Source organism: Molossus molossus, unplaced genomic scaffold (assembly GCF_014108415.1).
Source record: "Molossus molossus isolate mMolMol1 unplaced genomic scaffold, mMolMol1.p scaffold_m16_p_1, whole genome shotgun sequence".
Lineage (NCBI taxonomy): Eukaryota > Metazoa > Chordata > Mammalia > Chiroptera > Molossidae > Molossus > Molossus molossus.
The window spans coordinates 107570196-107858553 of NW_023425344.1; the positions used below are offsets into that span (position 1 = coordinate 107570196).

General features: G+C 41.4%; 2 protein-coding genes across 2 annotated transcripts; both read left to right on the plus strand.

Annotated features, from left to right (window-relative positions):
- Positions 1–41447: 41447 nt before the first annotated feature.
- LOC118640517 (LIM zinc-binding domain-containing Nebulette-like) lies at positions 41448–195185 on the plus strand. Its single transcript, XM_036277395.1, has 6 exons — positions 41448–41607; positions 42857–42951; positions 183668–183752; positions 194139–194241; positions 194683–194769; positions 195136–195185. The coding sequence occupies exons 1-4, from the start codon at positions 41539–41541 to the stop codon at positions 194232–194234; spliced, it is 345 nt and encodes a 114-aa protein (XP_036133288.1). The 5' UTR covers positions 41448–41538; the 3' UTR covers positions 194235–194241; positions 194683–194769; positions 195136–195185.
- Positions 195186–236964: 41779 nt separating this feature from the next.
- LOC118635664 (prothymosin alpha-like) lies at positions 236965–248673 on the plus strand. The gene is made up of 4 exons (XM_036270406.1): positions 236965–237042; positions 238631–238738; positions 241220–241306; positions 248332–248673. The coding sequence occupies exons 1-4, from the start codon at positions 236965–236967 to the stop codon at positions 248671–248673; spliced, it is 615 nt and encodes a 204-aa protein (XP_036126299.1).
- Positions 248674–288358: the final 39685 nt, after the last annotated feature.

Sequence of the window (288358 nt, forward strand, 5' to 3'; positions counted from 1 at the left end):
GAGAGAGAGGGCGAGAGAGATAGAAACATCGATGTGAGAGAGAAGCATCCATCAGCCGCCTCCTGCACGCCCCCCACTGGGGATCGAGCCCGCAACCCGGACATGTGCCCTGACCGGGAATCGAACCGGGACCTCTCAGTCCCTGGGGTGACGCTTGGTCCACTGAGCCACACCAGCCAGGCCACATTTGCTAAAAATTTGTTTAAAAAAATCAAAAGAAATTAGATTTCTGTTCTCCCTGCAGCATTGGCAGGACTAGGAAGAAAGCATGGGTCAGGGAGAGAAATGCGCCGAGGGCACATCTCGCCGGAAGGTGGCTGGGCCTGCCCTGGCTGCAGGGCCTGGCTTCAGCGGGGAGGCAGGTACATTTGTACCAGTTATTTTTTTGAACACCAAAATAAGCATGTTTGAGGGAAAAACAAAGTGACAATGGCAGCTAGAAGAACAGATATGTTTGCATACTTTAATATCCCTGAATCTCAATAGGTTTTTAACTCTCAACATATACATGTTATACATTTTATTTATACATTTTATTTATTACCTGTAATGGGTACCTTCTCTCAGTCCTCTCCCACCCTCACCACCCCCACCCAAATTACATCCGTAGAAAGTTTCATTCATGGCCAACCATAGGCTGATGGGAACATCGATGTCTACCTTGACCACATGTTCCCCAAATTCAACTGGAGCTTTAATCTCTACTGAAGTTTGAATCTCTATTTAGGTAAGCATTTATTTGTGTAACAGGCAAGGTCACCATTTAGGTGCCTTCTAAGTGCTGTGGCAAAATAAATGGGTAAGACAACTTGATTATAATGGCTACTATTTGCTGAAAATTTCATTTGTGGGAGAAGTACCCTGAATATCATGACTCTCAACAATCCTATAGAGTAGGCATTATTAAACCCATTTTATGGGTAAGAAAACTGAGGTCCCGAGTAGTTAAGTAACTTACCTGGGTCATGTGGTTGGTAACTAGCAGAGCCCGGCTCTGAATCCGCAGTTGTGTGATGTCCCAAACCTGTACTTTTCCAACAGCACAGGCTTGTCAATTTGAAGGGTTTCAGATGATTGGAAGGCAGTTTGTAGTTAGAACTTGCTGGCCTCCCTGGCAATGTTCAGAGAGCTGTTCACCACCCTTAAATAAATAAACAGCTGCCGCTTCTCACTCCGGAGCAAACCATCTAGAGTTACCCTGTGAGAAGCAGCTCCTTTGCAAGTAATTTGGAGGTGGCCCCTTTTCACTGGGGGCCCCTGTGTGGTTTATTTTCTCAATTGATAGCTGTGGCTGGCCTCTCACCTCTCAATTTGGGAAGAAGCTTCCAGAACTCCTCTCTATAACCTCTCAAGTAAATTTCATATACTTCACCCAATTTGCTGACGACCACTCACTGACTTTAGCTATTCTGGGGGATGCCTGCTTCTCTAGGGTGCAGCCCAAAGCACTCGGTAACTATGAGTCCACCATGAGCCAGAGTGGATTCATCAGGAAGCTAAGAAGACCTGTAGTAGCATCAGGGGCCCCAGAGCATGACCCCAGGGGCATTGTGTTCCTGGGGCAGTGGGTTTAACAAAATGAACAAAAGAAAGATATTTCACTCACAATTGATTAAGACCCTTGTGTCTTTCTCTTCTGACTTCTTATCATACTTTCCTCTAGTTGGATGGCACTGTAATGGTCTCAGGCATTTTGGGGATCTGCTAAGGCAAAGTTGAGTTGGGGATACTTAAAAGCTAGGGTTTAGTGGAATAGTCATGTGGTTCAAAGTCCTATAGACACACTGTTGCTGGCTGCCCAGTGTAGGCATGGGTTTCAGAAACACTCTCCTGCCTACAGCCTGCTATTGTGAAATGAGGTGTAGGGCCAAAGGCTGAATTGTGATATGAACTTGCCCCACGGTTTTGGCTCTTCAATGAGGCGGTGGGTAGAGGAGGAGCCAATGGAGCCAGAAGCTGGTCTGTGGAAAAATATCATGGTGGGGCAGCCTGTTCATAAACAGGTTATATCATTTTAAGGGATTTTGTGGTATTTGTGAGCTTTTAAATATTTGTTATTAGTTGTGAATTCTTTTTCTCATTCTGAATAAATACTTACTTTTGTGTTGTATTTTGCATTCATGATTTTGTATTCTTTGTCTTCAGGAAACTCCCTCCCCAAATTGTATAAGCTTCAGGCCCCATAAAAAAATAAGGCCTGTCCCTTAAATTTGGTGAAAATTATTCTCCAGACACAAGTACTTTTGAGAATCTTCCAATATGAATTTCATGAACACAACAAAATGCCTACGTCAGGACACTTCAATGCCAATATCCAGTCCTAATTTGTGCAGAGCTAACCAATTTTTATGTGAGGTTAAGACCAGAGAAATCGAAACTTCATTTTAATTATTTAGATCTGATCTTCTTCAAGTTATGGGGATTAGGACTTTGGCCAAGTGGCCTGTGACGTCTCTTCCTGGGGTTGGAGGCATGAGGGCAGGATGGGCGAGGTGACTCAAGGTGTGGAGGTGTGTGTGGGGACCACACTTTATTGGCACTAATGGGCAGGCGAGGGAACTAGACCGAAGACATGGGTCAGGGAGGCAGTAGGTCCCTCCTTTAATTTTCTTAAAAAAAAAAAAAAAAAAGAACACAGGATGTTCTTCTCTTCAAAAAATGTAATGTTGTGGGTCAACCTAAAAATATCAAGAGTATTTAATTCTGGGAGATTGAATCAGAAGTGATTTTCATTTTTTTCTCTTTACATGCATAGTCGCTGATCTTTCTGTAATTATAATGTATTAGCATAACAAGGAAACATGAGAAGCCCGTTCCCCCACTGCATCCATGGTCCTGTGTGTGTGTGTGTGTGTGTGTGTGTGTGTGGCAGAGAGAGAGGAGAGGAGCGGGAGAGAGAGATGTAGAGGTGGAGAGAGGAAGAGAGGGAGGGAAGGAGAGTAGGTGGGGGAGGAGGGAGAGATTTTATTGGGGAGATAATTTACCTTTCTTCCTTCCCTCCTTCTCTCTTTTCCTTAGAATTAATGCATAAAGGCATCTTAATAACTCTTTGGAAACTTTAAAGAATGCCCTGTTTCATACCTTTTAAAACTGTGTGCAAAAACAAAATTTTAATTTGAAAAAACATAAGATAGGAAACAATTTTCTTTGACTTTGACTTTTTGTGTTAATGTGGGATATATGCAAAGGGAAACTCATGAGTAAATTACCAATTAGTTGTTGAGAACTGAAGAACACTGAAGCCAAAATTAGGATCTAATTATCTGTCTAGATTATTGTTATTCAAGACATGAAGCTGCCGAGTTTTACAATTGTGGAGAAAATCTATTCTGCCTGCTGCAATTCCCATCCTGGGTGATATTTTTATGAAAGTCCAGGAGAGGCAGTTTGTTGCTTTTAAGAACAGGCTCTCCCTTTACTCTACGGTGATGAGGGTTTCTCAGGCAGGCGCCAGCCAGGGTGGGACTTCCTCTGGGCACAGAACATCGATGCCAAGCAGGTATGTACTGTGTAGAAATTTCACTAGTTCTTTTAAAGACATATATGTTTAGAGTAAAAATAGAATAATTCATTTAAAAGATAAACTCCATTTACATTACAGTTAACTGCGGCTGTAGGACTGTTTCTAGGGTTTTCTTATTTAGTGTCTGCTCTTTAGGCTGCCTCAGGCCTTCTTCTGCTCTGGCTCTGTGCCTCAGGACATTCTCATCGCACAGTCCTCCGAGTCTTCTCTGAAATGCTCATTATTGCTTCCTGGCTACTCGTTAGTGTCTCCTCCAGTTTCCATAAACCCTCTTGGTTAGCTCTGTAATGGCATACAGTAGGCATTCAGACAGTCCAGTTAAAAAAAAAAGTTTTTATTGGTTTTTAGAGAGAGAGGAAGGGAGAGGGAGAGAGAGAGAAACATTGATCTATTGTCTCTTGTATGTACCCTGACCAGGGATCAAACCTGCAACCTGGGTATATGCCCGGACTGGGAATTGAACCTGCGACCTTTTGGTGCATGGTTGATGCTCAACCAACTAAGCTGCATCAACCAAGGCCAGATGGTGCTGTTTTGCATATGCATTTCATAGATATGGTCCTTTAGGTTGGGGAACATGGCTCTCCAGTCTCTCTATCCCCTCCCTTGCCTCAACCAACTGCTCCTCTCCCTCTGTCTCTAATCCTCTGTCAAGTTCACTTTCTCTAAGTGCATCATATATTGAGGATGGACACCCTGCCTCCCAGTTTCGTAAAGGAACCATATCAGTTTGCAATAAACTCAAATGCAAGTTAAAGAAAATTAATCCATTAAGTGAAACTTCATTTTCTTTTGTGTACTTGGAGTATTAGTGTGTAAATAGGCACTCCATAATAAACAATTATTTTCAGTCTAATTCTGGTTGGGGGTCAGCTTGGATTATTGTGCAATCCAATGGCTAAAATGTGGATAAACCCTACCACAGTGCCTGGCACATAGTTGGCACTCTGGTAGTAATCCCTTTCCTCCCTTTGCCAGGGTGGTCCGGTTACACTTGTAGCTCGGTTATGTTGTGGAGCTCTGCTCCATAAAGATTCACTAAGAACTTAATGAGCTGCATTTCCTCCGATGCCATGGGCTGTGTCAACACAATGACAAACATTGTGACAATTTTTGAATGAATTGAGTTAACTGACTGAATGTTTGGAAGTATTGACACAGCATCTAGAAGAGTGAGAAATGTAGTCAAGCCAGCTATTTGGTAGGATGAAAATGGCAGCTATTTCAAAAATAAAACTAGAATGGGAATGTGAGAAGCCAGTGGAAGTTTTAAGTAGCCACCCGCTGGAAAGCACCTGCAGAGGACCCAGCTTAGGACGCAGACAGGGAAATGAAAATCTGAAGACGCCCCTTGCTCACCCAACAAACAAAACAAAGCTGAAGGACCCTGTAGTGCCACCCCTTGACCAGAGCTTCCTTGATTTGCCCTGAAAAAACAGAAGTAGAAGTTGGAAAGTTTCACATTCTTGAGATATGACAGCTGATGGTTTATTCATTCTGTCTGTTCAGCCATTGTTTGCCTTTAATTCTGTCCTCTGGTAACTCTGAGGATGGGTAGAAGGCCATCCAGAGCTGGGCACCCCAAAATGTGCTCAGTGTTAGACATCTTTGCAAGGAAACCTGGGGCAAAGATTGTGCTAATTGGGAAATATTTGTTCTTCAGTTTATTCAATAAATTTTCTTAAAGATTAAAAAATTTTGTTTTAGAAGTTGTTACATATGTATGTTATATACAACATAATATATTCAGTGTTATCTCTTTGCTATATTATATATAATGTATACGGTATTATATATACAGAATATATACAGCATTATCTCTCTGTATGTCTGAGAGACTGTCATGTTATGTCACCTAATGTTAATTTTATTTCCATGTCTTGGTGTAATGAGATAAATGTTGTCAAGTCCATTAGGACTATATGTATTGTGCTGAAGAATCTGGTTTTATCAGGATATATATTTTTTTTTACAAGAAAAGAAAATCCAACTGTATATATAAAATGTATAATGTATAATAATATATGTATAACATAATAAAAAGGATGGAGGGAGAGAGAGAGAGAATTGAGTAATTTTAACATTAAAATGTGTTTACTAGTATGAATAATCTTCCATAAGAGCAACTACACTTGATGGTAGCTTGCAAGGTGGTTTCTGGAAGGTTTCTGACCTAAGTTTCCCCAGCTATCATGGGGAAATGAATGAAGCCCGCGACAGGTCTGTTTTGGTCAATATAATAATCATTAGTTTGAGGCTCCCTTTCTAGAAGAAAGAGCTCTCTTGGCAATGGCCAACTTAGTTAACATAACAAACATTTGCCACAACAAAGTTTTACCTGAACAAAAGGACTCAGGATAAGTTTTGAAGTGGCATCTCTCTGTAAGGGGAGACCCTGGCGAGCTGGCTTTTCTCATCAGGGAAGCAACACTTTTAAAGGGGACAGCTCAGATCAGACTGGATCAAAGGCTTTGACTGCATATCAGTCAACCCAGTAAAAGAACTATCTTGACCATTTTTTCATTCTAGGATTTTCTTCCTCCAGGGCAGTGATAAGAATGATCAAATCGTTTTGTGCAGACATAGACTGGAGACTTGGTCCAGCATCCACTTCCCCTGTGGTCTTTATTCTCACTCATTCTGGGACACACAGCTCATGTCACAGAACACCTTACTGAGGACATGGATCATGGTTTTGTGGTTGTTCCCGACCCCCCCACAATATTTTACAGTGTTTTCAAAGAACCTAGAGGGCACGCTTGAAACAATCATTGCGATGAGCTCAGATGAGCTCCTGCTGGCTAGGATAGCTATAAATGTCAAGCTACAGGCTTTTAAAGACTTACAGTAGCTCATACATAGCTTGTACATTTATAAACATTATTGAGTTGGAAGATAATGACAGTCACATGTTGAGAATTGAATATGACATCTTAACGTATGTTATTCCTCTCTGTAAGTCTCTGGAGTCCAATTACTGAAACTTAAAAATGCAGCACTTCAGTGCATGACTATGAAACCAGTGGGAATAATTAATACCGAAAATTTTAATCTATTTACAGGCCTTACAAAACACATAGAGTAATAGGGAAAAACATGCTTGACAAAGACATTTAATTGTATAATTTTTACTTTGAACATTTGTTTAAAAAAATGTACATATTCCTACTTAAAAATGCCTGTCATGTTATGTCACCTAATGTTAATTTTATTTCCATGTCTTGGTGTAATGAGATAAATGTTGTCAAGTCCATTAGGACTATATGTATTGTGCTGTAGAATCTGGTTTTATCAGGATATTTTTTTCTACAAGAAAAGAAAGTCCAACTCAAATGATCTTAAACAATAAAAACATCTGGCTCATGTAACTAGAGGTAGGGGGGTGGGCAAAGAGGCACAGCAGTGTGCCTGGCTCCATTGTCAGGAGTGCAAGGAGAGAGGGATGCACCAGTTAGAAATGTATTCTATTAAAAAAAGAAAAGAGCCTGGTCGGTATGGCTCAGTGGTTGAACGTTGACCCATGCACCAAGAGGTCCCAGTTCAATTCCCAGTCAGGGTACATGCCCAGGTTGTGGGTCTGATCCCCAGTGGGGGGCATGCAGGAGGCAGCCAACTGATGTTCTCTCTCATCAATGTTGCTCTCTCTCTCTCTCCCTCTCCCTTCTGCTCTCTCTAAAATAAATAAATAAATAAATAAATAAATAAATAAATAAATAAATAAATAGCAGGGAGAAGGGGAAGAGGGGGACAGAGAAACAGAGAGGAAAGAAACAAAGCTTGAGCCACATAGCAACAGCTTCCAGAGATGGCAGTTTGTTGTGTGTCCTAAGGAATCTGGGCTAGGGCAGGCCATCAGGTTGGCACAGCAATGCCACAATCCTTTCTGGACCCAGGGTGTTTCAATCTTTCTGCTCCCCCATCCTCGACCTATAGGTCTCTGTTCTCATGCTTGCCACCTCATGGTCTCAACATGGCTGCTGGGCCTCCAAGACTGACATCTACAGTTAAGGAAAAAGTCAAGTCTACCCACTTGTTTCAGGAGGAGAAAAACAAAACTTTCCTGGAAGCCATACCCAACTGACCTCTGCTTTTGGGCTCCTGGCAAGTATTGGGTCACACCCCATGTCTATTTTCCCCTCTTCTTTATCACCAGAATCTTGACTCTTTTCAGAAAGGCAATGTGGCTATTAAAAATACACATCTCTCACCTTTTCACCCAGCCCCCAAACTCCCTCTACTCTGACAACTGTCAGTCTGTTTGCTGTATCTATGAGTCTGACTCTATTTTATTTGTTCTTTAGATTCCACATATAAATGAAATCATATGGTATTTGTTTTTGTCTGACTTATTTCACTTAACATAATGAAAAAGGTGAAGGGATTAAGAAGTACAAATTGGTAGTTACAGAATAGTCACAGAAAAGTAAATTACAGCATAAGGAATGTAGCCAATACAGCAATATTGTAATAACTATGTATGGGGCCAGGTGAGTACTTGAAATATTAGGGGACCACTCAGTGAGGTCTTGATTGTCTAACCATTGTGCTTTACATCTGAAAATAAAACAGAATAATATTGACTGTAAATTGTAATTAAAAAGTAAATAAAAAATTAAAGTAACTAAAATAAAAAATATGAAATACTTAGAGATAAATATGAGCATAAAATACTATTTAATAACAAAAATGAATAAATGATACATTCATCACACACACACACAAGAAATATAGAGGTACAAAACATGTCTCCTACCCCCATTAAGGTTTATTTGTGTATTCCAATTTTCCAGAAAATAATTTAAAAGTATTTCAATAAAATATGTTAATTAGGTTGGAAAAAAATACACATCTCTTCAGACTTAAACTTTCCAGATTTAACAAAAACAAACAAAAACAGGATGCCCAGTAGGGGACAAACATACTTGACACAAAAAAGTATTTGTTTATCTGATATTCATGTTTCTATGAACATGCTGTAGTTTATCTGGTAACCTACCCCAGGCTTTGTTAATGGTAGCATGGCCATGAAAGAGACAGTCTGCTAAAAGGAACCTCCAGAAAACTTTTTTTTTTTTTTTTTTTTTTTTATACTCACCCGAGGACATTTTTTTTTTGTTCAGATAGAGCGGGAGGGAGAGAGAGGAAGAGAGAGAGAGAGAAACATCGATGTGAAGGGACACATCGAGTGGCTGCCACCCGCACGACCAACCAGGGCCGGGGACAAACTGCAACCGAGGTATGTGCCCTTAGCGGGAACCGAACCCGGGTCTCTCTGTACCGCAGGCCGACACTCTAACCACTGAGCCAAACTGGCCAGGGCCAGAAAACTTTTTTAAAAAGGGACCAAACTCATTAAGTATGTTCATTTGTCCTTTGCACCTGGCCGTTTCTCTTCTTCCTTCTTGGACTTCCGGCAGAATGCCTGAAGCTGCCTTGCAGCCAGGAGAATGTAAGCCATTTAAGGATTGCAGAGAACTAAGGAGAAACCTGGTTCCTGGGGCAGCTCTGACTTGCCTGTCCCCAGATTCCTTGTTAGATAAAATGCCCTTACTTAGGTAAGTCACTGTGGTTCAGTTTTGGTTACATGCTGCTAAATGCCGTCCTAACGGATGCAGCTACCCCTTGCTGGAGGGTGAAGCAGAGGCTGGCTAGTGGTTCACCACACTGCTTTGTTTTCTTCCTTGTCTCACAGCTAGACTACACTTCCCAGACCCCTGCGGGTAGGAGGACCATGTGACTGAGCTCTGGCAATGGAATGTGATGGAGGTGATGTATGTAACTTCCAGGCCCGATCCGTGCTCCTGCCCTTTCCATATCTGCAGCAAGAACATCAGGGAATACTGGAGACGTTGGATGAAAGCAACCTGAGTTCAAGATGACCTTGTGGGGTGGCCCCTCCCGGGTGGGCCCCTCCCACCTTGTGCTGACCTTAACTGCATGTGAGGTGACCAACATTTTTTTGAGGTAAGCCACTGAGATGTTGAATTCCAGGGAATCAACATTATCTGTTGTAAGAGAGACTGCTTCAGGCCTAGAATTTCAAGCTAGAGTCCTCTGATTCACTGTTATTGAATTCTGTCCATTCCATAATTGGTGGAATAGAAAGTGCTGCCCTGGCCGGTTTTGCTCTGTGGTTAGAGCGTCAGCCTGCAGTCCTGAGAGACCCGGGTTCGGTTCCCGCTAAGGACATGTACCTCGGTTGCAGTTTGTCCCCGGCCCTGGTTGGGTTGTGCGGGTGGCAACCACTCGGTGTGTCCCTTTCACATCAATGTTTCTCTCTCTCTCTCCCCCTCCCACTCTATCTGAACAAAAAATGGAAAAATGTCCTTGGGTGAGGATAAAAAAAAAAGAAAGAAAGAATGTGCTGATTGGCTTAAACAAAGCACGGTGAATCTTGGAATTCGAGCTTGGGCTAGCTTTGCCTGAGACACAGGATCTGACAGGGTTCCAGCAGGAAACAGAGTAATTTAAGGAGAGTTTAATGAAATGATCATTTACAAAGGTGGGAGGGGTATAGGGAATCCACAAGAGCGTCTGTGGCTAGTAACAGCAGAGCCTCAGCACCCGACATCTGAAAGGTGGACTGGGTTGGTGAATAGTTTCCAAAACCCAGAGACAAAGGTACCATGGGTGCGGTAGCCTGTGGGGAGAGGGTGCTTGTCCAGCTCTATGACTGTAGGCTGAGGGAAGCAGCCAGCCTGCATAGAGGAAGCCCGAGGCATCACGGCCCTGGCCTTACACTTCTGGAAGCCCAAGGTCATGAGCACCCAAGATGTTGTCCGTGTGGGTCCGGCATGGATGAAGCAGGACGGAGAGGGGAGAAGAGCAGATCTGGAGGGACATCCAGTGCACACTGTGGGTGAAAGGAGTCCCTGCCTAAGGGGACAAGAAATAGTGGGGAGCAATCCATAGTTGCTACCTTGCTGGTACCTTTTAGTTCTTGGGGATTAACTACATGACTATAACTTATTTTTGAGATAAAAATCTTTTGGCCATATGACAAGTACATAGAAGGTGTCACTTCTGAATTTTCACTCACACATGATAAATTCCAAGTTCTATTAAAATGTCAAATAACTTATTTATCAAAGCATTAGAGTTGCCAGGACAACAGAATTTAATTTAATAGTGTTTGATTTACACATTTGCTTTAATTCTTCTGCCAGAGACACTTGTTTAATTCTGTCTCCTTAGGGTTGGAAAGTGTTAAGAGCAATTATGATATCAGAAATACCCACTGCTTTTTATATATATATATTCATCCAGTGCCTATTCTAATGGCCAGAACTCTTTGATCTCTTGTAATTGGTTTTATTCCAGGACATCTTGTTGCAACTGATGCTGAAGACAGTGTTAGGTTTGTACTTTTAGTACTGAGCGAATTAACCATACTGATTCATGCTTGATAGCTAATTGTTCTTGCATAATCTTAGCATTAGTTTTGTGCCTGATGATATTAATCATAGCAGCCCTAGTAAAGCATTGTTAAATTATATATTAAGTTGTTTTGAAGATTCTCATGCGCATCTTCTTCTATGAAAATTTAATTTCATTGCATGTTTATGAAATTTTTAATTACGATCACACTTTCTACTATCGTATCTCTGTAAGTTAGGTAGAGCAGGTGTTATTATTACATAAAAATTTTTGATAAGTGATTGATAAATGCTTTTTGTAGAAGAGTCACACATATATCTAAATATAATGTGAAAATCAAAATCATTTTTGTTCTACCACCGAAATATCACTTTGATTAATATATTGGTATATGTCTTTTCAGAATTTTCTCTAAGACTTATATGCCTTTCTTCTTACAAAAATGGAATCCCACTAAGTATAGTGTTCTCTAACTTGTTTTTTTACTGGCACCATGAATATTTTTTCATATTAAAAATGTACTTCTGCAATGTTACTCTTAATAGCTGTGATGTAGTCCACTACAGATGTAACGTCATTTATTTAAATACTTTCTTGATTTTTGACTTGTTTCCACTTTTTTGCTGTTATATATAATGATTTGAAAACTATTTAGTAAATCATTAAGCTTTTTTTTTTTTTTGGTACATGCCCCTAGCGGGAACCGAACCTGGGACTCTCTGGTCCACAGGCCGACACTCCAACCACTGAGCCAAACCGGCCAGGGCCAAATCATTAATCTTTGAGCTCTTGTTCAATGATTTACTTAGGGCAATTAGTTAGAAATAGAATTGCTGGGCAGTGTGGTAAACACAGTGTCAAGTCTTTGGATGCATATTTCAGGCAGACATTATCATTTTATTTTGTAAAAAGTTTCCCTTCAGAGTCACCTGCTAATTTGCCTTGTTTTACGAATTATTTACCTTTGTTTTTGTAATTTTGGATAGTAAAATGCAGATGACACTGATAAATTCTTGTTTTCATGTCTAGACTTAACTTGGGAGTCCAGCGAGAGTTCTTAGTGGCAAGCAACAGATGTGGAACTGAGGCTTAAGCAGAAAAGTAATTTATTAAAAGGTAACTCTTGCCCGGCCAGTGTGGCTCAGTGGTTGAGCGTCGAACCATGCACCAAGAGGTCGCTGGTTTGATTCCTTGTCAGGACACGTGCCCAGGTTGTGGGCCAAATCCCCAGTGAGGAGCATGCAGGAGGCGGCCAACCAATGTTCTCTCTCTCATGGATATTTCTATCTCTCTCTCCCTCTCCCTTCCTCTCTCTCTAAAATCAATAAAGGAAAAAATTTTTTTTAAAAAAAGGTAACTCTCTGAATCCTTAGGAGGGTAGGAGACCCTGATGCAAAGCTAAGCAGCCAGGAAAAGTGTTGAAACCGATGGAGCAGAGCAGATCTGGTGAAAAATCTCTTCTGCTGCCATAAAACATTCTGCCACCGTTTCATGCCCGCATTGTCGCAGACTCCACATGCCCCACTGGAGCCTCTCGGCACTCACTGCTCTTCCCCTTATATTTCTGAAAGTACCTGTGATTCTCCACTTGAGGACTGCTTCTGGCAATGCCCGCCCACCCCAAGGGGGCAGGTCGTGAATGACCTCAGGACAAATGAGAATCAAAGGATGTCTTGGTCTGCTCAGGCTGCCATAACAAACACCAGAGTGAGTGACTTAACAGAGATTTTTGCACACGGTTTTGGAGGTTGGACTGTTTAAGACCAAGGTTGAGCCTGATTCTGTTCCTGGTGAGGGCTCTTTCTTGGCTTGAAGACAGCTTCCTTCTCGCTGTGTCCTCACATGGCTTTTCCTCTGCGTGTGGCCGGAGAGAGGAGAGCTGAGAGAATGAGCGAGCTCTCCGGTGTCTCTTCTTCTAAGCGCACTAATCCTATCAGGTCAGGGCCCCGCCCTTATGACCTCATTTAACCTTAATTACTTCCTTACTCTAAATACAACTACCCTGGGAATTATGGCTTCAACAAGTGAATTTTGTTGGATTCACTGGGGGATACATTCAGTTCATAAGAGAGAATAAATATTTCAGATTTCTCACCCCCCCCCAGTAGGGAAAACTCTGAGGCTTGTTCTGCACCGGCTTCCAGAGGTCGCTGCGCCACGGAACCCCAGGCGCCACGGAACCACAGGCGTTCACAAGGTGACCCATCCACTGAGGCATCCGTTTGCTTTCATCTCTTCTCCAGCTTCCTGACCAGTGCTTCCTGAGAGCACAGCCCAAACAAACGACTTGTCTGTAAACCTTTGTCTCAAGGTCGGCTTCTGGGGGAATCCACTTAGCAGATAGTTCGGGCCAGTGGACTTATTCCTGAACAAAGCTGCCACTGACCTTAGAGAAGGAGCCGCTGCGCGGTTCCTGCCTCTCGGGCTCTGGTCAGCGGCTGGGGGTGGGCAGCTTACCTGCCCACACTGGCTGCAAGGGAGCCTGGGAAAGCAAGTGTCTGGCTCAGTCACGGAGTTTTCAGGCCATCAGACACAGGAGGGAGGTTCAAATACTTCTCAGTCAAAAAGAACAATGAATGTTCCTTATGAGGGGTCGCCTGTGTATTTTTGCCAGGTTACTCTATTTTTTTTAAACATGGAAACAAGTTGTATTCAGACCTGTTGTGAAAGCCATTGTTAGCATATGCAATACTGATGTTAATTTCTCCTTCTTTATCATTCAGCTCCACTATTCTGTTTCAATTACACAGGGAGTAATAAGGCATTTGCTGCAGTTCCACAAAAATAGAAAATTATCTGCTGCACACTCTGAGGCTAAGTGAGAAATGAAGTGAGAAATTCTTCTACCCAGGTAAACACCCAGTGGGTTTCAGTCCGCGAGTTGGAGAACTTTTTTATAAAGGCATTTCTCAATCCTTTTTACACTAATTTATATAGATGATTGTGAACCCTCTAGGGAAAATTCTTAGCTCAGAATTTCTGAAGTTCTGGTGTGGAAGCGTTAGTCCATCTGTGCCTGGCTAATCCTTTCCGAGATGATCTGTTGGAGATGAGGAAAGAGCACAGTAGCATCTTCATCACGGACCCTTGTTGCCAGAGAACAAGGAGAATATTAATTAATACAGATTTTAAAAAATACCTACAGTAATGAGTTGATTCAGGAATCTCCAAGAGCATAGGAACTTTATTCCCAAGGACCTAATTTCTCAGTCTTGCAGTGTGAATTTTATAAATGAATATGTAAATATGCTTCCCATAAATCAGTTGCCAAACCTCCTAATTGTAATATGCCATTACTCATCTGTTGGGAGTTTTCTGTGGTCTGAGCAGAAATTTTGAGGAAGGTAGATAAATTACCCTAGGTATACATTCGTTAATAATACCCCTTTCAATATTTTGTTATTATTATTTTAATATGTTTTTATTGATTTTTTAGGGAGGGAGGAAGGGAGAGAGAGAGAGTGAAACATCAGTGTGAGAGAGAAACATTGATCGGCTGCCTCCTGCATGCCCCCTACTGGGGATCGAGCTCACAACCTGGGCATGTGCCCTGACTGGGAATCGAACTGGGACCTCTCAGTCCATGGGACAACACTCAATCCACTGAGCCACACTGGCCGGGCCATTTGTGATATTTTAATATATACTTTACAAACTAAACAAAGAAAAGGTGAATCAACTTTATTCTGTCCAAGCTCATGCCAGTTATTTTGTCATGTATTTCTAGAATGTGGATGGATTGAAAAGAGATCACAAGTAATACAACAGGAATTCCCAGGGTATTTTTTTTTTTAACCTTACAAAAAGAACAATGATAAAAAAAAGCTTACATTTATATGATATTTTATAAGCACAATAAAATTAACTACTATTTATAAAGCACTGGTCATATCTATTTTGTTTTGTTTAATCCTTACATTAAACAAAACAAAACAAAACTAGTTTGTGAGGAACATAAGACAGGTCTTTTTCTCTCTTTGTGACCTTCACAGACCTCCTCTTATCACCAATATTATTGATTACCAGGTGTCTTGAAATGAAGACGCAGGGATAGACTTGGGATCCCGAGAGGAAACTGGAGGACTGTGCCAGGTTCTAGGAAGCTGTAAATAGAGGAAGAAGAAGTTTGAAATGCAACAAACCAGAAACTCCTCTGTAGAATATTCTTTCAAATCTATATTTAAAAAATCTTATAGAGTTTACTTTCTCAATTTTGACAATAGTCTTAAAAATGTACATGTTATTACCAATATCAATTTGTGAGACTGAAAGAAACTTTTCTAAACTATCAATACTAAAACACACATTCTGTTCAACCATGCTAGAGGAAACACTGACTTATTGCTGTATTCTCTCTGTGAAAATATTGCCAAAATGGTGACATCAAGAATATGCAACCCAAAAATTCAGGGAAAAAAGTCTTAGGTATGTCAGTTAAAGAGAATACTATTATAATTATAGATTTTTGTAGTGTTTGTGGTATTTGTCACTTTCTGAAATTCGTACAAATTTTTCTTATTGAACATACGCATTTATGTTCACATTTGTTTTGTATTTATAGGTTGTATTTTTTTCCTTAAAGAAGTGCTCCACCGCCGCCTCTCCCCAGGGCCCTGGGAAGAAGTAAAATGACCACAGTCCTGCGTGGCTGCACTCAGCAGAAGCTCTGAGCACCCTCCAAATCTGGAGTGTCCCCACACAGTTCCAGTCCAGTCTGCCTTCTCTCTGCCGGAGCCCAAGCAGGATGGGGTTAAATGTCCAAGAGAGAGGTTGCTGCTTCTCCCCAAAGCTCCAAGAAGGGGCTCATTGAGCAAGATGGTCATTGTCCTGTGTGGCTGTGTCTCAGCAAAAACTCTGAACTCCCTCTGAATCCCGGTTATCCCCACACAGTTCCAGTCCAGTCCTCCCTCCCTCTCCCAGAGCCCAAGGGCGCTCAATTGATTGGAGAGTCATCTTGATACACCAACGTTGCAGGCTTGATCCTCCATCAGGGCACCTACAAGAGTCCACCAATAGATGCATGGATAAGCGGAACAGCAAATCAATCTCTATTTCTCTCTTCCCCCTTTCCTCTCTCTCTAAAATCAATAAATAAAAGGAAACATTGTTTTTTAAAAAGAAGAAGTGCTCCAGAATTGTGTAAGCGTCAGGACCCACCAAACCGGGATGTTCCCTGGCTTCCTACCCATGAATATAAATGTGCTCGTTATGCCCTAAGATAAATTTCCGATGTACCCAGGGGAGATTCTGTTTAGTTAGGTCTTAGGAATTCTGCTTCTAAAAGTAAAAAGATCACACTCTGTTCATCTGGTCACTCTGTCAGGAAACAACTTTTTTCCCACAACATAATTAAGTATGAGACAGAGCCTAACACTCAAGGAGATTAGACCTGTTTCTGAGAAGCACCGTTGTATTCTTTTATTATGAATTAGGCAGATTGTTGAAATAATAGCTACTTGTGTCTTGGCACCCTCGCCTTAGTATTTGTCTTTATTAATGTGGCAAAAAAATTCTGCAGTAGGAGAGAATTAGCCAGCTGCTGAAAAAGTCAGAATGCCTGCCTGGGTTGGTCTAGGTGTGCTGGCTCTCCACAGCAGACCTCTGCTCTGATTTGTGGATGCCCTGCCGGCTATTCTATATATATTAAATTTTTTTTTCCCTTTATTGATTTTAGAGAGAGAGGAAGGGAGAGGGAGAGAGAGATAGAAACATCTTTGAGGGAGAACATTGATTGGCTGCCTCCTGCATGCCCCCTACTGGGGATCAGGCCCATAACCTGGGCATGTGCCCTGACCGGGAATCTAATTGGTGACCTCTTGGTGCATGGGTTGATGCTCAACCACTGAGCCACACTGGCTGGGCCAGATAGTCTATATTTTGAGTACCATCTTGCAAACATCTCTGGAGTTCTGACCATCATGAAATACACGTGGGATCTGTCACTTCACACAGTCAGTTTTAACGAATCCAGTCAATACATGTAGCCAGCAATGTTCGATCAGGTTTCCTGGGAAAGGGTCGCTGAGCTCTTGAGCCGCTGGCAGCCCACTGTCTCAGGAGCGCTCCTGCGAGAGCGTCAGCGGAGCAGCGAGGGAGGCAGAACAGGCGGAGGCAGAGACGGGACTGCAGTGAGTTGCAGGTGCTGCCAGGAGCTCTGTGGTGAGGATGGCCCCTCATAGACTGCTCCCACAGACAAGAGGGCTGGCTTTGTCCCCCTGAATTAACAGTCATCGATGTGAGCTGGCCCAGGAGTACGGGAGCTGCTCCTCTGAGAGCTGAAGGTGCCATCTTCCTACCTAGGTGTTCAGCAGACACCACGTAGGATCTTGAAGTCGGCCTGGTGGCAGCCTGACACCTGGGAACGCTACTACAAATCAGGCTTCCCTCACCCCCGTCCACTGTCAAAAATGTTGCGGCACATGACTGTGTGAGAGAATCAAAGATCCCAGATGCCGCTAGTAAAAGGCACAGGGCGCGTTCAAGAGGTTTGTGATAGGACTTTGTTTTTATTTATTGAATCTTCCAAGAGTTCAAAGAAGCTTACAGATTTAAAACAATCTAATGATTAATTTGGGTCCATCCCTGCGAGGTGTTTGGAGACAAGTTTAATGGGTAGAAAATATTAGTCTAATAGCAAGTGGTAACGTTCCTGAGAGAGCGAATGGTCACTCTGGATTGTCAGATAACTTAGTAGTGTTTCAGGGAGGGAGGAGGGAGGGCCGCGTGGAGCAGGCTCCCTGGCGGCTGGGGCTGGGGGCTGGGGGCTGGGGCGAGGGGATGGGAGCGCGAAAGCCGCCTGGCCGTGGGAAGGGCACTTCATAGGAATGGAGACAGAGGGGATCCTGAGGTAAGAAAGGCCAAGGGGCTTTCAGAACAAAGTTTCCTAGTTCCGGGGGAATTTTAGTGTTCTGCTCCTATAAATTTGCCCGAAACCTGCACCCCATGTTCACTATCATCCCCCTTTATGATGGGGGTGTTGTTGAGAAGGAGGGCACCTAAGCTGTGTCCAGTGGGGTGGGTGGCACAGAGAGGGGGCGGCACTCACAGAGACAAAACCAGGAAAGCAGAGGGAGGAACCCAAAGGAAGCAGGGACTTGGGGACTCCTGTGGACTGAATCTGTGTGTCCCCACAAATCCACCTGTTGAAGCCTAACCCCCAATGTGATGGTGTTTGGAGGTGGGGCTTTGGGAGGTGAACAGGTGGTGAGAATGGAGTCCTCATGAAAGGGATGAATAATGCTCTTATAAAAGGGACCCCAGCCCTGGCCAGTTTGGCTCAGCGGTTAGAGCGTCAGCCTGCAGTCCCGAGAGACCCGGGTTCGGTTCCCGCTAAGGGCACGTACCTCGGTTGCAGTTTGTCCCCGGCCCTGGTTGGTTGTGCAGATGGCAGCCACTTGGTGTGTCCCTTTCACGTCTATGTTTCTCTCTCTCTCTCTCTCTCTCCCTCTCCATTCCTCTCTCTGTCTCTAAAACCAATAAAAAATATATTTAAAAAAAAAAATAATAAAAAACTAAAAGGGACCCCAGCGAGGGTGCCCATCACCTCGAGGTGAGGTCACAGTGAGAAAACGGTTATCTATGTACCAGGAAGTGGGTTCTCACCAGACACCTAGGCTGTCAGCACCTTGATCTTGGACTTCTCAGGCCCCCAGACCGTGGTCGTTAGGCCAACCTGTCTATGGTATTTTTGATATAGCACCAGCCTGAATGGACTTAAAGACCAAAATGCCTAGGAAAAATGCAAAGTTCTACCATCCTGTTTATCCTCCCAATAAATCCCAAAGATAAGGAAAAGGTCTCTGACTTTTCCCCATTAAAGAATGAGATTTGAGCCCTGGCTGGTTTGGCTCAGCGGTTGAGCGTCGGCCTGCGGACCAGAGAGTCCTGAGTTTGGTTCCCGCTAGGGGAAAAAAAAAGGGATTTGAGTCCAGCCGGTATGGCTCAGTGGTTGAGCATTGACCCATGCACCAAGAGGTCACCAGTTTGATTCCCAGTCAGGACACATGCCCAGGTTGTGGGCCCAACCCCCAGTGGGGGGCATGCAGGAAGCGGCCAACCGATGTTCTCTCTCATTGATGTTTCTCTCTCTCTCTCTCTCCCTTCCTCTGCCTCTCAAATCAATAAAGGAAAAAAATTAAAAAAAAAAAAAAAGGAATGGAGTTGGAGTCAGGTTTATTAAGATCTCAGAGAACAGGGGGATCCCAGCAGGCTGAGAACTTGGGAACATCTGGGCAGCAGACAGCTGTGTCACAGGGAAGAAGTAGGTTTTCGGAGAAGGTTGGTGAATGATGTGACAATTGGATGTAGCACTCCACAGCCGAACAAGGTTGTCCTCCTTGTTCCTCATGTCTTCCTTACACAGCCCCTTCTCCATCAGAGCCGTTACATTAAAATGTGGGTCAATAGTGAATTGCTGCTTTCAAAACCTGGGAATTCTTTCATCTTTGTACTCCGTTCCCTGAGAAGAAAAGCTCCTAGACATATTGTAGAACAGCAGTTCCCAGTGCTGGCTGCCCATCAAAATTACCTGTGGAGCTTTTAAATATACAAATGCCTGCTACAGATTCAAAATTTCTGGCAGCAAGACCTCGGGCATCTGTATGTTTAAACAACCTCACAGGGATTCTGAGCCAGAGCCAGGGCTGGGCGCCACGGCTGTGGAAAACCGTGCGATAAAATTCACCACAAGAGAAGTAACTCTTCACAAGTTGAAGATCAAAATTAAATATGTCATTATTTTCAGAGGCGTCGATGCCAGCGTAGCCTCATCCTGCTTTTAGTTTGTAAGTATGAGATCCATCATAACTGCTAACGGGAAATGTGAGAAAATGAAATAACATCCTAGGAGACTGCACTTCATAAAAGGCGCTGCTGTGCACTTCCTTAGCGGCGAGCTTGGGCATTAAAGAGAGGATAGGATTACAAAGGAAAAAATTAAAACATGACCCTGAGCTTTTTAGAGAATGCTTAATTATAGCACTCACAGAATAGACAACTATGAGACTGGGTCAAAGTAACACCAGTGAGTGGTTTAAAAAAATTCCACCCCCCAGATCATTTGTTTAAGAAGAGTCCTAGTACAGACAGAAATTGAACAGTGTCCTTGAGGCCAACGGAGGAGAGAATTAGAAAATAAAGAGCTAGGCCAGCATCAAGAGTGTCGGTTTAAAGTCAATAAAGCAAACAAACAAGTCTCTGGAGGGTTTTGTGTGGGTATAGCTTCAATTGCTTGCTTACCTTTTGGTTGTATGTACATATAGCTCTTGTGAAATAAATTTAAAGACATTTTCTAGAATTCTTACAATTGATATCAAATACCACCAATATTTACATTTGATTATAGTGTATTTTGGTAATATCGATTTACTTAGAGCTAAAAGAATAATGACATGCCCTGGCCGGTTTGGCTCAGCGGTTGGAGCGTTGGCCTGTGGACCAGAGTCCCGGGTTCAGTTCCCGCTAGGGGCATGTACAAGAAATAAATAAATAAATATATAGGTAAATAAAAGAATAATGACATTTATTTTAAACTCTAGGATAGTAGGAGCGAGGTGTGTGGTTACTGATATGAAACAGTGAAGGTGAGTTTGTTTATCAATTCTTGGAATTGTGGTTATGTGACAAAGTGGCTGACACCCCGCATTTAGGTAGTCGTTGAAGTCCCTGTCCTGTGTCTGAGGCACATGGCAGGTCCACGGATGGCTTAGATTCAGAGGGAATAAATGACTTTCCTGGTGACAGATAGTTGATTTAATTACTTGAATATGTTGTATATTTGGATATGTTGTGATTTTTATGCTGAACATCACCCTGACGACTTGGAGATTTATGCTCTTAGAAAACATCGTAAATAGGGTTCATGTAATGGCTGTCACTCAAGTTGAGCCAGGTGTATTTCCTTATTTATTATTGTCTGCTTTTCTTCCCTGTGGATTAATCGTGCTGAGTGATATCTCTCAAAAAAAAATTTGAAGCTCTTCCTTTCATAAGGACAACTGCATCTACCTGAAACATCTAGAGTGATTGGAGTGATCTGACAATAATCCTGACAGGAGGAAAGAGAGTGAGCCAGGCTTAGAAAGTTTCTAATTTTATCAGTTAATAATTTATGAAATTCTAAATGGTGCTTAGAAACGAGAGTCAGTCTGGATTACTCCCTTCCCCTCCTAGCTTATGTTCCTCCATTTATCTGTCCAGGTCCCATCTATCCGGTCTAGCTGTTGACCACCCGTTAAGTCCAACCCCATTGTGATGTCTTATGTAACACACCCCATTCTTTTTCTTGGCCATGTCATTAGTTTACTGTCTGATTTCCTTGACTTGAAATCTGATGCTGCTGCTCTGTTATAGTTAGGATCCTTTTGGTAGTCAGTGATTGCAAACTCCAATCAAAATAGCTTATGCAAAAAAAGGAATGTATTGGCTCATGTTACGAACTGTGCAAGGAGAGATCTCAGGAGCAGCGTAAAGTGGCCTCAAAAGATGGGCACAGGAATGGCTTCTCACTCCGTGCTTGGCTCCTCTCCCAGGGTTGCTGCTGGCCGAGGATGGCTTGGAGAGACTCAGAAAAAAGTGAACAGCATTTAAGCTAGTATACTTTATTTCTTTAATAAGAATAATGGTTCCAAAGTCACCCGGTAAAGCTATACAAATCAAATTATTGAACACAAAATAAGAAGAATTAGTAATTAGCCCCAAAGTAATAATGAACAAAAAAAAAAAATCAGAGTCTGTGTTATTTGATAATTTGTGGTAAAATAGTTACATGCCTTGCCTTTGGCATGAATGCTTACTTGTTTCAATAACCTCTTTTCTATTAAAAAAAATGGTTGCTAGATTTTTCAGTATTTCTTGTAACTATGTAGAATTTAAATACTTGAGAATACATTTGAGTTCTGAGAAGCTACATTCTTCAATGGGGAGAAGTATAATAGCTTACCATTTTATCTTTGAAAATGGAACATTTAAGAGTGACATTTATTCAGATGGTAACTGGACTTCTTGTGGTGATCATTTCACACTGTATATAAATATCAAATTATAATGTATACCTGAAATGAATAGGATATTGTATGTCAATTATACTTCAATTTAAAAAGAGTAATATGCATGTAAAAAGCTGCTAAATTAATTTTTTTCACAGTAAAGAAATCTCTGTGACAACCAATAAATAGTTGGACAGTGGAAGTGGCGCCCATGTGGGATTCTTAGCAGATCGTGTAAAGATTTATGGACATACTTGTGGACGATGTATGATACTGTGCTTGAGTAAGACCTCAATCAATATTGGCTACAGTTATTATCAATTATTACTCAGATTTAGGTCAGGGAGTATACATGTTTTTCTCCTTCTGTCCTTCTGGTTCTCAGTGGAGGCTCTAGAATTCTGTAGAAGGGCTTTGGACAAGCGATCTGGTCAGACAGAGCTCTGGAGGACCTGGCTGGAAACAGCGTTTGCACAGCAAGCTCATCCCTTCTTCAAACTTGGACTGGGTGTTCCGGATATCAGGGGGAGGGCTAAGGGAGATGAGAGTGGGGATGGGGATGGATGGAGGTTTCCCGGCACATGACTGGATGTTCCCCTGCTGGCCTAAAGTCATCTCAAGCTTTTGGCCCTGACATTCTTGATTCTTTGCAGTCGTCAGTTATCAGCTTGCTGTCCACTCTGGCTATTGGTTGTGTTTGCTCGGACCTCTGACTTCCTTGAATCCTTAGGCTGCTACAGTGTCCAGGTCTCCAAGTGCTGACCAACTGCATCCCCCCATATTTTAGGCCTGTCTCCTCTTTCCACGTTCACCCTCCCCTCCCATTGGGGTGCCTCTCTCACCACCTCCTGAGAGCATGGGCACCTCCTCAGCACTGTTGACCATGCTCTTCCCTCTGTCTGAAGTGCTCTGCCCCTCTTGATTGCTTAGTGAACTTCTCATCCTTGAACATTCAACTCTGAGCAAATCAGGGACATTGCTCTGGACTAAGGTGCACCTTCAAAGGCAGGCCCGAGGAGGCTCTCACAGCGCGCCATTGCCATTGCGGATGTTTGTATTTTTACCTGTCTCATTGTTTTTAGACTCTGAGCACATTGAGGCCAGGAATTTTGTCTTATAACTTTTTATTCCTGGTGCTTATCACAATGACTGGCTTAAAAAAAAAAGACACCTTTGTCGAAGTGGTGGAACGAATGACTGAAGTGCCTAGAAACTGCACTACCTCGAAGCAGAGTTCTCTGTGCGAGTGATGAGCTACACACCAAGCACCCTCTGCCGCGCACGTCATTATGGGAAATCCGGAAGACTTGGCTCTACAGACCTGGACTGTTGTCCTTGGTGCCTTCCACAGTGCCCGCATCTCCTGCTCAATTTCCAGTTTTACAAGTTGGGGAAATTTTCTATCATCGAATGTTTTGTAGGAAAGCTTGTGGGGCCTACACAGGGAGGGGCAGGAAAAATGATCTTGAAGTTGATGGGGTTTGTTTTTGATAAGAATGACTCACTGTATAGACTGCATGTAGCTAAAAACAATACAGTTTTTTAAATGAACCTATTGTCAGAGGGTTTGGGCATATGGTCAAATAATTATGTAATAGGACTACAGAAGCCAGTAGCAGACGATAGGCTTGTACTTTTCTTGCCGAACATGCCTTTCCTACCTTTGCCAAGATAACAACCAAAGTTCCCATTAGTAACGCCAGGTGTTGTGCTGGCAGTGGGGTAGGACATTCCAGAGATAAGAGCTTCAGTGGATGGGAAAACTGTGCCTCTGACTTCCTAACCTAGTATCCAGGTCTTATAAGAAGTTTCAGCTAATCTCAATATTGAACAGTGGGTAAGGATTCAAACTCCAGGGGTGATCGCTTTCTAAGGTATATAAATGTCTAACCACTATGTTGCACACCTAAAACTAATGTAATATTGTATGTCAACTCTAATTGAAAAACAAATTCAAACTCCAAAGGCAGGTGGCCTGGCTTTAAGTTTAGATTCTTGTACTTATTAGTGATGTTGTTCTGGGCAAGTTGCTTACTGTCTGCACGCCTCCTTTTCTCCTCTGTGAAGTGGGTTAATCATAATGCTACTAGTGTTCTTGTGAGGAATAAATTAGCCAACATATGTGAAGTGCTTAGATTAGTGCCTGACATATCAGAAGTATAATGCTCTCCCAGATGTAGGAGTGCTTGGGGTGGGGCCCCAAGTGGGAAATTGGCAAACTGAGTAGGAACACCTGTGGTTGCACCTGAACTAACATCTTCGAAACTGCAGCCCTCCATTTTAAGTTTTCTCCATCAATAGAAAATACTTAAAAGCATTATCAATTATAAAGAGAGGAACAATTAAAAAGAAAAAAGTGATTAGAAAGCAGTGCCCAGTTCCTTCCTGGAAATATACCTATTTCCAGTCCTCAGAGAAAGAGGGAAGTTGAATTCTGAGAAGGTAATTTGCAAGCATTCAGACATCACTTCCCTCAAATACTACACTATAGCTGTTTAATAGAAAGGACACATCTATTATACAGCTTTATTTACTTGGTAATTAACTTAGCATTTTATTTTATTCCATAAATATCATAATAGTTATTCTATGTTCTATAAATAGTTTTAATATCAGTAACAGTTTGGACCCCTAGATCTTTTGTTCTTAATGATCCTTTAAATGTTTGGTATAAGCAGATTATAACACCTAAATTGTATTAAGCGATTAATTATATTGTACAATCCACTTTTAATAAACAAATGGATCATCTGTATTTTAAATTAGCCTTGGATGATCCTGCTTTCCAAATTCTTATTGCCTAATCACAGAGGGTACCAGATCGAGGCTCCTTTGTTGTCTTTTCAGTCAATTAATAAACAAATATTGAGTGCCTATTGTGGGCCAAGCTTTGTGCTGGAGCAGCAAGATGAATTATTCATGATATCCCATCATTCAAAGAGTTTATAATTTAGTAGGGCAGATTGCTTCTTTTTTGCCCCTGCCCCCAAATACCTCAATCTTGGGATGTGAGGAATTTTGGAAAATTCTAAAAGGTTAACTTGATTTTAACTATTATTCTGCATCAGCCAGAGGTGAGAAGCTGTGATGCAGGGAAGAGTTCTGAGCAGAATGAGAAAAACAAACAATTTAGAACATTTTTAAAAGTTGTTCGAATAGCTTCCTAGGGCTTTCTTAGCACATTACCACAGGTGTGGTGGCTTCCAATAGTAGAAATTTGTTCTCTCAAAGTTCTGGAGGGCAGAAGTCCGAAATCAAGGTGTCAGCAGAGGTGTATTCCCTTTGGAGGCTGAAGGAGAGAATCTGTTTTTTGCCTCTTCCAGCTTGGGTGGCTGTTGGCATTGCTTGGCTTGTGGCTGCATCGCTCCAATCTCTGCTTCCCTGGTCACATTGCCTCCTCCTCTTGTATGTGTCTTCTCCTTTTTTTCCTGTCTCAACTCTGCCTCTGCTTTTCTTTTATTGGGACACTTGTCATTTGGCTTAGGGTCAACCCAGATAATCCAAGGTCACGTCATCATCTCATGATACTTAATTACCCTTGCAAAGATCCTTTTTCCAAATAAGATAACATACAGATGCTGGGGATTAGGACATAAATATATCTGTTTGGGGGGGCCATCATTCAATCTGTTACAGTTGTCTTTACAGCATATTTTCAATATTTTAATGAATTGTTCTGAATCTTCAGAAAAATCTTACACTGTTAAAATATAGGTGCCAAAATATGTCTTATAAGAAAGTAATTTTAAGTTTTTCTGTTATTTCTCCATTCATGAATAATTAAGAATTCATTATATATCTACCAATCACATGTTTTAATTTCATAAACACTTTGCTATGATTATATTTTATATGTATTGCTGTTATAACATGTTAAACTTTGAGAAGAAATAGATCAGATTTATAAATTGTATAAGAAATACAAATTCCAAACCTGTGACAAGTCTTAGAAATGACAACTGATTTTGTATCACACTTGCGACAATGATGCTGAGGTACTGGAATTTTCTTAGAGTTCCAGATCACATATATGCTGCTGGATATGGGAAAAGATAAGAGAAGCCATAGAAAGTCTGACATGATAATTTCCAGTTGGGCATGTAAGGAGCTTGAAAGTCACCACTCTTGTCCACAAAATGAGAAAAAATGCTGAACAAACTGAAATCAACAACTCTTCTTAGAACTTCAGAGAAATGAAATTACTGGGTAATCCACTGCTCCTAAAATTGGAGAGACAGATAGGCAGGTACAGATATTCACAAGTTACCAGAGCAGAAGCCCACAGAAACCTTCAGGGGAACCAGTGGTTGGGGTGTGAAAACCCAAGCTATAATTACTGAAGAATTGCTGGATGCTCGGTGTGGACCAGGCCGAGAGTTAGAAACTCTAGTGGGACCTAGTCATAGGAGCCCCTACCCTTTTGTGAGTTTTACCTCCAGGAGCTCTACCAGATCTCACAGGGAAGATCAGGGAAAAATCCCCCTATGCTTCTAGTAGTGGGAACAGAAAAAAGAAGCCATTTTGGAATAAGCTTAGAACATTCTATTCTTTTTAATAAGATATGACCTTAAGAGAAGCTATTTTATCAGAGCCTAATTACCCTGGGGAAAAGGAAAAAGCCAAGACTCCTGACCCTAGACTTTTTGTCGCACCTAAGGAAAGGTGGGGGATATAAGTACTTGTGAAGGTCACAGCTAGGGGGGACATTCTCACTAAAATACTGAGACCTAATCTTAGGACCATAGCATGCTTCCCCTCCCCCATGCTCTACTAATAGGACTTCTGTGTAATAACAGGGAAATAGTACTGAAAGAACTACAACTCTCAGACCTTATTTAAGATGTTTTTAGAGAAACCCTAAGGCAACAGGAGAGACAAAAATAGGGTACCGAGAGAAATTTCAACCTCTGACACTTACGGCTACAGCAAATGGTAAACACAGTCTAATTTCTAGCCACATAAGCAAAAAATTCTCACAATAGAGGCCTATTTTACTTCAAGCCCTTTTGCCCAGTATGTCATGCCCTGTTTCCTACAAAAAATTACAAGATATATGAAAAGACAAAAAGCATGGATTGAAGAGACATAGAAAGCTTCAGCATCAAACTCAGATATGGTAGAGATGTTGAAATAATCAGACTGGGCATTTAAAACAACTATGATTAATATGTTAATAATGGCCCTAATAGAAAAGGTGGATAACATGCAAGAACAGATGGGTAATGTAAGCAAAAAGGTGAATACTCCAAGATTAAATCAAAAGAAAGTGCTAGAATAAAAACATTGTAACAATAATGAAGAATGCCTTTGATGGATTGGACATGACTGAAGAAAGAATCAGTGAAGAAATATCAATAGAATCTTCCAAAACTAAAATTCAAAGAGAAAAAAAAAAAAAAGAATAAAAGAGATAAAACAAAGCATCTAAGAACTCTGGGACACCTATGTATTATGAGAACACCAACAGGAGAAAAAAAAGAGAATGGAACAGAAACATTTAAAGCGATAATGATTGAGAATTTCCTCAGTTTAATATCAGACACCAAATAATAAATCTAGGAAGCTCATAGAACATCAAGTAGGATAAATACCAAAATAATTACACCCAGATACATCATATTTAAACTGTAGAAAATAAAAAGCAAAGAGAAATTTGAAAGAAGCAGGAGGGGGAACAAACCTGTAACCTATAGAGAAGCATAGAAAAGAATTACATTGGATTTCTCTTTAGAAACCATGCAAGAAAGAAGAGAATGGAGTGAAATATTTAAACAGTTGAAAAACAAAACCACCAACCTAAGATTCTGTATCCAGGGAAATTATCTTTCAAAAGTGAAGGAGAAATAAAGACTTTCTCAGATAATCAGAGGTTGAGGGATTTGTTGCCGGTAGACCTGCCTCGCAAGAAATGTACACAGAAGGTTTTTAGACAGAAGGAAAATGATGTATGTCAGAAACTCAGATTTACATTGAAAAGGAAAAAGTGCTAGGGAATAAATGAAGGTAAAAGAAAATACTTATTTTTTTTATTTTTAACAATCTAACAGATAACAGTTTGTTCAAAATAATAGCAACAGTGTATTCAGTGAGCATAGCATATGGATAATGAAAATTAATGATGGCAATGTGTTAAGGGACAGGAAAAAGGAACTGGGAATACTCTGTTCTAAGTTGTTTGCATAATTCATGAAATGGAATAATGTTACTTAAAAGAGGGCTTGCACCCTGGCCGGTTTGGCTCAGTAGTTAGAGCATCAACCTGGGGACCAGAGAGACCCGGGTTTGGTTCCCGCTAGGGGCATGTACCAAGATGTATGATGCAACCTCAAGGGTAACCACTAAAAATGTTTAAACTGAAATGTAATTGATATGGCAAAAGAGAAGAAGAAAATGGAATCATAAAATGCTTAAAAGAGAAAGCAGAAAAGAGTGAAAGACAAAAAAGGAACTAAGGACAAAGGCAATGAATAGAAAACAGTTATAACTATGGTAACTATTAATTCAACCATATCAAAAGTCTTCACTTGATTTTATCATCAAAACCACTCCCTAGTGGAATGATTAAGAGCAAGGGCTGCACTCAAACTGTCTAGTGCTCTGGGACTTTCTCCTGTTTCTTAAACGCTCTTGGTTCTAATTTCCTCATCTTTGAAAAGGGGAAATTAATAGTACCAACCTCATGATGTTGTGGAATTTTAATGAGATAATATTATATATATTATCTTATATATAAAAGTTATATATATATATATAACTTTTAGTACAGTGCTTGGCACATAATAAGCACTCAATAAGCACTATTATTTTCTGACAGAATTGGAAGAAAAATGTTTATTAAGTGCCTACTCTGTATTAGGCATAGTATAGTTGATGTACTGATGAAATTTGAATTTGGTTTGTTAAATAACAATACGATGACACACCATGTGTATATAGAAAAATTAGAAAATGTAGCCTCAAGGATGTGTGTGTGAGAGAGAGAGCCAGAGGGAAGAAAAAAGTTTCATCATTCAGCAACAACCATTGTCAACACTTTGCTAAACATCCTTTATAAAACAATTTTAAAAAGGGGATCATTATCAATATTGTTTTATCTGCTTTTACATTTGGGATATCTCTAATACCTTTCTAGCATAAAGACACATTTTTTTTTTTTTTTTTTTTTTTTAGTTTTAAAAGTGTACACTGATTTTACCTGAAGTTTTTTTTTTTTTTTTATCCTCACCCAAGGATATTTTTCCTTTTTTGTTCTGGTAGAGTGGGAGGGAGAGACAGGAACAGAGAGAGAGAGAGAGAGAGAGAGAGAGAGAGAAACATCGATGTGAAAGGGACACATCGAGTGGCTGCCACCCGCACGACCAACCAGGGCCGCGGACAAACTGCAACCGAGGTACATGCCCCTAGCGGGAACCGAACCCGGGTCTCTCCGGACCGCAGGTTGACGCTCTAACCGCTGAGCCAAACTGGCCAGGGCTGAAGTTTTAAAATTTAAAAGTCACTTTTGGCTTTGCTGTTTTAATAAATGATGGGAATTTAGAGATACGCAAATGGGAATTAAAAAACCATAGTCTTCTTACCAGAAATCGAAGCCACTGTGGACCAAATCTCTGATGCCTTTCGGGTGCTTCCCTGGGAATTCGAGCAGTGGCAGGAATATAACTGAATTTCCCATTTTCAGCTGAAACGTTGCAAAGTAAAAGAAAGACAAAATGGAGGGTCTACAAAGGTCAGACATGAGAATTTTCCAAATAGCAAACTCTGGTGCGTGTAGTGCTGGGATTTTATGAACACTGTGATTGTGTGGTATGGTTTGAGGACAATGAGGTAGAAAGAAGTTGAAATTCTATTTAGCTTGCTGGTGAGTTTTGAGCAGCCGCACCCTCCTCCACTCCCTGCCCACCAGGAGTCCCAGGGGAGGGTGGGACCTGTTTTTCTCTCCCATCAGCTTTGGCCCAGCAGGTCTGAGCAGTCTCTGAGGATGCTGACCTCTCCACACCCTCCGTCTTTTATTAGCGGCTGGAACAAGATTTGTGGGGTGAAAAGTTTGGGTGTTACCAGGCACATTCTTTAAAATGTGACCGAGACAAAATAAAAGCCCACACCTTAAAATCTGTCTTGAAAACTGGTCATTACTTCCTCTTGGTTCCACCTTTCTTTCTGAGGGAGCAAATAAGGGACCATTGGAGTGACAAGTAGAGCTGCCATTGTTAATGGCTGTTTCTGAGTCAGATGGAGCCTGGGTGGGGGGAGAGGTGGCGGGGGAGGGCCTTAGACGCCAGGCTCAGAAACAAAGCGCCCTTATGCTTCACAGAAGAGTTTTCTTATTAAAATAATGTTTGTTGTAGAAATTTTGAAAAATATAGATAGAAAGGAAAATATAATCCCACCTCTGCTGACATTTCAGGGTACAGCAGTCTCACATTTTTTGAGCACATTTACTCACATAAAATTAACAAAAATGAGATCATAGTGAACACGTGTTTTCATAACCTGCTCCTTTTCACTTAACAAAATATCAGAAACATCTTTTCATGTCATTAAATGCTTTTTAACATTATGTCTTACCTTTCCAGTTTAATTTTTAAGAGGTACTCCGTGACAACATTACATCTCTGTTTTGTTTTATTTGAGCTCTAATACCTATTTTTATTGGATGAAGCTGCAGCAGCGGCAGCAGGGGCTCAGATTTCTTTATTGCATAATGAAGGCTCTTTTCTCCATCCGTCTCCTTGTGCTCAGTTTCATGTACTTCATTTAACTTATGTTCCTCATGCCCAAGAACACTTACTTGCTCTGGTCCTTATTGCTAATTGCCACGGTTGGTACCATGCATATCTGTGAGATGGTGAGGAGCGGATGCCGCGCTGACTTACTGCGTGAGTGGTGAATGAAGAGGAAAACACCTTGCAGACCCTCCGGTGACAGCCCAAGCCCCTTTACTCGGCACCGAGCTGTGCTCAGCATGGGTTGCTTCCCATATAGTTTTACCACAGAAAATTTTTGCTGCAGTATTTGAAACAGGAAAACATCTTCTGACAAACTTGAACCCATAGTCCACTGAAAAAGGATCATTGTGGCCAAGGAAGAATAAGAAAAAAAAAAGTTGGTCATTTGAACTCCCAGTTCAATTTTCATTGGGGCAGGGTCTTCTCTTCTTCACTCGTGAAAAAACACCTGTCCAGCAAAGTTTCTTTTTCTGTGAGGCTTTCGCAGGAAGCTCGGTGCCAAGAGAAGAAGTCGATTAATTAACTGAGTCTATATACTGATATAAAACTAAACATATTCTTCTTTTGTCGACTACATAAATGGCACTTGTCCTTGAGGCTGCTCTGTTGCCTTTTCCAGGCACGTGGTTTTAGGAACTGCCTCGGCTGACTTAGCTGCGCTCTGGCCCAGCGCCCACAGAGGTCTCCGTGCGCTCAGTGGCCCTTCCCTTGTTCTCTGGTCCCTGAGGGGCAGGCTCAGAGGTCCCTGCTCACCAGCTTCCTTCCACACATCACTGGTGCCCCTCCGGGTGCTGTTCAAACTCCCTCTTGCACTGTGGTTGCTACACTCTCCTCGCCTAGCCCTCTCTCCTTTCCTTCCTTCCCTTCTTCACTTTCTTTCTTTCCCATCTTCTGCCTTCTTTCCCCTTCCCCTCAGAGTGACTCATCCATCTGCACCTGCCGTCGCGTCCTTTCCTGGCCGCTTGGTCCCAGGTTCTGACTGCCATGCTGGAGGTGAGAGTGTTGGCAGTTTTTTAAAAAAATTAAATTTATTGGGATCACCTTGGTTAATAAAAATATATGATTTTGCCCTGGCTGGTTTGGCTCAGCGGTTGGAGCGTTGGCCTGTGGACCAGAGAGTACCGGGTTCGGTTCCCGCTAGGGGCACATATAAAAAAAAAGTAAAAGAAAAAAAAATGTATATATATGTAATATATGTATATTACATATATGTATATATATGATTACATAATATATGTATATATGTAATCATATATATATATATGATTTTCTGGTGTACAGCATTGTGATTTGACATCTATGTACTCTATGATGTGCTCACCACTGGAAGTCTAGTTTCCTTCCATTTACCCACTTCACTCTCCCCCCGCCCCTTCGCTGGTAACCACCGTTCTGTTGTCTGTATCCATTTGCAACAACATAGATGTATCTTGAGAGTATTATGCTAAGTGAAATAAGTCAGAAAAAGACAAAACCCATATAATTTCACTTATATGTGGAATATAAAACAAAAACTAACAAACTAAAAAAATAAGCAAAACCAAACTCATAGATAGCAATTTTGACATCAGCAGGAGGTGCTGTCCCTAGTGAATGGCCCCCAGGTAATGGCTGGACTCCTGCTTGGAGCCCCAAAGAGCAAGCGAACCTAACCCTTGCCTCGTTCCTTGACCCTGACCCTATTCATGTGACCTGCTCTTTTGACCGAGGTTGAACGAGTACTGTGCTGTCCAGGCCACCAGTGACCACGAAGCAGTGTGGCTGGTCTACACTGACCAGAGCAGTAAGTACCAAGCACACACTGGGTTTTGAGGTCTTAGTATGAAAATAAAGAATGTGAACTATTTCAGTAATGAGAAATAATATTGATCACACTGAAATAATAAAATTTTGGATAACTTAGGTTAAATAAAATACATTACTAAAGTATCTCTTATTGTTTCTTATGACTTTTAGAAATGTGACTCCCAGGAAACTTTCAGTGGCCCACGTGGCACATTTGTAGCTCTCACTGTTTCTCTGTTGGACAGCATGTGTACAGGTCTTCAATGGCTGCTCAGAGCTTGCCACTTTCCAACTGTGAGAACGCAGAGCTTTCTTTTGAGGTCATTATGACGACTTTGTTCTTATTTACTTTTGCTTCTTGAAATATGAAAAGATAAGAATATAGATACATATTTCTGCTAATTTATTTTAAATTTAATTTAAAAGGGAAAACAAATCCACTATAGCCACATCTTAGCTGTGGTCACATTTCGGTCTGTAATGATATCCAGATGTTAAAAACAAGCCTAGCCCCTCACTTGTTTTTGTTCTTGAACTTCCCTCTGTGTCCCAGATGGGTCAGGCATCAGATGCCTCCCATGACCACAGCCTACGATGGAGGGCAGGTCCCGGAGACTGTTCTCTCATCTAGGCCCCCCTCCCATTTCCTCCAGAGCTATTAGACCTGACTCCAGGACAACCAAGAGGTGAACCAATGATCCAGATGTGAAAAGGTGGGCTGAGGTGGTCAGCATGTATTTTCTGAACTAGAAACAGGGAAATATTAAGGCTGTTATCTGTGGGAGGTGAAGATGAAAAAATGCTAAGAAGGGAAGCAGTAGGGGCCACATGTGGCCATGGCCAAATTTCTAAGGAAGACATTATGAATAAGCAGGATCTGTGAGCAGGGAAACCTACATGTGGAAAGCATGGAAGACAGACAGCTGAGGGTGACAACAAGCAAGTTGATAGTAACAGAGAGAAGCAGACATGTAGAGATCTGTTGCATTATTTTAATGACAAGTGTCTTCGTCCAACTGGGTTGCTGTAACTGAAATATCATCAATGGGCACCTTATAACAACAGAAATTTATTTCTCACGGGCTGGAGGCTGGGAAGTCCAACATGACTCGGTGTCTGGTGGGGGCAGCTTCTCACTGTGTCGTCACAGGAAGGAGGGAGGGAGCTCTGTGGGGTCTTTTTTATAGGGGTACTCATCCCATTCAGAAGGCTCTACCTTCCGACCTAATCACCTCCCAAAGGCTTGATCTCCTAATACCATCACTTTGGGGGTTAGGATTTCAACATATGGATTTTGGTAGGACATAAACATTTAGAAGAGTAACAGATGGCTAAAGTGAAGATCTTTGGATTAATTCTATTATAGATCTGATTTTTTTTTTTTTTGTGGCTTTACAGATTCCTTTTTTGAATATGGGTTGTTCAACTTTTCCTGTGTTTATGTGTGTGGGGAACATCACTATGAGTCTCCTTTCACTGAGAGAACCTGAGTGGCTCTGCTTTCTGTAACCAGTCTAAAAGAAATACTACCTTAATTTTGCATAACTTTTAGAGTTAATGTCTTCGCCCCCTAAAATAATAGCTTTCGGCTTTAGGTACATTCCAGCCCCTTCTCCCTCCTACCTTTCTGTTAGGTCCACACAGAATTTATTTATTTATTTGGTCCACACAGAATTTAATCAACCTACTCTAACCCTAGTCTTTTTTAATACCTAAAATGACCCTTCATCAGCTGCTCCTGAACCACATAATCTGATACTACTCTTTGAAATAATTAAATTTTTATTTGCCTTTGTGTATATTAGGAGGAAAATGATCCCTCAATTTGCCACTGAATATAATTGCAATTCTTGCCAAGTAAGTTAGAAATCTATTTTCGTTTGAAGTTCAAACTTGATGCTAATTAATGAGCCAGAGGTTGGTGCAAAAACGATAAGAACTTACTACAAGGAATTAAAAAAAAACCCACATCTTTTTTTATAGCTATTTTTATTGGGTAAGAATGGCATCTTCCTCGATCTGTTCTTAATTAATTAATATTTTCAGTGGCAGAAAACAGCCTTTTTATTATTTTTTTTATTGAGATAGAATCAACATATAACATTGTATTAGTTTCAGGTGTACAACATGATGATTCAATATTTGCATATATAGTGAAATGATCACCACAATAAGTGTAGTTAATATCTGTCAACATAGTTATAGAATTATTTTTTCTTGTGATGAGAACATTTTAGACTTACTCTCTTGGCGACTTTCAAATACACAGTACAGTATTACTAACTGTAGTTACCATGCTGTGCATTATATCCTCATGTCTTATTTATTTTACGATTGAAAGTTTGTACCTTTTGACCACCTTCCCCCAATGTGCCCCCCACCCCTGAACTTGATTGAGCTCTTAATTGACTATACATCATGCTGAGGTAGTATATTAGGTTGGGCCATCATAACAAAATAACGTAGACTGGGTGGCTTAAACAGTACAAGCTGATTTTCTCACGGTTCTGGAGGCTGGAAGTCTGAAATCAGGTTAGCATGGCTCAGTTCTGGTGAGTACTGTCCTCCCAGCTTGCAGATTGCTGCCTTCTAAAGGTGTCATCACGTGGAGGGTGGGGTGTGGGGGTTTGGGGGGGTGGGGGTGGGGAGGAGAGCGAGAGAGGGAGAGAGAGCGAGCCCAAAACCTGTCTGTATCTTTAAAACTTTGTAAAAGGGCACTACAGTCGTCCCTTGCCACTTCGCCTTCGACTTTTGAGGCTTCACTCTATCGAGGGTTTTATTTTCTTTTTCTTTTTTTAATCCTCACCCAAGGACATTTTTGCAATTATCTTCAGATAGAGCAGGAGGGAGAGGGGGTGAAGAGAGAGAGAGAAGCATCTCACATCGACTGGTTGCCACCCACACGACCCCAAACGGGGCCCGGAGACAAGCTGCAACCGAGGTACTGCCCTTAGCGGAACCCTGGACTCCGGTCCGAGGGCCGATGCTCTAACTGCTGAGCCAAACTGGCCAGGGCTGTTTTTTCAAATATATTCACTAAAAAGTTGATGGAGACAGTGAAAATGATACAGCGTGCACTCGGTTGTCTGAGTCAAATATACACCCCTGTATTACAATTACAATGAAAATTCTGTACATATGGACTATAGGCCTATGTATTCGAGCACCCCAGGAATCCTTCAACACCAGGTGCAACCTCCAGAGTCTGGAACGGATTAACCGAGATAAACGAGGGACCGCTGTAATCCCATCACGAGGGCACCACCTTCCTGCCTTCATCTAAATCTAATTATCTCTTAATTATCTCTAAATACCATCACATTGAAGGTTAGGACTTCAACATATGAATTTTTGGGTTACACAATTCAGTTTATAGTATATTAAAGGCAAATTATAATCTTAATAACATATAATATTTAACTCATACGAATATGTTAAGCAAAGTATTTTATTTTTTTATTTTTTATCCTCACCCGAGGACATTTTTCCATTTTTTGTTCAGATAGAGCGGGAGGGAGAGAGAGGAAGAGAGAGAGAAACATCGATGTGAAGGGACACATCGAGTGGCTGCCACCCGCACGACCAACCAGGGCCGGGGACAAACTGCAACCGAGGTACATGCCCTTAGCGGGAACCGAACCCAGGTCTCTCTGTACCGCAGGCCGATGCTCTAACCGCTGAGCCAAACCGGCCAGGGCAGCAAAGTATTTTTAACTCAAGTTTTATTTTTATAGCTGGATATCTATCAAATTTGGCGGATGATTCAAAAAGCAGTCTTGAGCCCTGGCTGGTTTGGCTCAGCAGTTAGAGCATCGGCCCTCGGATCAGAGAGTCCTGGGTTCAGTTCCCGATAAGGGCACGTACCTTAGTTACAGTTTGTCCCAGCCCCAGTTGGGGTTGTGTGGGTGGCAGCTAGTTGATGTATCTCTCTCACGTCGATGTTTCTCCCTCTCTCCCTCCTGCTTTATTTGAAGATAAATGCAAAAATGTCCTTGGGTGAGGATTTTAAAAAAAACAAAAACCAGTCTTGAAATACACAAAAAAGGTTATAATAACCTTTCTTCATGCTTGTCACCTCCCATCTGATTTGGATGAAAATATATCAAGGAGTTAGTTCAATTTTATTTATTTTTTACTCTAGTCATTCAATTATTAGACACATTTTCCAAGACCTTACTGCATGCCAGGCACTGTGTACTTGGTGCTTTATATGAGTTAATTTTTATTTTGAAAAATAATATTGTGGGTGTGGTGGGGGGCATCCTAGCCCAGAGAGATGGGTTTCCTGTCTGCCACATCTCCAAGAGAGGTCTGGGAGCGCAAAGTCCTACCTTCTTCCATGGCCTGTACAGCGATAGGACTTCTTAGCGGGTTAGAGAACAATCCAGGGAAGACATGATAAGCCGCTGAGCTAAGGCAGTGGCAGAGGGTACGGAGACAGATTCATGAGCTTCTTTCGGAGAAAGCTGACAGGATGGGGTAACCGGACAGGGTTTGTTAGGTAGAGAGGGAGGAGTTTGGTTGATTTTTGGGGTAGCCTTTCCTGATTTCCTAGCTGAATTAGAAGTCCCTTCTCTGTTCTTCCTCAGCATCAGGAGAGGAGCTTTATTTTAGAGCATTTATCACGTTGCATTGTAATTTGTCCCACTAGATTTTATTATAAGCAGAGATCATGTCTTAATCCCCCTGTGCTGAACATCCTGCCTGCCAATAATTGTATATTGAATGGATGAATGAAAGTACGTAATTGTTTTTAGAACAGCTTCTGAATCTTGAACATCCCTTAATGTTTTAATTTTACATTTCTCATTGACTTGTAGTGGTGCTGTAATGGTAAATGAGATAATTTCTCTGAAGTGTGTAAGATCTTTGGAGAAATGCTTCATTAGCCTAAGGCTCATCTGCAGCTATCAAATAAAACTGTGAACTCAAATTTACCATTTTTCTTTAGTTTCACCTATCAAGCTTATTGGCTGGGAAAATTTTCCTCCCTGGCGAATTTGTGCCAACTGGCAAAAATGTACACAGTTTCACACAATGTCTGGCCAATAGAAGTCACATAATAAAACTTTGCATAATGAAAAAATGAATATTTCATTAATAACGATAGCTATGCTTTATTGGTCATTACACTTCTAACAGCATGCCTTTTCAGAAAAGTATAAAAAAACCAAAAAACCAAAAAACTCTACCCATACTGAATCTTGTATGTAAATTCATTCGTTTTTTGTTGCTGATGAGGTAGGAAGCATTTCTCTTCAATTCTCATTATTGGTGTAGTCAACTTTTGCTGCAGTAACAAACAACGCCCCAAATCTCAGTGGTTTACAAAAACAATGATTTCTTATTCCCATGAGGTGAGGGCTGCGGGCTGGCTGCAGCTCTGCTGGGCATGGCTGGCTTGCCCAGCTCAGTTAGGTTCTACTGGCTAGACAGGTCTTTGAATTCTTGGACAAAAGTCAACGAAGCAGCCACTCCCTGAGATATGCTCTTCTCATGGCTGGGTGCCAGAGCTCAAGGGGGTGCGAGAACAAAGGCAAACTATGCAAGTCCCTTAAAATTCTGCTGTGATATGACATCTGCCATGTGCACTCGAATTCCACTGGGCAAGGGAAGTCACACTATTAATCTCAGTGTCACCGTGTGGGGGAAATATAACCTGCCTATAGGGAGTCTTGCCAGGGTGGAACAAAAAATTGTGAACCAATAATACAATCCACCACAATCTGAGTCCAGTGTTTGTCAACACCACTATTTGGCCTTTTGTAATACTAATGATTCTTTAAAGCTTTTAATTTGGAGTTCAATTTATGTAGCGTAAATAATAAAAGTGATTATAAGGTCATTAGAAGGTTCTCTGTAAATAGACCCCAGAGGTGAGAGTAAACAGATTTGGAAATTTTAGCTAAAGAAAAAATGTAAATGTATAATGATATAAATGTTTTCATGATGGTAAGTTATTCTTTATATCTGTGGATGCCCAAGCCAGCAGGAAAGGATTTAAATAAAGTGGAGATATTGGGGTATAGTTTCCATGAGGAACGATTTCTTGACTAGTCAAGTGAAAAAGACATGAAAGGGGCAAAGGTCTCCCGAGTGGATAATTAAACCATTCATCTGCTTGAAGGAGAAAGGCTGGGCCAGATGACAGGTTTCTGCCAATTCTCTGTTTACAGTACTTTGAATTTTGAAATAAAGAAATCCTTTTAAGACAGATGGCATTAAAATTCTTCTTACATCAGTGAAATGTCACTAAGAAACTTAGAGGCTGGCTTAATGCAGAAAATGAAAATAGTAAGAGAAACAGATATGAGAGAAAAATGTAACTTAGAGCATTCATTGTTTATTTTGAGAGAAAACATCACAGTTAATTCCAATTTTAATATAGTCATTTATTTTACTCATACTTTCTTTCAACAAATATTTAATTAGTATCTACTATTTGTCAGACATTGTGATAGGTGCTGGTTGGCTAAGAAACCGGTTATAGATGTTACATATCACCATCATTCTTTCTCAGAATTTTTGCTTACCACTGAAAAAAGAGAATAGGATTTTAAACTACATTTTATCATTTACAGTTATGAAAATCTAAATGCTGAAAAAACTTAGTCTTTCAGGTGACCATATAAATACTTTATTCTCAGGCATTTATTTTCTTTTAAAATAAATATCCAATGTAGGTTTTCTTCCCCAGCTTTATTGAGGTTTAATTGACAAATAAAGTTGTAAGATATTTAAAATATACGAGATGATGATTCGATACACGTATACTGTGAAAGGTTTCTACCCCACGAGTTAACACATCTATCACCTCACATATTTACTTTTTAGTGACAACATTTAAGTTCTACTGTCTTAGCAAATTTTAATGATATGAAACAGTGTTATCAACTATAGTCATCACATTACTTCAGATCCTCAGACCTTATCCATCTTATGACTGAAAGTTTGTACCCTTTTACCTACTTTTTCCTATCTCCCTACCTCCCTGTTCCTGCCAACCATTAAAAAAAAAACTTTCTATGAGTTCAACCTATTCTTTCTGAAGTGATACCATGCAGTATTTGTCTTCTGTGTCTGGCTTATTTCACTTAGCATAAAATCCTCCAGGTTCATCCATGGTCTGAGGCATTTCTAAATAGCTCTGAAGTGTTTTTAAATGACAGCCCATCCTGGCCCTGACAGGGTTGCTCCTATGGTTCGAGCATCGTCCTGATACGGGTCTGAGCACATACAAGAATCAACCAATGAATGCATAAATAAGTGGAACAACAAATCATTTCTCTCTCTCTAAAAAAAACAATAAAAAAAGTGACAACTAATCCTCTCTGACAGCAAATTAGTATTTTATTTGCTTTTGAGTTGATCTGGTTAGCAGAGCTATGAGTAGTTGTTGCACTGGTGTATTCCTTTTAAGAAATTATCTCTTTTGAAAAGTCGAAGAACACAGCCTCATTATGAATGACACTTAACAGTGCAGCCTGCCTAAGAAGCCCAGAAATCAAGTTTCCTTTTTTCATGAAAGGCCTCAGCTACGATTGAAAAAGAACCTACAAAAATATTTGTCACAGTAGTTGCCACGTGATATTACTGAGTCTTAATTTGTGTGCTAGCAATGGAATGTGTTTATTTGTTGTAACTCATGATAAGCCTATCTGGGTAGCTTGAGCCAGGCAGATTGAAACACTGCAGAACCGCTGACTCATTTAATCCTCACAGTAGGAGGGTAGGAGTTGTTTTGTAGCCCTGTTATCCCCATTTTGTAGATTAGAAAATTGAGGCACAGAGAGGCTACGTATTTGCACATGACTAGTAAATAACTGGCGTGGGCTTTGGACTCAGGCTGTCTAACTTCATTTTGTGGCCTTTAAGAAAGAGACTCTAATAACCTGAGATTTTACTGAAACTAAAAACTGATGTCTATTCCGTTTGGTTCCACCCTACCTTCAGCTTTCAGTTGGATTTTCTGGCGCTTGTGGTTGGAACCATGAGTTTGTACACACACACAACAAAATGAACGATAACCGTTTATTAATCAAGAAAGGCTTGATTCCGGCCTAAAACGACCACTCTCCAAGAAGAGGTATAAAAAGTGCGGGGGCTGGGAGCCAGGGGGAGCAGAAGGCTCTTTCCCATCTGGGCCCAGGGAATTCACGCAGGTACTCTGGGGACGCTTCCTCTCCGCAGAGGCCGTGGGAGCGGGCGCTGTGCCATCTGCGGCGCCGCGGGGACATAAGTCGGGTTCCCCGCGGGTCTCCCGGCTCCCGGGCCCGAGGGCTGGCTGAGCGCCGCCTGGACAGCCTCTGCCCCAGACTGGGCGCTGAGAGGGCGTTGGGGCGCCTCTGTTCCCGGTCCCGGGGCTGAAGGAGAAAGGCGGGCTCACCCCGTGCCCTTTGGGTACCGGGAACATTAGCCTGGGAGTGGGGGTGACCCGGTTGTGGCAGAAAAGATGAAGAATGACAGGGAACACACGGGTTGGAGCCCCCCGTTCCTCATCCCCCACCGCTCCCCTTTCTGCCACCGCCCACCTGGCCGCCCCCGGCTGCGGCACTAGGCGCGCTCCCAGGCCTCGCAGTCGCAGCCCGCGGAGTCTGCGGAGCTCTCCGGTGCCCTGCCCTCCCCCTCCCCCTCCCCCTCCCCCGCTTTGCCCTCCCTCTCCCCCTCCCCCTCCCCCGCTTTGCCCTCCCTCCTCGGTGCCCGACGTGCTCGTCCCCTGCCACTCGGTTCGGGGCGCGCCGGTGGGTTTGGCCTGCGCAGCGGCGGTGGCAGCGGCGAGGCGGGGGAGCTAGTGAGAGCGAGGGGCGGGCGCGAATGTCTGTGTGAGTCACCGGTACCTGGGGTGCTAGCGACGCAGAGCGAGCGGCGCGCAGCCCGAGCCGGAGCCGAGCAGGATCCGGAGAGCGCGGCCGCCCCCAGGCGCCAGGCCCTGCCGCGCGCCCACCCGCGCCCTCTCCGCCCTTTGCGCGCGCCGCGCGGCCGGCTCGCCCTTGGCCCAGCGCCCACTCCAGACCTCGGTGCCCGCCGCCCGCCGCCCTCCCGCCGGCCCCGAGGCGGTGCGGGGCTCGCCGGGGGATGTCACAGCGGCTCCTCGGAGCCCCCAGCCTTCGCCGCCCCGCCGCCGTCCCCGGGAACCGCGACAATGAACCCTCAGTGCGCCCGCTGCGGAAAAGTCGTGTATCCCACGGAGAAAGTCAACTGCCTGGATAAGGTGAGCGAGGGGCGCCAGGCTGCACCTGCTCCGAGAAGTTTTGGCATCTGGGACGGAAAGAGACGAGTGGGTCTGGGTGTTTGTGTGTTCTTGGCTTCGGGTGTGGGCACGCGAAGGAAAACGCCCGCGGGAGTGTCAGTACGCTTGGCAGTGGTATTGGAACCGGGAGAGGCTTTTGTCGGGGTGCGGGTGGCGAGGGTGCGGGGCTGAGCTGGCCTCGGCAGAGCTGCGGCGGAGCGCGCATCGCGGAGCGCAGCCCGGGCCCGGGAGCCTAGCGGGGCACCGGGGACCGATCGGCGAGCCGCGCCCCCTCCCACCTCCACTCCTGCTTCTCACTTCCCCGCACCCGCCACCTGGAGGACCCACTCGAGCCCCGACTTCTCTACCCGCGTCCGGTGCCTCCCAGGCCGGCGGGCGAGGTGGAGGCAAATAGTAATTAATATGTCAGCGGCGGCCACTGCCGCAGTGCTAAGAATAATCCCCCCGAGAGCCCGGGCCCCCGCGCGGCGGGCAGGACTCGCCGGGGCTAATCCATCCGGTTGGGGAATTCCTAAGGAAGTGGCTTTTAGCCGGGTCCCCACAGCCCTGCTCCAGGCCCTCCCCGGGCGTGGATGGAGTTGAACAGCCTGGGAGACAGACTCCTGAGCTATCCTGAGTGCCTGGCAATTGAAACCAGCCGGCGGAGGTCCCAGTGAAATCTGCGTGTGGTGTCAAAAATGCCTCACAAGTGTACGCCCGTTATCCTGACAGTCATTTCGGACAGAGTCCACCTTTCCCGAAACGTAGTGGAAACTACAGGGATGCGGGGGCGAAGGGTACTTACGCCCGCCTCCTGCCTCGGCGGGTTACCTGCCTTCCTGTGGACTGTTTATTTGTGAGATCCTACCGACACGGTGTTTAGGCCCTTTGAACTGGAGTCGTTTTGGAGCCACTCCACAGGCTCCATTTCTCCATTAACTAAGCTGGGAATTCCATCTGGCTGCTCACAGAAGTGCAGTATGCACAGAGCTCTTCCATCTGCGTCTGCACGTTGCGGTGGGGATTAATCTCAAACTCAGTTTTAATAGCTGCGGCTTTATATTCTTAACTGAAAGTAGGCAAACACATCCACTGTTACCCACCATCATTTTGTTGTAGTATTTTCAAATACAGGCGTGGACTGGGATGTACTAAAAAAAAATCTCCTTTTTGTACCCATCTTGGAAAGAACTGGCATTGTACTAAAATTGAAAAAAAATTTTTTTTTCAGTATTGGCATAAAGGATGTTTCCATTGTGAAGTCTGCAAGATGGCTCTCAACATGAACAACTACAAAGGCTATGAAAAGAAGCCCTATTGTAATGCGTAAGTATTGTCAAAATGGCATGCCAGCTGTGGTACAGCATCCATGCATAAAAGTGAGTGGTTCTACCTGTTCGGAAGAATGGACTCACTGTGTCGCCCAGGTGTGGCAGCAGCCAATTACCTGTTTATGCCATTTACTCTGGGGCCATGTACTTGGTTGAAGGTCATTGCATTTGACTTTCTAGTGTAGGGTAATTTGTGTCATCGACTAAATGTTTCGTTTTTTTGAGGGTCACAGTGTTGCAGTGTTGGGGACATTTGTTAGAAGCTGCAGAACTTACACACTGCAAATGTGTGGGCTCTGAAGTACATGTCAGATAGATTTCCATTTTAATCACATGTCAGTTTCCATTTTTAATCATATGATGTTGCCATACTGCGATTTTATATTGAAACCTAGCTGCTATGGAAAGAAGTCTCGCTCATTCGGAATAGCTGAGACCACTCCATAGATCCTGGAGCTTAAACAGGAAACCAGAGAATTGAGACGAGGGTATTTCCTGCTGGTTAGTAGTACATCTGTTGGTGGGGATTAAAAAAGGTAAGCTTTCTTTGCAGGCTTTTCTGTAGGTGTGCTTCTAGCCTATAATAATAGCAATTAGTTAGCATTTATACAGTGCTTACCGTGTGCTAGGCCCTGTTCTAAGCTCTTTAAGTGTACTGACTCATTTAATCTTTACAGATCCTATGACTATTATTATCCCCATTTGACAGATAAAGAAATTGAAGCATGGAGAGGATAAGCCTCAGGAAGTGGCTCAGATCACTTTTAGAGGCTGCAAATGGTTAAACATTGGCCAGTGTTTCCAAATGGCTACCCTGCCCTCCTAAGGCATGTGTTTCACCACTGCTGTGAGCATCCTCCCACCCAGACTGTTTTCAAGTGTGGGCCCTTGGCTCTGATTGTTGAACCTTCTTCCCAGGTCCCTGTGGGACCTATGGACCTGGAGGAGGCAGAGGAGCTGGCTTGCCTTTTGGCTGGAATATTGTCATCAAAGATTCATTCTCCCCAGAGTTCTTGAGGCAGGTTCATTCAGGTCGCCTGGAGATGGAGTCCCCATGGTTAATTCATGCTTCACTCATAGGAGTGTGTTATCATAGACTACATTTTTGTTAAACAAATATAATGTGTTTATACCGCTGGTGAGGAACTTAAAAAAAATCTCTTTGTGTTTTCTTCCAGTCCTAGCTTAATGCTTACATATAGAACAAAAACTGAAAACATCAGAAAATGAGGACATTGAACAGAATTGAGGACTTTCTTGTATAAGTGAAGTCCACAGATATTCCCCAAACTTATTGATGTTTTCAGTCCTCTGCCATGCCTCTTGCTGGGATAATGTGTAGCAAAATGAGATTTCAGTGTCATGGTCTCCTGCTTCTCTTAAAGAGAGGTATAAATGATTGGTTAAAGATCAAAGGCAGACAGCAGTAACTAGAAGGGAAAGGGTCCCCGACAACCCATAAACAGGATAATGGTTCGTTGGTTAAAGGAAAGCGAACCATTCTTCCTGTATGTATTCTAGCTCCTGGCCTGAGTCGATCAGGCTTTATGGGCTGCACCAGGACTCTTTATAGCTCCACAGCCTGAAGTTTAACCTGGTGCTAACAATGCCTTTGAGTGGCTCTAGTAGCCTGGAGGAATGGGAGGGGAAGAGGAAAGACAGCAGAGGAAGAAAAGAAAAGGAGAGAACAATTGCATAACATAACATAACATAACATAACATAACATAACATAACATAACATAACATAAACACATATTACATTGAATGAGAAAAAGAAAAGATAAAAATGAAACCATAGAAAAAAGAGGTACAACTGAGGTGGAGTCTGATTGCATTGGGCCTGTTGAAAATCCAGTGTTTCCTTCTTAGATTCAGTCTGGTTCAATGAAAAAGAATATTAGATTCTGCAGCAAGTCATGGATGACTGGTTTGCACTCTGACCTAACAGTGAACTAGTGCCCAGAACCTTTGTGATTTGGGTCCCCACTCTCCCCAAACCCCTCTTTTTATAGCTAGGAAAGGGAGTTAACACTTCAGTTATCTGTAAATCAAGTGCTTACACATTTTCTCTCTGAAATTTCTCATATAATTCCAGAACTTTGTTATTTGGTTTAGTTTGAATTTTGGGGTAGCATCTCAGATTTTTTTTTGCTTAATATTGAACCTGGTAGTCTACTTTATTGAGTAAAGAGACAGGGGAAGACTGGAATTCATCATTAGTGGCTGAATAGAGTTGATGGTTTAAATTTGTTTAATTTACCTTTAACATCATGTCATATGCTGTCTCCAGAGAACGGAACTTAAGTTGGAGGCTTCTGTCTGCTGTGAAGGTTCCTGCCTACAAGCCCCTGTTCTCAACCCTTTATTTTTCCAAGGGCACAGGTTGCCATGCAAACTTGCTTGTCAGAGCAGATTACCCTCTGGGGATCCTGATGCCCTGCTCTAATTTAGGTGGTGTGGGTCAATCAGCTGTTCCCTGTGGTCTTGGCCAGGAGGGCTGCCATAATTTTCCTGGGTCAGTGGTGGGAAATTGATTCTCTGAAGCATATTGCTACTGAAAAATGAAACATTCTATGGCCATGTAAAGCAGCATTTTGTCTGTAGTTAGTTTGGTCCAGGCATCAATGTACATGCATGCTTAAGTGAAAACAACTATTCTTCCTTTCCCTGCAACTTTATAGTATGAAAATTTCCATGTTCACAAAATGGTTGGAAGAAGAATACAATGAATATCTGTATACCCTCCACTGAGATTCAACTGTTAGTAATGTTTTTCCATATTTGCTTCCTATTTTCATCAATTTATATGTACAAGTCCTTTTATTATTGTTGGTTCATTTGTAAGTTTCATGCATCAAGTGAGTTTCATACATCAAGATATGTCATCCCTAAGAATGTCATCATGCATGCACTAAGAATAAGGATATTTTCTTAAGGAACCACAGAGCCATTATCACACCTGAGAAAATTAACAGAAATTTCATACCTAATATTGTGTTTATGTTCACATTTCTCCCACTGTCCTAAGAATGTCTTTTATAGCTGTTTTCTCAAAACCCAAAATCCAATCAAGGTTCATACTTACATTTAGTTGTTATAAATTGACAACTTTTCTGATTATTGAATATTGAATATTAGTTCTCTAATTTCCACTGTCATTTCTGTTGATTTATTTGACCTCTGAGTGTTTTCAGGAAGAGGACTTACATAGCATTTCTTATGAAAATAACATATATATTTAACTTAAGAACCTTTACAATAAATACTAAAAATATGCAAAAATTAAAAAAGCATAAACATAGACATTTAGGATTATGTTAAAAAAATACAAAGGCTTTTTATTTTAATTGATTCCTGAGGGCATTTTAAAAAATGGAATGTAGTGAGTATTTTCTTCAGTTTAAATTTCATGCTTGTTTGTATTTAGAGAAGAAACAAGTTTGCTATTTGATTTCATGCAAAGGAGAACATGTATACAATATAATTTACATAATATTTAAATTTTGATCTTTTGATAGAATGATCAAAGTAGAACACACGCTGGATGTGATGTTGGGCATAATGCACATTTAGTTCCCAGTGCAGCAGTGCACACTGTTAAAATATTTAAAACAAACTAGTCTCCTTGAGTACGTGCCATGTTTTCACAAGTCTCTCTGTTTCATTAGCAGGCAGTGGATTCTTTAGTATACCCAGGATTTTTTTCATGATGGAACTTGCAAAGAAAAGAAGACTCGGCAATATTTTTATTGCTGAGGTGCTGAGAAAATAACACTAGATGATGAGACAAAAAACATAGCTCACGTTTGTATGTGAATTTATAAGCCAAGTTAAACTAGAAAAGTTTTGCTACCCAACAAGCCACACAATGAATGTAAACCCCAAGGCCTTTTGTCAAATACGTTGTTTAATTTGTCGTGTGTAAAAGTCAAAATTGCATTTATTATGTGTTTGTAAAAAAATACACCAGTTCTGTCCTGGCCGGTTTGGCTCAGCGGTTAGAGCGCCGGCCTGCGGTCCAGAGAGACCCGGGTTCGGTTTTCGCTGAGGGCATGTACCTCGGTTGCAGTTTGTCCCCGGCCCTGGTTGGGTTGTGTGGGTGGCAGCCACTCGATGTGTCCCTTTCACGTCGATGTTTCTCTCTCTCTATCTCTTCCTCTCTTTCCCTCCCGCTCTGTCTGAACAAAAAATGGAACAATGTCCTCGGTGAGGATAAAAAAAAAAGGAAAAAGTACACCAGTTCTTAAAATTTTCTGAGAAATATTACCACTCCGAGGTAACAACGCCAATGACTGGCCAGTTAATGTACTGTCACCAAAGGTCAGGTTATTTTAGGTCAGGGGTGGGAGCAGTTAATGACGCCGATTTTTAGCAGGACCTGGCCAGTAATTTCCCCAAGTCATCACTTTTGCGGAAGTATTTGAAGGACTGCAATTTTGTCCTGACTTGCCCACTTTAATATGCCTTGTATTTATGTAAGTGTGTCTTTACTTATGGGGCTGAAAGAACACAAATATCTGTGCTAAATATGTTTAGTCATCCTTCCAAATAAGATTTCCTCTCACCAAGTAGTTTAACTTACTGTCATTTCGGAAGACTTGAAAAGCAAAACTGTGGGAGTTGTGCACTGTGTTTCCTTTTGCTCTGCCTGTGTTAGTGTCTCATCTTGTGAATATTTATTGACTATCGACAGCTTGGAAGATGCTGAGCTTGATGCTGCTGTTATGAGTCACCCAGAACGGTCAGTGCAGTTCAGCCAGCCTGTGTGGAGGGTGATTATCTCATTCTAGACCCCTCCACCGGCTCCCACTTACCGTTTCTCTGCTGGTCGCGCCTTGTTTGCGCCTTTCCCAAGGCTTACTGAGGAAATTAATTTAAACCTGAGAGTTTTTCCACCACATATTTCCCTTGTCTCTGCTTAGGCCTCCCAAACCTGGGTTTATAACACTCTAAGGACTTGAGTTATCTCAAGGGGACTTTTGGAATTCTTGCTATTATGTCAGCTTTAATTACTTAAGGACATCTCATGAAGGGCCTTATGGTATAATTGGAGTTTTGAAGAAACACGGAACTGGATTTGAATCCTAGCTTTGTCATGTCAGGGAGCAAGTCTGTTGATCACTAAGCTTCATTTGTAAAGTGGGGATTGTGACGCTTAACCACAGGCTGTGTGGGGACCAACAGGGCCGGGCGTGGCAGGGCTCCCGGCCAGTTCCTGGCCCACAGCAGACCGCAGTAAACAGCACCTCAGTGGTACTTTTTCAAGGGAAAAGAAAGAAGGGAGAAGAGGAAGTATATCAAAGAAACACCAGTCACACCTATCAAAAGGTTAATGCCAATGTTTACAAATTTTTTTTTCTTCATTGATTTTAGAGAGAGAGAGAGAGAAACATCCAACAGAGAGAACATTGATTGGCTGCCTCCTGCATGCCCCCCACTGGGGATCGGGCCCTGCATGCCCTGACGGGAATCTAACCAGCGGCCTCTTGGTGCAAGGGTTGACACTCAACCACTGAGCCACACCGGCCGGACAATGCCAATGTTTTTTACACTGTGGGTTGCCACCTATTAGAGGGTTGTTTCCAGAACAGAAAAGGAGAGGGAGAGAGGAAAAGAGTGAGACAGAGAACACAGGGTACATTTGAGTGGTGAAAAGAGTATTGTTTCGGCAAACATTCACTTTCAGTCGTATGTGTAAATGTGTACTGGATCATGATGTAGAAAGCTTGAGAAACACGTCGGCTCCGTCTTCTTAATGCTCCATTGGCCGTTGGTGCTGAGTGCAAAGCTATGTGCCATAGGTTCATGAATGCGGACACCACTGTGTGCACTGCCCCCACCCGCGTCATCCTGTAGCACTCAGTGGACTGCCCCCCCTGCCCCCTCATCCTGTAGCACTCAGGCATCAGCACCCCCACCGTCCCACACGGGAACCCGCGCTTACCTGTCTGGATCCCTTCTCGCTCGAAGTGCCTCTGAGGTACCTGTCCTGCTCACCCTGGTCTCCCCAGAGCCTGGCACTGGGCACTTAGTAGGGATGTGCTGCATCTCAGGGTGTGGTCGCCCTTGTCCCCAGTTCAGAATGCTCCCTGGCCTCGTTTCTCCCGGGGAGGCGGACAGAGGGTGGGTGGTGCAGAAGAGCTGGCTGGAGGAGGTTGTGAGGGCCTGAATGGTGGTCCGGTGGCCGGGTTTCCCAAAGTCTGAACACCCAGGGGTCAGGTCCCCCGCTGCCGGGAGAGGCTCACTCTTGCCAATTGGTAATGAACGTGCTGGAATGTCCTCTCGCTGCTCCCCAGCTGTTTCCAAATTTGATGTCTTTCTAAAAGATGACTTATGGATACTCATCTATTTTCTTCTAAGTTTAATTATAATATGTAAAATAGGACAATAATTTCTACCTAACAGGACCTTTGTAGAAATTCAATGGGGAAATACTTGTAAGCCTTAGCACATCAAGGGCCACCTGTTAGGTACCCAAATTTTAGTCTGTTCCCTTAGTTATAATAAATTGAAAGTTCTTCTTCTTCTTCTTCTTCTTCTTTTTTTTTGGGGGGGGGGCTGCTAGATCCAATATATTTTATTTATTTATTTATTTTTTCGATTTAATTAATTATTTTACTTTTGTTACAGATGTTTCCCCTTTTTCACCCACTGATTCCCCCCTCCCCCTCCCTCCCTGCCCTGTCCCCACCTTTGTTGTCCATGTCCATTGTTCATACATACGTGCGTATAAGTTCTGTGGTTTATATTCTTTTATGTTTCCCCCTTAAAGAGAGGAGAAAACGTCACATTGTTAAAAGTAACACTGAGTTTATATGGATGGATGTTGTGGTATGTAGGAGTTTTCGTTAGCATCAATTATAATGTGCCTGACTTGACATTTTAGTTACATATCACACAGAAAAAAATTGGACCTTTTGCTTCTTGGCATAGTTCTGCTATGGGAGGATGGTGACAGTTTGGTTGGTGCTGTTGTTAAAGTTGGATGATTGAAAGTGAGGAAGGAGACATTTAATTCGAACAACATAAAAAGGTTCCGGTATATATATGTATACATACAAAATAATTAGATTCTCAGTTACCTTACTGAATCATTGATGATATCTGATGAATTTTAGTATCTTTTTGAAATCACAGTAGGAGACCGTGTTTACAAATCACAGACTGAGTTCTGCCACATTGGAAATGTTTATGAAAGGTGTCTTCAGTGAGTAGTTTCCCTCTCTTTATGATGACGTATCTATTATAGAAGGATGTCAGATTAGAAAAGATTTGGAGAAGAAGCACAGCAAATATCTTCTACATCACAGTGAAATGCAAGGTTAATGCAAGATATAGATGTGGGCGCTTAGAAGGATATTGATTATGTGTCAAGGGCTCGTGTAAGAGAGCATTTGGTGTGTCTTCTTTAAACGTTTTCAGATGAGTGCTTTACCAAGGCCGGTGGTTCCTGGGGATGTCAGGAGCAAGAGAGAAGCGGACATATCCACACCCGACACCCTCACCCTCCAGAGCTACAGGCTGCCTCAAAGCTCTGTCTCTAGATGAACAGGAAGTCAGGTTTTTCTCTCTGTACTCCTACAGTTAGGGTTACTAACAAGACTTAAGCTTTTAGCAGTGTGAGAATTGGGATCCAAGATAATATTTATGAGCTGAGTACCCAGAACATTTCAAGGACTTAGTAAAAGGATTACTATTGATTCTAAAGGTCTGCTTATGAATAAAATAGTTCTGCAGCCTCTCCCATCAAACCTAGATACGGGGCACAGGCCCACCGGGAAGACAGGAAGTTGTGAGAAGGACTGGTTTGAAGGGCGAGGACTGTGAGTCCCAGCACTGGAAACCCAGTATTAATTTTATCTCTAGTCTTGGAGTCCTTGAGGGAGTCGCTTTGTATTCATCTCCTGTTTACTTACCCCCACTCTCTGTTGATCCATTCCCAGTGAATCCCAGGAGGAGCTAGAAAAAAAACTAGTGTGATGTGTGTGCGTTTGAATAGCATCAGATTGGTAAGCAGACTGGTGGTCTGTCATACTTCTGCTTCAGCTCAGCAGTCTAAAAAGCCATGTAGACAGAAATCCTCGGTTAGCTTCCCTGATGCTCATTATCCATCAAAGGCAGGTGCGAGTCACCGCAGAAAGTGGGGAAATGTGGTGACCAGAGATCTGAGATGTGGAATTCGAGGGATGTCCGCTGCTATTGAATTTGGTCTTTTCTAAAAAAAAATCCTCATCTGAGGCTATGTTTTTAAATCGATTCATTGGTTGAAAGAGAGAGAGAGAGAGAGAGAGAGAGAGAGAGAGAAACAGAGAGAGAGAGAGAGAGAGAGCAACATCAATATGAGAGAGAAACATTGATTGGTTGCCTCCAGTATGCGCTGAACAGGGATCCAATCTACAACCTAGGTATGTGTCCTGACCAGGAATCAAACTGACAGCCGTTTGCTGTATGGGATGATGCTCCACCCACTGAGCCCCTTGGCCAGGGTTGAATTTGGTCTTTAAATGTTATTTCATTATCTGTTAATTGGTCAAGAGTGAGAACTTCACCAACTCAGGCAGGAGCATCGAGAATTGCACAGTAAATGCACACATCTGCACGGAAAGACAGTGGACACCCAGGCATATATTGATGGTGTTTGGATGTGTGTGCCATGCTCTCCTGGCTACTCTTTCCATTGTCCACCCCAGCTCCGGAAACTCATGCATCTCTGTCATCTTCTACATCTCCCTCGCTGCATCTCCATCCCCACGTATTCATTTCTTCTGTCCTTGCCCTCGTTCAAGCTCTATTATCATATTTGGCCAGTGATCTGACCATTGTCCCCTAACTGCTCTTCCTACTCTAGTCTTTCTCTTTTTGAATGCTTTTTCTGCCACCACAGTTATCTTTAGAAACGATAGTTCTGGTCACATTACCGTCTTGAACCAACACCTCTGATGGTTCCCATTGCCTACACCACATCAGGCTTCTGACGGACCCCTGAGGCCTTTCCCAGTCTGCCTTCCCCTCCCCGCTGGCATTTGCGCTTCTTCTCTTCAGCCGCCCTGGACTGCTGGCGCGGTGCCTCCTTCAAGGGTTTCATCCCAAGTCTCAGACTCCTCACCTATGAAGTGGGCGTGATAATGCACTCTACTTCCTCAGACTAAGGACTCATTCAAATAACTTTAGCTCAGTTTCAGGCACGTAGTAAGGCGTTAACAAAAATTCGATATAATTTTTGTTGTTAAGGTTGACACACTGATTTGACCCTTTACTCATGCAGCTCTTCTGCCTTCCTGCCCCTCCCTCTTTTAAAGTCACTTTTGCCTTTAAGGCGCACAGCTGTGACAGCCGTAGTGAGCTATCCTGAATCTCTCCTTTACTGCACTGTTTCTTTGTGTGCCCACTGTGGTTTCTGTTCCTCAATTACAGCACTTATCACAAAGCCTTGGGCTGTGGTTGTGTTTGTCTACCCGTCTGAGGCAGTTTCCCGCTGAGACTGGACCATGGAAGTTCTTAACCTGGGGTTGGAGGTGGGTTGGGGGTGGGGAGGTCCAGTCAGCTGCAAGAGCTTTGCTTCTTAAAAGGATTATTTCTGGCGTGCGTTTAAGGAATTGAGAGTGCGGGTTGCCAAGCTGCAGTGCAGTTCTAACGCTAACCCCCTGGAGTTAGCATCCACTCCACCAGCTAGGGGTGTAATCCCAACAAGACAGCGCTCGCTTCGGATGCCAGCCACAGGTTCAGGAGTCCCCAGGCCAACCCCTCTGACCAACTGGTTACAAATTTGGGGGTTCCCACCACCCACTCAGATTTGATGATTAGCTAGAATAACTCACAAAACTCAGGAAAGTGCTATACTTAAGATTATTGTTTTATTATAAAGGATACAAATCAGGACCAGTCAAGTGAGGAGATAGATAAGGCGAGGTCTGGGAAGGGCCTGGACGTGGCATTTCAGTGCTCTGGCCTGGCGGAGTCAAGATGTGTCTCGCCACACATTGATGTGTTTACCAACCAGGAATCTCTGCTGAGCTCTGGTGTCCAGAGTTTTTATTGGGGTTTCATTACACAGGCATGATGACTCACTGGCTATGTGATTGTTCAGTTTCCACTCCACGCCCCCATTCCCTCCCTGAACAAGGCCCATGGATATCGCCCAACTCAAAGTGCCAACCCATTCCTCATGATTTCTGGAATGGCCAGCCCCATCCTGAGCCATCTTGTTAGCATAACTGAAGTATGGGCCAAGGGGCTCATGAGTGACAAAGATATTTCCAATTACTTGGGAATTCCAACTATTTAGAGCATGTCTCAGGAACCAGGGACAAATGCCAGTCAGATTCATTACTATACAACAGGTGTGCTGCTCACTGTCCTCATCACATGTACTCTTTGAACTGTTGACACACGAATCTTCGTAACCTATTATGACAAGAATGATGATCTAAAATTCACCATAGCTATTTGGTCAATCAACAAAAGTTGGGTAAGACATATGAACAGTTTGCTGCCTCCATACAGGAGGTGGGTGGGAGGACCTATATGTGGAAGGACCTTAGATATAACTCTCTAGATTTGGTTTTTACAAATAAGCCAAGTCTTTCTTATTAGCAAGTGATATTCTTGAGGGTAGGAATGATCCCTATTGCCTTTGTATCCTCCTGCAGCTACTGTGTGCTCAGTGAGTGTCCCCTGGACAGAGCACATAGCCCAGCTAGCTGTGTGTGTGTGTGTGTGTGAGCCACAGCAAGTTCCTTTGGCTGGCTGGCTGGGCCACACAGCTCAGCCTCAGGTGTCCTTAGCTGAGAGTGGACTCACCAAGGAGGAACAGACTTTTCTTTCCATGAGGGTCCGTATGGGATCCCTGCTGGAGCTGGCCATCCTTGGACTGGGAATACACATGAACAATAGCTACCCTTCCTCTCTTCAGGTGAAATATTAAAGTTTATAGCTAGATTATTGGTCACAGACATGCCCCTGAACAAAGGATAACAGAATAATGGGGTCCACAAAGGCAGTTTGTAAAATTCACTTGGTTACAGCGATGTTTATCAAAGTCTTAGGAGTAAATCCTGTGTTTAAGACATCACACCATGTGCACATTCACTTGAAACAAGTATGTTTTATCGATTTCGTAAAAAACATATAATCAGGGATGAATGAAAAGTCTTTACATTCTCTTATGAAATAATTTAATTTTCCTGGGTGACTTTCTTCAATGCTCTCATCTCCCCCCCCCCCCCCCCCCCCCCCCCCCCCCCCCCCCCCGCGATTTCCAGAACTTCAAGATAACTCAGCAGTGTGTGTGTCTCCTCTGCCCAGCTCCCTTCTGCCCCCTCCACCAGGTCTTTTCTTTTGCCACTTGACATGTTCTCTGATTTTCTTAAAATGAAGTGGAATTCTATTTTAAAATTTCTAGATGCTTAAGGCACATGATAATTAAGGATTATTCCTGTCAGGAGTAGAAATACCGTATTAGAACAGTTCCTTCTCAGAGGCTGCTGAAGAAGAAAAATCCTGTTTAGAGGGTTTGCCTCTGTATTATTATTATTATTTTTTAATGGTAGTTCAGTAAAACCAGGTTTAATTGGCTGGGAGTCAGGAATAGTTATTAGCATCTCTGTGTCCCGTGCAGGAGGGGCTGTGGTTAGGAAAGCGCCTATCATTTGTACACGGGGACGGCTGCCCGGGAGGTGTCCTGCACGTGTGACAGATGTTGCAAGAAAAGCATATTGTTATGTTTTTTATACAGTGGTGGGTATATATAATGCACACTGGATGAACGCGCGGACTGATTTTAAAAGAACGGTTATTCTTAATGGGATATGGCGTCGATGGATAGCAAGCCTCCTAACTCGGCCGTCTTTCTCTGGTGGGTCAGGAGAGTTTACTTCTCAGGGTTTAAAAATGAATTCCTTAGCAGGAGCAAACGGGTGGTAACCTAAAGAAGTCACTGAGTGGAGGAAGGATCAAGTGATCCTCAGACGAGACCAACAGGGGAATATTTATGATCTCACCCATCTGTACCAAGATCTAGACACAAAAAATGGTTTGTAAGATCCAGAAATATCACCAAAGTGTGGTGGAAACAGGCTGATAACTAAATTCTGGCCGTGGAGGGGCTTCCTGTGCTAATTTAAAAAAGAACGCGTCTCACAGAAGAGTCTGTGTATAGAAAGAAGAAATGAAGGAGGTGATTTGGGGAGAATGAAATGAAGGAGAAACACAAGAGGCTCCGCTGCAGGCAGACCCAGCGGCTCGGGCGCGTGGGAAACGCCGCGGAAGAACCTCAACGCGGGCAACTCGGCGCAGAGGCCGGCGGAGTGGGAAAGGGAGGCTCGGCCCAAACAGCTGCTGAAAGTTTAAAACAGGGTATCAGGTGATTTTTTTGCTTTGCTTTTGTTTCTAGTTTTACTGCTTTCAAGCTACTTCGGACTTGATGTGGAAAATAAGGAAGGATTGGTTAGTGTTGTAGTTGTAGGGACTTTGGAACAAACCATCTGTTATCTTGAAGTTCATCAGAGTGAAAAAGGGAATAAACAGACCTTAAGAAAGACTGTTAAGAGTGGACAAGACTTACTTCACTTAGCATCATACTCAAGATTCATGCATGTTTTTGCAATGGCAGTATACCTTCCTTCCTTATGGCTGAGTAGTATTCCATAGTATATATATATACATCTTCTCTTTCCAGTCGTCCATCAGAGGACACTTAGGTTCTTTCCATGTCTTCCCTATGTTGAATAATGCTGACATGAACACAGGAATGCACATGTCTAGACCAGTGGTCCTCAACCTTCCTAATGCCGCGACCGTTTAATACAGTCCTCATGTTGTGGTGACCCCCAACCATAAAATTATTTTTGTTGCTACTTCATAACTGTAATTTTGCTCCTGTTATGTCTTAGGCAACCCCTGTGAAAGGGTTGTTTGACCCACAAAGGGATCACGACCCACAGGTTGAGAATCGCTGATCTAGGTGAATAAACATTTTCAAATTTTTCAGATAGATACCCAGAAGAGGGATGTGGGATATAAAACAGAAAACAACACACAAATAAACAAGACAAGCAAACTCATAAACACAGACCACAGTATGGTGGTTACCAGAAGGAAGGAGGGTTGGAGGAAGAACAGAGAGGGTAGAGGGGGTCAAACATGGTGACAGAAGGAGACCAGGCTTTGGGTGGTGAGCACACAATGCAATATACAGATGATGTATTATAGAATTGTGCACTCGAAACTTATGTAATGTTATAAATAATATCACTGCAATAAGTGTAATAATAGAAAGAGTGTGTAAGAAGCGAGAGGGGTCATGTGCGTTCAGGGAGCCCTAGGTCATGAGAAACTCTGTGAGCAGGAACCACGCTGAGTTGGATTCCCCTTGTGTACCTGGCGACTGGAACAGTCCTTGGCTCACAGCTGGCCTTTGGTAAAGATTTACTCAATATACAAAAGAAGGAAAAAAATAAAGGTTCCTCAATGAGATAGAAGACTTTGACAAAGTTCTCATTAAAAATGGGTAAATTATTTCAGTTTGAGAGAAAAGTGGGAGTGCTTCTTAAAACAAAGACCAAACAAAACAAAACAAAACAAAAACCAAAAGCAACATAGCATATCCCCTAGAGCTTTCGCAGCTCCGATTAGTACAACACATAGTTTAAAAGATGGCAGACTGAGAATTCAAAAATGCACAAGCTGTAAGTATAATGTCAGGAAAGCCGACAGCCAATGTGAGCACTCGCTTGTGAAAAATTCTGAAGACAAAGAAACAAGGAAAAAGGTGAACTGTGGCTTGGGGGAGATGCTATGATAATAAAAGATGACAAAAAAAAGACTAGTTATTAAATTCCTATTTAGCTTTCATTTTTTCAACCAAGAAGAAAATATTTAAAACTAGAAAAGATACATAAATATTATTAAGAAATTAAAGAGCACCCTGGCCGGTGTGGCTCAGTTGGTTGGGTGTCATCCCATGCACCAAGAGGTTGCGGGTTCAATTCCCAGTCAGGGCACATGCCTGGGTTGCTGGTTCAATCCCCAGTAGGGGGCGTGCAGGAGGCAGCTATCAATCAATGTTTCTCTCTGGCATCTGTGTTTCCCTCTCTCTCCCTCTCTTTTCCTCTCTCTCTAAAATCAATAAAAACATATTAAAAAAGAAAAAAAGAAATGAAAGAGCCAATGGTAAGAAGACATCTAAGCCACTCTTCTTGGAAATAAAAGAAGTTTGAATCTCTCAATCCAAATGCATGGCATTTTAGAGACCTGAGAACAGCTTGTCCGTGTGGTCCTAAAGCTGAAACCCTGAAGCTGTGGCTGGTAAGGAGAGAAGATGTGGTGGGAGAGTTAAGTGAATGGACTCGGGCACTCAGCGGGGTTAGTGACTTCACCTTGCTGTGCCTCAGTTCCGCCCTCTGTGAAATGGTAATGTAGTGTCAGTTTGCCCATCTGTAAAATGAGGAGGCTGTGCCTCAGCCAATGAGACTGATAACACTCACCTCCTCTTCTGGTCACTGTAAGGAATAAATCAGATAATCTATGTACACGATTGGCACAGAGTCGATACCATGTATTAGTTATGCTCATTACTGCCTGTTCTTTTTGAGAAATTATCTTCAGAAGAGAGCTTTGAGAGATTTGGAGATGGGAAAATATTTCATGTTTTAGAAAGGGGAAGAGAGACAGATTGTAGAAATGACAGCCTAATAAATCTGACATTAATTTCTGGCAAAATTCTCCTGTGGATAAGTACAGAGATGGTTTGTGAGGACTTCAAAATAAGAAGTCCTCATAGCTTCTGGCCTGCCGTACAAAGTACCACAGATTGGGTGGTTAAACGACAGAAATGTATTGTCTCATAGTTCTGGAGGCTGGAGGTCCAAAATCAAGATGTTGGCAGGATTGATTTCTTCTGAGGGCTGTGAGGGAGGGATTTGTTCCAGGCCTCTCTCCTTGGCTTGTAGATGGTCATCTTCTCCCTGTGTCTTTTCACATCATCTTCCCCCTGTGTCTCTCTGTGATCAGCTTCCCCCCTTTTCTAAGGACAGCAGTCACCCTAATCTCGTTTGAACTTGATTTGCTCTGTAAAGATCCTATTTCCACATAAGGTCACATTCTGAGGTTCTGGGGGTTGGGAACCCAACAGGTCTTTTATAGGGGGACACAACTCAACGCATAACAGTTTCATCACTAAAGTCAAGCAAAGTAAAATTAGCCTTTTTTTTGGTGGTATAGAGAAGGGAAATATACACAGTGAACTTTGACTTTCGAGAGAAAGGTATTTAATGCTATTAATGTTTAAAATGTATGGTGGGTCTGCTCCTCCTCTCTCCCCCCACATGCATTTGAATGACACGTTGGCCACAGTATCGGTTTCTTTATTTGATGGATATATTATCAAGACCTCACTATTATCTTCAAAGTATAATAACCTTCTTCTCTTCCACCGAGGACCTTTACTTTGTGATACTATATGCATTGTAAGCTTGGGAAATAATTATGAAATTGTTCCCTCTGCTCATAGGAGAATGGTATTAACATATTTATAGGGAAGTGAATTTCAGTTGCAAATGGAAAAGGCCAGATGAACTATGGTTTAAAATTTCAAAGAAAATGATGCAGTTCTTATCACTTTATTTAAAAAACCAAACAAAACAAAACGGGGGTTTGGGGGGGCACCAATTTCATGACTGTGACCTCACTTCTAGTTCAACCGAAAGACTCTGCTGTGAAAATGTCTAATTACAGTATTTCTACAATTTAGAATTCTGTTTCAGTTTCAGAATTTAATTATTATTATGAAACGTTCCCAGATGGCTTCACTTTCTTAACACTTCTTTTGTTATTTTATTAAGCAATGAAGACTTGTATCTGCATTTCAAGAGGCAACTGAGTAGACTTACTTTTGTCGCCTTGGTGTTTAAGTGCTGGGCCCCTAAAACCAATGGGGACCTACAGGCAGCTCAGGTAGATCCTGCCACAAGGCTTGTGTTGGTCCTGGTTTGTGCTCAGCAGACAGGCCCCCGGTTTGCCTGTTCTCCCAGGTGAACTTTATTACCAGATGGACATCTCATCCACTCACTGAGTTCATGTGTGTTTTGAAAACACAGCATTCCTCTTCTAACCTCGCCCTCTGACTTGGAAAACATATCCCACACACACACTCCTTTCTTTTTCATCCTCATAATCAGATTTTAACTTTCAGTGCCTCCCCAGCCCTGTTGATGTTTGTATCTTGAATTCATTTTTTGGTCACTCTCTGTACATTTATACGTCGCTGCATTTTGCATGGTGCTTACAACCCCATCGACAAGACGCCAAATGGAAAACTCTTCGGGCCTTTTAAAAAAAAGACCAAGCTGTTTCTCCCCAGTTACATGACCGTGATTCCCCTTTCCTGAAATAAATGATACCTCTAGGATTTCTTTTTCCTAATAGTTTCTACTGGTCCTTTCTGTATTTGTGACTGAAGAAATTCAGCCTTGTGGTGTGATGGGCATTTTTAACTTTTCTAATGCCTTTTGTTTTCAAATAGGATTTCTGGGCCCCACCTGAGACTAGTGTAGTTACCAATCTGGCTTTTGAGAGGCAGGTGGCTGGGGACCCGCTGCCCCTCTGTCCTCACACAGCTGGGGTTAGTCTCTGCAGAGGGGTTGATTGGGAGAGAAAAAGAGAAGATGAGTGTTTATAAAGAACAGGGCACAGCTCCCTATAAATGGGAGCATTAGTGACTACCTGGCCCTGCTTTTCCAAGGTGTCCCTTGCTCAGTCTGTTTTGTGCTTTCTAGAACTGGGCAATCTTCTACACACCCCACGGTTCCGGTCTTCTTTTCACATGTGGCATTTCTTTAAAAAAAATATATATTTTTTCACTATTGATTTTAGAGAGAAAGGACGGGAGAGGGAGAGAGAGAGAGAAATACCGATGAGAGACAACATCGATCAACCACTCCCTGTATGCCCCCCTCTGGGGATTTGCCCCACAACCTGGGCATGTGCCTTGACCAGGAATCAAACCGGCGACCTCTTGGTGCATGGGCCGACGCTCAAACACTGAGGACTAAAGAAGACCTCATATGGATGGTTCTCCCGTTCATGGGTGTACATGTGTACACACAATATCAAGACATCATATTTTTGCTAAAAAATAAAATGAATATAGCTTAGAAACTGGCTGTGTTTAGAATCTGCACATCAAAGGTAAAGGAACTGGTATGGTCTCCCTGTGCCAAAGACAGTGTTTACAAATGTCTGGAAAACAAACAAACAACACACTTCCTCATGGGGAACATATTAAAGAGACTCCTAGCTGTGGAGGTTTATTTGATGATGTTGTTGAAAAGGCACATCCATCGTCTCTTTAGCATTTTGAAAAATGTCGAGCATTATGATGCTTTTTTTAATACTCTGTTTCATATTGTACCTTTCTAAATGTATAGGCTGTGGAGGCCCGCGAGAGTAGCAGACAGGAAAATTTAATGTTATAGCTTATTTCTGCGTAGCTCACTTTCTAAATTTGACGTTAGTGTTTGCTTTAAAGAATATTTTTTATATGTATTAATAATATAAGGTACTCTCTTCTGAAAGGGGGAATTGTTCTCTTAATCATTAAGTCAATTTTTAGTAAATATATCTCAAAAACACCACAGAAGGTGAAACATTTCTAAAAAAAATATATTTATGCTCATTATGAATTTTCTATGTTGCTGCTTCTGTTTCATAAGGCTTTATTACATTATACACTCTCTAACAAACATAAATGCAGTCCTACATCTTACTTTTATGCTGTAAAGAGTAACATTTTATTTCTATATGTACTGTTATTTCAAGAAGTTAATTGCTAATACATTAGCCTTTGTAACCTTACTGTACAGTGTGGTCTTAAAGAGCCTAAGCTTTGAGGTTAGCTGGTTCAGTTTGAGCTCTGGACTCAATTGGAAAGTCACCTCATCTGGCCAACCTCAGTTTCCTTCTATGTAAAACAAGGATGATAATGGCATTTATCCCTAGAATTGTTGAGAGCTTTGCATGAAGTAATGCATGTGAAGTGTCTGACCCATTATATTTGCACGTTTGTGAGCTGGAAGATTCATGGTGCAGAGTAAGCAATTTGGGACTAGCAGACTGGAGATCTGGGATTGTAGGCCAGAGACAATCCACACAGGCTAGAAAGAGAGGTTGAGACTAAGGAGACCAAGACTGCAGTTCTAAGTACATAAGGTGGTGTTGCTTTTCTGTTGAGTTATTTTTTATTCATATTACTACAAACAAGGAAATGGATACAGAGTTTATTTTTTCCAAAGTCACTTTTCACTTTAGCAGAATAAATAGGAAAAGGTTTGTGGTCGTTGGATTCCTGGACTAGAACTTGATGCGTCTCTTTCTTAATTTTCTCCAAAACAGGAGGTTTTGGAGTTCATGAATTCAGAGTGGAGTTTGTGCCTGGAACTCAGTATGTTACCTGACCTACACTTGGCCAGGCTAGTTAAATTCTTGGATGAAATGATATGCTTTTCTTTTCCTTTTTGGCTTTTTCTGTTCTGGATTAATGTTGGATGTTTGTCAACGATGGATATCTCTGTCCTTGTGGCCTGTGACATGAGGAGTGGCCCAGGGGCATTGTGTGAGTTTGGGAAATGGCAGTGGGTAGGTGGTCATTGGGTGCCAAAGCATTCTTGAGATGAGTGGATTTTAAATATTATACTGGGGTCAGAACCAGAAGCTTAGTTCCTAACCAAAAGCTTGGCATTGGGCAGGGAGGGATTGCCAAATGGAGAATTTGAACATGAACAAAAATCCACCCCGGATAGTACTCTTTTAATCCCAGGCTTTTCAGAAACTGACTGGGCTGGAAGTAAGATTGGGCTTGACTCTGCCCGCAGTCCTGTCATGCCCAGGAAGGCTTGCCTCCTCTGTCCCACTTCTTGACGGTGGGAACTGAGTCACTCCCTCATTTATTCATTCAGTGGTGGAATTTATTCGTTTAATTAACATTACTGAACATCTACTATAAACCAGGCACTGTCCTAAGTGCAGTGAACAGAGCAGATGAAAACCCTTGTCTTCCTGGAACTTTCACTTGAGGGAAGTTTCTTTAGGGAAGAAGCAGACAATACAACCGTAAATAATGTATTAGAAAGTGGTAAGTACTGTAGAGAAAAATCAAGCAGGGAAGGGCGATGGAGTGTCAGTGGGTTGGGTGGGGGATAGGTTGGAGGGTGGCTTGCAATTTAGAATAAGTTGGTCAGGGAAATCTGGTCTTTATATCTGAGCAACACAGGAGTGGGGGTTGTGGGAGGTGAGGGTGTGAGCTCTGTGGAGTCCGAGACCCAGGGGATAAGTAGCAAAGGCATGCAAGGAACTTTGAGCTTGCAGGAGAGGAGCTGGTCTGGGAGTCTGCGGTGGTAGGAAGAGGGGAGTGGTGGATTGGCTGGCGGGCAGCCAGCTAATGGGGGAGTAAGGAGGGTAGGAATGGGCTGGTGGTCGTGGGGTCCTGAAGGGCCTATAGACCATTATGGAGACTGTGGAGTTGGAGTAACTGGGTAAGGGGGTGCTGGCTGGGGTGTCGAGCAGAGGAGGGACATGGTGTCTGACTTAGGTTTTTAATAGGATCACTTGGCTGTTGTGAAAATAGTGTACTAGTAGCCCCTGCCAACCACCACCCCCCCCTAAAAAAAAAGGAAAAAAGAAAGAAAGAAAGAAAGAAAGCCTGTTTTGCTGTGTATATGGCAAAGGGACAGTCACATCTTGGGTATGTTGATATCACCTTTACCATAAGTAGTAAGAGTATATCGTATCATAAGATGAACCAAGTGTGTTCTTTTTTTTGTTTTTAAAGAGATTAGTTATAGACAATGGACAATAAAAATAAAAAAACATTTTTTTTCTTTAATGACTTTAGAGAGAGAGGAAGGGAGAGGGAGAGAGAGAGATGGGAACATCGATGAGAGAGAACATCGATTGGCCGCCTCCTGCATGCCCCCCACTGGGGATTTGGCCCACAACCTGGGCCAGTGCCCTGACCGGGAATCGAACCAGCGACCTCTTGGTGCATGGGTTGTCGCTCAACCACTGAGCCACACGGATAGCGCGAACCTAGTGTTCTTGTGAGACCCAGTCCTGGAGGGAGTTTTATCCCCTGGAAGCTGCTAGGACATGAGGGTCTGAAGAAAGGGACAGCGCAGGGGGTTCCTGTCATCATCCGTGACTAAGTGTTACTTTTGACCTAAGCAGGGTGGATGCATTGTGTGAGTTGTTTTATGTGCAGAAACAGAGCTTTTGTTTACTTAAAGTAATTTAGATGTAGATGGCTTCAGGAAACTTGAAAAAATCCTGTAGAATGACCGATTCCTGACAGATGCCAGCATGACTTTCCTTGCTCTCCCTCATTCCATCCTCCCTCCTGCCCTCCGCGAAGACCAGGGCTGAGGGCATTGCCCTAACAGACCGTATATTTCTGACGGGTGGTCATTAATTTTCCTTGGCTTGGCTGAAGAAACATTCCCGTCACCTCTCTTGAACACAGAGTACCACCTTGGAGTGAATGAGTTTTGACAACGGAACCTTGTTCTGCAGCCAGAGGTTGGCCTGATTCCACTTCCTATTAATTTTCTTGTACAATTAAGGCACCTAGGAAAACATTTGATGAAAGTTTTCATTTTGTGGGCTAATAATAAATGCCATAAGGTGATTTGCCAGTCTATTGGCTTCGGTTATGATTTTTCATACAAAAGATGTACAAACAGTGGTTACTACAAAGCTTAATTAGGAGCACGTCATGGCTTCGTCTTTTGAACTTTTGAAAGATGGAAATTGATTTACACAGATAATTGTGCTGTAGTTTTCACATCTCATTTTTATATTTGCCAAACATCCCCACCCGTTTCGATTCTTGGCAGTGCACATGTTTGGAGACACGTTGTATGTTCCCCGGCTCATGATTTAGTGTTTTTTCCCACATACTGTAGTTGTGCAGGTCTGCGGAGGGGGCCACGTGAGGGGACGCTTAGTCCATCATTTCAGTTTTAATTAGTTGTAAAATATTAGCAGGAAAGCAAAGTTATTTTACATCCAAGTGACTTTTTTGGGAAGTGGCAAATTAAATTTTATGGTAGCAGCTGTTCTGAGTGGAATTTGTCAGAGCTGATGAGGAGCAAATGCTTACAGTACGCGGACAGAAATCCTCCGTTTTGAAAAGATGCGAGCTGCGAACACATGGGGGGTATTGAACTCTACGAGAGCGTTTTTGTAAGTATATGTTTTAAAACCTAGGTCCTGTTATTTCAGCCTAAGTCTTTCAAAAACAACAGTTGCTCTGATTTTACAGTGGGAGCCCTTGTTGAATTTGGAGTCAGTATGATGTGCTGATAAAGAAACACGCTGACTTAGAAGGAGGCTCCCCAGTGGCAGGTATACTGGGTAAAGAATGTGAGCACAGGACCTTTGCATGTGTTGTTCCTCTTCCTGGCGTGCCACCTTCGTCATGATGACCCTCCCACCACCTGACTTAGCCTAGGGATGCCTTGTCCTCTCTAGCTCTCAATGTGCAGTGGAGTGCCATCCCTGATGGGGCCAGTTCTCTGCTGTAAACTCATACCCATGTAGAGTTCTTCATAGCACTTAAAAAAAATCTTTTGCTGTATTTGAGTAATTCTTATTTTATTTTTTAACTTATCTTTATTGTTGAAAGTATTACAGATGTCTCCCCTTTTTGCCCCCGCTGACCCCTTCTTCCCCACTCCCATCCCCCTCCTGCCTTCCCCACTCTATTGTCTGTGTCTAGAGGTTCTGCATAGACACATATAAGTTCTTTGGTTTATCTCTTTCTTCCTTCTTTCCTTTGAGGTTCTTCAGTCGAACAACCAATTTGTACTTCTTACTATCTTCACCTTTTCCACCCATCCCCCCAACCCCTCTCCTATCTGGTAATCAACAAAAGTTCTCTGTATCTTTGAGTCTGTTTCTGTTCTTCTTCTTCTTTGCAGATTCAATTGTTGACAGATGTGTATTTATTGCCATTTTATTGTTCATATTTTTGGTCTTCTTCTTCAAGAAGACCCTTCAACATTTTATATAATACTGGTTTGGTGGTGATGAACTCCTTTAGCTTTTTCTTGTCTGGGAAACTCTTTATGTGTCTTCTGTGAACTTCATGAGGTTAGAGAGAGTGTCATTATTATATTTTGTTATTTTTGTGTCGTCATTGCCTACGAACAAGGCCTGGCACATTGATAAAACACTTGTGCTTTATACATATTTGTTGAGTGAAGGAACCCACGAATGAATTGAGTTTGGGTGGCTACAGGAAGGCCACTACAAAGATTAGACCCATGACCTCAAGGTCAAATGTCTATGGGGCCAGGCAAGCAAAGTGAATGAGTGAGCAAGACTGGTGAAGCCACCTGTGATGTGCGGGGCAACTGGAGAGAATGTCTCTGGACAGGTGCCCACGGAGTGGATGTGCTCTTTCTTCAGTGGAAGCGAATTCTTCTTACCATAGTGATGTGGGCTCGGACTGTGGTAGATTTGAAGGGTTTCCTAGGCAGATGGGTTAGGGTGGGGTGGACCTACGTGGTAGAGAACACTGGGAAAGAAGACTGCCGGGGGCCACGGACGGCCAAACTGGTTTTTGAGCAGAGGTAGGAGAGCTTCTGACTAAGAAGAAAATGTTGGCATCATGGTATATCTTCAAGCAGACTAGGGCACTAGTAGGTTATGATGCTAAAGTAACGTCCACACCAGAGCTAAATGAAGCAGGGCGCTGGACAAATGTGGTGGTAGGACCAGTAGTTTAATATCTGGCACTATTTTTACAAAGGCAAAGACAAATGTATCAGAAAATTAGATTTCTAAAAATGACACTACTCTTAAAGTCTTTCTCGAATCAGCAGAAATGGTGACTAGACGAGGAAATCACGAGGTGAAGTCAGATGGCTGTGGGCGGGATTGAGTGGGACGTGAGAAAGGGAAGCCGGGGAATGGAGACTCCTCTTTTGAGAAGTTTTTTTCAAAAAAGGAAGAAAAGAGACTGGAACGGAAGCGCAATTAGAGGAGAATCCCAGAAAGATCCAAAGAATGGGAGGGATTTACTCTGCCAAGGAGGATCCCTTCTGAGATGGTCAGGCGGAAATGGTGAGGGAGGGCAAGGCCTTGTCAGGAGGCAGGAGGGGTCACGTGCTCAGGGACGAGCGTGCACGGGTCTGGGGTTTTGCTTCAGGAGAGAGGAGTGTAGTATGTGATCCTAAAATGCATTTCCATTGCCACTCGTATCACAGAATTTATTAACAGGTGCTACAGAAATATTCTTGGAAAGATCAAGGCAAAGCTTCCCTAGCTTTTCCCTTCTGACTTGAAAACACAGCAGAAGCCTCAGCTACTTCTTGAAGAGACGCAGTGTTCAAAGCTACACCGTGGAGGATACCTTGGGCCTGTGGAAATGCAGAAGCTATTGCTTTTCTGAGTAGGATCTTGCTCTGACTGAAAGTCTAAGGCCTATCTCACAGAGCCTTTCAGCTGGATAACTGCTGAAATGGTCCAGAAAAATAACAGATCCGTGTTAGGAAACTACTGTGGACCTTCAGTAACATCTTTGGAATCTGGTCATACCTTAATTTTGCGAGTACTTTATCAGTTAAACATAGTTTTACGTTACCAGTCCGTTGCTATTTTTCCATCAGTGAATTCGCTCGAACGTCTTTTCAGAGTATTTCGTAAGTCAACAAATCTATTTCAAATGTGTTCGTCACTAAGCAACGGTAACTAAGAGCATCTGTAATTAAGAGGAAAAGTTCCAAGGTAACAATGCCCAAGCTCAGCACCGTTTCCCCATCTTCTGGTCGTGCAGCAGCGTCTGCAGTTTCTGAACCTGTTGTCTGTTCTTGAGTTTATCTGACACAGGTGTGCGTGTTTTCCAAATCAGCCAGGGAGGTTTTTCTCTGGTGTCTGACTTGAGCAGGTGAGTACCTGTTGCCGGCAGGGGCACTGCGCAGCTGTGGCCCGGCGGCCACATGGAAACCAGATGTGTGCTCTGACACGTGCACTGGTAAGAGGGTGGGAGTGAGCTCCCTGTGAACTCGACTCTTCGCAGCTATGACTGACCCAGCGGAGGAGCGAAGCAGGCATGTCCCGTGCTTCAGTGCACAGTGTCCTTTTCTTTTAGTGATTTGTAAAGGAAGGCTCAGATGAATGTTTTCCTATTCATTGTGCCTGGCTCTTAGCAGGCACTTCACAAATGCTCCTCTTTTTCTTCCCACTCCTTTCTGTTCCAGGTACAAGGGGGAGGGATAGGTAAGGTTTCCATAACGACCTGTTATTGAATGAGCTCCTTTTAAACCTGTTGTTCGATGGCCAGTGGGCCCGCGTAGCCGTCCAGAGAGCCCAGCCTCACCTCATGGAAAGCTTTGCTGATAAGAGAGGAATCACTCTGCCCTGGTCAACAAGCAGTCACTGAGCACCCCTCCGGCTGCCTACAAACTTGGCGCTCCGATTGGCCCACGTGTTGGCCTACTCGCAGGCAGAGTGGGTGTCAGCCACCAAAGAGCACCGCTTGTGGGGTCTAGTTGTGTTTTGGCTCCATAAACCTTAGTTTTATGATCTTGGGAAAATCATAACTGCATTGAACTTTAATGTCCTTGTTCTTATCCTGAGGACAATAATATCTGCTTGGCTCATATAGTAGGGCTTTCATAAGAAATAGATGAGAAAGAATATGTAAAAATGCTGTGACAAGATATATATCTATTTATTTATTCATCACATATTTCCTGAGTGGCTTCTTATGTGCTCAGTACTGTTCTAGTTTCATAATATATTACATGTCAGAATAAATAAATAGATCTACTTAATTCTTTTTTTAAGACTTTTTGTTTGTTTTTATCCTCACCCAAGGATATGTTTATTGATTTTTAGAGAGGGAGGGGGAAGAGGGGGAAAGAGAAAGAGAGATCAATTAGTTGCCCGTAACCTAGGTGTGTACCCTGACCAGGAACTGAACCGGCAACCTTCTGGTGTATGGGACAATGCTCTAATCAACTGAGCCACCCAGCCAGGGCTCTACCTAATTTTTTTTTTTAATCCTCATTTGAGGACATTTTTTCATTTTTTGTTCAGATAGAGCAGGAGGGAGAGAGAGGAAGAGAGAGAGAGAGAGAGAGAGAGAGTAACATCAACGTGAAAGGGACACATCGAGTGGTTGCCACCCACACGACCCAACCAGGGCGGGGGACAAACTGCAACCGAGGTACGTGCTCTTAGCGGGAATCGAACCTGGGTCTTTCTGGACCGCAGGCCGATGCTCTAACCGCTGAGCCAAACCAGCCAGGGCCTACTTAATTCTCTTTAATGGCAGTTTAATATTCCACAGTATAGGTGCTCCATAATTTATTTAAACACCCTTCCATTAGCAAAAAGTAAACAGTTCTGCATTGAACATATATATATATTTGGCATATATATGTATATATATATTTATATTTTGAAATATTTCTCTGGGAGAGTATTGTGAGAGATTTTACCACATTAAACCCATGTATGTATTTTGTTGGATACTACCAAATCCCCCCTAAAAGGCATTAACAGCCTATCTTCCCTACCGACATGTATGAGAATTTCCACATTCTTGCTAATACCATCTTTTATTTTTATTATTTACACTATTACAGATGTCCCCCATTTTTCCCCCTTTACCCACCTCCACCCAGCCCCTGCCTCCACCGTCTCTGCCTCTGGCCATCACCACACGTAGTCTGTGTCCATGGGCTATGTATATATGTTCTTTAGCTAATCTGTTCACCTTCTTTCATCAAGTTTCCCCCCTCCGCCTCCCCTCTGAGCTCTGTCAGTCTGTTCCATTTATCCATGCCTCTGGTTCTATTTTGTTCATCATTTTATTTTGTTCATTAGATTCTACAGATTAGTGAGCTTATGTGATACTTGTCTTTCTCTGACTGGCTTATTTCACTTAGCATAATGCTCTCCAGGTCCATCCATGCTGTTGCGAAGGGTAAGAGATACTTCTTTTTTACAGCTGCTTAGTATTCCATTGCGTAGATGTACTACACCTTTTTTATCCACTCATCTACTGATGGGCACTTGGGCTGTTTCCAGATCTTAGCTATTGTAAATAGTGCTGCTATGAACATAGGGGTGCATATATTCTTTCTGATTGGTGTTTTGGGATTATTAGGATATATTCCCAGAAGTAAATTTTACCAATATGTTGGATGAAAAACTGTATCAAATGGTATGTTCATTTCAATTCCATGATTAATTAATAAGCAACTTTTAATGCTTGTTGGCTATTTTCACTTTTAGCTACTTTTTAGCTACTGGGAACCATACCTTTTTCTTATGAAATGACATTTTATATATTTAAAACATTTGATTTTACATACTTTTTCATTGAATGATAGGTCCAATGTTAACGTTTATTTTGCAGGGTAGGGAAGAGGCACATGAAGTTAAATAGTAGTTACGGTCACACAGACAGTTAATGATGGGACTTGGGTTGGCACCAGGCTCCTAGTCCAGTCTGATTTTGTTTGAGCGGAGGGGGTTGCTGGGAGGCTCAGCAGGCCAGGGAGGGTGGGTCACCCCAGTGGGGCAGTTGGTTACTGGAGCAGCATGAGGGAGGCCACTGGGTCACGAGGGAGAAGGGGAAGAAGGGGCTGAGTGGAGGCTTAAACTGCAGGACTTCCTAACCCTGGAAAAAGTGAAGGTAACTAGAGAATTAAGAGCTGATGCCTGTGTCTTTGTTTCTCGGGGTGAATACAAAGGCAAGAGCAATAGCTCCTATGGGTGCACCTTTCTTCGTTCAAGGGCAAAGTGCCCTGGGCCGCCTCTGCTTGCAGAGACTGGAGAGCAGTACTGTTCTTCTTCTTTTAAATGTTTTATTTATTAATTTGTTTTTGTTACAGATGTTTCTCATTTTTCCCTCATTGACACCCTCCTCCCCTTCCCCCCCATCCCCAGCTTTGTTGTCTATGTTCATTGGTCATGCATACATGCATGTAAGTTCTGTGGTTTATCTCTTCCCCCCAAAACTCCCCTTCTTCTGAGGCTTGTCAGTCTGTACCCCACCTCCATGTCTCTGGGTTAATTTTGTTCAGCAGTTTGTTTAGTTAATTATATTCCACAAGTAAAAAAATGTCCATACCACCCAAAGCAATCTATAGATTCAATGCAATCCCCGTCAAAATATCAACAACATACGTCACAGAACTAGAACAAACACTCCAACAGTTTATATGGAACCAAAAAAGACCCCGAATAGCTACAGCAATCTTGAAAAAGAAGAACAAAGTTGGAGGGATCACATTACCAGATTTCAGGTTATACTACAAAGCCACTGTAATCAGAACAGCCTGGTACTGGCACAAGAATAGGCAGATAGATCAATGGAACAGAATAGAGAACACAGAAATTGACCCAAGACATCATGCTCAATTAATTTTTGACAAAGGTGGCAAGAGCATACAGTGGAGTCAAGACAGTCTCTTCAATAAATGGTGTTGGGAAAATTGAACAGCTACTTGCAAAAAAACAAAACTAGACCACCAACTAAACACCAGACACAAGAATAAACTCAAAATGGATAAAAGACTTAAATGTAACTCTTGAATCCATAAAAATTCTAGAAGAAAACGTAGGCAACAAAATCTCAGACATCATACGCAGCAGAATTTTCACTGATACATCCCCTAAGGCAACAGAAACAAAGGAAAAAATGAACACGTGGGACTACATCAAACTAAAAAGCATTAGTTACTGTTCTTAATAAACAGGAGAAACGGAGCAGAGATCCTTTCCTTTTTGGAGTTTTCTCTAGCACCTCATTTGAATCATCATAACTCTTTATTTTATTTTTTTTGATTGAATAATTACCATTTCCTTTTCTGTGTAAAAGAGTACACTAGATGTAAAGCTTTTCTGAAATGGCCCTATTTTAGGTTCCTTTTTTTTTTTTTTATCCTGATCTGGCTTGTGATGTATGTATAATGGGGCTAAGTCCTAGGGTAGAAAGTCTAGAGTTTTTTTTTAGGCTGGAAGCAACCTTAGGAGCCATCTGGTTCAATTCACTTTCCAAACAGATAGGGAGTCTAAGATCTTGGGAAGTAGGGTGGTTTCCTTAAAAGATTACTTATTTCTTTGAACTGTTGTGCTGAGTACAGTTGACCCTTGAACAACTTGGGGGTTAGGGGCACCAACACCCCATGTAGTAAAAAATCTTTGTGTAACTTATGACTCCCCAGAACTTAGCTAATAGCCTGCTGTTGACCAGAAACCTTGTATATAACAAAGCCGATGAACACATTTTGTATGTTCTATGTACTGTGTACCGTATTCTTACAATAATGTGAGAGAGAAAAAATGTTAGTAAGAAAGTCATAGGAAGAGAACATATTTACAGTATTTATTGAGAACATTGATGTATAAGTGAACCTACGCAGTTCAAACCCATGTTGTTCAAGCGTCAACTGTAGTTCATAAAGCACTTTGTTTAAAGTTTAACCTCCATGTCTGCTTGTCTCTGGAAGGCCCTGCTTTCCCAGCTTACATTATGCAATGCTTATAACATGTGCTTGGTCAACGCTTGTTGAATTAATAAAAGGCTAAGGTAATTGTTGTATATTTCTATGCCTCAGTGACACCCACCCACTACATCCTTAGTCTCAAATTCACGAACGTACAAGCACTTCAAGATTCTGAAGTGTGTGGCAAAAGTAGGTTTACAGTTGTGAGTATGTGAAACAGTTTCTTCTTGGATTATTATTTATTAATCATCGTGTTATTTTCCATACAAACACCTGTAAACCTACTCTTGCCACATGCTGTATAGTCTGTCTTTTGGTTTCAGACATGGGACTATTTGAAATATTCAGAGTCAAAAATTCTCCCACAACTTCCCTTAGATGTTCATTTTGATTTTTAATAGTCGATCCTGTTAGAAAATGTCTTTGCTTTAGTCTGCGGCTGACTCCGGTGTTCTCTTGCTCTGGCCTGAGTGCTCTGTTGTGCCCCCTGGGTAGGTAGTTCTGTGGGGTGAGGGCAGGCAGTCATGAACCACTGTGGGTCATGCTGGGTGCCCTCAGCGGAGGGCAAGTGGAGGGATCTGTGTGGTTACAGAACACGGGGTGGCCCAGGTCGTGCTAATAGGCGGGCTTGGCACGGCCCAGGGCGAGGCTGCATTGGGCTGTTCTGTCTGGCCACAGTGTCAGGAAAGGGCCTGGCACATTTGAAGTCAGACATCTGTGTACTGGGAACACCACCAACAGGGAATGCTTAGGAATAATGGGTTATATTACCAAGGAGAATGCTAAGAGAATGACTGTTCCTACGTTTCCCTGCTGAATAAGGTCTTTTGTCCTGTTACAAAGAGCGATTCACAACTCTTAGTCCTGGCCTGGCTGGGGTTGAAATGTGGATACAGGGTGGGACCTACCTTCTACCTAGGAGCATTTGCTATTAGGTCAAGAGGGAGGTTTTCCAGAAGAGGAGTTCTGCTGAAGGGGTAGGGTGGGTAGGGGTAGTAGCCCTGGACTCTAACTACCTTGTTGGGTTAAAACCTGAGGCAGGCATTTGCTGTGGGCTGCCCACATTTTTATGATCAGAATCCTCACCTGAAGGGCTGTAATAAACTTTGGGTTCAAAGTAGAGGAAAGCTTAACATACATACTTCAAATAATCCTGTCTCTGTATACCTTTCACCTAGATTCTCCAAATGATGACATGTTAATACGTTTATTTTATCCTTTGTCTTTCCATTTACCTGAGCCATTGAGATAAGTGCCAACATGTTGTCTCTTTGTGTCTAAATACTTCACTGTGTGTTTCCTAAAAACAAAGAAATTCTCTTACATAAGTGTTGTACAGTGTTCAAAATTTGGAAATTAATATTAATACTGAAGTACTCTCTAGTCTACAGACCTCATTCAGATTTTACTAATTGAAACAATAATGTCATTTTTAGTGAAAGAAGATTTCTGATCATGCATTTTATTGAATTGTCATGTCCCTTTGGTCTCCTGTAATTTGGAACAGTTCTTTTGTGACAGTGACAATTTTTACAAGTATAGATCAGTTTTTTTTTTTTTTTTTTGTAAAATACTTCTTATTTTACATTTGTTTAATGTCTCCTTGTGACTAAATTCTGTTGGTTTTAAATGACTATTACTATTTAGTTAATACTGATTTATTAAAATTGAAAACTAGATTTATTCCTATCTATGCCTTTATTTTACCTAAAATAGCTTATTATTCTATATATAAATCTAGCCAATAATGTATAAAATAAGAACAAATAGCTCTTCGGTATTTGCTTTAAATATTGTCAACAGATTCAAGTTGGACAGATTAAATTCCCATTAATTGATTTAGCTTATAACTTAATCACATTTCTTTAAACATTTAAAATTGCATTTGTAAATTAATATATCTAACCTTCTTTTTAATCAGTTTAAATGGCCACTAAAGTAAACCTAAAGACTGTGCAAATGACACTTTTAAGTACTTAATAATCCTTGTAAAGTTAAAAATTAAACTTATTAACAGTGTGGATTTCTCATTTCCCTAAACATTCTTATGCCGTTTGATAAGAAACCTGTGTTTCCACCTTCCACTCAATCATGTCTGAAATCAGTTACAAATCTGGCACATTCTCAAAGGCGTCAGATTCGCCAGCATTCCATACAGTTGAATGCCTGATGGACAAAGATTATTTTGAACTTAACACAAGACTATGAAAACAATTGCTTTTATTTGCTTCAGTAGCTCTATATTAAATTCCAAACCTTCCCAGGGTTATCAAGACACATGCTCACTACCAGCAAACGATCTGTGACAGTCTGAGGTTGCTGTGCTAACGGTCCAGGTAATGGGGCCACCGTCCACTTGTGTACCTGGCAGAGACCTGGAGTTGAGGAGGCACATGTCCAGGGTCTTTTTGAATTGCCAATAAGAACTTTTTGTGATTACTATGACAATAAGCAGCTAAGCCCTGTATAGTTGCTGTGACAAGTAGCCATTCACACCTTTCAGATGTGACAGATTTTCAGCCTTGGTCTGCTGGGTCTATATCCCTCTGTCCTTCTGTGATCTGATTTGGGTAGACGTGCATCTACATCCTCATCCAGGTTGCAGCTAATTTCCTCTACTGCTTGATTACATTATGCATTTCTCTAGCTCTTGGCAGCATTATATAGTCATTTTATTCTCTCTGATTTGATTGGATTTTGTATTTTCTTTCAGATCTTTGGCCATAAGTCTAAAGCTTCATGCTAATGAAAATGTCTTTCTCTAATTTCTCCATATTACCTTGAATTATAGCCTTTAGAGCTTGGCTTAGATTCTTAGAAATAATTCCACTAGTGCTGTGTAACCTGATTATGAAAAGTCCGGGGCCAGCCACTGCTCTTAACATCTGCAAGCTGTGTCTATGTTGTAACTAGATGACAAAGTGTGTTCTCCTTTAAATTTTGTTATTGAATTGCTTTTGAACAGATTTGAAGACTTAATCACAACTGAACATATAGAATCAAGTAGGAATAGGTCCTGTATAAGAATGTCATGAAGTCGTGGGCAGTGGTGTGCTATTTACTTTCGGTGATTTAATTTCATTTTGCTTACTTCCAGTGTCTGGGATAACAGGAGTCACTGTTTTCTTGGAAGATATTCTGTCTCATGATTGTCTTTTAGAATTCTCTAACTTGCCATCTTGTGTTTTTGTCATTATTCATTGCCTGTGGTCTGCCTCACCTTCCCCTCCAACATCTTGTTGAACCCTGACCCCTCTTTGGTTTTTCTATAAACTGTGCATTGCTTATTTACTATGTATTTATTTACCTTGCAGTCATGGTCTGTACCATAATTGATGGCCCATTTATTTTAAAAATTACTTCTCTTTGTCTTCTGCGGGAGCCCCTCAGGTTTACCTTCTGGGTCACCACATGTTGAGCTTGGTAGGAACCTAAAGGCCTTCAACTTTTTCTCCCTCAGATGGCCATTTCTTCTCTGTGTCCATCTCTTCTCAGTCCTGGAAACTCCCAGCAGAAAATGGACACATTTTCTAGGTGTTTAATGTGAGCTGGGACAGTAGCATTAGTTGTTTCAACAATGCAAGACTGTCTCAGTTTCTACTGTGTGAGTAGCCAGTTTGATGCTCCTTTCAACCTTGTGCTTTGTGATCATAATCGCATTACCCTTGGGGAGACTGGCAAAGAGGAGCTGACCACTGATCATTAGAAACTCCGATACCCAGTATCCACACCGTGCTCGGCTCCTCTCCCCACGTTCAGTTTCACTTCTGCTTAGCTGTTGCCACCTACAGGAAGTGGCCGGTGAGTCAGTAGCCTCAGTGGCCATGCCCTTGAATGGGTTTTAAAGGCTGAAAAACCAGGAGGAAATTAGCAGCGGCAGCCATGGTCCTCTTAGACACTACACAGGATCATTTGGTAAACTGGACTAGTTCTACAAACCTCTACTTGTTCAGGGTAAAACCAGGTTGATGCTGACCAATGTTTTTCCTAGTTTTTCAGAGTTATAAATGAACACTAAGGCTATATGGACAATCACACCTGAAGACTAGTCACACAAGAATAGTTCTGTGTAGTTGAACACAGCAGAGTTATTTGGATGAATATTTACTCTATACATACTTTTATAATGCTAATAGTAGTAATTCTTTGTTAAGTATGAGATGCCAGAAACTTTGAAAAATATTGTTTCATTGAATTCTAACCATCTTCTGAAGTAAGTGTTATAATTATCTCCAGTTTTATGAGCAAGAAGTAGGTCGCCCAGAGTGACATCACCAATAAGGGGCGGAGCCAGGACTTAGGCCCATGTCTGCGTTCAACCAAAGACCAAGCTCTAATCATTTCCCTGTTGACTTACGTTATGAAGAGTGATGTATAGCTATGGTAGGATGATTCTTTGCCTAATCAGGAAGATTTTATGCCAGTCAGGGAAGTCAGCAGAAAGCACTGATTTAAGGAAGAACCCTACACACTCCAAAAATATTTTCCCTAGATGTCCATCAATTAATAAGTAACTTCTCCTCCCTAGCAAGAGTAAGCTGTTATAGCAGTCATTTTGCCCTAAGTATGAATTAATTCATCCAGATTGCTTTCCTAATAGTATACTGCGATGCAGTTTTGAATGAGAGATGAGACGGCCTCGTTGGATGTAATTTGGAGAATGGGGCGGGCCTTGGCGAGCTTTGTCTAGCCATAGGGCCCCACACATGGTGGGTTGCTGAGGAAGGAGAGAGGGGATCTAGAAGGCTGGACGAAGGCAGACCCCCTAATCAAGTTCGCTTCTCTTCTAATCGTGCTTAGCCTGAGGTTTCCTGCCATGGACTGCTCACTGAGCCCTGGCGTGTAACCGGCTGTGGGTGCGGCGAGGTGTGGAAGAAGCAGCAGTCAGGAGAGTAGTCCTCAGACTTCAGCATCCTCTAGGCACCTTTGTGGCTTTCTTAAGAAATGGAGATTTCTCTACACTATTGCTAGTGAATTGATCCAGCAGGTGTGGGTGGGCCCAGAGACCCAGATTTTTATCAATCTCACTAGGTGATTCTAACGCATATGCTTGAAGACCAAACATTTGGAAGCTTTGAGTTGGAGTCTTCCATTAAGCTAACAGAAAGTCTGTGACCTGACGCAGAATATGATTTGGTGGCTTCTATGAGGACGTAGACTCTGTGGCTGAACAATGGAAGGTGCTTGAATAAAAGAAGGGGCTTTCTCTCTGAGAAGGATGCTGAATCTAACCAGTCTAAGCTCTTTAAGATCCAGAAAGTTATACCTCAGGGACTGGCCATGGTATCTTCCTTACTTCTTAGCTAGTTTCTGGCCTCCTCTCTTGTCCTGGCCAGTTTGGGATAAAGTGAGAGGAAGAGGAAGCCAGCTGCAGATGGTGGTGAGGTGGCCACTGAGAACTCGGGACATCAGCCCTGAAACTGGGAGTCCCAGGCAAACGGGGGTGCTCGGCCACCCTACGCACAGACGCTGTCATTGTGCAGATCCATCAGTCACTCTGCTCGGCGTGCAGAAGGGTTGTGCTGTGCTGTCACAGGCCAGGTAAATAGCTCGACAGGTGTTTCCTGTGTGTCAGTTGGAGCTGGTCCTTTTTTAAAATGGAGAAGCCCTTTGTGGTTTAGCACCTTTAGCTCCTCAGGCTCATTTCCTGCAGCTGCAGGAGGCTGAATGCAGGTAGCCTCACCTGGCCTTTGAAGGGACTTCGCATTGATTCGTTTTGGTCAAATATTGTTATGCCAAGAGCATTGCCAGCTTCTCCCCCCCACCCCCATCTCCACTGAGGCTATAGCTACGATGTGGCTTTACTAACACTGGAGAAATTAGATCCTAAGACAGCCCCTTGGGAGGATAAGGACGAGGAAACACCAGAGAGAGAAGTTAAGGGAGGACGGGCTGTCCTGGGGGCAGAGGCCCTGTGGCCTCACCTCACCCGGTGGTTCTACTCTTTTATTAGTTTAGAGAGAAACCCTAGTATATTCTTTCTGAAGTCAGTTGGGAAGAGGAAAATGTGCTTTCTTGAGTGAGGAATGTCCCGAGGGTGGAGTTCAGGCTGCTTTGCTCTCAGCTTGGGCTCTGGGATGAAACGGGGCCTAGAGACACAGCTCTGTTTGAACTGAAATGACTCGCAGGGGCGTCCAGGGAGCAGGGAGCAGAGCGCTGGGACCCGGACAAGGGTTACCGCCCACTGAGCGGGGCCTGGGCAAACGAGCGCGATGAAGAAACCAACTTTTTAAAAATTTTTTTATGAAAGGTATCAAATATTAAAAATTTAAAAAATTTACAATGACAGTTGACACTAAATATTATATCAGTTTCAGGCGTACAGCATAGTGATTAGACACTTACATAACTTATGAAGTGATCCCCCTGGTATGTCTAGTGTCCATTTGACACCTCACATAGTTATTATGACGTTAGTAACTATATTCCGTATGCTGTACTTTATATTCCTGAGAAAAAGGGTATCAAATACTGAAGTGTGTGCTTATAGATAAGAAACAGAGTCTGAAAAGAATTCATAAGAGGAATTCCGAAACCCCTTTTGATCCAAAGCAGCACTGTGGGATCAGAGTGGCTCCCCTCCGCGTGAACGGGGAGAGCGCCCTTCTGGATGAACGGACCCCGTTTGTTGAAACAGTGTCAGCACTCAGTCATCACCCTGGCCTCGATTTGATCCCAGAAGGTTTTCCATCTATTATATTTTTCATATACTAATATTAAAAGTAACTTGCAGTTGCTAAACACACACTAATTGTTGGGATAGTTGTGGAGGTTGGAAGGAGGGTGTCCAGAAGTCTTCTAATGGAGGGAAATCACCTTTGCATGGAAATGTGTCCACACCTGGAAGATTAGAGAGTGACAGCAAAAAAAGGAAGCCCCTGCAGTTGTTTATGGTGCAGTTGTTTTACATGGATCGAGTGGGGTCTCCTGAACTTTGTGGGATGTGTACGAAATTCCAGAAAAAAAAATGGAGACCGAAGGAATTAATCCTGCCTTCTTAGTGTTTGCAAGGTATTTCTAACACTGTTGCTAAAATGACTTGGAAAGAAAAACACTCTAAAGAAAGAATACTTTGCCCTTATGAAGCAGCTTTGAGCCTAAGAGAGTAGAGCTTACTCCAGAAAATGGCGTGGAAATTTGACACCTGTTTTGACTTCGTCTTAGGAAAACTTGCAAGTCTGTGGAAAACCAAACAGAGAGAGACTTGTACACAGGACAAAGATGATCGTCAGCATCAAGTGGTTCCCAGCTGGGGGCTCTGGGCTGCAAGGACACCACCTGGAAAAATGAGAGACGTTGTCATGGAAGCCACTTCACCTACCCAGGCTCACTCTGCTATGATTTTGAGACCAATATTTCTCTGAAAACCATAGCCCTAGGATGAACATAATTGGATCTTTAGTAAGAGCAATAGCTAGCGTGTACTGAGTGCTCACCGGGGCCACGCGCCTTTGGTGTTCTTTGCCTGTGTTAATTCACATAATCCTTACAACTCTCTGAAGATGCTGTTTTTGTTTTTCTTCTCTCTTCTCTTCATTTTCAGAGAAGAGATAAGTATAGACAAGAGAATAACTTGACTGAGTCACACAGCTTGTCAGTGGGAGGACGTGATAGACTCTGCCTTCAGCGCTGGTGCTCACCACGGCCGGCCAGCCGTGTCCTTGCCTCCCAGTCCTTTTGCTTCGTTAACATAAAGTAGTACCTGCTTCTCTGACCTTGAAGCTGTGACTAGTACTGAAGTAAATGATATGAGGGCTGCAGTCTTACAAACAGATAGAAAGTCACAAAAAGAAAGCTGGCAAAAGAATGAAGTAGAACTCCTACCTCATATCTTATAAAAGTATTAACTCAAAATGGATCAAAGACTCAAATCTAAGAGCTAAACGTTATAAAACCCTTAGAAGAGAAGAGGCATAAATCTTTGTGACCTTGGGTTAGGCGGTGGCTTTGTAGTCTATGACACTCAATGCACAGGCAACAAGAGAAGAAAATAGATTGAACTTCATCAAAACTTAAAAACTCTTATGCTTCAAAGGACATTCTCAAAAAAGTAAGACAACAATCTACAAAATGTGAGAAAATATTTGCAAAGGACTTGTATCCAAAATATACAAAGAACCGTTACAACTCAATAATTAAAAGACAGCCCCATTAAATATAGGCCAAAGATTTGAAAATACGTTTCTCCAAAGAAGATATACAAAGGGCCAATAAACATATGAAAAGAGTCTTAGTCTTTCAGGAAATGCAAATCAAAACCACAATGAGATACCACTTTATATCCGTTGAAATTTACATAGTCAAAAAGATGGATAATAACAAGTGTTGGTGAGGGTACAGAGAAATTAGTTAGAGCCCTCAGACACTGCTGGTGGGCCCGTAAAATGGTGCGGCTACTTTGGAAAACAGTCTGGCAGTTCCTCAAAAAGTTAAATGTAGAATTACCATATGAACCAACAATTCTACTCCTTGGTGTATACTTCAGAGAATTGAAAACGTACATTCACACAAAAACGTGTATGTGAATGCTCACAGCAGCATTATTCACAATAGCCACAAAAGTGGAAGCAGTCCATCAAAAGAAGTGAATCCACCGAACAGTGGAAAGGCCCAGCAACTGATGAACGGATAACAAAATGTAGCACATCTGTCCAGTGGAACATGTCTCACTCTTAAAAAGAAATGAAGTACTGATGCATGATATAACATGATGAACCTTGAAAACATTAAACTACATGAAAGAAACCAGACACCAAAGAACACATGTTGTATGATTCCATTTATATGAAACGTCAGGGAAAAGGCAAATTCATAGAGACAGATTGGTACTTGCCATAGGCTGTCTGGAAAAGGGAAGAATGGAGAGGGACTGCTCATGGGAACAGGGTTTCTCTTTGGGGTGATGAAAATGTTCCGCAATTATATACTGGTGATGGTTGTACAACCATGAGAATAATATACTAGACACTGAATTGTACACTTTGAAAAGGTGAATTTTATGGTATTAAAATTATATCTGTTTATAAATGCACACACACACACACACACACACTCCCCAAACAAAAAAGAAAGCATATCTGTCCTTCTGGGAAAAGCAGGAAACAAAGTTACTATTGACCATTCAACAAATATAGCAGCAGGAAACTTATCAACTCTATTTCCAGAACCAGGAGAAACTGGAATCCTGCTCCTCCCAAACGAGCTTCCTTTTCTTCTCTTCTCCTTCTCACTCCCTCACTCAAACTCAGCAGTGGGAAGAAATGACTGGTTCAGTGGGGAGAAAAAAAGATGACACCTTCTGTTTTAATCTGAAGGTCATGACCTATCAAACACTCCAGGGGTTCCAGTGTATTACAAAACAACAACATTTTGCAATGTTGACCCTCTCCACACTGCCTTTATTAGTTTTGTGCTGTGCTGTGGTTTACTCTGGCTTGGTGTGTGTGTGTGTGTGTGTGTGTGTGTGTGTGTGTGTGTGTGTGTTTTGGTTTGATTTTGTTACTTCTGCTTATTTATTTATTTTAACAGAGAGCATCCTCACAGTGAGTAAAGTACAGGCCTGCAGCCCACTGAGACCTAACTGTGGAGGATACATGCGGTCATTGTTTTGGAAACTTTGTTTCCAGTTAACATGCATGGGGCTCATCTGATATTGGGCTCAGTCCAACACCAACCTTAACCCCAGCACGTCCTCCTCTCATGCTGTTCATAAAAGACTCGGGGGTGTCAAGTGGAACCTTGAGGACCAGCTTCTTAAAAACATTGAGATGTAATTGATTATAACATTGTATTAGTTTCAGGTGTACAACATAATGATTTGATATATGTATGTATTACAAAATGATCACCACAATAAGTTTAGTTAATATCCATCATCACACATAGTTACGTATATTTTTGTTTTGTTTTTGTGATCATGATTTTTTTGTTCGACACGGTCCAGAGTCACATTTCATTGTTATCTCTAACAAGGTTGTTTCTTAAATAGTTGATCAAATTAGGAACCAAACAAGGTATATTCATTGACTTGGCTATTTTATCTAGTAAGTATTTTTACATCTGTAATTGCCTCTCTCTCACCTTTTAATTTTCTTTATTTGTTGGAGAAAGCAGGTCATTTGCCCTGTAGCATGCCTCACATTTTGAGTTTGGCTAGTTGCTTCTTTGTGGTGTCATTTAACTTGTGCTTCTATCCCTGTATTTGCTATAAACTCACAGTTAGAGCAAGAGGCCTCATTAGATTCTGGTTCAATTTTATTTATCTTTTCCCTGTAAAAACACTTCGCAGGTGGTGTTGCACATGTCCTGTTGTATCTCTCAGGAGGGACACGATGTCTGATCGACCCAGTTGCAGTGATATTAAGATTGATGAGAAGAGTTAGCAGTGTGCCTGATCCATGCTTTCTAAAGGTCCCAATCCACCTTTCACTGAATGGATTTTGCAACTACTGATCTTATGTAGGAGTTGCAAAGTGAAATTTTTCTAATTCCATCATTATGTCTGCATTTATTAGTTGGGATTCTTTTATATGGATGACTTTTCCATCATCAATTATTTGGTCATCCCAGAACATAGTTTGAAAAGGAAAATCAGTTTATGTTCTTTAGTCTCACATTTATTTATCTATTGTCAGAGTAATGAATTTTGGGGCCTTAGCAACTTCTAATAGTGCTCACCATGAGCTGTTCGCTACTGTTTTGGGGGTGGAGGTGGAAGGACATCTTATCAACTCACTATAGACCCGTGGACATTGTAGCTTTGATATGTTTGGATTGGTGGCAGTCGTTCTTTTTGATATTCAAATGGTCTCTGGCCAGTGAAGGCTCCTTCTAATTGGCTTGCATGTCTTGTTGATACTACCCTGTTAGTCTGAGCCATTCACTTCTGGACAGCAGTTTCTACCTCTTTAAGTAATAGGATGAATTGGTCTTTAAGATTCCTTTTGGTTTTAGCTTCCCTTCCAGAGAAAAGAGGCTATATTCTAATATTCTACAATAAAATCTGATGCTACAAATATACTATTTTGATTTTTTTTCTCTTTTGAGTTTGCACAGTAGGTGAATTAATGATTGGAAAATAGGAAGTGTTTTTGTTTCTTTCCCTCTGATGAATGTCACTGTGGTTGAGGACACTTCCACACTCTAAGCCAAGTAGCTAAATAGAAAACAAATGCTATAAACATTTCTATACTGAAGGCTGTCATGAGTCTTACCATTAAGTCCCTGATTTTGAATATGAATTGGTTTCAAAATATACCAGCACTATGGTTATTAGTATTCCAAATGTGATATTTTTCTTGCCTTCTCTGTGGGCACCAGGTAGGAAGAATGGATGGCTGCATTTCATCCCCTCGCCCTGGTCAGGGGAGCTGAGGAGGGCCTGAGGCCCTGCAGGGAGCGGCCCAGGGAGGTGCAGAAGGCTGTGGAGCGGGCCAAGGCTGGCCAGGTGGCTGCCGAGGCAGCCCCAGTCCCTACCGCTGGGAGCCGGAGCGTCCACCCAGGCAGCGCCTGGACCAGGCCCAGGCAAGTGGGCCAAGTCCCGGAGCTGTCCCTGGGACCAGAAGGTATGGCCAGAGGGAAGCACGGATTTAAATTCCAGGGCATAAGACTACATACAGCTCATCATATCTAAGAAGGAGGAGCTGAAAGTGACTTTTTATAGATGCTTGAAGGACACTGTCTCATACTGAATCATGTGTGAGGACGTTTACGAAGGGCCGCCGCTGGTTGCTTCTGTGCCCTGTGGAGCACATGCGACTTCAAAGGCAGCCCTGTGGGGTGCGGGGAGAAAAGAGCATGCTTTTATTTTGAATTCTGGCACAAATCCTCCCAATGATTTTTGATGGCCAGGAAACAAACCTCACATTCCCTCTAAACTCATTTACAGTTAGCAGATCCACCTTTGTGTTTCTGCGGTGACAGGTTCCACTTCTTTAACCTGTGTGTTCTTCCTACCTTGAGGCTGTGTTCTGCAGGAAACAGGCAAGGGTGACCCTAGATGACTCTCAAATAGCCTCAAACAGCCCAGCTCACTGATCACCTCCTCCCCAACTTCTCCTTTCTTCCCATTATAATAAGTGTCTTCAGAATTTAAATCAGCCATAATACTGTTTAAAACCATGAAACACCGTTTTAATGGGAATCTTATGTTGTAAAAAGGAGCTCCTGGTTTCACTGCAATCTTATGGGACCCCTTGGTGGTGAGCAAATACAACTTCAACCTAATGCATGTGCACAGTGGCTGTGTGTGCATGTGTGCGCGCGTGCGTGTGTGTGTGCGCGTGTGTGTGTGTAAGCTTCTAAGATCCTGAGGTTCCATTAATCATAGAAATTAGAGACATGAAGGTTGTTTCCAATGATTCTGTCCCTCTCTCACCAGCACAAGGCAGTTCCTCTGGCTTATTTTGGGGGCGAGTTTCCTTTGTGGCCTCTTCGCCCTGCTTTCGCCCAGCTGCTCCTCCACACACGGACTTAAGTGCAGACGGATAGCGGCTGTGTTTATTTCTTTTACTCTGTTTATTTTTGATCATTTTTATTACTCGTTTCTAAACTCTGTATTCCCTATCCTGTTTGAGACTTTGAATCCTGATACAGTTGGGTGGTCGTTCTGCCTAATTTAGAGTCATCCTAATGAACCCAAAGGAGGTGTTCTATTGCATGAGGGGCTTGTGATGTCTCAGGAGGAAACTTCCACTCTCTGTGTGAGCTGATCACACCTGCCAGGGGAGAAGGGCCTGGTCTGAGTATTGCATGTCAGCGGAAAGGCAAGGTATTATTAGCTTTGATAACTTTGGTACTAGACTTCTTTTTATCCTTGTATTAATAGCTCGTAACTCATTGGTTTTTTCCTCTAATCTTTGTTATTAATGTTGCCTTAAATTATAAAGAACAGTAGTAATACAGTACTGATAATAGTTTTATCAATATGCTAAAAGGTTTGCTCCCATCACCCTTCATTCTTCGTCAAAATAGAATCTTCCCTGAAGAGTTGGGTTATGAGTAGGATTAATTTATGTTGGCCTAGTAAGTAGTGTTATGATCTAAGAGCATCTGTCAAAGGGCCAAGTGTATAAGTCATTCATTGGAATTCTATAAATACTAAGAAGTATTTCAGTCATTTGCATGTATTCTGTGTGTACAAAATGGAATAAAATGGTGGTAGTGAAACACACACACACACACACACACAATTTCCCTCGAAGAGCTTACTGGTATATTCTAGCAGAGAGAGAGAGAGAGAATTTCATGAAACATTTATTGAATAACAAAGGAAAACTTAAACCTAAATGTTAAATTGGTGGAGGCTGGATAATTTAGGTCAGGGGTGGGGGAAGGGGTAGGTATGGAGAAGGAGACCTTTAGTCACAGAAATGGCACTGGTAAGTCCAGAAAAATGACCAAGTGGTGAGCTTTTATGGACCACCATGAGGGACAGGATGACTTGATTAGAGTGCTTATGTGCATAAAAGATTTAGTGAGTGTTTACTACCAGTGGCAGTGTAATGAAGCTGATGATATAGAGCTTTAAGAATGTGAAGTTCTATCTATAGACATGAAGGAACAATTGGACTCAAACCATATTACTGCTAGTTTAAGAAGTCTAGACTGTTGGTCATAGCTGAAAGAATACTGTACAATCATAAGCACTTGTATTAGCAAATACAGTGGAGTATCCTAAAGTGATTCAAAGAACACATTTATCTTTGATCTTGCACAAGATGATTATACTGCTATAAGATCTGCAAAAGTGAAGACATTGTCTTATTTAGCTTTGTGTCTCCCAAGAGGTACATTTTAGCACAGTATTTTGTACATGCTGGAATTTTAATAGTTTTTACTGAATGAATGAATGAATGAATTTAATATGAAGAATGTCCTTTAGTGTTAGCTTCAAAGAGGCATTTGTAAATGACCATTCTGTGCTCCATTGGCCAGGGAATGTGTTAGGCATCAATAAAGTCCACTGCTACTAGGTTTTTCAGAAATATTTTTAGAACCAGCCAAAATGATTGTCCAGTATCTTCTATGACTCCAGGAACATAGAAGGTATGTGGGACTTGATTCTTGGCATTACAGAAATTATGTTAAGAGTATTCATTGGGAGAAAATTAGAAAACCAAAAGACAATATACAAGGCAGAAATATTGGAGGGGAGTCTAAGTGGGTGTCTTCACTGTTGCCCTTCATTTCTCTTTTCCTTAGGAAATTGATCTGTGTCATATATATATTTTATCCTCACCCAAGGACATTTTTGCATTTATCTTCAGATAGAGTGGGAGGGAGAGAAGGAGGAAGAGAGAGAGAGAAACATTGATGTGAGAGAGACACATAGATTGGTTGCCACCCACACGACCCCATCTGGGGCTGGGGACAAACTGCAACAGAGGTATGTGGCCTTAGCGGGAACCAAACCCAGGACTCTGGTCCGTGGGCCATCGCTTTAACAGCTGAGCCAAACCAGCCAGGGCTTAACTCATATATACCGATGGCGCAAATCGATATCTGTTCTAGATTTTATACCTGGACACTGAGCATTTTCCCATCATCTTAAGTTTCAGGTCTTTAAATACAACCAGAATAAGTCCCTTTTCCTTTTGGTTGGTTATAGCACTAAACACGTAGGCTCACAATCATTGACTATGTCTGTATATCCATGTTACCTTATGTTTACCATTGCCATTGCTACTCTCTTCTGGGTTGGGGCTTGATCAAGAGAACGGAAGAGATTTTTAGCCACATGAGTCCAAATATGGAGAACAAATGTGGTGGGAGAAGGAAATAACATGATGCTCTTGGGACTTTGATGGAAGACACAGATGGTCGAGTTTTGACATAAGGGTACTGAAAAAAATTGTTTCAGGGCAAATGACACAGTGGGAGAAATTCCATGTGTCTTGGCCTGAAACATACCTTCCTGATAACTTGCTTAATGTTGGTATGTCAAATTTTGGCAAACAGAATTTTGCTTTAAATGTTTTACAAAAGCTTAGTATTGAAAGGATGCCTGTTCTTTAATTTGCACTTTTCTAACTGTATTTTTCTGGTATACTGGTAGGCTTCCATGAAAACACACAGACTCTTAGCTCCCTGATCTCCAGGCTGTCTCGTGTGTAGCTGTCAATTAGTGGAATGAACTGTCATGTTGTGAGCTCTCTCTCACCTGTGGTGTTTAAACAGAGATGGCCTTACTGTTTCAGAGTCTGAAGACATGAAGCTGGATTTGGGTAGGAGATTGGACTAGCACTCTCTGACCCCTAAGAAGATTAAGATTTTTATCATTTTATAGTGATTCATAAGAGGATTACTTAGTTATTTATTTTTACTACTGTATAATATACTGGCCATACGCATGCATTGATTTTGGCTTTCTCTGCGGCACCTGGGAAGGCATATGTTTAAACTCTTATAAATGACTTCCAAGGGTCGTGCCATTGTCAGGGTGTTCGTGGGTTACACTGTGATTGTTGAATTAAATTAAATATTCTTTTGACTTTGTCAACATGGGAATTCACGGTTAGGGGATGAATTAGAAGCACTGGGTTCACCATTATCATGGCACGAAGGTGGTCTGTAGACAGCCTAACCAAGTTTACAAAGTTGTATGGTTACAAAGGCTCAGGGCATCACTCTGTGGGAGAGGTAGAAAGGGATAGAAAGACATATCAGTTCCTTCTTTGAAATGAAGCCATGCAAGACAGGGATGAAAGGGTGTAATTTTGGGGTGCTTGATATATAACTGTAAAAAAGTTTTAGAGCCGAGCATACTTTTGAAACAATCTCCGGGGTTTTCAGCCGTGTGTAATTTTCTTGGTCTGATGCTTTTAGAGGTTCTCCCTCTGCTTCAGGGAGGAAGCTAGAAGTTATTGTATGAAGCTTGAAAAATGTAGTTCCTTTAGATCCTGTGCCAGTATTCCATCACCATCTTGAAATAAAGAACATGGTAAACATCCACAGCTTACACAATGAAAGAATGCCTTTGAACCTGATCGACTGTAGAGAAAAATATCTTCCTAGCAGCAAACGCAAAGCTGTGTGTATGGAGTATGAGCTACAGACTTCAGCGTCTTCCTCCGGAGGGCTTTGTTCTCTCCAGCGAGCATCTTCGTTCTTGTTCTAACACTCTCTTCCAGGTGGTCCTGGTTGTCCTCTTGCTATCATGAAGCACTTTGAAAGTGCCAATGAGTAAATGTAGAAGGAATGATGGAAGAGAGAATTGTTGGTAATTAATAAGTGATTCAGGCAAGAATGACCAGTGGATGTTAAAATCAGTAAGTGAAAGATGGGGAAGAGAATATTCTCAAAGCGTTACCCTTTGGACTACTTATTCATGAAGGGAGACAGGCACTTTTACAATGGAGAATACCGCAAATGTGATCAAATTTAGGCAATTTAACATCGCCAAAAGAGAAACAAAATGACGTCATGTACCCACTGATTTGATCTCTGCCTGTCACTTAGTCAGCATTTCTGCCCAAAATGTTTAACCTGAATCTAATCATGAGGAAACAATCAGACAAATCAAAAAGTGAAGGCTTGTTTTCTTAATTAATGTCAGTCATTATAGACCAAAAAAGCTGGGGGAGCTGTGTTTTGATTAAAGGAGACTAAAGAGATATGACATCTAAATGCAGTGTGTGATCTCAGATTGCATCCTGGAGCAGGGAAACAGCTATAAAGGATTTTATTGGGTTATTTGGGGAAATTTGAAAATGGACTATATATTAAATAATGGCATTGTATTAATGTTAAATTTCCTGAATGCAGTAATTTTGTGTGAGAACGTCTTTGTTCTCAACAGATTCCTATTGAAGTATTTATGACTTAGTTGTCATGATGCTTGCTACCCACTTTAATATGAATATATAAAATATATACTACTTATTGCATATAAGTTACATATATAAAAAGAATTCTATATAATTATTCAAATATTATACATGATCCCGAATGTGTTGTACATATTTGCTTTATAGATGTATACTTTTGTGTTCTGTAGAAGGCAGATATGGCAAAATGTTGACAACTGGTAAATCTGGATAGAGGGCACATTCATTATACTATTTATGAAAACATTTTGAGGTTTGAAAATTTTCAAAGTAAAATGTTGGAGAAAAAGACCCTTTGTTTCAGGGATGAGGTAGGTAGTAGAGAGAAGTGTTGAGTTGTTAAACTCATAGTCATGGGAATATGGGACTTTATTACTGTTGACTTAAGCAGTTAGATGACACAGCGCACTGAAAACAAGTCTTCACAAACAAAGTGAGCTTGGTTCAGATGGGCTGGAATTATGTATTTTTATAGCAGAACTGCTGTTGGACATCTTGTCTTTCTTTTGTTTCCACAATATTGACTTCCCCCTGTTGTCCTTAGTTCACAGGATTGTTGTAAGAATTAATGAGATGATGTATGTGAAAGTTCTTGTAAACTGTGAAAATAATGTCTCTAAGTTTCTTTGTGTTTAGGGTGTATGTAACAAGTTTGTGCTGAATTATGACACCCAGTGTTCTATTTTATCAGTATACAGAGTATGCCTTCACAGGGGGAAAAAAAACTGGGTCAGTGGCTTTTGTAAGACTCATTTCATAACATACATAATTTAGAAAAGTAAAGCTGCCTCTGTTTAGATGAGATTAATGTGATTCTGCCTTATGGCATATATAGAACAATGTCGAAATACATACAATAAATATTAGCTTTTTTAGTAATAGAACAAAACTTCACTTTTATGCTCATTTAACCAGTTGCACTTATGGGAAAATCTTTCCCTAGAGGTTGAATAAAGAACAAACAAGAGCTTTAACATAAGTCAATAGAATATTAAGTAGGGAGACGGCTCACTGTGCTATTATCTTGCGATAATTTCAATTAAGGTTTTTAAGTATGCTTTAAGAATTCTATTGTTATACTGTACTAAATATGAAATCGAGTCAATGTATATGGTGTATTGGAAAAAATATGGAAAAATTAATATTTTGCCCCTTCAGAAGGAGGCAGGCCAGAATATTTAGAAAATGATGATATTTTGACCCTGACTAAAAAAAACCATATAGAAAGAAAGATGACAAAGAAAGAATTAGTGAGGAACAAATATAATCATAGCAAGAGGAAACATTCTTGTCAGTTATTGAACTTGACAGGATTCTTCAGCTAGTATAGAGAGTTCAGGTGTAGCCTGTGGCAGGCACAGGTTTCATTGTTAATGGCTGTGAGGTTGGCAGATTAGCCACAAAGACACTAGGCTATCTTTGTCGGCATATAAGCAGATTATGATGATGAATATTTTAAACAGCAATCATTGAGTAATTTCTGTGTTCTAGAGACGATGTTAAATACTTGATATATTTTTTCAGTTAAATCTCACAACATCTTTATGATATAGACATGCACGTCTAATATTCTTATGTTGTAGATAAGCAAGGTGAACCCAGAGAGGTTAAATAACTTGTGCACAGAGAGTAGTGGCAACGTTGCTTCTTGAACCCAGGCTGTCTGACTTCGGAGCCCATTTTCTAACCACCATTCTGTGCTCGATGGACTCCCCAAAGTTGTAGCAGAGAAAACAGATTCAGAAGATGTGGAGACTGTTAAGAGATAAGACATGTTTTTTAGTGATGACAGAGTAAAAAGGACTGGAATTAGTATCTCAAGTTAAAAAACTAAAAATAGGGAAAATATTTGAAACAATAGTTTTCAGACATTAGACAAGTAGCACAAAACAGTAATCTTTCAGAGAAGAGAAACAAAAGAGATTGCTCCAGTTTACTGCCTCGAGTATCTGTGTATTATATTTAATTAAAAATAATTGTTTGCATTTGTTGGGATGACATTGGTTAATGAAATTATATAGATTTCAGATATACAATTCTACAATACATCATCTGCATATTGTATTTTGTGTTCATCACCCAAAATCAAGTCTCCTTCCATCACCACTTATCCCTCCTTTACCCTCATCTAGTTCCCACTTGTTGTTTGAGGATTTGTTGATGGCAACCATTCTGGGAGATGTGCGGTGATACCTTATAGTTGTTTTAATTTGCGTCTCTCTGATGATCAGTGATGTTGAGCATTTTTTTTTATGTCTCTTGGCCAATTGTATGTCCTCTTTGGAGAAGTGTCTATTCAGGCCCTCTGCCCATTTTTAATTGGATTGTTTGTCTTCCTTTTGTTGAATTGTATAAATATTTTATATATTTTGGAAATTAACCCCTTCTCTGGTGTATCAGTGAGTTTCCTGTTCATTTTGAGGCTGGTTTCTTTAGCTGTGCAAAAGATTTTAGTTTGATGTGTCCCATTTATTAATTTTTTTCCTTTGTTTCTCTTGCCCTTGGTGATATATCAGTGAAAATCCTGCTATGTTTGATGTCTGGGATTTTGCTCCCTACATTATCTTCTGGTATTTTTATGGTTTTACAAGTTACATTTAAATCTTTTATCTATTTTGAGTTTATTCTTGTGGATGGTGTAAGTTGGTGGTCTATCTTCACTTTTTTTTTTTGCATGTAGCTGTGCAATTTTTCCAACACTGTTTATTGAAGAGACTGTCTTTACTCCATTGTATGCTCTTGCCTCCTTTGTCAAATATTATTTGAGCATAATGTTTTGGGTTAATTTCTGGGTTCTCTGTTCTGTTCCATTGATCTATATGTCTTTTCTCGTACCAGTACCAGGCTGTTTTGATTACAGTGGCTTTGTAGTTAATCTGATATCCGGTATTGTGATCCCTTCTACTTTGTTCTTCTGTGGTTATTTGGAGTCTTTTGGTTTCAAATAAACTTGGAGTAATTATTCTAGATTGAAGAAATATGCTGTTGGTATTTTAATAGGGGTTGCATTAACTCTATAGATTGCTTTGGGTAGTATGGACATTTTAATAATGTTGATTCTTCCAATCCATGAACATGGTATATGCTCCCACTTTTAAAATATCTTTTTCTATTTCTTTTTTCAACATCCTGCAGTTTTCTGAGAACAGGACTTTTATCTCCTTAGTTAAGTTTATTCCTAGGTATCTTAATTTTGTTGTTGCAATGGTAAATGGGATTGTTTTTCTTTAGTTTCTCTTTCTGAGTGTTCATTATTGGTGGATAAAAATGCCATTGATTTCTGGATGTTAATTTTTGTATCCTGCTATTTTGCTGAATTCACTTATTAAATCTAGTAGCTTTTTGGTGGTCTTTAGGGTTTTCTATGTACAATATTATGTCATCTGTGAATAATGACAGTTTCACTTCCTCCTTTCCCATTTGAATCTTTTATTTTTTCTTTTTGTTTGATTTCTGTGGCTAAGAATTCCAGTACTATGTTGAAAAAGATTGGTGAAAGTGGACATCCCTGTCTTGTTCCTGTTCTTAAGGAAAATGCTTTTAGTTTTTGCCCATTGAGTATGATGTTGGCTGTAGATTTGTCATATGTGGCTTTTATTATGTTTAAGTATGATCTTTCTATTCCCAGTTTGCTGAGAGTTTTTATAAAAAATGGGTGCTGGAAATTGTCAACCACCTTTTCAGTATCTATTAATATAATCATATGATTTTCATCTTTCATTTTGTTTGTGTGATGTTTCACATTTATTGATTTGTAAATATTACACCAGCCTTGCATCTCTGAGATAAGTCCCACTTGATTGTGGTGAATAATTTTTTTTTGATATGTTGCTGGATATGATTTTCTAATATTTTGTTGAGGATTTTGGTGTCTGTGTTCATCAGGGATATTTCCTGTAGTTTTCTTTCTTTGTAGTATCTTTCTCTGGTTTTGGAATTAGGATTATGCTGGCCTCATAAAAAGGAGGTTGGAAGTGTTATTTTCCTTTTGAATTTTTTGTACTAGTTTAAGGAGAATAGGTATTAGTTCTTCTTTGAATGTTTGGTAACACTCTCCTGTGAAGCCATCTGGACCAGAGCTTTTGTTTGCAGAAGTTTAACGATTACTGCTTCTATTTCCTTAGTTGTTATTAGTTTGTTCAGATTTTCTAACTCTTTTTGCTTGAGTTTTGGAAGGTTGTATGATTCTAGAAAGTTTTTAGTTTCACCTAAGTTGTCCAATTTATTGACATATAATTGTTCATAGTATTTTCTTACAATCCTTTGTATTTCTGTGGTGTCAGTTGTTACTTCACCTTTTTCATTTCTGATTTTATTTATTCAGATCCTCTCTCTTTGTTTCTTGGTGAATCTGGCTAAGGGTCCATCAATCTTGTTTATCTTTTCAAAGAACCAGCTCTTGGTTTCATTGATCTTTTGCATTCTTTTTTTTAAGTCTCTATGTCATTTATTTCCACTCTGATCTTTATTATTTCCTATCTTCTATTAACTCTGGGTTTTTCTTTCTTTTTCTCTTTCTAGTTCTTTGAGTTTAGGGTTAAATATTTTATTAGAAATTTTTCTTGTTTCTTAAGTCAGGCTTGCAATGCTCTGAACCTCCCTGTCAGGACTGCTTTTGCTGTGTCCCATAGATTTGGTGTTGTTTTGTGTTCGTTTTCATGAAGTTTTTTATTTCTTCCTTTATCTCCTTGGTAATTCATTCATTGTTTAATAACATGATATTTAACCTCGGTGTGTGAATATTTTTGAGTGTTCTTATTGTAATTAATTTCTAATTTTATGCTATGGTGATCTGAGAAGATGCTTGATATGATTCCAATCTTCTTAAACTTGTAGAGACTTAGTGTCCTAACATGTGGTTTATCTTTGAGAATATCCTGTGTGCACTCGAGAAGAATGTATATTCTGTAGCTTTGGGGTGAAATATTCTGTAAATATCAATTAAATCCATCTGGTCTAGTGTGTTGTTTAGGGTCTCTGTTTCCTTGTTAATATTTTGTCAAGAAGATCTATCCAGTGATGTCAATGGGGTGTTAAAGTCCCCTATTATGATTGTATTGCTGTCGATCTCTCCTTTAAGGTCCTCCAAAAATTTTAAATTTATTTTGGTACTCTTACATTGGGTGCATATATGTTTACCAGGGTTATATCCTCTTGTTGGATTGATCCCTTTAATATTATGTTATGGCTCATTTTGAAGTCTATTTTATCAGATATGAGTATTGCTACTGTTTTGTTTGTTTGTTTGTTTCCACTTATAGGGAATATTTTCTTTTCCATCCCTCACTTTCAGCTTGTGTGAATCTTTTGTTCTGAGGTGGGTTTCTTGTAGACAGCATATATATGGGTCATGTTTTCTTATCTATTCAGCTACCCCATGTCTTTTGATTGGAACTTTTAATCCATTTATATTTAAGGTTATTATTGATATGTACTTATTTAATACCATTTTTTTTTTAATGCCCATGTTCCTTTCTTTTTATATTTGTTCTTCTTCTTAAAGCAGTCCCTTTAGCATTTCTTCCAGTGCTGGTTTGGTGGTACTGAACTCCTTTAGCCTTCTTTTATTTGAGAAGCTCTTTATTTTCCCTCAATTTTAAATGATGGCCTTGTTGGATAGAGCAGTCTTATTTGCAAGTTCATGCTTTTCATTACTTTAAATACTTCATACTTTCATTACTTTAAATACTTCTGGCCTGAAGTGTTTCTGTTGAGAAGTTTGCTGATTGCCTTATGGGGGATCCCTTGTAGGTAAGTAACTGTCTCTTGCTGCATTTATATTTCTCTCTTTGTCTTTAGCCTTGATCATTTAAATTATGATGTGTCTTGGTGTGGGTCTTTTTAGGTTCCTCTGGATTGGGACTCTCTGTGCTTTCTGAACTTGTGTAACATTTTCTTTCACCAATTTAGGGACTTTTTCTGTGATTATTTCTTCGAACATGTTCTCTATCTCTTGCTTGCTTTCTTCTTCTGGTACCCCTATGATGTGGATGTTGTTATGTTTCATGTTGTCTCAGAGTTTTCTTAACCTGTCTTTATTATTATTTTTTTTACCCTCACCCGAGGACATTTTTCCATTTTTTGTTCAGATAGCATGGGAGGAAGAGAGAGAGAGAAACATCGATGTGAAAGGGACACATTGAGTGGCTGCCACCCGCATGACCCACCCAGCGATGAGGACAAACTGCAACTGAGGTACATGCCCTTAGCAGACCGCAGGTTGACACTAACTGCTGAGCCAAACTGGCTAGGGCTGTTTTATTCTTTTTAATACCTTTTTTTTTTTTTCTGTTGCTCTGTTTGGGTGTTTCTTTTTCTTTTCTTTTTCTTTCTTTCTTTCTTTTTTTTTTTTGTGGTATACGCCCCTAGCAGGAACTGAACCCGGGACTCTCTGGTCCGCAGGCCGACGCTCAACCACTGAGCCAAACTGGCCAGGGCTCTTTTTTCTTTTTTTTAACCTCGTCTTCCAAATTGCTGATTCTATCCTCTGCTTTTGTCCAGCCTACTTTTAATTCCTTCTAGTGTCTTCTTGATGTCAGATACACTATTCATTTTGAACTCTGTGTCTGGTAAATTGCTTATTTGCATTTCATTTAGTTCTTTTTCTGGAGATTTTTTTTCATTTGGGAGTTGTTTCTTTGTCACCCCATTTTAGTTGTCTCTTTGTGTTTGTTTCTCTGTGTTAGGTAGAACTACTATGATTCCCTGTCTTCATGGGGTGACCTTATGTAATAAGAGTCCTGTAGAATACAGTGGTGAAGTCTTTTTGATCTCCTGAGTGGAATGCTCTAGGAATGTTCCTTGTGTGGGTTATATGGAACCTCCTGTTGTAATTAGGAGCTGATTATTTTTGGCCCATTCATGGGTGGGATAGACTTTCATCCCATGGAAATGAGTCTAGCAGGATGGGGCCAGCAGGATTTGGGAATTCAAATCCAATTGGCCCTTTGATTGGGGTGACATGGGACCTTGGTCTTTGTACCACAGCTTTTATATCCACTCATTTAGTGATGGGCACTAGGACTGCTTCCAAATCTTGGCTATTTTAAATAATAGTGCAATGAACACAGGGGTGCATATATTCTTTTGAATTAGTATTTTGGGTTTCTTTGTATATATTTCCAGAAGTGGAATTGCTGGGTCATAAGGCAGTTCCATTTTTAATTTTTTGAGGTAGCTCCATACTATTTTGCACAGTGGTTGTACCAATCTGTATTCCCACTAACAGTGCATGAGGTTCCCTTCTCTTCATTCTGGCCAACACTTGTTGCTTGTTGATTTATTGACGATAGCCATTCTGACAGATGTGAAGTGATACTGTGGTTTTATTTAGCATTTCTCTGATGATTAGTGATGCTGAGCATCTTTTCATATGTGTATTGGCCATTTGTATGTTCTCTTTGGAGAAGTGTTATTCAGGTCCTTTGTCCATTTCTTAATTGGATTTTTGTTTCTTTGGTATTGAATTTTATAAGCTCCTTATAAATTTTGTGTATTAAGCCTTTATCAAATGTATTGCCAAATATGTTCTCCCATGCAGTGGGTTGTCTTGTTATTTGGTTGGTAGTTCCTTTGCTGTGCAAAAACTTTTCAGTTTGATGTAGTCCCATTTGTTATTTATTTATTTTTGTTTCCCTTGTCCAAGGAGATATATCAGAAAAAATGTTTCTATGAGAAATGTCCAAGATTTTACTGACAAAGTTTTCTTCTAGGATTTTTTTATGATTTTGATTCTAAAATTTAAGTCTTCAAACCATTTTGAGTTTATTCTTGTGTATGGTGTAAGAAAGTGGTCATTATTTTTTTATTAAAATTTTTTTTTCTTGCCCTGGCTGGTTTGGCTCAGCGGTAGAGCGTCGGCCTGTGGTCCAGGGAGGCCCGGGTTTGGTTCCCGCTAAGGGCATGCACCTCGGTTGCGGTTTGTCCCTGTCTTTGGTTGGGTCATGAGGGTGGCAGCCACTCGATGTGTTCATTTTGCATCGATGTTTCTCTCTCTCTCTCTCTCTCCCTCCCCACTCTATCTGAACAAAAAAATGGAAAAATGTCCTCAGGTGAGGATAAAAAAATAAAAAATTTTTTTTTTTAATTTATTGATTATTAGAGAGAGAGAAAAAGAGAGGGAGAGAGGGACAGAAACATTGATGAGAGAGAACGTTGATTGGCCGCCTCCCGCATGCCCCCCACTGGGGATTGGGCCCACAACCTGGGCATGTGCCTTGACTGGGAATTGAACCGGCGACCTCTTGGTGCATGGGTCAATGCTCAACCACTGAGCCACACTGGCCAGGCAAAAGGTAGTCATTGTTTGGCACATATCTGTCTAATTTTCTCAACAGCATTTATTGAATAGACTATCTTTATGCCATTGTATGTTTTTCCTTCCTTTGTCAAATATTAATGGACTATAAAGGCTTGGGTTTGTTTCTGGACTCTCTATTCCATTCCATTGATCTATATGCCTGCTTTTATGCCAGTACCATGCTGTTTTATTTACCATAGCCATGTAGTATGGTTGACATCAGGTAGCATGATTTTTTCTACTTTGTCCTTCTTTCTCAAAATTGCTGTGGCTATTCAGGGTCTTTTGTGGTTCTATGTACATTTATGAAATATTTGTTCTAGTTCTGTGAACTACACTGTTGGTATCTTGATAGGAATTTAACTGAATCTATAGATTGCTTTGGGTAGTATGGACATTTTAATGATGTTAATTCTTCTTATCCATGAACATGGTATATGCTTCCACTTTTTGGTATTATCTTCAATTTTTTTCTTCAGTATCTTATAATTTTCCAAGTACAGGTCTTTTACATCCTTAATTAAATTTATTCCTAGGTATTTTATTTTTTGAAGTAATTGTAAATGGGATTATTTTCTTAGTTTCCCTTTCTGGTAGTTCATTATTGGTGTATAAAACTGCAACTGATTTATGGGTATTTATTTTATATCCTGCTACATTACAGAATGTATTTATCCATTCTATTAATTTTCTGGTGGAATTTTTAGGGTTCTCCTATATTCAGTATCATGTCATCTGCAAATAATAACAGTTTTACTTTCTATCCAATTTGAAGGCCTTTTACATTTTCTTCTTGTCTGATTGCCATGGCTATGACTTCCAAGTACTATGTTGAAAGTGGATATTTCTGTCTAGTTTCCAATCTTAAAGGAAACTCTTAGTTTTTGCTAATTGAGTATGATGTTGATTGTGGGTTTGTCATGTATGGCCTTCATTATGTTGAGGTATGTTACCTCTGTTCCCATTTTGCTGAGAGTTTTTATCATAAATACATGTTGGATTTTATCAAATGCTTTTCTGAATCTACTGATATGATCATGTGGTTTTTATCCTTTATTTTGTTTATGTGGTATGTCACATTTATTGATTTGAAAGTATTGTACAAAGTTTGCATTGAACAAATTGCACATGATCATGGTATATGACCTTTATAATGCATTGCTGGATCTGATTTGCTAATATTTTGTTGAGGATTTTAGCATCTATGTTCATCAGGGATATTGTCCTATAATTATTTTTCTTTTTAGCATCTTTATCTGGTTTTAGAGTTAGGATAGTGCTTGTTTCATAAAAAGAGCTTGGGTGTCTTCCCTCCTTTTGAATTTCTGGGAATAGTTTGAGAGGTATAAATGTTAGTTCTTTGACTATTTGCTAAAACTTACCTGTGAAGCCATCTGGTTCAAGACTTTTGTTTGTTGGCAATTTTCTGATTACTACTTCAATTTCATTATTAGTAGTCTGTCTGTTCAGATTCTTTGATTCTTTCTGATTTTGATTTGGAAGATTGTATGTTTCTAGGAATATCTGTTTCCTCCAGATTGTCTAATTTGTTGGCAATATTGTTTGTAATATTTTCTTACAGTCCTCTGCATTTTTTTGTTGTCAGTTGTTACTTCGCCTCTTTAATTTCTTATTTTACTTATTTGGGTCTTTTCTCTTGTTTTCTTGATGAGTCTGGTTAAAGGTTTGTCAATCTTGTTTATCTTTTGAAAGAACCAGCTCTTGGTTTCATGTTGTTTCTTTAGACTCTATTTTGTTTATTTCTTCTCTGATTTTTATTATTTTCTTCCTTCTGCTCACTCTGTGCTTTCTTTGTTGTTCTTTTCCCAGTTCCTTTAAGCATAAAGTTATATTTTTTTAATTGATTTTTTTCTTGTTTCTTGAGGTAGGCCTATAATGCTATGAACTTCCCTCTTAGCACTGCTTTTGCTGTGTTCCATAGATTTTGGTTCTTGTCTTCTAATTCATTTATTTCCAGGTATATTTTGATTTCTTCCTTGATCTCATTGGTAACCTGTTCATTGTTTAGTAACATGTTTATTAGTCTCCATGTCTTCGTGTGTTTTTTCTTCTTCTTGTGATTAATTTCTAGTTTCATACCATCATGGCCAGGGAAGATTCTTAATAGTATTTCAATTTTCAAAAATTTATTGAGACTTATTTTGTGTCCTAACATGTAGTCTATCCTAGAAAATGTTCCATGTGCTCTTGAAAAGAATGTATATTCTGTTGCTTTGGGGGAAAATGCTCTGAAGATATTGATTAAATCTATCTGATCTAGTGTATTACTTAAGGCCACTGTTTTTTTTTCTTTCTTTTTTTAATAAATTATTTATTTATTTTTTTGTTACAGATATTTTATCTTTTTTGCCCCATTGGCACCCCCCACCCCACCCCACCTCCGCCCCGTCCCCGGCTTAGTTGTCCATGTCCATTGGTCATGCATACATGCATATAAGTTCTGTGGTTTATCTCTTCCCCCCCACCCCCCACCCCCTCTTCTGAGGGATGTCAGTCTGTGCCCTACGTCCATGTTTCTGGGTCTACTGTATTCCTCAGACTGTTATGTTCATTATATTCCGTATATAAGTGAGATCATGTGGTATTTGTCTTTTTCTGCTTAAGGCCACTGTTTTCTTGTTGATTTTCTGTCTTGAAGAGGTATCCATCGATATCAATGGCATGTTAAAATACCCTTCTATGATTGTATTACAGTCAACCTCTCCCTTTATGTCCATCAAGATTTGCTTTACATATTTAGGTGCTCCTATGTTGGGTGCATAAATGTTTACAAGAGTTATATCTTCTTGCTGGACTACGTCCTTTACCATTATGTAGTGCCCTTCATTGTCTCTTGCTATAGTCTTTGTTTTAAATCGATTTTGTCAGATATAAGTATTGCTACTCCAGCTTTTAAAAAATTTCCATTTGCATGAAATCTCTTTTCCAATCCATTTACTTTTTGTCTGTCTGTATCACTTGTTTTGAGGTGGGTCTCTTTTTATACAACATTTATATGGCTCTTGCTTTCTCTGGACCACAGGCCAATACTCTAACTGCTGAGCCAAACTGGCCAGGGCATGGCTCTTGCTTTCTTATCTGTTCAGCTACCCTATTTTTTTATTGTAGCATTTAAGCTATTTATATTTAAAGTGATTATTGATAGGTATGCATATATTGCCATTTTATTCTTTTAACTACTTCCCTCTGTGTGTGTGTGTATGTGTGTGTTTTTAATTCTTTTTCTACTTATTCAAGTAGGCCATTTAACATTTTTAAAAATACTGGTTTCATGGTAACAAACTTCTTTAGCTTTTTCTTGTTGGGGAAGCTCTTTATTTCTCCTTCAATTTTAAATGATAGCCTCGCTGTATAGTCTTGGTTGTAGGTCCTTGCTTTTCATTACTTTGAATATTTCATGGCAATTTCTCCTGGCTTGAAATGTTTCTGTTGAGAAATCAGCTGACAGTCTTATGGAAGATCCCTTGTAGGTAAATAAGTGTCTTTCTCTTGCAGCTTTTAAGATTTTCTGTCTTTAACCTTTGGCATTTTAATTATGATGTGTCTTGGTATGGGATTCTTTGGGTTCATCTTGTTTGGGACTCTCTCTGCTTCCTGGATTTGTGTGTATTTTTCCTTCACCAGGTTAGGGAAGTTTTCAGTCATTATTCAAATAGGTTCTTGATTCCTTCTCTCTCTCTTTGTCTTCTGATACCTGTATTATGTGGATGTTGTTATGCTGCATGTTGCCCCAAAGGTCCCGAAAGCATTCCTCATTTTCTAAAATTCTTTTTTTAATTTTGCTGCTCTGATTGAGGTTTTTCTTCCATCTTGTCTTCCAAATTGCTGATTCAATTAAATGCTTCATCTAACCTCCTGTTTATTCTTTCCAATGTACTGTTGATGTCAGATATTGTATTCCTCATTTATGACTGCTCTGTTTTTTATGTTTTCTGTGTCCTTATTCATGCTGTTGTAGTTCTTACTAAGTTTCTTGAGCATCCTTATAACCATATGTTGAATGCCATATCTGAAAAATTGCTTTCCTCCATTTCATTTAGCTTTTTTTTCTGGAGAGTTCTCTTGTTCTTTCATGTGGGGCTTGTTTCTTTGTTTTCCCATTTTGGTTGTCTCTTTGTGTTGCTATGCATTAGATAGATCTGCTATGCCACCCAGTCTTCATAGGGTGGCCTTATATAGCAGGTGTCCTGTGGGAAATAGTTGCATAGTCTCCTTGATCACCTGAGCTGAGTGCTCTAGGAATATTCCTTGTGTGATTTATGTGAGCCCTCCTGCTGTAATTAAGTTTTCATTGTTATTGGGTTTGTTCGTATGTGGAATCAACCCTCAGGCTGGCTGACTGTGAAGCTCAACCCCTACCACAGTGTACAAGCTACTGTGCAGGTGCTGACTACATGAAATGAAATTCACCTCAGCAGGGTTTGGTGCCTGCCAAGGTCTCCCTTTGGATATGATATTTGTGAAACTTTTTTTGATATTTCTCTGATTTTTTCTAAAGCTGACCACTAAGTGGGTTGGTTCTGGGCCTCTTGGTAGGTACTCTGGTGCAGGCCAATATCAGACACTGCCTGTGACTGGCCCTTGGCATCCTGCTTAGAGCTATAAGTAATCCACAGTTTGTGGCTGCCTCTGCTGGGCTTTGGTGCATGCAGGAAGGACCAAGCTGCGCATCAAGACCGTCTTTTTCCAGCACTGGCCCAGGGGCAGGTCAGTAAAATTCCCAAGGCACCTGAAAGATCTGCCTCTACCTACCTTTTCCTGCCTGCTGCCTGTTAGGCTCAGTCACTGAAAGCACCTCTGGTTGAGTCAGGAGGATGAGGCTAGTTCATATCCCATTAGGGGGACGTACCAGTCAGGCTTACGGAAGGTGGTGAATGTGGTCAGTGCCCCCAGAGCCACATTACTCAGTCCCAGATTTTGCCCCAACCTCAGCAGGGTGGAGCCACTAGGAGTCAGGCAGGGAGAACATCTGGATTCTGGAGATTGAGTCTGCCAGAAGCCAGGAGGGTGGTTCTATCAGATCTCCTGTGAAAGGGAAGTGCCAGTCAGACTCATGGGAGAGTAGCTCCTGCCCCAAATCCAGAAAACTCAGTCACTGACAAACACTGAGACTGCCTAGACCTCTATACCCTGGACAAGGCAGCTGACTTCTCAGCAGGGCCTAAGCTCTGCAGGGTGGGGTAAGAGGGAGTCCAAAGGGTGGGGAATTGCTTTCCCTTAGGCTGATGCTGCATGGAGGGGTGTGATCCACCCAAGAAAAATGGCCTCTGCAATATGGAAGAATGACTCAGCACAGGGTCTTGTTGACTGTCTTCCTAGGCCCCTCCCCAGAGCCACAAACTTCAGACTCTTTTTGGACATCTCTAGTCAATTTTTCCTCCCTCCACTACAGCCCAGGGTGAGTGGTTATGAACAAAATTTTGTACATTGGCCCTTTAAGAGGGTGCTTATATCTCTAGCAGACTCCAACTCTCCTTGATGGATAGAAACCCCACTGTTTCTCACAACTGGATGTTATATGGGCACCTCATTCAGGCTCTGGTGCTCTGGGCTGGGGAGCCTGGCTTGGGATTTAGGCCCTATGCTTCTTAGGAGGAACCTGGACCCCCAACCCCCTGCAGCTAAGATATCCCTTTGGAACCTCAGCTGCTGCCCATGGGAGCAGAGTTGCCCTCACTGGAGGACAGGGAGTTCAGAGTTTGAAGAGGTTATAGCCTGTAGAATTCATAGGCTCAGGTCTTGGACAGGATAGAACTACAGAGAGAGATAGCTCCAAAGATCTGCAGAGTTTTTAGTGAATGCATGTGAGAAAATTGCCTGAGACCAGGGAAAGACATATCAAAGAATTAGGTGGAATAATTTCTGGAGCTCTATAGTTCATTTCTCTGCCACCCAGAGTGGAAAGACCTCCTGACATACAGGATGTCAGTTGGGGTTCTCAGAAGACATTGCCTAAATTGTGCAGAAAAGTTAGCCCTTAATACCAAAGACTCTTTTGGTCTTGATTACTAAAGCTTAAAAACAAGCCATGGAAAGATCAAATTGTTTCAAAGTAACTTTATTGCATCTAATACAGAGCCCAAAAATATTTACAGAAACTTCAATCCCAATAGATTAAAATTTACATCGTCTGGAATCTAATAAAAAATAACCAGGCATTCAAAGAATCAGACAAACATGACCCACAATGAGGAAGAAAATTATCTGTAGAAAAAGACCCAGATATAATACAATCCCCCCCACCCCCCTTCATATGTTGAGGCTCTAATTCCCTGTGTGATTGCATTTGTAGCGGCATTTGGTAATTTGGTAGTTAGGGTTAGATGGAATTATGAGGGTGGACCTCTATGATGAGATTAGTGGCTTTATAAGAAGACAAAGAGAGAGCCCTGGTAGGGTAGCTCAGTTGGTTGGAGTGTCATCCCATACACAAAGGTTGTGTGTTCCCTTCTTGGTTAGGACACATACCTAGGTTTTGTTTTCAATCCCTGGAAAGGCATGTGCAGGAGGCCACTGATAGATGTTCTTCTCTCACATCAATGTTTCTTTCTCTTTCTCTCCCTTCCTTTCTCTCTAAAATCAACACAAAATATCCTCCAGTGAGGATAAAAAAACAACAACAAAACATAGAAATTTCTCTCTACCCTGTGAGGACACAGTGAGAAGGTGGCTGTTTGCAAGCCAGGAAGAGGGTCCTCATCAAGAACTGAATTGGCTGGCACCTTGAGCTTGGACTTCTAGTCTTCAGAGCTGTGAGAAATAAATGTCTGTATTTTAAGCTATTCAGTCTATGGCATTTTGTTACAGTAGCCTGAGCCAACTAATATAAGGACATTTAAGTGCCTATCATAAATATACTCTAGAAGTTCAAGTAGGTAGAAGAAAACATGGTATGATAAAGAGAGACATGGAAAATATAAAATAGACCCAAATCAAATTTGAGAGTTGAAAAGTACAACCAGACAAAAAATACACTGGAGTAATTAACAATAGATTAGGCACCGTGGATAAAACAATTAGAAAACTTGAATAAATAATTGTTATTCAGAAAGAAGCAAAACAAAACAAAAAGACTGAAAAAAATGAACAGAGCATCAGTGGGTGGTGGGACAACAGAAAGGAGCTTGTCATATTTGTAGCTGTAGTAACAAAGGTGGGAAGGGGATGTAGAAAAAAAGGTAAAATCTCCAAATTTGGTAAAAATTATAATACTGTGGATCCAAAGGCTTAACAAGCTCTAATTAGAGGAAAAATGAAGAAAATTACACCGAAGTACATCATAATCAATTACTTAACACCAGTGTTACAGAAAAAGATTTTGAATACAGCTAAGGCAAAAGACGCATTAGGTACAGAAGAACAGAGGTAAGAATAAGTGGATTACTCATGGGAAACAGTACAAGTCAGAAGACAGTGGAGCAGCATTTTTAAGGCATGGAAAGGAAAACACTCTCAACCTAGAGTTCTATACCCAGAAAAAATACCTTTTAAAAAGATGAAATAAAGACTTTTTCAGACATACAAAAGCTGAGATAATTTACCACCAGCTGACCGCGATGGCAGGACATGTTAAATGAAGTTCTTCAGGAAGATGGAAAATGATATCGGGAGGAAGCTGGGTCGACACAGGGATGAAGATCACCAGGAAAGGCAAACATGAATGTAAATACGAAAGGCTTCTTGAGTTTAGAAATGTCTTCAAATGAACTGTTTACAGTGAATATGATAGCAGTATATTGTGGGGGTACTGTAGAAATAAAATATGTGACAATAGTAGCACAAAGACCAGGAGGTGGTAAAGAGGAGTATGCAGTCATAGGTTATTGTATTGTATGTGAAGTGGTATAAAAACGTAAAGGTAAACTGGATAAGGGAAAGATGTATATTATAAACCCTAACGAAACCACTAGAGAAACAAAATAAAGCAGTATAACTTATAGCTCAACAAAGGGGATAAAATGGAATCATAAAAATAATCCAAAGGAGCCCTGGCCGGTTTGGCTCAGCAGTTAGAGCATCGGCCTGCAGTCCAGAGAGACCCGGGTTCAGTTCCCGCTGAGGGCAGGTAGCTCAGTTGCAGTTTGTCCCCGGCCCTGGTTGGGTTGTGTGGGTGGCAACTACTTGATGTGTCCCTTACATGTCGATGTTTCTCTCTCTCTCTCCCTCCCACTCTATCTGAACAAAAAATGAAGAAATGTCCTCGGGTAAAGATAATAATAATAAAAAAAATCCAAAGGAAAGTAAAAATGAGGAAAAGGAAGCAAAGAATAGATTGGAAAATAGAAAACAGCATGATGGTATATTGAAACCCAAACATTTTAATGTAAATGGTCTAAACTCTACCAGAAAAAAGGCAGATTTTGTCAGAATGGATAAGAAAGCAAGACACAACTTTGTGCTGGATATAAGTAACCCACTTTAATTATAAAGACACAGATAGATTAAAAGTAAGAGGATTGGAAAAGGTGTAGCATGCAAACATTAATGTAAAGTAAGTTGAACTGATTTTCCAGGATAGTCACGCATCATCTGATAGCCTTGTCAAAATGCTACATCTCAGCCCTGGCCTGTTTGGCTCAGCGGTTGGAGCGTCGGCCTGTGAACCAGAAAATCCCGGGTTCGGTTCCCGCTAGGGGCATGTACCAAAAAAACAAAAACAAACCCAAAACAAACAACAACAAAAAAATGCTACATCTCATGACACTCCCCTGAGAATGTTAGTTCCCAGAAGTCTGGCACGTCCTGCCCTTTGTGGCGTCCACTCTGTTTTGACAGTGTTTTGCACACAATGGTGCTTAGTAAATAGATGCTGGTTGAAAGCATGATGTTTCCTAAACTGAATTATAGATGAGAACTGCTTCACTTTCTTGGGATGGTGGAAAGATATGTTCAGTAAGTGGCAGATCTTATTACGATTTCCACTTATTAAACTTTTTCAAGTTTCCTTGGGCATACAGTTGTTCTACCGGCAGGCTTGACACTTGTTGGGTCCGGGGAAGCCTCTGAGGTGGAACGTGAATTCATGGGGTACACATTATTTAGGTTTTGCAAGTGACGGAGAAGCCAAATAACAGCAGTTTTAACAGGATCGAAGTGTATTTTGCTGTCACTTCCATCTGCGCTGACAAAGTGGCTCTGCTCTGGGAAGTCATCGGAGACCCGGTCTCATTTTTGTTTTTCACCATACCTAGGTCTTGCCCTTGTCCAGATGTTTCATTTTGGATCCTACCATGTTCACCTTTCCTCCAACAGGAAGGGATGGGATGGGGGGGGTGGGGAATGGAAACCAGCAGCAGAGCGTTGCACCAGTCAGTTCTGTGCAGAGTGTTTTGGCCAGAGCGGCTGCTTTGCCACAGCCAGCTGGGCATGAAGTCTCACCTTGGAAGAACAGAGTAGATATTTGGGGGCAACAAGCAGCGCTAGTCACAGGAAAGGATCTGAGTATCACAGGAGGTTTAGCCTTACAGAAGACCAGTGTTCAAGAAGTTCACGATGTTGTAATATCATCCACTCCTTCCATTCTTATCTCAGTTCCGGAAGGGACCCAGGGGAGAGCCTGAGGGATGTGGCTGAAGAGCAGGCTTCCCCACTTGTCCTTCAGGGTGTGAATGATCTCCCTTCTCTAAAGTTACGTTCTGGTGGTTAATATTTCCTCCGAAAAAACACAGCAAGTTCCTATGGAAGGTCAATATGCGGGAATGAAATCTCTGATCAGGAAAACCGCTGCAAGAGACATCTGAGGAAGGCTGGCAGGAAATGTGTTATCATTGAATAACTTAGTGTAGTCATTGCTGAGGACTTTATAACGCTGTTTAAAAAATCTTTTTCTCATAGTTTGTGGAGCAGCTGATTTTAATTTTCACTTTTTCAAGGGCAAGAAACCGAGTCGTTTGTGCAGCTCTGCTCAACGAGTAAATCTGTGGCACAGATCAATCCTACCATCCATCTCTTTGCCTATTAGGTCATATTACTTTTGGAGAAAATGAGAAATGCTCTCAAGAAAAAGAAATCTTAAGAACTTTCCTCCCCAAGCCCTGTGTTCATAGAATGGCCACTTCTCTGTGGACTGTCCCGAGGTCGGCCCCCTGAGTTCACAGGGAGCTGGACAACCTCGTCCTCAGAGCCACACATGGTGCTCTTTATCTTTTGCACTGGGTGCAGAAGTGTTGCTTAGCAACAGTGATTCTTCTAGCTCTCACAAGGGCTGCAGCCACAGAACTGACAATAGAGTGGAGTTTGAGAGTGAGATCCTCATTTTTCAGCTCCTTCACGGTGGGGAAGGGGAATAAAGAAAGAAAAGGCAAATAGGATGAAAGAATCACAGTCAACAGCCCAGTGCAGAAAAGCCCTGGCTGATGTTGGAGACGGATCAGGGACCACACGTCCTGTACATGATTGATAAATGCTGGCGAAGAGAATTCAAAGGGGGTCATCACAGTGGCAGAGGTTAGAGAAAGTGAAGAGGCGATGGAAGGAGATGGCCGAGCAGTCTGGGGATGGAGGTTTCGGACTGATTGGGTGTCTAGAGCATGTTCATCATCTCTTTGTTTTTGGGTATTGCTTCTTTTTCTCTTTCTTTTTCCCCCCAAGTTATTGGGCAAGGTTGTGAAGGGAAATACATAAGGGCTTAAGGGAGGCTTGATTCCCGTCCCCCCCACTTCCCAATGCTCTTATTGGTAACCGTAATGGGTCAAGCAGCTTCTAACTGAGTTCTGAGTGTTTAAAAAGATGTTCAGGACAGCTACTTCCAGTGGTGATCTCGGGCTGGCTTCTTGTGCAACGGAGCAGGGCAGCACTGGCCACTTGGAACGGATCTGCAGCATTTGAGGTGATTTTACTGTTGGAAATGCCCTCATTTCCTGGTGCATATTCTTTCTGGTGCTTTCCGTCATTCCACGGAGGTAAAATGGAGGAGCATATGCCGACCACTCCTATGAGATGTTTCAAACCTGAGAGATTACAATCTTTCATATCACATGCAGTTACAACCCTTTGTAGAGCAGTTTTCTGAAGTGAATCAGATGAGTTTTTTCAGAGCTGAAGGAAGTCGGAAGATGAAATAAATAAAAGCAGAGAGGAAATTGAAAGGGGTGTGTGTGTGGGGGAAACATATGTTTTCAGATGATATTTTAAAATAGATGGAGAGTTGATGAGACAGAGATATGAAAACTGACTCCAGATGGTGGGGCTAGCAATGGCAAGCTGGTGTGAGGGACAGAGCACAGGTTGGCACCAGCGGGGGGAGGAAGAGGCCTCGGTGTGGGTGGGCGGGGTTCTAAGAGTATTAGAGTTCACATAGAAAGAAGGAGAATTATCGAATTCATACCCTTCCCTTTTAGTTTAATAATTTGCTCCGTGGGTTCACATCTTGTAATAGACCTTTTTAATGATATGTTTATGAAAAAAGCAAACTTATTTCATTTTGACTTCTTCGCTAAGGCTGCGGCTATAGGCAAAATGACTAGTCAAATCATCTCAGATGAGAGGCTGTGGAGGAAGCAGGCCAGAGGTGGACTCTGTCAAATTTTGTTTTTTTCTATGTACATTAAAATGATGATGATATGTATTGAAGAATATTTATGCTTCCCCATAACAGTCTTGTAAACCCTAAATGACCTGAGTTTATGTTCATGGAATGATTGCATGGGAGGAATTATTGACAGAGAGGACATTGTGAACCAAGAATTATTCCAGTTCTAGCATTAAGATGGGCAGAATGCCTTCTCTTTACTAAGAGGATAGAAAAACCCAACCACCTTGCTGGGGGTTGGATTGCATAATGATTATTTAACATCAATGGGTTTCCTTACTCTGAATTTAGTGCTGTATTTTCATTCAGTGAACATTTATTGACCTGTTACTCTGTGCCAGGACAAGTTCCAGGGCTACAAAGAGGAAAAAGTTCTAGTCCTGCCCTGCTCTTTTGTGTGAATGAATGGAAATGTCTCTTTTCGCATCTGTTCTCTGCGTGTGTGCTGCAATACTGTTACCTGAGAGAGACCTACAGCTGAGCCTGATCACTGTCATCAGTCCTCACCCACCCCACGTTTTTGTCTCTTTTCAACTGACCCATCATTACTGATTTCTGCCTCTTCCAACAACTGTTTACACGTACATAATTGTTGGTATCAGCACTTAGCCACCAGCGTTACAGAAAATATCAGAATTCAAAAGGAGATTTTTACAAGTGCTCATTTCATGTAGGGCCCTGAGTTAGAATGGCAGCACCTGTCTGGTCCATGAAACGCAGAAAAGAATTTGTCTGTAGGAAGTGACTGCCCTTGTGTCATTAGAGTCCTTTGCATGGAGCTGTGACTATCACATCAATAAAAAAGGCCAATGTCTTCATTTATTTCACGTGTCACGGAAATGTCGGTGATTTCTGTGGAGATTGAAGCGGTTGCTTTGGAGTGCTCAGCATTCCACTTTCATCAGACACTGACTTAGCTTTACCTCTTCCGTGTGCATTTCTCCTGGCCTTTTCCTTTTGTTCTTGGTGCTTGCCTTGGACACCTGTTTGCAGATCTTTTGTTGGTAATGATGTAACCAGAATAGAACCGGCAGAGCCCAAAGCCTGACAATATGTGAAAGGACTAGATTAAGCAATGCTGAAATGGAGGCAAACCTATTGCTATAGGGAAGACAAGGGACACACTGTATTATCGAGTTCATTTTATTTGCTAAGAGGCAACAGGAAGATATTGTAAAATTTATTTGTAAACAGCAAAGAATTGGCAATGTGGGCAAACATTTCCAAAGTAGTGGTATCTGGAAGTTAAAACTCCTACAAGTGTATTTAAATGAAATATAAGCTGAGAGATATTACCTCTTTGCTTTTAAGGACATGTTGCAAGTTATTGATACTGTGATCGAGGAGGGTAGAGGGACAAACAGATGGGCCCAGAGAGAGGATGAAAGTAAGGCAAGTTAAGGAAAAGTAGACTGATGTGATGAAATCAACCGGTTTCTGTTGAAAACATACACTGGAAATCAAGTACCTCTAAAAATTTGCATAAATATTTTGTTCTTTACAGAACTATTAAGAGCATTTAAACAATTTTTTCAAGCTAATTGAAGGTACTGCACTCAACAAAATTTTTTTTTGGGGGGGTGTAAGTTTTAGATGCAAATCGTGTCATGCCCAGGATGAGCTAAAAGAACTAGCCGAGGTTCAGGTTAGAGAGGAGACAGCTAAGGTAGGTGGAGTGAAGGCAAAGAAGAATCTCAGCGTTTAAAGCCCAAAGTAGATTTCATTTTTTCTTTCAGGCAGAATCATTTTTGTTCTCCTAGCCACAGTCACAATATTAACAACAGGATCATTTTCGACATACACATTTCTCTTTGGAGGAAAAGAAATTGAAGTGCCTATGGGTTTCATCCTATTTAAAGCAAAAAGCATAGCATCACTCTTGTGTTTAATGCCGCATTTAGGATGTCAGAGCCAGAAGATAGAGTGGTCTAACTTCTTCAGACCAACGAGGAAGCTGTGCCCTGTGAGGTTAAATGATTTATCCAATCTAGTTAGTGGGTTAGTGGAGACAAGAACCCAGGTTTTCTTGCATTCCAGTCTGGCTTCCTTCTTAGAGCACCGTGATGACTGGTGGGGGAGGAACGCACAAGAAAGCTAAGCCAAGTCTTCCCTGTCACATTCTCAAAAAGCTGACATCAGTGGATTACTTCTAACTGAGACAGAATGAAGCTAACAGTGACCAGGAGACAAACATTGTTGGGGTGTCCTTCTGTCTCTGAGTACAGCATGTTCTAAAGTAAATTTCAGGTGAATTCATATAGTAAATGTTCAAGATTTAAGAAAAAAATTACCATTCTGATCTGAGTCATACTTCCCATGCTTTATGATCCTTACATCACAAACGTACGTTATGCTCTAAACCTGTGGTTCTCCACCTGTGGGTCGTGACCCCTTTGGGGGTCGAATGACCCTTTCACAGGGGTCACCTAAGACCATCGGAAAACAAAATTACAGTTATGAAGTAGCAATGAAAATAATTCTATGGTTGGGGGTCACCACTACATGAAGGACTGTATTAAAAGGCTGCGGCATTAGGAAGGTTGAGAACCACTGCTTCAAAATCCTGAGTTTGAATAGCAGTTTAATGGTTTAATTTTAAAGGTAGAATTATGCCAATATCATAGATTAACACCATTAACTCAGTATTTTCCCAAAGTTTATTGATTTATAATGAAAAAATTTTTTTCTACATATAGGGGACCTTGTAGTTGGTTTTGGCCAACTGTCCTCCTTATCAGTTTCTCTCACTCCATCCTTGATCCCCTTATTGCTCCTTCTACCTGCTTTTCTTAGGCTAGATTTTCCCCAACTCAATCCATACTTAGCCAAATGTCTCCGCATTTTACTACCCATGTGATAACTCTTCTGGGTGGAACATTTGTAAGACTTATCTTTTAGGGTAGGGGTTCTGAAACCTTAGTGGACCTAAGAATAGTCTAGGGAGCTGGTTCTTGGACCCTACCTTTTAGATTTCGATACGATATTTGGTTTGAGACAAGGCCTTGGGAACTGTATTTTATTTATTAAGTAGTTTTTTATTTTTAGAGAGAGAGGAAGGGAGAAGGAGAGAGAGAAACATCAATGTGAAAGCACAAGATCAATCAGCTGCTTACTGCGTGACCCCTACCAGAACCGAGCCCACAACCCAGGCATGTGCCCTGACCAGGAATTGAACCAGTGACCCTTGGTGCATGGGACAATGCCCAACCAACTGAGCCACACTGGCTAGGGCAGAAACTGTAGTTTAAATAAACACTTCCATTGACTTTGATGCAGGTGGTCCATGAATTACAGTGCTTAATGGTGTCAGATTTTGGGTGTACTAATATAAATCATAGGAACACCTACACTTTGGATGCCTTTGCCTAATTAGATGGGTGTTTTTTGTGCCCTTGCAGCCACTGCTTCTGTCTGTGGGCCCTCATTTTTTCTTCTCCAGCAGTTAAGAATAGTTGATGAGGAAGGATTCTAGTCTCTGCTACAGTATTGTTATCTTCCAGTTGATGAATCTGGTTCAGTGAAATCCACTGTCAGTAATGTGAGACCTGGGAGACAGGTGACCTTATTTTTCTACCTGATGTTAACAGGAACCTGTAAAACACATGCTACTACCACCAAAGAGTGACATTTGAGAAGAGACAGGTTCAAACAGTGGCTGACTGCAGGACTTCTTTAGACTCTTAAGAACTCATAAGAACAAATTAAATTGAGTAATGATGCTTAAAGTGTCAAACCACAGATAAATAGAATTTTCTAAGGAAAGGTTGGAATGGAAAATAGTCTTTCACAAAGATGACAAAATGTTTCCTGGTTCTAAGAAAAAAAAAATTACTTCTGTACAAAAGAAGGTCAGTGAAAACTTTGGTGTGATTCATGGAGTATGAATAACACATGCAGTGGAGGGGTAGGAAACCAGTCTAGGACTTAAAAAAAAAAAAAGATTTTCACAAGAAGTGTAGTGATTTGTGTAGGAAGCAGTAGATTTTTCAGGATAAAATATTTTCCTCCTCTTCCAGTGAGTGAACTGGGATATATTTGATCAAGATAGAGATTTATGGATGCGGGAGCCAAAGAGGCCCTTCATATCTTCTCCCAACTCTCTTTAATCTTGAAGGAAGCACTTAAAACATTTTGACCACATCTACTTGCACACTCTTTCTTCTGTTTCAGCTTGTTGGCAAGAGTGGCAGTTTGGAAATGTTATTCAGTTTTCATGGGCTTAGCAGGCTGGATAAACACTGACGGAGCTTTCTCACTGCGGGTGGAGGGCTGATGAACTTGGCCCTGGGTACCTGGTTCTTTCCAAGGGCTGTGTGGTGGGAGGAGGAGCTAGAAGCAAACCAAGCAAGACTGGAAGCCACCGTTTCCTGCTGGTTTCTTTCATTTCCAACTCTAGAATTTGGTCCAACTCGTGGTCCTCTAGCAAAATGCCTCGAACTCACTGGGCCAGTAGACCCTGGCACCACCATGCATATCTTTGCCAAGTACTTCTCCTCCGAGTCACCAAGGTGGACACAGCCAGGTGAAAAGAGACCAAAATCTTGAAGAATCTTCATTTGCTTGTGTTAAAATGAAAAAAAAAAAAAAAAAAAAAAAAGGAATAACTTGACCTGATTTGGAATAAATAGAAATGCTCTTAAAAAATGCTTTCCTCTTTTCCCTTCTAGTTGGAAGGTGTACACAAATCTGAGAGAAAAAAATACATAAAAATTGAAAAAGGCAATCTATATTCTCTCATTCTCTTGTCATAAACGTTTCCTAGATCAGAGAGAATATTCTGCGAGTCCACTTTGGACCCTTTCCATACGGGCTAGTTACTGCAAGTTTCAGAAAGACTTTGTTGTAATATAATTTCACCAGTTGCTTGGCATGGGTCCCTGATGGACAGGCTGGGAAAACCGATAACAGAAGCTGGTGAAAAGGCAGAGGCTTTTAATGTCTTATTCAATTCAGTCTTCATGAGAGATATCAGATGTGAAGGGGCTGGAACAGTTCCCAGTTTTGATGAAAATAAAGAGAGTCAAAATAGAAAAAGAGTTAAAACGTGCTTTGAAGAACGGGAACTATTTGTCTTAGGCACACTGGGCACTGAAGGAACTAGCGGGTGCCATTGTTGTGGCGTCATTTTTATTATTGTTTTTGAACTATGGAGATAAAGAGAAGTCCCTGAGAATGAAAATATGTTAAGTATTGTGACTAGCTTAAAGAAACACAGAGCTAAATAGATCAACTATGGAAATTATAGACAAGTCAGCCTAACGTCAAATACATGAAGAGATAGCAGAATAAATTGTCAAATAATTTACTATCTTTTCTAGAGTTTTACATAAACTAAATCACATTAGGCTAATCTAACTGCCTGTATATATGAATGAAACGGCAGGTAAATAATAGCTGTGTTCAACTTTACTTTAGTAAGCTGATACTTTTGACTATAGTAATGGTATATCAATGAATGAGTGAATGTCACATCCATAGAACATTTATCGTTATTTCCACAGGCAATAGAGTGATAGCACACAGGGACCAATTCTGCTTAATATAGCTGTAGGTAACTTCATTAAGAACTGGGGAACATGACATCAACTTTACAGACTTTATGAAACTGCTAATACTCTGTATAACATGAAATAGTTCAAATTGAGCTTAACAAATTGGAAAAATGACATGGTGGATGATTAAATTATGGATAAATTATTTATAGAAAATATAAGGTGAGGAAAACTATCTTATGGGAGCAATCTAAGTATGACATAATAGGAATCTCAGTTGGAGAGATGAACATGACTGAATTTGGGGAAAATTTTAGAGGAAAACTTGAAGGCACCTGGTAGCTAACTGGGTAAAGAGATGAAGTGTGTTTATGTTTTGTATCAACACTACATTTTGTAGGCTGCCTAACTGTCTCATACTGAATTTCTCTGCAGTAGAAAAACATAAAACCTAGGGTTCTTGTTCTTTTATTCTTTCTTTCATTTATTGAAATGTCACAATCACATTAAACATCCTCAAGATATTTTTGAGGAAAATAAGGATCTAAGGTCAGATGTTCAAACAGGAAAATGTTATAACAGACAGTATAAGGGGCCACTCACCCCACCCCAACACAATAGAATTGCACTTGTAGACATGGAAAGTCTTCTTAGCTAACGTGCAATACTACCTCATGTCCTTGCTCCCAGTCAGGGGCTGTTTACTAAGCCCAGAAAGAGAGGATGGAGCATGGGCACCCAGGCAGTGGTGGTAGGAAGGGAAGTATGTGAACAATCTGAGAGAGATTCAGGAGGTGGACCTTGGGCTGTGGAGGGGAGGGAAGAGTCAGAGTTGTGCCAAGGTTGTGTTGGTTGGATGGTGGTGGGACACTGTGGAGAAGACAGAATTTTTTTTGGTGGGGGTGGGTGATGAACCTGATTTTGGTGATGTTGAGTCTGAAGTTTCTGCAGGATGTTGAAGTGGATCTCTGTGCTAGCCAGTTGGATATGTATATCTGAAGTTCAGCAGAGCAATGTATTTAGACTGAATAGTAGGAGGTGGATAGCAGTGACCAGCAACCACGGGCTGACATTTGGCCCCAGGTGACTGAGTATAACACAGGTCAGTGAGGTGGATAAGGACTAGAACAAAAATGTTGTGTGACTCATTCATTCATTATAAAGAAACATTCTTGGGGCTATCAAGGTGGTAGAGTAGGTAAATGCTATACTCATCTCCTTCCATGATCACTTCAAAATTACAACTAAACTATAGCACAACCATTATTGAGGACTGCCTGAGGTTTAGCTGAATAGAAATTCTGTGACTAAGGATATAAAGAAGCCACATTGAGACTGGTAGGAGGGGCAGAGGCCAAGAACAGGCTGGTCCCACCCCACATGTGGCAGATACACATTGGGAGGGATATCTCAGCTGTGGAGGTCCCCAATAAGGAGCAGGGGGTCCCAGCCCCACACCAGGCCCCCCAGTCTAGGGTTCTAGTGCTGGGACGAGAAGTCCGCATAACTTCTGGCTGTGAAAACCAGTGGTGATTGTGGCTGAGTGAGATGAAGGGCTCTAGAGTCCCAGGCATTTCTCTTAAAGGGCTGGTGCATGGACTTACGCAGACTCCCTGTCTCTGAGCTCCAGTGCTAGGGCAGCCAGGGACATACGGGGAGGAACTGAATTGTCTGGTTTCAGGGTAATGGCTGGAGGGGCGGCTTTCTCCCAGACAAAAGTGCTGGCAGAGGCCATTGTTCCTTTGCTGAGCCCTCATCCTGCAGGCACAGGCTGGCACCATATTTGAGTTTCCATCACTTTGGCTCACACTGTTCCCTTCGCTCTGGTGACTCCCTGAGATTCTGCCCTACCCAACTTGTGGGCCCACCCAAGCTACTTCCAGTGGCTTTTCTATACAAATGGCCTATTTTGGCTCATGCTGTGGAATTTCCTAAAATGTCTCAAAGGTTCACAAATACCAGACAAGCAGCACTGGCCTTGGTGTACCCTGTACCTCTTGCTAAGCAGCCTCAACTCCCAGGCAACTCAAAGCCCAGGATGAGTGGCAGACATCTGCAGAATACTTTGTAGGTGACAGCAGGTGGCCCTGGGCAGGGCGCAGGCAGAAGCTGACCTTGGCCTGTACCTCCCAAGAGGCCCCAGAACCAACATACCCAGTGGCCAGTTTTGTCCAGACCATAACAGAGCATCACCGAACCACCTCCATGAATGGCCCACTCAAAGGACAGACTCAGCAGGCACCAGAATCCCGCTAAAACAAATCTTCCTCCTCAGGGTCAACTCCTGCACAACAGCTCCTCCACTTTGTCAGCCACACCTTACAGCCAGTTAGCCTGAGGGCCACTTCCTCCAAACAGTAATCAAGGCTCAACTACAAAAGGAGGGCACACACAACCCACATAAGGAACACATCTGGAGCACTCGTCTCAGGTTACCAAGGAGACTGTGTCACCAGGCCCCACAGTAAACCTACAATCTAAGGCCACTCTACCAAGACGGGGAGATGTAAGAGCTCTACCTAATACATTGAAACACAGGGAGGCAGCCAAATGGGAAGACAAAGAAACATGCCCCAAGTGAAAAAAATAGGAGAAGTCTCCAGAAAAAGAACTAAATGAAATGGAGACAAGCAATCTACCTGATGCAGAGTTCAAAACAATGAGGATGCTCAAGGAACTTAGTGAGAACTTCAAGATTAATCATAAAAAGGAAAAATGAGATAAAAAATGGTAAGCTTTAGTTTTCAGAGAACTCATTAATTAATTAATTCAACAAACACTTCTTGTTGATGACAGTAAACATTGCTTGTCATTAAAGATGCAAAGAGATGTCCTCCAAGGGTTCACAGAAATAGAAAAATAAATGAATGTGACACTGTGTTATGTGTTTTATTGGAGAAGTGTATACAGGGTGTGCTGGAAGCTCAGAAGAGAGAGGCAGGTAAGTTCTTGGTGAGGGAGCGTAGGTGGTGGATTAAGAAAGATCCCTTGCAAAAGTAATAGCTCTGCTGAGTCTAGATGGATAGTTTAGCAGATAAACAAGTTGGTTGGGATCGGGGTTGGTTGGTTGATATCCTAAGCAGAGAACAGATAGTGAGTGTCAAGGTATGAAAGCATGTGGTGTGTATGTGGTGAGGGGAAGACATGCGGGTTATAAAGGGTGATGAGATTGGTTTGTCATTTACCCTAATGGTGGCAGGTACGCAAGGTGTGACTGGATTCTTGAGCAAGCTGGTATCTATTTGTGGTTTTAGTTCCACCAGAAATCTGATTTCAATATGCACCTCCAGAAACAAAATTCGTGAGGCCATCCTTTGGCCTCAGTGTTTTAAAGAATAACTTTTCAAGTTGGAGAGGGAACAGGTAAGGAGCATTGACAACCTTATGGACATCCCATCATCCTGTTTGAGTTACGAGGTCTTAAAGCAATTGGTAAAAAATGAAAAGTCTACTACGCCATTGATTTCTCCTTTCACAAATTGTGCAGTTTTGCATAAGCTGATATTTGCCGTGGGTTATTTCTAAACACCAATACAAAAAGAGCTCTACTTTATATTGGGCCTCCTGTTAAACAGCGTGGAATTGGCGCTTTAAATTCCCGTGATGACGATGATGAAGCACAACCAACGGTGTCCTGTGTCACTGCACCAGTGGAGCACCGCATTCTGCCAGGCGGCAACATATTTATGGACTTTTGAAAAATGCATCCTATCCAAGAAATATTGTGAAGATAAGGCAAACTACAGATGTAGCCCATTTTAAGAAAATCCTAAATGAAAAAAAATGCAAGTTTCCATACCCCCTCGATATACCTAAAATAATTGTATGTTTATTCATAATGCCTGAGTGACTTGTCTACTCTGCAGAGTAAGATGCCAATGTGGAAGGAATATTTTATCTCCTTTCATGCTGTTGCTTATTATTATATATTGGTATTACAATATTACATATAATATATGAACACACAGCTATGAATAATATATGAACACACAGAATAAAATTTATTTTAACAAATATGAACTTTAAAGTGTTTATGGAGAAAAATGATTTTAATATAGTGATTAAAGGAGCATTTACACATTTGCTGTTTTAACTATATTAATTGAAAATACCCTATTGTAAAAATTCAGTGTTTCTAAACCAATGAGAAAAAAGCTGATGTGACTTGATAAAAGTCTCTGAGTATATTATGCTCTTTAAAGAAATAGAAAGATTTCAAGAGTAGCATGTGGTATATCATAAGGAATAAAATGGGTCCTAACATGAACGTCAAGCAGTTTTAGAAAGTGATTCTTTCCACATCCATGGTTATTTGTCTTCGCAGTGTTCCTGGCTGGGAAGAAGCTGTTTAGGCACAGTGAGTGTGACAAGCACAGTGACACTGCCTTGAGATAGAGGCGATCGGATTGGCATAACCCTTTCACATTTTCCTGCACAAACCCACTGGTCTCTTTTCTAAAACGCATTCATGTGCGACAAGGCCAGCCATGCATAAACTCCCCACCAGGCTTCCTAATGAGTTGACCAAGAACCATGACCAGGCCAGGTGGTAAAGTCACATCAAGGCTTGGCAGCACGCAGGCTCACTCTGCGCTGGTGTGCTTGACCTCTGTGCTTTGGCTCGAGCGTTGCTGGCCATTTAACAGGAAGGGGGAAGGCAAGGTGACTTCATTCATTCAGTTATTTCTTGGCCAGTCTATCTCCAATGAGGCACTGTGTATTTATACTGAAATTCTTTAGCTATCTTTAGTCATTTTTTTTTTTTTTTTTGCTCAGAGCCTTGAGCTTTAACATGATCTTTTTATGCTTGTGATAACCATTCAATCGGTGATTTGCGGTGAGAGGGAAAGGAAGTCTAGGTTCTTGGCCACACAGCAGTTCAACTGTAACTGTGGAGATGAGCAACACAAACCAGGCACCTGGGGACAGACGACAGGCTGCATTCAATACGCAGACCGTAAATGGGGCCACTGTGCAGAACTGGCCATTTGTGGTTAAATGAAGGGGCCAGAGAAATCTGAGGACATCGCAGGGCCACTCCCATTTCTCTGGACTCCAGGATTTCATCTCTTAGCTCTACCGATCTGGGACTTCGGTGGCTGGTTTATCTAGCAGGTCATCGGGGCCTGGAAACCAGTGTATGGTACATAAACATGTGGGACCTGGTGCCGGAAATTCGGGGTACTAATTTACACCGTGGATTCTCTTTCTCCACGATGACAGCTGTATTAGTCATGACTCTTTGGGGACAAGTGAGAGAAGCCAGTCTATGGTGGCTTTAGTAAGAAAGGGGCCACAGGCTCTGCAAGGAGTATCCACTGAAATCACAGAAGAACTAGGTGACCGTGGTGCAAAAGAGATCTTTCTGTTAGCATTGTGTAAGTGTTTCTGGAAGAACTCACATTGGTTCCTTTGGGTCACAATTGTGAGGAGGGTGGGGCGCTGCAGCTGGGGGGCAGGAGCAACGTCTATGCCCAGAAGGTGCAGGGAATCTTCCTACACAGTCAAACGCAATAGCGACACGATTCCTTTTGGCCCATGGGTGAATCCAGTTCAAATCAACTAGTGCTTGTCCTGGGGTCAAGCTGTGCTGCCCCGACTCTGCCCTGACAGGCCCTCCTAACTCATATTCTTGTATAAAGAATGTTTAAAGGTTTTATATTAAGCTTAAGGGGTTCTGATGGCCTCTGGTAAGTTTACTGTTTCTTCTTATCACTATGGTCCTTGGTCCATGAGGCAGTCGACAAGAAAAGGGCACATCCCTGCCCTGGCCGGTTTGGCTCAGTGGTTGGAGCGTTGGCCTGCGGACCAGAGAGTTCTGGGCTCGGTTCCCGGTAGGAGCACGTACCAAAAAAATAAGTAAATAAATAAATAAAGGAAAGGGCACACCCTTCCTATGTTTTCCATAATTTTTTCTTTTTAAATACATTTATTTTATTTCAAGTTCTTTGTGACAGGCATAGTATTTCCCCTTGCTGTTGCTGGTTCACCTTTATAGGATCAAGCTGGGCAGTGGAGTGGGTGAGGAAATGGCTTTGTTGCAGTTAAACCATTTAATCCACTCTTTTTACACATTCTTCTTTTATCCATTTTTTTGGAAAAATTTCAGACTAACAAAAACTTTAAAGCACGGTACAAAGAATATTTCTCTTCCCCCTGAGCCATTTGAGAGTAAGTTGCCCCGCGATACCTCATCATCACCAAATATTTTCATGTGAATTTCTTAAAAAAATTTTTTTTTTCTTTATTGATTTTAGAGAGAGGAAGGAAGAGGGAGAGAGAGAGAGAGATAGAAGCATCAATGAGAGAGAACATTGATTGGCTGCCTCCTGCATGCCCCACACTGGGGATTTGGCCCACAACCTGGGTATGTGCCCTGACCGGGAATCAAACCAGTGACCTCTTGGTGCATGGGTCAACGCTCAACCACTGAGCCACACCAGCCAGGCTCATGTGAGTTTCTCACAAACAAGGAGATTCTCCTACGTAATCACAGTGTAACCATACAAATAGGAAACTGATACTGACTTCTCACTGGCATCTAACCCTCAGACCCGTCAAGTTTTGCCAGCTGTCCTATTAATATCCCTTAGAACAGAGAAGCTCCCGGTCTAGAATCACATGCTGTGCTTGCTTGTCATGTTTCTTCAGTCTCCTTCAACCTGGAACAATGCCTTAGTCACTCAGTAACTTCCAAGATACTTTTGAAGGCCATTTAATGTTCCTCGGTTTGAGTCTGAGTGATGTTTCTTCACAATTGCATTCAGATTAGGCTTTGCTGGCAGGAATTTCATGGGCATGGTGCTGTATTCTTTCCATTGCATCCTACCAGGTGACGCACATTTTCATCTGTCCCCCTAGTGATGATGTTCGCTTTGATCACTTGATTAAGGTCGTGTCTGCCAGGTTTCTCCACTGTAAAATTATTTTTTTTCCCTTTGTAATTAATACAAATTTTATTCGGAGTCTTTTCAGACTAGGTATGTACCCTAGTCCTTATCAAACTTTTAATGGGTTCATTTTGAAATCAGTATGGACTTATGATTTTCTATCACTCATCACTATTATTATTTATTTTGATCCCTCAAATATCCCCACCTGGCTAGTGTTAACAGCTGTAAGTGAGTTTCTTTGTCCTTTTGACACAATTCTGTCATTCTTTGGGCTCCTCCTTCCTTTCTGGCACATTAAGATGTTCCAGCTCATCTGATATTTTCCCTGAATCAACCATTTCTCCAAGGATCCCTGTTTTCTTTTAGTGAAGAATGGTGCTTAGACACCACGCATTAGGGTCTTAGGTATGCTAATGGCTATTGGGGTGTTGCCCCTTCCAGGCCCTCTCAGAGGCCAAGCTAGGAAATATATGTGTTTATTTGTGTGTTAAGTATTATTCTTTGTAAGAGAATTATATAATGAACCCAATTTAATATCACTCAGCTCCAATAATTAACTCAGGGCTAGTTTTATTTCATATATAATCCCCTCTTACCTTCCTAGATTATTATTATTTATGTTTCTTTTTACCTTTTGACCCCTTTCATCCACTTCCCCTACCCTCCAACCCCTGCCTTTGGCAACCACCAATCTGTTCCTGTATCCATGAGCATATGGTTTTATTAAAATTAAAACATTTTTTCATAAATACCCAGAAGTGGAATTGTTAGATTAATTTTTTGAGGAACCTCTATACTGTTCTCCGGGGGGCTGCACCAGCTTACATCCCACAACAATGCACAAGGGTTCCCTTTCTCCACAGCCTCACCAACACTCCCTTGTTTTCTGATAAGAGCCACTCTGACGGTGTGAGGTTTTGATTTGCATTTCCCTTATGATTAGCGATGTTGAGCATCTTTTCATGTTATCCATCTGCATTGCTTCTTTGGAAAAATGTCTATTCAGATCTGCCTGTTTTTAAATCGAATTGTTTTTCTTTTTGCTGTTGAGTTGTATGAATTCTTTCTATATTTTGAATATTAGCTCCCAATCTCTCTCTCTCTCTTTCACACATATATAATTGCAAATATTTTCTCCTATTTAGTAGGTTCCTACTTCATTTTGTTGATGGTTCCCTGTGCAGAGACTTTTTTAGTTTGATGTAGTCCCACATGTTTATTTTTGCTTTTGGTGTCAGATTAAAAAATCATCACCAAGACCTATGTCAAGGAATTTACCGCCTATGTTTTTTTTTTTTTTTTTTAGTTTTATAGTTTAATGTCTTAAAAATTAAGTCTTTAATCCATTTTGAGTTAATTTTTGTGTACAGTATAAGATAGTGATTGGGTTTTATTCCTTTGCATGTGGCTGTCCATTTTCTCAGCACTATTTATTGAAGAGACAGCCCTTTCCCAATTGTATATTCTTGGTTCTATTGTTGTAAATTAATTGGTTGTATACAAGGTGTGGCAAAAGTAGGTTTACAGTTGTAAATATGTGAAACAGTTTATTCTTGTATTATTATTTATTGATTATTGCATATTTTCCACATGAGCAACTGTGCACCTACGTTTGCCCCACTCTGTATGTGTGTTTGTTTCTGGACTCTCTATTCTGTACCACTGATCCGTGTGTCTGTTTTTATGCCTAAAGCATACTGTTTTAATAATCATAACTTTGCAATATAGTTTGAAATTGGGGCATGTGATGCTTGGGGTCTTTTTTGGTTCCATACAAATTTTAGGATTATTTGCTCTGTTTCTGTGAAAAATGTCATTGGAATTTTTGATAGGGATTGTACTGAATCTGTAGATTTCTTTGGGTTATTAGAAATGAGAATTTATTAGAATATGGTATTAATTTCTATACCTATGAGTTCACACCCAAATCTCCAGTTCTAATTGTCCCCTTTTCTATATTTATAACTCCTTTCTCTGACAGTAGGAGACCTGGCTCCTGCCATCTTCTGTATCTTTACTGATTGACCTACAGCCCAGTTTGTAAGGAGCCTGGCGCCCCTGCCGTGGCTGCCCTCCCCGCTCCCGTGGGAGGCTCTGCCGTCCACTGCTGCTCTCCTCGCGTTTCGTGGCCACATTGATTTTAGGAGAGCTGAGGAAGCAGATTACTTATCACTGGGTATCCTAACCCATGACTGCAGCTTCGTTGGGGTCAGTCGATGGAACTGTAGAAGAACACTGGATCAAGTGAAAGAATAGATACCAGAATGTAAATACTATCTGGACGAGCATCTTTGTTGGAATAGCCCTGTTGGGAGGTTGCATACTCATTTTTCTGAAGTTGCTGTTGCTATAACGGGTTTGGAAAACCTCCTTCTGGAACTGCTTTCATAACTGCTTGACAATTCAATCCAGAAACCCAGTCTTGTTTTTTTCTAGTCATAGTCCTACTTAAAAGCAACCAGAGCTGCTTAAATATCTTTAAGAAAATTGTGTTACTTTTATTAACGTTATTTCTGTATGTACATGCTCATCTTCCCTTCTAGGCTGTGAGCCCCTAAGAGCAGAGGCTCACTGTATGTTGTGCAGCATCCAACGCAATGTTTGAATAATTCAATGAATGAATCTTACTTTTGATTCAAATAGTTTTCTTCAGCTTATATTCCAGACTTAGTTCCAAATGACGCAGCTGTTTCTGAAAATGAAATCCACCCTCAAAGTATAAATTTCTGCCACAACCAAAAAGAAGCAAAAGTATATGTCTCAGGCACTGAATGCAATATCAAAAGAGGAATTTTCACAGAGTTTTGAGCCGTCTCAAGAATCTGTATATGCTGTTCCAAAGTGCCTGAGAAGCTGCGATGGCATTCTTTGATTGTACGTAAGCGTGGTGGTGCTTGTTAAAACAGCAGCCTCATTACTTTACAGTTAGTCATATTTTATATGCATCATAAACTAAATGCTGATAATAAGATCAGAGCCACTAGAAATATCTAATGTTTGATAGTTCACTGACCTGATTTATGATCTGAGCTAGCTGAGACATCTATCATGCTATTCTCACCACTAAGGAATATAATACATGTTATTCAAAGCAATAACATGATAATTATTGATATAAAATATCCACATTCTGCTCCTCCCCTGAGGATTCTATATTGTCAATGACCAAGGCTTCTGTCATGTCCCCTTATTATACAAAAGAGGAAAAAATCAACAGAGAGTAGAGGCAGAGCCACTCTGAGGGGTGCAGAGAACAAACCAATGGTCATACCTGTCAGGGTACAGTGCTTCTCCGAAAGGTTCTATAACTGAAACCTTAAAAATAATTAACAGCCTTGGCAATCTGGCAGAGAAAACAAGGTGAACAAATGAAGGAATGTGCAGACCAGTAAGTGTCTGTATGTGTTTGAGTGGGCAAGTGAGCACAGGAGCCGCAGACCTTCCTGGGAGCAGGGCGGCCCCACTTCCGTCTTCATCTGGCTGGAGGGTGTTGGGTCTCCGGCTTACACCGCGGACCCTTTTATAACCCTGCTGTGTGAGGCAGTGTGGTGTAGGGACTTGGAGAAGAGGATGAAGTTCTAGCCCTGTACCCACAAATTCTGACTGTGTGCTGCCTCTGAACAAGTAAACGCCCGTGAACCTTTTTATCCTGGTTCCAAATATGATGTTCATGCAGGTATGTTGGAGGTGTAAAAGAAAGCACCTACCAAATAAATCATAGCAATGGAAGTCTATCCAAGTATTGTTTTCTCTGCGTTTTATATTGTATTTTTTAAAATCTCAAGATGGTGGTACATCTTCCTTTTTACCAACTCATTTTCTTTCCTGGTTTCTGTCCAGTTGTCTCTTTACTAGGATGATACCCCCAGTGTGTTCCCAGATTGCCATCCACCTCCCTGCGGGTCTCTAGCTAGAGTTAACAGGTAGGCAGGCAGCTTTAGGGAAGGGTTGGATTTCTGTCTTTGGAGAAAGAGCGAGGGGAGGTTCTAAGAGGAATGCACTGACTATAGAATTTACCATTTTGAGCTGGAGGTGATAGGAACACAGATATGCGGATGTTTCTATAAGGGCTGTCAGGGCTAAATGAAGTTCCTCATGGAGCCTGAGACGCAAGCTTATAATGGCTGGATCAACTGACTTGCCCACCCCTTGGATCAGAGAGCAAACTGGAATCAACAGCGCCACCAAGTGGCACCAAGAAAATCAGCAGGGGGAAACACAGGCGGCAACTTCTGGAAGTGCGTTTGCCCAAGTTGCCTGTCTTTTTCTCTCAAAATAAGGTCAAGTATATTTTCCTTGGATGGATATAGAGGGGATGATCTGGGAAACAAATCTTCCTCTGGCACGTTACAAAATTTGGATTATTGATTCTTCTTTATTAAGCCATCAAACCATTGAAGGCCTGCCCAACTGAGCATGTCATGGAAATAGAGACCCCCTCATAAGTGTATATGGGTCATTTATAAAAGCAGAAGTGTGGGACCTGTGTGTCTTGAGATTTGAGAAGTATTTCACAGTGCACTGACCAGGTGCTGAAGGCCTAGAATGATAAGTACTAGAGACAATGTAAATTGTATAGACAACACAAATGACTATTTGGGAAAGATAACATGTGCATTATTACAGTCTGGGATTGTTTCATCTTTTATTTAGGGTATTTGTCTTTTCGATTGTAAAAGTGTTCACTGTAATAATTTAGAAGATTTATCATTTTAAAAACAATACATTTTACTTGCTTTAAACCCTTTGTATACATACAAAGGGCTAAGAGTTGAAGATACACAGAAACCGTATCCCAGTTTCTATCATTAAGAAAAGAGGACATTTTGTACGTACGCTGCTGTGTTCATTTTTAGGTCTAATTTTAGATGCAAAATGCGAGATAAGCTTCCAGCTTTGATGGTTGGTTTCCCCATTGTGTTTCCTTTTCCTCTCCCATAGAAGGCACTCCCTTCTTCGCCTGGCCTCCCTCCCCTCCGCTCCTTAGACCTGGCTTCGGAGAGTCTGGAGAGCGGGGCACTGCTCTCCAGCTGCTGTCTCGGTGGTGTCCCTTCCATGATCCTGACTCCGCAGTATCTCTTTTATTTTACTTGATGTTTTGGCTGTTTGTAATATTGCTTTTTCTGAGAGCTAGAGCACTTTCTTGTGGTCAATAATGGTGTTGGGGCCTCTGTAGCTTGGGCTGCTAAAAGGTTTGTGGATTTTATTGTCCTTCGTGACACCAAGCCCCCAGGAGGGGTTTCCTCCTGCTTCCTGGGCGTGTGGGTGGGAGGGAGGCCCAGTGCCGGGGCCTTGGGACCAAGGTGGATGTGAGGCCCAGAACATGAGAAGGGGTCAAAAAATATAGGCTGGAACCAGCAGAGCAGCAGCCAAATTCTAACTACGAAAATGACAGTTTCTGCCAGTTTTTACCGTTTTTTCATTTGTTTTTGTCAAAAGCTATTTAAAACGTATCTTGCGATGAAGCAAATGTGAGAGGGATGAGTGAGGGAAAATGTTTTTATTTTCCTTTTGTTTTTATTTTTTTCTTTTTCTTTTTTTTTTTTTATCCTCACCTGAGGACATTTTTCCACCTTTTGTACAGATAGAGTGGGAAGGAGAGAGAGAGAGAGAGAGAAACATCGACGTGAAAGGGACACATCGAGTGGCTGCCACCCGCACGACCAACCAGGGCCGGGGACAAACTGCAACAGAGGTACGTGCCCTTAGCGGGAACCGAACCCGGGTCTCTCCGTACCGCAGGCCGATGTTCTAACCGCTGAGCCAAACCGGCCAGGGCTCCTTTTGTTTTTAAAAGAAAGATAGATAAACATGGTTTTTGAGTACTCCAGAACAAAAAGCAAGAGAGACTCTCATGACTTACATTCACTTTAAAATTAGTACCACAACATAGGCCACTTCTGTTTATGGCTTCATCCGTCTAGCGGCACTTGGGCTGCTTCCGCCTGTCGGCTGTGGCGAGTGTGCTGCTCAGTGGACACGGACACACAGCTCTGATGGAGTTCTGCTCAGTTCTTTCTGTGTGTCCAGAAACGGACTTGCTAGGTCCTGTGGTAGTTCTGTGTTTAACCTTTTGCGAAACTGTAATACTGTTTCCACGGCCGCTGTGCCAATTTACTGTCCCACCAACAGGGCACGAGGGTTCTGGTTTTTCCACATCCTTGCCAACACATGTTATTATTATTTAAAAATAATAGCTATCCCGAAAGGTGGGAAGTGGTATCTTGTTGTAGTTTAGATTTCATTTCCCTAATAATTAATGATGTTGAACATCTTTTCATGTGCTTATTGGCCATTTGTAGATTTTTTTGTGGGGTGGGGGGATGCATCCATTTAAGTCCTTTGCTGCTTTTAAAATTGGGTTGTTGTTATTCTGTTGTTGAGTTGTAGGGGTTCTTGGTATATTGATCCCTTATCAGATAAATGGTTTGCAGTTGTTTTCTAAGGGGAGCTGCATTTAAGTGGATTGGTGATTGACGTGGATGATGTCCTAGGTTGAGAAAGTCGACCGTCCCAGGATGTGACTTGGTAGACAGTGGCTGAAGCTAAGGTTTAAAGACAATGAATGGTACTGTCTAGACAGACAGTCCACACTGCACAGCGGGGGCAGAATATTCCACTTTTGGGCAACTAGCCCGTGCTCCTGGGAGGACTGGGCCCACAAGGGTGAAACAGCTTTTGCTACCTCTTCTCTCGGTGTTGCTAGTCCGTCGTGAGAAATGATTGCCATTGGGTGTAACCGCAAGGATCGCGGTGTGACCTGGTGAGACCCAGGTAATCAGGTAATGGTGGAGCCGTTCTTAGGTCTTGTTACTTCGAGGTGCTAATGAAGAGAAGCAAGCTCTCCATTTACAGCTCTCCTCTTACCAGCGGCGACAGCCCAGCCAGTCCACAACCACGTTAAGGAAATGAGGAGACTGGGCCGGGGAGGTGGAGGGGTGGCTTCCCCGGCGTTTATGGACGTATTCCTCGCTAGGTCCCTGCGTGGATTTGCAATACAAAATGTTATCATTGTATTTGGATGGTATTGCAGAATAGAGAAACATTCCTTCTTTCTTCCTTTTTTGGGTTATAATCCTAAAAGAAGTTAAATGAGTAAAAGAGAAGTGACATTTCACTACAGGTGTCCTCCCCTAACAGTCTCTCAGGGAGCAACATCCTCCGTGGAGGGACAGGGTGAGTGCCCGGACCTGTGCGTGGAGTCCTGTGGCAGGATTTCTGTCTGGGAGGAGCCGCCAGCCTCACCGGCCGGGCGAGCGGAGGGCACTCTCGGGACAAGCAGATACCGTTCAGATCACACGTGTGTGCTCCAGGAGGTGGGATGGAATGGCCCGCAGGCCTGGGGTCGGGGAGACCTTGTGAAAGGGCGGCGATTTTGAGCAGAGTTTTGAAAGAAGGGAATAAACCTGGATTGACATTTCTAGTATTATCGTCTCTTTTTCTCCTTGCTACATACACCGGGATTTCTGGCGACTTGTTCGGGATTGAGGATTTGCTTTTCTTTGGTGGGGCAGGAGGGTGTGGTAACAGTAAGAGTATTGAATGTAGTGAATGAAGGCCTTTTCTGGGGTCGAGGAACTCGTCACTTTTTGAGAGGTCACGGTAGGTCTTTCCAAACTCTCCGGTCCCTCTTTCTGGAGGCCACGCCACACGCACCGCTCTGTCCCAGCCTCTGCCCCCACACAGGTAGGCCCTGCCCGCTTCTCTCTTGACCAGTTTTGTCTGTGACTGGAGCAGAGTTGAACTGATGGCCAGAAATTGAAAAAATCCTCTGGAAAGCATGGGAAGGAGAGAAATAACTTCTTGCAGGAGGAAAAAGGACTGTGCTTGTAAAACAAAAATTTAGGGGAAAAAGGAAAAGAAATGAACAACTTCATTTTATTTTGGGGTTTTGTAGGCACTCGCAGTGAAGAGGGGGATGAAGAACTCACTGCGGATACTTTCCAGTCTCCTCCCTCAGCCCTGTTTTCGAAAGAGCATTTGTTTACATAATACAAGAAAAGTTGTCCGTCTTAGACAGGCATGCCGGTTTAAAACATTTGTGAATTTTATGACCACCTAAAATGCAGAGTCTCTGTTTGTTGCCTTAAGAAAATGGAATAGAGTCTGGGTTTCTGTGTGGAAAAGGAAATGAATAATTGTGTTTGAAGACTTGTGATGGCCAAGTGTTTTAATCAACAACATGGAGGAGTTAATGGTCAGAGTAATTGTTTAAGAAAAAAAAGAGTGTCTGTGGAAACAGGACCTTGGTTTCAGAGACCTGGCATTAAGTCTAATCACCCCACTTAGGTGATCCCTCCTTTGGAGACTCATAAAGATAAGGGCAACAGGATAATTGGGATATTATGTACTCTCTAAAACAGCATGATTTAGTCCAAGTAGGAATTGCTGGGGCTCTAAATTAATCCCCTGGGGAATGAATGGAAAAATATATATGTGATATGTTAGCGAGGTATATATTTTGGGGCTTTGATATCTTGGAGTGTCTCCCATTAATCCGTCATTAATTTTAACCAGGGCAATCTGACGGTGATTAAAGCATATCTAGACAATCAGAAGCTAGAGAAGCCCGCCGAGAGATTTGCTTAAATGATCTAATCAGCTTTTCTTTTCATAGAAGACACAAAACTGAGGTCCCGACGACTCGCGGGCATTAACAATCCCAGGGCACTTTTCATGAGAGTCCGGGTATTTAGCCCCAGTGTCCTGGCCATAGTCCAACTCCAGCAATGCCGTTTTGCCTCCCGAAAAGTCCCCCTGCAGCTACCAGTGGCTTCAGCATTATTCTTCCCTTCCTGTCCCAAGGCGTGAGGCTCTGTGTGGAGGTGGCGGCGTGTGTGGCAAACCCGACGCGTCGTTCCTGGTGTGAGAGCTGCGTCTGGGCTGAGCCGCTGAGCACGGGGTCCGGGGATGTTCACGGGACTTGCACTATTGAGAAAATTGCAGAAGATTTATTCTTTTGGAAAACTTGTTTGCATCTCTTGTAATAAATGATGTTTTGAATAATATTATGACATAAAATTAGATTATGACCAGATAAGAATACAAGTCTGTCTGTTTCTTATTGTACCTTATTTTGTTCTGTCGAAGCTAAGAATCAGTGACCTGTGAGGTTTTTAGCCTTGCAATGGCCCATTTAATATATCCATGCCAGGATATATGTAAAACTGTAAAATGAGCCACCTCTTAGTTTGTTAAGAAAATGGAAATAAAGATTGAAAACTGCTCACCAATGCGGAAGACGTGAGTGCGGAGTGAGGAGGATCAGGAGGCCCCGGTCAATGGGCCGGCGGCTCATTGAGAAAACCCTGATGCCCGGAGTGAAGAGCTTCATTCCTTTGGCTTGAGAAGTGGTTTTGTAACAGCAGAGCTGGGCAGCTTGGCAAACTATTCCTGGAATCCTGTTCTGTGAGACAGTCTGTCCGCTTAGAGAGAGGAGACACTTCCAGCGGATGCATGTGAGTGCAAACCCCCGAGGGGAGTTGTCTGTGTCTCGTGAATGGGACTGCTCGTGACTCTTGGTTTGTTTGTTTTGTTTTTTATCCTCACCCGAGGATATTTTTCCATTTTTTGTACAGATAGAGTGGGAGGGAGAGAGAGGAAGGGAGACAGAGAGAGAAACATCGACGTGAAGGGACACATCGAGTGGCTGCCACCCGCACAACCAACCAGGGCCGGGGACAAACTGCAACCGAAGTACGTGCCCTTAGCGGGAACTGAACCCGGGTCTCTCCGGACCGCAGGCCGACGCTCTAACCGCTGAGCCAAACTGGCCAGGGCGCTCGTGACTCTTGGAAGTGCCCCATGTCATTTTGGGGGGAGGAGATTAAGAGGAACCAAGAGAGAACCTCTTGAGGGACTAAGGGAAACCAAGGCAGAACGCTGAGAGAAAAATAAAAGTTGTCATGATGAAGAAGATGAGACAGTTCCAAGGATACCAGGGGGGATACCCTAAATATTTCACTTTTTTTTTCATCCTCCCCCGAGGACATTTTTCCATGTTTTTGTTCAGATAGAGTGGGAGGGAAAGAGAGGAAGAGCGAGAGAGAAACATCGATGTGAAAGGGACACATCGAGTGGCTGCCCCCCGCACGACCCAACCAGGGCTGGGGACAAACTGCAGCCGAGGTACGTGCCCTTAGCGGGAACCGAACCCGGGTCCCTCGGGACCGCAGGCTGACGCTCTAACTGCTGAGCCAAACCGGCCAGAGCTAATTATTTCACATTTTAAAGGTTAAAAGTGACAGTGAATTACATGAGTCACAAGTATTGAGACATTCAAGCTCCCTTTCTTATTATTTCCTACTTTGACCTCGGTCAGGACTTTCTGGTGGCAGGTGACAGAAACTCAACGCAAACCAGCTTCAACACGAACAGAGGATGTCCTGGCTGGCATAGCCGAGGGCGGGAAAGCCAAGGTGCCAGTGGGTTCAGGGGTTAGCACCAGGTTTCAGCTCTCTCCCTCTCTCAACTCCTGCCCAGGTAGCCTCCTTCCTTGTGGTGGCAAGAGGGCCTTTTCGCAGCTGCAGGCTTACATCTTAGCCAGCTCAGCAGAAGGAACTCTCCTTCCCCAAAAGTTTGAATGAAAGCTCCAAGATTATTTGGCTATGGTTGATTTTAGTCACATGCCCATCTCTGTGACCAGAAGCACGATGCAAACTGTCAGGGTATGTGATAGACCAGCTACACTCAAACCAAAGGCACTGGGTGCCTTCTGGAGGGGAGAGCTAGTTGATGTGACCAGGAGGAAGAATATGGATGCTGAGCAACCAAAATGCAGATGTCCGTCACTGACAGATAAATTACTATGTATTGACTTAAAAGTGCTGACTTATACTTTTTTTTTTTTTTACACTTTATGAAAGGGTTCAACACATTTGACTCTAACCATGTAAAATGTAGACTCACAGAGCTGGCCTCCTGGTCTGGTTTCTTACTTAGCAGAGACTTGCCCTTCCTGCTAGGTAGTCTTTCAGCTTCCCCTTGAATTCCTCTAGGGCCACTTCTTACTCCATAAGGCAGTGCGTTCCTTCGTGACAGGAAGTTAGTCTTGTTCATATGAAGTTGAAAGTTTCCCCCTCCTCTGTCTTTGTACTACTAATGGTCCCTTCTCTGCCTTTGGAGTTATATGGAATAAATTTAATCTTTCCAAGTCATAGTTGCTCAGCTCTTCCAAACTCCGTTTTGTCTCTTGGCTACACATACCTCTTTCTTGTATTCCCTTCCCTTCCCCCTCTCTCCTCCTGCTACTTTTTTTTTATCCTCACCTGAGGACATTTTTGCATTTATCTTCAGATAGAGTGGGGTCGGGGGGGAGAGAGAGAAGAAACATCAATGTGAGAAAGACACATCAACTGGTTGCCACCCACACGACCCAACTGGGGCTGGGGACAAACTGCAACCGAGGTACGTGCCCTTAGTGGGAACCGAACCCAGGTCTCTCTGGACCATAGGCCACACTCTAACCGCTGAGCAACCGGCCAGGGCTCTTTTTTTAAAAAAAAACAATATAAATAAAGCTTATAGGTGCTCATCATCAGAGAACTCTTTTTCTTCAACTTCACGACAGTGGCCTTGTAACTCATTTTTAGAAATTTGTCACACCTCTTTATGAATTATAGTTGTGGGCTCAATATAAAGAGTTGATAGTGAAAGAGAATTTATAGACTAGCACTCTCAAACATTGATGTATTCAATTTTTTAAAATAGATTTTTAGAGAGGAAGGGGGACAGCGAGAGAAGAAAGAGAAACACACACACAGAGAAACATCAATTTGTTGTTCTAGTTATTTATGCATTCATTGGTTGATTCTTATAAGTGCTCCAACCAGAGATCGAACTGACAACCTTGGCGTATTGGGACAATGCTTTAACCAACTGAGCTACCTTGCCAGGGCTTATGTATTCAATTTTTAAAGTAAAATCAAATTATTTCAGAAACTTAGGTCTTTAAATTTTTTGGTATGTGTTCAAAGTATTCTGTAAGACGGAGCAAGTGGAGCATGATGAAAATAATTATGCAGTATCCTTAAATAGTCCATGAATATAAATGTTCAGTTAAATTCTAAGAGGACAATGGGACTGTGGATCAGAATTAAGATTCTAATGCATACTTGACCCAGTGAATGAACTCTTAAGAAAGGACGTCTCATTGTTCTCTCTTGTGCTGTTTTTTTTTGTTTTTAAATGGTAAGTCTAAGTAGAGAATATTAAAATCTTGGCTTTTTAAAGAAAATTCAGAGGCTTAAAATAAAACTCCTTGCATTATCGCTTAAATTTTTGGATCAGTGTCATTGTCATTAAGTTTACTATCTTAGACATTGTTCGTCTTTGACATGGTAGGTGTACATCATTATATTTCTCCGTTTTCTTTTGGAATCAAATCTCTTTTAATCACTAAATTTTGTTGGGATTCTTAACTTTTATTTTAGTTTATAAGCATTAGGATGACTACAGTTTATCCACAATGAATTGCTATCATCTTTATAAGAAATAATAGCAAATTTATTTTTTATTTTTTTATTTAATTTTTATCCTCAACCGAGGACATTTTTTTTCCCATTTTTTGTTCAGTAGAGTGTGGGGGAGAGAGAGGAAGAGAGAGAGAGAGAGAAACATTGACATGAAAAGGACACATCAAGTGGCTGCCACCCGCACGACCCAACCAGGGTCAGGGACAAACTGCAACTGAGGTACGTGCTCTTAGCGGGAAACAAACCCAGGTCTCTCTGGACCGCAGGCCGATGCTCTAACCGTTGAGCAAAACAGGCCATGGCACAAATTTATTCATGTATTTAGATGAAGATTGTTACTTTCGTGACAAGTTCACTAATAATTAGCATTTTTTTAATGACTTTAGCATATATAATATGTCTAGCTTGTAAAAGTATATGAAAAAGTATCTTTAAGAAGCATATACCTCTTACAACGGAGGAAGGAGAAACAGTGGACTTGAAATGAGTTTTCCAAGACTGTGAGAATGAAGGGACATGACCCAAGTTTTAGGAAGATTGACTTCACTTTCTCTTCTATTTTCCATATAGCTTAATGCTAATGTAGAAAGATTGATGGAGCCTGAGTTGGCAGAACTTATAGTCTAAGAGGAGGAATTGAGGATGAAGGTGTGGAAGGACAGAGAGGAAAGCTAACATATATAACTGGGTGCAGCTGCTGACAGTAAGAACAGAAGGGCTGCTTGTCACATGTAATTTCTACTGAAACCCATCACCCTGCCTTTGTTAATGTTCTTACCTAGTGCAATGTCTTTTCCAGTGACTGTTCCAGGAATAACGTGCCAGATGGAGTGAAAGTGTTGTTGGGTCGAGTGATACACTATTACTAGTCCCATCTGCTCCCGGCCCCTGGAGCCTTCCAGCTGCAGGATTAAAGACGGATAGTGAGTGACAGACACAAAAGAGGCAATCCTCCTACATAGTAGGTGCTCACTGAATGACATTGATTTGAGTGAGGACACCAGTAGTGGATGGGGCAGCTTTTGCAGTAAGAAACTAGAGTTAAGACATTAAGTGTTTTGGAACCATTTCTACCAACATTGAGAAGTAAACAACTTCCTTCCTTCCCACCTTTCTTTTTTCTTAACCAAGTACTTTCTGAGTATCGGCTAAGTACTTAAATCATTTTAGGCATTGTGTGTAGGAAAACAATCATATTAGCCTTGACCAGGTGTAGCTCCATTGGTTGGAACATTGTCCTGATACCCCAAGATTATGGGTTTGATCCCCCATCAGGGCACATAAAAGAATCAACCAATGAGTACATGAATTAATGGAACAACAAATCAGTTTCTTTCTCTCTCTCCCTTCCTCTCTCACTCTCTAAATAAATAAAGAAAAAAAAGAAAACAATCATACAATCATCCCCCTTTTTTTTTTATGAAGTTGAAGCTGTGTACCTAATTTTTTGCCCTTAACACTTGCTTTTTTTAAAATCATTTCAAATTCTCCCAAATTATGTCATTTAAAGAAAACAAAATAGCACTTTTATTCATTTATGTGTTAAACAGAGCGTGTCAAACAGAAAATGGTGGCCAATTTTATGATTTAAATACAAAACAAAACTGTAAGAGTATTCCTCTTAACTAAAACATATGCTATGGGGTAGATTTTTCTCATTACTCAAAGGGCTTTCTCCCTGTTCCTTAAATCTACTTCCATGTTTATGAAGGATCTTTTTCCAGTGCCATCAAAAGAAAAAAAAACAAAACCCAAACCTCTCAATTTAGTAAAAAATCAAGATAACTCATTATTGGGCAGACTCAGATACTGTATATAGGAAGTACTACCTAAATTCAATATTCATTCTAACACACTTTCCTTATACCAGTTGAAAAGCACCCCTGCCCCCTCCCTTTCCAATTTCTTCACTTCTTTGGCCTATCTCATTCTGAGATATTTTTTTTTGTTTTTCCTGCTGGCATAAACCACTTAATTTTTTTTTTTATCAGGCTGCTTTTATATATCGATTTTTAAATCTGTCTTTACAGCTCTGTGGCACCTATCACCATAGCACCCAGTTTACTAGTATCTCTGCCAATTATCTTATCTCTGCAACGGAATGGGTTGGTTTGTTAGAACAGAATTCATATTGCATTTCCAATTATGGGCATTTATAGGTAATTGCTTAATTTTGATATGGTAAAAACATGGTTTGTAATACTTTTAGAAAGAGTAATGAGAAATACATCTTCTGAAATCATTACTTTCCAGACATCAATAACACTTAATAAAGAAGCAGAATGCATTTAATTAGGAAAAGTTAATTAAAACTTTCAGTTGCCTTAAATGGTTAATAAAACTAGACTTCTGAAGGGAATTGTGTGCATTGTTAATTTTTGTTACGTTTGAGTCAGAGCCCTATGTACTGAATGTGAAATCAGGAACTTTCCTTTTCTACATCCTTGGCCATTGTGTTCACGAGTATTTTTGCAGGGGACCGGATTGTTTCTCTGAGGAGGAAACACCCCTATCGGGTTAAAATCAGTGCTTATCTTGGTTTTGCAGTAAAATCCCAAAATAGCATAAATGTTTTTTAAAGAGTAAGAAATCTGTAGAAATCAGAAGGAAATGTATGTATTTTTAGAAAAATTCATTTGAATTCAGACTGTTTTTTAACCTCTCCTATATGTTTAAATATGTGTAGGTTTTATAATTTTAAGCCTCCATCATTGTTGTGATTTTTTTTTAAAGAACAAACAAAACCAAACCAAATAAACAAACCAAAACCTTTAACTTTAGAGATACTGTGTTTGGCAATGAGAATCAGAAGAAAAACATAATCAACATTGATTGTCTGGGTTTGAATAGAAAACTTGGATGATCTCGGTCATGTTTCCATGGATTTCATTTCAGCTCCATATTACTCATTATTGCTTATTAAATTTAATTGAATATGTTATTCTAATGTTAGTCTAAAATATTAGATATATAATGACTGTTACTGATTTAATATTAATGGCAACTTTAGAGCGATAGAACCAGGCAGAATAGAAGGCAGCGCATGTCCGCAGTGGTGTGTGTGGTGCAATGTTTGAGCACCGCCGTGAATGTGGCATGTGAGTGATGGGCATCTGGGGTCAGAAATGAGGCTGGAAGGTACGAGGGAGCAAAATCATAACTGCGTGTGTGGTCGAGAGTCCCATTTATGCCAGGGACTTTGCTGCAGTTTTCAATCCTTGGAGCAATTGGGCAGATATAGTAATGTCAGGAAGCTCCAAGCTAATGTCACTGTGGCCCTCCTATATCTGGGGCTTCTTGTGCAACTGTTTTTTGTTTTTCTTTTTTTGCTTTATTTTTTGCATATTTAACTGCCACCTTCGGGTCTCCTTTGCAGCAAAATCACTCTTGTGATTCATTTCTTTGGCTACAACGTGGTCACCCTTTCCTTGCCTGTTCCTGTTATGTGCATTCTCTTCTCAAAGGCTCAAAATATTTTTAAAAATTGAGGTCATAACACTGTTACCTTCATTTCAAGTCCTAATCTGTGGTGCTGCGGTAATAATAGACTGGTGGGAGACTTAAGGGTTGGCCATATAACATATATCTAAATCCTTCAGCTGTGGAAACTAAGGAATCACATTTTTAACAGTCCTCCTGGACACACATAACAGGTTCCTGCTAAAATTTCATCTCCTTCTCCTTGTTGCCTTTTCCTTCTTTCCTGCCCCCAACTTCTGTCTCTCACCCAGACGCGCCGTGATAGGGAGTTTTCTTAGCTCAGTGGCTAAGAATTTAACTGTATTGATTCGTCACATTGCACCTGCTGAAAAAACTTGGCACGTGAAATCGAAGTCAGTCTGATAAAATTAAATCTCACAAACTATGTGGCTGCCGTGTCCGTACGGAATGCCACCAGATTCGCCACCACGGGCTGCTTCCAGACTCTCGTCTTACATCTTACCTCTTCTCCGCGGGCTTGCATTTTGCATGGTGGGAAGTAAGAAAATAAATTCCAACGTGATCGTTTCTTCCTGCAGAAGCAGACACTGGACTCCTATGGCCAAGTGATTGCATCTGCAGCGTACGCTAACGCGGAGCGCGACAATGTGCAGATTCTTGTCTCTCTAATGGCCTTGTGGCTGCGAGGAGAGAGCTGACCCTGCAGGAATGTGGAGTCCTGAACTTCCCGGGCTACAGCCCCTGCAGGGTTACTTTCTTTAGGTGGCTCAACCCCTCGGGACTGCGAGGCTGAGGAAGACACAGCATCTGTAGGAGTAAAGCCATGGTTTAGAGGGAGAACAATATTAGCATATATATATATATTCTTTCTTTTTAAAAAAAGTCTGAGGAGTTTTACTTTTCCCCAAGGATCTCTGGCTGTTCTTTTATGGACAGTATTTGTAATGCTGTGAGCTACTTGTGCTTGTCCCGGCTTTGGAGAACTTCAGGTGGATGAACTTGCGGAAAAGCTATTTCTATAAAAAAAGCAAACTTCACTTTATGTTAGGAGTCTCCACCCATTTGTTAACGTATTTATTAACTCAGTTTGTGTAACCCTGTACCTGCAAAGTGCAAGGCCCAGTTTACGACCTGGGGACAGAGCAGTTTCCTTGTTCTCATGGAACTCCACTCTAGAGAAGAGAGATGGGTTTTTTATTTATTTTTATTTTTTATTTATTTTTATTTTTTATCCTCACCCGAGGACATTTTTCCATTTTTTGTTCAGCTAGAGCGGGAGGGAGAGAGAGGAAGGGAGAGAGAGAGAGAAACATCGACGTGAAGGGACACATCGAGTGGCTGCCACCCGCACGACCAACCAGGGCCGGGGACAAACTGCAACCGAGGTACATGCCCTTAGTGGGAACCGAACCCAGGTCTCTCTGGACCGCAGGCCGATGCTCCAACCGCTGAGCCAAACCAGCCAGGGCTAGAGATGGATTTTTTAAAGGTAAAGAGCCCATCTGTCATGTGGTGGTGGATGCTATGGAAACAATAAGGCAGGGAAGGAGAATGCGGGGTTGAGGGATGGGTTTCTTTTATGCAGATGTCAGCGATGGTCTCTAATGAGGTGATGCTTGAGCAGAGACCTGATGGAAGCGAGGGGTGAGCTGTGCAGGTGTTGGGGGAAGTGCCGATATCGAGGTGGGAGGGAAAGCATGTTGGTGTGTTGGAAGAAAGTGAGAAGAACGATGAATGGAGAGAGTACAGGGCACGGATGGAGATGAAGTCAGAAGGTGAGGCTGGGGGAAGCAGGAATCATATAGGGTCTTGTAGGTGATTTTAGGAATTTTTGTTTTCACTCAGTGAGGTATCTGATTTATGTTTGAAGAGTTCTGTCTGGTTGCTATGGTGAGAAGAGGATGTAGGAGGCAGGGGTGGATGCGGGGAAACCCATTAGGAGTCGATCACAGTAATCCATGTGAGAAATGATGGGGTTTGCACCATGGTAGTAAATAGTGGAAGAGATTGCAAGAGGTCATGTTCTGAATATATTTTGAAGATGGAGCCTCCAGGATTTAACTTTGGGATGTGGGCTATAAAAATGCAAGGAGTCAAATATCACTTTTTAAAAACGTGTCTGAATAATTTGGTCAGTGAATATAATTTACTGAAATGGGAGAGACCAGAGGAGGAACAGGTTTTCTTGGGGAGAATCTGAGCTCGCAGGGGGTGGGGGAGGGGTTTGTTGCGTGTGAGCTATCTAATAGAGGATGTGTCAGGCAGGCAGGCAGGTGGACACATGGGTCTGGAGATCAGGGAAACAGGTATGGGCTGGAGCAATGAGCATAGAGTAGATATTTAAAGCCATGAAACTGGTTGAGATCTATTGTCGGTATATACAGAAAACCAAAGAGTGATAGAGACTGAGCCCTGAGCCATCCCGGGGTCAGGGAGGTGAGAAACCATTCATCGATGCTGAGGAGGATTGGCCACTGTATTAGTTTCCTACAGCTGCCGTAATAAATTACCAAAACCCAGGTGATTTAAAACAACAGAAACTTATTGTTTCAGAGTTCTGGAGGCTAGAGCGGAGTCAGCAGAGCCATGCACCCCCTGACGGCCCCAGGGGAGAAGCATTCCTCGTCTCTTCTAGCATCTGGTGTTTGCCGGCAGAGTTGCCGGCAGAGCATGGCAATCCTTGACTTGGAGACGCATCATTCAAGTCACATTGTATATTCACATCGTCTTCCCTCTGTGCCTGTCTGTGTCCAAATTCCCCCTTTCATAAGGACACCAGTCGTGCTGAATTATGACCCACCCTAATGACCTCACCTTAACCTGATTAAACCTACAAAGACCCTCTTCCAAAGAAGGTCCCACTCTTCGGTTCTGGTGTTCAGGGCTTTAGCGGATCTTTTTTGAGAGACACAGTTCAATGCACACAGCCAGTGTGGTACTGAGAGAACCTTCACTTGCTCTGGAAGCCAAGCGAAGAATGTGCTTCAGGCAGGAAGGATGGACAAACTGAGTCAGAGGCTGCTCACAGAGCAAACTGGGTGGGGACTGGAACTGATCATTGGACTGAGCAGGGTGGGGGGACATTGGTGTCCTTGTAAGGAGTGGCTTCAGTTCAGTGGTGAGGGTTGAATTTCAGGAGAGAATGGAAACAGAGGAGCTAGACAAGTAAGTATAGACAGGTTTTTGAGGAGCTCTGCCTTTGAGCGAGAGCAATGGGGTGATGGCAGTGTAGAAACCAGCGGTCAGTAACGTATTTATTTTTAGAGAGAGAGGAAGGAGAGGAAGATATGAACATCAATGTGAGAGAGAAACATCGATCGACTGCCCCTCACTGGGGATCGAGCCTGCACCCTGGGCGTGCGCCCTGACAGGAATCCAACCGGCACCTCTCAGTCCATGGGACGATGCTCAGTCCACTGAGCCACACCGGCCGGGCCAAGTAGTTTTAAAGAAACAGTTGGAGAAATAGCAGCATGCTTATATGCCAGTGTGAATGAACTAGTAGGGAGGGACATATTACAAGAAAAAGGGGACCATTTCACAAGGATGTCTTTGGATAGGCGAGAGGACATGTGATCTGATAGCCCCTCCGAAGCCCCTCCAAGCCCTCGGGCCATTCTGCTGCTCACCCAAGTGTGCGGACCACTGTTCCAGGTGTGCTCTAGGGCCCCCTAAAATTCTATGTCTTGTGATATATTTTACCCCTTAGCTGACTACGAACCCCCTTCTGTTTAGAATGGTGATTGTTGCCTAATGCGCATGAAGCAGGAGTGAGGATGGAATTTGGCCACAGGCAGCTGAGCCAGGAGAAATGGTAGCTCTTTGCTTTCGCTTTACTGTGAGGGGCTTCATCAATGCACTGTCTCTCTAAACTACAATTCCTGCCAGTTAGAGGTGCCTCTTCAGCATTGCCTGGGACACTGGCGGCATCTCCAGCTGCTATTTTTAGGTCACCTTGTGTCAGACCCCAGCAGAGTAAAGAATGTGTCATGGGGACTTGAAATGTTTGACAGGACTCAAACACTGTACAACAAATTAATGTCCTAATACCCAAATACTATTATATCAAATTTTTGTATATTAAATTTATGTAAAATATGACCTACTATTTCCATTAAAACCCTTCCAAAGAAAAATCTCCAGTTTGGTTTGTCTGACTGTCATCCAGTTTTATTTTGTTCACGATAAATTGTAGCCGTGGGTTGATGGTTAATGTGATGATTCTTTTGACTCACTTTTATTCTAAAATATACACTTTCTAATAAGATAGTCATGTTTTCTTTCTCTGGTCAATTATTGTTCACTTTAATTTCTCTAAAGTTAGAGGACTGGAAAGTGTTGAGAAACTAGAACTTTTTTTTTTTTTTTTCCTCACCCGAGGATATTTTTCCATTTTTTGTACAGATAGAGAGGGAGGGAGAGAGAGCGAGAAACATCGACGTGAAGGGACACATTGAGTGGCTGCCACCCGCACGACCAACCAGGGCCGGGGACAAACTGCAACCGAAGTACGTGCCCTTAGCGGGAACCGAACCCGGGTCTCTCTGGACCGCAGGCCGACGCTCTAACCGCTGAGCCAAACCGGCCAGGGCGAGAAACTAGAACTTTTAACCAAAGCAGCAATGAACTTCAGTTTTAGTAAATAACTTGGTGTGAACAGATGTCTGCCTTGCACAGAGAATTATACTTAACTAGGGGCTGGAATTGATTTGGAATATTGACTGCATATTATCTGATAGAAGATAGGAAATGATTGAGGCTGTATATCCCATCCTCTCTGAGGCTCACATTTACCCAGAAGACCTCCCCTCCACGCCCCTTTGAAGCAATCAGAAAAGATTTGAATTGCCTTTTGGCACTAGAAAGTTATTTCCCTAGTTTCTCTGGATGTGTCTAAGGAAATCTGGAAGGAGACTTGCCTTTTGTACTCTGGGATTTTATCTGTTCTGCTTGTACTGATGTCAAGTGTTCACTTCTCACCCTGGAGCATCCCCTCAACATCCCACAGACGACTGCCCAGCACAGGGGACACAGGGTCTCTTGGGGCTGACAGTTCAGCACACAGCTTGAGGACCGCGTCCACTGTGGTGAGAGCAACAGCAGGTGTAGGCGCAGGCGCTCTGGCTGCCCAGATGGGGGGCTTCACCTCAGCTGCTGGGCATGGTAGTCAGCAGTAAGCTGGTTAATGGGGGAAAGTGATGGGGAGGTTTTCCAAAATATATTTTCAATACTTTATAATAACATATTACAAGATTTCACATTTTATATCCAACTACTCTTACATCCATCTATCTTATCCCACCAAACTCCCTATATAAGGGCAGACCGAGATAGAAAATCATAGAACCTTTGACCTGTCCAAGTTCATACAATTGGTAAATGTAGAAACCAAGCTTACAACAGGGTATACGAGTCCTGGTCCAAATGGTTTACACCCATGGTTAAGGAATTCTTTGGTTCTAAATGGAACCAAATCATGTTCTAGAACAACCAACAGTTCAGCAAACATTTAAAGGCTCTTTGAGCTATCATTAAGATACAACTCTGAAAGAACAGTTTTGTGACTTTTTAAGAAAGTTAGCTTGAGGCTCACCACTGAGATAATTTTGTGTTTAATGTTGCATTTGATAAGCATGCCATAAAACAATGTTGGTTCTTTTCGTTGTCATTTTTTAAATGCTTTATAAAACTTCATGCATGCCCTGGCCAGTTTGGCTCAGCTGTTGAGCGTTGGCCTGGGGACCAGAGAGTCCTGGGTTCGGTTCCTGCTAGGGGCACGTATCACAAACAACAACAACAACAAATAAAACCTTCATGCGTGCTGTCATTGTGTCTGAAGGAATTTTTGGTTTGTAGTTTTTTAAGCATGAAATTTAATGATAGATAGCTTTTCTCCCCTTCCTTTTCCCTCTTATCTTTCCCCACATTTTTAATCCTTCTCTTTATAAGCAGTTGAAATGGTTTTGTGTATGTTTGAAATTATTTTTGTTTGATTACTTTAAAACTCGCAGGGAGACTTTATCTAATGAGACAATGTAATGCCAAGTTTATCTTAAAACACCTTCCTAAAGTCTGGAAGAACTCGGATGGATCATACGTGTGTTCTGCTGGGACAGAGAATGGGCTGCTGTCAGGGTCTCAGGCAGAATGCGAGAAGACAGCTCTAACATATCTGCACTAACCCTGCCTCTTGACCAGAGTGGAAAGAGCTAATGGACGGTGGCACTGGGAGCTGGGTCCCATGACCTCCGGAATAAATGTTATTCTTTTTGAAAAGAGCTGTTCTTAGCAATATTTCTGAGAAAACACACAAGACTGCTTGCAGTTAACTGTAAAAATGACTTGAAGTTTGCCCTGTTTTCAGTGAATTGATGTATCTTTCAGTAAAAATAGATTCAAAGTTAGAACTTGCCCTTGGTGGTGGCATAAGCTGATGTTCAAGACTGTCTGATTTGCTGAGGAACTTGGAGAAACACAGTTAAGTCTAGTTTGAAACATTCTTTTTGTGTCGTATTCAGTTATGAATAAAGTAACAGTACAGGCTTGGGGATTTCAATAGGCTACTAGGAGTCATCCAGACTCTTAACAGATCTCAGATTTGGGAACCGGTTCATAATGAGCCGTTACTTGTTACTACATAGAGTTAAACAAGATCCAAATTGGACGTTTGATGCTTCTGGGACATGCCGTGTCCCTCTGCTGCCCTCTTCTGAGGTGTTGCCTTCTTTTCCTGAGATGCCCAGTCTCCCTGTTACTACTTAGCCAAATGCATTGCCCAATCCTACGGCAGGAGTCAGAGAGCAGCCCTCGGGAGGAAATCCTGCTGCCGACCGGGTGTCATATCTCTTTCCTCTGAAAACCAAATAATATTTGTACTTATTTTATGGAATTGCTCATATGAATGTCCTCAGCATGGACCTGCTACATAGACACTCAGGGGATATCAGCTTTCTATTTCTCATTTTATTTTGTGGCTCTTATATATATGACTATATTGCTTTCATCAGTTACTAGAGTAAATGTGATCTTTCCTACTTGTTTTAAAAATACTTTATTTTATAAAATATGCATGTAAAAGATTATACATTAAATTCACAGTTTAAAAAACTTGTGAAATTATCATCTGTGTACTGAGCTTAAGACCCAGAAACATGGAAGTAGGGTACAGACTGACAACCCTCAGAAGAAGGGATGGTGGGTGGAGGGAAGGGATAAACCACAGAACTTATATGCATGTATGCATGACCAATGGACATGGACAACAAAGCTGGGGACGGGGCGGGGGGGATGGGGAGGAGGGTGTCAATGGGGTAAAAAAAAAAAAAAAAAAAAGGAGAAACATCTCTAACAAAAACAAAATTAAAATTAAAAAAAAAAGAAAGAAAGACTGCCCGTATTGCGTGGAGTCCTCTGTGTCAGTCCATTCAGGCTAACGCAGAAATGTCATCGAGTTCGTAACGTCAACAGTTATTTCCCACAGTTTGGAGGATGGAAGTCCAGGATCAGAGCACTGGCAGATTGGTGCCTGGTGAGGGCCATTCCAGGCTCATAGATGGCTGTCATCGAGCTGTGTCCGCACATGCTGGAAGGGACGGAGGAGTGAGTTCTCAGGGGTCTCTTCTTGGAAGGGCACCAGTCCCACTCATGAGGGCTCCATCCTGAGAACCGTGTCACCTCCCAAAGGCCCCACCTCCTAACACCGTCCCCTTGGGGAGTAGGATTTCACTCTGTGGATTTTGAGGTCACAGAAACATTCAGACCACAGCATTCCTCCTGACCACATTTCTCTCCCTCCTGGACTAACTACCACCCTGAATTTTGTGTGTGTAACTTCCTTTTTTTTTTTTTTTATCCTCACCCAAGGACATTTTATTTTATTTTTATTGCATTCATCTTGAGACAGAGTGGGAGGGAGAGAGGGAGGAAGAGAGAGAGAGAGAGAGAAACATCGATATCAGAGACAGGGACACACTGAGTGGCTGCCACTCACACAACCCCAACCGGGGCCAGGGACAAACTGCAACCAAGGTACGTGCCCTTAGCAGGAACCGAACCCGAGACTCTCTGGTCCACGGGCCGACACTCTAACCGCTGAGCCAAACTGGCCAGGGCCCTTGCCTTCTTTTCTAGTTAATCCACATGTGGATGATTCTAGAAACACTGTATTTTTTGGTTTCATAGCTTCTTATGCTTTATGTTAGTGGACTAAAACTGTGCATTTTCCTGACTTGCTTTATTGCACTCAGTGTTAAGCTGTAGGGTTCACCCACGGGCTGTGGGGTGCCATGCATCACTGCTGTGACTGTCCCTCTTGCGTAGCATTGCAGTGTAGAAGATATCCAGGTTTCGGGTATGACAGTGTTGGTGTAAGTGTTCAAGGGTTCCGAGCCTAGAGGATACACGTAGGAGTGGAAAGGCTGGGTCTGTGTTCATTTTTGGTGTTCTAGGTAGGACGCCCTTCTGTTTTCCAAAGTAGTTGTGTTAACTCTTCTTCCCACCAGCAGCATCACCCTTTGCCACTGCTCTTAAGGAGCCTGGAGGACAGCCACCATAGTTCCCTTTGCATTTCTGGTTTTTACATTCAACCTTTCACAGATTTGGGAAATATTGTATTCAAGAGTTGAGTACATTTTCCTTCCTCTGTGAATGATTCTACATCAGGTTTTATGAACAAAGGGGACACTGTGTAGGAGAAAGTCCACAAGCTGGAATCGGTGATCTGGGTGTGAGCTTGGCCCCCAATACTAACTGGCTTCGTGATGACAGAATATTCTCTGTCATTCTGTGAAGAACAGGTCGTCATCTCTATGTCACAATGTGGAGACGACTAACAGAGTGTCCTGCCCGAGTCAGGGTTGACATGGTTGCTCTGTGTGTCCCGGCGCTAATGCAGGATGTTTGAACATGGTTCACGGGTCTGTGTTGTGATGACTCACCCAGAGACAGTGACGCCTCAGGACAAACAAAGTATTCGTCTGTGTAGCCACAGGGCAGCTCATGGCCATCTGCTCGGGCCAATTTTCATGTGTGTGTCACCGTGCAGCATCTACTTTCAGTCGTTCTGGGTGGTTTTGTTCTCACACGAGAGGTCCCTGAATGCTGCCATAGAAACTGTGGCCGCTTTAGATGCTAACTGGCTGGATCACCTGCGACAGGCGGGCCGTGGAGTTGGAGGGCAGAGGCCGTTGTGGAGATTGTGGTTCATTGAACACAAACCCACTCACTGTGCGCCAGACCTGTCCACAGCACTTTACAAATGTTAATTCATGTCCTCCTCGTAACAACTCTGTGAGGTGCATACTGCTGTAACTGTCATTTCGGAGATGAAGAAACTGAGATGCAGAGATGTTAAATAACATGGCCAACAGAGCTGGTGGGAGTTAGAGCCGGGATGCTGTTAGATGGGTAACCGCTACCTTGATCCGACGAAGCAGATGAGTATTTTCATTATATCACACGATCATTTTGTGTCCCAACCTTTGTGTGTCAAGTCAGCATTGATACCAAGGTTCAAAGAGCTGTACTTTCGACCCTAGAGCCCGCTTCCTGAGCCCTGCTTCCTTTGGGTGCATAAATGAACAGATTTCAAAAATTATTACCAGCTGAACATTACCCTCTTTATAATGTCTCTTGAAATTTCAGGGAAGTCTTACCAGTACGCAGAACTGTAAATATTTTTCTGGAAATTATGGCTTTTAAAAGATTTGCTTGGCCTGGCTGGTGTGGCTCAGTGGATTGAGAGTCGTCCCATGGACTAAGAGGTTCCGGTTCGATTCCTGGTCAGGACACGTGCCCAGGTTGTGGGCTCGATGCCCAGTAGGGGGCGTACAGGAGGCAGTCAAACCGTATTTCTTTCTGACATTGATGTTTCTCTCTCTCCCTTCGTCTCTCTGTAAAAAATCAATAAAACATATTGAAAAATGATTTGCTTATACTCTTTCCCAATTTCTTAGTCTTAGATCAAGATCATAACTTGTTACAATGTTTCTGATAAAGTTAAGAAAGTATGCAGTTGTAGAGATTTTTAATAGTGGAAGCTTAAAAAACACTTTCAGTACCAATGATAGAATAAACTATGCTGATTTTTAAATTAACAGGATACATTTTATGCTTCAGTGTAGAAGTTCATCTCCTTCTCAAAAGAAATGAAACTTCATTAGCTTATATTTTCAGCCCAGAAGTAATAACTCTCTAAAAACAACTTTGTTTTATAAGGTTAACACTAAGACAGGTTATAAATGTGTTTATAGAGCACTCATGTTGCAATGCCTGGGTAATTAACTCTCAAGTTTCATGACATTGAAATATTTGGGCATTTTGGAAGCCATAATTGTGCTGTGTGACTTGGAGTAAATGCCAAGTCATACATTTCTTTTAATTCCAAGTTTCAATAAAGTACAATTAATTTGAACGACATTAATGGGGATCTCGGGCAGAGCCTGGAATTTTCATAGTTTTTCAAAATTCTTAGGACATTTTGGAAAAATACACTTGTGCTGTGGTCCTTCTCTTCATCTATATCCAAAAGAATTTAAATGTAAAATGTGAATTGGAAAGGACTTAAAAAAAAACTTTGGGTCACTCACATTTCAAAAAAAAAAACACAGAAAAAGCTTGTTCTAGGGCCTAGGAGAAGAGGCCCCTGACCCTGAGCCAGGGGGCAGCTGCCTGTGTGCCCCGCAGAGCCAAGTGGTGCGACCATCCCCTGAGGTCAAGGGACAGCATGGAGAGTCCAGGACAGTGCCAGCCCGTCACCCACAAGCCATGAAACCAATCAGGAAAAACAGTCATTAAACATGTCTGACCTGGACCGGCCAGTGTGGCTCAGTGGTTGAGCATCGACCCATGCATCAACAGGTCACCGGTTCGATTCCCTGTCAGGGCACATGCCCAGGCTGTGGGCCCGATCCCCAGTAGGGGGCATGCAGGAGGCGGCCAATTGATGTTCTCTCTCATCGATGTTTTCTTTCTCTCTCCCTCTCCCTTCCTCTCTCTCTAAAATAGCGGTTCTCAACCTGTGGGTCATGACCCCTTTGGGGGTCGAACGACCCTTTCACAGGGGTCGCCTAAGACATTACAGTAGCAAAATTACGGTTATGAAGTAGCAATAAAAATAATTTTATGGTTGGGGGTCACCACAACATGAGGAGCTGTATGAAAGGGTCACGGCATTAAGAAGGTTGAGAACCACTGATCTAAAATCAATAAAGGAAGAAAGAAACGTGTCCGACCTGACTGCCTTCATCAGCACTTTTGGTTTTCTTGTCAATAGTAATAATAAAAACAAATAGAAAACAAAAAACAGCATCAAAAAGGGAAACTATCAATGATTTAAAGCACCTTTGCCCTGTTTCAAGTTCATAGTCACAGCAATGTCGTATCGCAAACCGGTGAGAAGCTTATTTGAAGAAAGTATTGTGGCAAAAATTTCCATTTTTTCCTGTCTTGCCCGTTTTGCCCCGGTGTCTTGCGTGTTCAGGCACATTGGTTAAATCCTACTTTGTCGAGCTCACGCAAACCCTGCATACTGGTCCAGCTCCAGTTTCAGGGATACCCTAAAACATGAAACGCTAAATGTTGGATTTGCATACTTTGGGAATTATAGTGAGTGACCATTGGGTGAGGTTTATAAGAATCCCAGAAATTAGTTTATTTATTATTATTTTTTTGTGTGTGGAAATTTTGTTTTATAATTTCAAAGTAGGGAATATCTCTTTAAGCAAGACACAAATCTAAAAATAAAAACACTTGTCTAGCATTAAGATTATATGAATAGCAAAGAAATTTGTACATAAAATCAAAAGTGTTTTTAAAGTGAGAAAAATATGCAATTTAAATGACAGATAAAGGGCATGCATTATGTTACAATATATAATATGTAATATTGATTTTTTTTTCAGTGAGAAAAATAACCAAAACTCTTGTTTTCCAAAAAAAATTTTTTTTTATCCTCACCTGAGGACATTTTTCCATTTTTTTTTGTTCAGACAGAGTGGGAGGGAGAGAGAGGAAGAGAGAGAGAGAGAAACATTGACGTGAAAGGGACACATCAAGTGGTTGCTTCCTGCACGACCCAATCAGGGCCGGGGACAAACTGCAACCAAGATACGTGCCCTTAGCGGGAACCGAACCTGGGTCTCTCTGGACCACAGGTCGACGCTCTAACCTCCGAGACAAACTGGCCAGGGCTTGTTTCCCAAAATTTTAATGGCAAAGGATATGAACAGGCAGCTCAAAGAAACAGAAAAGAAAAAAAAAAAAGAAAACACAAAGATATTTAAAGATAGAAAAGACTGTTTAGCCCTGGCTGGTTTTGCTCAGCGGTTAGAGTGTCGGTCCATGGACTGAAGAATTTCGAGTCAATTCTGGTCAAGGTCACGTACCTTGGTTGCAGTTCAGTCTCTGGCCCTGTTCAGGGTTGTACAGGAAGCAACCAATTGATGTGTCCCTCTCACTTTGGTGATTCTCACCCCCCATCGCCATCCCATTCTATCTGAAAATAAATGGAAAAATGTCCATGGGTGAGGATTTAAAAAAAAGAAAAGCTGTTTAGCCTTCCCAATGTCCCCGAGTTTGCCAACACTCAGAAAAATGGGCAACACAATGTGGATTAGTTAATTTTTTGTTGATTTTTAGATAGAGTGGAAGGGAGGGAGGGAGGGAGGGAGGGAGGGAGAAGGAGAGGGAGAGAGAAACATTGATGTGAGAGAGACACATTGATTGGTTGCCTCCTTCACGACCCTGACTGGAACTGGGGATCAAACCTGCAACCCAGGTATGTGCCCTTGGCCAGGGATCGAACCCATGACCCTTTGGTTTGCAGGTTGATACTCTAGCCACTGAGCAAAACTGGCCAGAGTTAGATCATTTTTATATTTGAAGAATGAAAACAGCTCTACTGTCTTCCCCCCCATTACTACCCTTTATAAATGTTTTAAATATATTTTTTATTAATTTATTTAATTTATTATTTTTTTAATCCTCACTCGAGGACATTTTTCCATTTTTTATACAGATAGAGTGGGAGGGAGAGAGAGGAAGAGAGAGAGAGAGAGAAACATCAATGTGAAAGGGACACATCGAGTGGCTGCCACCCACACAACCCAACCAGGGCCGGGGACAAACTGCAACCGAAGTACGTGCCCTTAGCGGGAACCGAACCCAGGTTTCTCTGGACCGCAGGCCAACGCTCTAACCGCTGAGCCAAACCTGCCAGGGCTACCCTTTATAAATGTTTTAAACAATATAAAGGAATAAAGAAGAAAAAATCTACCTGAAATTCCCATCATCTAGAAATAATCATTGTTGATATTTCTGGGTTATTTCCTTCTAGACTTTTGTGAGTATGTATGGATGCTCACAGATACACATAAAAAAACACTTGGAATAATAGCCATGACTTTAAAAAAAAGTGGGAAGTGCCCTGGCTGGGTGGCTCAGTTGGTTGAAGCATCGTCCCAGACACCAAAAATTTGTGGGTTCAATTCCCGGTAAGGGCACATACCTAGGTTTTGGGTTTGATCCCCAGATAAGCTTCGTACAGGAGGCAATCAATTGATGTTTCTCTCTCTGTCTCTCCCTTCCTCTCTTTCTTAAAATAAAAACATATCCCTGGGTGAGGATTAAAAAAGAAAAGTAAATAAAAAGTGGGAAGTGAAATTATAATCAGGAGGTCAGGTTAACATCCCATCCTCTTCTTTTTGCCTCAAAAATCTCCAAAGTAAAAATTTTGTGTTGTACATGATCAACATGGTTGGGGGTAAAGTATCAGTGAATTCTTTATGTTGACCTCAGTCCTTTAGTGGGGTCACCTGGAGGGCTAAGCCAGAAAAGTGGGGTCTGACATTTTCTTTCTCCATTTAATGCTGGTACTGCCATATTTTCCGTGACTCCAGCTCTCACAGAACTGGAGGAGGTGGCATTTCCACACAGTGAGCTGGAGGGGCCCCGCTCTGTATGATCCCAATCTGAGGCCAGAGTGAACTGCTGTGCCTGACTGTTGGTGATTTCACTGGATTATCCATATTATTTCAAGATAACACCATTTAATCTTGGTTCTGGAGTCTCTGTGGACTTTGCCTTTAAAAAAAAAATTTTTTTTTCTTTATTGACTTTAGAGAGAGAGGAAGGAAGAGGAAGAGAGAGAAACATCAATGAGAGAGAACATCGATTGGCCGCCTCCTGCATGCCCCCCACTGGGGATCAGGCCCACAACCTGAGCATGTGCCCTGACCAGGAATCGAACTGGCGACCTCTTGGTGCATGGGTCGACGCTCAACCACTGAGCCACAACAGCTGGGCTGGACTTTGCCCTTTGTACCAAGAGCTTCCATATGCAGATGCCCAATTGGTGACACTGAGTTGCTGTCTGAGTTTTCCCATGTAGGGAAGGGGTGAGTTCTCTTCTCCACTTACTTAGAGGATCTTAGAGGATTGATCTCTGGGCGCTTCTTTGCTGCCAGATTCTCTTGGGCTTTATTTTTAGCTGTCATTATTCTTACTATAGAAAAATTGGGAAGTAGGTGGAAAATTGAGGTGGGTTCTGTTAGTGAATTGTAGACCTAACCTGTCTCATCATCTTCTGTGAGTCTTTTCCATTCATTTGCCCTTTCCTCTCGGTGTTGTCTTACAGCGTGACACCTGCTGACAGTGGTCCAAGCCGCATGTCTTCAGAACCGCTCCTCACAGCTCTTGACATACAGCTCCTTGCAACTTGACATTCTCAAGAGAAACCCACTTTCTGCTTGCACTGTGGGTGCCATTTTGCACTCACCTGATATGTGAAGTTTTTAGTTAAATTAAATATTTAAAAACAGTTGTGATCTCTAAATACAAATCCCTAAAGATTATAGAATCAACCTTTAAATCAATCTTTAAATGAGTCTCTGTTCTTTAAAATTTTTTTAAGTAAAAATATTTTACTGTTTTGGCTGTTTATATGTTGTCTTCTAAACGTTTAAAAAACACATTATTTTTGATCATTTCTTAATATCTCTGTCTTTCATCATCATATACAATCTTCTAGAACGTTAGGTTTTCTTATCTTATTTATTCAAATTTGTTCAAGCGTAGGTCATATGGGTGTGACTTTTGCACACTCATGGTCAGTTGAATTTTTAGCTTCCAGGCCCTTACTTTCCCCCCATCTTACTATTTAAAGAAATGAAGCACACACCTTGCTCTGAAGGGCTTTCTTGTATAAGGACCATGACAAGATTGCTGTCAGGTTGAGGGTGACTTTCACGTGGTACATTCCTGTCCCCAGACGTCAGGGTTGGTGCTTTATTCTTTCTTTCTTTCTCTCTTTCTTTCTCTCTTTCTTTCTTTCTTTCTTTCTTTCTTTCTTTCTTTCTTTCTTTCTTTCTTTCTTTCTTTCTTTCTATCTGTCTAATTAGTTTAATACTGGTTTGGATTTAGGGATGTATAATTTCTTCTAAAGAAGGATGTTGATTTTACCCCACACATGGTTGGCTGGAGTCTCCACAGTAGAGGTAGCCAAGTCCAGGAGCAGAACCGGTAGGCAAAGGCACAAGACATCAAAGTACCAAAGCTAACAGGAACCCATGCAGTGACTAGGATTGGAGGTCTGCAGAAAACAGAGTGGCCAACCATTTGTATTTGCCTGGGACTCTCCAGGTTGAGCACTGCAAATCCCGATTCTTAGGAGACCCTCGCAGTCCCTAGGGAAGCAGGATGGGTGGCCATCCTAGCAGGAAAGCCCTCCGGAGTAACCAGTTTCCACACGTGATCGGAAGTAACAAAAAGGAGAGATTTAAGATGCTCTTATCATGTCACCAGGAAGCAGCCAACTTCAAATTCAGTCAGTGAAAACCGGAGTCTAGAGTTGGAAGTTCTACAGAATTCTACAGCCTTAACCTTAACGTGAGAAATAGTGATGTGTATTGGAGAGAAAAGGCCCTGGAGCAGGCGGCTTTAGGACTTGGGGCAGAATATTTCATGTCTTTGAGTTTTCTCATTTGTTAAGAGAGGGAAGAGATACAGACCTCTTGCATGTTGGTTGTGAAGACTGATGTTAGGGTATTTAAAACGCAGTTGTTATGATGATCATGTTATGAAAGATTACTAAATTGAGAAAAGGTTAAAAAAATTACAAACAGAGAAGTCAGGTAGACACAATGGGAATGTAGAAAAATCAAATTAGAAAGTATGAATTTATCAGTGTTTATCTGGTGGGGTTCATGGAAAAAAGAGACTCTAGCTGGCGAACCCAAATATTAATGAAGAACAGTGTGCTCTATTATGAGTTAAGAGCAGTTTATCAGTTGAATTATCTAGGACTTGGGGCTGGAAAAGACCCTAGATATTATTTAGCCGTCCTCTCCCTTCATTTCATCTCTCAAGGTCATCGAATTCCTGTGCTCATCGGTAACCTTGGATTTTCACTTGTTTCTTGAGGATGCTGATGCCCCTCTAGGGAGGAGGCATTTTGGAGAGGCAATTTTTCAGTTGAAGTTTTATACTACTAAGAACTAATGCTTAAAATATAAGAAACATCAGGAGGGGAATATTTCTGCAATATATAATGCACTGTGCCTTTAAGTGGCCTCCTTCTCCGCACTTGAGAGAACAGCGTTGTGGAACACAGCCTTGACCTTCAAAGAGCCAGGTGACACACTGCAGTGGGGATGGGGTGGAGAAGCATAGCAGTCACCAAGCAGCAGAGCAGGACGAAGTGAGGAAGCAGTAGCGGGTGGCTCCATTTGGATGAGTGGATTGGAAAGTGTTTTGGAGATTGTGGCAATTGACCAGAATCTTAAAGGAATAAAAAGATTTCAGTAGATAGAGGAAAGGGACAGGGATAGTAGAAGCAAAGCTATGACAATTGCATAGGCGACATTCTAGGCCCTGGAGTGGTGTGGCGTGTCACATTGTCACTGGACTTGTTTCTGATTTGTATTCAGTCTTAGGAGCTTGGTTAGAATAAATACATTTACTGTACCAGGTTCTCACTTAAATCCCCAATAAAAAGGTAAAATCTGTTGTCTGAAAATGCAAAGCAGAGGGTCCCTAGACCCTTGGTGGATGAGCCTGCCAGACAGTAGCACCTCCATGGTGAAAAAATACCCCATATGAAAAGTAAATTCAATGTTTAATCAACACCAGTCTAGATGTTGCCAGGAGGCATTATTTTTAGATGCGATTAACATTTTGAACAGTGGACTTTGAGTAAAGTAGACGACCCTCCACAACGTGGGTAGACCTCATCCAATCAGTTGAAGGTCCTAAAGATAAAAGACGTAGATCTTCCAAATAAATACGAATTCTGCTCCAGACTGCCTTTGGACTCCAGACGCCGTACTCAGCACTTCTCTGGGTCTCCAGCCTGTTGGACTTGCCTGCACATTTCAGGCTTGGCAGCCCCCACAATTGCATTAGCCACTTTCTTAAAATCTATCTATCTATCTGTCTGTCTGTCTGTCTGTCTTTCTATCTCATCTATCTATCTATCTATCTATCTATCTATCTATCTATCTATATCTATCATCTATATCTATCTATCTATCTATCTATCTATCTATCTATCTATCTATCTATCATCTATCCATCCATCCATCAGTTGGTTCTATTTCTTTGGAGAACCCTGACTAATATAGCAACATCTTTACCACATCTGTGTTTTTATTTATTCAAAATATGTATTTTTTTTATTTTAGAGTGAAAGGAGAGAAGGGGGGAGGGAGGGGAACTAGATAGATAGAGACAGACAGAGATAGAGAGAGAGAGAAAGAAATATTGATGTGAGAGAGAAACATCAATTGGTCACCTTCCGTATGTGCCCTGACTGGGGATTAAAGCCAAACCTGGTATATGCCCTGAACTGGAATTGAACCTGCCACCATTGGTCTACGGAACAATAAACTGAGCCACACACTTATCAGGGCCACATCTGTATTTTTGTTTTTATTTATTTTTTTGTGAATTCTCACCTAAGGATATTTTTCTATTGATTTATAGATAGAGTGGAGGGGAGAGAAGGAGAGAGAGAGAAAAAGAGAGAAACATCAATGTGAAAGAGACACATCAGTTGGTTGCCCCTGAACGACCCCGACTGGGGCCAGGGATCAAACCTGAACCCAGATATGTGCCCTTGGCTGGGAATTTCACCTGCAATCGAGGGCTGACCCTCTAACCACTGAGCAAACCAGCCAGGGTGCCACATCAGTGTTTTTAAAACTCAAGTGGCACTAAATGTATTGTTTGCCTTAAAAAAATTATTTCTAAATGAGTTGTTTCTTTTTAAAAAATGTATTGAATTTATTGGGGTGACATTGGTTAATAAAATTATATAGGGTTCACTAGTACAATTCTATATTACATCATCTGTATATTGTATTGTGTGTTCACCACCCCAGGCCAAGTCTCCTCTGCCTTCTGTTATCTAGTTTTCCTGTGTGTGGTGGCGGGGGAGGGGTGGGCTGCGGGTGGGGAGAAATTTTATGTTTAAGAGTACACTTGCCCTTGAAGGAAGAAGTGTATTCTGGAAGGTTTTCTGAGTGGCAGCCGTCAAGAACTGTCAGCACACATCTGTATTTACATGTTTTCCCAGCATATTGTGGATCTGTGACTTTCCTGAGAAGAATTTGGTATTCAGAAGTCAATAAACAAATGACATTGTTCTGTAATGTGGGGCTGTCACTGTGACGGATGCTGGAAGAAGTCAGTGCAGGAGGTTCCTCTTGGTGAAGCTGCCACGGTGGAAATTTTTGTCTTGGAAAGCAGCTCAATTTGCATGGAAATGTGTTGGTATTGTGACATACAGGAGTCTTTTGTTGAGTAGCTTCTGGATTTATGGGGTGTATAAATATTCTGTGGTGCTTGTGTGCTCACAAAGAAGGGAACTTATGAGCTACATTGGCAACATCATTGTGGGATAAAAGTGGCCCTCTTGGCATAGTGAATAATACTTGAAATGTATATATGCTTTCATGATTTATTTCAGTGGATGTCCTTTGACAACATCACTTAAGCATGCAATCCCTCTTTACATTATGAGCAAAGGAAGCCTCTTGAGATGAAGTGACTTGGTCAAGGTCACAGAAAATTAAGACACATCTCTTCTGATTCACACAATAATTGCTTAGGTTATTTTAGGTACCAGATTTTCATAAAACTTCAGCACATTGTTTGGTCCCTACTGTGTACTTAGCCAGTATTTACTTTATCGCTACCTTAATTTATTGGTGGGACAAAGTAGAGTCTATTTTTAAAAAAGAGTTCTTTTAATAGCTCCATTTGGGAAGGTAGTAAATGCAAAGTGATCTGTTCTTGAGTGAGCTTAGGAGAAATGTGAGCTGCATTATTGATAGATCTTTCTTTTGTAATAACTAAAACATTATAGAGCTTCATAGAAATTTGTATTGTCTTCTGTCCCGTATCAAGTGCCTTAGTGTCCTGGAAATCAAGCTCCCAGAGAGGATGTCATTCATTAGTACTAGCAGATATTTTGACAGGGGATGTCCCATCATCATTCTGTTTTCTCATGGCTGTTATCAATGTATGTAACTTGAAGCAATCTTTTATTTTTGTTCCTGAGTAAATCAGAAAGACATTAAAAGTGACTAAATATATGCTCTCCTTTTTTCCACAGTTGAAATCTGTGGCTTTTTTATTACTGGGATGTCCATAGGGATCGACTACTACTGAATCTGAAAAGGCTGCTAGTCAGACACATTTATAAAATTACTATTCTTTAATCATACTTCTTTGTAAATATAACACTGTAAAAGCTGGACTAAAATATATATATATGTATACTTTTTTTTTCTCATCCAAAATGGATATTAAATTATTAAAAGGAAGTAGCAAATTATAAAATATTAAAATTAGGTTTATATCCTGGCACTAAAAAATGAAAATCTTTTACAATTTTTACTGAATTTATTGGGGTGACATTGGTTAATAAAATTATATAGGTTTCAGGTGTACAATTCTACAGTACATCATCTGTATATTGTATTGTGTGTTCACCACCCCAAAGTCAAGTCTACTTCCATCACCATTGATCCCCTTATACTCTCTTCTACCTCCTCCACCCTCTTTTCCTCTAGTAATCACCACACTGTTGTCTGTCTAGTGGGTTTTTTTTCTTAACCTTCACCTTTTTCACTTAGCTTCCCAAACTCCTCCCCTCTGAAAGATGTCAATCTGTTATCTGTATCTATGAGTCTGTTTCCGTTTTATTTTGTTCATTAGATTTCATATATAAGTGAAATAATATGGTGCTTGTCTTTCTCTGACTGGCTTATTTCACTTAGCACAATACTCTCCAGGTCCATCCATTCTGTTGCAAAAGGTAAGGTTTCCTTTCTCCTCCTCCTCCTCCTCCTCCTCCTCCTCCTCCTCCTCCTCCTCCTCCTCCTCCTCCTCTCCCCCTCCCCCTCTCGTCTCTGTCCTCCCCCTTCCTCCCTCCTCCTTATCCTCTTTCTTTCTTTTAATTTTTTTTTACAGCTAAGCAGTATTCTATTGTGTAAATGTACCATAGCTTTTTTATTCACTCATCGAATGATGGGCACTTGGGCTGCTTGCAAATCTTAGTTATTGTAAATAACACTGCAATAAACATAGGGGTGCATAATATTTTTTTGAATTAGGGTTTTAGGTTTCTTATAAGGCTGTTCCATTTTTAATTTTTTGAGGAAATTTCATACTGTTTTCCACAGTGGCTGCACCAGTCTGCATTCCCACCAACAGTGCATGAATGTTCTCTTTTCTGCACATCCTTGCCAGCACTTGCTGTTTGTTGATTAATTAATGATAGCCATTCTGACAGGGGTGAGGTGATATCTCATTGTGGTTTTAATTAGCATTTCTCTGATGATTAGTGACCTTGAGCATCTTTTCATATGTCTGTTGGCCATCTGTATGTCCTCTTTGGAGAAGTGTCTGTTCAAGCCCTTTGCCCATTTTTAAATTAGATTGATTGTCTTTCTAGTGTTGAGTTTTACAAGTTCATTATACGTTTTGGATATTAAATTCTATTCAGCTGTATCAGCGAGTATGTTCTCCAGTTCAGTGGGTTGTCTTTTCATTTTGTTGATGCTTTCTTTTGCTGTGCAAAACCTTTTTAGTTCGATGTAGTTCAATTTGTTTATCTTTTGCTTCCCTTGCCTGAGGAGATACATCAGAAAAAATATTGCTGTGAAAAATGGCCAAGATTTTTTGCTTATGTTTTCTTTTAGGATTTTTATGCTTTCAAGTCTAACATTTAAGTCTTAATCCATTTTGAGTTTATTCTTGTGTATGGTGTAAGAAGTGGTCTACTTTCATTTGTCTGTGCATATCTGTCCAATTTTCCCAACACCGTTTGTTGAATAGACTATGTTTGCCCCATTATATGCTCTTGCCTCCTTTGTCAAATATTAATTGACCATAAAGGTGTGGGTTTATTTCTGGGCTCTTTATTCTGTTCCATTTGTCTATATGTCTATTTTTATGCCATTACCATACTGATTACTATGGCCTTAGAGTATAGTTTGATATCAGGTAGCACAACTCCTCTAACTTTGTCCTTCTTTCTCAAGATTGCTGTGGCTATTTGGGGTCTTTAGTGGTTTCATATACATTTTTTGGAATACTTGTTCTAGTTCTGTGAAATATGCCACTGGTATCTTGATAGGAATTGTGTTGAATGTATAGAATGCTTTGGGTATTATGCACATTTTAATGATGTCATTTCTGCCTATCCACGAACACAGTATTTGCTTCCACTTATTTGTATCTTTTTTAGTTTCTTTCTTCAGTGTCTTATAAATTCCTGAGTATAGGTCTTTTACCTCTTTGGTTAAATTTATTCTTAAGTTATTTATTTTTTATGTAATTGTAAATAGGATTGTTTTCAGTTTCCCTTTCTGATTGTTCATTATTGGTGTATAAAAATACAACTGATTTCTGGATATTTTATATACTGCTACTTTACTGAATTCATTTATCAGTTCTAGTTTTTGGTGGTATCTAGGATTTTCTATATGCAGTATCATATGATCTGCAGATAATGACAGTTTTACTTCTTCCTTTCAAATTTGGATGCCTTTTATTTCTTCTTGTCTGATTGCTATGGTTAGGACTCCTAGTTGTTGAATAAGAGTGGTAAAAGCAGACATCCTGTCATGTTCCCAGTCTTAAGGGACATGCTTTTAATTTTTCACGTCAAGTATGATGTTGGCTGTGGGTTTGTCATATATGGCTTTTATTACATTGAGTTATACTCCTCTATTCCCAATTTGCTGAGAGTTTTCATTGTAAATGGGTGCTGAGTTTTGTCAAGTGCTTTTTCTGCATCTATTGATATGATTGCGTTATTTTTATCCTTTCTTCTGTTTATGTGGTGTATCACATTCTTAAATTTATTGATTTGCAAATATTGTACCAACCTTGCATCCTCATAATAAATCACACCTGATCATACTGTATGATCATTTTAATATATTGTTGGATCTGGTTTGCTAATCTATTGTGGAGGATTTTGCATTTTTTCTTGTGACTGATTTCTAGTTTCATACCATTATGGTCAGAGAAGACGCTTGACATGATTTCAGTCTTCTTAAATTTATTGATACTTTGTTTCTTTTTGATGCTCTGATTGGGTGTTTTCTGCTAGCTTGGTTTCCAAATTGCTGATTTGATCCTCTGCTTCATCAAACCTACTGTTTATTACTTCTGGTGTATTCTTCATTTCAGATATTATAGTCTTCATTTCTGTCTGGTTCTTTTTTTTGTGGTTTCTATGTCTTTTCTCAAATTCTTGAAGTCCTCACTAAGTTCCTTGAACATCCTTATTACAATTTTTTTTTTTTTAAATTCTATATCTGGTAAATAGCTTGCCTCCATTACATTTAACTCTTTCTTTTGGAGTTTTATTCTGTTGTTTTGTGTGTGGCTTATTTCTTTTTCTCCCTATTTTGGCTGCCTCTTTGTATTTGTTTCTATGTATTAGGTAGGTCTGCTATGTCTCCCAGTATTGCTAGAGTTTTCTTAAATAGTTGGTGTTTTGTAGGGCCCAGTGGTTCAGTCTCCTTGATCACATGAGCATGGTGCTCCAGGAATGTCCCTTGTTTGAGTTATGTGAACCCTCCTGTTGTAATTGAGTTATGATTACTATTGACTATGAGGATTGACCCTGACCACAGTGTACAAGCTTCTCTGCAGGTGCTGACCACATGAAGGAGAATTTGCCTCAGCAGGGTCTGGTGCCAGCTAAGATCTCCCTTTGGATATGCCAATTTTGAATCTAAATGAATCCTGTTCTGATGTTGTCTGAAGCTGGCCACCGCATGTGTCTGTTTTGGGGCTTTTGGGAGGGACTCTGGTACCAGCCAGTGTCAGACTCTGCCTATGACTGGCCCTGGGCAATGTGTTTGGAGCTACAAAATGATCTACAGTTTGTGGCACCCTGAGATGTGCCTCCACCTGCCTCTACCTGCTTCCACCTGCTAGCTGCCTGCTAGTCTCAGTCACTGAAGGAGCCTCTGGTGGTATTCGAGTTGCATGAGTTAGGTTCTCAGTGAGTCATTAGAAAGGTTCTAAATGAGTCACCACGTAGGGGTGAGTGGTGTTCACCAGACTGATACAGGATCAAACTTGGAGCCAATGCTGGTTGTGAGAAGACTCAGCAGAAGTTCCAGGGTATACCAAGGTCAGCAGCTCCACACTGGGTGCCCACACACCTCTGTGGTGTGGTGGAGTCTCAGGGAGTTATCATAATGAGGCAGGCTGAATTTATCAGGACAAAAAAGACCAAGATTTGGCCAAGTGAACGGAGGGCTCTGCGCCAGTCTGGTGTGCTAGGGGAAAGTGGCCCCTGTCCGAGAGCCACACAACCCCGTCTGCCCCAGATTCTGCCAGCTGCCTGAGCTCAGCAGGGTGGGGCCACCAGGAGTTGGGAGGCGGGGACTAGTGGATCTCCTGTGAGGGGGAGATGCCATTCAGGCTTGGGGGAAAGTGGGAGGAGTGGCCCCTACTTTAGAGACATATAACTCAGTCTCTCTCAGATTCTGCCCAGAGCTCCCTTGCAGGGCGGGGCCACCAGGAGTTGCAAGGACTGCCAGGAGCCCAGAGGGTAAGCGTATCTCCTGTGAGGGGGAGGTGCTGGTCAAGTTCATGGGAAAGTGAGGGAGATGGCTTCCACCCCAAAGCCACACAGCTCAGTCACTGACAACCCCTGAGTCTGCCCAGACCTCTACACCCTGGCCCAGGCAGCTGAGTTCTCAGCAGGGCATGAGCTTCACAGGGTGGGTGACAGGGAGCCCAGAGGGCGGAGTTACTGCATCCCCCCAGGCTGATGCCATATGGAGGGGAGTTCTCCACCCGAGAAAGATGGGCGTGTGGGCGAGGGACTCAGCGCAGGGATCTTGGAAGCCATTCCTTCAGCTCTCTCCCCAGAGCCACAAACCCCAGTCTGTCTTGATACAACTCTACTCTGCTTTGCCCTCTGTCTGCCAGAGGCCAGGGTGAGTAGATGTGAATGAGATTTTGTGCATTGGCCCTTTTAGAGGGTGCATGTGTCTCTAGCTGACTGCTGTCTTTCTCTGGTGGACAGAATCCCCGCTGGTTTTCACAGCCAGATGTTATGTGGATGCATCTTCCTGGCTTCGGTGCTCTGGGCTGGGGGCCCAGTGTGGGGCTGAGAGCCCGTGCTCCTCAGGGGGAACCTTTGCAGCTGAGGTACCCTTTAGAACAGCAGTTCTCAACCTGTGGGTCGCGACCCCTTTGGGGGTCGAAAGACCCTTTCACGGGGTTGCCTAAGGCCATCGGAAAACACATATTTCCAATGGCAATTCATAACAGTAGCAAAATTACAGTTATGAAGTAGCAATGAAAATAATTTTATGGTTGGGGGTCACCACAACATGAGGAGCTGTATGAAAGGGTCGCGGCATGAGGAAGGGTGAGAACCACTGCTCTAGAATTTCTGCTGTCACCCTTGGGAGCAGGGCCGGTCCTTTCAACGTTGGTGCCCTTCCTACCAGTTTCAATGTGGCTTCTTTTGTAAATCCTTGGTTGTGAGACTTCTCTTCAGCTAGTGTTCAGTTGGTTATTCAGGTTGATTTTTCTGTATTTTAGTTGTAATTCCAGTTTGTTCTTGAGAGGAGATAAGTATAACATCCACCTACTGTGCGCCCATCTTGGATCTCCTGCAAATTTTTTAAATGCAGGAAGCAAACAAAAGGTCACATGTCTACCTTTATTTCTTGCCCAAACAGGATTTATTTATTTTTAAGAAAATGGCTATTCCTAGTGTTTTTGGCATCTTGGAAGTTTGAGAGTACTGAGGTCAGAAGTATTTCTGTGGGGGCTTTTCATTTTCAGCAGTTAGAGCTGCAAGACTAGGATTGAAACACCTGAAAGAAAAGGATGTTTTTAAAAATATATAAATCAAATTTTCTAGCGAATAATGATTTGTTCAGTACGTGAGTGGTCAGATTTATTCTTGGAGCATACATTTTTGGATTCTATTAATTTGTTGTAGTATTTTCTAGAATTTAAAAACCATAAAAAAGATTACTGACTTTAAGCAAGTGGTGAAGAGTCAGAATAATAATTTTAAAGACACAGTTTTAATTTTAACAATTTACAGAAGCTTATGATAATCCAGCTATATTAGAAAAAATTAAATTTCATTTTAGCAAAATCATCTATAATTAACATTCTTCTGAGAATGTCTATATTTTGAGCTAGCTGCACCTTTTCATTTTCACTAGTTTCCAGTGAGCTGTTCCCCAGATCATTCTTGCAGTGAATCTGTTTTTAACTCACTCATCTATTTATTCAGTATTTTTTGCAAGTTTCCCTCCCCCCACAGGAAGCAGGGAGGAATTAGGGACAGAGGGCATGTGCACATGCTGATGCAATATGTTGTCATAAGTGAGTCGCACAAGTGCTGCTTTGACCATGTGGCTGGGACATCAGAGAAGTGTTTATGGAGCAGGGACATTTGAACAGAGGCTGAAAGGATGAGGAGGTGTTGACTATTCAGCCATCAGGCAGAGCACATTCAAGGAAAATCAAAAGCAAACACATTAAGCCGGAAATCCCAGTGCCGAGGAAAGAATCTGTGGACAGCTATGTGAATTTATTTTCTATTCTTTTAAACTTCCCTTTCCAACTTAGGCTGAAGTGCTGGTCAGTGAGCGTTCCTCAGGAGACATTATAGTTGTGCCAGGTGTTCCTAGCCAAATCTGAGAAGTCCTGCGTAAATCTGTTGATCCATCATTGCCCAAATAAGTCTGACGACAGAGCACCTCTGTTTTCTGAACAATAGCTTTTTTTTTTCTTCAGTCTTCACCCGAGGATATTTTTTCATTGATCTTCAGATAGAGCAGGAGGGAGAGAGGGAGGAAGAGAGAGAGAGAGAAACATTGATGTGAGAGAGACACATCGGTTGGTTGCCTCCCACACGACCCAACCAGGGCCAGGGACAAACTGCAACTGAGGTACGTGTTCTTGGCCAGAATTGAACCTGGGACTCTGGTCCATGGGCCAACACTCCAACCACTGAACCAAACCAGCCAGAGCTGAACAACAGCTTTTTAAATATCTCAATGGAATTTGTGTTCCATGGAAACTTGCTTAGGGAACATTGGTCTGTGATCATATTATTCAACCTCAGCTTTCTGTTTAAAGAAATATCTTGCCCTTGTTTCAAAGTAATTCAGTAGAAAAGCAGCTTCAAGTAGTGGTACATGCATTGTTTTACAGATACCTGGGTCAGGGTGCATATAACTCACTTTGTACAGTAGACTCCCTTATCCTCTGTTTCAGTTACCTGTGGTCAACCTAGGCCTGAAAATATTACATGGAAAATCCCCTGTTAACAATGTATATGTTTTAAATTGCTTATTGTTCTGAGTAGTGTGATGCATCTCATGCCAGCCTGCTCCATCCGGCCCAGGACACGAGTCATCCCTTTGTCCCGCATCTCCACACTGTAGACGCTCCCCACCCGTCAGTCACTTGGTAGCCATCTAGTCTAGTATCGCTGTGCTTGTGTTCATCATCCTTATGTTACTTCATAATGCCCCCAAAGTGCAAAAGTAGTGATGGTGGTAATTCAAATATGCCAAAAAGAAGCCGTGAACTGCTTCTTTTAAGTGACAAGGTGAAAGTTCTACACAATCAGGAAAAGAAAAATATCATATGCTGAGGTTGCCAAGTTCTACGGTAAGAATTCATGAAATTGCCTTATTTATAAATTAAACTTTTCATAGGTATGTTTGCATAGGAAAAAACCAAAAAATATATAACATCTGGTACTATCTGTGGTTTCAGGTGTCCTCTGGGGGATCTGGAATGGATCCCCCAAGAATAAGGGGGGACTACTGTAATTCTCTCCTCCCACCCTGAACTTGGGCAACTGTTTTTATTTTATTATATTTGATTGGTGATAATCAGAAACAAATACATAATCATATATATGATTACATAGTCTGGAGCACCTATGCTGAATAAATATAACAAATTGTTACTAGATAACCAATAATTGCTTGTTGAAAGAATGAGGATATGAGAGACCTCAATGTTCTGGCTTCACAGACGTTTTACTGATGAGCTACAGCACATGTAACCCTCTCAGTAGGACAGATAATAATATTTAATGATTTTTACCTATAATATTCCCATTGTAATTCTTTTTGAGTAAAAACCATATCCAATTTATAAATAAATTAATAAGATAATTCCTTTAATTATGTATGTGTGTCTATATGCACAGACAAGTCATACGATGTTATTTTGTTAAAGAGAACATTACATTTTGGAGAATGATATCTAGCAGTTGTGTTTCTTACATGGGACAGTTGAGTATTCAGGGAAAGGAGATAATTGTCTTGTTTGTTGTGCAGAGAAAGCACTCTGAAGATCTCGGGTTTTATGATTGCAAGCTTTCAAACTTCTGACAAGGCAGCTGTATTAGTCAGTATCAAGTGCTGTCTTTTTATCAATTGACAACTGGTTGGTGTTGCTCCATTTTATTGAAAGAAGAAAAGCACCAACAATGGCCCCACCATCTGCAGGATGTGAGGCATTGGATGGAAGGGTGATAGCATGTAGCCACGAAAGGGTAGTACTGAACTCCAATCTCAGACCCTTTTTAAGATACAAATTTTGCTCTATTTGGAAAGTTAACTGATTCTGTCAGGTTTAAATCGTTACTAGAAGCTGTATAGTAAGTTATAGGAAGATATTGGTAGAAATATATTTCTTTCTTGTCTGTCTACAGAACAGTTCCCCCCCCCCCCCCCTTTATAGCTTGGGATGCTATTCTTGAACCAGAAAGGCAAAGTTTTCTCTGAGAACTTAATTAAATGGTTCAATGGCGTGAACTAATTTTACTTTTCATGTGGTTTAATTTTCTAAACAAAAAGGAAGCTTCTCTGTGAAAATCATTTGTTTTTGTTAATCAAAATTAATGAATAATGCTTCTCAGGTGAAAGAGAAAATTGTCCAGTTAAGAGCTTGTGGTCTACAGGAAGACGCCAGGGATGTGTTGGTAAATCTTTAACAACCGGCTCTCTGTGGGAACAAAAGACCCAGTTTATAGCGTTTGCATTTTCTGTGATAAAATACTCCAACCATGGTTAATTTCAAGCCACCAACCTGACCTTACTGAATGTGGAGTCAGGAAGGGATACTTGGTAGCACACGTTATAGAATGTTTTCCTTTACAGATCCAGCGGATGTAAATAATGGCAAGAGAATAGATGATGATAGAATGCAGTAAAATAACTAGGAAATGATGAGATTTGAGGATCACCTTTGCTTGTAATATAATTTATTTAATTATAATTAAGTTTATATAATTTATTTAAAAATGGCTGTATTTTGCAACTTGCTCACAAAATTCCCCCAAATTTAACAATCTGCTCTCACGAGCCAGTATGAGCTGGCCCCAGCACACTGCTGGTGGGACAGACCTGTGTTAGAATGCTGTGTTCTACGCTTCCTACTCTGTGATAAGAGTGCCTACCTCCTAGGTTTGTTGGGAGGATTAAATGAGATATTGAATAGAAGTCCTAGTTAGAGTAGTACCTAGCACCACAGTAAGTGCTCAGTAAATGTTGGTTATTCCTGTTAGAGCTTCCACAGTAAAAGGATGTGGTAAGGCTCTGTGTGTCAGTATTCTAGTTACTTTAAATGAAATGAGTTTGGTAGTAAAAGGCCATGAACTAAATTAGCATAACCTTTTTAAAAAAATTAATTTATTTTTGTTACAGGTGTTTCTCCTTTATTCCTCATTGACACCCTCCTCTAGATGTCCCCCACCCCTGCCCATAGTATTGTTGTCTATGTCCACTGGTTATACTTATGCATAAGTTCTTTGCTTTATCTCTTCATTCCCCCCTGCCCCTTCCTCTGAAGTTTGTCAGTCTGAACCCTACTTCTATGTCTCTGATCTACTTCATTCATCAGCTTATTTTGTTCATTATATTCCATATATAAGTGAGATCATGTGATACTTGTTTTTCTCTGACTGGCTTATTTCGCTGAGCATAATACTCTCCAAGGTCCCTTCATGTCGTCTCACAGGATAAAAGATTTTTCTTTCTTACAGCTGCATAGTATTCCATTGTATATATATACCACAGCTTTTTTATCCACTCATCTGCTGATGAACACTTGGGCTGTTTTCAGATCTTAGCAATTGTAAATAGTGCTGCTATGAGCATAGGGGTACATATATTCTTTCTGATTGGTGTTTCAGGGTTCTTAGGATATAGTCCTAGAAGTGGGACCACTGGGTCAAATGGCAATTCATTTTTAATTTTTTGAGGAAATACCATACTGTTTTTCATAGTGGCTGCACCAGTCTGCATTCCCACCAGCAATGTACTAGATAGAGACCCCTTTTCTCCACACCCTTACCAGCATTTTTGTTTGATGATTTGTTGATGGCAGCCATTCTGGCAAGTGTGAGGTGATACCTCATAGTCATTTTAATTTGCATCTCTCTGATGATCAGTGATGTTGAGCATTTTTCGATATGTCTTTTGGCCATTTGTATGTCCTATTTGGAGAGGTGTCTATTTAGTTCCTCTGCCTGTTTTTTAATTGGATTCTTTGTCTTCCTTTTGTTGAGTTGTATGAGCACTCTATATATTTTGGAAATTAACCCCTTATCTGATGTATCATTGGCAGTTATGTTCTCCCATACAGTGGGTTCCCTTTCCATTTCGATGGTTGTTTCTTTTGCTGTGCAGAAGCTTTTTAGTTTTATGTAGTCCTATTTATTAATTTTTCCCCTTTGTTTCTTTTGTACTAGGCATTGTATCAGTAAAAATTCTGTTATGTGGGATGTCTAAGATTTTGCTGCCTACATTTTCTTCTGGATTTTTATGGATTCACGAGTCATATTTAAGTCTTTTATCCATTTTGAGTTTATTCTTGTGCCTGGTATTTAGTTAGTGGTCTAGTTTCATTTTTTTTTTTTTTGCATGTAGCTGTTTAATTTTCTTAACACCATTTATTAAAGAGGCTGTCTTTACTCCACTGTATGCTCTCGCCACTTTTGTCAAATATTAATTGAGCATAATGTTTTGGGTCAATTTCTGGGTTCTCTGTTCTGTTCCACTGATCTATATGCCCCCCCATTTGCTGCTCTATTTGGGTGTTTTATCCTGCCTTGTCTTCTCACTCACCAATTCGGTCTTCAGCTTTTTCTAGTCTTCTTCCAAGGTGTTTTTCATATCAGCTGTGTCATTCTTTATTTCCATTTGATTTTTATTCATAGCTTCTACCTCTTTTTTTATGCTGATATAGTTCCCACTCAGCTCTTCATAATTCTCATTAAGTTGCTTGTGGTTCTCACTAAATTGTTTGAGCACCCTTAAAATCGTTGCTGTGAATTCTTTATCTGACAGATTGCTTAATTCCATTTCCTGCAGTTCCTTTTCTGGTGATTCCTTCTTTTCCCTTACATTTGGGTGTTGTTTCTTTGTCTCACCATTTTAGCAGTCTGGTAGTTTCAGGCCCAGTGAGGGATGTTGGGATGTGTAGGCAGGTCAGTGTGTATCAGATGAGGCTGCTATGCCTCCCAGACTGTTTTGGTGCTGGGTGCCTCTTGCCTGCTGTGGGCCTTGGAGGATTGACAACTGGCGGCTGTGGTAGGTGTTTCTGGGGTACGTGGGTCCTGCTGGTGTTCTGCTGGGGTGCACTTCTGCCTAGTGGGGCTCCACTCCTGCCTAGTCACTGCTGCTTTTGGAGAAGGTTCTGGGTTCCCAAGCTGATGCTACTGTTGCTGCTGTGGGGGATGGTGCTTGGCTCCCAGCTGTTGCTGCTTCCACAAGCAGGTACCTTGATAGCACTGCTACTATGTGCTGGTTTGTGTTGACACAGCAGGGTCCACTGGTCTGAGGGTGCAAGGTGCATTGATGGACTCAGGTTGCCGGGCCCTAGCTGCTCCCTGTTGCCTCCTCTCAGAGAAGACCAGGGATCTTCCAAAGTGGAGGGGCCTCCTGGCCGAGCAGGGAGAAGCATCCTGACTAGCCATGCACAGTGGTAGCCAGCTGCTCCCCCATCAACTGCATTGAAATCCTTTGCCCTACGTTTCTGCATTGCTCAAGGTTGCTCATCTACACTTACATCCACTCACACTCTCTCACACTTGTTCACACTCCCACACACTCACCCTTGCTCCAGTCTTGCCAGCCGCCATCTTTTTTCCTATGATGACAGTCAGCATAATCTTTATAGTTATAATTTTTTTTTTATTTTAGTTAAAGCAATTTCTTTTTCAACTCAAAATTCTCCCTTTCTCAATGGCTTTCCCATGTAGCTGGAATCTTCCTTCAGGTTTATCGGCAAGGTTAGCATCATCTTTATTCGGTGTTCGCAGCACTGTTGCAGCATTGATGCCCAAGTAGCTCTGCAAACAAGCTGATACAGGGGTCATTTGCAGCTCTAACAAAGCTGGCAGGTTATTCAGAGTTTGAAAAAACAACTGAATATAAACTGAGTGTAAAGATTGTAATGGGGACTTTGGAGTTTGGGGTAAGAGGGGAAATCAGGTATTAAAAATTAAATAATAATAAAGTGATTAAAATATAAATTATTTAATACTAACCAACACTTTTTTCAGATAATTAATAAGTACCCCCTCATTAAATTGAACCTCACTGATCCAGAATCTGAAAATTCAGACAGAAAATCAAGGATTTTTTTTAAAGCAAAACATTCAAATTTTTGCCTTGTCTGAACATTCTGGATCTCATGTGTAAGCAAAATTTAGTCTAAAACCAGAATTCTTTAATATCTAACTTTTACATCAGTCCAATAAATAATTTTGTTGTTTCGGAATATGTATGATTCAGAGTCACAGAATATCACTAATGGTGGTTTAAACCAGTTGGTTCTCAATATTTTTGGTCTCAGAATTTCTTTAAATACTTAATTTTTTTTATTCCTCCTCCTTCCTCTTTTAAATTTTATTTTTCAATTATAGTTTACATTCAATATTATTTTGTATTGGTTAGTCAATCACATACTTCTCAAAGTGTTCCCCCCAAATTTCCATATCACCTGACACCACGCATAGTCATTACAATATTATTGAGTATGTTCCCTATGCTGTACTTTACATTCCTGTAACTATGTTGTAACTGCCAATTTGTACTTTTTACTCCCTTCATCCTTTTCAGTCAACCCCCAACCCCCTCCCCTCTGGCAATCACCAGTCTGCTGTCTGTGTCTGTGAGTCTGGGGCTATGAGTTTTGACAGATGCACATGGTCAAGTGACTACCACTATGATCCAAATACAGAACACTTGCATCACTCCAAAACGTTTGCTCTGTTGCCCCTTTGTAGTCAATTCACCCCGCCCCAACCCCAGCCCATGTGAACCACTAATTTCAACAAGTATATTTTTATTCTTTAATTCTAGTAGATCTATAGCGTTTTTGACCCCCCCCCCTTTTTTAGCATTTTGTTCTTATGTTGTTGATGTAACTTGATTATGTTGTAATATTCACAGCAACGTGAGGTAATATCGCTGAGAATGTTTTTCAGAGTTCTCATGCATGAATTATCTATTTCCTCCAGGGTTCACTGTGCTCTCTTGTGCACACACACACTCTCCCTCATATTTACATCTTTGTTTTATTCTTTCTTGCTATTGAATTTTCTTAAATAATGAGGGTTGTTGGCTGTCTGTCCATTTTTATAGTTGAAGAGGAGGTGGAATAGACTGGGTAGCTGGACTGGGTTTCCACTGCAGCTGGGAAGGTCAGACATTCTAGCAGGTCACACCCTTGAATGTGAATGCTGACTGTAGCTTTCTGCAGGTGCTGTGACTGGCCAGGGTGTCACCAAGCCAGTGTCCCCTAAATTGCAGAGTGGACCTGCTAAGGGGAAGAACCCGAGTTCCTGGAATAAATAAACAGACAAACAGTAGGAGGGCTGTACTCTGTGGATTAAGTGCTTTGGAAGATTTTACTCCCCAATGTCTAGTATGGAAGTCCACAAGTCATCTCAGGAAAGGATTTCTTCACAGGCTGTTTCTTTTTTAAAAAATCCTCACCTGAGGACATGTTTTTATTGATTTTTAGAGAGCGAAGAAGGGAGAGAGAGAGAGAGAGAGAGAGAGAAAAGGAGAGAGAAACATTGATGTGAAAGAGGAACATCTATCAGTCATCTCCTATATGCACCCCAACTGGGGAACAAACCCACAACCCAGGTATGTGTCCTGACCTTGGTGTACAGGATAATGCTCCAACCAAATGAGCCACCTGGCCATGGTCTGGCCACATTTTTTTAGAGACAGGCTTAGGTCTTTATCTGGGGTAAAGACCTCTCCTGCCAGTGGAGTACGCTCTTTGTGAAGAATGAATAGACAAGGTGAGGGGTCTGAGGAGCCACATGATCTGGATGTACTTTGTTGAATAGCCTAGTCACTCTGGAGACATTCCCAGAGTCCCCTTATATCTGGTAGTTTGTTTTTGTTAATCCTCGCCTGAAGATATTTTTTCCATTGATTTTTTTTAGAGAGAATGGAAGGGAGGGAGGGAGGGGGAAAGAGAGAGAAGAAAAAAAAAAAACATTGATGTGAAAGAGACACATTGATTGATTGCCTTCTGGATGCACCCTGACTGGGGCTTAGGATAGAACCCCAACCCTTTGGTTCATGGGCTGGCACTCTAACCACTGAGCAACAATAGCCAGGGCTGGTAGTTTTGATTGTTCTGTTTTTCCATCAGTCTGACGCTATCTGTTGACTAACAAATGTGCCACGAGAATTTTAAAATATGCAATCCCTGAATATTTAGTCAGAAGCACTGACCTCTTTTCCCTTAGATTGCCGAATGAAAAAATGACAATAGCTAACACAGCAATAGCCATCTGGTGAGAATGCCGTGTCTTGAACCATAAATATATAGGTCACATAACAGAGTTGCATCTTATTGGTCATGTTGCCTAGTGTGGTTATATCTGATTGGTTAATTCTTGGTACCAGAAGTCTTTATATACAAGTATAGGCACCTGAGTTTTTTAAAAGTCACTCTGGAGCAAAAAGGGTAGGTAATTACTATTATTATATATTTTTTGAAAAGTAATCAAAATTATATTTTAAAAAATATATTTTTATTCATTTTTTTAGAAAGAGAGAAAGGGAGAGAGAGAGAAATATTGTTGTGAGAGAGAAACATCAATCAGCTGCCTCCTGCTACCCCCTACTGGGGATCGAGCCTGTAACCTGGGCATGTGCCCTGACTGGGAATCTAACTGGGACCTCTCAGTCTAAATGGGATGACGCTCAGTCCACTGAGCCACACTGGCTGGACTATGCTTATTTTTTGTTAGATTGGCAAAAAATACATTTTTGGTGTGCTGCAGAATTTTAGTAATTAGTTTATGTGAGATGAAAATAGTTGAAAATCACTGAACTAAGGTGTCGTTAATCTTTCCTCTCTACCATCAATGCTTTCATTCTTATAAACAACTCTCTCTCTCTGTATGTATATGTATTTATTATATATGTATGTGTATATTTTAAAATATTTCCACTGGGCTTTGTGTAGGAGGTGCTTAGTTTGCCACTATATAGAAGTTATGTGAGTCAAACATATTGAAGCTAATATGTACAATTTTGAAGGTAATAACCGTGTTCCTTCTAAAGTACAACACTTAGTTCAGACCTTTTACAGAGTCCTTCTTTTCTTCCTGTGCCATTAACCTGTGATGGAAAAGGTTTAGAGCTGCACATCTTTCTCCTGATCCAAGTCACTGAACACAGCAGAAGTCAAATGACCTATTGAGTTTTAGTTTAATTACATAATCAATAGCCAGAAAAAGTACATTTAAAGAAGAGTTGGTCTATTTTGTGGTTAGATTCTGCCTTGAGGTACCTAGGGAAGGAATGTGACTCTGCATTGTTTTGAAGAGGCAAAGGGGGCAGACAGGGACTCGGGAGCCGGCACTGTTGCGTATGACATTTAGTTCATGCTCTGTAACACAGACTAGTGTGAAATACCAATTCTGGGATAATTTTCTTTGTTTTCCCTCAGTCTGGCTATTCTTAAAAACCACATTAAATGAATTTAATGTACACAATTTGAACAAACTTGGAGTGTGTTGAGTTCTCCCTCTCCATAGGAATATTTCTCTAATTGCCTAGTGGAGGTCAATGGTTAAATAGATTTTAGTTTCTTGAAATTACTTTTATAGCCTGAAAAATAAAGAAACAAGTGATTTGCAAGTTGTCAAGTAGATAGAGTCTGTAGGGGGGCAGGTAGTTGTAGCCTGTGGTCTGGGAGGCTTGGCGGTGGTTGCCTGGAGTATTGAGAATGTCGGGTCTTTTCCGGGCACTTCAGGTGCAGTGGTGTGATTAGTGACGCCTGCCCAGAGTGCTGGAGGCAGCACATGGACTAAGTATAGACCCTTACGGCAGTGGACATTGTTTCTATTATTATTATGATTCCTTATTAGTTTCCCACAACTTATTTGACTTATCAGCCATACACTTATCTGTGAGACTGCACCATTTTTACAGAAAATGCACAGCTGAGTGTAATATCACATTTTTAGTTTTGCCTAGGTCGTTTCTTAAAAATAGGATTATGTAATGCCTTTCCCCTTCTTTAGGCTTTAAAGAATTGTTTTTATTGATACTGAGCATTTACTATATTTAGTATCTTTAAATAAAAGAATGAAATGTGACCTTTTCTAATGTTCTGTGTTTATACAGACTTTGTTTTTCATATTTTCAGACACTAGTGATGTCTTAGGTACTTGAGTCCCAAATCTGTGTGTGTTCCTTTTGGCTGTAATCTCCAGTGCCATTTTGTGTCCCTGGGCACAAGTCACAGAGCCACTCAGATATGCACACTTCCCTCTTTGTACGTTTCCGTGGTCAAATCGGCAACAGCAGAGGGGATCTGCTCCACCAGCTCATTGTTTTCTTAAGCAACATCTAGGTGTGTGTGTGTTGTGCGTGTATTAACTTCTCACCTTTGACACTGTAATTCAAAATCTAGGTGACATGTTCCAGCAGCTAATATGCATTTTGTAGTGTAGTCGGTCAGGTTTACCGTGTAATCCCTTTGATAATGCCCTCTTTTGTAAATACATAATGGAAGTTACAATGGAGTCCTGGCGAGGAAGTAAATCAAAAGGTGGCAAGTTGCTTGACTCTTCCAGCTAGAAAGAGAATTTGGTAAATGGTAGAACAGGTTCTTGACTGCCCTTTAGAGAGGGGGCGATGGCGTTCTGTTCCCCCTTTCACCTGGGGCTTGTATTTCATGTACAGGAGGGAGGCCTGCATTATCATAATCCATTTTTCTCTTTAATGTGATCTACCAGCAGCTCTCATAAGTCTCCTTTCTTAAGAGCATTCCCCATTTACTTGCTCTGATTCACTGTTTATTTTCTTTTTAAATCATAAAAAGTGATGTTTTTGAACCAGCAGCATTATATGTAAGTTGTTTAAGGAGGTGCTACAGGGAAGAAGATTAGTGGTAGAGTCAAGAACGAGATGATGGCTGTGGAAGGAAATCTGTGAATAGGCAGCACATCAGTAACGTAGCAAGATAGTGGAAGAAGCATGTGAAACTTGAAGATCCTGGAGGAATATGAGTAGAATTATATTGTTGGCTGATGTCGAATAGTGCTAATGGTCCACCAACAGATATTTACTTCAGGGCTCTAGTAGGTAAAAAATGCCCAGATTGACCCCAATATGTAGAAAAGATATCCTAAAATGCATCTACCTGTTAAATGGTGATTCCTCGGGCAACATTCAAATGGAAGTATCAGTAGAAATAATGTAGAATTGTTCATTGACTCTGGGTCTTAAAATACCTGATCATGAGAATTTCTTAATTTATACAATTTTACACACCTGAAAAGATAAAACAAATCAGATTATTATTATTATTTTTTTGCAAAATTATTAACAGTTATGAAATTTCCTAGAACTTTTATAAAAAGGGAAAAATTTACAGGTTTTCTCCTTCTCTCATATAATATGCCATTTTCCTTCATAGTTCTTAAACTAATAAGCAACGTTTTCCCAATACAATGACTGTGAGTTCTAAGACACTCTTTTGGGGAAGGAAATGTAAAGGAAGACCAGGAAGGTGAGCACACACAGGCTTGGCCCTTGGTGAACCAAGTGAAGAAAGCCCAGTGCTTGGTTTTTGGGCATTCAGCCTTCTGAGATGTGGGTCCCAAGTGGGGCAGGAAATTGTTGTAGGAATTCCCTGATGTGTCCTGCAAAGTGTGCTCAGTCAGCAAAACCATTTACAGAGGACAGTGTGTGGCTGTTTTCCATTCTTGCCGTGGTAGCTTGGAGGTGGCTTCAGTTTAGATTTTCTAGGCATTGGGGATATCTTCCTTAAACAAGTCTGTTAACATTTGAATTTTTAGGGGTATACAGTGCAACATAGATGTAAATGCACCCGTTCAGATTTCTGTCTGAAGTTGCTTCATCTCACCCGTCCCGGGGTCCCCTATCCCTTCACGAGTGGGTCCGGATTGGCCCGTCTTCACAGCCTTGTCTGCATTGTGTGTCCTCAGGCTGTGTTTATTCCTGTTGCACCTTTGCCATTAGAAACCTTCTGTGTAGCACACGGGGCTCCTTGGGCCCCTCCGGCTCAACACCTTTTCCTCTGGACGTTTGTTGTAGTGTTAGTGGTTGTTTCTCATGTTTGGTGTGTGATGGGTGACCCCAATCTGGGTCATGGTCCGTCTCCCTGTCCCTGCTCACGCTGCCTCTCTGTCCACATCCCAGTTTCCTGCTGTCCCCTTTCCCATTACATCTGGGCTCACATGCAGCATCTTTGGGGATGGGTAAGAGTCCATGACTAAAGCGAGGGTTCTCTTTCCTTTGATTATTCTGCACTCGTTCCATGCGGCACACATTGGCATCCTGCTTTTTCCTGCAGGTGGGAGCCCTGGGAGGCAGGCTGGCAATCTTTAGTACACACTGGGGAGTCCTGCCAGTTGTTCATGGTGGGGTCTGCTAGGAGATGCTTTTGGTTGCTGAGTGACTGTGGTGTCCTGGTTGTTAGATGGGTTGAATACCATCCCTGTATAGAGAGACATTACTAATATTATTGTCACAAACTCCATATTTCATGCTTGATATATTCGTTCATCTTGTGTCTGCTTGCTTGAGTTAGCAATAAATGGGAGTGGGGCACTGAATCTTCTCACCATGTTAGTGAATACACCAGTTCCCCCATCTCTCTTTCTCTCTGTACACACACACACACACACACACACACAGACACACACACACAGACACACACGTACACACATTCACACAACATACATAGTTACAATTTTTTTCAGATATACATTTACATTAGCACGATGCATTTACATTAGCATGAACCTTGGCCATTATATAGTGTCTCTATTCTTAGTAAAGCCTTTCTTTTTTAAAACTTATCTTGTGTTTAAAGGTGGGGGGTCAGGGGACAAGAGTGAAAGGGAGGGCGTCAATGGGGGAAAAGGAGGGGTATCTGTAATTAAAAAATTAATTAATTAAAAGAAAAACATCAGCCTGGCCAGTGTGGTTCAGTGGATTGGGCATCATATCACGGACTGAGAGGTCCTGGTTCAATTCCTGGTCAGGGCACATGCTGGGTTGTGGGCTCCAGCCCTAGTAGGGAGCACACAGGAGACAGCTGATCCATGTTTCTATCTCTCTCTCCCTTCCTCTCTCTCTCTAAGAAAATCAATACAAACATATTTTAAAAAACTCTGTTCAAAAAATAAAATAAAATAAAAACGCCATGTCGTATTAATATAGACATTTTTAGTGGAATTGAAAAGTATGACAATATTGGCCTTTTAGCTGGCAAATTTAATCCATTTACATTTTTTTGATTATTATTATTGCTACTTTCAACTGTTAAATTTCTATTTGTCCTGTTTATTCTTTGCTGCCTTTTCTTACTATTTTCTTTCCTTTAATTTTTTTTTTTTATTATTGTGAATCCTCCCCCGAGGATATTTTTCTATTGATTTTTAGATAGAATGTAAGGGAGGTGGGGTTGGGGGAGAGAGAGAGAGAAAGAAACACGTATGTGAGAGAGACACATCAATTGGTTGCTTCCCACATGTCCCCGACCATGGCTGGGGCTAGAACCTGCAACCCAGGACATACCCTTGACCAGGAATTGAACCCATGACCCTTCAGTCAGTGAGCCGATGCTCTAACTGCTGATCCAAACCAGCCATGGCTCTCTTTCCTTTTTTATTGTATTGAGATAGATTTTGGTTCTTTAAAAAAAAAAAAAGGATTTTTTCCTTTTTAGAGTATTTAAATTTATGTACTATATTTCCATTCTTTGTGGTTACCTTTGAAATGTTATCACATTTATATAAGCAAAGTCTAAAATTTAATAATATCCTAACCTTTCTCATGAAGAATAAAAGGATTTTAGAATAATTTACGTACTACCTTCCCACCTTATTATCACCCAGTATTTTAGCTTTGTTGTTAAAAAATCCAGATGGCAGACAGTGTTTTTATTCCACACGGTGTTTGTTTTGTGTGTGTATGTGCGCGCGTGCACATGCCTTTACCATTGTATTTGCGTACCATTTCTTTTCATGTGTGAGCTTATCCCTTTGAAACTGTTGTTTTTTTGCTGAAGTGCATCCTTTGTAAATAGCTTCCTAGCAGACCTGGTAGTGGTAATCTCTCTCAGGGTCTGCTTATTTAAAATGTTTCATTATTTCATCCTTTAAAGGTATTTTTGAATGACAGGAAACAACTGTCGTTGCTACAAAAGGGAGTTGTTTAGATTTGGGAGAAATACTTAAAGTCATCTTTAAATCTTCTGTCATCTTTCCACCACTCAATACAGTTTGATTTTGGCGCTTGGATAAAATTACTTTCTTGGTTAAATCAGAGCATGAAAAGATGGCCCACAGCAGTCAGCGGGTCTCCTAACCCGAAAGACAGAGCTGAAAGCCAGCTTAATAATGGGATGGCAGAACCGTTGCCTTCTAAATGTGTTCAGACATAAAGTTGCATTAACAAAAAAAGTAGATTAGGTATTAAAAAATGTCAATGCACTTCTTTCATGAATGTTATGTTTTTAGGCACAAAGGGGTCTATGTCAGGCGTCCCCCAAATCACCCCCGGGTTTGATGATTCTCTAGGAGGCCTCACAGGACAGCATAGAGTCGTACTCAGGGCTGTGATTTCTTACAGGGAAAAGATACAGAGCGAAGGGAAAAGGTTCATGGGGCGAAGTCCAGAGGGCACCAGGAGCAAGCTTCCAGAGTCCTCTCCCAAAGCACAGGACACGCTTAGGTCCCCCAGCAATGAGTCATGACAACGTTTGCCAACTGTTGCCAACCAACAAAGCTTGTTAGAGACTCAGTTCCCGGCGTTTTCACTGGAGGCTGCTCACAGAGGCACCTTCTGCCTGGCAGGTACCCAGATCTGGACTCCCAGAAGGAAAGCAAGTGTTGAGCAGAAACCGTACTGTTTGTACAAACAGCGTAGGCACCGTGAACCACTGTGCCCAGTTAATGGTGGTGGGAACCCTCCCCAAACCCAGCCAAGGGCCAGCCTTGTAAGCTGGCCTTTCAAATGTAGCACCTAGGCCTGCTCTATGAACTCTTTGTGACAGAGTCCGTAAGGAAATAATGCGACAATAACAAATTCTTTTGACACCTGAGTTCTGCTCTCAAATTTTCTAGTTCTAGTGGAACTAGAAAATTTGTAACAGTGGTTAGGTAAACAAAAACTAGACAGGGAAGAATTAAGCGCTCATGAGAGAGAATACTAAAACAGGCGGACAGTGTGGCAAAGGATTAGGGGGAAATGGACGTCTGTTGGACTTTGTCAGGGGATAAGAATGAAAATGAAGATTAGCAGTTAGTTAGAAAGAACTAGCAGTCTTAAAATTAGCAGCCTTCTTTAACGTTCTTTATATCTACTATTCAGAGTTTGTTGATCTCAGCATTATTGACATTTTTAACAGGATAAGTCTTTGTTGTGATGGGTGTGGGGCTGTCCTGTGCATTGTGGGATGTTTAGCAGCATCTCTGGCTTCTACCCCCTAGATGCCTAAAGCACCTGCCTCCCCACACCTCCTCCAGTTGTGGCAACCCAGATGTTCCCGACATTTCCTATTGACAAATGTCCTCTGGGGAAGGTGGTTGAGAACCACTGTATTAACACAGATTGACAATAAATAAATTCATAAAGATCTTAGTTTTATATATTTAATGGTTTACTAGTATCTCACATTTACAGTAGTTTCTATTTAAAAAGCTCTTTCATGTAGTTCTAACAACAACCTCCTAAGAGGACCAGGAGTATTATATCCTCATGATAGAGACAAAAGCAATGAGACCCAGGTTAAGTCACTTTGTAGTAAAGCAAACAGCAAGTAGTAGTAATAGTAATATTACTGTTATTAATAATAGATATTTTATTGAGTGCCTACTATGAGCCAGACATTGTTTGAAATGCTTTACAAGTGTTAATTTTGGAACCAGCCTAAGAAGTGCAATCGTCGTGTTGATTTTACAAATGAGGAAACTGAGGCAAGAGAAGTGAAGGAACCTGCCCAAGACACACAGCAGTGAGGTAGAAGAGCCAGGTTCAAACCCAGGTGCTTTGACTCCACTGGGCTCTGGATAAAAAGTGAGGGGTCTGGGATTCTTGCTCTTGTCCAGCAATGTTCTTTCTCTTTGCTCCCTCCGTGGAGGTTGCCACTGCTTACACGGCTGTCTTCACGCTGACCAGCTGTGGTCTACTGGGGCGCATCTAACTTTTCCTATATTCTTATGAACTGAATCTCACAGATAAAAAAAGAAAAGTTGGAAGTCTTCTTTCTGTGACCTCACTTAGCTGTTTCAGATGTAGACTTCTGTTACTATCTTGATTCTTTCTCTGTTTATTTTGAATGTAGCATTTCATGATTTGTCACAGCTGTCAGCCTAGTCTTGAATCATACATTTCACCCAATTTCTGCATACTTCAGCAGAGAGACTTCTATTTATGATGCATAAAGATTTCATGATACTCTTTAGATCTTTCCACCAGCTCCCAGTGTAGTATATGCCACATGTTCACATTGGTGCTGTATTTTCCAGGAAATTTGTTCTTTTGTATGCTTTTAAAAAATGTTTCTCCTGGTTTTCTTTGAACATCCATTTCTCATGCCCTGTGCCTTCTGTTCTTTAAAGAATATGAAATGTCCTTCATCTAGGCTTAGTGATTTCCGTAAGATTTCTATCCAAGATATTTATTTTGGGAAGACCTTCTACAACCCTTTAAACACAGTATTTGGAAAGAGCTAGAATGAACTATATAGTAGCATCAGTTTTAAAATGCGTTGCTTCTCTGTTCCTAGGATCACATGAGGGACCCTGGCCCCTCAGTTTATTTCTGTGTCTGGTTTTCTTTTGCAGGTGAGATGATGGGTGAGTGGGAGTTGAGACGATGACTTTAGAGCAGAATATTGTTGAATTAGACAGAAATTACTACATGGACATGATGGTGAGAAACCCAGGATTTTCAGATATGTCAACTTTGGCCAAATTAAGTAGGTTTCTCCCCAGAATGTAGTTATTTAAGCTAATGCAGTGTTTCTCTTTGCTCCCTCTGTGGAGGTTGCCACTGCTTACACTGTTGTGTACTGCAATTTCTGTAATCACACTTACTTCGGAGTTTTATGATTCCAATTCATGAGACCATCCCACTCCCCCTTGACGGGTAGGCATTGTTTCTCAGGACCTTATTCTCTTGAATTTTGCTGTCTCTAAAGATAACTTGGATCTCCAAAGCCTCAGGTTTAAATAATGCTCATGGCCCCCCGTAGTTTCGGATGTGAATTCCTTCTTTCCTTCAGCATCTATTATTTTGGTTATTGACACGAAATTGAACTTTTTCTCTCAGATCAAAATTTTCCACAATTTCTTCCTGTTATGTCTTGTTAGAGAAGTTATGTTATATATAGATGAACCCACCATTACAAAGTCATTACATTTTAGACTTGAAAAGGATATTGGAAAAAAGTGCAAGGCATTGCCGTCTGTTTATAGTTCTCAATATAATTGCTCAGCATGTTGGTGAGTTTGCTGTTTGGCCACCAGAACAGCAGAGAGTCTTCTAAAAGGCAGCCCTGGCCGGTTTGGCTCAGCGGTTAGAGCGTCGGCCTGCGGTCCTGAGAGACCCGGGTTCGGTTCCCGCTAAGGGCGCGTACCTCGGTTGCAGTTTGTCCCCGGCCCTGGTCGGTTGTGCGGGTGGCAGCCACTCGATGTGTTCCTTTCGCATCGATGTTTCTCTCTCTCTCTGTTCCTCTCTCTCTCTCCCACTCTACCTGAACAAAAAAATGGAAAAATGTCCTCAGGTGAGGATAAAAAAATAAAAAAATAAAAAAAATAAAAAAAAAGGCAGCAGAAGGTTTCTAATTATTATTATTATTATTATTTTTAGTGTAAACCTTGTTCCAAATAGAACAGTATTAAATACCAACATCTAGCATATAAAAGTGGTGTTTTATTTATATGCATGTACTTTGTAATTTCAAATCCGCCACGTTTTCTTATTGTAAAGTCAAAGAGTGAGAATAATTCATGAAGTGATACTTCAAAATGAGAGGGAGGGGTGGTCAAGTGCAATTTCTCCAGCACCAGAATGCACTGATTTTTGCCTGGTGTGGAGGAAATTCACGTACTCACAGAGAGGCAGTTGCAAATTACCACCCCCCCCTTTCCTCCACTGCCTCATTCACTTTTCCATCTCTGTTTAAAAATTAAACAGACTTTGTAATTAAACATAAATGTCAGGGGTAGGCTGTCCCTTCCAAGTCTGCCCCGGACTGTTAACCTGTGCGTTAGCACAGTAGGGTTTCGATGGGCTAAACTTTCTGTAACATATTCGAGGGTCGATTTTAATTACAGTGTTTCAGGTAGTTAGAAGACATATGTAAATTCTTAAAATTAAACACCGTGGAACCCCTGAAAATCTCTGTGAAACTTTATTTTACAGAATATATTCTTTTTTTTTTCTTTTCTCTTAAGAGCTGCTATTATTTTAGCTTTCAAGTAGAGCCATGTGCAGTGTCTGCGTTTTCAAGTCGCGACATTCAGCTTGCTGAGCTGGACTCGGGTCCGAGCGCCGACACTGCGCATGTCTGAGGGGAGCCCGCCAGACCCGCCCAGGGTGTGCCCGCCCAAGTCTAAGGCTCCAGGGTGACAGGGAGAGGCCTTGCCTCCTGAGGCTTCCTCACTGGAATCAGTACCTAGTTTGACGGACGTTTGACACAAACTGGACTGTGTGGCCTCTCAGCCTGGGTCCGGGGAGGAGGGGGGGGAGGCGCGGCCCAGGCTGGGAGCGCGGTGTCCGTCTGGCTCTGCGGCCCGACCCTGGCTGGGCTGCTGCTTTCTATCAGCATCCCGTCGCATCTGTTAAGATGACCCCGAGGGATTGTAAAGTTTAAATTAGGTTGGTTTACGCTCTAAGAAGGCAGAAAAATTATGTCAGGTTTTTGAAGGATGTTAATTAAAGTAGGTAAAGTGTGCCCAGTAAGTTATGGCATTTCAACTTCAGTTGTCTGGGAAGTATACTTACGTGGGACATTTAGGGACTGAAGAATGCTGGCAAAATGAGGCATTGATGTACGTTCTCCGGCCCCAAACCTGGCTCCACAGGCCTACGGAATATGTTTAATCCTTATTTCAGGAGGACGAGCGTACTTCTGGCTTCTGGTAGACGGTTCAGACTTGTGCGTTGACAAACCATTACTCCACCAGCCTTCTCACAGGAAGCCAGGAACGGGGATGCCGGAAAGAACCTTCTACAGGGAGACCCCGGTTCGAAACAGCAGGCATAGAGGACTCTTGAGAAAACACAGGAAGAGACCCGGGGTGGACATCACCAAGGAGAGGGGCCAGGGTGGGGGCTCGTTGAAGGACAGATAGAGCCGCAGCCTCAGGGGAGCCTCAGAACCAGCTGGGGTGGAGAGGCGGCCCGGGGGTCAGCCACCGTTCCCCCGCACACGCAGTGGGTGCCCCCCTTCACCAGCAGCAGGGCCTGCGTGTGTGCCCACGTATGCTAGAACACGTGAAGCCGTGCTGTCCCCTGACCTGTGCGCAAGGGCTTCGGCTGAGTGCGGTCTGCCCCTCTCTCCCTCCCTTCCTCTTTCTTTTCTTCTTTTCATAAGTATTTATTGAAGTCATACTATGAGCCAGACACTGGTAGGTGCCGAGTGTGCTCTGACAAAGGACAGGACAGCCTGTTCTTGCTGCCACAGAACTTCCCTTGTGTTGTGAGACAGAGACATGTCAACAGGAACGTACAGATGGATACGCTAAGGATTATAATGGGAAGGAAAGTACATTCCAGGGCACGTTTGAGAGACCAGGAAGGCTTCCTGAAGAAAGTGACATCTAAGGCGAGACGTAGGTGATAGAGAAGAGTTTGCCAGGGAGGCGGGGTGGGGAGCAGGATCAGTATTCCAGGGCAGGAGACAGCGGGGGCAGGAGGTGGGACAGAGAACGGTGACTCTGTGGCCAGAGCATGGCAGCTGAGTGAGAAGTCTGCAGAGGCCTGGTCATGGGGAAGACAAGACGCTGGACTTTATTCTCAGACCAGTGGGGAGCCTTTGAAAGGTTTTACTCAGAGAAATAATGCATCAGCTTGGCATTTTAGAACATTTGTTTGGCCATTCAGTTTGGAAGGGCAAGGCTGGCAAGCGTTATAGTTGCCTGAAAGAAAAATGTGGCCCATAATGGGAAAAAAGATGCAACGGAGAAAAGTAAATGTCATTGAACCATAGTTAGGAGATAAAAGTGATAGACTTTGTGACTGTTTGATAGGATAGGTGAGGAGTCAAGATTACTTCCAGGTTTCTGGCATGGGCAGCTGGGCACTAATTAATGAAAGAGAGAATACAGTGGAAGGAACTTGGGGTGGGGTGGGAGATGGACAGTTAAGTTTCAGACTGGGGGATCTTCTGGTGGGCATGGGATACGCACAAGGGCAAATGCCATTGGATCTGAAGTTGAGGGCAGAATGCTGGGCTGGCAATATAGACCTGGAGGAATTAACATTTACGGGTGTGTGTGTGTGTGTGTGTGTGTGTGTGTCCAGGGCTGTGGGAATGAAGGTGATCAGTAGAGAGGAGACAGAGAAGAAACAGCTAGATGGGAGAAGCCAGGCCAGGAGTGTGTGGTGACACAGAAACCAAGAAAGAATGTTTCAAGATGGAAGGGAGGCCATGCAAGAGGAAGACCGAAAGATGTCTGTTGGATGTATCCACAGGAAGTCATTGTGACTTTGACCAGAGGAGCTTCTGAACCAGAGCTGGGAGCCAGAATGCACAGAGTTTAGGAGAGAGTTGGAAAAGAGATGAGCAGGGACATGAGTTGAGGCCTCTTCTTAAGGAAGTTTGGCTGAAGGAGAGAATAGAGTCTGGCCCCCACATGCTGAGTGAGTGGTAAGTGGGGTGGACAGAGGGACAGTGAAAGGTAGGAGAGCCATGAGCACACCAGATGCTGAAGGGAAGTAGCTAAGAGAATAGAGAGGCTGAGGGTGAAGTTTGGGGAGAGAATAGGAATGACTGGGTGATAGAGGCGCCTGAGAATGGGTGGGTCGCAGAATAGTACAGAGATGACCGTAGCTAAGAGGAGAGACAGCTCTTCCCATTGTGACAGAGGGCAGAATGAAACATTGGATGTGAAAGCCTTGCTTTGTATCATAGTATTTTAATTATGTTCTTTAAAAAAATTTCTCCACAGACACTACCCCAAGCAGTCCTTTACCACTGTGGCAGACACACCCGAAAATCTTCGCCTGAAGCAGCAGAGTGAACTGCAGAGCCAGGTAACTTCTCCGAGGCCCGTGTTCGCTGCATCGGTACTAAGCATTATTCACAAGCCTCTCCTCGGAGCTTCTGTCGTCGCGCCGTTCATGCCGGGTCTCAGCGTGGGGCTGACGGCGTCTGGGTGGGCATCTGGGTGAAGTCGCCGAGCGTCACTCGTCCCCTGGTCTTGGATCATCCCCACGTTCTCGGTTCTGTTATTCACATGGGACTCGGGCGAGTAAACGAGCTCTGGTCCGAGTCAGTGTTTCCCAACAATCTTGATTTATTTGGTCCTAAATATTTAGAAACATTTTATAAATAGCGTTCCCGCACCACATATGCAGGGGAACAAGAGGTGTTAACTTGACCCAGTTGCAGTGCGTGTGGGGCTGACACCCTGTCTGTGTATCTCACACCAGTCACCAGCTTTGTTTTCATCCTGTCACTCTATTCATATTTCTTTCAGCTGTCACACTGACAGCATGAACAAAGATGAGAACACCACATTTGGCTCCCTGTCAACCATTTTGGTTGGAAACCTGCCTTCAATATGGTGAAACACATTGGTTAAGACCAGGGATTGGAACGGCAGTGTTTTTTGTAGGGATACCCACCTCTTCTAAGAAACCCAGGGTACTGCTTGGGAGTAGTTATCTTGCCTCAAGTCTTGCTGGCCATGGTGTAGGAAGGCTCTGCAGAAACGTAGCAGCCTGCTGGTCAACAGTGTATAGGTATACTTCATTTTATTGCACTTTGAATTATTGCACTTCGCAGGTATTACTTAAAAAAAAAATTGAATGTAAGACCCTCTACCAGCAACAAGATTATGACTTACCGAAGGCTCAGATGATGGTTAGCACTGTTTAGCAATAAATATATATTTTTTAATTTATTATTTTTTCTTTATTGATTTTTTAGAGAGAGGAAAGGAGAGGGAGAGAGAGACAGAAACATCGACAAGTGAGAATATCAAGTGGCCACCTCCTGCATGCCCCCCACTGGGGATTGGGCCCACAACCTGGGCATGTGTCCTGACTGGGAATCGAACCGGTGACCAGGCAGCAATAGATATTTTTAAATTAAGATATGTACATTGTTTTTATTTTTTAGACATAATGTTATTGCACACTTAATAGACTGGAGTGTAGTAGAAACATAATTTTTATACACACTGGGAAACCAAAAAATTCATGTGACTCACTTTATTGCTACATGTGCTTTGATGCTGTGGTCTGGAACTGAACCTGCAGTGTGTCAGCTGTGCGCCTGCAGTGAATGACACCAAGGAGGAGGAGGGGAGGCTGGGTGCGAGCCCCCTGCTGCTCTGGTCACTGTGGGACCTTGGGCCAGCCACCCTGACTCTTTGTGCTGATGTAAAGTGAGATGGTCTGTCTTTTGTACCTGTTTTGAGGGTGATCGAAAGTATCAAATAGTTAAGTGTGAAAGCATTCTGAAAAGTTAAAAAATAATCATGTGATTGTGGAGGCTTATTATTATCATCCCTGAAAATCCTTTCCATGAAACAGGGAGAAAGCAGAATGTGTGAAGGAAAGAGGTGTCTGGCTAGTACTCTTTGAAAATGACAGGCTGTAGCTGTTCTTAATGAAAGTGGTTAGCTCTCAGTTGCACCGTAGCTCCCATCACCCTCTTTCTGGGGGACTTGGGACCACTTCACCATTCATGTAATGAGAGGAACTATAACCCAAAGTAGAGTTCCCTGTTGGCTAACAATGCCATGAAGCCTTGGTTGGCTGTTAGTTTCTGGTTTGTGTAAAATGCTAATTTTTGTGTGCTAAACCATTAGTTGAAAAAATTGAGTGCTGGCCAAAGAGAGGCACTGTTGCGGGGCAGGAACACCCTTTGCTCGTTCGTACCGCGGAGGGTGCCAGGACCGGTCTGCAGGCTGTGCGGAGCCGCGCGCCTTTCTTCTCAGCAAGTTGGGATTAATTAGATACTTCTGCAGAAGGACTTCCAGCACACTGAAAAACAGAACTAGATCCAGCAGTCAAATATTTGTTTCCTGCCTCTTCTATATGCTTGTTCTGTGCAGAAGAATTTAGACTTCATTGATCCTCCCGTCATAAAGCTCACAGGGTGTCTGAGGAACCCGGACTCACCTTCCCCGCCGTCGCCCGAGACACCCCCCACCCCTCCTCCCGGTGACCCTGTGTCATTCACAGGAAGGGCCCCGAGCAGAAAGGATAAGTGCTGGAGGCGGCTTCTGAGTGGAGCCTTGAAAGTCACTAGAAGACCTGATATGGATCCCTGTCCAAATCCCCTTCGTTTGGCAGGCACCCGCTCCCCTTGGGTTCTTAGCCATTCCAGGTGCCTTCAGCTTGGCCCAGGGATGAATATTTTTTTTCATTCTCAACCGAGGACATTTCTGCATTTATCTTCAGATAGAGCGGGAAGGAGAGAGGGAGGAAGAGAGAGAGCATCCATGTGCTGGTTGCCACCCACATGACCCCTCAGGGCCGGGGACAAACCGCAACCGAGGTCGTGCCCTTAGCAGGAACAGAACCCGGGACTCTCTGGTCCATGGGCCAAAGCTCTAACCGCTGAGCCAAACCAGCCAGGGCCAGGGATGAGTATTTATTGTGTTCTTACCTTGTGCCTGATTCTAAAATTGCGAATGAAAAAGTAGCTCACTCTTTTATGAAAGGCTGGTTTTAGTGTCCCTCACGCAGCAGGCTGCAGGCTTCAGAGGCGACGCACATGTGTGACAGGCTGTCGGGACAGAGCCAGTAGAGGCAGGCACAAAGCACCGGGGGGTCTCCAGGCTGTGATCCGATAAAGACATCAGATTGTCTTAAAGATTTTGTTCAAATATCTCCTCTAGGAAAAGTAAGACTTCATCAGGCAGACAGTGTGGGGAAGTTCAAGTCAATTGAAAAATCATATATTGAGTTGGGCTAGGCCCTGAGGAGGGGGTGTAAAGGTATCGCCATCACCGTCAATCTGGCTGTATTAGGGCACGTAATTTTACATATGTTACTGCATTTAATCTCAAACAGCCCTCAGACACAGGTATTTATTATTATCTCCATTTAGACGAAACACTCAACCTTGAGAGGATATAGATTGCCTTTGAAAACTTAGGAGTTGAACTTGGAATAGAACCTAGGTCTGTGAGCCCCCAATGTTCATCCTCTTCTGGTCCCTTTAATCAGGAAACACTTAGAAAGGAGATCTGTACGCCAAAAATTGCAGTACAATGTGATAAAGTGGGATATATGTAGAGTTTCACAAAAAGTGCAAAAGTCACACATAGGAAGAAGTCCTCCATCTCCTCATTATTATGATTATTATATTATTATTTATTTTATTTGTTTATGGTTGAGAGAAGCTCTTCTATAAGAGCACTTCTATTTTTGCAAAGGCATGAAATGATATCTATCCTAATGGTGATACTTATGAAAATCGATTTAATTTTAATATATTAAATTATTTGTTTTGGTGGCAGAGCATTTTCTTAGAATTTTGATATCAAGAATTCTGAACAGTGCAATAGTTTGGATAGAAAGTTGACTATTAATATTTCATTGACTTGTTTTGATAACTTGTGGTGCTGAATGAGTCAAATCTATTCATAACTTCAAGTTTTGCCATTCTGAAATCTTGTAGAATTGTTTAGTTAAAGTTAATTTTTTCTTTCTGTTCATTAGCTTCCCAAATGAGCCAAAATGAAAAAAAAACAAAAGTTAACTTTTAGTCCAACCTAGAAGTTATGTATAGTTACATGTTACCTCTCTCTCTCTCTCTCTCTCTTCTTCTCTCTCTCTGTTTCTCAGGGTTGTAAGCATTGCTAGCATTTTTGTTGTTGTTGTTTTTGCCTAAGTGTTAGATCCTCTTAAGCTTTTTTAGGATCTATATTAGATGCCAGATTGTCATAATAAAATGGTATGAAATGTTGGAGGATAAACGAGCAAACCATGAGTTAGCTTTTCAGGACTGGCAGTAGGCAGTGGCTTGGGGCAGTACACAGCTTGCAGACAGCTGGTGCCTGTGCGCTCGGCCACGCTGGACGTGGACTGCCCTGGACCTCGGGGGGGGGGGGGGGGCGGAGAAGAGAAGCGTTTCCATGTCACTAGCTCTCTTTTCATCACACATCACAGGATGAACTGCTTCAAAGAAATAACAAAGGGTCGTTGGCGCCCCCACTGGCCCACAGTAGCCCATTCAGCAAGGAGCGGAAGGAAAATGCCTCTTCTGGTGGTATTGTAACATTATCCTTTACCTGGAGGGCATCAGACTTTCATTGCGTGCCTTGGGACTGTCAAAGTATCGGCTTTTTTCCCCTTTTTCCTTTTTTTTTCTTAGGGAATGTGCCCTGAGTTCCAGAGCTCTGCCTTACAGACTGAACTTCTGGAACACAAATGTTCTGTAAATTGGGGAATCCCTAAACTTAAAAACTTAGCAAGATGAAAAGCTCCTTAGGAGAGGAATTTTTTTTTTTAACTTACTTTAATATTATGTTGTAGCAAGTGTTTCTTTCTTTAGGCTGTATAGTTTATTGGAAGAAAAGGCACAGATGTTTTGAATACTTTGGATCAGGGTCTGCAGACTTCTTTTTTTTTTTAACCTCACCCGAAGACATCCTTCCATTTTTTGTTCAGATAGAGTAGGAGGGAGAGAGAAAGAGAGAGAAAGAAACATCGACGTGAAAGGGACACATCCAGGGTGGGGGACAAACTGCAACCGAGGTACGTGCCCTTAATGGGAACCGAACCCGGGTCTCTCTGGACCGCAGGCTGACGCTCTAACCGCTGAGCCAAACTGGTCCGGGCTGCAGACTTCTTAAAGCTGTGGCAGTGGTTCTTCAAATGGAATTGGGAGTGGACGCCCCTGTAGAAAAGACAGCAAAGGGGGCTGCTCTGGCTGGAGAGGGAGCAGACCCTTGCCTTCCCTGTGTTCCCCTGGCTCGTCCTTACCCTCCACCCCAGGGTCCTGGCTGACTGTCTCAGGAAGCCCTGGGCCTCTGCAGGGCCGTGGTCGGAAAACTACTGCTCAGAATGAAGACGAAATGTTAGCTACTTCCCACTTAGTTGTTTATGGGATTGGCTTAGCTGTTTGCAATCATGCTGAAAATAAGAGAGATTTTTGGGCTCACTGTGTTCTTAAATGGAGTGTGTGTGATTTATGCATGCTGTAAGATGAAAGGTTGAAAATGACTATGGATAGCATACAAATCATCCTGGAACCTTTGAGTCTTCATTTTGTAATTTGTGTTGATTCTTTTTTAATCATTCACATTTCTGTAGAGGCATAAAAAGCATGGCTCTTAGGGAATATGATACATGATAGTAGGAAGTGTGAGAAGGTAATGTGTGCGTGTGTGTAAGTTTTATGGGGAACATAATAGTTAAACATCTTTGTGGGAGAAATGAAGACACGTGTTTAATATAAACCTCTGGAAGTTCACGAAGGCAGTATGTGACATGCATTCTCTTTCTGTGGCTGGCCCTTGGCACCTTTCTATACTTCCTTATTCTAAGTTCCATTTCAGGAGGCTTTTTTTCTCACTTATCTGTCATCTAACCACCTAGTAAGGTGTTAAATAATTACCTAGCCTAAGAATCTTCTCAGATGGCGGTTGCATTTTAATTGGGTGTCATTGAAGAACTGACTTCCTTCAAAGCAACGAATTCCTGACTGTGGAACTTCAGTTACTGTCCAAAGAGGATTGGAGAGCTATTTTGGAAAGCATCCTCTGTATGATTCAAATTTCATCCCAAGGCCCCCTAGTTTATCATACATTTGACCTAAATTTCATTTGCCACCGAGCACCAATCATGCTAAATTCTGTGCTACATTCTGGGATGCAGTAGTGAGCAAACCCAGAGGAAGCCCTCGCTGTTAGGGGATTTAAAGCCTAGTGGGGAGAGGATGATAAATTAACAAAGGAGGTAAAATGGAAACTGTGACAAGAGGCACAGAGAGAAGCTGTGTGGATTTTAATTATGTTTCAAAACATTTTCAGGGAGTTGGAGGTCTGAGTACTTTCCTGCAGACAGATCCATCTGGGATCTCAGAGTGGTCGGCTGCATCCTGCCCAGCTGTGGATTCCATTTCTAAATGCATATCTTTTTTTTTTTTTCCATTTCCTGGTCTTAGTTGACTCTTTGCTTTTCACTGGGTCCTCTTCCCTTCCCTTATCTCATCTGACAACCTCAGACTTCTAAACAGGAAGACTGTCTCTCCAGATAGTTTTTGTTGGTGATTCTTATATTCCGCTGATCTTGGACAAGAAGCCTTTTATACGTGCCTTTTAATTTTCCATGTTCTTTGAACCTCATTTTGGGAGCTTTATAGTTCCCATCTTTTGATTTTTCACCATTGATGCTGTATTCTGATTCTAGGGTTGATGCTTCTCCCTGCCCCCAGTAAGCGCTTTCTTATGTATGCAAAGGTGAAAGTTCACAAGGAGAAGCTTCAGCGTGTTTCTTTTCAAGGTTGTGAGGCAGGGAAAATGATGAGAGATTATGTTTCACATATCGGAAGGGCTGAATGTGAATAAGAACTTCAAAGGAGAAATATTAATTCACGCGCTGTGGCACGTTCCTTTCAGGGAACGTAGCATGCTGTGCAGATGTTAACTCTAACCCCACGATTCCCTACCAGCCAGGCTGTTTTTCTGTTTCACTTCTGGATAAAATGATGCAGGAGACAAACCTGCCAGTGGTGACAGACAGGAAAATAACCAAGAAGTTTTGATTTGTTGTGCCACGACGAGGCCCTAGCGCCTTTCATCACAGAGGTCTGGTCTTTGCTCCTCACCCGCCTGAAGTGACCCATCTTCTTTCCATCTGTTTGCAGAGTCCCAGCCTAGTGGTCCTTTGGTGACTTCCTGGCTCATCCCATCTCCCTTTCCATCATTTCCACAGCTCGTGGTGGAGGGTGTGCGTACTGTACTTTGCAGGCAGGCTCCAGGCTATTTGTTCTCATTCCGTGGGCCGGGGGTAGGTTACAGGCCCTTGAACTGGGCATTTGAATAACCAGCCCATGTTGTGGCTCTGGGGTCATGACTATAATAGCTGCAATGAGGAGACTATTTTAAAATATTAAACCAACGTGTTTGTATTGTTCTTTGCTGTGAATTGTGTTCTGCCATACTAGCTCACACTGTGGGTCCAGAGAAAGAAGAGTGAACCCCACCTTGGGAAGGATGGAATGTGGTCTCACGTGGAGGGTGATGCCTATCCCCACAGTAGACTGTAGGAAGAAGGTAGAAGAATCAGAGTGAAATGTGACTACCTCTCTCTCTTCTGGCGGAAGTTTTTGAGAAGGAAGGTGGGGAAGCTCTAGACTGGTGGAGAGAAAGTGAGAAGCAGACAAGACCACTCTGCAAGGTAGCCTTGGAACTGTGTCCCCCCTCAGCAATGAGCCTGGGGCCTGCACAGCATGGCGGGAGCGGAGCACATCAGTTCCACTCTCAGTGTCTTAGTATCTCATGTGGCGTGGAAGGCGATGGAAGTTCCAGTGCACCTTGTGGAGAGATACCAGGGGTGCTTGCTGGGGGCCATCGGGGGTTGTGCAGGCAGGGAGTAGTGGTAGGACCTCCGGGAGTAGGGAGGAGGGACAGATTCGGCAAGTGACACCATCAGGGGAGAATGCACCACGAGGTCTCCAGTCACCATCTTCAGCATCAGATACCAGCAGGACACCCAGTGACGGAGAGGACAAGAGGACACCCACTGAGGACAGAGGGGTTGGAGGAGAGAGTGGGTGGGCTGAGACGTCCCTCTCCCTCCACTCTGAGGTCATGAAGCCATCTCTGCTCACACACACTTAGATGCCGTCTTGGAGAGGAGCCAGGGTTCAGGAGGAGATCTGAATTTACCCAAGTTGGTGGTTTAAAACATTGACTGGGGTCAGGTTAACAGTTGGGACTAAATTTAGTTCCTCTCACTTTGACTTGTGAGAAATAGCAGAGCGTTATAGGAAATAAAGAAAACGTACTTATTTATTTTGTATCTGAATGCACTGTCAATAAATTGCTAACCTTGATTTTATTTGGTAAAATATACACTAGATTAGCCATCAGGAGATCTGGGTTCTAGTCCTGCCTCTGCCATTGAATGTGACTTTGGGCACCTACATTAGTGGGTTTTAGCTAAATGATTCATAAAATTCCTTGTAGTTGTAATGATCTTTTTTGTAGTACAAAAATGTTCTGCAACCACATGTCCTGTTTGCAATAAAAGAACTTAAAGAAAAGGAACCATTATGCTTTCTTTTCCGCCCAAATAACATTGGACCTGCCATTGCACGTGACCATTCTCCAGTTGGTGTCAGATACCGGCTGCCGGTGGAACCGGGAGGTCACGTAGGTCTGGTCAAACTGATGGGCAGACCAGTTTCACATGGCTAATTTTACACTCTACATGTTTAAAAACAATAGAGGACAAAAGACAAAAAGTAGTTACAGTCATAGTATACATTCGCTGATAGCAACTAGTCTTTAGCCCTGTCTGTGTCTCACCTTTCCTATGATTCACTTTTAGAAAACATCTTAGTTATTTTCATTCACTTCTTTTATGCCTTCTTCTTTAAAAATTTCTTCTTCAATGACTTTGGTTACATGGTAGCTTTTGGACTTTAAAAGTTGGTCTCTTCTCTGTACAGTGTTTTTTTTTTAACCCTCCTTTGTCCTTTCTCGAAGCAGTTGTTCTGAGGCCACGGCCTCGGTCGATGCAGTGGACCCAAGCGCCGCCCAGGCACCAGGCGCTGCTCAGTTCAGGCTCCGTCGGCTTCCTCACGCAGGGATGCCGCCCGGAGCCATCCCATTCCATTAGTAGGTTCACGAGGGGACCGAGCATTTCTTTTCAAAAAATTGTTTTTATTGATTTTAGAGAGAGAGGAAGTGAGAGGGAGAGAGAGAAACATCGATGAGAGAGAACATCGACTGGCCGCCTCCTGCATGCCCCCCACTGGGGATCGGGCCCACAGCCTGGGCATGTGCCCCGACCGGGAACCGAACCGGTGACCTCTTGGTGCATGGGTCAGTGCTCAACCACTGAGCCACACCAGCTCAGGCCGAGCATTTCTTAATACTCTTAATTAATTAATACTTTTAATTTCCTGAAAAATGTATTTTTTGAAAGGAGGATGCTGCCCTGGAGCCACCGCCTTGTGAAAGCACCAGGCAACGAAACGGAATTGGCAGTATCCTATGGGATTCAGAAAAGCCTCCGGGAGTCGCTCCAAGGGTAGCCAGCAGCACACAGAGGCCTAGCGGTGGACTGAGTGCTGCTGCTCTCCCGAAGCGCCTTTGTTTCCTGGCTACTCAGCATGTCGTGTTACCTCGGGGCTTTGCTTCCAGCTCCCACTGACTTCAGATTGGGCAGGGGCCCTGTAAGGATGGAAACGGCCTCAAGAAATTTTGTGCAGAAAGATGACTAATTGGCTTCATCCTTTAAAAAAGCTTCCACTGGAACAATCATTGTATTGTATTCAGAAATGCGATCTCTACTTGGGCTTCCAAAAATACTATTGGACGTTTTTTTGTTGTTGTTTTGTTTTTTAATGGAGTATTTTTCATTACAAAATGTTAAAAGAGAACAATTAGGATTTCTCTCCCTTCATTCATCCCATCCTCCCTCTCTCTCTCTCTCTTGATTTTTGGTAAAGCCAAGGGTCACGATGGTGGTCGCTTGGAAATTAAGTTTATACAAATTTGATCCTTACTAGGAGGGAGACGTTGGGCCCCTTTTGACGGACACTCTTGAGTTCCTATTTGTATGGAAATGTTTTTATTTCAGCGGAATCTATAATCTCTAAATATCTCCAGGGGAAATCTAACAAGTATCTTCAGCTACAGAAAAGCACGCAGTACTTTTAGATACCAAATGGCTAAATACAGAGTGGGGCAAAAGTAGTTCTTTGAATGGAAAATAATACAATAATTAATAGATAATAATATAAGAATAAAGTCTCTGTTTCATGTACTCACAGCTGTAAACCTACGTCTGCCCCACTCTGCATATGAATTTAATGTTTTTAAATATCTGTTTTCATCTTTGTCCTTTGTTTTAAATTTTAAACTAGAGGCTAGAGATCTCCTTAATTTAATGGTTACTATTTAATAACTGTGCTAAACAATTGTAAGAGTTATGTTACACCTTTTGATGGTCATGTGATAACGTATGAAATGAAGTAAGAACAATAATAATTCTGTGAACAACAGGAGTCTCATAAGAATGAAGAATTAAACACTTTCTTGAGAGGTGGACAGATGTCTTTCTGTTTTTCTTGGCATTAATTACAGATCAAGAAAGATCATGGCATTCTTGATTTCAACCTTGACCAGCAAAGAACTCTCATCTAAGGACCCGCTGCATTTCCTATAACTTTTTCTACATAAAGCTGCTTCAATTATTTATTGGTTTAATCTCCATTTACTGAAGGCCTCCTCTGGTCAGACCGGCCCGCGCTTGGGTGTGTGTGGAGAGAAGCCAGCGGCTGTGCAGAGAAGGAGCGACTGCAGGAGGCCTGACCCCTGACTTACAGGTGTTTATTGGGTCTCCTCGAAAGATAGGCTCCCACATTCTGTAAACAGTTTTTTTTTGTACCCCATTTAGCTCTCCCTTCTCATTCTCCACTGAAATGTTTATCCCTTTGAACGGAAGCCCAAAATGACTCTCTTTCGTTTTACATAGATCAAATACCGACTGCTCTGAGAAACATTATATTGGAGAAGAAATGATCTTTTAGCTGGTTTTGAAAAGAGCTCTTTCTGTGTCCCCCCCCCCCCCCCCCAGCACCTGTGTCCTTTCATAAACCGTTTGTAGAGGTTGCTTCTTCCTCATATAATATGGATCAGAACTGGTTTTTGATTGCTTGACGGACACAGGAAAACGTCTTCACTAAAATTCACCTTTTTGGGGGATTATCATCAGCAACATTAAATTATGTCACCAGTAATATCCCAAACCTTTTGTCATCCTCCAGACTCCAGAGAGTGACTCCTAACCTTTTTTGAGTCATGGACCCCTTTGGAAATTTGATGAAAACCATTGACCTTCTCCTTTGAAAAAGGTACAAAAGCAAAAATATGCCAACGTTAGAACACACTTGCAAGGGAGTTCAGGGGGCAGTAAAGGCCATTCGTGGAATGCTAGTGAGTCCCACGCTTTAGGGGAGTGGCCAGGCTGGCCCAGGGGAGGAACAGGGAAAAGTCCTGGCTGGGCCGAGAGGTCGAGAAAAGACCAGAGGATTGTCACAGAAAGATTGTGGATTCCTCGCCTTCTGGGCACAATTTTATTTCATCTTGATTAAAGTATTAGCTGTTTTGCAAATGTGAAATGTTACTGCCTGAAAAAAAAAAAAGTAGTCTAGCAACAACTATTAAAACTTAAAAATAAATATACTCAGTGATTTCACTCCTAGGAATCTCTCCCACAGAAACAAAATCATCAGGCGACAAGGCATATGTACAGAAACCTCTAGGACAGCATTGTGTGTAGTAGCAGAAAACTAGAAGCAGAGTGAAAGCCCAGCAACAAGGTAACAGAATACATTACGATAATTTATACCATAGAATATTATGCAGCCATTAAAAAGAATGAATAGAGGTATACCAGTGCCTTAGGGGGATGTCCATGAAGTATTGTTCAGTGAGAAACAGATATAGAAAGGTATATAATTTACAAAACCCTCCCTGTGTACATGTATGTTCATATTGATGTCTGCATATACATATGTCTGACTAGGGTTATATGTGTAGGGAGATAAATATGGACTAATATATACTAGGCTGTTAACATTGGTTCTGGGGGCTTATCCATGAGTAGAAAAAATACAGGTGAAAACAGATGGCAATGATTTAAAAAACCATGAATATGATGGTTTTAATGCATTTATATAAAATTATAAATATCCTAATGGGTTGTAAAAATAAATTAAATAATTTAGAAACATATTTGCATGTGGACATGTATTTAAAACTTGACTGTTTTACTTATTTTATAGTCAGTAACACTAGAGCTTTTTGGTTCAGCTTGATGGGGCTTACATGGCCAATTAGGCAAGGCCTGTAACTCCTCGCCGACTTATTAGATGGATTTTCAGGGACTTATTGCTCTAAAGATATTTGTTCTTTTAACACATGTTTATTGGGTGTCTACTTTCTGTCATATACCAGCCTTTGTGCTGGGGAGTACCCAGCATACTAAGATGTTTGTGTGTGTGTGTTAATGAGTGTGTGTGTGTGCACGTGCGCGTGCTCACCCTCAAGTCAGGGCCTGTTTGCAGCTGCGTTTGAGCTTCTCCCCTCGGCCTGTTGTTAACCTGTTAGTTGGTTGTGGCTACGTTGTCAAATGGAGAGCACAGTTGCTGACCTCATGTTAGTAACAACCTAAGAATTTATTTGGAGTGAGATCTTGATTTTTCTTCTTTTGCTTGATTAAATGTTCTATTGTCTAATTCTCCAACCTTTCCTCAGAAATTCCCAAAGATCTTGAGAGAGGATAGCACTGTAAAGATTTTTAGGAAACCCTAGAGGAGAAAGAGGTGTGAGGTGTTCCTGTAGATCTGTGTCTCAAAAAATTGTGCTTTCCTGCATTACAGATACGTGGTGAGCATGTTGAAAATGCTCATCTGTGGCCCTGGCCTCAGACCCACTAAGAGGAAGGCCCAGAAATCTGCATCATCATTAAGTGCCCCAAGTGATTATGCGCATTAATATTTGAGAGCCAGTTCCACCAAATTTTATTTCAAATAATGAGTCCTCCTGGCATTTCTCCCCCAACCCCCCAGAATTTTATTGAGACTTTTCTATAACCGTGAACTTTTTTATGGCTGTGAAAAGCTTAGCTGTTTTGCCATTTGGAAATGGGTCCATGGTCACTGGTTTCTCATGCTGCCGCTTTGTAGGATTGGCCTACGTCTGTAAGGTGGGGTACTTGGAGTCCCATGCTGCTGTGACAGGCTTCTGAAAATGTATGCCAGTGCTCAGGTTCCACGTCAAGGGAATATAGATAAGAGAAGGGATGCTTTCATTCTTTTTTTTTTTATCCTCACCCGAGGACATTTTTCCATTTTTTGTTCAGATAGAGAGGAAGGGAGAGAGAGGAAGAGAGAGAGAGAGAAACATCGACGTGAAGGGACACATCAAGTGACTGCCACCCGCACGACCAACCAGGGCCGGGGACAAACTGCAACCGAGGTACGTGCCCTTAGCGGGAACCGAACCCGGGTCTCTCTGTACCGCTCCAACCGCTGAGCCAAACTGGCCAGGGCTCATTCTTTAAGACATTTAAATATTTGACTCAACCCCAGCCAGTGTGGCTCAGTGGTTGAGCGTCGACCCATGCACCAAGAGGTCACTGGTTTGATTCCCAGTCAGGACACATGCCAGGTTGTGGGCCAGATCCCCAGAGGGGTTGTGCAGGAGGCGGCCAGTTGCCGTTCTCTCTCATTAATGTTTCTATTTCTCTCTCCCTCTCCTTCCTCTCCCTCTAAAATCAATAAAGGAAAAAAATTTTTTAAAATATTTGACTCAAAAGTTGCTCTAATTAAAGTTTTCTAATATTGAAATGGCTTTTTGTTCATTAATAATTACCTACATTTTAGAGAAGATTATATGAAAACTTTTTCAGAGAAAAACATTACTGTCAAACATGCACAATTTCATTGTGAATGTTAGTAAATCAATGTAGGTCAGAAAAAAACTAGAATGGTTTTAAAAATCAACCATTTGATTTTTAAATGGTCAAATTTAAAATCTCTTTTACATAACACAGTCAGTATATACATGTATTTATGTAAAAACACAGAAGAGAAAATTTCAGGTTACAGTGCATTTTGTTTATAACTATAGAAGTTAAACTGGAATTTGCAGATGTTGCAGACGGTTTGGAATTCTTGACTCTTGGGACTACTTTTGCTTTATTTGTAAATATTGATAATAAAGATAACTGAAAAAACTGAAAGAACTTAATTATCTAAGATTTATCCCCTTTCACACATTTCTGCCCCTTATCTAAAATGTCAAAATAATTGAAGCAAAGGCTCGTTCATGTGAAAAGCAGCATTATGGGACTGTTTTCCTGCATCCCTCATGTGACTGTGCTTGTGTAGACAACAACCTTTCGCACTATTCTGATCGGAAAGGCCAGGTCTGAGAACTTTGATCTCCACAGCAGGGTACATACAACCCAAGTCCATGCAAGAAACCCATGACATCATCCCTCGATCAATAATCATCGATTGAGTAGAGTTGGTTTCAGAGCTATGTATTAGGTACTTCGAGGGATGCAGAAAGAAAAGTCCTAGTTTCTGTCTTTGAAGAGTCACCTAGTTCAGAAAGTAGTTCAAACGCTCATGTTGTGACATGTTTCCATAACAAAAGGCCCTTTCAACAAATACTAGGAAGCCAGCAGGAAAGGCTTGATTGTGGAGGTGTGGAGAGCAGGGACAAGAGCTGGCAGAGAAGCAGTTGAACAAGAACAAGACATGAACCTGGCTGATGTGGCTCAGTGGTTGAGCATCGACCCAGGCACCAAGAGGTTGCCGGTTCGATTCCCAGTCAGGGCACATGCCCAGATTGTGGGCCTGATCCCGGGGGGGGCGGGTGCGTGCAGGAGGCAGCCAGTCGATGTTCTTTCTCATCGATGTTTCTCTCTCTCCCTCTCCCTTCTTCTCTCTAAAATCAATAAAGAAAAATTATTTTATAAAAAAGAACAAGATATGAGGAAGGTGTGGGTATCATCATAAAGCTGTTTCTATCTGGCATATGTTAGCTGGATGGGTGGGTGGTCCTCAGGCGAGTCTGTGCTCTGGAGGGTGGGGGAAGCTCTAGAAACACATGGTAGGGTCCTCAATCAGAGTAAAAGCTGTTGAAAATCTTAGGGATCTTATGAAATGCAAAGCTTGGAGCAATTTAAAAAGTCCATTGGGAGGAAGTTAGGAGGCTGGATCAGGGTGGTGACTATGAAAATAGACAAGTAAAACTTAGAGTTATTTTCAGAGAAAATTGGATACTAGGGTTAATTTGGAAAACAAAGTAAGCCATGTAGTGAAACTATTTGTGAAGCTATTAAACTCATCTTGGTGGGCTCAGTCTGAGACATTATACATTAGAAGGGAAACAATGGCTTGTGGTGGGAAGCAAACCTGATGAATTGTTTTTATTTAAACCTTTAATTTTCTGTGAGTTTATGCTTTTAGAAATTCACTTATATAATAAAATATAAATATTATCTAACTGATCTTTGACAAGGTAAATAGTCACAATTCAGGATAACTTTGTAGGTGGTAAGTAAGTGCTAGATGATTAAATTCTGGTGTTTATCTTGCAAACTAATCTGCTACTATTGTATAAGACATATTTTTTCTTGCATAGGATACAAAGCTCTGCTACAATTATTTGTGATACTTTTATGTGACTCATGGTAGTAAGACTATTGTAAATGAACATTTAAAAGAACAATGTTTCATCAACACAAAAGAGCCTCCCACCTTCCCCATCAGGAATATTTTCCTCATATCTAAAATGTACCCACTTTTTTTTTTTTATCCTCACCTGAGGATATTTTTTCTTTCTTTCTTTCTTTTTGTTGTTGTTCATATAGAGTGGGAGGGAGAGACAGAGGAAGAGAGAGAGAGAGAGAGAAACATCAACATGAAAGGGACACATGGAGTTGTTGCCATCCGCATGACCCAACCAGGACCGGGGACAAACTGCAACCGAGGTGCCCTTAGTGGGAACCGAACCCGGGTCTCTCTGGACCGCAGGCCAATGCTCTAACCACTGAGTCAAACTGGCCAGGGCTGTACCCACCATTTTTTAGAAGTTGACATTTACACTGAACTAGGACTTTTTTCTCCAGAGAGGAAACAATGAAACACACTTAGAAAAAGCCAACTAACCAAATCAAATTACCTTGATTACTTCCTCCTACCTGTGGAGAAAAAGAACTGGCTTTAGTGTGTGTGTGTGTTGAGATCAATTCGTATTTGAGAAAGAGTGATTTTAGAAAATAAAGAACTGTTAGATTATGGGGTGTTGTGGGCGACGAGAATGGGTTTATCAACTTGCTACCCAACAGCAAGGAAACCAGTATTTATTTTCTATTGGAAAACAAAGCATAGGACTATTAAAAAGAAGAAAAAAAAAGACTTAGTTTTGAAGAGTGTGTTTATTTGCCAAGGAACGTTACGCTTCTTTCTATAGTTTGCTCACATGTGGACTGCTAAGTTAGTCACCTCCTCATGGCTGAAATTTGGGCGTTACCAATAATGGTATTATTTTCCTGGGTTTTTATTTCCCTGGGGTATCTGTGAGAATGCCACACATTACCCTGCAAATCATTTATTTTGGAAGACTGAAATTCTGTCCATCTCACAACTTGGAAAACCCTTTGGGTAGGAAGAACCTTTTGGCTGTGTGCCCCTCTGTGGCTTGTGTGTCCAGGAGCCGCAGTGCCTTCCGTGGACTCCCTGGGTGGCAGAGGTGCCACTGCACTTCATAGGCGCCAACCTTCCTCTTGGACCAAGTCCCCTTTATCTCCGCGGACTGTGGTGGCCAGGCTGTGTCAGGCTGTGTCAGCTGGCTAGCCCCAGTGGGGAAGGACCTGGTGTCTGGGTCTGACTTCAGATTAGCTTTTTCCTGACAACCATCATCTCTCTGACAACTCACCTGCTACTTTCTGGAGACAAAGTGAGATCTATAGAGGGCAATAAGGGCATCCTCCGCCGGTTTCCCCTCTCCCGTGCGCTTCCTGTCTTTGTCTGCGGCCACTCACCGCCCTCAGACCGGTGCCTTCCCTTCTCCCTCATTGCGGTGATTTTCCTTCAGTGAATCAGCTTCCTTCCAGGTCTTCGCCAGTCTCCCAATGACAGGGCGCCGGAAGGACCAGAGACGCACTGCCTGGTGTCCTCTGCTCCATGGAGGCCTTTGGTCACTCAGATCCATTTGGAGATATGCTTCCTCATTTTCTCCTTTCAGGGCCCTTATTTCTGTTTACAGTAACTGTTTAACCCTTCCCTCTCCAAATGTCCAGAGCTGAGATTCCAACAGATTCTTCCACACTTGATTTTCTCCTGCAGACGTTTCACTCCCTCCTTTGCAGATGCTGGTGTCCTGCGTGGTGTGTTTCCCTAGGAGAGGCTTCTCTCTCTTCAGTGACCTGTTTGCAGAAGGTCAGCATTTTGCAACATCATGTGGACGGGGCGGGCACTGGGCTTTGTGTGGCCAGAAAAATCACTTTTGGCTGGGGTCATAAGTCAGACCAGGGTCCCTCACAGTGCAGTGTCTGGCACTAAGTAAACCACCACCTTCAGCTGTGGCTTAGGGCCCCCGGGTGGCATGCACCTGGGCCGCGGGAGGGCGAAACCAACACTTCCCAGCAGAAAGACAATACATCTGTCATGAGGGCCGCAGGCCCCTCCGGCCCCCTCTGCCCTCTGGCCAGTGTCCTTTCTGAGTTAGAGATTTGGCGGTGATGAGGGTGCGACACTGGCACAGGCCAGCATCCAAAGTACCGCAGGTCCTGGCTGCGGTTGGAGCTTAATCCTCACATCTTTCATCGGGGAAGCAGGTTCCTGCCAGCGGACGACTGGGCTGCTGGAAATCGCCGGCCCGTGTCGTCCTCATTACAGTCCTTCGTCGCGATGGTGTGCCTCTCCTGATCTTCCCTCAGACCTCAGCCTGCTGAGCCAACGCAGCGCAAATTATTATGGGAGAGAAAAGACATTAAAGAGGAAGCGTTCATGTTTATGTCTGAGTCGATGTGAACAGCTTAACGGCCTGCGAGGCCATTAGGAGAGGCTGCGAGAGAACGTGGGACCGTGGAGCCTGCTTTAGACGAGGCTCTGACACACGGCAGGCGGACTCTTGGGCTTTTCCGACCTTGGGGGTATAAATCCTGGGCGGACAGTCATTTTGGTGTGTGTTTCTTGGGGCGGGGGTGGGGAGAATACAGTATCACTGGTAGTTCTTATTTTTTCTCAAGGCTCTAATGTGGATAAGAAAGTCAGTAAATGATTGCTGAAATAAACTGGAAAAGTCATTACTCAGAAACATTTCTTACCCCAACTTTTTTCTTGCCCCCCCCCCCCCCCCACCACCACACACACACCTGGGCTTCTCCGTGGTTTCTGTTTGGTTACAGGCAGTCCTAGGATTGGGAACATAGATGGGAATAGGCAATGACATCAGCCCGGGAAACAGCATCACTGCTTTCTTGGGATTATTTATTTGGCTCTGACCTGACTCCCCGGCATGTTCACTGGGTCCCTGCAGTCGACCTGGCCTTGCTGTCACTTCCAGACCCTGTTGCGAGTGGGCCCAGCTCCTGGGCCCATCCTCGCCGTCCTGCAGTCTCCCCTTTGCCGCCGTCCTCCTGATTGGACAGATAGGAATCACTCAATGAAACAATTGAATTAAGTCACTTAATGGGGGATTGCTGTGAATTCAGACCGTGGCCTCTGTGGGTGCCAGGGTCATGCGGCGGAGTGCTTAAAGCAAAGCCAGTTGGATTGCGAATGTAATATGCCGATGGAAAGTATTAAGGCTGTGTGGTTTATTACAATTTCTATTTTTCTCACTGCCATCTGCTAGGTTGTGTATTTGTTTATTCTGATGTCAAGTATGAGATCTGGATACAGTGTTTGTTGTTTTACCAGTTCTCCTGCCTTCTTTCCTCTGCACAGTTCCCGGAGCATTCAGGGCCGGGGGTTGCCAAACGCCTGTGTTGTGAGAGCTGCGGTGAGGAGGGAGACCTCATCTTCCTTCTCTCCGTAGAGTCCAGACAAGGAATGAGAGCAGGATTGGAACCCGAAACAGGCGTTATTTAGTGGGGTCAGTGTGCTAAGGGCTTTTTGGACAGTATCACTTTCAATCTCTACAATAACTCTCTTAGGTAAGCAGGATTATTCTTATTTTCTAGATGAGGAAGCTGCAGTTCAGAGAGGTTGTATAAACTACCTGGGGTCACACAGCTAGCCAGGGCCCTTGATGGCATTTGACTTCATGTCTTTCTGACTCTAAAGCCTGAGATGTTCCTCACCAGGCCAGACTAGCTCAGTGTGGCCATTATTCTAAATTATATATATATATATATATATATATATATATATATATATATATATATCATATATATATCATAATATATATATATGATATATATATAGTGATTTAGATACCATATCACGACTAAGACATTTTAGGTTTTAAATTCTCAAAATAAATAAATAAATAAATAAAAAATCCATATTTGGATTTTTAAAAATGGCAATTTCTTTTAAATGTTGTATTATTATTTTATTTATTTTTGGGTTATTTTGACCTTCGGTTTGATTGTTATCATTTCTGGAGGTTTTTAACACTTTTAATTACCTAAGTTATGCAACGACTTTTTGTTTGTATATCAATGATTTTAGTCAGTTTAGCTATTATTTTTAATAGTTCTGCTATTTTGTTTCCTTCCTCCATTTAAATTTGTATTGAACAAATGTCCTGTGTTTTCTGAGCTTACTGATTTTTTTATTCTAATTCTATGTAGGCTCATGTCTCATGTATCTAATTTTTAACTTTTTTAAAAATATGTTTTTTATTGATTTATTTTTTAGAGAGAGAGAGAGAGAGAGAAACATCGATGTGAAAGAGATACATCAGTTGGCTGTCTCCTGCACGGCCACTACTGGGGATCGAGCCCTCAACCCCTGGCATAAACCTTGAATGGGAATCGAACCGGGCGGGACCTCTCAGTCTATGGGAGGACACTTAGTCCACTGAGCCACGCTGGCCAGGCAACTTTTTTATTTCTGTACTTACTACTACCAGTCAGAGTAGCATTGTCATTTCACTTATTATAAAACCAATAAAAGAAGGGTAAATGAGTCACATTTCAAAAATGGTTTTAAAAGTTGGTTTGATCATAGAAAATTTCCAGTTATGTTAGAAATTTGATTTTCATTGTACTAGATTTTGTTTGGTGAGGAACCGGTTAAACACTCCCATACAGAGTATGTTGGAGAATTGGTTGCTACTCATAAATTCTTCAGAAGTTAGTTTTTATTGCCAAAGATGTTCTCCATCTCATCACATCCTTTGTCTTTCTCTTCTGAGACAACTCAGCACTCCAGAGCCCTCATTTACTCCATGCCTGTTAATGGGCTTCCTCTGGGTGCTTCAAAGCAGCTCGAATTGTGGTTTCCAACTTGGCTCAGCACAGAGTTTTGCAACCTGGCTAGCACCTGCTGAGTGGGGTCCGCAGGGAGCACTAGAGGTGCTCTGAGAAGGGTGACCTCAGCGCCATGGGTTGGGCAGGTTTACAGGGGTTTCCATGTGTGTGCATGCCTGCACACGTGTGACCTTTGTCCTGTGCTCTGCTGGTGCCAGAGGATGTAAGATCACTTTCGAAGAAAACACTTAGAGGATATTTTGAGTATAATGAGAGAGACAACAAGGCCTTTTAGAGGAGGAAGTGCCTTAATGGAAGAGCAGGGTTTTGGCAGGTGGCGGGGCCCAGATATTGTGGGTGGGGCTGGAAATGCCACGGATGTGTTGATTGACCGTCAGTGGACCTGTGGCTTCTACTGAAAACTCCAGAAGAGGCCAGGCTAGTCGTAGAGGACCTGAAGGGCATGCCAAGGAGGCTGAGTTGTATCATTAGGAGTGGGGATCTAGAAGTTCTCAGGCAGAGGAGTGGTTTGTTGAAAATGATGTTACAGAAAGACTTATCAGGCCCAGCCAGTGTGGCTCAGTGGATTGAACGTCATCTCATGGACTGAGAAGTTCCAGTTCGAGTCCCGGTCAGGGCACATGCCCAGCTTTTGGGCTTGATCTCCAGTGGGTGTGTGTGTGGGGTGTGCAGGAGGCAGGCAATCGATATTTCTCTTTCACATTGATGTTTCTATCTCTCTCTCCCTTCCTCTCTCGCTAAAAAAATAAAAATAAAAAATCAATTAAAAAAAAGACTAATCAGGCAGGAAAATGGATTGGATGGGGAGAGAACTGAAGTAGGAAGCCAAGTTAAGAAATGTTTGCTGTACTAAAAGAGCGTGAGGATGAAACAGATAATCAAGGGGATGGCAGGGAGGAGAGAGCTGCGAAGGAGACTTACCAAGGGTGGTTGTATGTGAGGGGAAAAGGTGGGGGTACTCTGGAATTTCTGTCGGAGGAGCTTTTTATGACTAAAATCCAGTTGGAGGTGGGGAGAGGCACTCAGCATGGCTGGACGCTGTGTTCCCGTAGCACGCTTGCGGCTTTCACTGAGGTTGTGTGTGATTTGGTGTGGTTGGCTGTGGTGAGGGGTTGTCTGATGGAGATTGTGGTCACTTCCCTCCCCTCTCCACACCCCCTTGGTGGTGTTGCTGGGAGAGATGGTGTCCAGTGACGGATGCCGTCGAGGCCCTAGGACTGGGTAGCTGGTACTGCCGTGCCTGTGGTCAGAGATGGATTGGTCAGAGGGCCATTGTCTCTGATTTCCCACAACTGTAAATGTTTGAATGAAAGAATGATTGAGTGAGCGAGCGAGTTCAGGATTGGCGTCGACGCGAAGAGTTTGGCAGTTATTTAAGGAGAACTGATTTTCCTACCGACAGACAAACAGTGACTTTCAGGAGAAAGCCAATGATCAATGACTTTCTGAAAAAAGCTTTCTAAAATTATGTTCAACTGCAACACAGAAAGATTGAGTTTTGAAAATAAAGCATTTATGATGCATGGATAAATTACACAAGTGTTATAGATTGTACATAATGAATTGTCATATTGTGTAAACATTTGGTTTTCAAAATGGCCAAGACAGCGACTGATTGCATTTCAGAATGTGTTCTGGGGTTTATGGAGAAAGAAAGAGAGCGGATCTTAGCACACAGGTAGCGAGTATTGGGGTGGGCTGCTCTTTAGATTGGTTTAGCTTTGCCATTAGTCTTGATATTGCGAGATATAAAAAACACCCCTGTAAAACTTTCTGACTGTTTTGTAGGAGATCAGTGTGACACTTTTAAGGAGGTGGTTTATACAGTTTAATGGCGTGGCTAGCAAAGCTGGCTGAGACACAGTCCGACCCCCGAGAGCCTGTGGAATGTGAAGGGAAGCCAGGGCTTTGGAGTGAGCTAATGCTGGGTCTCCGCTTGTCTCCACCACTTCATGCTATGTGGTCTTGGACAAGTTTCTTAAGCCCTCATTTTCTTTATTTTAAAATGGTGATTTTTCCTCTCACTTAAAAGGTAATTGTGGGGTTGGTGATAGCATATTGAGCCAGCAGGCCCAGGACAGGTCTTGGCACAGAACAGGCACCTTGCAAATGTCAACTGTACTCATTCTTGTCCAGGTTACTGTACATCTCACGGCACTGCCCACAGAGTGATGCTGATGGCTTTCGAGAATGCTGGCTGTTGCCCTTGAGTTTGGAAGCAGAACGGGGGTTATGAGTAAGAAGGCCTTCTGGAAAACACATCCCCAAACCTTGTTCGTGGGCCTCAGCCAGGGAGAGGCACTCTCTGAGGCTTGGCGTGGAGAACCTGTGAGGAGAGTAAAAGGGCGTGGATTCAGACCGGGTCCCTTAGTTACACGGCTTTGGGAAATATTTTAATTTTTAAGTCCATTTGTGCAAAATGTTGTTCCAGTGGCCACACACGTGGATGCTGTGAGGATCATTGGAGATGACGTGTCTGTGAAGAACTAGAAGAAATTCAATCAAGTAGGGGAATGGGCTTGAGGGCAAAGCACCAGACCAAGGCCAGGTTATTGGGACGTCAGGGGGCATATTGAGATATTTCTGGTGCTATTACTTCCCACATTTAAAAAGGGGGGAAAAAGATATTACTTGTTGATATTTTTAAAGCTTACTGAAATCCTGACATTACAATAGTGGCATTAGTTTTTAAGCAACTTATTATTCGCACTTAAATGATCTATTAACTTGCTATGGATAGTAGCCAAGGGGCAGTGATACTGTGAGATTTTGGAGAAAGTAATGGAGTCTCAGGAGTGATGATTAGAGTATGTGGACTAGCCAGTTACTTCTCAGGACCTTCATCGTCCCTTTCAGTGAAGGAGCATCTACTTAGTTTTTGGTGAGTTGTTGAATTAGTGGAATTTCAAGGAGGTAACAAAAGAAAAACATAAACATTAAAAAAAAAATCTATGGAAATCATAAAGCATTATAAATATGATGTTAAAATACATTAGCTTCCCCTTGTGTCTTCAGTGGTCTAAACTAAGAACGAGGTTGAAAATTATACTATTGCACTAACCAAATCAAGCAAAAGTATAATATTTATCCTAGAAGGAATTCTGAATGGTGAATCTCAGTTTTGAGAAGACCTAGCAGTTTGATATATATTATATAAAATAATCTGTGTTGGGAAGGAACTACTTTAAGAGGCTCTGCATTGCCTAGTAACCCTGCAGCTCCGGACCGGGATGCTGCACCGTGGTCCATGAACAGACTCTGCATCACTCCATGAAAGAGGCATCTAGGAGCCTCCGCCTCCAAGGCTCCCGAGTGTGAGTGGCCCACGAGCACCCTGTTCGTATTGACTGAGTTATGAGACAGAGTGAGCAGTTAACACACCGGCCGGCAGGATAAACTGTGTCAAGGAAGCTGGCCATGGAAGGAGGGATGCTCCCTTTGAAAGATTAAAAATGGAAGTGTGGATTTTTTTTTTTTTTAATACACTGTAGAGGAAAAAGAATTAGTACGACAAAGAGTAAGTGGGCTGAGACAGTGGTAAGAACTGCTGCTCACAGCATCCAGCTCATAGCTAGCCTTATCCTCTCAGAAATAATTATTTTCAAACCAAGCAGCATTTGCAGAGATAACTCCCAAACAGCTGCGTCAGCTTTAGAGTGTGTGAAAATTGCTCAAGAATAAACCATAAAAGTAGGTTTGGGAATTAAAAAAAAAAAAATCAAGGATGTTTTGATATGTAGGGGCTATTAGCAACAGTTTAAAAAAATATAGACCAGTAAAGTTGGGGGTTCATTTCGTTTCTGCAGCATCTTCCTATTTATCTTCCTGATATATTTGTCTCCTCCGTTACCATAGCGCCGCTCATTGGTATTCTTCAGCCAGCGGTGTTGCTGCGAATCCCTTCATAATTGCACGGAACTAGAGAATTTTTACTTTTTAGGCCTTGCTCAAGCTCAGGGCCCCTTTTCTTTTGTGCGGCAGCTTTAATTTTGCACAAAAATGACGGCTACTGATCTGCTCCTTTTGTCTCTCTGGCGGGAGGGTCAAGCAGCTACCTTCACATCTGATGCAATTACTAATGTGTTTCCTTCCCAAGAAGACAGTGCCCGCTGTCCCCACCCCTGGGGACAGTAAACATCATTTTTTCTGATGTCTGCACTGCAGGCTCAGTCAGCCCAGCTCATGTACTCAGTGACTGGGAGGTGCTGCACATGTTTTTCTGTGTTTTTGTGTTTTCCGAAGGGACTGACCATTACTTTTCAAGAACATTTTTCTTTTGCATTTCCCTGTCCTGACTTTTGACCTTTGCTTCAAAGGTGAGAGGTCCCTAGTGCCCTCAAGTTTCTCCAACCCCAGGTGGGCATCTGTGGTTGACTACCAGGGGAGGTGTTTGGAAGTTCATCAACACTTACTAATTATTTTCAGGAGTTAACTTGGTATAACAGTACAACTTAACTGTTGACCGCTTAGATTATGGCCAGTGAAACAAATTATCATTGAGTCTGAATTTTGAAGGCAAAAAGACATTAAATTAGTTACATTTGAATACTCTCCACCTCTGTCAATTGCTGCAGTGATTTTCGGGGCTTGGATTAATGTAGATGGTTGGTGCAATTACTCTTCTTGGATCCCATAGGTTATAGTCAATGACAGATCCCTCTGGAGATGGGTTGGCTACTTTGCCTTTAGCTTCTCTTATATGGAGTCAGTTACAAGTTCAAATACATTTGGTCTGATAAATTGACTACACATGGAGGGACTAAAGAGAGCAATTATGTATGACATCAAATAAATGACTCGGTGACAAGGTATATTTCATTTAGGTCAGCACAGTTCAAAATGTGAGAAAACATGATTTAGATGGACGGACTGAAAGGCAGTTTAAATTACGGGACGGGAAGAATCACTTGCATTTTGAGGTTTGGTAATTAAAGATATGTAATATTTATTGTGTTTGCTGTGAGATGGCTTCAGTTGTTTATGTGAGTATTGTTTAATATGACAATGTGCTGGTCCAATCTTTATGCATAGTGTGCATTGCCACGGCCCGAGGCGAGGGTGGGTGATAAGTGGCTGAAGCCTGTTAAACCATGATAAGCCAATGCATTTTGCTCTTTAGAGAGTTAATTAGGGTGGCAATGCCTTTAAAGTAGGGAGAGGGCGCCTTCTGTGGTTAGCTGTGTGTTTTCCTCCTTCTTCACCTCTCCCTTTTAGAAATGTATGCCCACACCTTTGCCCCATGACTTTGTGGAACCTTCCGTGAGAGGAGATACTGTTTCACTGATAGGTGGACTTTCAGCAGACATGATGCTGGTGGAGAGTGTGTAGGTGTTTGCATGGTCTGGCTTGGTTTCTGGTGTGCCTGAATGTGGAGACGTGTGAGCAGAAATGAAGCCAACCTGAAGCCCACAGCCAAGCAGACGGTGACAGCTGACCTGCAGATCTGTGAGCAGGAAACATCATTACTTATGATTGTAAGCCACTGACTTTTGGGGGAGTTAGTTATGCAGTATAATTGTGGAAATAGTTCACACTAAACAAAGAAACAAACATCCCTGCCTTTGTAAAATTTCATTTGGGTTTATAGGTTCCTTTTACATTCAGACCCTTGTGCCTACTCTATCAGGAAATCCATGTCACTCATGACTAAGTGGCAGGCATCCTTGGCTACAATACAGTGATGTCCTTTGCGGGCAAAGTTTCGGGACCAGAGGTTGCATATTCTCTTAAATATTCATTTAACCATGTTTTGGGGAGATTTTACATATTTTTAAACTTTATGTAGGCTTTTTTGATTGTTTTAAAAAGAAAGTTTATATTTGGGGAATATAATGAACATAACAGTATGAGGAATGGGGTAGTCCCAGAGACGCGGAAGTGGGGTACAGACTGACAATCCCCTAAATAGGGGGGTGGTGGGGAAGAGATAAACCACAGAACTTATATGCATGTATGCATGAACAGTGGACATGGACAACAAACTGGGGAAAGGGCAGGGAGGGAGAGGGAGGGGGGAATCAGTGGGGGAAAAAGGAGAAACATCTGTCATAAAAATTAATTAATAAAAAAATAAAATAAAATAAAAAGAAAGTTTAAATGATGCTTTAAAATCATATAAAAGACTTTTTGGTTACATATAATAAAAAATCACTGTAGTTTAGGGAGAAAGTAAGTTTTGGGGCGGATGTGAGGTAGCCCAGGGAAGGTAGTTCAGGCTGAGGGGAGGAGAGAGAGGCCCAGAGGCCCCGCTGCCAGGGCAGTGTCCCCAGGGAGCAGCATGACTGTGTCGGCAAGCTCCTGCCACCCTGCTGACTGGGACTCACAGCTCCTGCTGCCCAACGGGCTACTGGGCCCCAGACCTCTGCCACTACCGTCCCCACTGCCCTGGGCATCACCCTGGCATCACCCTGATCAGGATCATTTTGCTTCCTCATGCTCTTTTCCGAATCCCAGGCTCATCTGGGTGCATCTAATTGGTGATGCTGGGTCACATGACTTTATCCTCGCCACAGGGAGGCTATAACTTCTACCTTGGGAAAGCAAGACTTAAAAATGTAGAAAATTGCCAAAATTTAGGAAGATTGTTCAAATGATGATAGTCCATATAAATCCGTAACATCTATTTTAAAACAACCTTTAATTACTATTAGTATAATAACTTTTCAAAAGTGAAAACAAAGGTAATATATCCACTTAAAAAAAAAAAAGAACACTGGTATAAAAACAAAAATGAAAAACCAACAGAACTTCTGGCATTATATAGGCATATGTTTTTCAACTGGACATTGTCTTCAAAATACCTGTACCTCCAAAAAGCAAATATTAAGTCAGATTTTTTTTTTCTTTTACATAACAATTTCATTGATGTAGATTCCATTTCCTCAACATTTGTGACAACCCACCTGGCTACACTGGTTGATCAGTTTCATAAAAGGGGCAGCGCTTCTAACACCAGGAAAAACATTCTCAAACTTTAGAGCCGTCCATTTTCAAAATACAATTCTACTTCATTCAACATTTTTCTTTTTCATCAAGCTGACAGCATGGCTTGATTTCCTTTAGGGCTTGAAAATCATACATCTGCCTTTAAAATCTACCATATAAACTGTTCATTAAATCAGAGACCCAATTCCCCATTTAGTAATAGGAACGATGCTGAGAACAGTTCCTTTGCTGCAGAGAGCACTGCGCACTGAACCTGAGAGGAAATGTCCCACACTACATCGTGGATGGTAAATTATAGCCCCTTGTGTCCCTGGAGAGAAAAGCTGTCAAGAGTGGGAGTTGCGTGAGGGATGCTAATTTGTTGTGTGGAGCGGGTGTAATTGAAGGGCAGGGCGCGTGGAGCACCAGATGTGTGGCAGGGAGCAGGGCGAGGGAGGGGAAGAGAGCTGTTTGGAGGGGCCCCCAGAGTCTGGAGAGGATGGAGCAGGCAGCTTGGGGTTCAGAAAACTAGAGAGGAGATGAGTAGCCTGGGACCGAGGGATTCTGTACTAAAGCAGTAAAAAGGGGCAAGTGTTCTCTCTGGTCGGAGATCGGTGAGCAAGTCCCACTGCGGGTGAGGAGGGGAGGACTCTCGTTGTGCTGGGTTGGTTTAGCTGGATCTGGGGAGGAATTTTAACTTCATACATTCTCTACATGGGGTCAGTGCTCTGAAATGTCTGGCCCGAAGGCAAGTACCTTCGTCAGTTCAGGCTGCTGGAACGATATCGCGGCCTGGGATGCTTCACCCACAAACCTTTCCTTCTCACCCTTCCGGAGGCTGGCAAGTCCAAGATCAGGATGCCGGCAGCGGCGGGGTCTGGAGGGCCAGCTTCCCAGGCAGCTGTCTTCTGGACGTGTCCTCACGTGGGGGAGAGAGCCAGCTCTCCGGCCTCCTCTTGTGGGAGAACACAATCCTGTCCACGAGGGCATCGCCCTCAGGGCCCCCAGAAAGGCTGCAGCTCCACGTGCAGTCATCCTGGGTCTCGGGCTCTAAAATTCAAATTTTGGGGGATCAGTCCAGGCAGCACTATTACATTCCAAAGCAGATTCTTCTTTCTTTTCTTTTTTAACCTTTTATGTGCCATGGACTTCTTTGTCAGTTAGCTGAAGCTTATTGGCTCTCTTTTAGAAAAAAAATATTTTAAATTGCATAAAATACAATGGATTACGAATAAATAAATTATATGAACATAGAAGTATCAGAATATTGAAAAATGAATATATAATACAATCATATATAGTTTTTTTTTATCAAGGTGTTAAATGAGCATACTTTTGAAAGAATGATGAATATAAATAATACTTAAGGATATCTGCAATACTTCTAATGTGGCATGTAAAAATCCGATTCTTATCAATATTAAGTAATGTCAGTTTTGCTAATTCTGCATTAATGATTGGTGTAAGTGCTAAATTTTAGTTGGAAGTTGGTTAAAATGAAGATGCCTTTTCTCCCTTCTAAGTTTTGACTCCTAATTCCAGCCATATCCCGTCCTCCACTCCATGCAAACCTCAGAGTAGGGGCCCCTTGCTCCGAAGGATGGAGTGAATGTTCACGGATGAGGCGATTCTCCATGGAAGGGGGACCCTTCAGATATAATGGTCATAAGTCAAGTGTCTGTGGAAGTGTGGTTCTACCACCAGTCCTTTTGTTTGTCCCATCGATCATCGATCTGTCCTGTGTCGGTGCGTTGTGGCTCTAAGATGTCCTTGCTCCTGGAAAGGCAGGCAGCCTCCTCTCCCCCGTCTTCCCATGCTCCAGCAGGATATGGCTTCTTTGGTTCTTTGTTCTTATAAAAAAATTTTTTTTCCCTTTATTGATTTTGGAGAGAGAGGAAGTGAGAGGGAGAGATAGAAACCTGATGAGAGAGAACATCGATTGGCCGCCTTCTGCATGTCCCCCACTGGGGATCGGGCCCACAACCTGGGCATGTGCCCTGACCGGAAATCAAACCAGTGATCTCCTGAGGCATGGGTGACGCTCAACCACTGAGCCACACCGGCCGGACTGGTTCTTTGTTCTTTATATGAATGGTCAAATTCTAAAAAATAGCCCACTGGGATTTTGATGAGAGCTATCTTAAATCCATATATCAATTTGGAGAGTAATTGACATATTTATTGAGTTTTCCAGTTCATGAAGATGGTACATCATCTCACTGATATGGATTTGCACATACTGCTAAATAACAGTAAAACGTGTTTTGAATAATTATCTTTGGAAATCCTTTCCTACAAAAAAATGGAATTGATTAAATCCATGTTTTTAAAATAGGTAATTTGGGGAAAATAGTTGTTTTGAGAATATTTTAGGGGTCTCATGAGACAACTACTTCTTATGTACATGCCTGTTTATTTGCATTCAAGGGGCCACTTTAGAAAATTGACCACTTATTTTAAATAAGGCAGCTAAAATTCTTAAAGCAGCTAAAATTCTTAAAGCAGCTAAAATTCTTAAAGCAGCTAAAATTCTTAAAGCAATCATGTCCTTGACATTTATTGTAACCTCATACTGATCACATTTTGTATGAAACAGCCGAGCGGTTTAAATTTAAATACAGTATTTTATTCATTCAGCAAAGGTGTATTAAGTACCTACCATGTGCCAGGCACTTCTCTAGGTGTTGAGGATGTAGCCAAGCGAAGGAAGTGATTCAAGGAGGTTGAAGTCACCTCTGTCAAAATGCTTCTGAGAGGCTGATGACTGAGAATTGCCCACTGGCTTTAGCAACGTGAAGTTTACCGGTGGCTTTGCCAAAATAGTTGACATGGTGTGGCACGACATGAGTCTGCTTGGAATGTGATCGTAACTGAGTATGAGGAGAGACGTAAGAGCTGCGAGGTTGCACAACTATCTGAGGAGTTGCTGCTATAAAAAGGAGCAGAAAATAGAGTTCTAGGTGCTATAGTATGTTTGCATGCTAATGGTCATGGTCCAGTAGAAAGCAAAAATTTGATGATAGAGTGGAAAGGGACTAAGTTTTGGAACAAAATCCTTGACTGGGCAAGAGAGGATAGGACCCAGTGCATAAGTGGAGGGGTTGGCCTTATCTAGGAGCTGGGCAGTTAGTCCTGCTGTGTCAGAGAGAAGCATTGTCACTTGGGCACAGATACAGAAAGGTTGGTAAGGTTTTTGGTGGGAAAATGGTGAAGCTTTCTTATGAGTAGTTCCAATTCCACAGTGAAATAAAAATTAAAGTTGTCAACTAAAAATGGGCAAGAGTGGGTGTTGAATGTTGGGGAGACAGAGAGTATGGAAAGAGTTTTTTGACTCTTGAGAAAGAGATGGACTTGGGACAGGTCGCCACACAGGGCTGAGGGCCCCGTTGAAATGATCATAAACTAAACTGAGATCAGATAGCACAGTTGTGTGTTTTTGTCCACCACATTGGGCATTTGGGGTGTAATTCAGAGTGGGTAGAGTGTTGGGTTTTACCAGGTCTGGGCTTTGCTAGGTGAGTACAACAGAGGGAGAGAGAAGATAAATTTTGGAGATTAATTGCTGGAAATTGATCATAATGATGGACCACAGAATCTAAGTTATATGTGGACACAATGAAGACATGGAGAACAATGGACAACAACCTGTAGGTAGGGTCCATGGAGTAGAAGTCCTGGTGACGTCAGAGAATTGATGGAGTTAAAGAGTTAAAGGAAGTGAGTTTAAAAATAAGTGGTGGTCATTGAATGGGGGGCATGAAATAGACTAGGAGGTAGCACAGCTATTGGCAACAGGCTCTAGATTCTGGCACGGCGGCGGGAGGCAGCGATGAGTGGAGTCAGGACCTGAGGAACCAGGACGTTGAATGCACTACATGAGTGACGTTGAGGTCACTAGGAGTGTTGACAGAGTGGAAGGAGTGGATACAGCGGTGAGCCAGTGGTTAAATGAGGCGATGTGGTTGGTGAAAGGTTGTAGTGGGTGTGTAATCCAGCAGCATGTACCCCAAAAGAGCTGGGGAAGAGAGAAGGATAAAAGCCCACAAGCAGCAGTGATCAGTTATGGGGCCCCTCACCTCCACTTCCTGGGTCTTGGGAGAAAATAGTGCCATCACTTGAGGGGCTTCACGGGTAACAGTGTCCCTAGGAAACAGCCAGGGTTTCATTTTTTTCATTCTCATTTGTTTCATTGTACATTTTCAAGTAAGTTTTGATTAAGATACATCATAGAATGTAATAATGAAGAGAAAACAGGGTTTCAGGTCACTTATGAAACTGACTTGTTCATTATGTTTTGATGCTAGTATATTTCAAGAACCTGCAAATTGTATGATACGTATGCATCTGTATTTTGATATATAAAGACAACTACAGAACTGCAAAATTTATTTTTGAGAGAGGTTTTAGAGGCCATTCAGTTTAATCTGCCTTAAGGTGTGACAGGCGAGTGCAAACCACTGTGCGCCCTTGGGAGGCTGGCTGGCTGACTGAATACAGAGCTGCCTCTGTGAGCATCTAGCCGGATGTACTTTGGAAATTTTGAAAGGAAGAGAATAGTTATCAAATTACATTCAGCTTAATTGTTTTGTGTAGCTCAATGAGATATGTGACATTCCCATTAGGGATGGCCTTATTGTAAAATGTGTCTTTGTTTTTGAGTAGGCTAATCTGGTTATTACAAGAGCTAAATCAACTTTCAGACTGTAGGATTACTTTGGATTAATAATATATATTATATGTGAGTTGTATATATTATTATATGAATTACACATATCCGGCTTGCTTTGCATGAATGATGTGTGGCATGTATTGCATGGTTAAATTTTACTCATTTGGAAAAAGAGGACAACGAGTTACGATGTATGGTTGCCTCTAATGGGTATTCCCTCATTTAGCATTTTGCTGGTTTTGATGTAGCGCATTTCCCCCTATAGAGCAGGGACTGTTCTCCATGCTTGTGATGTCACTCAGTCCAGAATATACCAAAGCCCTTAATCTGAAGAGATGTGTATTTACTCTTTTAATTTATTGCACAAATTATTCTATAACAGCAAGAATGGGAACACAAATCTGAAATCACCCAGAGGCCCATTTCTTAGGAATCTAATGCTCCAGGAGTTTTATTTTCCCCCAGGCCTTCTCTGTATGGTTGCATGCTTTTTTTATTTTTAAACATAGTTTTAATCATCGCTCACATATATCTTTGTATTCAGGCCTGCTCTCCACCCCAAATACTGTTACCTTCAGCATAGATGAGTATTTGTAATTGTGGAATGTGTTTGGGAGGTGGGTTTAGTTTGTTTGTTTGTTTCTAATAGAACAGAAGAGTTCTATATTCTTACTGCCGTGGACATTTCTGACTAACCAAAGTGAGTAGCAGCATTCAGGGAGAAATTGGCTGGAGCTAGCCTGATATTTAATTAGCAGTTTAGATTGAGATTTCATGGCAATAAAGTTGATGCATGTTCTGGTATTTTATGTGGGGATAATTTTATTAGAATGTCCCAGAGCCTGATTAAAAAAAATTTTTTTTGGAACATAGTTTGCTGTGGGGATGGAGTTCCCGGGATCTAGGGGGAGATTGAGGACTTTCTAGAAGCGGGAGCATTTTCTTTAGAGAGAAGGAGGAGCCACAGTGCTGAGCAATGCATGGAAGCTGACTTCCCTGGGCTCTTCGTGGATCCCAGAATAAAAGCAGCATCCCCAACTTGTAGCATACCCCCCACTTTCTAGTTTAAAAAGATTGCATTCAGAGTGTTATAAGGTACAAACTTCTCCTTGTCAAAAGCTGATGAAACACAGATGTGTTTGTGTCGGGTTGAAAATTTTTAGGAGTTTGCCTTCTCTCTCGAAGTAATAGTTTTAGTTAAATATTTTATCTTGTTCTATATGAAAAACACATAAATAACATTCTATTCCACTAGAGTATATAGTCTTGCCCCTTGGGTCCTGTCAAATAAACTGACAATTACATTGTTCAGATAGCTTGGAAACAAATAATTTTGTTATTAAGGTGAAATAAGATTGTGATAACATCATGATAGTTTGATTTCGAATGGTGGTAGAAATCGATGTATCTTAAACAAGTTTGATATTAGATGTTTGCTATGTGTTCTTGGTGTTTTTAATATGATCTTTACTTTTTTAGAAGTTTGTCGAGTTTTTCTGAAACCAAACACGTTGGATTTTGAAAGTCTGCCCGGAAAACTCCCCTATTAGAAATTGCTTTTTTCCCCTTAATAGGTTTTGATTAAAAATTAATTATTGGGTGAACCATTTAATAGTTTTACCTTTTGATAAACGACATGGATTTACAAAATAGATAAATTAGGGCAAATTACTTTCTCTTTAAGAAAGTAATTACTGTAAAAGGATTTTAAATACCAGCTCCCTGAAGCATTGAAAATGGGACTTGATTAACTAAAGTATAACTTACAGTTAACCATAAAAAACCAGTATTTCTTAGCATCTGACATGGGTAAGCATTTTTTCCCTTGCTGTGCGTGTGTATCAGGGGGAGCGTTTCCTGCAACCTTTCATAGCAGAGGTGAGTGTGTGTGTGTGATTTGTCTGTGGCTGGGTTGCCCAGTTGGCCCAGCCAATTTATTAATGAGGCCAAGGGTTGGGTTCCGTCCCTGGATAAGCCAATTACTGTAATTTCTCTCTGCCCTGTATGCATTAGACTGCAGCAGTTATCACTGGATGCCTGTGAATACTTAGAAACAGAGATTTTGGCACAAATCTTTGCAATTTGAGAACCACTGGTATATTGATTGCTCTAGAGAACTGGAATGATTAAGGAAAGAAAGGTGTTCTCTGAGTTCAGTGTTAGCCAAAGGTTAGTCAGAAAGCTCCCTTTACTTAACTGATGATTTTTGAAAACAGGTTAATAGTTAGTACACAGTCTCACATTAGAATAGAAGCATACTTGTTTTATTTTTCGTTGGTGATCATTAGAAGATGTTTCAGGGTGATTGTTCTCACCATCTTTCATGGTTAATTCTCTAGATAATTTTACAGATGCATCGTAAATGTTTAGCATCTATGAGATGTATGGAGATCATGCAGTGTAATGTTCTCACCTCACAGCTGAAGAAACATGTTTGCAGGAACCCCGCTGAGGTTGCAGAGCGTCAGGTTCAGCTCCAAGTCTAGAGTCCAGGTTCCTGCACCAGCTTGACGCACCCCCGAACCCTGTTCCCAGGGTGTGGGGTGTCTACCCACTCAGGATACCACCTTCCAGCCTTAGCATTGTCTTCATTCTTTATTAAAATTAGCTTATAGCTGAAACAGTCTAGTGGATGTTCTGAGGTATTACTGTGATCCATTTCAAGTTTATTTTATGGCTGTCCAAATCCATGTAAAACTTGGCATTCATATTTAAGATATGATGGCCCTGATAGGAGAACTTATTATTTCTTATATGGAGATTTCTAAACAAAACTATGGTGAAAAATTAAATACTAAAATGTCTAGAATAAACAAAAAATAGTGAAGAAGGGGAGCAGTAAGAACTTTTGAACACCTACCATGCGTTAAGTGTTAAAACATATTCAAAAGGGTATAAATAGGCTGCTTGACAGTTTTTTCCCACTGAGGTTTTTAGGAATTTTGCATAATGGAGAAAAACACCTTTCAACAGAAACAGTGGGTTTAAACGGCTAAGTCACAGTTATCTTGTTTTTAATCATTTTGTGGAATTCTCTTCTTCTGAAAATTGTTTTAAGGAATGTCTTAGTTATATTATTGTTTACTCTGCTTAATGAAGTGTGATTATCACCAGCAGCTCAAATAGTGACATCCCATAAAATTCTGGAAAACAGGAAATTCTTGCTCAAGTTGAACTGTTCTCTACTTATCTTTAACCGTTTGAAAAAGGGGACTCCCATCTGAGGAGTTGTTAAAAAATGTTTAAATGGTGTTTTATAATTTGGGGGGGGGTTCTGTAACAACATGAGAGATTCCCAAACCATATGCAAATGATTGTCAAGTACCCACTGTTGAGGATTATCCGAACCACTCTTCTGTCAGTGTGCAGCTCAGCTTTGATCACAAACAGCTGCATCCAGCCTTAGCCTACAGATGAAAGGTATGATACTGAGAGGAAAGGAATCTGGAAGGCTCTAAAACCCATTCCGATATTTTATATGATAACAACAAAATGTATACGTGTGTACCGATTAGGACTCCTTTTGTTGCAAGTGCCAGAGACCACAGCCTTATCTGGCATTAGGATTGTTGGCCCAAGTGCCCGAGGAGCTCAGGGGTGAAACAGGGCTGCTTATGAGCTCCCAGGACATCATCAGGACCCATTTTCTCTGCACCTCTCAATTCTGTGTGAAGTCCATGTTCAGGCTGGTTCACCTCATGAGGCTGCCAGATGGCTGCACACCTTCAGCTTAGGTCCTTGAAGGTGCTAGCGAGTGAAAGAGAGCCCTCCCTCCCCCCGGTGATGTCGCTCTTTCTCTGCCTTGATTAGATATTGTGTCCAGCACTGAACGAGTCACTGAACTAGGGGAATGCAGTACCAGGTGTGGCCAGGTCCACATCACATCATCCACCTGTGGGAAGGGTTGTGGAGACCTGAGTTTGCAAAAGAAAGTCATGGTGTTGTACCCAAAGAAGGGGTGAGGGATGCTGGGTGGTCAAAGAATAACATGCTGGTTGCAATATAGACGATATTTCATGTTTTCCACCTTGTAACCATTTTGTAATTTTGCATTTATTGTGAAATGCGATAGTATCCTTTATTTCATCATACTAGGAAGGGAGTGAGACAAACTATTTTCCTGTGTTTGTGAAGCCAACCTTAAAATGCCTTTTTTTTGAGGGGGGGCTATATTAGTGTTTGAAACTGCTTTGGGCTGGCTGTCCCTCCAGGGACTTAACCTTGAACCAGTGTGTCTGATTTTGAACTGTATGTGTTTTCTCTGTAGCCCCTATTCCTCCAACATGAAGGTGGAGCTTGTATTCAGGACAGAGAATGAAATCACCTGTGTGTTCAGGGGGCGCCGTCGGGGTCAGCGAGGAGCCAGGGCTGGGCACACGGTGACGCTGAGCTTTCACGGAGCGTTTCGAGCGTAGTTCTGATCGGACTTGGGAAAACGTGAAAGTCTTGCCTCTTGGAAGAGAGAAATAATACATTAAAGTATGCTCAGTGTATGAGATTATTCAAAAGGTATTGATACTTCTATAGAAAATGACTGTTGTTAACAAAAGCAGCAGGAAGAGCCAAGTGCTGGGGCAGCGACCACCCCGCTGAGCCTCCCCCATGCCTTGCCCAGAACTCGGGGCGGTGCTGGCCGTGCCGCACACTGGCCTTGAGGGGTGACGGGCTCTCTCCATTTTAGTGGCCCCTGATGACGGCTTGCAGAGGCTTTGGAGCGTGAGAACAGGATGGAGACAGGGGAGGGATGTGACCAGGGAGACACACCAGGTCTTGTCCAGACATTACCCAGGAACAGGGCAGGTTTGCTCTGCGCAAGCTCACATGGATGCAGATTGCTGCGGCGGAGGCCAGGCAGAGGGACAGGTGGGAAGGTCCTGCGGTCGTGCGGGAGAGGGATGGCGGGGCTGGACTCCCAGCAAAGGGAATGGAGAACAGTGGATTGGATTTGAGATAATAAGGAAAGAAAATCAGTAGTATTTGCAGCTGGGAGTTGTGTGAGATGAACTAGAGGAAAGGGAATGAGAGGAAATTGGAAATTATCTTGTTAATTTTCCGTAGCGATGTCATGAATAGGATAGGCTCACAGATCAAGTCATCTTATACTAAGAACCTGTATATTCTGCATTTAGAAAAGTAAAACGATTTGGTGTGCTCTGATCAGAGAATTTAATCCTGGATGAGCCTTTCCTGGGACCGGGATTAAGAGGTCTCAAACCAGGGGAGTGTTTAGGAAGCTGGGAAATTTATGATTGGACTAATTTAAGTTTAAATCTTAATTTTGGCCTGTTCTTTAACTGGGCAATTGCCCAGATGATTATATATATTTTTCATATTTTGTTCTTTAATGTCTTCTGCAGTGTTTTAAGCAATGATGTTGGGAGCCTAGATCATTTAAACTAAAATAAAACAAACAAAAAAAACCAACAAAAAACATTTTTTAAATTTAATTAATTTATTTTTTATTTTTTAGAGAGAGAGGAAGGGAGATAGAGATACAAACATCAATGTGAGAGAGAAACATTAATCAGCTGCCTCCTGCGCGCCCCCTTCTGGGGATCAAGCCCACAACCGGGGCATCTGCCCTAGACTGGGAATCGAACTGGGATCTCTCAGTCCATTGCACGATGCTCAATCCACTGAGCCACACCAGCAGGGCCAGAAAACTTTTTTTTTTTTAAATTCTCACATGACGATGAGACGGAATCACAACCGAGGTACATGCCCTTGACCCATAATTGAACTCGCGACTGGTCCACAGGCCAATGCTCTAATCACTGTTCAGGACCAGAAAACATTTTTAAAACAAGGATTTATGTTTCATATAATTATTTAAGATTAAATTCATGTGATATATATCATTTGATTCTATTTGGGCAAATACTGTTTTCCCTATTCTTGAACAAATAGTAGAGATGAGCAGGGAGACTTGGCTTGAGTTCAAATAAAACCAGGGGTGCATTGCTCTGCTGAATTAAGAAGCGATGCTTCATAACCCGACTTCATGGATTAGGGCACACGGTGGAGGTCCGCAGGGAACGTTCAAAGGTGCCGTTCTCATGCTTTTGCTCCATTTGCCTTTCAAGTTTAAATGCTAGTTGAAGCAGACAGATACCACTGATTTCACAATGTCCGTCCCCCGTCCCCCCCCCCCCCGGTGAGGGGCCTTTGGTTGCTTCAGTCTCAGGCAGAAGAACTGGAGCAGCAATTGGATTTGGTGGGATTTGTCTTTATCTGGCGTAGGCTCCTTCTGCACCTCCTCTGGGCTGCAGGGCCAGGACTCCCTCAGTGGTTGTCTCCTCTCCTGCAGTCCCAGCCTGGCGGCTCTTTGTGTAAGCTCTCAATTTCAGTGGCTATGGTTTGTTACCTCTATTTGTACTATAACTAGAAATTTGATAAGGTTATGTGCCTGTCAGATGATTTAGATGTCAGGTGTCGATGCAGCAAAGCAATTTTGACAAGTCAAACATCAGTGCACAGGCTGGGGGTGGGGCGGGGCAGGGATGACCTGCAGATAGAAGAAAGCAAACTCTCTTACAACCTTTCTTTCTCCTCTGACTTTAGGTCAACACCTTGCCCTCTTTAATCTGTCCCCCCTGCGTGAACGGGACATAGCTACTTCCGGCTTCCAGCCACAGCGCAGTGAAGCGGAGGCCTGCTTTTCGAGGGGAGATGCTGGCACTCACGGAGATTTGACTTTGGGTGTTCTGATAAACACATCTGGGTCTGGAAGCTTTAACTTTGACTGCAGATGAGATTAAGGTCTTAGAAAAGAAGGTGGATTGATGCCAGCGTCAGTTTGCATTTCTGTGTCACACGGAGCTTCACGTTCTCAGCCAGCTCTGCTCCTTTCTTCAGCTGCAGGCCAGGGCTGCATGTGTTTGCATGTGCTTTGCATGTGTTTGTCTCCCTGTGTCCTGCAGTCCAGCAGCGACTTGATGATTGTCCCTCACTGGTTTGTCATAGTGTCTCTTGAATGAGGAGTCAGATGAATAGGGTTAAGTTTCTTAGAGCCTTCTCTTTCATTCTTGGTTGGTCAAATAACAGTACCTCTGAGCTTTCCCAATATGTAAATCTCTCTCCAGCCCACTTTGAATAGATAGCGTTACTTTGGCATCTACCTCAGCAGAAAATTCCTCCTGTGCCCATGGTAGGTCGACAGTGGTTACCCCATTAATGGTTAACATGACCGAAAGATGCTGCTGGAGCTGCAGACACACTTCTGGGATTTTCCCACTTCGTTTTGTGATGCTACAGAATGAATGTAGGTATTCACGTGTAACTCATCTCGACAGGGGTTTCATTATACTCCGTAAGCACAATTCAAAGAATTAATGAATTTATATTCAGGGTAGTTTTGTTTGAGTTTATTTAAAGCAACAAAACACACACAATCTCTATAATAGCTCTTGCTACCGAAGTATTGATGGTGCTGACAAAGAGAAAACTCAGACCAGATGGTTTCCAAACAGTGGAACCACCTGGCTCTTTGGCAATGCCAATTTATTCCTGTTTCTCAGATAGCTGTACTTGCACAGGCTATGAAATACATAGTGAGATGTTCAGGGGCTCAAGCAGAACAACATTTCAAAATTAGGATTATTAAGGGACATTAAAATGCTTATCCATGTCAGCGCAACTGACTCCACTTTTCCACTTCCATTACTTTTAGAGTCCTATTTTTTCTTCTTTCTTTTTGTAACTATGAAAATCAGTTATTTTTTGTTTTTATATTATAAAGAAAAAGATGCTATTACTTCTTGCTATGTTTACTCTGGAGGAAAATGGAGACCATTTGTTCTTTTGGGAGATGGACTCACCCAGGGCCTGTTCGTGAATTCAGACCAAAGGGGAGACTTTTAGGTAGCAAGGGAAGACGGTAGTAATTGCACCTGTAGTGCCATGAAATTATACTGAATCATGGAACTTGGAACTTCATAGAAATATAGCCAAAATAATGTATTAATTGATGTGCAGGCTTATGCAGTAATTTTTGTAATTATAATGTTAAGTTGAACGTTGGGATTTTTTAAAACAATTATTTAGTATCTAATGTTTCATATTGGAAATCAGAGTTAATTCAAAAGTGAAAATACTGAATAACCTACAGACTTTACTAAGTTGGTGCTTGAGGATGGCAATCATTTAAAGTTTCATTTAGAAGCGCTTACCCTAGGTTTTTACTCACTCATTTGGTGAATGCCCACCGAGAATCTAACTGGTTGTGTGTGTAACCATTAAGTATCCAACACCGGCCAATGTATGTAGCATGTAAGACCCTTTAAACATTACTTCAGATCTTGTTTACACTATTGTCTCAAACTTAGTCCTTTAAAAGAAATAATCGTGTATTTTTGTTAAAATTACATTTTATTCTAAGTGAAGGTCTTTGAAGTTCATGAAGTGTTTAAATGACCATGTAGCAGATGACGGGGTAGAAGGGAGCAAGGTTTTCAGGACGTATCTGGGTTGAACCCTGACTCCGCTGCTCACCTGGCAGTAGTGCCAGGCTTGTGCCTTCACCACCAAGCGCAGTTTTCTCTATTAGGGTTTTTGGCTGCAAGGAACAGAGGACCCAACCTTCATTAACTTGGATAACATGATACTTTCCTGAGAGTATTAGGGTACAAAATCCAAGGACAGGAACGTGCTTGTTTGGGCTTCAGGAACAGTGGGAATCAGGACTCCAATGCCACCGGGCCAGGACTCTCTTTTTGGCAGAGGAAGTGTGGCTTCCGGCTGGATTCTGGTGGTAGCAAGTCTGGCTGCTGATAGTTCCCACGTTTTAAATGAGAATTTTAATTATCAGAGGGAGAGTCTTACTCTATACTTTGGGTCCCCATTCCCAAATCCCCCAAACATCTTGACTTGGACTAGCTTGGGCCAGATGACTGACTCCCTCTGGGCTGATCAGTGGTGGTTTAGGAAGTGGGTTATGTAGGAAAATGATGCTTCTTGGGTAAACCTAAATGGAGGGAGTGAGGCATGGGACTATTAGTAGAAGGAAGAGGTTTCCTACTGAGAAACTACATTTCTTGCCCTGGCTGGTGTGGCTCAGTTGATGGAGTGTTGTTTCATCACCCGAAAGGTTGCTGGTTCGATTCCCAGTCAGGGCACATGCCCATGTTGTGGGTTGGGGTTTGAGTGGGAGGCAGCTGATCGATGTTTCTCTTGTAAATTGATGTTTCTGTCTCTCCCTCTCCTTTCCTCTATCTCTAAAAATCTATAAAAATACATTAAGAAAAAGAAACTATATTTCTCATATGTAAAAAATGGTAAAATCGAGTGTATCTTTTACAGAGTGGTTTTGAAGACTGAGCAAGTTAGTCTGTCAAATGCCAAGTGTAACGTCTGATACCTTGTAGCTCTTTAATAAATCATAGCTGCTATTACATAGCGGGGAGGCAACAAGCCAGCATTTCTCAAAACTCACACTTGTAATCAATGTGAAGCCCTCACTGTTAACTAAGAAGCCTGAGAATCCATAATTTTCCACTTCATTCTTCCACACTTCCAATATACTTCTTTCTAATAGTTTCTTCCCTGCATAAAACCTGAATTAGTGCTAAGTTTCTAGTTGTAACATAGAGATGTTAATAACCTGTTGACATTTCTAGGAGATGTTTGTTTTAAATACAATTTTGTATTAGGGATGTCATCTTTAAAGATCTTGGATTAAAAGCCTTGCTGAGACCCATGGGCTTTTCTGGGCGGTGAAAACTGTCTCCCATGAAGCTGATCCCAGTGTCGTTTGTGTGTACATTAAATGTAGTGCATTTAGAGTTATTCTTCTTTTGCATTTTTTTTCTATTACGGCTTTTATTTTTTCTTTGTCAGTTTTGTAGATGTGGAAGAAGGGTTTTCTTATAGAAAAACAGTCCGTTGCCAGATGGATAATGCCATTGAGGTGAGGAGGGTGGTTAGGGTCAGTGTTAATGACACTGTCAATCTGCTGGGGAGCGGGTGCGTGCAGGGAAAGGGAAGAATCATCCGCACCTTCGTCAGCTGTGATGAGATGAAGACACATTATTTTCACTTTCATGACTGTTTCGTGTTAGTTCAGTTCTGTTTGTTTACGTTTGCTGGAGTCTTGATTTTATCCTTATTTCTTTTCTTTACCGAAGTTTGGATGTATCTTTCTTTTCTGAATTACCAATTCCCTAATTCTTTTTTTTTTTTTTCCCTAACTGGAAATTACCCATTTCTTAATACCTTATAATTCAGACTAGGCACACAGGAATGGTCTCTGCTTTAATTTATAACTTCTCCTTAATTTAACCTTGCACGGTATCTTCTGGTTCAAAATGATTTCAACATATTCCATTCTGTGTGTGAATTAGGCTATTTATATTTAAAAATTATAATCATGTAATGGGATGAGGCTGGCTTTCTGTAAGGGATTGATAGCTGAGAGAACAAGTGTTCAGAAATAAAAATTCATAAATCATCTGAATTATTAAATGTTATTTAAAAAGTAACATGGCAACATAAAGAAGCAACAGTCTCATTATCATTATTATTATTTTTTGCTATCTAATTAATTAATTTATTTTTGTTACAGATGTTTCTCCTTTTTCCCCCACTGATTCCCCCCTCCCCCCCCCGCCCTGTCCCCAGCTTTGTTGTCCATGTCCATTATTCATGCACACATGCATGTAAGTTCTGTGGTTTGCGATAGTCTCTTTTAGTCAATCACTCTTTAGGGCTATATCAGGTATTAAAATATTAATCATGGTTTGCCTCTGTAGTACCTGAATAGTTAATTGGATGATACTTTAGTTTCCTGAAAAAGTTAATCATCATCACCAAATACTTAATTTACTCCCCAGGATAATTCATAACTCATAGGCAGAATTTGGTAGATTAGTTACATTTTTTTTATTGTGAAATTCTTGGTGAAAATATGCAATATGTGTATATACTTTAGGCTCTGATTTTTATTAATATAGGTAAGATTTTTTGCTTTGAATCGGTATTTCCACCAATGCTACAGTTTTGGCAATGGCATTCTCCTTCTCGCTCGTTCCTTACTAATAAAACATTTAAACAATCATTTTCTTCAAAAGAACACACTTTACATGAAAAGCATGGGCTGTGTTAAGCTTTTCTTTGGGTGACAACTTTTGTACCTTTTGTGACATCGCAGTATCTGTTACAGAAAATGAGGTGGTTACCATGTTAAGTTACGCAGATCTTCTGGAATCCTCTACTTAGAAATATTCAGTTGGCTCCCCTTCCCTCTCTGTTTACAAGACATGACGTGTATCTTTTTTTTTGTTCAGTTTAATATTTTTCATTTTGGCATTTATTTATTTATTTTCACCCGAGGACATTTTTCCATTTTTTTGTTTAGATAGAGTGGGAGGGGGAGAGAGAGAGAAACATCGATGTGAAAGGGACACATCGAGTGGCTGCTGCCCGCATGACCAACCAGGGCCGGGGACAAACTGCAACCGAGGTACATGCCCTTAGCGGGAACCGAACCTGGGTCTCTCAGGACTGCAGGCCGACGCTCTAACCGCTGAGCCAAACCTGCCAGGGCTGGCATTTTTTTAAATGTCAGATGAATTAAAAGATAATGTCTGAGGAGATGCCAGAGAGAAACTTCTGTCCTTTGTTAGTTTTATACCCTCCTCGACCTCCCTTCATTGATAATAGGCATTAAATGTATACCTGCAAGGATTTATCTGAAGATAATATAAAGCATATCTTAGTTTTTTTAAATTTAATTTTAAAATTTATATTCTATTTTGATCCTCAGAAGGCTGAAGGAGCTCCCCAAGGCAGTAGGCACAGTGCTGGCCCACATCATAGGGTGGATGGATTCTCTATATTCTCGGCGCAATGCCTGGGACGGAGTAGACACTTAATAGATGTCAAACATTATTGTTACCTCATTTAATTCTCACAAAAGTGCTATCAATATAGTACTACAATTATGTGCATTTTGTACATGAATAAAATGAGTCTCAGAGAGATTAAATAACTTGCCTAAGGTCACACAGCTAATAAGAGATGAAGCTAGAACTCAGGATATACTTGTCAAATTCTGAGCCTGAGCTATTAACTTCTAAGCTACATGTAACTGTCCTAGGAGTGATTAAAAAAATTTTTTTTTCTTTATTGATATTAAAGAGAAGAAGGGAGAGAGAGCTAGAAACATTGATGAGAGAACATTGATTGGCCACTACCTGCATGTTCCCCACTGGGGATCAGGTCTACAACCTGGGCATGTGCCCTCACTGGAATTAAACGGGTGAACTCTTAGTGCATGGGTCGATGCTCAGCCACTGAGCCACACCGGCTGGGCTTAGGGGTGATTTTTAATTATCTTAGCTTATTGAGAAATTAATTAAGATATATATATATATATATATATATATATATATATATATCTTATTATGCAGTCAGAGTATTTGTTTCAAATGAGATAGAAAATTCACTGTTTTTAACGGAAAACAATTCATTAAAGGTAAAAGGATTCTAAATCTAATAAAGTTGGATTGTGAATATACATAGAAAACAGACAAATCTGTGAATATCAGTGAATACCTCTGCAAATGCAGTGAGAGGCTAATTTAAGGCTTAGAAATCTATGAAAATTACTTTCACTGCTTTTTAAATTATGTTTGAAAAGATAATTAAGAATTAATTTTATTTAATTAACCATAAATTTACAAATTATCACATTAATTGATTAAAAAAGCAAATTTGCTTTATGAACTCATTTGACTAACATTTGTTAAAATTAACTTCACCTTAAAAATGCCCTTAATCAGATTTTCCTTTGTAGTTGTTCAGTTCCCATCTAGCATTGTAGGATTAGGCAATTTTCTGCATTTTAGACGTTAAAAATACAAAACTAGATAGCAGTCAATCACAAAACACTTGTGAAGCTTTGGATACACGCTTAGCACCAGGCGCAAGGCCGTGAGATGGAAAGAAGCATATGGTCCACGTTCCCCAGTACTTTAAAATCTACTGAGCTACATAAGATAGTACATAACTGAGTGCTACATTTTGCAGATCAAACTAACCATTTTGCATGTAGCTTAAAAAGGATTCGACCTTCATAATCTCCCCTTGGAGAAATGTAAAGTATTCATCATATGGTGAAAAATAATAAAAGTGACCACTGATTTCATGGTATCAGGTGGAGACTGTGTGTGAGATAAAGGGGAGACTCACATAAATCTGTAATAAATATATCTGTAGATTTTAGACTTCCATTAAACATATCCTGACAAGGTAAGCTGCTTTTTTTTTTTTTATTGTCACCTGAGGACATTTTTGCATTTATCTTCAGATAGAGTGGGAGGGAGAGAGGGAAGAAGAGAGACAGAGAGAGAAACATCGACGTGAGAGAGACACATCAAGTGGCTGCCACCCACACAACTGGGGCTGGGGAAAAACTGCAACTGAGTTACGTGCCCTTAGTGGGAACCGAACCTGGGCCTCTCTGGTCCATGGGCCATGCTCTAACTGCTGAGCCAAACCAGCCAGGGCAAGGTAAGCTGCTTTAATGCTAAATGTTATTCTCCTTTCATTGACCCTCTGGCCCTGGATTCTTCTTAGCCGTGTGGTCTGTTGTGATCGGCCAAGGATCCCCTCCCATTGCTGCTGTTGCTCACTGTTCCATGTATGGAATCTCTTTGGCAATTTCACCCTCCCTTGATTCCTGTTTTTCCTGCCTTTTTGCCTCAATTCAGTGTTTGCCATTATAGTCAAACGGATTCATTAAAATGAAGAAACTTAGAGTGACTACTTTAACTTTCTGCATAGGGCTGTCCACTGGCTCTCTCACTTACCTTTTACGGAAAACCTAAGTCTTGTCTTTAGCTGACTGCAAGTATCAACCGATTTCTGGGTCTCATCTTCTTCTATTCTCTTGCTCATGACTTGAACCTCTGGATACTTAGCTTCCCCATCTGGGATTTTAAAACTCTGCCCATACTTTCTTTGAAAGTGACTGTAAAATATTTGGTCAGTACAAAATAATATATGGAGTGTACATGAAAGTTTTACAGCCTGATAATAGAAGGATCACATGTGCATCTACTTTCCAACGTCAGAACTTGAGCATCACCAAGAACAGTGAATCCCCTTCCATGAGCAGATCTTACTCCTCCTCCGGATGTCATGCTTATCAAGTCCCTTTCCTCCCATTTATTTACCATGTATGTATATAGTCCTTGCTTTCCCCCTTCAACAAAATGTTTCTGAGATGCATCCATATGGACCATGTAGCTAGAGTTCATTTATTTTTCCTGAATAATTTTCCATTGCGTGAAGATACAATGATTTGTTCATTATTCTGTGGATGGATGCCTAAGTTGTTTCAGTTTTTTAATAATACAAAAGTGATAATATGAGCATGTTGGTCTATGTCTCCACATGTTCATGGTTAAGAGTTTTTTTGGAGCCCTGGCCGGTTTGGCTCAGCAGTTAGAGCATCGGCCTGTGGTTGATAGAGACCCGGGTTCGGTTTCCACTAAGGGCACGTACCTCGGTTGCAGTTTGTTCCCGGCCCTGGTTGGTCGTACGGGTGGCAGCCACTCGATGTGTCCCTTTCGTGTCAGAGTTTCTCTCTCTCTCCCTCCCTCCCACTCTATCTGAACAAAAATGGAAAAATGTCCTCAGGTGAGGATAAACAAAAAAAGAGTTTCTTTGGAGAGGAGCGTAGTTGGGGCTGGAAATGCAAGCTGCAGGTGTGTCCATCTTTGACCTCACTGCCGAATCTTACTCTTCTTTCCATTTAATGTTCAACAATTTACCATTCTCTGGTTCCATTGGCTTCTTTCTTAACACATGGCTTTCTGCCTAAGAATGGCCTTTTTCTTCAGTGGTTTTCATTGTCTACATTTCTTTATATTGTTATAATAGTGATATTTGTGGTACTCGCAGCATTTAGGGGAGAGAACTTATATCTCAGAATTAGCAAATGATTCCATTTGCAGCTCTGATCACCAGTTTGTGTTTGAAAAGTTTCCCTTTTCTGTCACCCTGGTTTCTAGTCTCTCCCTCAGTATGAACTTCTGAGTATTACTCGCTGATGACTCCAAACATAAAATAACACTGAGCCCGCACACTTTGGCAGAAATGGTCATACTTAAGCAACACAGGTAACTTTTTAAACTTAGTAAAAAGGAGGAAAGTAGTATTTGCGGATGACCTACTAAGGCAGGGGTGAGGAACGTCTGGCCCCCAGGCTGCATACGGTCCATGAAATCATTTGGTCTGGCCCTGCCAAGGCAACTGCAGGTGGGACTCGAAATTCAGTAAATTTGGGAGCTCTTTGCACAGCAACATAAATTTATATTTAGTGAATTATTATAATAACGTAAAGTTTGAGGACAAGCAAGGAATGTCCATTGTGGGATAGACAGGACCCATATGAGTAGATGACGGGACAGACGTGTATGCTTCTCGTCAGCTCCCTGAGGCCCGTTTGCCTGTATTGTGGTGACTCAGAGGACAGTCAGCGCCAGGCAGGCTGGGAGTGTACATGTTTTGAAATGTTAACACACTGTGGTGAAACCACGCGATCTGCTGATGATGAGATAAGATGCAATGAAACTATTCCTCCGACGTTGATGACCTTGCCTCTGATGACTGACAACCATGTTGTCAACTTACTTGTTGACATAACGCCAATTCAGCGTTTATCCACATGTCCACGATGAACAATCCTTGCAAAAACTGAATCTAAGATGAAGATTAAGGAAATTACAGTCCACAGAAAAGACCTCAAGAGTCTATAATATGAAGTTGGATATGCTCCAAATCCAAGATGCAGGATTAGAACAGCGATCAAAGCAAAATAATCGTGTCACTGGTGACACACACGCTGAATAATTATTAAAACTGAAGTGGTGTGACATCCTACAAATGGTGACTATAAAGAAAAGAAAAGTTGCTGTAGAGTGTCAATCTTTCCATGAAAAATAGACAAGTGATTATTTTTTGTTGAAGTCATGGGCAAACCTGTGTGCCTAGTTTGTGGCGATGCACTAGCAGTAATGAAAAAAGCCAATCTGCAGCGTCATTACAGCTCAAAACATGCTAAACTCAATGAATTGGGAGGCCAGATACATCTGGATAAAATCAGTGCTCTTCAGCGGAGTTTGGAATCACAACAAGCTGCTTTCACTAGGCCTCCTTGTGACAGAGACAACATTATTCAGACGAGTTACGTAGTGAGTGAACTAATCACAAAGGAGCTGAGGCCTCGTGCGGAGGGAGAGTCTGTGAGAGCGCATGGCGGCGGCTGCGGAGCTGTTAGCACCAGACAGAGTACAATTTCAGGGTGTTAGTTTGTGAGAACCGTCTCAGATCGGATCACTGACTTAGCACAAGCTATTGAGAAAACACTGATGCATTCTGCAGGAGATTTCCAGTTTTTCTCTCTGGTTTGTGATGAGACAATAGACATAACAAATACTGCCCAACTGGCCATTTTTGTTCATGGGACAACTGCAGAGTTTGACACACGAGAGGAACTGCTGTCATGGGAAGCCATCATGGCACTACCGGAGGTGAGGACCTGTTTGAGAGACTTGTTTCATGAGTGAAAAAACTGGAGCTAAGATTTGAAAAATTAAGTGGCCTTACTACAGATGGAGCTCTAGCCATGGTTGGCTCGCAAAAAGGGTTAATAGCATTTGTCAATAAAGAACTGAATCATCTCAATCTTGATCCAAGTGATTTAACTCTATGCCACTGCATCACACACCAAGGAAGTCTCTGTGCAGTTGTTGCGGCTCAACAAAGTGATGTCAACAGTAGTGTCATGCATCAATTTTGTCAAAAGCAGAGGGTTTAACAGCTGCTAGTTTAAAGAGTTATTGAATGATCTTGATTCTGAGTACAGTGATCTTGTTTCTCACTGTGAAGTGCAGTAGCTGAGTCATGGGAACATACTCATGATGTTTTACAAACTGTGGGATGAAGTCATGCAGTTCATGGAGATGAAGGGAAAAACCTGTCAGGGAACTCAATGATAGCAAGTGGCTGTGTGATTTAGCGTTCATGGTGAACATTACCAAGTACCTCTCAGAGCTCAACGTTAAGCTGCAGAGCCCCAACCAGCTTCTCAGCTCCTTGCTTCCAAACGTGAAATCATTTGAAGCTAAATTAAGGCTGTGGTAAGCGCAACTCGAAAGGAATAACACAAATAACATGGTGCATTTCCTCACTCTGGAAGGACAAAAGCCTTCTACGACACCTAAATATGCTGGTGTATGTGCGAAACTAACTGAGACATTTAAGGAAAATTCCAGGATGTGAAAGGTCAACAAATGGAACTGAACATCTTTGCTACACTGTTCAACGTGGAACCAGCTGATGTTCCTGATAACCTACAACACGAAATCATTCAGCTGCAAAGCGATGATAGGCTGAAAGCGAGGTACAGCAACCTCCCACTGCTTGAGTTCTATAAATGTTCCGTAAGCAATGATGAATTTCCCACTTTGAAGAGACATGCATCGAAATACGCATCTGTGTTGGGAACAACGTACTGTGAGCAGGTCTTTTAAAACTTACCATCACAGAGTTGACTGCGCTCCAGACTGACCGACGCACACGTGGAAAGCAGTTGAGAGTGGCAACATCATCAATCCCAGCTGACAGCACACACCTCATCAAAGAGAAGCAGTTCCAGCCATAATATTAGGGGGTGAGTTAATTAAATGTTTGATCAAATATAGCAGGCTAATTAAAAACTCTTTTTTTTCTTTATTGATTTTTAGAGAGAGAAGAATTGAGAGGGAGAGAGAAATAGAAACATCAGTGAGAGAGATGCACGCCTCCTGCACGACCCCACTGGGGACTGGGCCCACAACCTGGGCATGTGCCCTGACCAGGAATTGACCCGGCGACCTCCTGGTGCATGGGTTGACGCTCAACCACTGAGTCACACCGGCCAGGCTAGCCGGCTAATTTTTAAGTTGATAATTTTGTATGGCCCATGAATGATGTTATACATATCCAAATAGCCCTTGGCAGAATAAAGGTTCCCCACCCCTGCATTAAGGGCATGTCTTTGTTTGATGTTTTCATATCATTTATGTTAACCCTCCAAACACTGTGTAGCATATTGCTTTTATTTTCTTTTTTCATTTTATAGCTGGGTATCAGGAGTATTAGAGAAACTGAACAAATCAAGATCACAGAACAGAATTAGGGTTTAAATTCCGACCTTTTGACTCTTGATTTAGTGTTCTAATCTGTAGTTCTGGAAGATAAATATTTATGTGGGTGTGTACATATGCAGATACACACATATGGATTATGTCAATATTAGGTAGCATTCAGTATTTGAAATACATTTTTATGTTACTTCTGAAGAAAAATATGGCAAATCATATGGCCTATTGTGTATATTTCTTACATTTTAACTTTTATCATTATTTATTTTATTTTATCCTCACCCAAGGACATTTTTGAATTTATCTTCAGATAGAGTGGGAGGGAGCCAGGGGGAAGAGAGAGAGAGAGAAACATCGATGTGAGAGAGACACATCTAGTGGTCACCACCCACACAACCCCAAGTGGGGCCGGGGACAAACTGCAACCGAGGTATGTGCCCTTAGCGGGAACCGAACCTGGGACTCTCTGGTCCGTGGGCCAATGCTCTAACTGCTGAGCCAAACCGGCCAGGGCTACATTTGACTTTAAGAATGCATTTTCATCAAACAACAAGTGTTGGCGAGGGTGTGGAGAAAAAGGGACTCTAGCACACTGCTGGTGGGAATGCAGACTGGTGCAGTCACTATGGAAAACAATATGGTGTTACCTCAAAAAATTAAAAATTGAACTTCCATTTGACCCAGTGATCCCACTTCTAGGAATATACCCTAAGAAGCCTGGAACACCAATCAGAAAGAATATATGTACCCCCATGTTTGTAGCAGCACTATTTACAATAGCTAAGATCTGGAAACAGCCCAAGTGTCCATCAGTAGATGAATGGATAAAAAAGCAGTGGTACATATACACAATGGAGTACTATGCAGCTGTAAGAAAGAAAGATCTTTTATCCTTTGAGACTACATGGAGGGACCTGGAAAGTATTATCCTAAGCAAAACAAGCCAAACAGAGAATGACAAGTATCATATGATCTCACTTATTTGTGGAATATAATGAACATAACAGTCTGAGGAATGGGGTAGTCCCAGAAAGGTGGAAGTGGGGCACAGACTGACAATCCCCAGAATGGTGGGAGGTGAGGGAGAGATAAACCACAGAACTTATATGCATGTATTCATGAACAATGCACATGGACAACAAAGCTGGGGATAGGGCAGGAAGGGAGGGGGAGGGGCAAATCAGTGGGGGGAAAAGGAGAAACATCTGTAACAAAAATAAATAAATAAATTAAAAAAAAAAAAAGAATGCATTTTCAATGTGCCTTTATTCATTTTTGAAGGGATAAGCCCATGAGAAACAAAGACTGCATTACTTTCCAGGTAGAGTGCCTTCTCTTTCTGAACTCAGTGCATCTTGATTCTGTACTCCCTTCTCCAGGTTTCTTCCCAGCCGGTTCTGACAAGAGTATCCAGCTCACCTGGCTGGCACGGCTGCAGTCCAGGGCTGAGCCCAAGGACTCTCTCTGTCTTTTTGGTCTTCAGATGATGCTTTAATAGTGGCTAACTGAGGAAGAAGGAACAAAATGATCTGCCCCCTAACTGGTCTCCTTCTTCTGTCCTGATCACTTCAGTTGATCAATACAGCGGCCAAAAAGAGCCTAGTAAACCAGAAGTCCGGCATGTTGCTGCTCTGTGTACAGTCCTCACATCCTTTACATCTTACTAAAATATCACCTTTTCATGGGGCCTTCCCTGACTACCCTGGGGGGGGGGAGGAGGCTGGAGGCTGGGTGAGAAGGGTGAACAAATTAAGCAAAGGAAAAAAAGAAAGACTCATAGACTCATATAATAGTATGGTGATTGCCAGAGGGAAGGGGAAGTCGGGGGAGGTTGAAGAAGGTAAAAAGGAGATGGTAGTGATGGAAGGAGACTTGACTTGGTGGATACACAATGCAATATACAGATGATGTATTGTAGAATTGTAAACCTGAAACCTGTATAATTTTATTAATCTATGTGACCCCAATAAATTAAATTTTAAAAAGAGCAGCATTCCTAACCCTTCTCACTTCCTTTCTAGCTTTATTTTCTCTTGGACTTACCACTAACATACTGTTTATTCAACTTATATAGATCGTGTGTCTTTTCTATTTCTCTCACTGTAATGTAAGCTTCATGAGGAGTGGGATTGTTGACTCTTTTTTTTTTTTTCTTCATTGTTCCCACACCTGGAAGAGTACTTGGCACATAGTATGTGCTCAACAAATATTTTTGGAAGATCAAAGACTGAATAAATAAACATTTGAGGAGGAGATTCCGGAGAGTGGCGTTCTGAGAATCCATCATTGTTATTCCTGGGATCATCATGAAGTGATTTTTAACAGGAGGGTAGACAAGGGACCAAAGATGATGATAATTTTGTATCCAGTCCTGAAGCATAAGGAAAGAAAAGGCATTTTCATTGAGGAGAGAGGAGTTTCTAAGAGAAGTTTATATGAGGTTCAGTGAGTACTGTTGAGTTAATGTTGAATGCTTATGTATCAAAGTGCTTGCTATGGACTGAATGTGTGTGTTCCCCCCACACCTCCTCCCCAGATTCTTATGTTGAGACCTAATCCCCAATATGACAGTATTAGGAAGCATGTGTGTGTGGGGTCTTTTGGAGGTAATTAGGTCATGAGGGTGGAGACCTTCAGAATGGGATTAGTATCCTCCTAAAAGAGACCCCACAGAACCCCCTACCCCTTCCACCATTGGGGTTACAGTGGTCTACGAACCAGGAAGCAGGCTTTCACCAGACACCCAGTTGGTCAGCGCCTGGGTTTTGGACTTCCCCGCCTACAGAACTATGAAAGATACATTGCTGCTGTTTGTAAGCCCTCCTGTCTATGGCATTTTTATTGTAGCAGCCTGGATGGATTAAGACAGGAACTGTGGCCAGCAATTTCTTTCCAAGTCTGGTCTAGATCCGGGCTTCTTAGCTTATGTCCTGGGTCTTTCCCCTTCACCAGATGCTGCAGCAAAATGGATCCATTTTCCAGTTCCTGAATGTGAGGTTCCTCTCTCACGTCTGGAACTGGGCCAGACTTTCTCCCTCTCTGTTTCCATCCCTTTTCATTCTCGCTCCCTTTCTCCCTCACTCTTTCTCTTTCATAGTCATTTGTTAATCAACTCCCACAGGTGTTATGCTAGGTTCTGGGATCACCAAGATGAATAAGATTTTGACCTTGTCACCAAGTTCCATGTATTCTAGACCTAGCAGAGAGCTAGGGTTTAAGTGGGTGGAAGCATGGGAAACAGGCACTGACTGATGGCTCGTGGCTCCCTGTGTGCTGTAGGGAGGGTCTGGGTGGGTCGGTGCCTGACCTGGTGCTGAGACTCCGAGGTTTGGTTGTGGATCACACCATGAGAAAGGATGACACATCTTCTGAAACTCTGCAGACCACTCACGAAGATGATTGTGTCCTCTTCTGTGTATTCGAGGCAAGCCGAATCATGGCTCTTATGTGTTGTGTGAACATGGAAAGGGCTGTTTAGTGGTAATCAAGGTAAAACCTACGATTCTGGGATTTAATGGTTTTTCTTTGCAAATAACCACTAAAACAAACTAATCCCAGAAAGAGTATGTGATTGTGCTTTCTCTGAAATTGGCATTAATGATGTTAGAAACGGGCTTATAGTTTTTTCTTCTTACTTCTTCATGCCTGTTGCTATCATAACCTTGTCATCTTTCTTACTTCTACTATTTTACTATCTTAAATTAAGATATTTTAAAGCTGAAAGTAAGGAGAGTATCTATATCTTTCTATTTGTTGTCATCTGGGATTTTTTTTCTTTTTTCTACCAATCTTTTCAAGTAAAAGGAAATCTTCCAGTAGTCTCGAGGACAGCCATACCTGAGATAACCGGACATTTAAATACAGATAGAACCCAACAAAAACAGTCATTCCATGCTCAACTAAGTAAACTTTTACACTTTGTAGTGAAAGTTACACTTACTGAATCATATTTTTATTAGCCATTCTAAATGTTAATCATGAATAAAAGTTTTAATTTGAAACTGATAATTATGAATGTAAAATGGGTGAGTGAAACTGTGTTTTCATATTTCTTAGTATTTAGGCTTTTAAAGAAGCGAGAACAGTCCGAGTGATATAACCATCTCAGTCACTGACAAGCAGAATATTTAACTGGTGTGACAGTTATTAGCATCATGCTAATAACAGGAGATGGGGCTCTAGTAAGATTAAGCGTTAGCTATTTCAGTCCCTCGAGGAAACTGTAAAATTCAGCTTCACTGGGTTGTAATTAGAAACAAAGTGTATTTAAACAGTGAAAAAAAAATCTTAGGTACCTCAGCACACAGTTTGCTAAAGGTATGCGCTTGAAGCCTTTTAATCTCGAGGTGTGGCCTACATTATAAATACTTCCATAAGCATTTACATACTTGACATTTAGCAATATAACAGTGTGTAATCATATCCACATGCCTTGCCGTATGAAAACTTTGTAAGGACGGGGCTGGCTCTTGATGACTCCGTACGTTTTCCTCCTTCATATTGCTGTCCAGGCTCAAAAGAATGCTTTGTCACTGACAAAACAGGTACAGGAGCAGAAGGTCAAGCTTTCTTTTACCATGGTTTTCTTTTTTCCTTTTCTTTAGCAGTAGTATAACTATTGATGATGATGATCATAATCACTATTACGGAGCACTTGCTTGCTTGCGGTTGGCTAGATACAAGAACTGTATTAGTGGACTTGATCCTATCCTTAGGAACTATTAAATAGCACTATTTAAATATTGTTATTGTTGCCATTTTATGGATGAGACCCCTGAGGTACAGAGTGGTTACATAACTTGCCTAAGATCACACAGTGAGCCCAGGGGCTGGGATACCAACCATGTGGTCTGGCTGTGCCCTGGCCTCTCGCTGTGCGCTTGCAGATAAGCTGTGTCTGGAGGTACTGCCTCCAAGTGTCAGCAGCTTTTTGGGCCCTGGTCTATCCTGACTGGGGTTTGTGACTCCTCCGTTTAGTTTCCTTTTTCTTTTTTTTGTCCCCCTCCTGTTAGGTCAAGTACAAAAGAGATTTTGAAGAAAGCAAAGGAAGGGGCTTCAGCATCGTTACCGACACGCCTGAACTACAGAGGCTGAAGAGGACTCAGGAACAAATCAGTAATGTAGGTGATGCTCATGATGTGATAGCACTGACTTGGGTTTCTGAGTGAGAAGTGAGAATAGGTGACTGGGAAGTGTTTGTGTTGCTTTGGTATGTAAACAGCACTCAATGTACTCCTAAAATAGGCCAAGCTCAGCTGTGAAATTCCTCCTCTTTGACTTCATCACAGCTATCTAGGCCCTGACATGACAATGACTATACTTCTTTAGCTTAAAAGAAGCTATTGTAGCCCTGGCCTGTTTGGCTCAGCAGTTAAAGAGTCGGCCTGCGGTCCAGAGAGACCTGGGTTCAGTTTGGGTTCGGTTCGGGTTTGGTTCCTGCTAAGGGCAGTTTGTCCCTGGCCCTAGTGGGTTGTGCGGGTGGCAGCCACTCGATGTGTACCTTTCACGTTGATGTTTCTCTCTCTCTCCCTCCCTCTCTATCTGAACAAAAAATGGAAAAAAAAGTCCTCGAGTGGGGATTAAAAAAATCTTAATAAAGAAAGTTATTGTAATTTAACATCTTATTTCATTTTGAATGATTCTTAGCTTTTGAATTCTTCCAAAATAGGACTTTCATAATTAAGTTAAAAAGCCTGACATTTATTTATTTACTGATGCTGTGGATAAGCATACAGAAATATACATATAAGGTCAAGTATTTTGAGAAATCTCTTATTTGCTAATTATGTGTATATAAGATTTCATACTTTAAATTAGATATTTGTAGAAATGAAGTATTACATCTAATTTTTGAAATAAACATTTACATATGAAGTTGCTTTGAATTTGAAAGCTGCATCTTGTTCAGTAATGTATATTTTTTTTGAAAAAGAAAATTGGGCCTAACAAGTTCAAAGCATATTAGGTATTGAAGTGTTAATTCAGTACTAATTAAAGGTGAATAAACAGCTGTTCTTACCTTTTGTAATTTATGTCTGTGATTATATTTCTTCCAAATTATTATATAAAGTCTGTTAAAATATGTTTCATTCAGAAAAAAATTAGTTCAATGGTAGGTATTCAAGAGTAAATATGAATGAAAATTAACAACTGTGTACATGATTTAAAAGTATGTGCAAATATACATTTTCCATGAGAAGTTTATGTTGTGTGTCACCATATAGTAGCCAAACTTTGTATATCTAAATGTTATGTTATGTAGCCATAATTTCCAAGAATTGTTTAATTAGCAAATGGTTTTAAACTCACTGATATTTGGCTATCATCATTATATATACATATATATTTTATATATATACATATATATACATACATATATATATAACATGATCATATATTACATATATATATAGTGACAGTTTAAAGATAGAATAGTACATAATTTTAGGAAGAATTTTATTTGTCAAAAATTCGAAAACAGAATGATGTTTGAAAAACATTTAGGGTGTGAGAGGAGGCAAAATAGATACTTTTTAATTTTTTCATATCTCCTAATGTTTACCCATTGTTTGCTCTTTAAATGGACATTTTGCTTTTGGAAGGACTTTTCTTCCCTTCAGGAGAAAGGGCTGAATTGAAGGATTCATGGCTTCTGTCCCTCAGTTTTTCTACCCAATCTAAACAAGCCCCACTCATGAATACTGGAGATCACCCTCCTCATCTGTTTTTTTCTTCATTCTTTCCTTAAATCAAAACCTATTTTTGCTTTTTAAAATACAAATTAAAGATATATTCCCCTGGAAATTACATTCAGTAGCGTTTCATTTTTCACAATAGTTTTGGGGAACTGTCATTAAAACAAATAAAAATAATGCTGCACAAAACAAAGCTATAAATCTTCAACTATCACAGAAACTTATTTCAGAAAGAGCTAAACATTTCTACTTAAGACAGCCACACGACAGCTAACATCAGGATTGCAATGGATTAAAAGGTAAGCCTTTTAATTTATATTCAAATTAAGTCAATATTTATATTTAATAAGAAAAGAACTGATCATTCCACCAACCTTTATCATTAGCAGGAATATACATTTTATTCAATACCAGAGGCTGTTTACAGATCCATTCTTCATTATGCAAAAACCCTTATAACACAGGTATGTATATAGAAATGTATATCATATACATAACAGTATATAAGAATATTATGTAGATTAAGCCTATAATTAGACAATGCTGATTTTTAAACACATATAATTTAGATATCTTCACCTTTTTGCAACTGTCTTGATATTAGCAACCATAGCAGTCTTGCAAGTAGTACTTTTAATATGATGAGGTATATTAATATTTGGATAGTAGTAAAAAATATAGATTTCATAATATTACTGTTAGGATTTACTCTTGAAGAAGGGAAACTGTTAAATATTCTGAGGTCTACTGAATTTATTATTCATTTATAAAGGCTGCAACTTTATGAACTTTTTCCGTGACCTCATGGGGTTTTCCATATTAGCCAAAGATCTTTTTTCTATGAGAAGCATGGGCTAATCTGAAAGTTAGTATGTTGGCTAGTTCAATTTTCCACATTACTTTCAGATAAACCCAAACACTGAAATATATTGGCCAAAGCCAGACAGATATTTTGACAGTGGCCTGGACTGTGTCTGTTTTGAGATGAAGAAGGTGAGAAAATGGCCAGACTGGACAGACACCAGACTCTTTCTGCAGGACGTGCTGGGATGCTCATCCTGGAAATAATAAGGGATACAAGATCCGAGCTCCAGCTTCACTACAGGATGACGTAGGTGGGTTAATTAAGCCAGGGTCTTCACAGTATTTATTTTTCCATTTGCTTCATTTTCATACTGGTTTTTACTTTATATGAATGATGTCTGGATCTTTTTATTGAATTTATTGGGTGACACTGGTTAACAAAATTATACAGGTATCAGGTGCACAATTTCACAACACATCATCTGTACACTGTATTATGTGTTCATCACCTCAAGTCAAGTCTCCTTCCATCAATATTTATTCCCCTCTATACCCTCCCCCACCCCGCCCCCCGGCAATCAGCAATCACTACACTGTTATCCCTGTCCGTGAGTTTTTTTCTTTCTTCCTCCTCTTTTTTTTTTTTTTGCTCAATCTGTCTGGATCTTTTTAAGCTGCTTCTAATCCCTTTTGGACTAAAGAAAGTATGAAGACATAAAACAAGGGATTTAATGACAACTCCTAGGTGTTTTGGGTAATACGTTATGGATGAATGGGCATTTTTGATTGCTTGTGTCTGCGTCAGTTACATGGAATTTTTTCACACACTCTCATAATCATTTGTCTGGGATTTAAAATCATTTGGAAATGCCCACTCAGTCTGCATATGTTCGTGAGGTGTGGGATAAAATACAACTGTAAATTTGAAATTGTGTGTAATGAGAAGATGAGAGTGGGTTTAGCCTTGACTTCTTTTGAGGTCTATAATGACAACCTTCTGAACCTGGGAGATTTATTAAATGCTGCAATTTAAAATTCTTCTGCTATATTACTCAGTAGAGCTGCAGAAAGAACAAGAAAAGAGGCCGGATTACAGAATGTACTGAATGGTTGGAAAGAAACAGACCTGATACCCAAATAAAAAATTTTTTCCATGAAATTCCAGAAGATGTCTTATTGCCTCCCCCCATTCTTCCTTCCCAGCCCAATTCTAGGGCATAAATTCACAAATGACAGAAATATCCAAATGTATCTCCACATTTTTTTTTTTTTACTTAGTGATATTTTAGGAAAATGTTCTTAAAAGACAATGTAAAAATGTGAATTGAGGAATTTCTGTGCCTTTGGACATTTTTAAAAACCTTTTTTTTTCTCTGTTGTCCTTATAGCTCTAGCTTGTGTGGGTAATTGGAAAGGCTGTTTCTAATTCAGATGATTACCACCTTCACGTTTAGAAGCAGTGCATTCTGGGAACCAGCAGCAGGGAGCAAGGCCGAATCACGGCCGACATCTGAGGGACTCATCCAGCCTTGAGAAGGTTATTGATGTATTTCATTCTGCCTGCTTACACACTAATATAAGCTGCACTTTCAATTAGCCGAGACAGTCTGTGGATTCATTGTGAAATAAAATGGTAGAGCCCAATTTCGAGAGACTTTTACAACCTTTGTGTTGTAGATAAAATTTAAATGCTTATTTTAAAATTTATTTCAGGTGGCAGAGAAATAGTTTATGAAGGGGAAGGGAAAAAAAACCCAGATGACAAATCTCGTATCTTACAGACTGACTAAGTGTACCATTATGTGATTTGTCAGGATTTGTTCCTGTTCCCCAATACACAAGAAATCATTGTGCGTGTCTGTGTGTATGTGTGCATGTGCCTGTGTGCATTGGCTTCAGTGGGAATCTCTAGAACCCCTTTCCTTAGATCACTAATGACACAGACAATAGTATTTTCACCTGCTCTATATTCTTTCCTTTACCCTGTCAGTATCTATAATTTTCGTTATCTTTCCTATTTCCCGAATACCTGTTTTACTCCCATTTTCAGTTTTGCATACCCATTCTTAAGAAACACTTACTTACTTTACAAGAAAAGCTAAGATTGAAGTCTTTTGAAAACACATTATGCAAAAAAGAGTGTCTCTGTAATTTGATATTGAAATGTAATTATTTTTACTGTTTTTATGTGGCTACATAATTTTTCATTGATGTCTTAGAATGCAAAATAAATTATGTGCTCATTAATAAGCTCACGTGGATACCGTTGATTTTGTTCCCTAAGACTTTGTGAGTTAACTTAAAAATTATTAGATTATTGGAGGTAAACATGGCCTAGTAATTGAATAGCAGTGTCTATGGACTGTTAAAAGATTTGATTCCAAGTTAGGTTGAGTGTAAGGGTGAGGATGAAGGTAGGGAGCACTATCCAGAGATCTGGTCTCTGTTTGTCATTTAAATAAATCATTTTGACAGAGACTGACTGTGGTCATGTTCAGGCTGCTGACAGTGTGAAATTGAGTTGTATGGTGGACAGAGACAAGCAGTCAAGAGAAATCCCCAACGGCAAAATTTGTTATGTAATTGGGTCAACTCATGCATGAGAAATGCATGCTAATTGTAAACTGGTGGCACAATTAGGGTGTATGAGGCAATTAGATCTTATATGAACCCGAACAACTGACACAGGATTTGTCTTTCTCTTCATATTCAGCAAACATTTACAAAGTTTGTTTTTGTTTGTTTGTTTGTTTGTTTTTTGAGGCATGAAAAGTAAAAGTTAGAAAGTCATTTAATGTTAAAATTTAAAAAAAATTCTTAATTTGGTTCCTTTATACAAGAAGCCTAACAGTTTTATAACTAATGAAAACTTACAAGAAATCTTCTAATTTTGAGTAGTAAAATCTAGTACAATAAATCGTTTGAAAGGAGAATGGGATGGTATTTTTGTTATAACTCGAAACTGGGTTGATTAGCATAGACGATTGGTTATGAGGTCAGTGGTTTCCATTTAAGCCCTTGAAGTCTATTATTTTCACATAGTAAATTTACATGTTACTTTAATGGATCAAACTTTATCTCCAGCTTATCTCAACCGGTGGCTCTCATGCATTCTAGAGTGATAGTGGGTCAGCAGCATTATTTTAAAGCAAAGATCAACTGTGTCAGAGAAAGTGATAGGGCAATAACATGCATTTTCCTTCTAATACCTAACACGTGTATGGATGCTTATTCCTTTCAAACACTTTGACATATCCAGTCTCATTAGAGCCCCTGAACAACCTCTCCTCGGGGAAAGTATTTCTATGAGGAATACTTATACTTTCATGAGAAAAATGTACGGAAAATTACCTCGTGGTCCTTTCTTATTTCCAAATCTGTGGTTTCCCTAACACCTGGTTTTGCTTTATTTTTCCACCTAGGGCAGAACTTCAAAGGTTGATCTCTTCTTTTTATCCTCAATTTTTTAGCCACAGTCACTTAAAGAAACAAATACATCCCAGACCAGTAATTACTTGTGCATGGCAAGTACAAGAGTTGTGGTTATAAAATGGCATTGTCTGAAGGAGAGCCTTGGCAAGGGCCCCATAATAAAAGAATTAACACGTATGACTTCTTTTTGGAAACAAAGATTAAGGATCCAGCAAATGATTGCTGAAGATCGTCTTTTGTGAAATCCCTTTTACCCATTCCTTCCTTTTCAGTCCCACGGTGTTCAGGCCCTTATCCTGCCTGAGTTTCTGCAGAGCCTCTTAATTGGCCTTATCTCCTCCCAGGCTCTTTCTGTTCCTTCCATTGTATCTTCAACACTGTCACCATATGACTTTCCAAAATATCTGTTTCATCAAGACCCTAATTATGACCCACTAAAAATTTTTCCTTGGACCTCCACTTTGAAGAGGATCAAGCCTAATCCCTTAAGCCCTTTAATTCTGACTCTAAGGACCCTCCACAATCTGCTTCTAAATTATTTTTCACCTCATCTGTCACTGCCTTCAACACTATTCTTTCATTTCTTTCAGGCCTGGCCAACATGCTCTGTTCTGGGCTTTTACGTGAGTCATTCCTCTTGTTTGGAACAACTCACACTATCTGTGAATGACGTCCCCGGCCCCTGATCCTAGACGCACACTCAGACCCCAGCTCCAGAGATCTCTCTCAACCATGACAGTGCTTTGCACGATAGCACTATTATCTGTACTGCTCATGTCACACAGCACGGTCCACGCTTTGGTTTTAATTAGCATGTCCCATGGTATGTGTTCTACCTCTCTACATTCATGAAGATGAAGATTATTCATGTCTTTTCCAATTTGGTTTTTGTATATCCAAGAATGCATATCATGGTGCTTTGCACCTTATCTTTCTTGTCACATCCTTAATGCAGGCCCTTTCTGTCCCTTGCTTGGACTGTTCTCACCTGCCACAGTTCTGTCTCTTCTCCCTCCCAAGCTGTTCTTCTGTGGCTTCTTGCAAGGTTCCTCAAACACACATGTAATCATGGCACTCTCTTCTTCAAAATCTGTCCGTGGCTCCCCATTGCCTTTAGGCTAAAATGCAAAACCGTTAGTCTGGAGCCTGAGGCTGTCCCAGGCTTAGTGCCAACTGAGGTCTCCAGCCTGGGTGTCTGCCTTGGACTAGAGCCCTGTCCACTTCAGACTTCTGCCTGGAAGGCCGTCTGCACCCGTCCGTATCCACGCTCAGCTCAGGGGCTGCCCGCTCCTCCCGGGCCTTGCTCGTCCTCTCCCCAGCCTGGCAGTCTGGTTCTCTGGCTGCCTTATGAGCTTTCTTCCTCCTGACACAGGATTTGAACTCGGGAGATGCGGGCTGTCCTTCTCTCTGGAACCCAGGGCCTAGCACAGAGCTAAAATTGATAAACAAAGGAAGTGACTGTTTGTGCTAACAAATCTTCTTCCAGTGGTTTCTCACTCTGCCCACGCGAGGCTGTGGGCTCTGTGACTTAGGCAGGACCGCCCTTGATAAACACACCCACCTTGATACTTCGAGGGGTGGATCCCCCTCGAATTGTGTGAATTCCGTCTTACAATGGCAATTATTCCAAGGAATTTCAATCTTTCTAAATTTATTTTAATCAAACATCTATTAAGATCTATGTGTATATCGCATCGATTTTCTTCCTTAAAACTCCCAGATCTTTCCTTCATTCTCTCATTCTCTAGACTAAAGTAGTTAACTAATAAATATTTGCTCAGTAAATGACTGAATTCTATTAAGGGTGTTATTTCTTTTATTTTCTCAAGTTGTTTTTTTTTTTTTTTTTTTCTTTCTTTTTCAGAGGAGTCTGCCTTCCCATCCATCTAAGTTCTAGGCAAATACATTTTTTTTTTTTAGGATAAGAGCCACAATACAGTAGGGAGCTGATCAATCCCTTCAACACAGAATTGCTAATACCTAGAATAATGCTTGACACATAGCAGGTACAGAGTACATCTGTGCTGAGTAAACGAATGAAGCAATAATATTTAAAATATTGACTAATTTTGCACATTCTTCCTCTTGAATCTTTACAAAAGAGGTAGGTTTTAAAATTGCTTCGAATTAGTCATTTTTTTGTGCTGCTTGGTAAGCACCTGTTTTTCACTTCCTCCTGTTTTTACTTAAATATTTCTGTAGTTTCGTGAAATGATTGTAGCAGTATTCTCTCAGCAAAGCAGGACCAATTGCTTTCTGATGTGGCACCTAAAATTTTCATTATATTAGAAATGCAAGGACTGCCCTTGTTAAAGTGTCAGAGCTTGGGAATTCTTGTTGGTATCTAAGTATCAGAAAAATCGGGCCTGCACTAGTCTGCGGAGGCTGCCCTAACAGAATACTTCAGGCTGTGTGGCTTCAACAATGCAGTTTCCTCACAGTTCTAGAGGCTGAAGTCCCAGATCAAGTCCAGAAGGTGGTTTCTGCTGAGAGTTCTCTTCCTAGCTTGCAGAGGCCACTTTCTTGCTATGTCCTGACATGACCTTTCCTTGGTGCGTGTGCATCAGAGAAAAAAATCTCTGGTGTTTCGTCCACTTCTTTTAAGGCAGCGGTTCTCAACCTGTGGGTCGAGACCCCTTTGGGGGTGGAACGACCCTTCACAGGGGCCGCCTGAGACCATCGGGAAACACTTATTTCCGATGGCCTTAGGAACCGAGACACCCTCCTCTGTCTGTCTCCAGGCGGGTCCGCCCCCATGCAGATTCGCCCACATACAACATGAGGAGCAGGGTTGTGCAGGAGGAACTGGATCAAAGGGTCGCGGCATTAGGAAGGTTGAGAACCACTGTTAAGGGCACCAACCGAGTAGGCCTACCTAATGGCCTCATTTAACCTTAACTACTTTCTTAAAGACTCCATCTCCAAATACAATCACAGGGGGTTAGGGCTTCAAAATGTGAATTTTGGGCGGGAGCACAATTCAGTTCACAACAGGTCTGAATGAGGAATAATCTGCGTACATCACCGGGTCGTGTGGAGACAATGAAGTAATATACACCGTGTAGCCCGCGGAGGTGGATGGCACCTCCTGTTCGTTCCAAGAAGATGTATACAATCAGTTTGTTATTTTTTCCTATTTCCAAACTGAATAATCTTAATTAAACAAAATTCCTTCTAGGTCCTATTTTCAATCCTTTATTGGCCCTTTCAAGCCTCTTTATTTGTGGTTTTTGTAAGCAACAGTCATTTATAGAAACAAAGATAATTTACAGCTGTAGTAATTATGTTACTAAGTTTTCCAGGTCTCAATTGAGCTGTGCAGATCACTCACAGTTTGGCCTGGGCAGAGGTGAAGGAGGAGGGAAGCCCTGGCCAGTCTTGCTCAGTGGTTAGAGTGTGGACCCACAGATCAAAGTCTCGGGTTCGATTAGGTCAAGGGCACGGACCTCAGTTGCAGTTCATCCCGGGCCCTGGTCAGGGTTGTGCGGGAGACAACCAATCCGTGTGTCTCTTAGGTAGATGTTTCTCTCTCTCTCCTCCTCCCCCTCCCCTTCCCACTCTATCAGATGATAAATAGAAAAATACCTTCGGGTGAGGATTAAAAAAAAGCCCCCTCCCCTTCTGAAAAGCCATCTTTGCACCGTGGTTCCTACGGCTGCCTCTCAGCTGGCCGGGCGCCTCCGCTGCCACGGATTCCGGCAGCTTCTGGCAGCTTCTTCTCCAGAGCCTTCAAGCTCGCGCGCTCTCTCTCTCTCTCTCTCTCTCTCTCTCTCTCTCTCTCAACCCGCTGCGTCGGATCCCGGCTGCCCACCGTGTCAGATGCGGCGGTGGACAACAGCTCGGGGGTCCCCAAGGGCTTCATGGAGAAGGAAGTTGTGGAGGCGGCAGAGAATGGAAGAGCCGCAGCTGCTAATGGGGACGCTAGTGAGGAAAATGGGGAGCAGGAGGCTGACAGTGAGGCAGATGAAGAAGGAAGGGAGGAGGAGGAGGAGGAGGAGGAAGGTGATGATGAGCAAAAGGATGAAGATGAGGAGGCCGAGGCAGCTATGGGCAAACGGGCAGCTGAAGATGATGAGGATGACGATGTTGACACCGGGAAGCAGAAGACCGATGAGGATGACTAGACAGCAAAAAAAAAGGAAAAGTTAAACTTAAAAACAAACAAACAAACAAAAAAAACAAAGGCCGCTGTGATCTAGTCACCCTCCACTTCCCGTCTCAGGATCTAAACGTGGTCACCTTCCAGTGGAGAGGTCCGCCCGCCGCGGGCAGCGCCACCTGCAGGTGACAGCACTCGCCACCACCCAACCAAACCCACAGCGTGAATTTGCAACAGGGGAGGGAAAAGAACCCAAACTACCAAGGCCCTGTTTTTTTCTTTTTGAGTACTTTAAAAAGAAAAATTTGTATTTTTTATTTACATTTGATATTTTCGTACATATTGTTAGGGGTCAACCATTTTTAATGATTTCGGGATGACCAAACCAGCCTTTGGAGCGTTCTCTGTCCTGCTTCTGCCTTTACTTGTGGTGTGACCATGTTCATTATAATCTCAGAGGAGAAAAAAAAACCTTGTTAAAAAAATCAAAAACAAAAACAACAACACATCTTATTCTGAGCATTCCACCAACTTTTCGTATATGTACTTAGCTGTACTATAAGTAGCTGGTTTGTATGACATGGTTAAAAAGGCCAAAGATAAAAAGGTTTCTTTTATTTTCTTTTTTTTTTGTCTATGAAGTTGCTGTTTCTATTTTCTTTTTGGCCTGTTTGATGTATGTATGAAACAAAATTGTCCAACAATAAACAGGAATTTTATTTTGCTGAGTTGTTCTAAAAAAAAGGGAAGAGGTGTAACAGTAGAAAGAAGCATCCCTGAGCCACAGAGAAAGTCTAATCAAGACTAGCTTAAAAAAAAAAAAAATCTCAATTTCTGGTGCAATGTACAGATTTAAAACTTAAAAAGTATCTGATTTTTCTTCCAGATTTTATTGTACCATTTGGAACATCCCTGCAGAGAGTGTGTACTATACTGAATGTTAAAGAAAAACCAGAAATCTTACATATATATTTGTGGAGCCTCCAGATGTGACTATCATTAATAATTATGTCACATAATTACAATTTCAATGGATATTTGGAGGTAAGTTTAAAACCTGTTGTTATTTTAGTTAATAAGTGTTATTAGGAGGTCATGAATCAAGGGAGACATATAGAGATTTGATGAAAACTCATTGGTACCCAACCCAAGCCAAGATTGTACAATTTAAAAAAAATTACATGATTGAAAGTGAGAAGCAAAAATTAAAAAATGTATATATATATGTGTATATATATATACACACACACACACACACACACACACACACACACACATACAGATATGTTCTCTAGTTTGCACTTCATTTTCCCAGAAGAACGATGTTATAAATATTGCTTGTCTTTATTTTTGGCTTGTACTTTCTACTGTAGCTTTTCTTTCACAATAATCAAGGCTGTTGACCACCTCTTGCTCCTCTGCTCATGATCATATGCAGTGCTGCTTCTGAAAGCATCTCCATAGTTCTGCTTGAAGGACCTATTATTTAGTGAAGTACCTCCAGACTTGGCTCCAAGGACAAAAAGCAGTAAGTTATGATCTTTTTTTTTTTGTTTGTTTGCTCATATTTCTGATTGACTTTCCCCCTTGTGGTTACATTAATTAATTGTAACAAAGTAAACCTTTAATTTGTTTTAATTAAGCTTCTGTACCACTGTATCCTTAAAATTACAATGTCAAAATTTGCTTGTGTTTAGCAAACTGTGAAAAAAAGTATAGGTTTAGGAAAAAAAGAAGGAAAACACTTTAAAATCATTCTGTTCTTCTTAAAACTTGTTATTTTTGATAGAGAGAATTGATTTCCCCTAACAAACTGATTTAAATACTTACTTTTGTTGTGTAAATTATGAGGCCTCTCAGGACAAGTGATATTTCTTGTTCATGCTTGAATTCTGCAGAACATGGTGCTTCGGCTATAAAGAATAAGATCGAAGTACAAGGGGCCTTCACAGCTACCTGACATGTGCACAGGTGTTTATTCATTTAACATTTGCAGTGGACATCTCGTTGCACCAGGCCCTGTGGATTGCATAAATTTTAAAAAGTCCTGAAAAGAAACTACTTTCGGAAACAATTATTGGGCTTAACAAACATTTTTCAGTGTGTACTATGTGCCAGGCCCTTTGCCGGAGGTGGGTGGAGTGGGATATAATGAGGAATAAAATAGATATGACCCCTGACCTCCGGAGCTTGCAGTTTATCCTCTGCCAGGTGAGCAGATCATTGCTGCACAGAGTGATGCATGCTCGACAGAGGGAGCTTTGGGAGGTACAGGACGCGAACCCTTGCCGTGGCTATTTAAAATAGTTGAAGAATTTCATTGAATCTTTTTTGTAAACTGGTGCTATCAATTTTGCTTCTAAGTTTGCCTGTCTCCTTATGTATTTCCTGCCTGTCACTATGGGTTTCCAGAAAATATCTCTTAAATTAATCTAACCATAGAATTATATATAAACTGTAGAAAGTGCTCATTTATAGGAGAGTGTCGATCATCAAACTTTTAAATTTCAGGATGGTTAAAAATGATCAATATAAATTTCTGTATACATTTACTAATTCATACATATGTTCTCTACTTTGGTTTTCAGTGCTTAAGAAGTTGAAAGGTTTTGAAAATAAAACTATGGCCATTTTTCTTCATCTCTTTCCCCAGCCTCTGTAGTGATATTTCCAAAACGAGATTTTTTTCACAACCTGGTCCAAAATAATTGACAAAACATTTTGCTTTTAAAATGTATCTACAAGAGCCACATAGGCACCTGCGATGTGTATGTTTCCCACGCACATGTAGAGTGTACAGACGTGTTCGAGCTCAGAGCTACCGAAAGGAATGATAAGCATTGCTTAGTGCTGTTCGCTTCCACCTGGGGCGGTCTTGGCCCGTCCGTGCTGACAGCGGACCTCTGGGACGCCCCCTCTGTGCTGTGGGGTCTTTTCCTGCCAAACATTGTTCTCTTGAGAGATTAAATAGCTGAATCAGTGTGGCCCAAATCTTGGTCCTGCTGAGAGTATTAAGACTCCTGCAGGTTGTAATACAGATTAGCTGGGGAGAGCGCTGTTGGAAAAATAAAGTGAGTTTCTCTAAATGGATTTAACAACTGCTGTGAACCTTTTTGTGTCCTCCAGCATGAGCGAGTGGGCTGGCAGTTAACCATTTATTTTCCTCTTTACCCCCAAAGTTGTTCTAGTCCACTCGTGGGCATTTACTGTAAACATTTTCATAATTTTATGTCACATGCATATTTTGCCAGGTAAGGCATTTGACATGTTAAACTACTATGTCCTGTGGAGGGTAGATCGTTATTGACTTTATTTATTTAAGGAGGAAAGCCATTTTTTTTGTACTGATAAAGTTAATTTAATGTTATTTATAAAATGGAGTAAACCACACCACTGAGGTTTTTTAGAGTAAACTGATTAGCATATTGCATTCGGATCATAGGCTTTATATTATTGGTTGAAAAATTGTGGAATCTCTAACAAGAGGTGGAACAGATGGCTAAAATTATTTCTATTGCTTCCGCCTCTACTCTGTTAAGATTTCTACTTCTAGGGTTGGTTGATAACCTTTGAAGCTTCTAAATTCTAAGAGATTATGATGCTTTCCTTTAAATTAAATAAATTAAAAAACCAATAGCAATGACACTAAACTCCAAAGCATAAGCACACAGATAACCTGAAAATAATTAGTCGTTTGTTAGATTTTTCTGGTTGCTGGGTTCCGGGTCAGTTCATCAAACTCGTTTCTCTTTTGGGGGCCCCTCAGCTCTCTTATGTCTGAAGCATGTGCTCAGTCTGTTTATGAGACGGTCCTCCCATCTGCTTCCTGCATTGCTGCCCATTTGTCTCCTGACACCTCGTGTGTGTGTGTGTGTGTGTGTGTGTGTGTGTGTGTGTGTGAGAGAGAGAGAGAGAGCTCCCCATACAAGTGTCTGTGACTGATTGTAAATGGCAAAGGACGACACAACTGTAGCACCATTGAACTGATCAGTGCTGTTTACTTTTGTAGGCGGCTCCTTTGATGATTACTGTGACTACTACAATAATATCATGAAAAGATAAATAATGAAGTTATTATTATTTTTTAACTTGTTGCCATAAGTACACCAAAAACGGGAGGTAAAAAGGTCCTGAGGGCGAGCATGAGAAGATGGGAGCGGTATGAGTTTGGCAGCTTTTAGCTGTGTTCATAACACAGCCTGCGTTTTGTAGCTCTCCTGTGTGAGGCTGTTAGAGCACCTCCTGCTCTGACGTTGTTTTCTGTGGAAGTCAGCTTGCAGCTGTCCCGAGCTGTTGGTGGGGGAACTAGGGTCAGAGCTGAGGTCTTCTGTCCTCTGATCTGGTTTGCCTTTCTTCGGGGACACGTGACCCTGAGTCACCTTTTTGGCACTGCCGAAATTTGTAGCCGTTCAGAAAGAGACTTTCAAGGTGCCTTGAAAAAGGCCTCCTAAGTACTAAACTGTAAATCCCCCACAATTTCATTAATGGCTCAAAAACACATCAGTTCCAGGGGACAGGGTATGACTGCGTTATCCTTAGCTAAATGTCCACGGATTTCTGTGCCTAGGCTCTCGAATTTGAGTCTCACAATATGAAGGCCGTGCCCTTATTAAATTATGAAGTATATCACATATATAAACAGTTCATGTGCTCCATGTACCTGCCACCCAGCTTACGAAATGGAGCGTTTTGGAAGCCTTTGAAGGCCCTGACTAGTTACCGGTAACACAAGGGCCACTAATTCCTCCCAACACAGATTTTCATGGTGAAATGATGAAAGGATGGCATGAAAATCCAATTCCCATTGATGGAAACAGCGTAAGGATTTGGGAGGAAACGTCATGGGTTTCTTGCATCATTAAAGCACAGGCCACCTGGAGGGTTATCCTCAGTCAGCCCTTCAGCACTCCGGCATGAACACGTCACTGCGTCACTGCGCGCCCCTGCTTGGACTTGGGTGACCCCCTGAATTCTGTGCTGGGCACAGTCATTCACATTGGATATTTATTTGTATTTCTCACCCATCCCTAGAAATAGTTGTCATTATCGTCGTGTCACAGGTGAGACAAGCTCAGAGGGTGAGTCGGCTGCCTAAATGCACACCCCTGAGAACAGAGCAGGACTTCGAGTCCAGGTTTTTTTCTGACTTCAAAAGGCAAGCTGTTCCCGTGACACCACATTGCAGGGCCATATCTCCTGTTATGCCTAGAGCCCCTGTGCCATAGAGCAAATGTTGTAGATATGAGCTGCTTTTTGTTGGTGCAGAATTAATTTAACTTTAAAGGGCATGTTGCAGGTCACTTAGTGATATGAGGGCCAAATGTAGACGTTTCAAATTTCTTGACAGCGAGAACAGCTTTATCTCCCATGATAGAATGTCTCGTTCCAACGTTCCTTCTGTGCTGGGGTGCAAGAGGCTTTGCATCGCCTCAGACAGTGGGATTTATTCATGTGATGCCTGATGTTAAGGTTTAATACATGATCTCCTTTAGGATGCACTTACCTTTCTTATTCTGCCCTCCTCTGAAGGGGACTGCTCTGTGCTTGGCATGGTTTTAGGAGCTGAGGAAGCAAGACCTAAGTATGTACAGTTTCTCTCTTAGCCCGGAACACACAACCAGCTGGCAAGTGTGTCAGGAGGGAGATGAGGTTTCGGTTGTACAGAGATATAACCTGGCCCTACTGGTCCCTCATGGCTTACAGAAGAAGGGGGCATGAGATGAGTTTCTGTGAATGAATCAACATAGAGGAAGGGAGGGAGAGGAGGTGCTGAGTGGTGGGAGGCAAAACACTTCCTGTAGGCGAACCAAACACACAAGGAGTCAAGAATGAAACTGCACGGTGTTTTGGACGAACTGCAAATACCAATTTTACCCTGGAGAATTTGGGGAGTACTAAAAGGTCTTTTTTATAAAGGAATGACACTAGATTTTAGGGTCATCATTTGTCTACATGTTACGAGTCGTTTATCTAGTCCTCTTGGCAGTCTGGGCCCTCCGTGGGTTGGATTTCACTGTAATTTTCACCATGGGATTTTGAGGCCCCTCATTTCTAGCCAGTGAGTTGGTTTTGGGGGAACAAAAGGAATAAAATCATGATTTCTTGTATCTCTGTGTTTTTAAGCTATGCCAATTAAAAAAAGTAATTTAAACAGTTTTATTGCATGGATTTAGAACTGAATGACAAACGCTGAGCTCAGGTGTCTTTATGATATCTAAATAGGGCAGGGGTGTGTTCACGTCCCCCTGTGCTACAAGCCTGGGATGGCTAGTCTCAGACACAATGTCAGGTTGGCAGGTCTGAGAATGGAAACCGGCATAAATACGGCTGCCTTGAGCACTGCATGCAAATACTGCATTAGTCCCATGCAAATATGGAGAGAAAAATCTCAGTCAACTGTCAGTAATGGGGGGTCTTCTGGTAAACTTTTTATTGTATTGTAATAAAGGTTAAGCCTAAACCTTTGTTGATCTTATTGGCAGTGTTTCTAAAAGTTAGATGACAGACCAGACTGCAGCTAATTTTGACTCAAAACTTTAACTGCCTCATGCCTAACATGCAGGCCAGAGATCATGGACATCGATCAGCACAGTGACAGTCCAAGTGATGACCAGAGTCCCCGGTGTCCTCAGGACACTGTCCGGAAATAACCATTTTGGCAGTTTACGAGGGTGCTTGTCTGAGATTATTTGCCTCTGACTCCTAAAGTCAGAATGCAAAGGAACAAAATCCTAGTAGTTGAATAGTTTTGAATGACTTCGTTTTGTATGTGTAAGGAATTGAGGACTTGATCCTAGTTAAAAGCAAAGGAAGTTAGTTTTGAATTGTAGCAAGATGTATAGGTAAGAAACAAGAAATAACTTCCTACCATATGTGGATTATAAGATAAAGGCTCTTTCAACTTGTAAAATGACCTATTTAGGAAGAGCATTATATCGCATTCATCATGTTTCTCTTCTCCTACATCTCGGATCGGAACGATGGTATTTAATGCTTATTTTAGTGGAGAGGATCAACGAGAGCACGGGGGAAAGACCTTCGCGCAGTGCAGAAGAAAGGCACCATTAAATAAAAACATGAAACCGAGCGCTCTCTGTGGGGATAGGTACACCGAGGGATGACTGGCTTTCCTTTCTGGCCTTTTACAGTTTTGTTAAAATGTAATGGAGAAACACGAGGAAAGCAGTGCAGTCTGGCTTGGGGGAGTCGGGAAGGGCCCACGCCCATTGCAGGGTCGGGAAAGCCGGGCCCGCGTCACTGGGCTGACCTGGCTCAGCAGGTGCTCTCTTCAGTCCCTTCAGATCATACATCGAAGGCCACGTGGTGGCCAATTCTTCCAGAAGATTCCAAAATGTTCTATTTTGAAATGGGGATTAATAATAGGCAGAAAGTTGTAATGTTTTTTTTTAAATTATTATTATTATTTTTTTATCCTCACCTGAGGACATTTTTCCATTTTTTGTTCAGATAGAGTGGGGAGGGAGAGAGGGAGAGAGAGACATCGATGTGAAAGGGACACATCGAGTGGCTGCCACCTGCACGACCAACCAGGGCCGGGGACAAACTGCAACCGAGGTACATGCCCTTAGCGGGAACCGAACTCGGGTCTTTCTGGACCGCAGGCCGACGCTCTAACCGCTGAACCAAACCGGCCAGGGCAGAAAGTTGTAATGTTTTTACGAAAGGTTTTATTTTCTCTTTCCTTATGGTTTTGTTCTTGTAAAGAGTATTTGAGTGCAGCCAGTGTGACTCAGTGGATTGAGCACCCCCCATGGACTGAAAGGTCACCAGTTCAATTCCCAGTCAGGACACATGCCCAGGTTGTGGGCCAAATCCCCAGTGGGGGGTGTGCAGGAGGCAGCCAGTCGATGTTCTCTCTCATCGATGTTTCTGTCTCTCTCTCCCTCTCACTTCCTCTCTCTCTAAAATCAATAAAGGAAAAAAAAATTAAAATATATTTGAGAGATCTGATGTTTATGGCCTTGAAAAAGAGTCAACTAAACCTTTTTAAGGTGGGACAATGTTCAAGTCTATTGAACAATGTTGGATTACGAGATAATTTTGAAGGACAGAGTAGACAATAATTAGAACAGGCAGAAACTAAGCCATAATGAACAGTAATCTTAAAGGAAATTAAAACACAGAAAACACTGCATTATTTATTTGGATTCAGTGGGAACGTGCTGAGCGAGAGGCAGCTGGCTCTCCGCGTTTTGGAATGTTTATAGAACTGGAGAAGGAGCCGTCAATCAGATTTAAGCTCCCACTTAATTCTTGCTCTTAGGCCAGATCTAACTGTAAAGGGAAGTGGGAAACAGACTCAGTTTACTATGTGACTCAGGACAGAAAAGGGGCCAGAGTGACAAGAGGACTTGAGCTTGGATTCTGCCCACACCAGTTTCATCATCACTACTCACCATTTCCTAGGTTCTTTTCTTGGCAGATCTTGGGCTTTCGAGCTGATTTTAGAGGTGGGCAAGAGCAGGATTCAAATGCAGCATCTCCTTTTGTCACCTGTTACTCTGGGAAATGGAGTAATACGTGTGTTCTGCTTCATTCGCTTCATTGTATCTAAGTTTCCACATCTGTAAAGTGGAAATAAAAAACATTCAACTTGGAAGATTATTATGAGAATTAAATATTAGCTCTTATAATGTAATTAAAACATAGCATAGTGCTCAATAACTTGTAGTTTTCTTATTATGGAATAAACTGGAAATTGAGACGAGATCCTGGCATGAAAATGTTTTAAAGTCATTTCATTTTGTATTTGTAGAAATAGCAGCATTTACAATCTTCAAATTTATTACCATTTATAACAGTTTATCTAATTTATTTGGACTTCCTCCCAGTAACATTTTTTTTATTACTGTCCATCACAGTTTTGTATAAAACATCTTCATTAAACAAGGTTTCAGAATTTTCCTGGGGGCTAACATGTACTATCACATTTTCACTGATGGGAGTAGAAATTGATCCTTTTAATGAGAATAAGCATACTGACCTAATGATTCTCATGTAGTAAAGGTGAAAAAATTCCTCACTAATGCAGCTTGGCACAACAGATATTATTATAAGTTCAGAAGTGAATTGTTTCCCAGTTTAGGCTCAGAACTCCAAGAATTGTAGACAAATCCCTAATGATGTCTGCTTCCTCACAAGCATTCTGATAAACATCAGGGTCATTTAAATGCCAGCTTATAAATAGGATGGAGGAGATGGATGGAAGATGAAGGAGAACCTATATTTCTGCTAAAATTCTGTATTTTAACTTAAAAGGGTACATTTAAATTCTGCTTCTGCTTCATTAAAAGGCACAGATTCTAGACTCAGGCTTTGACCTGAAGGAGCAGATCTGTCGGTGCCCATGGCTATTTCCAGCGATACTGCTGTTTTAAGGCTGTGTGTGTGCTGCGTCCCGTATCCGTGTTCTTCCACGCCGCGCTCAGCCCTGTGATAACGAGATGCCGATGATCATCTAGTGTCCGTTGATATTAGTGTGACTTGTAGGCTCCCAGTAGCCATTCGTCATATTTAGCACAGTCTTGGCAGGTGGAAATTTCTGTTGCTTGTCATCCAGAAATAAATATGTTTTGTGATCACTGTGATAGATACCTTTGTGTGGATTCCACGAAATCCACGTCTAAGAGGGGATCGGAGATGCTTCCTCAGGGAGGCTTACACATTTACCCCCGTGTCAAAGGACTGCTTTAGCCTTCTTCCTCCCCAGCCATCCACCCTGTGGGTCCTTGAGCTCGGGGAATGTGGGCAGTCATATTTTTAACCCCAGACATAGTCCCTGGCGTGAATTAATGTCCAATAAACGTTCTAATGAATAAGTAAAACTGTGTGGCACTTGGCTTCGCTGTTGTCTAGCATGTCAGTTTATTTCCTGATTCATTTCCACTCCAGACTTTTATGAGGCCCTCACCTAGGTCTCTGGTGTTTGGCTCCTAGCAGAGATATGACACAATGTCTTAAAGATTTGTCTGTTAAGGAAAGAAGAGGCATGTTGTAGGTGCTAGAGTTGTTTCTTATATGAGTCAGAATAGGTCGACTGATGAAAAAACATCCTCAGATCTGAGCACAATGATGGTTTATTTTTTTTTTCTGACATCATAGGCAATGCAGGTTGGTAGCAGACATAGGGTTGTAGGGGCTCCTCTCCATACAGTCGTTACTCTCTACAGTGTGAGTAATGCTTTGGGTGGAGAGCGCTTTTTCTCCTTTGTTTTGACAGTGGACCTGACTCTTGAGTCTGGCACAGTCACTGATGAGACTAATGTCCAATCTAAAGAGAGTGGAGAGCCCGGCTGGTGTGGCTCAGTGGATTGAGGGTCGTTCCATGGACCGAGAGGTCCCGATTTGATTCCTGGTCAGGGCACATGCCCGGGTTGCAGGCTCGATCCCCAGTAGGGGGTGTGCAGGAGGCAGCCAATCGATGTTTCACATCAATGTTTCCATCTCTCTCCCCCCCTAAAAAAAAGAAAATCAATAAAAACACACTTAAAAAATAACTGAGTGGTGAGACTTTGCAATAACATGATAAATAGGGTAAAATGCAGACTCAATTATTTTTCAAAGTTAATGAAAAAATATTTCCCAGTCAATCTGTACTGTCACAGAAAGTATAGAAGTGAAGAAAGGGAAATGTAGCATGTATGTAACTGGCCGTGCATTGAATTGAGAAGCCCCGGATAGTCACAAGGAAATCATCTCCTAAACACTATGTCCCCGAGATGAGAACTGTGGCCGGTCCCCATTAGAAAGCTGGAGCTGGGGGGAGGACAGCCAGCTGCCAATTGCCAATTGTGTTGTGCCCAACACAACCTGTGGGGCTCTACTATATTATCTTTTGTAATTTTCTAAAGTTTACATTTACCTACCATTCCTGAGAATGAATCAGACATATAATGTAATGGTATACAGGTAACTGAGGATCATACTTTGTAAAAATTACTTTTTAAACTATATTTAGTGGGATGACATTGTTTAATAAAAGTATATAGTTTTCCAGTGTACATTTCTATGCTACATCACTTGTATACGGCATGGTGTGCCCACCACCCAAAGTCAAATCATCTTCCATCACCATATATTTGGCCCCTTTCCCCCTTTACTACCTCCCACCTGCTTGCCCTCTGATAACCATTGTACTGTTGTTTGTGTCTGAGTTTTTGTTTGTCTTGTTTGTTCATTTGTTGCTTTTAGTTTTATATCCCACATATGAGTGAAATCATAAATTTACATGGTTCTTGACTTTTTCTGACTGACTTATTTCACTTAGCATGATATTCTGAAGACTCACTCACATTGGCACATAATGGCAGCATTTCATCTTTTCTTAGGCCGAGTAGTATTCCATTGCATATGTAACACATGTCCTTTATGCAGTCACCTATCGAAGGACAATTGGTTGTTCCCATGTCTTGGCCACTGTGAATAATGCTGCAATGAACATAGAGTGCATGTATATTTGCAAATAAATGTTTTCAGATTTTTTGGGTAGATACCCAGAAGAGGGGTTGCTGGGTCATATGATAATCCTAGTCTTAACTTTTTTTTAGGAACCTCCATACTCTTTTCTATAGTGGCTGTACCAGTTTACATTCCCACCAGAAGTCAACAAGTGTTTCTTTTTCTCCATCAACTTCTCCAGCATCAGTTATTACTGCTGGTTGATAATAGCCATTCTGACAGATGTGAGATGGCATCTCACTGTGGTTTTGATTTGCATTTCCCTGATAGCTAGTGAAGGTGAGCATCTTTTCGCATATCTTGTTGGCCATTTATATGTCTTCTTGGGAGAAGTGTCTGTTCAGGTGTTACGCTCAATTTTAAATTGGATTTTTTGATGGTGTATGAATTCTTCATATAGTTTGGATATTACCCCCCTGTTGGAACTATTTTCAAATTACTTTTGAGTCATATTCTTTGCAGAAAAGCTAGTTTCTGAGGCCATTTGATGACTTAAAAATATTTAACATTTCTTTATGGGGTCATAGGTAACAATTTATAAGTTTACTCTAAGCACTTAATTAGACCAGGAGAGATTCATGTTAGTAGTGAATTATGAGTAATCTAAAGGCTTCACAATGTTTGTGGAAATTTCTAGTTTATGATTAGAGAATGGCAAACACATTGAGAGAGTTGGGCCTCTCCCAATGGATTGTGCCCTTTTTTTCCGTCATGCAAACTTGTGCATGTATTTTATGAAGTGTTAATACAGTTAGTATCTAATGTTCCTAATTTATGCAATTGGATATTTCATAAATGGATTTTCTGCATGCAAGCATTTGTACATATTAATATTTATGCAAGTATTCAAATCAATGCAAGGGCATCTGTCTGAGTATGTGATAAAAATATGCATATGCATGAACATTTGTACCAAGGGATATGTCCCCAAAGTTAGTGATTGCTGAGGTTACGGTTTGCAACTTTTGTTCTTCTGACAAAATTTTCTTGACTAGAAAAGGCATGCAAGTATATAGCACACAGATATTATTGACAAATAAAATGGTTTTATTAGACACTATTTAATAGATGTGAATGACAAGTCTTTAACCAGCAATAAAATTTTTAGACAATAGAGTGTTTAAGAACATATAGTGTTTTAGACCAAGAGTACTTATTCTAATATATTGCCAGTAAAAGAACATGCTGTTCTGAAATAGTAGTAATGAAATAATTTTTGTTAAGAAATAGTTTATTTTTGAATTCCTTTTAGCTTGAATTTGATCCCTAGAAATAATTGGCTCAGTCAGAGCAGGGCTTTCTTTGCCTTCCTTTTTTAAAAGATGCATATAGGAATGTAAAGAATGGCAGAGTGGGGGAGGGTTGGGTAGAGAGGAGGGATTTCTCATTTCAGGTCCTTCATGGTCACTGTTGATAAGTTTGTCCATGTCATATCAGGTGATTCTGGCTTCTGGACTCTTTCCCAGGCTGGAAAGCCTGGCATCTGGGGTCCAGCCTCCACAGGTAAACTAAGGAGCCTCCCCTAGGAGGGCGGGACATTTCCAGGCCACTGCTTCGAGGCGCAGGAATTGACAGTCTCTACTGCTGGTTGATCTACAGACTCTCACCCCCTATCTTTGGGGGACTATCGGTCTTTGATCTCATTTTACTTCTGATTCTGCTTTGTCTGTTTATTAGGTTCAAGGCAAAGTGTTTCTCTTCATTTATGAACTTATTTGTTGGTGAATTTCTAGTCCTCCATGTGAATGTTCATGGCAGGCCAAAAGTAAACAGAGTTGATTCTGAAATATCAGTTTTGCAGTTTAAAGATGTGTGAAAGATTTCTGTCTTTGCATCCTTTTGGTGAGGAATTTAAAATCGACCAGCTGCTTGGAAGGGGGTGAGAATTATGGTGTCTTTGTCATGCTTAAACAATAACCTTCCAGTGGAATTTTGCTTAGCTGATTTTAAGCTGAAAAGCCAGGGAAATACTTTTTTTTTTTTTTCTTGTGGGAAAGGAAGAGTTGAGAAAATCATGAATGACTTAGGTGTGAATTTGAAAGGAATTGATTTCTCAGAGTTATATTGTCCTTTCTCAAAGCCCACATAGTACTTATTTTCCAAAATTAACTGGGCGAAGGTGCAGGTTTTTGTGTTTGTGTCGCACGGGTGGAAGGCAGGGCGCCCACTATTCACATGACAGCGATGACTGGTTAAAACGTTCCCAGTCTCCGATGGGCATAGGGTATCGCCTGCTTTGAACCTTTTTGCAGTTAAGTGTTCTGGGCAAGCCCGATGATAAAGAATTTGGGGACTGGATTACATAGGCTTCTCTGTGCTGGAGGAAGCTCAGAACCATTTGCAATGAGGTTTTTATCTTTCCTGTTGGTATTTGCTTGGCCCACCTCTAAGCACAGGCCATCTGTTTAGGCTCAAGGCAGAGGGAATATCCAGTGTAGACATTTTGCAGTAGGAAGGAGCTTGGAGTGTTGTAGGCACAGAGAAGGACTGCGTGAGCAAAGAGAAAGTGGTGCAGGTGTCGGAGGAAAGTCCCAGATACAGAGTTGGGGTTTTACTACAACTGCAATGGAAGCCCTTGAAAGTTTGTTGTTTTTTTTTTTTGGTATGTGGGAACCGAACCAGGGACTCTCTGGTCCGCAGGCCGACGACGCTCTAACCGCTGAGCCAAACTGGCCAGGGCGCCGTTGAAAGTTTTAAAGTGAGGAGTGTGACATAATTTGATTTAAAATTTCCAAAAGATTACCTTGGCTGATGTGTGGGAAAAAATGAATTGCCTGGGGCCGGAAATGAACACAGGGCCTGATTATGGGAGACGGGTAAGATGGTCATTTGGACTAAGCTGATGGCAATAGGTATGTCGAAAAGAGCTCAGTGCCAAATGTTACTTCTATTTTAGTTACCTGCATGCTGAAGACTTGATATTGAGAAGGAGGAACAGAGAAAACAAGGAGATCTCCCGGAATCTGGTTCTAGAAATAGGTGAATAGTGAGGCCACGTAACTTAGATGAGGAAAGACTAGGGAAGGAACAAGCAGGGGTCAAAACCCTGTTTGTTAGGACGACCAAGTGGAGTCCACCATTAAATTGTTCTCTCTACAGCATGAAACTCAGGGCAGAGAGCACGAAAAGAGGTACAAATGTGAGACAGCCATCAGCTCCAGGTGGTATTTACAACCCTGGCGTCAGCCGAGGTCACCTAGGGGGAAAGTAGAGATGAGAAGAGGGGCCAGGACCACGCCTTAAGCTCTCCCACCGTTAGAGGAGGAACGAGAGGAAATGGGTCTAGTGAGATGATAGAACAGTAAGGTAAATTAGGAAACAAACCAAGGGAGAAACGCATTTATTTTTATTTATTTATTTATTTATTTATTTATTTATTTATTTATTTATTTATTTATTTATTTTTTATCCTCATCCGAGGACATTTTTTAATTTTTTTGTTCAGATAGAGTGGGAGGGAGAGAGGAAGAGAGAGAGAGATAGACAGAGAGAGAGAGAGAGAGAGGGAGGTTGAGAGAGAAACATCGACGTGAAAGGGACACATCGAGTGGTTGCCACCCAACCAGAGCCGGGGACAAACTGCAACCGAGGTACGTGCCTTAGCGAGAACTGAACCCGGGTCTCTCTGGACCGCAGGCTGACGCTCTAACCGCTGAGCCAAACCGGCCAGGGTGAGAAATGCATTTTTAAAACGGACAGTGGTCAGTTGGCGAATGCTGCTGGGGGGTCAACTAAAGGGAGGGCGCTGCAATGCTCATTCAATTTGGCGCTGTCAAGGGAGTTGCTGGCCTTGGCAAGGGTGGTTTTAGTGCAGTGGTGGGCAGGAAGGTCAGGCTGCGGTGGAAGGGATGAATTGGAGATGGTGACTAGAAGTAATTTTTCAAAAGCTTTGCTGTGAAGGGCAGTGAAGAAGAGACTCAAGGTGAAGGAAAATTTATCGTTGAAAGGTTTTCGTTCTAGTTATATTTTTGGCTGTTTTTCATGTGGGTATGATAAAGCTTATTTGAAATAACATTGATGGAATCGATCCATTGGTGATGCAGGAGAGACAGGGCCAGCAGCAGGAGGATGGAGGGGATGGAACTCAAAGCAAGGGGAGGGCCTGGCTTTTGGCGGGACCCAGGGATAGTCTCCCACTGCGCCAGCAGGGAAGCACTGGGTCTGTGTAGTTACAGCGGGTTTGCGGCTGGTGCTGGGAGGCGCGGGAGGGACAGCGGGCTGCTCCACTCTCTGTAGATCTGTGCTTGCGGGCTCCGCCTGCTCTCCAACCTCCTTTTTCTCCAGGGCGTACGAGTGGATTCTGCACAACCCCAGTCTCCACTCAGTCACACATCCTGGGTCTGTCCATGGCCTCTCTGTGGGCTTCTGCAAGCAAGGCTGTAGCCAGGCTCAGAGGGGCTCAGAGCATCTCAGAGTGTGTCTTTTACCTGAGTGCTCAGCCGTTCAGAACAGTGGCCACTGGCCGTGGGTGGCTGCTGAGGACTTGAACTGTGGTTGCGCAATGGAGGGATTGAACAGTAAGTCGTATTTAATTTAACTTAGAAGTTGATACTTCACTCAGTCATTGGGACAATAGGGACATGTGAATCTACTTACCGAAAGTATCTCCCGTAAAATGTAGTGTCGGGATTGAGATATGCTGTGAGTGTGAGTTTTACCTGACTTTGAAAACGTAGCTAAAAGAAATCGGTAAACTGTCTGTCGATGGTTTTACATTGATTGCATGTTGAAAGGATGTGTTGAGTTAAACTCTATTGTTAAATTATTTTCCCTTGATTTGTAACATTTTTCTTTTAAAAGTAGCTACTAGAAAAGGTCAAGTTAATATGGGACTCATCATATTTCGGTTGGGTGACACTGTCTTAGGTGCTTTGCCTGGAAGAAAAGCTCAGATTTTAGGTATGTACTCATTCAAACCTCGCCGGGAATAATCTGCGTCTCACCACAAAGAGCAGCGACAGTGTAGGAAATGGGACCTGCCGGGGTCCCTGCTACCTGCTTAAGGTCTCAGGACGGCAAACCTGGGATTCGAACCCTGGCTCTCGGGCTGCCTGAGGGCTGTGCCCTGGACCGGGCGCCACATGGGAGTCATTTTGTGCATTCCTTCTCTGCAGTTATCCTGTGTTTACACAGCGAAGGATATTTACATGGACAGAATTTGGTTTGAAACTCAAGCAGTTGAAATTATGACTCTCGGGGTATGGTTTTAATGTACTGTTACTGATTTTGCTTTGATTTAGCTGAGGACACACAGTTTATAGTTAGGCTTCTCCCTGCCCTTGAACTCCAGCTCTTTTATGTTTCTTATTTATTACGAACGGTGACCACTGTTTGCTCCATGTACTGGATCTACTGTCCCTGAGAGCCGAGGTGAATGCAGTCCACCCTTCCGCACTGGATGAGACTCCCCTTCTCGTCTGGAGATTGTCAAGTTTTCATTAAGACTCCTTGTGAAGAAAAGCTTATTTATTCTTTTATGGGCATAACTTAAAGTTAATATACATTTTAAAGGGTTAAATGGAAGTTTATGATCGACCAGGATGTTCTGTGGGCATGTGAAGGTCAGTACACCCCAAACTGAACTCATTATCCATTCCCCCTCCTCCTCTTCATTCCGTCTTGTTTAGTATCACCACTCACATCCAGTCACTGAAATCAGAACCCTCAGTCATCTTCAAGTTCTTCTCTCCCGAAGTCCCAGCACGGTCACCGGTGGTGTGGACCTGACGCTCCAAGTCCTTCCAGTCTCTGATCCCCTTTTTCCACCCACTGCCACTGCTGGTCCAGTTCTTCAACATCTCACACATTTCTTCTCGCTCCCGATTGTTTGCTCCTTCATCTTCCCAGTGGCTGTCATCTCTTCCAGGAGGGGGCCTTTGTCTCTCTTGTCTGTGAGTTTTCAGGTCTCAGCTGAGCGCGTGTGCTGTTGGCAGGGGTGTTCATAGGGTGTGTTTCTCTCTCCAGGAGCGTTCTTGTCTCCCTTACTCTCGAGACCCGTTCGCAAGGCTTACTCAGCAGGGCGCTCAGCTGACACACAGATGCTGGAGCCCTTGGTGGAGATGAGACTGCACGCTGTCACAGGCTCTAGTGAAATTCCTCCCTGGCTACTCCAGCTAACGAGGGACATCTTTCTACTTTGAATCTAAGTTCTATAGTATCATGTCCCCGAGGATCAGAGTTGGGTGGCCTTCCCTAGAAGATGATATCTAATACTCAACAACCCTGGGACACACGGGGGATCATTTCCATAGGGTTGCACAGGCAGAGCATTGGCTACTGTGTATGAGCCAAGGTGTGCAATAGGAGACTAAAAATGAAAAATCAAAAAGGGGCTGTAAAAGAAGCATAATTTTATATAATCAAGTCACAGGTTTAAGTTCTCTTTGAAAAATTAGTCAAGTTTCAGAAGGATGGCAAAAGAATGCCATTAATGTAAATCTCGCCTACAGCTCTGTGTTCCCCTGCTACCTCAGCATTTGGTTTGGATCCCTCTCCAAACAGGATCTAATTTCAGAAATGGGTCTGCATCTATCCTGATCCTGGTGAAAGGCGAACAGTTATTTCTGTCTATAGTGTAGTAACAAGATGCCAGTAGCTACTCAGGCAATTTTTTGTACATCTGATGAAGAGATATTGGTATTTTTATATGGCATATAGGATTTCATAAGAGCTATAATGGAGAATTTAGTTAAACAAAATGTTCTTTTCTGCTCTTTCTCAGTTTACTGGTTGTGTGCCTCAGAATGGTGAGTCTCTATGTTACAAATACCCGTTTATGAATAACTCATACCGACGGACAGCTGGCCCCCACCCCGTCCCCCTCTTGAATAAGGCCATTGTGAAAGATCTCAGAACTTTGGAAGAATAAGTAGACTTTTAGCTTGAGGAAAAGAGAAAACTGACACAAAATATCATCAGTTAGAGGAAGTGCTCTCTGCCTAGATTCTCTTACTAGTCAATAATCAATATGGTAACCCTTGAAAACTGTGCTCTTGACAGCGTCTATTCTGCCTGGTTTTGATTTTCAAAGATGTTCTTATTGATGTTTAGAGAGAGGAAGAGAGAGAAAGAAAAACATTGATGTGAGAACAACATCGATAGGCTGCCTTCTGCATACCCCTCTCCGGGATTGAACCCACAACCTGGTCATGTACCCCGGCCAGGAATCAAACTGGCAACCCTTCAGCGCACAGGACGATGCCCAACCAACTAAGCCACACCGACCAGGAGGGTTTTGTTTTTAAAATGATTTTGTTCTCTCTGGAATTACAATAATTGGGTGAAACTTAGTTGGCAACCTTTTCTTTTTCTAAATGCGAAGGTTAAGGACTTGTCAGTAAGTCCCGTAATAACGAGCATGACTCGGAAGCTTTCTTCAAAACGAGGTCAGCCGCGCGGAAAGCAGGGCCGTGTGTGGGGTGGAGAGAAGCAGCCCAGGCTTTTGGACAGTGGCCACTGTGGGAAACAGGATCAAGAAGAATCAGCTGACAGAAAGTGAAGAGTTGGGGCCACTCTTCACTGAGGACAGGGAAGCCTTGGGGTTTGGGGTACTAGGTTGCAAGAGGGGAAAGGTAAACTTCTGCATAGATATTCCTGGGGGCTCTCCTAATGTGGATACAAATGAACAGCCATGTGATAGGATATTCTGCAGAGACTGAAGAAGCAAGGTAGATTTATGGTTGAAAAGAAAGTGCCAAATAGACTGTATAGTGTGGTCCCATTTTTGTAATAAATTGGAAAGTTATTGTGCATATATGCACGTGTTTGTGTGTCTGTGCAGAGTACTTCTGGAGGAAAGGTACGAGAAACAGCAGCTGTGGCTGCCTCTGGGAAAGGAGCCTGGGGACCTGGGTCTGAGGCAGGATTTTGCAATTTTGGGGTACAGTTTGAATTTTTTTTTTATCCTCACCCGAAGACATTTTTGCATTTATCTTCAGATAGAGTGAAAGGGAGAGAGGGAGGAAGAGAGAGACAGAAACATCAACATGAGAGAGACACATCAAGTGGCTGCCACCCACACGACCCCAACCAGGGCTGGAGACAAACTGCAACCGAGGTACGTGCCCTTAGCGGGAACCAAACCCAGGACCCCCTGGTCCGCGGGCCGACGCTCTAACCGCTGAGCCAAACCAGCCAGGGCTAGTTTGAATTTTTATGCACATTACTTTAAAATTAAAAATAGAACTAGTTAAAAGTTTTCTAGGATTACTCTTACCCTGGGGAAAGTTGAGGTCGGTGGGGAGGGGCTGGTAATGTCTTTGTGCTTCTTTCTCCTGAGTCACAGAGTACAGGGCTCTCGGCCTCCAGGACTCCTGTAGTTTTATTTCCTCAGCTGGATTATGGTTATATAAGCTTTTCTGAGCTGACCTGGAACTGAACTATGATTTATAATCTTTTTTCTTCGGGGAAAACTCGACAGTGTTCCAGAGAGCATGCAAAACATAATTGTCTCCACTCCTTCTCTCTCAATGTTATGCCTATTACCTTTCTTAAAAAAAAAGGACTTTAGACTTATTCCAGGAGGCCCTATCCATCCTCGTTCTCACCCATCTTATCAGAAATGACAGTTATGTGCTCGAATGCCTTCTGTATTTCCCCCAACAAGATACTGTTTTGCACTTTCTTTTCCAACCAGCTTATGAGTTTTTCTGAGTTTTCCTTTTCTTTGTTTGCTTGCCTAGTAGAGAGCTATAGACATTCGATCAATATTTGTTGGATCAGTAAGTTAAGGTGTGGGTGCCTAAGCAGATTGGTCACTGTAAATTGCCATAAATAAAACTGTCCTGGCCTCAGAGACACTGTAGAAAGGATTTTAATCTAGCACAGTGCATCTCAACATTGGCACTGTTGAAATCTTGGACCAGATAATTTTTTGTCACTGGGCCACCATCCTGTGCATTACAGGAGGTTTAGCAGCACCCCTGGCCGATAGGAACTCCCAGTCAGAACAATCAAAAGTGTCTGTAGCCCTGGCCAGTTTGGCTCAGCGGTTAGAGCGTTGGCCTGCGGTCCGGAGAGACCTGGGTTCGGTTCCCGCTAAGGGCACGTACTTCGGTTGCAGTTTGTCCCCGGCCCTGGCTGGTCGTGCGGGTGGCAGCCACTCGATGTGTTCCTTCACGTCGATGTTTCTCTCTCTCTCTCCCTCCCACTCTATCTGTACAAAAAAATGGAAAAATATCCTCGGGTGAGGATTAAAAAAAAAAAAAAAGTGTCTGTAGACATTGCTAAATATCTCCTTGGGGCAAAATTGCCCTAACTGACAATGATTTGGAGTGATTTTGGATTGGCTATTCTGTCTCCAAGAATTGTTCTATATTGAGAGAGGAATCTTCAAATCTTGGAGACCTAGAGGTGGGAGCAAAACAAGACTTTCTGAAAGCTATTGTACAGAATTAGGAAAGGGTCCAGGAAGGAAGTGTAGGCTGGATTTCATCCTCAATATATCCCCCCAAGTCATTGCTGCTGGACATGAGGAGTTTCACGACCTGAAACTAGGTCTGAGGTCTACCTGAGTTGGTGAATGAGGTCAGCTGGAGCCAGTACCCATGTGGACAGATGGAGTGGAAGACTTGACTGACCTCAACATTAAATCAGCTGTGCTATGGTCACTCCTAAATATCATGTCAAGAAGACACCTCCCCATTAATATAGATAAGGGGCAGACTATGCTTTTCAGACGCACTCACCTAACACGTTTACTGAGCACCTACCATGTGCCAGGAGGAAAAGGCTCTCCTCCAGCCCACCCTTATTTCTGTATGAAGCATTCTATTTCTGTGTGTTTGGTATGATTATTTTATATTATTCACAATCTTATTAACACAAAGTCTTCTCTCCCTCCCACACATACTTAATTTACTTGCTTTCTGAAGGACCAGTTATAATTAAAGGAAGAAGAAGAGAAATCAGAAATGGTTAGAATGTTTAGAGTGATCCTTAGCGGTGTGTCTGTGTTCCGTGGGTGCACACACATGCTGAGATGCATTCTGGAGACTGTCCTCAACTGTGCTTCTGTTTATAAGTTATCCTACAGTGCAGCAGCACGTCGGCTGCCCAGGCATTTTGCAGAATCTCCTTCCCTGGAGGTCTTTAAAAATAGAACTAAATACCCATCTGTCCAGAATGGTTTTGATGCAGTCCTGCTGATTAGAAGAAATAGGCAAGATTTTTCTGTCAAGGTTCATTTCAGTCCTGAGTGCTCTTAAATGGATGAGCTTGCTTTTTGGTGGGAGAAGGAGGGATGAAAAGTGACACTCCATGGATTTATTGATGTATCACTGTACACATCCTGGATAAATAGAATAGATTATATCTTCCTCATGCTTTTAATGTTTCTGAGGCACTTGGTGCCTTTGGAGCCTCATAATAGTCCTGGCGGTCGGAGAGGCCCTTCTTTGGGTCCCCAAGGCCCACAGATGCTCAGTTATTGGCCCAGAGTCCCAGCCTGGCTGGTGCAGAGTGGAGATGCCATTCCTGGCTGTCGGCTCTCCAGCTTCACACTCTTTTCTCTTGACCCGTGTGCATCTTGGTGTTTGTGGGCTTGCTCTGTCATATGGTGTCCAGACAATTGATTTGGAGCCAAAAAAAAAATCAAACGAAAAAAACCCAACACCCAATTTTGCCATCTTAATTAGGACAATTACTTTTTTTCCCTTCAAAAAAAGTACATTTTCACATAAAATCGTAGCAGGGTAATTGCCGACCTCACACGCGCACACACCCATATGTTCATGCACATGTATTTATATGTGTGTGTATGTATATATATGAATATAGGAGAGGGTGTATATGTATGTATATATGTGGATATATAGGTATAGCAATATATGTGTATGTGAATTTGTCCTTATTTTTCTAATTTCACTTTATACCCAAAACATTTACTACAGATCAGCACTACTCTATATTGTCTTAAGAGTTTAGATAAAATCTTGACATTTGTTTCCTGAATTTAAAAAAGACATAAATTCACTTTCTCAGACTGTTCATTAACATAGTCTTTCTCATTGTCTGTATTCCCATTTTCACTGGCTTGTCCTTATTTCCAGACATTTTCAGTGGACAAGCTAGTAAACACATTTTTTAGAAAGAGAAAATATAGTATTTAAAAAAATAACCTTATTAGTACCAAATCACTGAATGCAGCATATCCAAGTACTGGAAAGAATTCTTTTCCGTGTAGTTATGTTACTTAATTGATACACAGCTAAGCTCATTTATTTTAGTTTGACTTTGAATTTTAGAGATGACTTTATTTTTGTCTTTTTGAGTTATTTATCATTTTAACTATATGAAGTATTTACATGATTTTCCAAAATCAAAACAATGAAATAAATTATATCAGAAGTGTGTGTGTGATCTCAACTTTATCTCCATTTCTTCCTCTTTGTTCTGTCTCTTTCTTGACAAAAAAATTTTGATTTTTCCTTTGTATTTGTTTTGGTTTATCCTTCCTTTATTTCTCTTTGAACATGTAAGTAGCTGTATTTATATATTACCTATTCTTCCCTTTGTTACCCAAATGGTAACATTCAGTATGCACTGTTTTGTACTTAGCTTTTTTTCTTTATCAATGTATCTTGGAGAACACTCCACAGCAGTTTGTGGAGCTCTGTCTCATGGATCTGACAGCTCTCATGGGGCTATTCTATAAAGTTTGTTTAATCAGTCCTTTACTGATGGACATTTGGGTTATTTCCAATCCTTTGCTGTTATTAGTCTTGTAAATAAATAGTCTTGTACCTATATCATCTTATATTTATTTTTACCACTAGTTTCGGAGGTTGAGTTTTTATAAGAGGAACTGATGGTTCAAAGTAAATGCACATGAAATTTTGCTAGATATTGCCAAATTCATCTCACTGGGGTTGAACAAGTTTGTGTTCTCAGCTTAAATACACAAGAGGGCCAGTTTCTCCAGGCTCACCAGCAGGGTATGTTGTAAGCTTTTGGCGTTTTTGCTAATTTGAAAGGTGAACAATGGGATGTCATGTTGTTTCCATTTGCATTTCTCTTACCATTAGCGAGGTTGAGCATCTTTTTTGATGCTGAGGAACATTTGAATTTCTTTTTCTCAGTGTTCATCTTTTGTCCACTATAGTTTGTTTGACTTTTGCTTCTGAGTTTTTAGAAGTTTCTTATATATTGGAGCCATTATTCCTTCATGATCTGTTGTAGTTCCTCCTCTACTATCTTTATTTTGCTCACAGTGTTTTCTTTTTATATGTAAATTCTAAATTATCAATTTTTATTTTTATGCAGTTGAATTTATTGTTATGTAATTATTATTTTCTCCTATTGGTTTCAGGTTTTAAGTGAAGAATGGTTTTTCACTGCAGGTTAGAAAGTAATTCCCCATATTTTCTTCAGTGGTTTCATAAAAAATTATTTTTCTTTATTGATTTTAGAGAGAGGAAGGGAGACAGACATAGAAACATTGATGAGAGAGAACACTGACTGGCTGCCTCCTGTATGTCCCCCATTGGGGATTTGGCTCACAACCTGGGCATGTGTCCTGAAGGGAATCAAACTGGTGACCTCTTGGTGCATAGGTTGACACTCAACCACTGAGCCACACGGGCTGGGCTTGAAATGGAAGCATTTTTAAAGAAACCTCTTGAATAGGCTATTTATATTAGGCCTTACAGAGCTTATATAAACTCATCCAAGATCACCCAGTCATCAGTGGGACTAGGACCCATGTTCTCAACTAATACATTGCATGATTTTCTCAAAAAGATATAATTTTCTCAGAAATTAGAGGTAACTAGTCTGGCAACGACCTAGACTCAGGTTTGATGCCTTCTCTTGCCACAAAATAGTTCTTTAGTTTTGAATATCTAAAATAATACATGATTTAAGGATTGCAAAATGGCGATGGAGTGAATGGAAGCTACACAGACTGTCTCCCAGGACCAAACTGGAATTACAACTAAAATAAACACTAATTGTCAAGATAAAGCAACAGAAAAGCATCTTGTGAGGACCATATAACCAGGGACACTGAATTGATCCTGGTAGGTTTGTGGAGGTGCGAGAGGGGGGCTGGGAGCCCACGGACAGCAGCGGCCTTAGCTGTGAGCAGCGCCCTCAGAGTTAAAGTCACAAGCCGGCTCAACAGTGCCAAGAGCCGGGACAGAATGCTAAAATAGCCACAGCCAATCACCTTGGGCTCCAGCAGAGGGAGGGCAGACTGGACTGGAACTGTGTGGGGACACTTGAGATTTGGAGGGTGCTCAGAGCTTTTGCTGAGTTGTGGCCACACAGGATGGTGGTCATCTTACTCCTTCTCAGGGCTCTGGGGAGAGGCGGCAGCGCCTCCCTTGGAGACTCAACCCCACCCAGGTGGGCCATTAAACTGAAAATTGAGGCTCATTAACAACCAGCATCTGCCCCACCCTTGGGAAATCTCCTTACTCTGAACACCCGAGGGAGCTGTTCATTCAACTGAGAACCCAAGGCTCTTCAAGTAACCACAGCTAATAACCTACAGGCAAAAAGCTAGAGGATAACTGAACTATTCCTGGGCTTGCAACTCTACCCAGGAAAGTAAGACTAGACATTGGTGTTTAACGTGGGTCCTCCCATGCTCATCCAAACCCAGTAGAGGGAGCCACAAACAGCAGAACACCAACACCCACAGGGAAAATTTGGCAGGCTCCAAAACCCGCTGAGATAGCCAAAATGGTGAAACAAAGAAACAAATATCAAATGATAGAACAACAGACCTTTACCAAAGATGAGATAAATGAAATGCAGTTAAGCAAGTTATCAGAGGTAGAATTCAGAGCCATGATCTTGAGGAAGCTCAACAGCTTGAGTAAGGACATCAACACCATGAGTAAAAACATAGAAAATTGAAAAACAATCAATTGGAAATGAAAAACCACCAAGAAGAAATGAAGGATGACATAGCAGAAATAAAGAACACATTGAAAAGACTAAACAGCAGTCTAGAGGAGGCTGAAGACCGGATCAGTGAATTAGAAGATGGTATAAAAAAAAAATCATGGTATAAAAAAAAAATCAATCAGAAAACCAAAAGGAAAAAACAATTAAAAAACAGGAAGACAGCTTAAGAGAACTGTGGGACAACTGGAAACATAATATTCGCATCATAGGAGTCCCCCAAGAAGAAGAAAATGAGCAAGGGTTAGAGAATATATTTAAAGAAATAGTGACAGAAAACTTTCCTAACTTGGTGAAGGAATAAGGCATTCAAGTTCAAGAAGCACAGAGAGCCCCAAGTAAGAAGAACCGAAACACTCCCACACCAAGACACATAGTAATCAAAATGCCAAAAATTAAAGACAAAAAGAGAACCCTAAAAGCAGCAAGAGATAAGCTACAAAGGAAATCCCATAAGGCTTTTAGCTGACTTCTCAACAGACACACTACAGGCCAGAAAAGAATGGCATGAAGTAATCAAGGTCATGAAAAACAAGGATCTGAATCCAAGACTACTCTACCCAGCAAGGCTATTATTCAAAACAGAAGGTCAAATAAAGAGCTTCCCAGACAAAAAATGGTTAAGGGAATACATTAGCACCAAACCAGCACTGCAAGAAATGTTAAAGGACTGCTGTAATTAGTAGAAGAAATAGGAAAAAAATTAAAACCACACTAAACAAAAATGGCAATAAATAAGTACATATCAATAATCACCTTAAATGTAAATGGATTAAATGCTCCCATAAAAAGACACAGAGTGGCTGATTGGATAAGAAAACATGACTCATATATAGTTGCTTACAAGAGACCCACCTGACAACAAAAGACTCACATAGGTTGAAAGTGAAGGCATGGAAAAAATTTTCCAAGCAAATGGAAGGAAAAAGAAGCTGGGGTAGCAATACTCATATCTGATAAAATAGATTTCAAAATGAAGGCCATAACTAGAGACAAAGAAGGCCACTACATAATATTGAAAGGATCTATCCAACAGGAAGGTATAACCCTGATAAACATATATGCACCCAATATAGGAGCACCAAAATATATTAAAAATTATCTGGAGGACTTCAAAGGAGAAATCAACAGCAATACAATCACAGCAGGGGACTTTAACACCCTGCTGACATCACTGGATAGATCCTGTAGAGAAAAAATTAGCAAGGAAACAGAGACTCTAAATGAAGCACTAGACCAAATGGATTTAATAGATATCTACAGAGAATTACACACCAAAACTACAGAATTCACATTCTTTTCAAGTGCACATGGGACCTTCTCAAAGATAGGCCACATGTTAGGGCAAAAACTAAGTCTCTGTAAGTTTAACAAGATTGAAATCATATCAAGCATCTTCTCAGATCACAATGGCATGAAACTAGAAATCAATTGCAACAAAAACATGCAAAGATATTAGAACACATGGAGGCTAAGTAGCATATTATTAAACAATGAATGGGTTGCTGAGGAGATTGAGCAATAAATTAAAAACTTTTTGGAAACCAATGAAAATGAACACACAACACCACAAAATCTATGGGATGCAGCGAAAGCAGTTCTGAGAGGGAAGTTCATAGCACTACAGGCCTACCTCAGGAATCAAGAAGAATTTCTAATAGGCTATCTAACCTCACAACTTAAAGAACTAGAGAGCAAACAAAAAGAAAACACCAGAGCAAGTAGAAGGAAGGAAATAGTAAAGATCAGAGTAGAAATATGTGACATAGAGACCACAAAAAAAATTCAAAGGATCAATGAAACAAAGAGCTGGTTTTTCGAAAAGATGAACAAGACTGATGGACCCTTAGCTAGATTCACCAAGAAACAAAGAGAACCCAAATACACAAAATCAGAAATGAAAGAGGAGAAGTAACAACTGACACCATAGATATACAAAGGATTGTTAACAAAACTATGAACAATTACATGGCAACAAATTCGACAATCTATGCGAAATGGACAAATTTCTAGAAACACACAGTCTCCCAAAACTGGACGGGGAAGAGATAGAAAACTTGAACAGACCAATAACAACTAAGGAAATTGAAGAGGTAATCAAGACTCTCCCAGCAAACAAAAGCCCAGGCCCAGATGGCTTCATGGGGAATTTTACTGATCATTCAAAGAAGAACTAACACCCATTCTTCTCATTTCAAAAAATTCAAGAAGAATGAAGACTTCCAAACTCGTTTTATGAGGCTTGCATAATTCTAATTTCAAAACCAGAAAAAGATACTACAAAAAAACAACAACAAAACAAAACAAAAACAACAACAACAACAAAAAACTACAGGCCAATATCCCTGATGAACATAGATGCCAAAAATTTTAACAAAATACTAGCAAATCAGATTCAGCAATACATCAAAAAAATTATTCACCAGGACCAAGTGAGATTCATCCTAGAGATGCAAGGCTGGTATAATATTTGCAAATCAATAAATGTGATACACCACATAAACAAAATGAAGAATAAGAACCACATGATCATATCAATAGATGCTGAAAAAGCAGTCAACAAAATCCAGCATCCATTTCTGATAAAAATGTTCAGCAGTGTGGGAATAGAGGGATCATATCTCAACATAATAAAGGCCATATATGAAAGATCTACAGCCAACATCATACTCAATGGGAAAAAATTAAAAGCATTTCCCTTAAGAACAGGAACAAGACAGGGATGCCCACTTTCACCACTCTTATTTAACATAGTACTGGAAGTCTTAGCCATAGCAATCAGACATGAGAAAAAATAAAAGGGATTCAAATAGGAAAGGAGGAAATGAAACTGGCATGATATTATACATAGAAAACCCTAAAGACTCCATAAAAATTTACTAGACTTAATAAATGAATTTGGAAAAATAGCAGGATACAAAATTAACATCAAGAAATCGATGGCATTCTTATACACCAATGATGAAGTTACAGAAAGAGAAACTAAAAAAAAAAAAAAAAAAAAATCTCATTTACCATTGTGCCAAAAAAAATTAAGATACCTAGGAATACACTTAACCAAAGAAGTAAAGTACCTATTTCCAGAAAACTACAGGACATTGAAAAAAGAAACAGATGAAGATATAAAAAAGTAGAAGCACATATCTTGTTCATGGATTAGAAGAATTGACATAATTAAAATGTCCATATTACCCAAAGCAATCTATATATTCAATGCAATGCCCATCAAAATACCAACGACATATTTCACAGAACTAGAACAAATACTTCAAAACTTCGTGTGGAACCAAAAAAGACTCCGAATAGCCATAGCAATCTTGAAAAAGAAGGACAAAGTAGGTGGGATCACAATGCCGGATATCAGGTTATACTACAAAGCTACTGTAATCAAAACAGCCTGATACTGGCGCAAGAACAGGCATATAGACTAAGGGAACAGAACAGAGAACCCAGAAATGGAAGGAGGGTGTCAATGGGGAAAAAAAGGAGAAACATCTGTAACAAAAATAAATTAATAAATCCCCCCCCCAAAAAGGAAAAGAAAAAAAAAGATAAAATAATACATGATTTAGTTTATTTATTTTAATTATAAAACATGCATTTCAGAAAATTTGGAAAAGAACCTGCTACTGACCCTCAGATATATGTTAATATTTTGGTCAATTCTTCCCAGGATTTTTTAATGCATAATCTTGTTTTACTATGATCACATTAAGTGCAAACAGTTTTGAGAGAATGACAATATAGTAAGCTTTAAAATACACTGATCAAAGTAATTACCTTCTGCACTTATCACAAAACCTATCTAAGGACACAGTCTTTATTATTTCAGTGTTAATACTGAGGGATGCTTGGCTCTGAGACATTAATAGCTTGCCCAACCTCAGAGAGCTTGTACATGATGGAACTTGGATTTTGACTTGTGTGTTTACACTAGTGCTTATCTTTAAACCACTGTGCTCACTGTGTCCTGTGTATATCATTTTGGATCCTGTTATTTTATTAATATTTCAACAGAAATGTTCATCCTTGTTCCCTCAATGATCATATTACATTTCATTTATAATGTCACCCTTTAACACAATTAAATTGCTTTATACCAGATTGTGAGAAGAGAGTTAAAAATATTTTTTCCTTCAGTTATTATTAATATGATCTTGGCATCTACACAAAGAAATGTCTTGAAAATAAAATAGAATAATTACAGAGAAGGCCAGTGAGTGTGAGGTAGAAAAACACATTAATTTTATAGATATGGTTTCTCTCAAGTGTTTTACATGATGTTCAGAAACTTGATTTTTCCGTGTTGACTGGACGCCCTTCCTGTGAGTTTGTTCATGACAAAATTTACATAACTACCTTGATTTTTTCCAGCCTTTCCCAGATTCAAATTGTCCCAAATTTCAAGTTGGAGATGACATACATGACGATAGTGAGGTGTGGTTGAAGCAGGACTAGATTGGAGCTTTATGTGCTCCCAGAAGTAATATAAATAGACATTTCCCAAACTGCTTCAAATTGCAACCTAGCTCCATTAACAATGCACAGTCCACCACTGACTTCAGCTGTGACATCAACAGACATATCGGCAAGAAAGATGGTGGAGCGGGCATTGAGAAGAGAGAAATGAATTAAGTTTATCAGGCCAGTGTGAATGTACAATATTAGTGATTCTTCAAGAGGACAGGGATTTTTGCTGGCAGCATTTTTTTTTTTTTTTTTAACCTCACCCGAGGACATTTTTCCATTTTTTGTTCAGATAGAGCAAGGGAGAGAGAGGAAGAGAGAGAGAGAAACATTGATGTGAAAAGGACACACCGAGTGACTGCCACCCACACGACCAGCCAGGGATAAACTGCAACCAAGATACATGCCCTTACTGGGAACTGAACCTGGGTCTCTCTGGACTGCAGGCCGATATTCTAACCGCTGAGCCAAACCGGCTAGGGCTGTTGGCAGCATTTAAAGTGCAGTTTAATGTGTGTCTGTGTACTGGGAGAGAACACAGTGGGGAACTTTGGATTCACAAGTTGGTTTTTAACTCAATTCTGTTCTCGGTGCACTGGCATTAAGAGGCTAACCCAACGCAACGCCTGTTGTCAAGGGGTTTATACTCCAGTGCATGGATCTCATCTGTTCTACCATGCAGTCTCTATCAGTAAATTAAAGTCAGCTTCTTCTCCAGTATATTTTATATCTACTTATAAATCGCATACATGTGTTACTGTAGATTCATACATTAGTAAACCTTCCTTCCTTCCTTCCTTCCTTCCTTCCTTCCTTCCTTCCTTCCTTCCTTCCTTCCTTCCTTCCTTCCTTCCTTCCTCACCTGAGGACATTTTTCCATTTTTTTGTTCAGGTAGAGTGGGAGGGAGAGAGAGGAACAGAGAGAGAGAGAGAAACATCGATGTGAAAGGGACACATTGAGTGGCTGCCACCCGCACAGCCAACCAGGGCCGGGGACAAACTGCAACCGAGGTACGCGTCCTTAGTGGGAACTGAACCCGGGTCTCTCTGGACCGCAGGCCGATGCTCTAACCGCTGAACCAAACCGGCCAGGTTACTCTTAAATTGTAAGAGTAAACAAATTGTTGACAGACATTGCAGTGGCTGTTCCGGTGTGTGCAGGTGCCTGTCGACTGTGTCAAACATCACTGACCATCACTCGCAGGTCAAGTGGAAAACAGTCTATCGCTGTTTTCCTGAGTAGATAGTTTGCTTCTATTTCCACCCTCTGAGAAGCTGGGGACTCCATAAGCAACAGTTCTCATCTATAGTTCTAGAATTCTGATCTTTAGCAAACTACTCATCAGACATCTAGTCAAACTAGGTGACTGGTTAATTACCTTATGATTCATTATGTTTCACTTTGCACCTAGGAAAAAAAAGGCTAGCTTTTTCTGAAATGGGGGATGACTTAGTTAATAAGGATTTATCATAGAAACACAATCTTTTATTTCTTACTATGCTATATAACTAAGTAACAAGGCTATGATATCATTTGGAAATGAGTTTTAAAAATTATGCTTTTAATAGAATGTTTATTTTCTATCTGGATGTAAATATATTCTGTCAACTTGCAAATCTAATTTAAAATATCAGTGTTAACATTTTCAAAGCCTGATGCCTTGTATATCTAAATGTCTAAACAAGTATTTGTTGGTAAAATGTTATTTTAATGATAAGTTTATTTATTAGGTTCCTGCTCTGTATTATAAAGAACTTTTATTTAAAAAATATATAAGTAAATCTTGACAGCTAGTGTCAATATATATTAAATTTATTATTAAAGTTACCTTGATGATTTAATCTCTCTCTTTCTACTATTTTTATTCCCTCATACATTCCTTTTAAGATTTGAATATCTGTCTACATGTGTGGTTACCTTTAGCTCAGAGTCTGATTAGTCTATCATTAAAATAAAAATCCACAAGAGGCATTATATTAATAAATCTGGAAAGTATAAATGAAATAATTCTTTTAAAACAAACATGTGGACTACCAAAATTAACACTAAAGGAAATAGAAAAGCAGAGCTATGCAATAACAAAGGAAAACGTTAAAAAATATTATGAAATACTTAGCTTTATGCAAGTCCCCTGTCACTGATATTGTCTTAGGGATGTTTGATTCCAAGAAATAGTTAAAGAAAAAAGGGATTAATAGGGAGAATGTCGGATAATCTCATAGAAAACAGTTCCAACAAGTAAGATTGGACTTAATGGGAACTGGGAAGTTATTAGAAAGCAAATCTCTTTGCCACGTGTTTTAGGGTTTGCGTGGTTCTTTGTCTCTGCTCTTCTCTGAATACAGTATTTCTTAGCTTGCTAATCAGTCTGTAGTTGATAAAGAGCTACCCACCTGATCCTACCCACCTGATGCATGTGTTCTTTTGTTTTTAGGGTTTATAGCTCTAGCACTTACCATCATCTGATTATATTCAGCTAAATGTCTCCTGGTTCGAACTCATGAAACACATTCTTGTTGGTCACTGAATGTCCAGTTCCCTTTCTTCCTCTTCCCAAATGCAGTGTCTGTTCTGGGTTTAATGAGCTGTGGCTGGACAGTTAGGTCATGTGATTCATAATCTGCTCATAAGAGCCTGGAATCTGAGCATGGTCCAGACAGGTAAGTTTATTGACATGCCTGCAGTATAGCTTTATTAATGAGTCTGTCCTGTTTTCAGGGAAGAACCGTTTCAAAGGTACATAAATTGGCATAGATCACAAAAAAAGGTAATCGCCTCAAAAGAAAATATCAGTTCATGAACATAAATAGCTGTAATCATGAACATATTTATGCATTATTACCTGCATATTATTATATAAACAAACACTATAAAATCATATTCATTCTAAGAATAAGCTATCAAAAGTCAAGTAGTATTTAACCTAAGAATGCAAGGATGGTTTAATATGAGGAACCTATTAACATAATATAATAAAACAAATATGCTGTTGATAAGAATAAAAAGGTCAAATAAAAAAAACCATCTGGCCCTGGCTGATTTGGCTCAGTGGTTAAAGCATTGGCTTGCAGACCAAAGGGTCTCAGGTTCAGCTCCCAGTCAAAGGCATGTACCTGGGTTGCAGGTTCGATCCCAGCCCCAGTTGGGGTTGTGCAGGAGACAACCAATCGATATGCCTCTCTCACATTTATGTTTCTCTCTCTCTCCCTTTCACTCTATCTAAAAAAGAAAAAAAAGCCATCTGATGCTGAAAAAGCATTTGATAAAATTAAAAAATTCCCCATACCACATTTCCAACACTTGGTTTTTATACTTTTTGTTATTTTCAGTAAACTATGAACATTTATTATCATTATTTTAAATATTATTTTTATTGATTTTTTTAGAGAGAGGAAGGGAGAGAGAGAGGAACATCGATGTGAGAGAGAAACATCTATTGGCTGCCTCCTGCACGCCCCCTACTGGGGATTGAGCCCAAAACCCGAGCATGTGCCCTGACTGGGAATTGAACTGGGGCCTCTTAGTCCACGGGACGGACACTCAATCCACTGAGCCACTCCTGCCGGGCTTGAATCATTGTTTTGAGTGGTTGATTCATACTGTTCTTTTATAACTTGGTGCTATCAATTTTGTTTCTAAGTTTGCCTGTCTCCTTATGTATTTTCTGCCTATCATATAACAGTGTCTTAATAAATATTTTTAATGAATTGTTACATTAAATGGTCTAGTTTTTGAGAATTGTTAAGAAAACAGAATAGAGATACTTTTTTCTTTGTCTCATGGGAGACCTTGTTTTAGGAGTGTACCTTTTTCTGTGGACAGTATGAATGATCAGCAGTCTTGGAGATTATTTGCTTTTCCTTGGGAGATGCCTTTGAAAATTGTTCTGTTTACATTCTCCATCATTTGCCTGTGGCTCTGTGAACTCTGACTCCTTTCCTTGAGCTAGTCAGTGCCCCGATCTGACCACTGTACACGTCTAACTGATGGCTGATATTCTACCCGAACAACTCCATCTTAGATTCAACATGTTTGGGCCGGTGCCCATGTCCTTCTTGATCCAAACAACTCGAAGTACCTTATAACAGCTTTTCTTCTTTCACTCTTCACATATTGTCTGTTGCTCAGCCTACATCTGTAGTGTTTTCTAAATCTTTACCTTTAACAACGTTCATGGCCCTGGTATCAATCTTTATTTCTTGCCTGGACTACTTTGCATTCTTCTGGTGTAGTTTTCCTCCATTTCAGCATATCCCACCTACATTGCAGCTCGATTAATATTTCTATATTGGATTTATAAGTCACCCCCCAGCTTAAAACTTTGTGATGCATATATCTGATTGAATTATATATAACATTGTTGGCTTGACATTTGAAGCTGTTTCCGTTCTGCCTTTTTTGTGTATACTCCTACTTCTCACTCTCCCCTGCGTCCTGGCCTTATTTCTCACGATGGCCAGACTATGGCTATTCTGTTGTCTTTACTTGTGCCGTGTCTTTTTCTCTCTTATAAAAAATGGACTCATCTTTATAATGTGCAGATCAAAGGCAATGTTCATGGAACTTTAGAGTCTTCCGGTATTTGTGATTTTCTTCATCCTCTGAACCTTCATAGAACTCTGTTCTTCACTGATGACTTTCTTGTGCTCTCACATTGCTCATCTGTGCTCCTTGTGTAGGAAAGGCTAGATTTTATTGTTTTATATTTATTGCAATGCCTACATATTTATTTATTCATAGTAGTTCAAATATTGACATTTTGAATCAAATACTGAATTATTTGGAAATAATATATGCATACAAAATGAGCAGTATACAATTGTATTTCGAATATATGAATGCCGTGATCTGCTCTTTTTGTAAGTGACAATTTTCAAGCATTCCTTTGGGAGATGATAATACAACTGAAAGTGTAAAGCAGTACTAATATAAAATAAGGTGGTGTTGGTCATCTGGTTTGTTTTTAAAAAGCGATTTTTGTGTTTTGCACATTTGCATTCACATTTGCAGAAAGGTATTGTTTAAGATAATTTCCCCCCCATTTGTGATGACATTAAAAATTTATTTTCTTATACTGAACTTCTTATATTCTTATATATTTTCTTATATTGAATTGCCAAGACATTCTTGCAGAAGATTGAATGCTATGATAAATTTCTGTGTTTTAGAGCTTTGGACAGTGTCCTCTCTGAAAGCAAGTTTGAACTCCCCATGAGATCATTGTAGAGATAAATGCGTAAAAAGCTTTTCAGAGCCATACCTTGGCTCTAGCAAAATTTAATTTCCCACTGATTGTGTTTATATCGATTTTGGAACACATAGCCATGAGTATACTCAGCATAGCTACATCATTGACGATTTCCTATTCCTTGGGAATACATTCCTCTTTTATAATAAGCATATGGAAACCACTTATTCTTTCTTATATATATGTACCTGGAGTTAAATTCTCTAGTTTTTAGAATAGACTATAAAAATATCCTTATAGTTGTTTAAAGGCTGTGTCTTTATAACAGTTAAAAACATTTTGATGTATATGGGACTGGGCTTTATAAATATTCCATACTTTATTAGCCATTCAATAATACCTGTTTAGGTTCTGACCTGTAGTCAAAATACAAAGGAGCGTTCTTTAAAAAAATGTTTTTATTGACTTTTTAGAGAGAAAGGAGGGGAGAGAGAGATAGAAACATTGATGTGAGGAAGAAACATTGATTGGCTGCCTCCTGCATGTGCCCTGACCGGGAATCAAACCCAGATTTCTCAGTCCATGGGACGACATTTAATCCACTGAGCCACACCAGCCAGGCCAAAAGGAGTTTTTAAAATTAGATTCCAGCTATAGAGCATCACAGTGTTGAATGTGTACAATGGTATATATTGTGAGACAATAAATAAACATATAAAGGATCTCGATTCAGTCCTGTTGATGTTATTTTTAAGCAAATTACTATACCTTTTTGAGCTTCATTTAGGGATCCTGATAGTGTTTACTTTCCAGAGAGTATGCCATAAGCTAAGATATGGACAGGACTTACTACAGTGTCTACTGTTCAACATAGGTTCCTTCTATTCTTCTTGTACCAACAATTTCTTAAGAAAGTGATTTGATAAAAGAATTTGTTGATAATGTTTTATTCTTTGAACTTTTTATACTATGATGATTAGTAGATTACATTTGGTAATCAGGTAATTATACAATCTTAGAACTAGAAAGGCTGACCTAATTATTTACTGATGAGAAAATAAAGGACCAGTGACCTCAAATGACCCACCTGCCACAACACAGTAGGTCAACAGTAGAGTAAGGTCTTGAACCTAGATCTTGGGGCTCTTCCTCTTGTGGGGCACTCTTTCCATGCTCCACGTTAGATATGGTGATTCCAGGGGTGCCCTTGTCCAAATAATGGCTCTGTGACTATGGTTCATTCAGAGGATCCAGTTTGCTTTAAATCTCTTCTGTTCTTGGTCATTCTTATTGGTCAATTGTAGAGTTTTTGCCAGGCTGCAAAGTAGAATAAAGTTCAGATATCAGTTCAGTGTGGAATAGACTCTCATGCATGTGTTCTATGTTTTTAGTGAGCAGAAGCCTCATTGTAGCATAGTTCATGACTCGGTTATGATTTTTCTTAAATCATTACCCCAAACACAATCACTGGTCCTGTCTCTGAAATACAAACATCATAAAAGCCTGTAGTATATTTTAAATGATATATTTTGATGTTGTTTTGCAAAGTATTTAGTTCTTAAATCATAGACATTTAAACCTTTGAATATTTAAAGAAAGACAGTTTGATTAAACAGGTTGTTTGCATTGCTGTGCTTTGGAAAAGTAGTAGAAAAAATGTTAATAAAGTACTGAACTTAAGGCATAATAAAAAGAACTAGTTAACAAAGAACTAGTTAAAGCATAAAACTGTGTAATTTTTCTTACAGTAAAGTCTTTTGCAATTCTCTCTCAGAAGATTAGATTTTATAATACAGAATATTTACCTCTTTACAGGAATTTTTGTATTTTGAGGTGGCCACACTTAATTGGCAATCAGGTAGTCTGTAAAAAATCTGATAAAGTTAGTTAAGAAAATTTAAAGCTATTATAAGTTTTAAAAAAGCCATACTTATGAGTACTTTGTTTAAGATGGCATTATAGAATTTGTCTGTTTCTCCTGACTAAATTAAAATCTGAGGTTTTCCTAACTCCTGACTATTTTTGTACAAGAGAAAGTAACATAAATACCATAAGGGATTGTTAAAAGAAATAACATGTATAGTGATTGTAAATCTTAAAATAAGGAACCAAGTACATCCTTGATCAAATGCACATGTAGTGATATTTCTATAGGAAAAATATTTCGTAGGATTATGATAATAGTAGTCTAGAATCAAATCTTATTCAAATCTTAAAAAAAGTAATCCTTGCTACTTCATTAACATGTAACAGTAAAATTACTTCTTTGTTAGCAAACTTTATACTTACATGGAAATTTTGACATATAAAAGACTCTCAGAGCCCTGGCCAGTTTGGCTCAGCAGTTAGAGCGTCGGCTCAACGGACTAGAGAGTCCCAGGTCTGGTTTCCACTAAGGGCATGTACTCCGGTTGTAGTTTGTCCCGGCCCCGGTTGGGGTCGTGTGGGTGTCAGCCACTCAATGTGTCTCTCTCATGTTGATGTTTCTGTCTCTCTCTTCCGCCCTCTCTCCCTCCTGCTCTATCTGAAGATCCATGCAAAAATGTCCTCGGGTGAGGATAAAAAAACAGAAAGGACTCTCAGAGTAAGATTACTCTTTAAAATGCTCACCATTTGGGACAGTTTGTTATAGAAATCCTTAAAAGTACCCACTCTGTGCTTTAAAAATGATAATATTTGCAATAAACAGCTTAAGTATATACATTAAGAATTATTGATATTATTAAACGAAATTCTCACTTTTAGCTCAAAGTTCATATAAGTTTCATTTATACAGTTATTGTTATATTTTGGGATGAAATTTTTCTGATATTCTAGACTCTATCTAGAGACTTTTAAAGTTTTTTTTGGTACGTTATCTTCATTAGTTTTGTGCAAATCAGAGAAAGCATACTATAAAAGTCACTACTACTGCACTATTTTGAATGAATTCTTACTGTATTCTAAATTCTTATGTATTGAATATAATTAAAATAAAACTTTCCAGATCTTTTTCACTGTCAAAGCAGCTACGTAGAAAGGACAGGCTGTATTGGGGTACAATAAAATTTGTCTCTTAAATTATCTTTCCTTCCAGCTCCTTCATTTGAGTGTGTGAAATATCTTACATGCATCGGAATTGTTTTTCAGTATACCACAAACACAAACACAAACTTTATGGTTTCTGTATCTGATCAGTAGAGAAAAAATAATACTCAAATGAGAACCAGGAAAGCTTCTCAAATTAGGTGCCTGTCAGGTCATTATTATCTACTTTTACCCTTGCTCCTAACTCCTGAGGAGTCTTGTTTTTGCCGATCATAATAACCAAATAACTCCATAGCATAAGGAGTGCCCTTGCTTTCCAAAATCATCAGTAGTGACAATTCCTTTGAAGTTAGAAATTGAAAAAGATGATAGAAAATAATATCACTATCAGAAAGAACAGTCAGTTGACGTTCGGCTGCTCCATGTTTCAGTAGGTCCTGCACAAATTAGAGCAGTACAGACCTAGGTTTGAACCTCCTACTGTGAGAACTTGGGCAAGTGATCACTCTAAGTCCCTGTGTCTCTGTGAAATGGATGTTGTGAGGATTAAATGGAATTTTGTATGTCAAGACCAGGACACTGCACTTGGCATATGGTGATCACCCTTTTGTTCCCTTTGCAGTACTTGGTAGTGACCAGTAGAGGGGGTTTCTAAGAATTGTTGAATGCCTCCCTTCATTTTTTATATAGAGTTTCTTTTCTCTGAAATTTTCAGCAGAGCTTGAAAAAGGGATAACATGAATAAAATCAAAGACCTTTGATATCATTTTCTGTAACAGTTTTTTTTTTAGATTAAAAGCATTTCATTGCATTTGGATATTATAAAAATCCTTAAAGTTAAACAAAAATATTTATTTTATTGACTTCATCAAGGAAACAAGCTCAAGTCGTCTGTGGAACAGAAATATGAGATACATTTCCCCTCATTGCTGAAGATCTTTTCTGTTGAGTATTTCAAAATTTAAGGTTTTTAGTAGAAAAATCTTATTTTAGTAAAACACTTAAGTTCTTTAAATGGTCCATCAGCCTCTTTATTAAAATCTCATAAGTCACTGTGACATTGCTTTATAGCATGGTTTTAAAAGGATTTACCTAGCCAAATTGATGAGCAAATTGCTGGTCTGTTTTAAATTGGATTATATGAGTTAAAAAGGGAGTAACAGTGGAGGATATTTCACTATTTGGATTTTTTGCTATTTAGATAGAGAAATTAAGAGTGAATGCCTAGTACGCATTCATATAATTATCTACTTATTATTAGATAATTAAAGAGTGAATGTTTATCCTGAAAACTGCAGGGACTTTAAATATGTCATTCTCATTAATGAAACAAGATAGCATTTTGCATACACCTTTGGTGAAATTAATTAAAACACAATTTAAAGAGTTAAGTTATTATTTATAATAACAATTTAAACCTTTAATGAAGTATCTTCCTATACAGAGGATTCTGATTTAGATAGGTCTGGAGACTAAAATAGATTGTAGTTTTTATTGCTTGCTTATTATTAGGATTCTGAAATTCTCATCTTAAGAAGTTTAATTTTTTCACATTTAATGTTACATACTATCAAAATGAAAACTAGCTAATGACTTCCAGCCTTATCGCCTTATTGTACAGCTGCACTGTCCATTGCGGTC

Excerpts from the sequence above, each read along its gene's own strand:
- LOC118640517 (XM_036277395.1), top strand. The coding sequence starts at position 41,539 with ATGAACCCTCAGTGCGCCCGCTGCGGAAAAGTCGTGTATCCCACGGAG. Across the intron at positions 41,608-42,856 it reads AAGTCAACTGCCTGGATAAG|TATTGGCATAAAGGATGTTT; the intron begins GTGAGCGAGGGG and ends TTTTTTTTTCAG. Across the intron at positions 42,952-183,667 it reads AAGAAGCCCTATTGTAATGC|ACACTACCCCAAGCAGTCCT; the intron begins GTAAGTATTGTC and ends ATTTCTCCACAG.
- LOC118635664 (XM_036270406.1), top strand. The coding sequence starts at position 236,965 with ATGAGAAAGGATGACACATCTTCTGAAACTCTGCAGACCACTCACGAA. Across the intron at positions 238,739-241,219 it reads CTCAGGAACAAATCAGTAAT|ATAAACCCAAACACTGAAAT; the intron begins GTAGGTGATGCT and ends CATTACTTTCAG. Across the intron at positions 241,307-248,331 it reads TCTGTTTTGAGATGAAGAAG|ACCCGCTGCGTCGGATCCCG; the intron begins GTGAGAAAATGG and ends CTCTCTCTCTCA.